General features: G+C 55.4%; 25 protein-coding genes and 3 long non-coding RNA genes across 46 annotated transcripts in view; 10 read left to right on the top strand and 18 right to left on the bottom strand.

Annotated features, from left to right (window-relative positions):
• Positions 1-6520: 6520 nt before the first annotated feature.
• Positions 6521-7683, bottom strand: LOC310921905. The gene is made up of 4 exons (XR_014592231.1): positions 7492-7683; positions 7373-7414; positions 7048-7275; positions 6521-6881 (listed from the first exon to the last, which is right to left on the bottom strand). It is a non-coding gene; the product is annotated as an uncharacterized lncRNA (long non-coding RNA).
• Positions 7684-18481: 10798 nt separating this feature from the next.
• LOC310921904 lies at positions 18482-32796 on the bottom strand. 2 transcript variants are annotated; one of them, XR_014592230.1, is made up of 4 exons: positions 32429-32788; positions 18775-19166; positions 18662-18703; positions 18497-18565 (listed from the first exon to the last, which is right to left on the bottom strand). It is a non-coding gene; the product is annotated as an uncharacterized lncRNA (long non-coding RNA). The 2 variants fall into 2 exon arrangements; XR_014592229.1 differs by having other exon boundaries at positions 18482-18565; positions 18662-19166; positions 32429-32796.
• LOC310921903 lies at positions 31180-31804 on the bottom strand. Its single transcript, XR_014592228.1, has 4 exons — positions 31764-31804; positions 31567-31673; positions 31388-31461; positions 31180-31310 (listed from the first exon to the last, which is right to left on the bottom strand). It is a non-coding gene; the product is annotated as an uncharacterized lncRNA (long non-coding RNA).
• Positions 32797-37261: 4465 nt separating the features above from the next.
• On the bottom strand, positions 37262-39607 carry LOC310921847 (ferritin heavy chain A-like). The gene is made up of 4 exons (XM_083882101.1): positions 39378-39607; positions 38676-38822; positions 38133-38258; positions 37262-37581 (listed from the first exon to the last, which is right to left on the bottom strand). The coding sequence occupies exons 1-4, from the start codon at positions 39477-39479 to the stop codon at positions 37414-37416; spliced, it is 543 nt and encodes a 180-aa protein (XP_083738227.1). The 5' UTR covers positions 39480-39607; the 3' UTR covers positions 37262-37413.
• A 1131-nt stretch (positions 39608-40738) lies between these two features.
• On the bottom strand, positions 40739-44331 carry BAX (BCL2 associated X, apoptosis regulator). The gene is made up of 6 exons (XM_083882102.1): positions 44313-44331; positions 44134-44182; positions 42666-42827; positions 42442-42577; positions 42258-42362; positions 40739-41715 (listed from the first exon to the last, which is right to left on the bottom strand). Exons 2-6 carry the CDS (start codon positions 44160-44162, stop codon positions 41614-41616), a joined length of 534 nt encoding a protein of 177 aa, XP_083738228.1. The 5' UTR covers positions 44163-44182; positions 44313-44331; the 3' UTR covers positions 40739-41613.
• Positions 44332-44760: 429 nt separating this feature from the next.
• Positions 44761-46681, top strand: CD37 (CD37 molecule). The gene is made up of 8 exons (XM_083882160.1): positions 44761-44948; positions 45127-45199; positions 45285-45409; positions 45635-45709; positions 45802-45906; positions 45981-46166; positions 46240-46323; positions 46577-46681. Exons 1-8 carry the CDS (start codon positions 44883-44885, stop codon positions 46652-46654), a joined length of 792 nt encoding a protein of 263 aa, XP_083738286.1. The 5' UTR covers positions 44761-44882; the 3' UTR covers positions 46655-46681.
• Positions 46682-47103: 422 nt separating this feature from the next.
• KASH5 (KASH domain containing 5) lies at positions 47104-49527 on the top strand (the record flags this gene model as incomplete). Its single annotated transcript, XM_083882165.1, has 14 exons — positions 47104-47152; positions 47227-47301; positions 47381-47561; positions 47644-47693; positions 47770-47836; positions 47917-48057; positions 48143-48260; positions 48341-48391; positions 48465-48542; positions 48631-48687; positions 48813-48872; positions 48985-49049; positions 49127-49184; positions 49261-49527. 14 exons carry the CDS (start codon positions 47104-47106, stop codon positions 49525-49527), a joined length of 1317 nt encoding a protein of 438 aa, XP_083738291.1.
• Positions 49528-49631: 104 nt separating this feature from the next.
• FLT3LG (fms related receptor tyrosine kinase 3 ligand) lies at positions 49632-51608 on the bottom strand (the record flags this gene model as incomplete). Its single annotated transcript, XM_083882104.1, has 7 exons — positions 49632-49775; positions 49871-50274; positions 50345-50477; positions 50795-50938; positions 51061-51114; positions 51375-51476; positions 51579-51608. The coding sequence occupies 7 exons, from the start codon at positions 51606-51608 to the stop codon at positions 49755-49757; spliced, it is 888 nt and encodes a 295-aa protein (XP_083738230.1). The 3' UTR covers positions 49632-49754.
• Positions 51609-53697: 2089 nt separating this feature from the next.
• On the bottom strand, positions 53698-59508 carry ALDH16A1 (aldehyde dehydrogenase 16 family member A1; the record flags this gene model as incomplete). Its single annotated transcript, XM_083882105.1, has 12 exons — positions 53698-53821; positions 54082-54143; positions 54857-54950; positions 55033-55169; positions 55348-55455; positions 56048-56469; positions 56728-56899; positions 57633-57820; positions 58336-58413; positions 58711-58892; positions 59175-59301; positions 59484-59508. 12 exons carry the CDS (start codon positions 59506-59508, stop codon positions 53698-53700), a joined length of 1719 nt encoding a protein of 572 aa, XP_083738231.1.
• A 1234-nt stretch (positions 59509-60742) lies between these two features.
• On the top strand, positions 60743-63162 carry PIH1D1 (PIH1 domain containing 1). Its single transcript, XM_083882047.1, has 9 exons — positions 60743-60960; positions 61056-61119; positions 61208-61387; positions 61456-61517; positions 61593-61677; positions 61750-61843; positions 61928-62018; positions 62494-62688; positions 63087-63162. Exons 1-9 carry the CDS (start codon positions 60877-60879, stop codon positions 63117-63119), a joined length of 888 nt encoding a protein of 295 aa, XP_083738173.1. The 5' UTR covers positions 60743-60876; the 3' UTR covers positions 63120-63162.
• A 763-nt stretch (positions 63163-63925) lies between these two features.
• On the top strand, positions 63926-79091 carry SLC17A7 (solute carrier family 17 member 7; the record flags this gene model as incomplete). Its single annotated transcript, XM_083882106.1, has 13 exons — positions 63926-63954; positions 64865-65096; positions 66146-66264; positions 66963-67077; positions 68429-68516; positions 70019-70105; positions 71750-71868; positions 73653-73817; positions 75869-76001; positions 77240-77350; positions 77434-77561; positions 78662-78812; positions 78994-79091. 13 exons carry the CDS (start codon positions 63926-63928, stop codon positions 79089-79091), a joined length of 1575 nt encoding a protein of 524 aa, XP_083738232.1.
• A 3676-nt stretch (positions 79092-82767) lies between these two features.
• On the bottom strand, positions 82768-88235 carry RPL13A (ribosomal protein L13a). The gene is made up of 8 exons (XM_083882097.1): positions 88187-88235; positions 87871-87943; positions 86956-87021; positions 86159-86260; positions 85984-86069; positions 84618-84677; positions 83501-83623; positions 82768-82873 (listed from the first exon to the last, which is right to left on the bottom strand). Exons 1-8 carry the CDS (start codon positions 88199-88201, stop codon positions 82787-82789), a joined length of 612 nt encoding a protein of 203 aa, XP_083738223.1. The 5' UTR covers positions 88202-88235; the 3' UTR covers positions 82768-82786.
• A 1198-nt stretch (positions 88236-89433) lies between these two features.
• DHDH (dihydrodiol dehydrogenase) lies at positions 89434-100247 on the bottom strand (the record flags this gene model as incomplete). Its single annotated transcript, XM_083882107.1, has 8 exons — positions 99938-100247; positions 98736-98847; positions 97257-97441; positions 94968-95223; positions 93414-93538; positions 90825-90975; positions 89852-89956; positions 89434-89447 (listed from the first exon to the last, which is right to left on the bottom strand). The coding sequence occupies exons 1-8, from the start codon at positions 100103-100105 to the stop codon at positions 89434-89436; spliced, it is 1116 nt and encodes a 371-aa protein (XP_083738233.1). The 5' UTR covers positions 100106-100247.
• Positions 100248-101595: 1348 nt separating this feature from the next.
• Positions 101596-117148, top strand: LOC310921796 (branched-chain-amino-acid aminotransferase, cytosolic-like). Its single transcript, XM_083882029.1, has 11 exons — positions 101596-101646; positions 103958-104008; positions 104785-104985; positions 106667-106777; positions 107755-107874; positions 109085-109248; positions 111766-111908; positions 113721-113806; positions 115000-115140; positions 116166-116240; positions 117002-117148. Exons 1-11 carry the CDS (start codon positions 101608-101610, stop codon positions 117038-117040), a joined length of 1170 nt encoding a protein of 389 aa, XP_083738155.1. The 5' UTR covers positions 101596-101607; the 3' UTR covers positions 117041-117148.
• A 2245-nt stretch (positions 117149-119393) lies between these two features.
• RASIP1 (Ras interacting protein 1) lies at positions 119394-134788 on the bottom strand (the record flags this gene model as incomplete). The annotated part of the gene is made up of 12 exons (XM_083882109.1): positions 133676-134788; positions 132187-132800; positions 129694-130064; positions 128100-128912; positions 127122-127159; positions 126601-126805; positions 126131-126182; positions 123230-123339; positions 122212-122452; positions 121350-121684; positions 120316-120535; positions 119394-119557 (listed from the first exon to the last, which is right to left on the bottom strand). Exons 1-12 carry the CDS (start codon positions 133807-133809, stop codon positions 119394-119396), a joined length of 3297 nt encoding a protein of 1098 aa, XP_083738235.1. The 5' UTR covers positions 133810-134788.
• A 5692-nt stretch (positions 134789-140480) lies between these two features.
• On the top strand, positions 140481-147682 carry IL11 (interleukin 11; the record flags this gene model as incomplete). The annotated part of the gene is given in 9 exon segments (XM_083882110.1): positions 140481-140487; positions 143653-143753; positions 143756-143836; positions 144167-144273; positions 145103-145209; positions 145212-145350; positions 145486-145585; positions 146040-146109; positions 146182-147682. Coding segments are annotated over 9 exon segments (945 nt in total). The 3' UTR covers positions 146415-147682.
• Positions 147683-148177: 495 nt separating this feature from the next.
• On the top strand, positions 148178-154038 carry RPL18 (ribosomal protein L18). Its single transcript, XM_083882063.1, has 7 exons — positions 148178-148277; positions 148456-148542; positions 149132-149239; positions 150183-150281; positions 151023-151146; positions 152522-152591; positions 153448-154038. The coding sequence occupies exons 1-7, from the start codon at positions 148275-148277 to the stop codon at positions 153521-153523; spliced, it is 567 nt and encodes a 188-aa protein (XP_083738189.1). The 5' UTR covers positions 148178-148274; the 3' UTR covers positions 153524-154038.
• Positions 154039-154175: 137 nt separating this feature from the next.
• Positions 154176-165093, bottom strand: RCVRN (recoverin). 2 transcript variants are annotated; one of them, XM_083882061.1, is made up of 4 exons: positions 164967-165093; positions 157805-158211; positions 156413-156524; positions 154176-155379 (listed from the first exon to the last, which is right to left on the bottom strand). In XM_083882061.1, exons 2-4 carry the CDS (start codon positions 158183-158185, stop codon positions 155294-155296), a joined length of 579 nt encoding a protein of 192 aa, XP_083738187.1. In that variant the 5' UTR covers positions 158186-158211; positions 164967-165093; the 3' UTR covers positions 154176-155293. The 2 variants fall into 2 exon arrangements, with proteins under 2 accessions (XP_083738187.1, XP_083738188.1); XM_083882062.1 differs by lacking the exon at positions 164967-165093 and adding an exon at positions 159367-159499.
• Positions 162127-169965, bottom strand: UBE2S (ubiquitin conjugating enzyme E2 S). 2 transcript variants are annotated; one of them, XM_083882052.1, is made up of 5 exons: positions 169783-169965; positions 169028-169051; positions 166959-167106; positions 164967-165157; positions 162127-163610 (listed from the first exon to the last, which is right to left on the bottom strand). In XM_083882052.1, the coding sequence occupies exons 1-5, from the start codon at positions 169783-169785 to the stop codon at positions 163299-163301; spliced, it is 678 nt and encodes a 225-aa protein (XP_083738178.1). In that variant the 5' UTR covers positions 169786-169965; the 3' UTR covers positions 162127-163298. The 2 variants fall into 2 exon arrangements, with proteins under 2 accessions (XP_083738178.1, XP_083738179.1); XM_083882053.1 differs by lacking the exon at positions 169028-169051.
• An 11222-nt stretch (positions 169966-181187) lies between these two features.
• Positions 181188-185490, bottom strand: ISOC2 (isochorismatase domain containing 2). Of its 12 annotated transcripts, none has more exons than XM_083882037.1 (8): positions 185404-185484; positions 185164-185205; positions 185038-185077; positions 184723-184881; positions 183838-184053; positions 183297-183367; positions 182688-182805; positions 181188-181804 (listed from the first exon to the last, which is right to left on the bottom strand). In XM_083882037.1, the coding sequence occupies exons 4-8, from the start codon at positions 184846-184848 to the stop codon at positions 181724-181726; spliced, it is 612 nt and encodes a 203-aa protein (XP_083738163.1). In that variant the 5' UTR covers positions 184849-184881; positions 185038-185077; positions 185164-185205; positions 185404-185484; the 3' UTR covers positions 181188-181723. The 12 variants fall into 12 exon arrangements, with proteins under 12 accessions (XP_083738163.1, XP_083738170.1, XP_083738168.1 ...); XM_083882044.1 differs by having other exon boundaries at positions 184723-184933; positions 185059-185077; positions 185404-185481; XM_083882042.1 differs by having other exon boundaries at positions 184723-184872; positions 184988-185077; positions 185404-185481.
• A 9861-nt stretch (positions 185491-195351) lies between these two features.
• On the bottom strand, positions 195352-200125 carry TNNI3 (troponin I3, cardiac type; the record flags this gene model as incomplete). The annotated part of the gene is made up of 8 exons (XM_083882111.1): positions 195352-195774; positions 196852-197022; positions 197905-197994; positions 198402-198536; positions 198828-198869; positions 199586-199657; positions 199809-199821; positions 200115-200125. The coding sequence occupies 8 exons, from the start codon at positions 200123-200125 to the stop codon at positions 195682-195684; spliced, it is 627 nt and encodes a 208-aa protein (XP_083738237.1). The 3' UTR covers positions 195352-195681.
• A 1140-nt stretch (positions 200126-201265) lies between these two features.
• DNAAF3 (dynein axonemal assembly factor 3) lies at positions 201266-206345 on the bottom strand (the record flags this gene model as incomplete). Its single annotated transcript, XM_083882112.1, has 11 exons — positions 201266-201410; positions 201848-201922; positions 202247-202355; positions 202808-202889; positions 203385-203486; positions 203572-203685; positions 203997-204263; positions 204650-204816; positions 204894-204987; positions 206055-206179; positions 206267-206345. 11 exons carry the CDS (start codon positions 206343-206345, stop codon positions 201266-201268), a joined length of 1359 nt encoding a protein of 452 aa, XP_083738238.1.
• A 1453-nt stretch (positions 206346-207798) lies between these two features.
• HSPBP1 (HSPA (Hsp70) binding protein 1) lies at positions 207799-213981 on the bottom strand. 4 transcript variants are annotated; one of them, XM_083882030.1, is made up of 6 exons: positions 212905-213027; positions 211626-212175; positions 210766-210921; positions 209796-209892; positions 208819-208930; positions 207799-208005 (listed from the first exon to the last, which is right to left on the bottom strand). In XM_083882030.1, the coding sequence occupies exons 1-6, from the start codon at positions 212911-212913 to the stop codon at positions 207928-207930; spliced, it is 1002 nt and encodes a 333-aa protein (XP_083738156.1). In that variant the 5' UTR covers positions 212914-213027; the 3' UTR covers positions 207799-207927. The 4 variants fall into 4 exon arrangements, with proteins under 4 accessions (XP_083738156.1, XP_083738158.1, XP_083738157.1 ...); XM_083882032.1 differs by lacking the exon at positions 212905-213027 and adding an exon at positions 212823-212870; XM_083882031.1 differs by lacking the exon at positions 212905-213027 and adding an exon at positions 212698-212738.
• A 648-nt stretch (positions 213982-214629) lies between these two features.
• On the top strand, positions 214630-218689 carry KMT5C (lysine methyltransferase 5C; the record flags this gene model as incomplete). Its single annotated transcript, XM_083882113.1, has 6 exons — positions 214630-214751; positions 214879-215044; positions 216002-216111; positions 216857-217020; positions 217158-217177; positions 218552-218689. 6 exons carry the CDS (start codon positions 214630-214632, stop codon positions 218687-218689), a joined length of 720 nt encoding a protein of 239 aa, XP_083738239.1.
• Positions 218690-222425: 3736 nt separating this feature from the next.
• Positions 222426-229618, top strand: TNNT1 (troponin T1, slow skeletal type). Of its 2 annotated transcripts, XM_083882054.1 has the most exons (11): positions 222426-222456; positions 222681-222713; positions 223483-223504; positions 224003-224063; positions 224454-224570; positions 225266-225343; positions 226187-226297; positions 227662-227771; positions 228510-228600; positions 229050-229090; positions 229527-229618. In XM_083882054.1, the coding sequence occupies exons 4-11, from the start codon at positions 224007-224009 to the stop codon at positions 229567-229569; spliced, it is 648 nt and encodes a 215-aa protein (XP_083738180.1). In that variant the 5' UTR covers positions 222426-222456; positions 222681-222713; positions 223483-223504; positions 224003-224006; the 3' UTR covers positions 229570-229618. The 2 variants fall into 2 exon arrangements, with proteins under 2 accessions (XP_083738180.1, XP_083738181.1); XM_083882055.1 differs by lacking the exon at positions 229050-229090 and having other exon boundaries at positions 229531-229618.
• Positions 229619-230489: 871 nt separating this feature from the next.
• PPP1R12C (protein phosphatase 1 regulatory subunit 12C) lies at positions 230490-243751 on the top strand (the record flags this gene model as incomplete). The annotated part of the gene is made up of 20 exons (XM_083882114.1): positions 230490-230756; positions 231830-231960; positions 232038-232156; positions 232877-233036; positions 233528-233672; positions 234432-234506; positions 235028-235116; positions 235889-236045; positions 236587-236633; positions 236737-236970; positions 237606-237662; positions 238003-238093; positions 238654-238761; positions 239154-239197; positions 239679-239742; positions 240231-240335; positions 241165-241215; positions 241778-241828; positions 241948-243483; positions 243667-243751. The coding sequence occupies 19 exons, from the start codon at positions 230490-230492 to the stop codon at positions 242032-242034; spliced, it is 2082 nt and encodes a 693-aa protein (XP_083738240.1). The 3' UTR covers positions 242035-243483; positions 243667-243751.
• Positions 243752-243979: 228 nt separating this feature from the next.
• LENG8 (leukocyte receptor cluster member 8) lies at positions 243980-257383 on the bottom strand (the record flags this gene model as incomplete). Its single annotated transcript, XM_083882115.1, has 15 exons — positions 243980-244143; positions 246449-246656; positions 247384-247513; positions 247596-247664; positions 248371-248472; positions 249310-249640; positions 250488-250619; positions 251374-251676; positions 253216-253413; positions 254609-254720; positions 255352-255514; positions 255724-255813; positions 256588-256704; positions 257088-257253; positions 257352-257383. The coding sequence occupies 15 exons, from the start codon at positions 257381-257383 to the stop codon at positions 243984-243986; spliced, it is 2313 nt and encodes a 770-aa protein (XP_083738241.1). The 3' UTR covers positions 243980-243983.
• Positions 257384-258518: 1135 nt separating this feature from the next.
• Positions 258519-271526, bottom strand: part of U2AF2 (U2 small nuclear RNA auxiliary factor 2) — an 18626-nt gene continuing 5618 nt past the window's right edge. The window contains exons 3-12 of the mRNA XM_083882025.1: positions 271401-271430; positions 270570-270673; positions 269211-269362; positions 267909-268025; positions 266742-266880; positions 264790-264869; positions 263630-263752; positions 262213-262299; positions 259684-259932; positions 258519-258885 (exon numbers count right to left, since the gene is read on the bottom strand). Of these exons, the coding sequence (XP_083738151.1) occupies positions 258751-258885; positions 259684-259932; positions 262213-262299; positions 263630-263752; positions 264790-264869; positions 266742-266880; positions 267909-268025; positions 269211-269362; positions 270570-270673; positions 271401-271430 (1216 nt within the window). The 3' untranslated portion in view covers positions 258519-258750. The remainder of the gene's footprint in view (positions 258886-259683; positions 259933-262212; positions 262300-263629; positions 263753-264789; positions 264870-266741; positions 266881-267908; positions 268026-269210; positions 269363-270569; positions 270674-271400; positions 271431-271526) is intronic.

Below are 271526 nucleotides of genomic sequence, written 5' to 3' on the forward strand. Positions count from 1 at the left end.
TTGTATATCCTAATTGCAGTAATTGCTTAAGAAATAATTGAAAGACATTAAAGGAATGAAGGGAAATTAAACAAGAGCTGCCAGCTCCAGGGGCCATCCAAGGGTTGCTCAAAACCCTCAAACCAATAATTTGCTTTAATTAACCAACTCAAATGGAGTAATTAACACCACAATGATACAGCATGATCCTTTATAATTGAGTTATAGAAAAATATTGAAGTATTTAAAACCTTTCTAAACCCAGAAACTCTTTTAAGAGATATACAGGGCACAGCCGCAGACAGAGTCTGGTGATTCAGGGGAAAAACCCCAAAGTTTTCAGTCTTTAACATCTTCCACAATGTCACCGTTGACAGCAAACGTGGCTTCAGCCTCAGCAAGACAGACTCAGAGATTTTGCAGATCCTGGTCTCGCCTCAGCTTTTCAGCAGGTTCAGTCTGCAAGGAGAGAGAAGAAAATGGGTCAGAATGGACAGCCTACCTCCAGAAAATCAGCATCATCCACAAAGCATTAAATAGAGCTGTAAGAACTTCCCAAAGGTCCATTTCTCTGTGGACTGAGGGCTCCAGGTTGAAGCACAGGCTGCACCTGCCAAGGGCAGACTTTGGGAACCCCAGAAGTAAAAGCTGCTCGATATTTCAATACAAAGTGACAGCAACAACATTAAGTCCATTTGCACAAAAGGCAGAAGAGATGTGACTCAAAGTTAAGTCAAGATCTGGAGAAGTGAATCACAACTAACTAAAAACAACCTATCAAATTATTGAGACACAAACAGGAACCTAATGCTGTGCTGGATAAACACAAAATGCTGATCACCATGAAAACTGAAGGAAAAGTTGCTGAAGATCTTCCATAACACAAGACAGCAATGACATGAAGCAGTGCAGTACGTGTTACAATGCACTGAAATGCTCTGGGTGAAATCATCTGTTCCGCAGAAACTGCTGAAGCACATTAAGGTTTCACAGAGATGATTAAACAAAAATGATATAAGGTTAAATCTCACTCTTTGCAGCACCTCTTGCAAGAGAGCTCGACTTTCAAGAGTTAATGGTTCCTCATAAATAAGAGCTTGCTTTTCCAGGGTTCCTAGAATAGAGCCCAGATGCCACTGTTGAGATCCTGAAGCCAAAAATCCAAATACAGCACTCCTTCAGAACCCTGAGGGACAGCCATGGATTCTGGGGCTACAGGAAACAGTGAAAAATGGCACCAAGATCAGTGCAGTGCTGGCTGGGAGAAGCAGCATTACTCTGTCCGAGAAAATGCCATTCTGCAGCTGGTTTAGTGCTTTAGAGAATTTTACTGCCATGGAAAAAAAAAAAAAAAAAAAAAAAAAAAAAAAAAAAAAAAAAAAAAAAAAAAAGGTAATATAGCTGTGGAATGAAAAAAATCCCCAAACCACTGTCCAGAGTACGAGGGTGAACATCCCCAACAACACAGCAAAATAAATGAGAACTTCAGAAAATAACAGAGACATTAAATCCAGTTCAGATGAACAACCACCCTCCATTAGAACAATGCTCTCACCAAAGAACTCTGGCGTGGAGCCTTAATTCAGGATACAGTTACTGAGGAATAACTGAAGACCACTTTTAAGTGCTGTACACCAAACTAAACCCAAGCCCGCTTCCTTTTTCTAGACAGATTCTCCGACAGCTGAGTGAGAGGCTCAAGCACACACTCAGTTGTCAGATTTGCCTTTGCCCTCCTCAGCAAGGACAGAGCAGACGTGGCCAGTGCAGGTCAGACCCACCCCAAGCCCTGCCTGAGCCCCTCTGGCCACCCTTCCCCCTGCTAAGGCTGACCCCAACAGGCTCCAGCCAGGCCCTTTATGAGTTTGCTTTGTGCACTCTCCTGATCTAATGGGAGGGAACCCTCCTGTGCCCTGGGCCTGGTGAGATTTTCCTGGACAAAATGCAATTTCTCATACAAAAGGCAGACACGGTTGTTTTGTTTGGGTTTTTTTCTAGGATTTGCCCTACACAGGTGATGTTCCTCACAACTCAGCACTACGATGCCAACAGCAGCAATACAGAAAACCCCTCTGGGACAGAGCAGCAGAAAAACCCACCTCCAGACTCACCAGAGAGATGACAGGAGCACCCTCCGTGCGATGCCTGCTGAGCCAAGTGGAGCTGGCAGGGTGACCCATGGACATTCTGTGTTCACCTTTCAACAGAGTCAATGCAGAAACAGAACAAATCTCTCTCGGTGTCGAGATCCCTTCAGGTGCACCTGGAGATGCTGCAGTGTCCTTCAGCAGCCAGAGCAGAACAGGGTTTCTACTGTGCTGTAAGTGAGAAATACAATTTAATCAGAAGAAAATAAAAGGAAGCATCTCTCCTTGTATTTTTATATTAAAAAAAAATCATGCACTAGAATTTTTTTAAGTGTTCATTCTTGCTTTTATGCAAGTGTAAGTTATGAGGACTCAACTTCCAGCCTGAAATTGCAACAGCCCCTCAGGCTGACTGAGCTCAGCCAGAACACCAGAATCACTGAATTGTGGAAGGGAAAGCTCAACCCATTCCAGCCCCAGCCAGGGCACGGACACCTTCCACCAGATCCAGGGGCAGCCACAGCTTCTCTGGGGAACCCGTGCCAGGGCCCCGCCGCCCTCACAGGGAACAATTCCTTCCTGATATTTAATCTAAACCGGCCTCCCTTCATCCTGATGAAGCCGTTCCCCTTGTCCATCACTGCGTGTCCTTGTGAGAAATCCCACTCCATTAGGGCATAAGCGGCTGGCACAGACCCCCCCAAATCAATGTTCCGGGGGCTCTCGGGGCCACACGAGCACTGCGGGCGTTTTACCGGCTTATCCTCGTCGCCTTCCCCGGGAACCCCCGGCTCGGCTCCAGCGCCGACAGCGAGTGCTCCAGCTCCGGGCACAGCGCCAGCGTGTCCCGCCCGCCCGCCGGGGGATCGGCAGCGGCCCCGACACCGCCTTGAATGGCCCGCCGAGGAAGCGGCAGTGACGGCGGACACCGGCCGGGGCCGCCCGGGAACTACCCCCGGCTCGGACGGGCGCGGCTCGTTCGGAGAAACCCGGCTGGGCTCGGCTGTTCGGAGAAACTCGGTCATTTCCGTCAGCCGTCGGCTACTCTCGGCTGTTCGGAGAAACTCGGTCATTTCCGTCAGCCGTCGGCTACTCTCGGCTGTTCGGAGAAACTCGGTCATTTCCGTCAGCCGTCGGCTCTTTTCGGCTGTTCGGCAACTCTCGGTCATTTTCGTCACACCTCGCCTTTTTTGGTGGCAGAGAGCATTACGTCACTTTCGCCCCTCCCCGCCGCCATCTTTAGAAGGTCAACAGCAGCGAACCGAGCCGCCATGTTGGTTGTGGCGCCCCTTAAGGCCCCCCCATAGGTGTCTAACACAGAAGCCTGACTAAAATGAATAACCCGAACCCGCCTGCGGCGTGGCCGAACCCACAGCCCGTGTCCCTACACCTGGAGACGCCACAGAAAATTGTTCTCGGGCGGCGCCGTGGTCGGGATTTTTGGGCAGGCAGTCTGATAAACACACATGGGGGGGTCCTCATTTTTTCCCGCCCTTTTCGCCGCCATCTTTAGAAGGTCAAGTGCCCCGAGTCGCGCCGCCATCTTGGTTGTGGCACCCTCCCCAAATGTCCCCCTCGGCTGCTCGCACAAGCGCCTGACAACATCGCCTGCCCAAACACTGCCGTGGCGCCGCTCAGCCCCCATCCCGTGTCCGTCACCTGCGTGTGCCGCGGAAAAACCGCTCCCGGGCCGCTCCCTGGTCCAGGTCGCGCGCAGGCAGCCGGCTGCCACGTGCCCTGGGTCCCCTCTTTTTTTTTCTCGCCTTTTTGGCCGTGATTTTTCGGTCCTCGGGCGGCAAAACTGCCCGTGAGCTCACAGCCCGCGGCTGCTGCTCACCTCGGGTACCGGCACGGGGGAGAATTGCAGTACCGCGGTATGTCCACAGGATGGCAGCACTGCCGCACAGCTCTCGGGGCGGGCGCGGGGGAGAGTTGCAGTACCGATCTTTATCCACAGGATGGCAGCATTGCCTTACAAATCGCCTGCCATCAACCAAACCGAATCCAAAAAAGCCTTCAGTTTAGGCTGCATTTTAAAATAACTTCTATTTCTTACTTTGATATATCTAATAACCATTACAAATTTATCTATTATATCATGTACATTATATTAAGTATATTTTACATATTATAATAAATGGAACAAGAAATAATATAGTGTATCAATAGTCTATCTATTCCTATTATCTTTCATATTGTATAGTTCTCATTTTGTTCCTTATATTTTTATTTTTTTGCATTTGTAATTTTTTTCAATTTGTATTCACTTCTTTCTATTTTTACCGATATTTTAAACTATAGGAATTCATTGACCTAACACATCAGAACCACAGTTAATTAGAATTGAATGAGCCTGGTTTTCTAAGAGATAAATATTTAATCGTTATTAAAATAATATGGGCATATTTTCTCTTTCTGTGTGCTTTTGGGGAGAGGGGGTTTGTTTTGGATTTCTTGGCTAATAAACAAGGAGGTTCAAAGAGCTACAAAATAAAATGTCTATATTATTTTATCTCTGCCTCTGAAATACACTTCGACATCAAGCTCCTGCTGGTAACACTGTGCATGGGGAGAATGAGACCTGAAAGGAAAAAAAAAGGCACCACGGTGTTCACGGCTTTCTCGGTTCAGGTTTATTAATTTAGCAGAAAATACAGAGGATTTTTAGTAACTGCACTCTCAATTATATCCAGACGTCCAGCAGACAGGGAGGTCATTTCTCAACTTCTTCCTTGCTGAGAGCCAACCTCCCACATACTCGGGGGAAAAAAGAGGGTGGATTTAATCCCCCTGCATCTGAAAGAAAATCAGGACAAAATTCAAAGTGCTGCAGGAGAACTTGACAGCGCCAGACACTTTGTGTCCATCTAGGGATACCCTCTACAGCCCAACTACACCCCACATGACAAATTTCAACTCCTCAGGACTTGTCCCATTCCCCCCACACCCAGACTGAGCAACAAGGCAGAGCAGCTCCAGGACAAACACACCAACCCCCGTGACACAGGACAGGACAAAAGGGGGGACACAACAGGGACAGAAACATCTCGGCAAGAAGAATGACCCTGAGGACCGAGAGAACTCGCAATGAGATGACCGAGGTAAGACCCATGGGGAGCTGACCAGGCTCAGAGAACCCTGCAGGAAGAAGATGCCAACGGGATCACTGACCCCAAGAAAAGCAGAGATGGATGCCTGAGAATCCTATGGTCAGAGGTCAGAATCCTGTACCTGTCTTTGCATTCTGACAAGACCTAATCCACCTGAATGGATCACAGCAGTGCACAGCTCTGGATACAGCTCAGAACAAGACCTGGAAAGGCATCAGCCTGGACGGTTGTGAAGAGAGATGGATTCTGAGGAGCCTCTGAGCTCCCGAGTCAAGGGTTTGATGCCTGGCCTGGTATCAGCACCAGGAACAGGGAGATGTTAAGAACGATGCCTGGGGTCTCCAAAAGACCCCTTGAAGGGTTAAGGCAAAAGACACACAAAACAAAACACACAAAGACACAGAGTGCACAACAGACAAGTGACACGACATGCCCTGGGACTGCTCTGCCCTGCACACCTCAGCACTGTGAGACCTTCCCTCTATGGGCCCTAAAGGGGTCACATCTTGGACATCCCTATCTCCAAACCTGATTTAAAACCCCCTCCTGGTGACCCCTGAACCCACATCCCACTTTCATCCCCTCTGTGGCTCCCAGCCCTCCACTTATCTCTGGGACATCTGGGGATGCCAATCCATGTCAAAAGCCAAAGAAGGTGCCTCTCCCTCGGGGAAATTCCTGCTGTCACTGGGCTGGTGTCTCTCAGTCAGCTACAATAAAGAAAAGCAAATGTGACCGTGTGATCTCAGCAGCACATTGACCAAAAACCAGCAATTCTGCTACTCACCACCTCCTGAGCACACCCAGGTCCTCGGGCCCTGTGCTCCAGCTCTGCTCAGACACCAACATTGGGGTGTGCCTGGGTTAAGAGCAGACAAGGTGATGTGGCACTGCTGAAACTTGAGCAGAGCCTCCCTCCTCCTCCCTGACACACCTCAACTCCTCGGCTGTTACCAAAGCCCACCTGGATGGCCCCTTCAAATGGAGAAGGTCAAGGCTTCACCACACAGTCCTGTAATCCTCCCTAAGGGCTCATGAATGAGGCAGACTGGGACAGCAGTCCAGTTGGTGAGAGGGGAGTTCAGTGCAGTGCAAGTGGATTGCCTAAAACACACAATAAAGGATGCTCAGGGTTGCACCAGCAAGTGAAACTCCAGCAGAAGCAACTGCTTCTGTCCACCCATCCCTGCTTCACTTCACCTCGTCCACTTCACCTTGACTGCAGAGATCCAGCCTTGACTCCTAAAAATAAAGAGCAGTGCTGTAACATGGCCACCATTTACACTCCCCTGCAAACACAAACAGTGACTGACCTTCTCAGGGGAGCCCCCTCACCTGGGATGGGGCACTCTGCCAGGGATTGAATCCATCTGCACCTGAAAGAAAGTCAGGACAAAAGTCAAAGTACTGCAGGAGAACTCGACAGCTCCAGACACTTTGTGTCACCCTCTCTCTTTTTACTCCTGAGGGGTCCATCCCACTGGGGCCCTCTCCTCTAAGGTAACTTTAAATTGCCTCCTGGGACTGAAAAGGTTTTTCCCCTTCTCCCAACCACCAGCCCCAACACTCAGCTTTTGGAATACGAGCAGACAAAATCCATCCTGGACAGAAATGAACGTGTTGGCTCCGTGGATTTGGAGACGTTCTCTGCTTCCACCTCGGTGCTGCCATATCCAAACTCCAGCTGTGCACCTCCTCACACTACCTGGGACCACAGAACACAAAATGTGACTATTCCCCTCCAGAAGAGTCACCCCCAGGGCTCCTCTGCACCGCTGTCCCGGCTCCCCCTCAGATCTTCCCCCCACTCCAGAGGCTGCCCAGAGTGAACCCAGCAAAAGGAAAAGGGACACACTGAGCACAGCACTCACCTCTGGGCCACCTGCCCAAGTGCCAACTCACCCCTTCCCTCTATTCCTTGGCACACCTGGGGCAGCAGCAGCACCTGCAAAGAAACAAAAAAGGAAAAAATCATGCTGAGTTCCTGTGAAACAGCAACCTCCCTGCTCTGACTGAAGCACAGCACAAGTGAACCTTAATGTCGCACCCATCCACCCTCCTCTGGCATCCTGGGCCAGCACATCTGCCAAAGGGACCACCTAAAATAAAACAAAAATAACAGGGAATGCTTAGAGTAGAACCAGCAAGTGAGACTTGAGCAACAGCAACTGCTTCTGTCCACCCATCACTGCTCACCTCGTCCACTTCACCTTGACTGCAGAGATCCAACTTTGCCTCCTAAAATTAAAGACAAAGAGCACTGCTGTAACATGGCCACCATTTACACTCCCCTGCAAACACAAACAGTGACTGACCTTCTCAGGGGAGCCCCCTCACCCAGGATGGGGCACTCTGCCATGGATTTAATCCATCTGCACCTGAAAGAAAATCAGGACAAAAGTCAAAGTGCTGCAAGATAACTTGACAGCTGCAGGCATTTGTGTCCATCTAGGGATACCCTCTACAGGCCAACTACACCCCACATGACAAATTTCAAGTCCCCAGGACTTGTCCCATTCCCCCTACACCCAGACTGAGCAACAAGGCAGAGCAGCTCCAGGACAAACACACCAACACCCGTGACACAGGACAGGACAAAAGGGGGGACACAACAGGGACAGAAACATCTCAGCAAGAAGAAAGACCCTGAGGACCGAGAGAACTCGCAATGAGATGACTGAGGTAAGACCCATGGGGAGCTGACCAGGCTCAGAGAACCCTGCAGGAAGAAGATGCCAACGGGATCACTGATCCCAAGAAAAGCAGGGATGGATGCCTGAGAATCCTATGGTCAGAATCCTGTACCTGTCTCTGCATTCTGACAAGACCTAATCCACCTGAATGGATCACAGCAGGGCACAGCTGTGGATACAGCTCAGAACAAGACCTGGAAAGGCACCAGCCTGGACGGTTGTGAAGAGAGATGGATTCTGAGGAGCCTCTGAGCTCCCGAGTCAAGAGTTTGATGCCTGGCCTGGTATCAGCACCAGGAACAGGGAGATGTTAAGAACGATGCCTGGGGTCTCCAAAAGACCCCTTGAAGGGTTAAGGCAAAAGACACACAAAACAAAACACACAAGACACAGAGGGCACAACAGACAAGTGACACCACGTGCCCTGGGACTGCTCTGCCCTGTTCACCTCAGCACTGTGAGACCTTCCCTTCACGTGCCCTAAAGGGGTCACAGCTTGGACATCCCTATCTCCAAACCTGACTCAAAGTCCCTCCCAGTGACCCCTGACCCCACACCCCACTTTCATTCCCTCTGTGGCTTTTAGCCCTTCACTTATCTCTGGGATGTCCAGGGATGAGAATCCACATCAGGTGCCAAGGAAGGCCACCTCTGCCTGGGAAATTCCTGCTGTCACCGGGCTGTTGTCTCTTAGTCAGGTGCCATAAAGAAAACCAAACATCCAGGGATGATCTCAGCAGGGCTGTTGGCTGGTCAGTGAGGACATCTCAGTGTGATACAAGTGACCACCTGAAACACACAAACAATAATGGAGGCTTAGAGTTGCACCAGAAACACCACGACCCTGACCACACAAATATATCAATTTTAGGAAATGCAAACAAAAGTCCAGCAAAAAGAAAACCAACTCTTATTACTCGTAGTCCATTTTCCAAATATAATAAAAATAACCCCATGTCCATTCCCCTCAAAAAACCTCCAAAATACACACCCAGAACCCCCCCAGTTTAAAGATCTGCCTCTAACCAAGTAAGAAGCATAAACCCCACGTCTTTTAAACTATAAATTCATTAAGCTAACACATCAAAACCACAGACTTTTAAATCCTTAGTCCACACTAATACACCATACACACCAATCCCATCACTATATACAAAATCAAAACCTATTTTCTATTTCTACTAACAAAACAAGAAAGTCACAACTTTTAACTGCAATAAAACCTAAAAACACCTAATTAGAAGTAAAATTATCCCATTATAACTAACTCAAAACCCCAAACACTCCAAAACAAGTACTTGAAGTGCCAAAAACCATCAAATAGTTAAAATAACTCCTTCAAAAATGCCTTCTGTACCTTTCAGACTGATTTGGAGAGCAAAGCAAGGAAAGAAAAAGCACGCAGCTTGTTTTAAGAGAACAGTGGTCACTCCTCTGCATTCCCTCTCTCCAGTGTATTCAGCTGAGACACAGACAGACTGCAGCACACAGATCTGATGGCTCGTTGTTAGTTTTAGGGCAGAGAAGTTCCCTGCACTGATTTTTTCCCCCCCTTTTCTTAGGGCTCATTAAACCTGCTGCAGACTGAAAAACCCAGAGAAGCACCGAGAGCTGCACCTGCAGCCACAGGGCCTGGACCTCAGCATTTTATCAATGCTGGAAGAGCTGACAAGAGACCAAAGGAGCTACAAACCACAGCAAGGACTTTCTGAATTTACCATCTCGCCACAAAATAACAGAAAGTTTTATTATTTTATGTTATTCACTCTTTATGCTTGTGAGCACTTTGTTAAATAAATAGTTTTTCCCATTTTTCTCCAAAGAAGTTCTTTCCCAAACCAATTTAAAAGAGAGACCATTTTAGTTTACTCTCTAAAAAAAACACATTCAAAAGTTTCCTCTCAGGTTTACCCGAAACCACAACAACAAACAATTCAATCCATAGAAATAAAAGTAGCACAAATATACTTAAATTAACAGCACCAAAAACAATTATTCCTAACTCAATGAACTCTTAATTCCTCAAAACCATCAAAACAAACAAACCACCTATAAATACACACAAAAACCAAAAGATCCATTAGACTACAAACAATATCTCCTAAATTATCCAAAACTATAAAATGTATACTGCAGTCAAGCAGGCTAAATAAACAAACCCCTATAACACAATAAAAAATCATTTAATTGTAAATATTAAGAAACCCTAAAAAATGAACTACATCACACCATCTCAAACCCACTAAAACAAACACTAGATGCTCCCTATGATAAAAGCCACCACTAAATAAATAAAAACCTCCCCTATACCTCACACCACAGCCAATTACACCACTGTAAACCTTAGAAAACAAACCCTGGAAAAACACAATATCCCCCAAAAACAATTCACCAACAAAACTCAGTTCAAAAATACTCTGACCAATGTGAACTATGAAACCAAACATGAATTAAATACACCACATATCCCTCGTCACACCACCTACAAACAGAATAAAGCTACACAATAAATCACTAAAAACCACCAAACAGAAAAAACCAGCTCTACCCAACCTGAATTCCTCCACACAACACACAAAACCCCAATAACACATTTCAGAAGTCCCTCAAAAAAGCTACTTAAATCAGCTCTACCTCAAATACAAACAAACCCATCCATAAAGTAATCTTTGCTCAAAAACCAAATTATATATAACAAATAATACCAAAAAAAGTCACACAAAACACTACACACCACCTAAGAACATAATATTGAATAAAAGCCACATAGAAGTGCCACTATTCATTGAAATTCCAGGTGAAAAGAAAATCCCTCCACTTCAAACACAGACAACAACAGAAAAAAGGAGTTTCTTCAATCAATTTGAACTCCTTTTGTCTCCATAACTCCTTTTTCGTCTGGGAGCACCGGGGAGGGTTTATTAAGATGAAGCTGAAAAGGAAAACAAAGTCCCCTCTATAAACCCACACTGGCTTACCTTCTGCTGCTGCTGGGTAGAAAGGTTTGATCCCCATCGCCTCCCAAGTAACGCTCCAAACCCACGTGCTCCCCATGAACCACAGCCAGGACCTCAGCGTGACCTCCTCACTCCCCACGGCTGGATACCAAAATGAGCTGGGGCTGCCCTCTTCACCTGGAACCGCCCCATCATTATCCATCACAGCCCCACCTGGGGCTGCTCTGTCCCCCCTCACTGTTCCCAGCTCCACCTGGGGCTGCTCTCTCCCCTCCCCATCCTGTGCCATCTCTCACCTGCAGCTGCTCCCAGTCCGAGGGTGGGGCAGAGGGGACTTGCTGTTCATTCCCGGGACGGTTCATGGTCTGCAGCTGACACGATGGGGCACCGAGCTTCCCTTGCTGTGGATAAGGACCCCTCTTCTCCTGCAGGTGCCCGAGGCTGGAACTGGGATTCCACCCCCGAAAGTCCGTATGCCTGAGGTTCATAATTCCTAAGGAAATTCCCCAGAAATTGTTACCCTTCATTTACAAACATTCCTTTGGAATCACTCCTGACTTGTCCTTCTGTGGAAACGTTTTAAACATTCATTGGAGAGTTCAGGAGCCGAGTTGGCTTGTTTATGACTTGGCTGGACAAGCCCAGACAAAACCCAAACACCGAGAACTCCGGCACTAACCGGCCCTGCCCCGTGAACTCCCCGGCTCCGCCCCCGGCTCCGCCCCCGGCTCCGCCCCCGGCTCCGCCCCCGGCTCCGCCCCCGGCTCCGCCCCCGGCTCCGCCCCCGGCTCCGCCCCCGGCTCCGCCCCCGGCTCCGCCCCCGGCTCCGCCCCCGGCTCCGCCCCCGGCTCCGCCCCCGGCTCCGCCCCCGGCTCCGCCCCCGGCTCCGCCCCCGGCTCCGCCCCCGGCTCCGCCCCCGGCTCCGCCCCCGGCTCCGCCCCCGGCTCCGCCCCCGGCTCCGCCCCCGGCTCCGCCCCCACGCTCCGCCCCCACGCTCCGCCCCCACGCTCCGCCCCCACGCTCCGCCCCCACGCTCCGCCCCCACGCTCCGCCCCCACGCTCCGCCCCCACGCTCCGCCCCCACGCTCCGCCCCCACGCTCCGCCCCCACGCTCCGCCCCCACGCTCCGCCCCCACGCTCCGCCCCCGGCTCCGCCCCCACGCTCCGCCCCCACGCTCCGCCCCCACGCTCCGCCCCCACGCTCCGCCCCCACGCTCCGCCCCCACGCTCCGCCCCCACGCTCCGCCCCCACGCTCCGCCCCCACGCTCCGCCCCCACGCTCCGCCCCACGCTCCGCCCCCACGCTCCGCCACACGCTCCGCCCCACGCTCCGCCCCCGGCTCCGCCCCACGCTCCGCCCCCACGCTCCGCCCCCACGCTCCGCCCCCACGCTCCGCCCGGCCCGGGATGGGGGCGGGACCAAACTTCCACATACTCGGGGAAAAAAAAAAGGAAGGAAAAAAAAAAGGAACAATGGAAACATGAAAAAAAATATTATAAAATAAAATAAAACAAAATAAAAATTTTAAAAAAACTCAAAAGTTATTAAAAAAGAAAAAAAATATAAATAAAATCTAAAATAAATTTAAAATATAATTTAAAAATTTAAAATACAAAATAAATAACATGAATGTAAAAACTGAAATAATATCCATAAATTTAAAAAAAAATAAAAGTCATTAAGATTTTAAATACTAAAAAAGAAAAATTTTTAAATTTTAAAAATAAATAATAGAATAAAAATATAAAAATTAAAGAAATAAACCAAAAGCATTTTAAAAAGACAAAACAAAAAAAAAAAAAAATTAAAACATTAACCACAATACAATATTTAACATAAAATACAAAAATCAAAAATTTAAAAAAAAATAAACAATAAGTAAAATAAAATACGAAATTAAATAAACACACCCCTCCCCTCATGCCACTGCCTAACACAGGCCCCAGGAGTTTTCTTGATTAGGCAGGGATAGGGAAAACAAACCCAGTGCCTCCAGGAAAAAAAGGTTTTCTAGAAAATTCTTGGAAACAAATTCTGTTTTAGCAGGAAGTTCACTTTGGATGAACATCCACATGTGCCAAGGCAGGAAAGAACCACCTCATTGTGTCCAAGGAACAGCAACTAGGCTGGGATTTAAGTTTTAATGGGACTTATGTAATTAAAAACACACTCAACCGAACTTGAAAACGAGATGAATCGAGGCAATTAAACACTTTACAAGTTTTCCTGGGAATTCCCAGAATTCTGTGGATATGGTGCTGACCAATTCCTGATTTACCAACCTTAATTGGGTAAATTTCCTTGGAAATGGCCCCTAAGAATTAGCAAAATTCCAATTAGGATAGAAAATAGGAAAAAAAAAATATAGCCTTACTAAAATCAGAGAGAGGAAAAACATCAAATAAAAGGAAGAAATAATATCCAACTCCCAGCTTGCCTGGAAAACAAGCTCAGGAATTTCTAACATGGAAAACTTTTGGAACAGCCAGGAAGTCTGTGGAAGTCCATGGAATGATGATTTCAAATCTGCTTCCTCTGCTCTGATTTTCCAGGGAAGAGGGAGTTAAACATGCCAATTTACTCCTATTCCAGAATGATCTCTAGTTTGTGGGAGTAACAACCCAAAGAAACTCCAATCTTACTTGTATTTGACAGCTGAAACTCCCAGCAGAGTTGGGAAGTTTCAGTGGAACCAAAGAACCACAATTCCTGGAATAACAAAATTCCACTCAGCAAAAGTACAGCAATTCTATTGACAAATCCATGGAGGAGGAGGAGGATGACACCAGGAACACAAACCAGCTGAAAGCAACGATTTACTGTAAAGTGCAGGAAATCAAACTGACAGTCTCTGGTTATGGTCAGGCATTTCTCCAGGAGTCAGAGGGAAAAGTGGGAACCTTGGACTGGGATAAGGCCTTCCTGTGCCTCCACTTCCCACTGGCTCTCTCCTTTTTTGCCAAATACCTGCAAGAGGAAAAACAACAGGAATAAAGTTTCAAACAGGAGGTCCTTGGTTCAGGCAGACTGAAGTGCAGCTCCCAGGGAGCGAGTCCAGGCTGGGCCCAGGGGAGCTCCGGGAATCTGGGATTGCCTGTGGGATTAAAGGGCTGGAAAAGCAGGACCCACCTGCCGGGTTTAGTGCTGGGACACAGCAAGGCCTCGGCTCAGGGGCAGCAGTTGGAGCTGGGACTGCAGGAGAACACCCCAAAGCCGGGTTAAACATCCAGCGTGACACGCAGCACGCGCCAGGAGAAACTCAGGAGGGAGAAGCCCCCGGATGCTCCGTGTTCCTTGCCCTCAGCATCTTTGCCAGGGCCTCCCTCAGAATACTGACCTCACCCTGCAGCTCCTACAAAATAGGAGAACTTATGGAAATCACCCAGCAATCCATGGATTTCCAGGTATTAAGAACCAAAGCAGCCGCCTCTCAGTGGTGTCCCCAAGGCCCAGCAGTGCCCAGCACCTCTGACTGGAATTTGAGGGGTCCCAGCACAGCCCCAGAGCAGCAGAAAAACCCACCTCCAGACTCACCAGAGAGATGACAGGAGGGCCCTCCCTGCGATGCCTGCTGAGCCAAGTGGAGCTGGCAGGGTGACCCGTGGACATTCTGCGTTCACCTTTCAACAGAGTCAATGCGGAAACAGAACAAATCTCTCTCGGAGTGGAGATCCCTTCAGGTGCACCTGGAGATGCTGCAGTGTCCTTCAGCAGCCAGAGCAGAACAGGGTTTCTACAGTGCTGCAAGTAAGAAATAACATTTATTCAGAAGAAAATAAAAGGAAGCACCTCTCTCCATGCTTTTTATATTAAAAAAATCATGCATCAGAATTTTTTTAACCGTTCATTCTTGCTTTACACTGTGTAAATTACGAGCACTCAACTTCCAGCCTGAATTTGCAACAGCTCCTCAGGCTGACTGAGCTCAGCCAGACCCCCAGAATCACTGAATTGTGGAAGGGAAAGCTCATCCCATTCCAGCCCCCACCCAGGGCACGGACACCTTCCACCAGATCCAGGGGCAGCCGCAGCTTCTCTGGGGAACCTGTGCCAGGGCCCCGCCGCCCTCACAGGGAACAATTCCTTCCTGATATTTAATCTAAACCGGCCTCCCTTCATCCTGATGAAGCCCTTCCCCTTGTCCATCACTGCGTGCCCTTGTGAGAAATCCCTCTCCATTAGGGCATAAGCGGCTGGCACAGACCCCCCCAAATCAATGTTCTGGGGGCTCCCGGGGCCACACGAGCACTGCGGGCGTTTTACCGGCTTATCCTCGTCGCCTTCCCCGGGAACCCCGGCTCGGCTCCAGCGCCGACAGCGAGTGCTCCAGCTCCGGGCACAGCGCCAGCGTGTCCCGCCCGCCCGCCGGGGGATCGGCAGCGGCCCCGACACCGCCTTGAATGGCCCGCCGAGGAAGCGGCAGTGACGGCGGACACCGGCCGGGGCCGCCCGGGAACTGCCCCCGGCTCGGGCGGGCGCGGCTCGTTCGGAGAAACTCGGCTGGGCTCGGCTGTTCGGAGAAACTCGGTCATTTCCGTCAGCCGTCGGCTACTCTCGGCTGTTCGGAGAAACTCGGTCATTTCCGTCAGCCGTCGGCTCTTTTCGGCTGTTCGGCAACTCTCGGTCATTTTCGTCACACCTCGCCTTTTTTGGTGGCAGAGAGCATTACGTCACTTTCGCCCCTCCCCGCCGCCATCTTTAGAAGGTCAACAGCAGCGAACCAAACCGCCATGTTGGTTGTGGCGCCCCTTAAGGCCCCCCATAGGTGTCTAACACAGAAGCCTGACTAAAATGAGTAACCCGAACCCGCTTGCGGCGCGGCTGAACCCACAGCCCGTGTCCCTACACCTGGAGACGCCACAGAAAATTGTTCTCGGGCGGCGCCGTGGTCGGGATTTTTGTGCAGGCAGTCTGACTAGACACACATGGGGGGGTCCTCATTTTTTCCCGCCCTTTTCGCCGCCATCTTTAGAAGGTCAAGCGCCCCGAGTCGCGCCGCCATCTTGGTTGTGGCACTCCCCCTAAATGTCCCCCTCGGCTGCTCGCACAAGCGCCTGACAACATCGCCTGCCCAAACACTGCCGTGGCGCCGCTCAGCCCCCATCCCGTGTCCACGCACCTGCGTATGCCGCGGAAAAACCGCTCCCGGGCCGCTCCCTGGTCCAGGTCGCGCGCAGGCAGCCGGCTGCCACGTGCCCTGGGTCCCCTCTTTTTTTTTCCCGTCTTTTTGGCCGTGATCTTTCGGCCCTCGGGCGGCAAAACTGCCCGTGAGCTCACAGCCCGCGGCTGCTGCTCACCTCGGGTACCGGCACGGGGGAAAATTGCAGTACCGCGGTATGTCCACAGGATGGCAGCACTGCCGCACAGCACTCGGGACGGGCGCGGGGGGGGAGCTGCAGTACCGATCTTTATCCACAGGATGGCAGCATTGCCTTACAGATCGGCTCGGGGGGGAGCTGCAGTACCGATCTTTATCCACAGGATGGCAGCATTGCCTTACAGATCGCCTGCCATCAACCAAACCGAATCCAATAAAGCCTTCAGTTTAGGCTGCATTTTAAAATAACTTCTATTTCTTACTTTGATATATCTAATAACCATTACAAATTTATCTATTATATCATGTACATTATATTAAGTATATTTTACATATTATAATAAATGGAACAAGAAATAATATAGTGTATCAATAGTCTATCTATTCCTATTATCTTTCATATTGTATAGTTCTCATTTTGTTCCTTATATTTTTATTTTTTTGCATTTGTAATTTTTTTCAATTTGTATTCACTTCTTTCCATTTTTACCGATATTTTAAACTATAGGAATTCATTGACCTAACACATCAGAACCACAGTTAATTAGAATTGAATGAGCCTGGTTTTCTAAGAGATAAATATTTAATCGTTATTAAAATAATATGGGCATATTTTCTCTTTCTGTGTGCTTTTGGGGAGAGGGGGTTTGTTTTGGATTTCTTGGCTAATAAACAAGGAGGTTCAAAGAGCTACAAAATAAAATGTCTATATTATTTTATCTCTGCCTCTGAAATACACTTCGACATCAAGCTCCTGCTGGTAACACTGTGCATGGGGAGAATGAGACCTGAAAGGAAAAAAAAAGGCACCACGGTGTTCACGGCTTTCTCGGTTCAGGTTTATTAATTTAGCAGAAAATACAGAGGATTTTTAGTAACTGCACTCTCAATTATATCCAGACGTCCAGCAGACAGGGAGGTCATTTCTCAACTTCTTCCTTGCTGAGAGCCAACCTCCCACATACTCGGGGGAAAAAAGAGGGTGGATTTAATCCCCCTGCATCTGAAAGAAAATCAGGACAAAATTCAAAGTGCTGCAGGAGAACTTGACAGCGCCAGACACTTTGTGTCCATCTAGGGATACCCTCTACAGCCCAACTACACCCCACATGACAAATTTCAACTCCTCAGGACTTGTCCCATTCCCCCCACACCCAGACTGAGCAACAAGGCAGAGCAGCTCCAGGACAAACACACCAACACCCGTGACACAGGACAGGACAAAAGGGGGGACACAACAGGGACAGAAACATCTCGGCAAGAAGAATGACCCTGAGGACCGAGAGAACTCGCAATGAGATGACCGAGGTAAGACCCATGGGGAGCTGACCAGGCTCAGAGAACCCTGCAGGAAGAAGATGCCAACGGGATCACTGACCCCAAGAAAAGCAGAGATGGATGCCTGAGAATCCTATGGTCAGAGGTCAGAATCCTGTACCTGTCTTTGCATTCTGACAAGACCTAATCCACCTGAATGGATCACAGCAGTGCACAGCTCTGGATACAGCTCAGAACAAGACCTGGAAAGGCATCAGCCTGGACGGTTGTGAAGAGAGATGGATTCTGAGGAGCCTCTGAGCTCCCGAGTCAAGGGTTTGATGCCTGGCCTGGTATCAGCACCAGGAACAGGGAGATGTTAAGAACGATGCCTGGGGTCTCCAAAAGACCCCTTGAAGGGTTAAGGCAAAAGACACACAAAACAAAACACACAAAGACACAGAGTGCACAACAGACAAGTGACACGACATGCCCTGGGACTGCTCTGCCCTGCACACCTCAGCACTGTGAGACCTTCCCTCTATGGGCCCTAAAGGGGTCACATCTTGGACATCCCCATCTCCAAACCTGATTTAAAACCCCCTCCTGGTGACCCCTGAACCCACATCCCACTTTCATCCCCTCTGTGGCTCCCAGCCCTCCACTTATCTCTGGGACATCTGGGGATGCCAATCCATGTCAAAAGCCAAAGAAGGTGCCTCTCCCTCGGGGAAATTCCTGCTGTCACTGGGCTGGTGTCTCTCAGTCAGCTACAATAAAGAAAAGCAAATGTGACCGTGTGATCTCAGCAGCACATTGACCAAAAACCAGCAATTCTGCTACTCACCACCTCCTGAGCACACCCAGGTCCTCGGGCCCTGTGCTCCAGCTCTGCTCAGACACCAACATTGGGGTGTGCCTGGGTTAAGAGCAGACAAGGTGATGTGGCACTGCTGAAACTTGAGCAGAGCCTCCCTCCTCCTCCCTGACACACCTCAACTCCTCGGCTGTTACCAAAGCCCACCTGGATGGCCCCTTCAAATGGAGAAGGTCAAGGCTTCACCACACAGTCCTGTAATCCTCCCTAAGGGCTCATGAATGAGGCAGACTGGGACAGCAGTCCAGTTGGTGAGAGGGGAGTTCAGTGCAGTGCAAGTGGATTGCCTAAAACACACAATAAAGGAGGCTTAGGGTTGCACCAGCAAGTGAAACTCCAGCAGAAGCAACTGCTTCTGTCCACCCATCCCTGCTTCACTTCACCTCGTCCACTTCACCTTGACTGCAGAGATCCAGCCTTGACTCCTAAAAATAAAGAGCAGTGCTGTAACATGGCCACCATTTACACTCCCCTGCAAACACAAACAGTGACTGACCTTCTCAGGGGAGCCCCCTCACCCGGGATGGGGCACTCTGCCAGGGATTGAATCCATCTGCACCTGAAAGAAAGTCAGGACAAAAGTCAAAGTACTGCAGGAGAACTCGACAGCTCCAGACACTTTGTGTCACCCTCTCTCTTTTTACTCCTGAGGGGTCCATCCCACTGGGGCCCTCTCCTCTAAGGTAACTTTAAATTGCCTCCTGGGACTGAAAAGGTTTTTCCCCTTCTCCCAACCACCAGCCCCAACACTCAGCTTTTGGAATACGAGCAGACAAAATCCATCCTGGACAGAAATGAACGTGTTGGCTCCGTGGATTTGGAGACGTTCTCTGCTTCCACCTCGGTGCTGCCATATCCAAACTCCAGCTGTGCACCTCCTCACACTACCTGGGACCACAGAACACAAAATGTGACTATTCCCCTCCAGAAGAGTCACCCCCAGGGCTCCTCTGCACCGCTGTCCCGGCTCCCCCTCAGATCTTCCCCCCACTCCAGAGGCTGCCCAGAGTGAACCCAGCAAAAGGAAAAGGGACACACTGAGCACAGCACTCACCTCTGGGCCACCTGCCCAAGTGCCAACTCACCCCTTCCCTCTATTCCTTGGCACACCTGGGGCAGCAGCAGCACCTGCAAAGAAACAAAAAAGGAAAAAATCATGCTGAGTTCCTGTGAAACAGCAACCTCCCTGCTCTGACTGAAGCACAGCACAAGTGAACCTTAATGTCGCACCCATCCACCCTCCTCTGGCATCCTGGGCCAGCACATCTGCCAAGGGGACCACCTAAAATAAAACAAAAATAACAGGGAATGCTTAGAGTAGAACCAGCAAGTGAGACTTGAGCAACAGCAACTGCTTCTGTCCACCCATCACTGCTCACCTCGTCCACTTCACCTTGACTGCAGAGATCCAACTTTGCCTCCTAAAATTAAAGACAAAGAGCAGTGCTGTAACATGGCCACCATTTACACTCCCCTGCAAACACAAACAGTGACTGACCTTCCCTGGGGAGCCCCCTCACCCGGGATGGGGCACTCTGCCATGGATTTAATCCATCTGCACCTGAAACAAAATCAGGACAAAAGTCAAAGTGCTGCAAGATAACTTGACAGCTGCAGGCATTTGTGTCCATCTAGGGATACCCTCTACAGGCCAACTACACTCCACATGACAAATTTCAAGTCCCCAGGACTTGTCCCATTCCCCCCACACCCAGACTAAGCAACAAGGCAGAGCAGCTCCAGGACAAACACACCAACACCCGTGACACAGGACAGGACAAAAGGGGGGACACAACAGGGACAGAAATATCTCAGCAAGAAGAATGACCCTGAGGACCGAGAGAACTCGCAATGAGATGACCGAGGTAAGACCCATGGGGAGCTGACCAGGCTCAGAGAACCCTGCAGGAAGAAGATGCCAACGGGATCACTGATCCCAAGAAACGCAGAGATGGATGCCTGAGAATCCTACGGTCAGAATCCTGTACCTGTCTTTGCATTCTGACAAGACCTAATCCACCAGAATGGATGGTGGCAGTGCACAGCTGTGGATACAGCTCAGAACAAGACCTGGAAAGGCACCAGCCTGGACACTTGTGAAGAGAGATGGATTCTGAGGAGCCTCTGAGCTCCCGAGTCAAGAGTTTGATGCCTGGCCTGGTATCAGCACCAGGAACAGGGAGATGTTAAGAACAATGCCTGGGGTCTCCAAAAGACCCCTTGAAGGGTTAAGGCAAAAGACACACAAAACAAAACACACAAGACACAGAGGGCACAACAGACAAGTGACACGACGTGCCCTGGGACTGCTCTGCCCTGCACACCTCAGCACTGTGACACCTTCCCTTCACGTGCCCTAAAGGGGTCACAGCTTGGACATCCCCATCTCCAAACCTGACTCAAAGTCCCTCCCAGTGACCCCTGACCCCACACCCCACTTTCATTCCCTCTGTGGCTTTTAGCCCTTCACTTATCTCTGGGATGTCCAGGGATGAGAATCCACATCAGGTGCCAAGGAAGGCCACCTCTGCCTGGGAAATTCCTGCTGTCACCGGGCTGTTGTCTCTTAGTCAGGTGCCATAAAGAAAACCAAACATCCACGGATGATCTCAGCAGGGCTGTTGGCTGGTCAGTGAGGACATCTCAGTGTGAGACAAGTGACCACCTGAAACACACAAACAATAATGGAGGCTTAGGGTTACACCAGAAACACCACGACCCTGACCACACAAATATATCAATTTTAGGAAATGCAAACAAAAGTCCAGCAAAAAGAAAACCAACTCTTATTACTCGTAGTCCATTTTCCAAATATAATAAAAATAACCCCATGTCCATTCCCCTCAAAAAACCTCCAAAATACACACCCAGAACCCCCCCAGTTTAAAGATCTGCCTCTAACCAAGTAAGAAGCATAAACCCCACGTCTTTTAAACTATAAATTCATTAAGCTAACACATCAAAACCACAGACTTTTAAATCCTTAGTCCACACTAATACACCATACACACCAATCCCATCACTATATACAAAATCAAAACCTATTTTCTATTTCTACTAACAAAACAAGAAAGTCACAACTTTTAACTGCAATAAAACCTAAAAACACCTAATTAGAAGTAAAATTATCCCATTATAACTAACTCAAAACCCCAAACACTCCAAAACAAGTACTTGAAGTGCCAAAAACCATCAAATAGTTAAAATAACTCCTTCAAAAATGCCTTCTGTACCTTTCAGACTGATTTGGAGAGCAAAGCAAGGAAAGAAAAAGCACCCAGCTTGTTTTAAGAGAACAGTGGTCACTCCTCTGCATTCCCTCTCCAGTGTATTCAGCTGAGGCACAGACAGACTGCAGCACACAGATCTGATGGCTCGTTGTTAGTTTTAGGGCAGAGAAGTTCCCTGCACTGATTTTTTCCCCCCCTTTTCTTAGGGCTCATTAAACCTGCTGCAGACTGAAAAACCCAGAGAAGCACCGAGAGCTGCACCTGCAGCCACAGGGCCTGGACCTCAGCATTTTATCAATGCTGGAAGAGCTGACAAGAGACCAAAGGAGCTACAAACCACAGCAAGGACTTTCTGAATTTACCATCTCGCCACAAAATAACAGAAAGTTTTATTATTTTATGTTATTCACTCTTTATGCTTGTGAGCACTTTGTTAAATAAATAGTTTTTCCCATTTTTCTCCAAAGAAGTTCTTTCTCAAACCAATTTAAAAGAGAGACCATTTTAGTTTACTCTCTAAAAAAAACACATTCAAAAGTTTCCTCTCAGGTTTACCCGAAACCACAACAACAAACAATTCAATCCATAGAAATAAAAGTAGCACAAATATACTTAAATTAACAGCACCAAAAACAATTATTCCTAACTCAATGAACTCTTAATTCCTCAAAACCATCAAAACAAACAAACCACCTATAAATACACACAAAAACCAAAAGATCCATTAGACTACAAACAATATCTCCTAAATTATCCAAAACTATAAAATGTATACTGCAGTCAAGCAGGCTAAATAAACAAACCCCTATAACACAATAAAAAATCATTTAATTGTAAATATTAAGAAACCCTAAAAAATGAACTACATCACACCATCTCAAACCCACTAAAACAAACACTAGATGCTCCCTATGATAAAAGCCACCACTAAATAAATAAAAACCTCCCCTATACCTCACACCACAGCCAATTACACCACTGTAAACCTTAGAAAACAAACCCTGGAAAAACACAATATCCCCCAAAAACAATTCACCAACAAAACTCAGTTCAAAAATACTCTGACCAATGTGAACTATGAAACCAAACATGAATTAAATACACCACATATCCCTCATCACACCACCTACAAACAGAATAAAGCTACACAATAAATCACTAAAAACCACCAAACAGAAAAAACCAGCTCTACCCAACCTGGATCCCTCCATACAACACACAAAACCCCAATAACACATTTCAGAAGTCTCTCAAAAAAGCTACTTAAATCAGTTCTACCTCAAATACAAACAAACCCATCCATAAAGTAATCTTTGCTCAAAAACCAAATTATATATAACAAATAATACCAAAAAAAGTCACACAAAACACTACACACCACCTAAGAACATATAATTGAATAAAAGCCACATAGAAGTGCCACCATTCATTGAAATTCCAGGTGAAAAGAAAATCCCTCCACTTCAAACACAGACAACAACAGAAAAAAGGAGTTTCTTCAATCAATTTGAACTCCTTTTGTCTCCATAACTCCTTTTTCGTCTGGGAGCACCGGGGAGGGTTTATTAAGATGAAGCTGAAAAGGAAAACAAAGTCCCCTCTATAAACCCACACTGGCTTACCTTCTGCTGCTGCTGGGTAGAAAGGTTTGATCCCCATCGCCTCCCAAGTAACGCTCCAAACCCACGTGCTCCCCATGAACCACAGCCAGGACCTCAGCGTGAGCTCCTCACCCCCCATGGCTGGATATCAGAATGAGCTGGGGCTGCCCTCTTCACCTGGAACCGCCCCATCATTATCCATCACAGCCCCACCTGGGGCTGCTCTGTCCCCCCTCACTGTTCCCAGCTCCACCTGGGGCTGCTCTCTCCCCTCCCCATCCTGTGCCATCTCTCACCTGCAGCTGCTGCCGCTCCGAGGGTGAAGCAGAGGGGACTTGCTGTTCATTCCCGGGACGGTTCATGGTCTGCAGCTGACACGATGGGGCACCGGGCTTCCCTTGCTGTGGATAAGGACCCCTCTTCTCCTGCAGGTGCCCGAGGCTGGAACTGGGATTCCACCCCCGAAAATCCATATGCCTGAGGTTCATAATTCCTAAGGAAATTCCCCAGAAATCGTTACCCTTCATTTACAAATATTCCTTTGGAATCACTCCTGACTCGTCCTTCTGTGGAAGCGTTTTAAACATTCATTGGAGAGTTCAGGAGCCGAGTTGGCTTGTTTATGACTTGCCTGACAAGCCCAGACAAAACCCAAACACCGAGAACTCCGGCACTAACCGGCCCTGCCCCGTGAACTCCCCGGCTCCGCCCCCGGCTCCGCCCCCGGCTCCGCCCCCGGCTCCGCCCCCGGCTCCGCCCCCGGCTCCGCCCCCGGCTCCGCCCCCGGCTCCGCCCCCGGCTCCGCCCCCGGCTCCGCCCCCGGCTCCGCCCCCGGCTCCGCCCCCGGCTCCGCCCCCGGCTCCGCCCCCGGCTCCGCCCCCGGCTCCGCCCCCGGCTCCGCCCCCGGCTCCGCCCCCGGCTCCGCCCCCGGCTCCGCCCCCGGCTCCGCCCCCGGCTCCGCCCCCGGCTCCGCCCCCGGCTCCGCCCCCGGCTCCGCCCCCGGCTCCGCCCCCCGCTCCGCCCCCCGCTCCGCCCCACGCTCCGCCCCACGCTCCGCCCCACGCTCCGCCCCACGCTCCGCCCCACGCTCCGCCCCCGGCTCCGCCCCCACGCTCCGCCCCCGGCCCCGCCCCCCGCTCCGCCCCCCGCTCCGCCCCCCGCTCCGCCCCCCGCTCCGCCCCCCGGCTCCGCCCCACGCTCCGCCCCCACGCTCCGCCCCCACGCTCCGCCCCACGCTCCGCCCGGCCCGGGATGGGGGCGGGACCAAACTTCCACATACTCGGGGGAAAAAAAAAGGAAGGAAAAAAAAAAGGAACAATGAAAACATGAAAAAAAATATTATAAAATAAAATAAAACAAAATAAAAATTTTTAAAAAACCTCAAAAGTTATTAAAAAATAAAAAAAATATAAATAAAATCTAAAATAAATTTAAAATATAATTTAAAAATTTAAAATACAAAATAAATAACATGAATGTAAAAACTGGAATAATATCCATAAATTTAAAAAAAAATAAAAGTCATTACGATTTTAAATAGCAATAAAGAAAAAATTTTAAATTTTAAAAATAAATAATAGAATAAAAATATAAAAATTAAAGAAATAAACCAAAAGCATTTTAAAAAGACAAAACAAAAAAAATTTAAAACATTAACCACAATACAATATTTAACATAAAATACAAAAATCAAAAATTTAAAAAAAAATAAACAATAAGTAAAATAAAATACGAAATTAAATAAACACACCCCTCCCCTCATGCCACTGCCTAACACAGGCCCCAGGAGTTTTCTTGATTAGGCAGGGATAGGGAAAACAAACCCAGTGCCTCCAGGAAAAAAAGGTTTTCTAGAAAATTCTTGGAAACACATTCTGTTTTAGCAGGAAGTTCACTTTGGATGAACATCCACATGTGCCAAGGCAGGAAAGAACCACCTCATTGTGTCCAAGGAACAGCAACTAGGCTGGGATTTAAGTTTTAATGGAACTTATGTAATTAAAAACACACTCAGTTGAACTTGAAAACGAGATGAATCGAGGCAATTAAACACTTTACAAGTTTTCCTGGGAATTCCCAGAATTCTGTGGATATGATGCTGACACATTCCTGATTTACCAACCTTAACTGGGGAAATTTCCTTGGAAATGTCCCCTAAGAATTAGCAAAATTCCAATTAGGATAGAAAATAGGAAAAAAAAAATATAGCCTTACTAAAATCAGAGAGAGGAAAAACATCAAATAAAAGGAAGGAATAATATCCAACTCCCAGCTTGCCTGGAAAACAAGCTCAGGAATTTCTAACATGGAAAACTTTTGGAACAGCCAGGAAGTCTGTGGAAGTCCATGGAATGATGATTTCAAATCTGCTTCCTCTGCTCTGATTTTCCAGGGAAGAGGGAGTTAAACCTGCCAATTTACTCCTATTCCAGAATGATCTCTAGTTTGTGGGAGTAACAACGCAAAGAAACTCCAATCTTACTTGTATTTGACAGCTGAAACTCCCAGCAGAGTTGGGAAGTTTCAGTGGAACCAAAGAACCACAATTCCTGGAATAACAAAATTCAAAATTCTATTTACAAATCCATGGAGGAGGAGGAGGAGGAGGAGGACACCAGGAACACAAACCAGCTGAAAGCAACGATGTACTGGAAAGGGCTGGAAATCAAATGGACAGTCTCTGGTTACGCTCAGGCATTTCTCCAGGAGTCAGAGAGAAAAGTGGGAACCTTGGACTGGGATAAGGCCTTCCTGTGCCTCCACTTCCCACTGGCTCTCTCCTTTTTTGCCAAATACCTGCAAGAGGAAAAACAGCAGGAATAAAGTTTCAAACAGGAGGTCCTTGGTTCAGGCAGACTGAAGTGCAGCTCCCAGGGAGCGAGTCCAGGCTGGGCCCAGGGGAGCTCCGGGAATCTGGGATTGCCCGTGGGATTAAAGGGCTGGAAAAGCAGGACCCACCTGCCGGGTTTAGTGCTGGGACACAGCAAGGCCTCGGCTCAGGGGCAGCAGTTGGAGCTGGGACCGCAGGAGAACACCCCAAAGCCAGGTTAAACATCCAGCATGACACGCAGCACGCTCCGGGAGAAACTCAGGTGGGAGAAGCCCCCGGATGCTCCGTGTTCCTTCCCTTTGGCAGCTTTGCCAGGGCCTCCCTGAGAATACTGACCTCACCCTGCAGCTCCTACAAAATAGGAGAACTTATGGAAATCACCCAGCAATCCATGGATTTCCAGGTATTAAGAACCAAAGCAGCTGCCTCTCAGTGGTGTCCCCAAGGCCCAGCAGTGCCCAGCACCTCTGACTGGAATTTGAGGGGTCCCAGCACAGCCCCAGAGCAGCAGAAAAACCCACCTCCAGACTCACCAGAGAGATGACAGGAGCGCCCTCCCTGCGATGCCTGCTGAGCCAAGTGGAGCTGGCAGGGTGACCCATGGACATTCTGTGTTCACCTTTCAACAGAGTCAATGCGGAAACAGAACAAATCTCTCTTGGTGTCGAGATCCCTTCAGGTGCACCTGGAGATGCTGCAGTATCCTTCAGCAGCCAGAGCAGAACAGGGTTTCTACTGTGCTGTAAGTGAGAAATACAATTGAATCAGAAAAAAATAAAAGGAAGCATCTCGCCCTCTGCTTTTTATATTAAAAAAATCATGCAGTAGAATTTTTTTAGGTGTTCATTCTTGCTTTATGCAGTATAAGTTACAAGAACTCAACTTTCAGCCTGAAATTGCAACAGCTCCTCAGGCTGACTGACCTCAGCCAGACCACCAGAATCACTGAATTGTGGAAGGGAAAGCTCATCCCATTCCAGCCCCCACCCAGGGCACGGACACCTTCCACCAGATCCAGGGGCAGCCACAGCTTCTCTGGGGAACCTGTGCCAGGGCCCCGCCGCCCTCCCAGGGAACAATTCCTTCCTGATATTTAATCCAAACCGGCCTCTGAGGCATAAACTGAAAAATCACAACTAACCCTTTATAGAAAATTAAAGAGCATATACAGTATATTAGAATATATTCCAAGTAGTGTTTTAAAATATATAAGACAGCATTTAGTAACACTGTGCTTATTATTTTTTGCATATATTTAAACATTACAAATATGAAACCTTCAGCATAATCAATGAACTAGAAGAACTAACCTAAACAACAGAATAACAGCATTAAGAGCACAAATAGAGAAAAGAACACAGACTCTAAAACAATATGTTCTCTTAAAATTGTGCCAAAAAAGCCAAAGCACACATGAGAAAGATAAAGGTGAAAAAATGAATTAAAAAAGACGCCCACTACGGCCTGGAGACCACCACCACTAAACACTGAGTGTGCCCAGAAAAGCATAAAGTAATTACCATACCAAACGAAAATAACCAAGATCAAAAAATAAATATGTATGAAGAAAGTCTGTAAGATATCATGCATATGCAAAACCTCAGAAAATAAGAAAGGGGGCAAATCCCCTGGGGGGTATGCGTGTCTTTGATAAAATTATTCCCCACGTCAATAAATACAAACCGCTCTAACAACTCGGATTAGTTGTGGAGTTCTTTCTGCGTCGTTTCAGCCTCCCTTCATCCTGATGAAGCCGTTCCCCTTGTCCATCTCACTGCGTGTCCTTGTGAGAAATCCCACTCCATTAGGGCATAAGCGGCTGGCACAGACCCCCCCCAAATCAATGTTCCGGGGGCTCTCGGGGCCACACGGGCCCTTTACCGGCTTCTCCTGCCGCCTTCCCCGGGAACCCCGGCTCGGCTCCAGCTCCGGGCACAGCGCCAGCGTGTCCCGCCCGCCCGCCGGGGGATCGGCAGCGGCCCCGACACCGCCTTCGAATGGCCCGCCGAGGAAGCGGCAGTGACGGCGGACACCGGCCGGGGCCGCCCCGGAACCGTCCTTGGCTCGTTCGGTTCGGCTGAGGGGGCGACGTTCGGGGAAACTCGGCTGGGCTCGGCTGTTCGGGGAAACCCGGCGATTTCCGTTAGTAGTCGGCTATTCTCGGCTGTTCGGAGAAACTCGGTCATTTCCGTCAGCTGTCGGAAATTCTCGGCTGTTCGGAGAAACTCGGTCATTTCCGTCAGTAGTCGGCTATTCTCGGCTGTTCGGAGAAACTCGGCGATTTCCGTCAGTAGTCGGCTATTCTCGGCTGTTCGGAGAAACTCGGTCATTTCCGTCAGCCGTCGGCTACTCTCGGCTGTTCGGCAACCCTCGGCGATTTCCGTCAGCCGTCGGCTATTCTCGGCTGTTCGGAAACTCTCGGTCATTTACGTCACCCCCCGGCTATTTTCGGATCCGAGGAGCGTTACGTCACTTTCGCCACTCCCCCGCCGCCATCTTAGTTGTGGCTAAAGCAAAGTCCGGTTGAGCCGCCATCTTGGTTGTGGCACACTTAAGGCCCCCGTCCGTGTCTAACACAAGCGCCTGACTAAAACGACTAACCTGAACCCGCCTGCGGCGCGGGCGAACCCACAGCCCGTGTCCCTACACCTGGAAACGCCATAAAAAATTGCCCCCGGGGGCCGGCGTGGTCGGCATTTTTGTGCAGGCAGTCAGAAAGACACACATGGGGGCCTCTCGCTTTCCCGCCCTTTTCGCCGCCATCTTTAGAAGGTCAAGCGCCGCGAGCCGCGCCGCCATATTGGTTGTGGTACCCCCCCCCAAATGTCCCCCGCGGCTGCTCGCACAGGCGCCTGACAACATCGACTGCCCAAACACTGCCGTGGCGCCGCTCAGCCCCCATCCCGTGTCCACGCACCTGCGTACGCCGCGAAAAAAAATCGCTCCCGGGCGGCTCCGTGGTCCAGGTCGCGCGCAGGCAGCCGGCTGCCACGTGTCCGGGGTCCTTTGCACATTTTTCCCGCCTTTTGGGCCGTGATCTTTCGGTGCTCGGGCGGCAACACTGCCCGTGAGCTCAGAGACCGGGGCTGCTGCGCACCTCGGGTACCGGCACGGCGCAGAATTGCAGTACCGCTGTATGTCCACAGGATGGCAGCACTGCCGCACAGCTCTCGGGACCGGCACGGGGGGAAACTGCAGTACCGATCTTTATCCACAGGATGGCAGCATTGCCTTACAATTCGGCTCGGGGGAGAGCTGCAGTACCGATATTTATCCACAGGATGGCAGCATTGCCTTACAGATCGGCTCGAGGGGTAGATGCAGTACCGATCTTATCCACACGATGGCAGCATTGCCTTACAGATCGGCTAAGGGGGGGGCTGCAGTACCGCCCTGTGTCCACACGGTGGCAGCGCTGCCGCAGGGAGCGGAGGTAAAAAAGAACGTGGACAAAATTCCCCTTCCAAACATCCCCGAAAATAAACGCCCCAAAAGACCCCCAACCACAACAACTACGAGAACCCTGCCATCAACCAAACCGAATCTAAAAAAGCCTTCATTTTAGGCTGTATTTCAAAATTACTTCTATTTCTTATTTTAATATTTCTAATAACCATTACAAATTTAGCTATTATATAATGTATATTATATTAAGTATATTTTACAAATTATAATAAATTGAACAATAATATAGTGTATCAGTAGTGTATCAATAGTGTATCTATTGCTATTATCTTTCATATTTTATAGCTCTTTTTTTGTTACTTAGAGTTTTATTTTTTTGTATTTGTTTTTTTTTTCAATTTGTATTTACTTCTTGATATTTTTACTGATATTTTAAACTATAGGAATTCATTAACCTAACACATCAGAACCACAGTTAATTAGAACTGAATGAACCTGGTTTTCTAAGAGATAAATATTTATTCTTTATTAAAATAATATAGGCATATTTTCTTTTTCTGTGTGCTTTTGGGGAGGGGAGGTTGTTTGTGAAGGGGTTTTGTTTTGGATTTCTTGGCTAATAAACAAGGAGGTTCAAAGAGCTACAAAATAAAATGTCTATATTATTTTATCTCTGCCTCTGAAATACATCTCAACATCAAGTTACTGCTGATAACACTGTGCATGGGTAGAATGAGACCTGAAAGGAAAAAAAGGCACCACAGTGTCCACAGCTTTCCTAATCAGTTTTTTAATTTATCAGAAAATAGAGAGGATTTTGGCTAACTGCGCTCTCAATTCTATCCACACATCCAGCAGACAGGGAGGTCATTTCTCAACTTCTTCCTTGCTGACAGACAACCTTCCACGTACTCGGGGGAAATACAGGGTGGATTTAATCCAGCTGCACCTAAAACAAAGTCAGGACAAAAGTCAAAGTGCTGCAGGAGAACTCGACAGCTCCAGACACTTTGTGCCAATCCAGGAATACCCTCCACAGTCCAACCACACCCCACATGACAAATTTCAACTCCCCAGGACTTGTCCCATTCCCCCTACACCCAGACTGAGCAACAAGGCAGAGCAGCTCCAGGCCAAACACACCAACACCCGTGACACAGGGCAGGACAAAAGGGGGGACACAACAGGGACAGAAATATCTCGGCAAGAAGAATGACCCTGAGGACCGAGAGAACTCGCAATGAGATGACCGAGGTAAGACCCATGGGGAGCTGACCAGGCTCAGAGAACCCTGCAGGAAGAAGATGCCAACGGGATCACTGATCCCAAGAAACGCAGGGATGGATGCCTGAGAATCCCAAGGTCAGAATCCTCCACTCAGCTGTGCACTTTTGGAAGACCTAATCTGCCAGAATGGATCACAGCAGTGCACAGCTGTGGATACAGCTCAGAACAAGACCGGGAAAGGCACCAGACTGGATGGTTGTGGAGAGAGATGGATTCTGATGTGTGTCTGAGCACCTGAGTCAAAGGTTTGATGCCTGGCCTGGTATCAGCACCAGGAATATGAAGATGTTAAGAACGATGCCTGGGGTTTCCAAAAGACCCCTCAAAGGGTTAAGGCAAGAGACACACAAAACAAAACACACAAAGACACAGAGTGCACAACAGACAAGTGACACGACGTGCCCTGGGACTGCTCTGCCCTGCACACCTCAGCACTGTGAGACCTTCCCTTCACGTGCCCTAAAGGGGTCACAGCTTGGACATCCCCATCTCCAAACCTGATTTAAAAACCCCTCCTGGTCACCCCTGACCCCACACCCCACTTTCATCCCCTCTGTGGCTCCCAGCCCTCCACTTATCTCTGGGACATCTGGGGATGCCAATCCATGTCAAAAGCCAAAGAAGGTGCCTCTCCCTCAGGGAAATTCCTGCTGTCACTGGGCTGGTGTCTCTCAGTCAGCTACAATAAAGAAAAGCAAATGTGACCGTGTGATCTCAGCAGCACATGGGCCAAAAACCAGCAATTCTGCTTCTCACCACCTCCTGAGCACACCCAGGTCCTCGGGCCCTGTGCTCCAGCTCTGCTCAGACACCAACACTGCAGGGTGTGCCTGGGTTAAGAGCAGACAAGGTGATGTGGCACTGCTGAAACTTGAGCAGAGCCTCCCTCCTCCTCCCTGACACACCTCAACTCCTCAGCTGTTACCAAAGCCCACCTGGATGGCCCCTTCAAATGGAGAAGGTCAAGGCTTCACCACACAGTCCTGTAATGCTCCCACTGTCTGGCTGGTGAGGGGAGCTCGGCATCGTGTGAGTGGAACACCTAAAACACACAGCACTGGATGCTCAGAGTTCCACCAGCAAGTGAGGCTGGAGCAATAGTAACTGCTTCTGTCCACCCATCACTGCTCACCTCGTCCACTTCACCTTGACTGCAGAGACCCAGCTTTGCCTCCTAAAAATACAGACAAAGAGCAGTGCTGTAACATGGCCACCATTTACACTCCCCTGCAAACACAAACAGTGACTGACCTTCTCAGGGGAGCCCCCTCACCCGGGATGGGGCACTCTGCCATGGATTTAATCCATCTGCACCTGAAACAAAGTCAGGACAAGAGTCAAAGTGCTGCAGGAGAACTCGACAGCTCCAGATATTTTGTGTTACCCTCTCTCTTTTTACTCCTGAGGGGTCCATCCCACTGGGCCCTCTCCTCTAAGGTAACTTTAAATTGCCTCCTGGGACTGAAAAGGTTTTTCTCCTTCACCCAACCACCAACCCCAACAACTCAACTTTTGAATATGAGTGGACAAAATCCATCCTGGACAGAAATGAACGTGTTGGCTCCGGGGATTTGGAAACGTTCTCTCAGTGCTGCCATATCCAAACTCCAGCTGTGCACCTCCTCACACTACCTGGGACCACAGAACAGAAAATGTGACTATTCCCCTCCAGAAGAGTCACCCCCGGGGCTCCTCTGCACCCCTGTCCTGGCTCCCCCTCAGATCTTCCCCCACTCCAGAGCCTGCCCAGAGTGAACCCAGCAAAAGGAAAAGGGACACACTGAGCACAGCACTCACCTGTGGGCCACCTGCCCAAGGGCCAACTCACCCCCTCCCTCTATTCCTTGGCACACCTGGGGCAGCAGCAGCACCTGCAAAGAAACAGAAAAGGAAAAATCATGGTGAGTAACTGTGAAACAGCAACCTCCCTGCTCTGACTGAAGCACAGCACAAGTGAACCTTAATGTTGCACCCATCTACCCTCCTCTGGCGTCCTGGGCCAGCACATCTGCCAAGGGGACCACCTAAAATAAATTAAAAAAAAAAATAACAGTGAATGCTTAGAGTTGCACCAGCAAGTGAGACTTGAGCAACAGCAACTGCTTCTGTCCACCCATCACTGCTCACCTCGTCCACTTCACCTTGACTGCAGAGACCCAGCTTGGCCTCCCAAAAATAAAGACAAAGAGCAGTGCTGTAACATGGCCACCATTTACACTCCCCTGCAAACACAAACAGTGACTGAGCTTCTCAGGGGAGCCCCCTCACCCGGGATGGGGCACTCTGCCAGGGATTTAATCCATCTGCACCTGAAACAAAGTCAGGACAAGAGTCAAAGTGCTGCAGGAGAACTCGACAGCTCCAGACACTTTGTGCCAATCCAGGAATACCCTCTACAGCCCAACTACACCCCACATGACACATTTCAACTCCCCAGGACTTGTCCCATTCCCCCCACACCCAGACTGAGCAACAAGGCAGAGCAGCTCCAGGCCAAACACACCAACACCCGTGACACAGGACAGGACAAAAGGGGGGACACAACAGGGACAGAAATATCTCAGCAAGAAGAATGACCCTGAGGACCGAGAGAACTCGCAATGAGATGACCGAGGTAAGACCCATGGGGAGCTGACCAGGCTCAGAGAACCCTGCAGGAAGAAGATGCCAACGGGATCACTGATCCCAAGAAACGCAGGGATGGATGCCTGAGAATCCCAAGGTCAGAATCCTCCACTCAGCTGTGCACTTTTAGAAGACCTAATCTGCCAGAATGGATCACAGCAGTGCACAGCTGTGGATACAGCTCAGAACAAGACCTGGAAAGGCACCAGCCTGGATGGTTGTGAAGAGAGATGGATTCTGATGTGTCTGAGCACCTGAGTCATAGTTCAACAATATCAGTGCCTGTCCAAGGAACAGGGAGATGTTAAGAACGATGCCTGGGGTCTCCAAAAGACCCCTTGAAGGGTTAAGGCAAAAGACACACAAAACAAAACACACAACAGACACAGAGTGCACAACAGACAAGTGACACAACGTGCCCTGGGACTGCTCTGCCCTGCACACCTCAGCACTGTGAGACCTTCCCTTCACGTGCCCTAAAGGGGTCACATCTTGGACATCCCCATCTCCAAACCTGACCCAAAAATCCCTCCCGGCGACTCCCAACCCACACCCCACTTTCATCCCCTCTGTGGCTTTGAGCCCTTCACTTATCTCTGGGATGTCCAGGGATGAGAATCCACATCAGGTGCCAAGGAAGGCTGTCTCTGCCTCAGGGAAATTCCTGCTGTCTCAGTCAGGTGCCATAAAGAAAACCAAACATCCACGGATGATCTCAGCAGGGCTGTTGGGTGAGAGGATCTCAGTGTGAGACAAGTGACCACCTGAAACACACAAACAATGAGGGATGCTCAGAGTTACACCAGAAACACCACTGCCCTGACCACACAAATATACCAATTGTAGGAAAGGCAAACAAAAGTGCAGCATAAAAAAGCCAACTCTTATTACTCCTAGTCCATTTTCCAAATATAATAAAAATAATCCCATGTCCATTCCCCTCCTAAAACAACCAAAATGTACACCCAGAACCCCCCAACTTAAAGACCTGGCTCTAACTAATTAAGCATAAACCCCATATCTTTTGAACTATATAAATTCATTAGCCTAACAACTGAAAACCACAGAATTTTAAATGCTTAGTCAATATTAGTACACCATATACACCAATCCCATCACTGCATACAAAATCAAAACCTATTTTCTGTTACTAACATAAAAGTCTCAACTTTTAACTGCAATAAAACCAATTTATAAAGAGAGATACCATTCAGGTTTACTTTCCAAAAAAATCCATTCAGAAGTTTCCTCCAAAGTTTACCCTAAACCACAACAACAAACAAATTAGTCTACAAAAATAAAAATAGCACAAATGTACTTAAATTAACTGCATCAAAAATTATTCCTAATTCAATAAACTCATAATACCTTGAAACCATCAAAACAAACAGACCACCTACAAATACACACAAAACCAAAAGATCCAATCAACTACAAAAAACATCTCCCAAATTTTCCAAAACTATAAAACATAAAACCCCAAACATGCTAAATAAACAAACCCCCATAATGCAATAAACAATAACCTGACTATAAATATTAAGAAACTCTAAAAAATTAACTACATCACACCACCTCAAATCCACTAAAACAAAAGCTACAAAGCCACCACTAAATAAATAAAAACCTCCCCTATACTCACACCACAGCCAATTACACCATTATAAACTTAAAAAAACACACCCTTGAAAAGCACAATATCCCACCAAAACTAATTCAAGGGTAAAACTGGGTTCAAAAATAATCTGACCAACAGGTAAACTACAAATCCTAACATCAAATAAATACACCATGTATCCCTCATTATGTGGCATCTACTAACAAAATAAAGCTACACAATAAAACATTAAAAACCACCTTAAAACCACTAAAAAGAAAAACCAGCCCTACCCAACCTGAATCTCTACATATAACACACAAAACCCCAATAACACATTAGCCAGCTCTAAAAAAAAAAAAAAAAAGCTACTTAATTCTTCCTCAAATACAAACCCCCCACAAAGTTATTTTCACTCAAAAACCAAATTACACATAACAGAAAACACCAAACAATCAAACAAAACACCAGGTACCACCAAAGAACATAATACTGAATAAAACCCACATAGAAATACCACAACTCATTAAAATTCCAGGTGAAAAGAAATTTCCCTCCAGGTTAAACACAGACAGCAACAGAAGAGGAATTTTTTTTTTTTTTTTTTTTTTTTTTTTTTTTTTTTTTTTTTTTTTTCTGAATTTCAACTCCTTTTTCTTCTGGGAGCACCAGGCAGGCATTAGTAAGATGAAGCTGAAAAGGAAAAAAAAGTTCCCCCTATAAGTCAATAGTGGCTTATCTTTTTTCTGCTGCCCCGGATGAAGGTTTGTCCCTCGGCACCTCCTGAAGTGATGCTGAAAATCCAAATGCTCCAAATCCAGGTGCTGAAAATCCAAATGCTCCAAATCCAGGCTGGTCCTGCAGCCACTCCATGAACCACAGGCAGAACCTCAGCACAAACTCCTCACTTCTCCACTGCTCAATGCCGAACTGAGCTGAGATTCCCCTCTTAAACCACCCCTGGCTGGAACCGCCCCCTCATTATCCATCACAGCTGCACCTGTGCCTGCTCTGTCCCCTCGTTATCCATTACACACCTGTGCTGCTCTGTCTCCTCATTATCCATCACAGCTGCACCTGTGCCTGGTCTGTTCTTTTCTGCTCTGATCTGTTGTCAATATCACAGAGTTCCTGAGGTTGCTGTCCCTGCCTGCTGGCAAAAAAATGTTTATTTCCCTTTGGGCAGTTTGCTGCCAGCCTGGGGTGAAGTGCCACTGCCCCGGCAGGATGAGGAGCTGCTGGCTGGGCTCCAGTTCTGCTCTGCAGTGGGAATAAGTAGCCACTGGGAGGACTGAAATGATTATTTCCCTTTGGGCAGTTTGCTGCCAGCCTGGGGTGCTCCTGGAAGTGCCACTGCCCCGGCAGGATGAGGAGCTGCTGGCTGGGCACCAGTTCTGCTCTGCAGTGGGAATAAGTAGCCGCTGGGAGGGCTGAGAGAGAAACCTGGAGATGGGCTGGGGGAGCCTGGACTGGGATCTTCTCCCTCGCTGGTGCCAGGGCAGGAGGGAGATTCACATTCCTGCCCGGCTCAGGATTGATTGGGATAATGAATAAAGCTCTGGAAGATCCTTCAGTGTGTGGGGTTTTGTTCCTTTCCCCAAACTGACATCAGAAACCTGGGCAGGTGGATTTTGTTTCCCATGGAACAGGCCCACCATTCGTGTCCAGTGGCCCGGAGTGGGCTTCACCCTCCTGAGATTAAACCTCCCAGGACTCTCCATCCAGCGCTCCAAGGGCTGCCAGAACCCCCATGGCTGCAGATTTGGTCTGGGAGACATCCTGCACTGCTCCCAGCTTTAGGAGGGGACAGCCCACTCCCACCCACAGGTGCCAGGAGGGGAACGCTGCCTGTTTTCCATTGGGAACAAAGCTCAGTCCCCCCGTGCCCTGATGTCCCTTCCGAGGCTGCACCCTGCTGTTCTCCCCTCCACTTCTGCCAAGACATCAGGGTGGAAAACTTTATTTTCTGCAGAAGGGGCCCGTCATTCACAACCAGGCACCTCCAGCAAAAAAATGGGTTCGCACTTCAGACTGAAAATGGGATTCCGAATGTTGGAGGATTTCCCGCAGACAAAAGCTGCCAGGAACTAGGGCTCACACTGGCACTGCCAGACCCAACCTTTAAACCATAGTCCCAAGATACTGAAGTGGAAAGTTCTCCTTCTGTGGTAAAAAAGCCCCTCCTGGTTGCCCCAGGCCTCAGTCCAGGGGCTGAACATGCCCAGCAACACCTAAAATTCCCCAAAACTGGCCCAGGTGTTGCCCATCTGTGCAGGGGCCACGACACCTCCCCTGTCCCGTGCCAGACCCCCCTGACCCCCCCAACTCGGGCCCCCCTGAGCCCACCCCAACACCCCAACTCCCGGTGTCTCCGCTCTGGGGGGCAGCAAACACAGAGGAGACAAACGTAGACTGAGACAGACCCTTTATTGGAATCGTGCTGGGGAGGCCCCAGCAGGCAGAGCCCCCTTGGGTGGGGCAGGGGAGTTACGAGGGTCTGGGGGCCCAGGAGGACGGTCCTGGGGGCTGCCCGTGGGGGCTCAGGCGGGCAGGGGGCGGCTCAGCTGTGCTCCTCCAGGCTCAGGCGGTCGAACAGGTACTCCCCGAGGCCGGCGGGAGACCCCCCGGAGCCCCCGGTGAGGCGGCGCAGGTTGGTGGCGTGGTCCCCCAGCGCCTTGATGGCCTTCACCTGCTCGTCCAGGTAGTGGGACTCCAGGAAGTCACAGAGCTGCGGGACAAACCAGGGGGGATCTGTCATCTGTTTCTGGCTTTCAAGTGTTTTTTTCCCTCTGGAATTCCAGGAAATCCCAAATTTCTTCAGCCCGAATCCACCTGGAACTTTTCCCATCCCTCAGTCCCAAAATTCTCTGCCTTTTATCCCAAAATTTGGGAAAAACATCCCAGAGAATCCCAAAATTTTGGGAATGGCAACTCTGGGGCATCCCAAAATTCGGGATCGACATTCCCCAAAAATCCCCAAAAAATGACCCCAAAAAATCCTAAAAAAATCCCAAAAAAAGCCTCAAAAATCCCCAAAAAATCCTAAAAAAAATAAAAATCCCCAGGAGCAGCTCCAGGGACCCTGGGAGAGGGTCTGGGGGGGTGAGGGACCCCCAGGAGCAGCTCCAGTGACCCTGGGCGAGGGTCTGGGGGGGCGAGGGACCCCCAGGAGCAGCTCCAGGGACCCCGGAGAGGGTCTGGGGGGCTGAGGGACCCCCGGGGTGGGGAAAGGGAGGAACTGGGCATGTGCTGCCCCCGAGGGGTCAAAGCTCCACTCACGTGGGGGTCTCCCTTCTCGGAGGCCAAGGCGTGCAGCTCCAGCAGCGCCTGGTTCACCGACTTCTCCAGCTGCAGCGCCGCCTCCACCGCCTCCAGCGCCGAGCCCCAGGTGTCCCGCTCCGGCTTCTGCGGGGGGCGCAGCGTCACCCCGAGGGGTCCCCGGGCTGGGGTCTCCCCGAGGGGTCCCCGGGCTGGGGTCTCCCCGAGGGGTCCCCAGGCTGAGGGTCTCCCCGAGGGGTCCCCGGGCACAGAGTGTCACCCCGAGGGGTCCCCAGGCACACACTGTCACCCCAAGAGGTCCCCGGGTGGGGGTCTCCTGAGGTGTCCCCGGGCTGGGGGTCTCCCCGAGGGGTCTCTGGGCCGGGGGTCTCCTCGAGGTGTCCCCAGGCCGGGGGTCTCCCCGAGGGGTCCCCGGGCACAGAGTGTCACCCCAAGGGGTCTCCAGGCATGGACTGTCACCCCGAGGTGTCCCCAGGCTGGGGGTCTCCCCAAGGGGTCCCTGCTCCGGGGGTCTCCCCGGGCACGGCGCAGCCCCCTCCTCACCTTGACGTCCTGCAGGAGGACGCGGCCCCCCCGGCGCGTCTGGAGGCGCAGCAGCCCCTCGGCGTGTTCCCGCTCCTCCCGCGACTGCTCCAGGAAAAAGCGCGACAGCCGTGGCAGCGCCACGTCGTCCCTGTCGAAATAAAACCCCTGCGGGGAGGGAGGGAGGGGATGGAGGGGATGGAGGAGAGCTCAGGACCCCCCGGAATTCCTGGGATTCCGCCCCGCCCCCCAGCTCCGGGCAGGGACAGAAATTTGAGTTTGGGGGCGCAGCAAAGGGGACCCCAAAACTCCTTCTAGGACCCCCCAAATCTCTTCACGGTCCCCCGGAGGAGGGTCCAGATGTGGGACCCCAACCCAACCCCGGGGGCGGTGGTCCCGAGCCTCCCCTACCATGGAGAGACCCCCCACCCCCCGAGCCCCCCCTACCATGGAGAGACCCCCCACCCAACCCCCCGAGCCCCCCTACCATGGAGAGACCCCCCACCCAACCCCCCGAGCCCCCCCACCATGGAGAGACCCCCCACCCAACCCCCGGGGGCGGTGGTCCCGAGCCCCCCCTACCACGGAGAGACCCCCAACCCCCCGAGCCCCCCACCATGGAGAGACCCCCCGCCCAACCCCCGGGGGCGGTGGTCCCGAGCCCCCCTACCATGGAGAGACCCCCGCCCAACCCCCGGGGGCGGTGGTCCCGAGCCCCCCTACCATGGAGAGGTAGACGTAGGAGGCGTAGAGCTCCATGTTGGCCATGCGGTTGACGGCGGCCTCGCAGTCGCGGTGGAAGTTCTGGCGGACCTGGGACTCCATGGCGGGGCGGACGGACGGACGGACGGATGGATGGACAGACGGATGGACGGACAGACGGGTGGATGGACAGACGGATGGATGGAGGAAGGGACGGGAGCAGCCGGTTCCGTTCAAGCACTGTTGAAGCGAGAACGCGGCTCTGGGGCCGTTCAACCCCCGCCCGGGGGGTTTTGTACCCGCGGTCCCTGGGCGGGGACAAGGGGGACACTCCCCCCCCTCCCCGCCCCTCCCCCCGCTTTGTCCCCTCCGGAAGCGCGCGCTGGCCTTGCCCTTTGTCCCCTGTTTGTCACACGGTGCCCGCAGTCAGCATGACTGGGCAGGATCCGGGGGGGGGGATGGAATGGGGGGTCCCACCCCACCTTTGTGCCCCCCCCTCAACATGGGTGGGGGTCTCCAGGTCGCTGCTGGGTCGGGGGGCACAGGGGGGCTGGCGGGGGGGTAGGGAGGAGCCCCTGGGTGTTTTTGGGGTTCTCTGCGGGGTCTGACCCCCCGTTAATGGGGGTCAGTGGGTTTGGGGTGGGGAAGGCGCTGACTCAGCACCGGCGACACCAAAGGGGAACTTGGCCCCGGGAAACGCTGACGGCGCTTTTCTGGGGCTGGGGGGGCTGGGGGGGACTGGGGGGGTCCCTTTCCACCCCTGGGACCCCCTCGGCGGGTCCCCGTCCACCCCCGATCCCCCCGCGGCTCCAGGGGGTCCTGGGGCTCAGACGGGACTGGGGACAAGGGGTGGCCCCGGACACGTGGGGACCCCCAAAGCCACCCCAAAGCCACCCCGGCACCAGGGACCCCAAAAAACTCTTTGGGACCCCCAAACCTTCCCTGGGACCCCCAAACCCCACCAGGGACCCCCCAAACCCCACCAGGGACCCCCCAAAACTCCTTCTGGGACCCCCCAAATCCCTTCACGGTCCCAGATGTGGGACCCCAACTCTCCCGGGGCCGCTCAGTGAACCCCGGGGGTCGGGACCCCCCCCAAACGTTCTCCAGCCCCACTGACCCCAAACACCCCCCTGTCCCTAGGGGGGGGGGGCAGAAAGGGACGACTCCTCCCCACTTCTCCCCTTCTCCCCCTCAACCAGGCCCCCCCAGTCCCCGAGATTTTGTTGAATAAAAAGGGGAGGGGGTCCTGATCCCCCTCAAAACGCCCCCCCCCACCCTAATTCCTGTCCCCCCGTTTCCCACGGGAGACCCCCAAAGGCTCCCCGAGACCCCCAAGGGCTCCCCGAGTTTTTTGGGGAGGGGGTCGCGCCCACCAAGCGGCGTTTGCCTTTTTTTATTTCCGTGGAAATTCCCGAGATACAAAAAAACCAAGGTACAAAAAAAGAGAAGAAAAAAATTCCACTGTGGAGAGAGAGGAAGCGGTGGGGGATGGGGAGGGGGGGAGGCAGGGCCCACCCTTTTTTTTTCTTTTTTTTTTTTTTTTTTTTTTTTTGGGAGGGGGCGTTCCCCGTGACGTCACCCCCGAGAGCACCGCGGGGGGTTGGGGGAGGGGTCACTGTGCCCCCCCTCGCCCCCCCCCCGCCTCGGGGACACGGGGACCCCCAAAACCGGGGGGTTGGGGGGGGGGGTGTAAACGGGGGGAGCGGCCCCCCCCACCCTGAGAGGCTCCGCCCCGGGAGGGGGGTATTGCACCTGGGGGGGCCCTTTTTGGGGGGCGGGGACCCCCAATAAATACTCACCCTACAGCCGTGGCTGTAACCCTCCCCCCCACACCCCCCCACCTCATTTTGGGGGGGTCCCAGAGACACCCCAGCCCCCCCCAGAGCGGGGGGGGAACCGCAGGATCCCCCCACTCAAAGCACCACAAGTCCTGGGGTGGAACCGAGGCCGGGGAGGGCCCGCGCTGGGACTGGGGGGCGCGGCGGGGGAACGGGGGTCTTTCTCCCCAGCCCCCAAATCCCAGCTGTGGCCTCCAGACACTTATGGGAACGGCTGAGGGGGGGGCTGGGGGAAGGAGGGGAGGGTCCCCCCAGCTTGATCCCCCCGCCCCAAAATCCAGGTGAGCAAGTCCTGTAGGTTAAAAACCCTCCCGGCCCTGGAAGGCACTGGGGGTCAGCACCATCCCTGCCCGCAGGGCCAGGCCGGGGAGGGGTCCCGGGGCTGGGGGGGGACAAAACGTGACCCCCCCGAGAGTCTACGACATCTTCCAGATGGTCAGCGAGGCCGTGAGGACGCCGGCGGCGAAGATGGTGATGGTCTGCCAGGTGGGGGTCCCGAAGTGGGACAGGAGCCCTTCCTGGGGACAGGGGACACAGCAGGGGGAGGTCAGTGCGTGTTGGGGGTCCCCAAACCTTCCCCCAGAACCACCAGACTCAGGGGAGTTGGGAATTGGGGGATGGAGGGGAGGGTTTGGGGTACAGAGGGGATGGTGGGAGGGGAAATTCTCAAACAGGGGCTTGGCCCCCCGAGGAATGGGGGTCTGGGGTAGAGGGGGGTGTCAGGGAGGGGTCAGGGGCTCAGCCCCCCAAAGAATGGGGGTTTGGGGTACAAAGGGGTGTCAAGGTGTCCCTCCTGAGGAATGGGGGTCTGGGGTATGGGGGGGGGGGTCAGGGAGGGGTCAGAGGCTCAGTCCCCCGAGGAATGGGGCTTTGAGGTACAGGAGGGGTCAGAGGGGTGTCAGGGGCTCAGCCCCCCGAGGAATGGGGGTCTGGGGTACAAAGGGGTGTCAGGGAGGGGTCAGGGGCTCGGCCCCCTGAGGAATGGCAGTCTGGGGTACAAAGGGGTGTCAAGGAGGGATCAGGGGCTCGCCCCCCAAGGAACGGGGGCTTTGGGCCTCACCCATCCGCCCTGGGCCTGGATCCAGGCCAGCACGTGCTCCTGCAGATACTCCATGGTCCAGCGCAGGATGGTCTGCACCAGCTCGGGGACCTTGGTGCAGAGAGCCTGCGGGGGGCAGGGGGGCTCAGAGGGGCTCCGGGGGGCCCGGGTTAGGGTCAGGGCCCTGGGGCACCCCCAGACCCACCTTCAGCACCAGTTTGCAGGCGAAGTAGAAGAGGGCGACCACGCGGCCCCAGTTGAAGGTGCCATCGGCGAACATCTCCTTGGCCACGCGGAAAAACAGCTTTTTGGGGGCGTCACAGCCCACCTGCTCGATCATCCTGGGGCAGGGGACGGCGGGCAGGGTCAGGGCGGGCTCGGGGGCGCGGCAGACCCTCCCCCGGCAGCCGCAGCCCCCCGCCCGCCCACCTCTGCAGCTCCATGTTGCTGTCCAGCTCGTCGCCGATGCGCCGCAGGCACTCGCTGAGGCGTTTGGTGTCGGGGCTGCTGGGCTGGGGCTCGCCCAGCTCGGCCACGCTCAGGGCCACGGCCTGGGGGTCCCCGCAGCGCTCCACGCGGTCCCGCACGAACCTGGGACCCCCGGCACGCTGGGACCCGCCCTGTGCCCCCCAGCCCTGTGTGACCCTGTCCCTGTGTCCCCCCGGCCCTGTGTGACCCCGTCCCTGTGTCCCCAGAGCCCTGTGTGACCCCGTCCCTGTGTCCCCAGAGCCCTGTGTGACCCCATCTCTGTGTCCCCAGAGCCCTGTGCCCCCCCCGGCCCTGTGTGACCCATCCCTGTGCCCCCCAGCCCTGTGTGACCCCATCTCTGTGTCCCCAGAGCCCTGTGTGACCCTGGCCCTGTGCCCCCCCAGCCCCGTGTGACCCTATCCCTGTGCCCCCCAACTCTGTGTGACCCCATTTCTGTGTCCCCCCGGCCCTGTGTGACCCCGTCCCTGTCCCCCCCAGCCCTGCCTGACCCCAGCCCTGCCTGACCCGTCCCTGTGCCCCCCCAGCCCTGTGTGACCCCGGCCCTGCCTGACCCGTCCCTGTGTCCCCCACAGCCCGGGGCCCCCCGTGAACCAGCTGGACCCCAAGTCCCAGGACCCTCTCGAGTCCCCCCAGTGTCCCACCAGCACCCTAAGTGCCCCCTGTGTCCCCCTGGGACCCTCCCAAGTCCCCCCAGTGTCCCACCAACACCCCAAGTGCCCCCTGTGTCCCCCTGGGACCCTCTCAAGTCCCCCCATATCCTCTAATTCCCCCTTCCCTCCCAGGTTCCCCCTTGCCCCCATGTCCCCCCAGTTCTGCCCCCTCTCAAGTGCCCCCTGTGTCCCCCTGGGACCCTCTCAAGCCCCCCCAGTGTCCCACTACCACCCCACAGACCCCAAGTGCCCCCTGGGACCCTCTCAAGCCCCCCCAGTGTCCCACCAGCACCCCATATGCCCCCTGTGTCCCCCTGGGACCCTCTCAAGTCCCCCCATATCCCCTAATTCCCCCTTCCCACCCAAGTTCCCCCTTGCACCCCATGTCCCCCCAGTTCTGCCCCCTCTCAAGCCCCCCAAGGCTTTGAGTCCCCCCTGGGACCCCCCAGAACCCCCACAAGTGCCCCCCATGTCCCTCCCAAGTGCCCCCCTTTATCCCCGAGTCCCAGGATCCCCTCGAGTCCCTCCAGTTCACCCCAAGTCCCCCCTACAGTGTGTCCCCCCTGCACCCCAAGTGCCCCCTGTGTTCCCCCGTCCCCACTCCCTGACCCTCATCTCGTGTCCCTCCGTTATCCCCTCGTGTCCCCAGGTCCCCTCGTGTCCCCAGGCCCCCCCCGCCCCCCGGGCACCGACAGGTCGCCCCCTGTCCCCCCCCGGCCCCGCCCGTTCACCCGGCGGGCCCCCCATCCCCTACTCACGCCCGCAGCAAGATCGCCCCGGTCTGCATGATCTGGTCCGAGGAGGTCCCTGCGGACGGAGAGCGGGGCGCTCACCGGGGGGCGGCGGACACCGACCCCGGGCCCGGCCCCGGCCGCCGCCCCCCCCGGCCTGTACAGGCCGCGCCCCTCCGCGGGTCCCGCCAGGCCCCCCCACTCACCGCCGCCCCCCGGGGGCGGGGCGGGCTCGCCAGGGCCGCCCCCAGGCCCGGCCCCGGGATCGCCGCCGCCGCCGCCGCCGCCCCCGCCCCGCTGGGCCGAAGCCGCCGCCGCCGCCATCGCGCCCCGACCACGTGGTCACCGGCGGCGTCACGTGACAGCGGCGAGGGCGGGGCGGGGGCGCCCGGGTCACGTGACTGGGGAGAGGAGAGGGCGGGGCGGCCGCGCCCGTGGCCACGCCCCCAAACCCAGCCCCCGCCCCTTGGCCTGTCACTCACCGCTCGGTCCCGCCCCCCTCCCGGGCTGGGCCCCGCCCCCGCTGACCCCCGCGACCCCCGGGGTCACCGCATGGTCCCGGGGTCGCACCGGGGGTCACCGCCCCCATCGTTCACGGGGGTCCCGGGGCGACGCCCCCGAGCGCTTCCGGCGCCTCCTGCGGGCCCGAGGCGGCGGCGGCGCGGGACGGGGCGGGAGGAGCGGCCGCAGGTGCCGGGGGGAACCGGGGGGAACCGGGGAGCGGCTCGGGGTCGGGGTGGGCTCTGAGCCCCCCTGTGTGCGACCCCCGTGCAGACATGAGCCCCAAAAGCTGCCTCCGCTGCACCAAGTGCTTCGTCTTCCTCCTCAACCTCCTCTTCTTCGTGAGTGGGGCTGGTGGGGGGCTTGGGGGGGCAGGGGGGAAGTGTGGGATGTACAGCTTGGGGGGACACGGGGGACAGGGGGACATGAGGGGGACCTGGGGGCGGCCAACAATCTCCCAAGTGTTTGTGGCACTGGGGGTCCCCCATTTCCTGACTGGACTCCCCCCGGCCCCTGCAGTTCCTGGGCATCCTCCTCCTGGCCTTCAGCTTTTGGCTCCTCTTCGACCGGCAGAGCTTCGCCGCCGTGCTGGGTAAGGCCCCCGCTAAACCTGAGGCACCCCAGGGCGTCTGGCACCCCGGGCTGGGCGTTCCCTCACCCCCCCCCGTGTCCCTCAGGGTCACCCCTGGTCAGCCTGAGGGTCTGCTCCTACGGCTTCTCCGGGGTCGGCATCGTCACCATGTTCCTGGGGTTCCTGGGCTGCCTGGGGGCCCTCAAGGAGGTCAAGGTCATGCTGGGCCTGGTGAGTTTTGGGGTTCAGGGGGGTCGTGGGGGGTCACGGAACTGGGAGGGGGTTGGGGTTCCTCTGCTGCGACTTCCTGGGGCAACCACAGGGCCACGTGGTGCCACCACATCCTGTGCCTGGGGAGCAGCGGGGGGGACGGGGGGGACCCCTCTGAGCCGCCTCCGGGGCCGGGGAGGGGCTGGGGGACAGGCCTGGCTGACTTTTCGTGTTTTATCCCAAAAGTATTTCGGGTTCCTGCTGCTGCTCTTCGCTGCCCAGATCACGGTGGCCATCCTCGTCTACACGCAGCGCGCGGCTGTGAGTGCAGGGGGGACGCGGGGCTGGGGGGGACCCTGGAGTTCGGGGGGACCCCAGGGTCATGGGCAATGCCGTGCTGACCCCCTCCCCAGCTGGCGACAAAGGTGGCCGTGTACGCAGAGGAGCTGATCCGGGGGTACCCGGCGCAGGGACCACCTGGGGACCACCACGAGGGTTGGGATGCCGTCCAGCAGCAGGTGAGACCCTCTCCCCCCCCAAAAGGACCCCAGGGCCACCCCACGGCCACCACACTCACCCCCTGCCCCCCCAGCTGGGCTGCTGTGGCTGGAAAGGACCCCAGGACTGGGAGCACCACGGTGACACCACCGGAGACGAGGACAGGGACAGGACCACGGCCTGCTCCTGCCTCAGGGCACCCAACAGCACCCACAGGACCCCCTGGATGTTCCCCCACGGCCGCTGCCCCACGGCTGCCCCCCAGGACATCTTCCCCAGGGTGAGATGGGGGGGAATTGGGGGGTCCTGGAGCTCCGTGGGGGGCTCCGGGTGACCCCCAGTTGTCACCCCAGGGCTGCAAGGAGCAGGTCCAGAGCTGGCTGGCTGGAAACCTGGTCACCATCGCGGGGGTTTGCACAGGCATCGGCCTGGGGGAGGTACGGGGGATGTCCTGGGGTGGGGGGCTGCGCTGGGGGGTCTGGGGGTGGTCGGAAGGGTCCTGTGGATGTCCTGTGGGCTGGGCAGCAGCTGGGGGGGGCAGGGAGGGTTCAGGGGATGGTCCGTGGCGAGGCAGGGGGTTGGCAGGGGATTCAGGGTGGCCAGAAGGGTCCGTGGGGGGTTCAGGGCGGCCGGGAGGGGGTCAGGGGTCCGAGGGGATGCGGGAGGGCTGATCCCGTTCTCTGCTCCCAGCTCTCCCTGATGATGCTCTCGATGTTCCTGGTCCGGAATCTGGACTCCCGCTACGAGAAGATGCTGCGGGGGCTCTGAGGGGGCCGGGGCGGTGTGGGGGGGAGGCGCGGAGGGGTTTTATCGTTCAATAAAAGCCGTCGGGAAGCGGCGGGACCGAGACGGTTCCGAGTGGGACTGATACGGGACCGGGCGGGCCCCGCCCCTTTCCTGTGGGCACGCCCCGTTCTGTGCGCGAGGCCCCGCCCCTTTTGCCCGTGGCCACGCCCCGTTCTGAGAGCGGGAACGGCTCGCGCGAGGCCCCGCCCCTTTCTCCGTGGCCACGCCCCCGTTCTGAGAGCGCGAACGGCTCGTGCGAGGCCCCGCCCCTTTCCCCGCCGTGAGGCGATTCCCGCCCCCCCCCCCCTCCCGGCTCCCCCTCAGCCCCTCGACGCTCCCGGGACCCCCCGAGACCCCCAAAAAAACCCCCAAACCCCCCCAAAACCCCCGGCCCCGGGGCAGCGGCGACAGCGGAGCACCCCCCGAAGGCGATGGCTGCAGAGAGTCCCTGCGCCCCGAGCGCCGCCATCCCCCTGCCAGGTGCGGGGACCATGAGGAGGGAGCGGGGCGGGGGGTGAGGCCGGGCCCCTCCATAACCCATGTCCCCCCCTCAGCCCCTGTCGAGAGCGGCTGCTCGGACGAGTTTGCCCTGGACTGCACCTTCGCTGCCTGCGACCCCGAGCGGACAGGTAGCCGAACCCCCTGGGGGCCGTGCTGGCCCCGGCCGAGCTCCCCCGGGGCGGTTCCTGAGGGCCCGGCGCTCCCCAGGGCTGGTGCGGCCGCAGCGGGTGGTGGAGTACGTGGCGGCGATGACCGGGCACAGCGGGCACCACGGGCGGCTGCGGGCGCTGCGGCGGGCGCTGGACCCCGCCAACGCGGGCACGGAGCTGGACTGGAGCCGGTTCCGCGCCGCCATGGGCGCCTGGATCGCGGCCTGCCGGCAGGACGGGTCAGCCCGGGGGGAGAGGGGGCAGCGCCCGGGCCCGGTGCGGCGGCCGGAGGGGCTGAGCCGCGGCTTTCTGTCCGTGCAGGGCCGAGGAGCAGGACGCGGTGACTGGGGACACCGGACCGGCGCCAGCGGGTGGGTGTTGGGGCAGGAAAAGGGGTGACACGAGGGGTGGCCCCAGCGGGGACACAGACAGTGTCCCGTCCCGCAGAGGACAGCGGACAGGCATCCCCAGCGGCCGCCCAGCCCCAGGGTGACAGCGCGGACATCGCCGCCTCGTAAGTGCCGCTGCGGGGACACCCCGGCGCCCCTGGCCGTGCTCCAGGAGCACCCCGGGACCGGCGGGACTCCCCGGCAGCGCCGAGGCCGCGGGGCTGCGCAGCCGTGCCCGGCAGCTGGCGGCCCAGAACACCAAACTGCAGCGGGACGCGGAGCTGGCCGAGGAGCAGAACGCCCGCCTGGCCGAGGAGATGGCGCAGCTCCAGGCACAGCTGCGAAGGTGCTCCCGAGGGGCTCCCGGGCACGGGGTCTGGGTGGGTGTCACACACGTCCTGGGGATGCTGAAAGGCCGTTTACCCCCGCAGCAGCCGGCAGGCGCTGGAGCAGGCCAGGGTGGCCGCGGAGGAGCTGGATGACGTGAAGGCCGTGGTGAAGCAGCTGGAGGAGGACAACGCCGAGCTGCGGCGGCAGGCACGGCACGTGGTGAGAGGCTAAGCCCAGGTGACACGCGGCGTCGGGCGCGGTGTCACACGGTGTCCCCTCACGGCCACGTCCTCCCCCAGGAGAAGGAGCAGCGCAACCTGTGCTCGAGGGCCGAGGGTCTGCAGGAGGAGGTGAGCCTGGCCCGGGCTCTGCCCCACCAAGGCAGGGCCACGGGGAACCCCAGGCCTGTCTCACCCCTGGCAGAACCAGCGGCTCCTCGTCGAGGGCCAGGGCCTGCGGGAGCAGATGCAGGCACAGGCGGCCCGGGTGGCCAGCCTGGAGGTGAGCTCGGTGCAGCAGCCACGGTGGGCAATGCTGGGGGCTGTGTCAGACAGTGACAAAGAATCCCTGTCCCCACCTCTCTGCCCAGGGCCAGCTCTGCCGCGGCACTGCCCTGCTCTCTGCCCGGGACGCAGCTCTTGCCCAGGTGAGCGCTGCCCAGTGACGCTGCCACCACCTCAGGTGTCACCAGGGCCACCCCAGCCCTGTCCCACGGCCCCTCACCTGCCAGCCCTGTCCCACGGCCCCTCACCTGCCAGCCCCGTCCCACAGGCAGGGCAGCGGGCACAGGAGCTGACAGCAGCACTGGAGGACTACGAGAGGGTGGTGCAGGTACGGCACGACCGGCCTCGGTGTGTGCCCAGAGAGTGGCCACAGAGCCCCTGGTGGCCACTCTCTTTGTGGGGGTCAAGGGCAGAGGGTGACCATCCCCTTCTCCCCCCAGGAACTGCGTTTGGAGACAACGCGGCTGCGGCAGCAGCTGGGCCAGATGCGGGACGCCTGGGCCATGTATGGGGGGACACGAGGGCAGGGGACATCCCCAGGACACTCCGGAGTCCCCACCTGACCCTCCTCTGCCTCCCCAGGCGCCCGTGGTGCCCGCGCAGCCAGCTGGACATCCAGGCCACGGCAGCGGCCGGCCAGGTGAGGCCAGGTGAGGGTGGGCTCGGGGGACACCCCCCAGGGTCCCCTCGGCCACTGACCCAGAGGCTCTGCCCAGGGCACAGGGGACAAGGAGGAGGAGGAGGAGGAGGAGGACACAGGGACGGCGCTGGCTGGAGGAGGAGGCCTGGCAGGGAGCAGTGAGGAGGTGGCCGGGGCCGTGGTGATCCCACAGGCGCCGTTGTCACCGTGGGCAAAGTTGTCACCGTGGGCGCCGCTGTCGCCGTGGGCTGTGGCACTGCTGGCACTGCTGGCCCTGCTCTACCTCCTGCCCTGCCCGTGGGCCCAGCCCCAGCTGCGCTACCGGAGCCCCCCGCCCCTGTGAGACCCCAGTAAACACCAGTTGGGCACTGCTGTGTCCGTACCAGTTCCCCCGAACGCTCCTCCCAGTCCGCCCAGTTCGTCCCAGAGCAGGGTCAGAGTCGGGGTGTCAACATCAGCTTTATGGGATCTGCAGGGGGCCAGGCTGGGCCCCCTCGTCTCTCCGTGGCTCCAGGAGATCCTGGTGTACCCCCAGGGGCTTCCAGCAGGGAACTGGGGGGTCCCCGTTTCTCACCAGTGGCTCAGGCCAGCCTGGACAGAGGGGGAGGGTGAGGACTTGAGGATCCAGGGGCCTCCCCCGGCCCCCCTCAGGACATTCCCGGTGATCCCAGGAGCCCCCCTGTTACCTGTGTCTGTCCCCAGGTACCGCTCGGCCACTCAGGTCCCGTCCTGCTCCGATGTCGGGGGTCCCTGGGGGGGCTGAGGGGAGTGACCTCCCAGTGTTCCCCGGTGCTCCCGGTGTCCTCAGTGCTCCCGGTGACCTGAGCACAGCTGGCACACGCAGCATCCCCCGTGCCCCCGCCATCCCCGGTGTCCCCAGTCACGCCGTCCCCTCCCGTGTCCCCTGTGCCTGTCAGTGTCCCCACCTGGGCACAGGGTCTCCTCCACAGCACCCAGGCCGCCGCCACCAGGCCCAGGGCCCCCCCGACTCCCCCCAGCAGCACCAGCCCGTGTCCAGCGGGGCTGGGGGCGCCCTGCCTGGTCCCCAAGGTCCCCTCGTGCCGCGCTGCTGGGCTGGTCAGCGCCGGGCCTGGGGAGAGACGGGGCTCAGCGGCCGCCCTGGGGGGTCACGGGGGTCCCTCGGGGGTCCCGGGGGGTACCTGGGTGGCAGCGCAGGCGGGCACAGCCGGGATAGTGGGGGGGTCTCCCCTGCAGCCCCCTCAGGTGCTGCGCCAGCGTCTCCAGCAGCTGTGACACGTTCACCATCTCCAGCCGGACACAGCCCTGGGGGTCCTGGGGGGATGTCACAGGAGCCCCCCCGGGGGACCCCAGACCCCTTCTGAACCACCCTGGGGAACCCCTGTACCCCCCAAGAGCCCCAGGGTAACCCTGGACACCTCAGGGCACCCCCAGACCCCTGTGGGGTCCCCAAAGCCCCCCAAGAGCCTCAGAGTAACCCTGGACACCTCAGGGGTCCCCAGAGCCCCTCAGGCCCCCAGACTCACCTTGGCCACCCCGGGACCACCCCGTAACTGCCCAGCCAGAGCCTCCCAACTCCCACGACCCCCCAAGCCCCCTGGGAGCCCCCCAGGGACCCCCTCCCCACCCACCTGGATGTGACACTCGTCCACGAACTGGAGCTGGGCCAGGAGGGTCTTGAGCAGGGGGGCCAAATCCTTCCCGGCCACCCCGATCATCCTCCGCAGAGCCAGAGCCCCGAAGTGCAGCCCCCAGAGATCAGAGCAGGCGCTGTCCTGGGGGCGCCGGGGGGATTCGGGATTTGGGGGGTCACAGGTCAGAGGTCAGAGGTGTCGGGGGGTGCGGGAAGAGGGGGGACCTGGGGGGCACAGGGGGGCTTTGGGGGGTTCTCACTCACCAGTTCCAGGTTGCTGGGCATCGCCACGGGGTAGTCGAGGAGCAGCCAGGGGGTCTGTGGGAGGGGTCAGGGGGTCCCCAAAAACAGCCCGGGGGGCGCTCAGGGGGTCCCCAACAACCCTTTGGGGGTGAAGGGGCGCAGTCAGGGGGATTTCGGGACCCAGGGCGGGGCCTGCCCCGGGGAATGAGGGAGTTGAGGGGCCGGGGGGGGCACAGGCGAGTCCTTTGGGTGTCGGGGGGATCCGGGAGAGGACCCCGGAGGTCGGGGGTCGTACCGGGGTGTGCGGGGGGGGCTCCTGGGGGCGGGGGTCTCACCAGCTTGTTCAGGTGGGCGCTGAAGGTGCTGCTGACGGGGTTGAAGCCGAAGGAGCAGCAGCTGCCGGGGGTGGGCGCGGCCAGGACGAGCAGGAACGGCACCTGGAGGGGGGGGGGCACGGGGGGCGTGGGCGTCCCGAGGGCTCTCAGGGGGGTCCCGGGGGGCGCGGTCAGACTGCGGGGCGGGGGGGGGTCCCCACTTACCAGAGCGGAGCCGGGCGGGGGCAGGTCCATGGCGGTGCCGAGCCGGGGAACCCGCCCCCGGGACCCCCCGAGACCCCCCGGGACCCCTCGGGCCGCGGCGGGGCCGCCGCCGAAAGCGAAAGTGGGACGGAGCCGGGAGAGGGCCCAGGAAACCCGGGGGGGCGGCGGGACGGGCCGAGCCGAGCCTCCCCTCCCTCCCCCCGTCCCTTCCCGCGGACCCCCGGCCGCCCCCGCCTCACCCCGGGGACCCCCTCCCCAATCCCAGGGGGGCCCGGCCCCGCAGCGCTCTGGGTGCGGCTGCCCCGGGCGAGGGAGGGGGGTCCGGACACGTGCGGGGGCGGGGCGCCCCCAAAATATCGCCCCCACTCCCCCCGAGACCCCCCCGGCCCCTCAAACACAGACTGGACAGCGGCTCGGGGCGGTTTATTGGGGCGGGGGGCGCGGGGCCGGGGGCACAGTGTGAGGTCTGAACCCCCGCAGGGTTGGGGGGTCCCGGGGGGGTCTCAGGGGCCGCCCCCCGGCAGCCACAGGCAGCGGGGGTGGGTGCAGCGCAGCTCCAGCTCCCGCTCGGCGCCGGAGGGGGGGTCCTGCCCCGGAGCCCCCACGACCCCCGCCGGGACCCCCCAGACGCGGGGGACGCTCACGGCGGAGGCCCAGTCGCAGTCCTGGGGAGGGGGACACAAGAGGGGACAGCTGGGGTGGGGTGACCCCCCCTCACCCCAAACCCCAGCGCAGCCACCGTCCCGCGGCTCAGAGACCCCCGGTGTCACCGCCCCGCCCCAATAAACCGCCCCCGCCCCGTGTCACCGCCCCCGGTGTCACCGCCCCCCGCCCTCGGTGTCACCGCCCCCAATGTCACCGCCCCCCGCCCTCGGTGTCACCGCCCCCGCCAGTGTCACCGCCCCCGCCAGTGTCACCGCCCCCGCCAGTGTCACCGCCCCCCGCCCCAATAAACCGCCCCCCGCCCTCGGTATCACCGCCCCCCAATGTCACCGCCCCCCGCCCCCAGTGTCACCGCCCCCAATGTCACCGCCCCCCGCCCCGGTGTCACCGCCCCCCCAATGTCACCGCCCCCCCAATGTCACCGCCCCTCCCGCTGTCACCGCCCCCCGCCCATGTCCCCACACTGTCCCCCCCGCCCCTCACTCACCGCGGCCCCCCCGCACAGCCACAGCCCGTCGGGTCGTTGTCGCGCCAGGTGACACCCGGACCTCCGGGAACTCGCGGGAAGCACCGCCAGGGCCCCCCCCGGGAGCCCCGCGGCCACCAGAGCCTGGGGGAGACACAAGGAGGGGTGTCACCGTGTCACCGCGGGGGGGGCTGCGGTGCTGGATGGGGACACCGGGAGGGTTTGGGGGGCACATGGGGGGTCCTGGGGGGCACATGGGAACTCCCGGGGGTGGCGAGGGGGGCACACGGGGGTCCCGGTGGGGAGGGGGTGACACCGGGGGGGGTGACCCGGTGGGGAGGGGGTGACACGGGGGGGGGGGAGGTGACCCGGTGGGGAGGGGGTGACACGGGGGGGGGGTGAGCCGGTGGGGGAGGGGGTGACCCGGGGGGTCCCGCACCTGCCGAAGCCGCAGCGCGGCACCGCCGCCGCCAGGGGGCGCCACCACCACCAGGCAGTTTCCGAGCGCGAGCGCCGGGAGGAGGAACTTCGGCGCCAGGGGGCGGGGCCAGCCCCAGGCCACGCCCAGCACCCCCAGCGGCCTCCGCGTCACCAGGACACGCCCCTCGGGCACCTCCTGCGGCGGGATTGGTCATACCCACTCAGAGGCCACGCCCACTCATTAAAACCCCGCGTTTTCTCTGCCCCATCCCCTTTAAACCACGCCCACCTGCACGGCCCCGCCCACTCGCTCCACGTGCGCCGCCCAGCGCAGCAGCGCCCCCTGCAGGCTCCGCTCCGTGTCGCCGTCGTCGCCGTCCTGGGGGTCCTCGGGGGTCCCGGGGCCCCCCCCCAGCGCCGCCGCCGCCGCCCGCAACACCCGAGCCCGCGACGCCCCCGGCAGCCGCCCCCACCTGCGGGAGCGGGGGGCGTTGGGGACAGACCCCTCCCCTCCGAGGGGTCCCATCAGGGGGGACACCCCCAGAAAGGGCCACCCCCCACCCCCGTCACTCACCTCGGGGCGGCCCCGCGGGCGGCGGCCACGGCCTGAGCCAGCTCGGGGTCATCCTCGGGGTCACCCACGGCCTGAGCCAGCTCGGGGTCATCCTCGGGGTCACCCGCGGCCACCAGGGGACTGCGACAGGGACAGGACACGGGGGGGTCAAAGGGCAGCGCTGTGGGGGGGACACGGGGGGCACCGGGACCCCTTGGAGAGAGAGAACCGGAGTCCTGGGGGGGACACGGGACCCTCAGGGGGGACAGGACTGGGCTGGGACCAGCCGGGGGTGTTAAACGGGGGTCCCGGTGGAGTTCCGGTCTTGGAGTTCTTCTCCTGGGACCCCCGAATTTGGGGTCTCCATCCCGGGGAGGGGTCCCTGCCCCATCAGGGGGTACCTGAGCGGCTCCTCCGCCTTGGGGGGCTGTTCCCAGGGGGGGCGCCCGAACTCCCGCAGCGCCTGGAGGGGGGGCGGGGGGGCAGAGCCCGTCTGCAACGGCACGGGACCCCCACCCGGGGACCCCAGACCCTGCCCCACCCCATCCTGAACCCCCCAGGACCCTCCCCACCCCGCCCTGGGGACCCCAGACCCTGCCCCACTCCACCCTGGGACCCCCAGACCCTGCCCCACCCCACCCTGGGGACCCCAGACCCTGCCCCACCCCACCCTGGGGACCCCAGACCCCACCCCACCCCACCCTGGGACCCCCAGACCCTGCCCCACCCACCCTGGGGACCCCAGACCCCGCCCCACCCGACCCAGGGACCCCAGACCCTGCCCCACACCACCCTGGGACCCCCAGACCCTGCCCCACTCCGCCCTGGGGACCCCCAGACCCTGCCCCACTCCGCCCTGGGGACCCCCAGACCCTGCCCCACCCCACCCGGGGACCCCAGACCCTACCCCACCCCACCCTGAACCCCTCAGGACCCTCCCCAGGAGACTCCACACCCCTCCAGATTCCCCAGGACCCCCCAAACCCCCCTGGACCCCTCCCAAACCCCCCAGGACCCCCCCAAACCCCCCCCCGACCCCCCCCCAACCCCCCCTGGACCCCCCCAAACCCCCCAGGCCCCCAAACCCCCCTGGACCCTCCCAAACCCTCCCAAACCCCCCTGGACCACTCCCAAACCCCCCAGGACCCCCCCCAGAGACCCCTCGGGCGCCCCCACCTCATCCGGCTCCGTGTCCGCGGCCCCCCCGGCGCAGCCCCCGCGGGGGTCCAGCAGGTCCAGGGCGTTGAGCCACACCAGCCCCTGGGGCAGCCTGGGGAGGGGTCGGCAGCGCTCGGTGCGGGGGTCAGGGGGGTCAGGAGGGGTCAGGGGGGTCAGGAGGGGTCAAAGGTCACCTGTCCGCAGTGTCCAAGGCCGCGGTGATGTCCTGGGCCCAGACGGCGGCGGCCGCGGTTCGGGGCAGGGCTGAGGCCACGGCCACGGCCTCGGGGGGGCCCCGCACGGGCAGCAGCACCACCAGCGGCCCCGGGGCCTGGCGGGGCGGGGGGCGCTCAGGGGAGCCCCCAGAGGTGCCCCGGGCACCCCCGGTGTCACCCCCCGGTGTTGTCACCCCCCGTTGTCATCCCCCGGTGTTGTCACCCCCCATTGTCACCCCCCGGTGTTGTCACCCCCGTTGTCACCCCCCGGTGTCACCCCCCGGTGTCACCCACCGGGTCCCGCAGGCAGCGCGAGGTCGGGGCCACCCCCGAGATCAGCGTGGGGGGGAAGAAACGGCGCCCCCTCCCCTCGGGCAGCGGCGGCAGCGCGGCCTGGAACACCTGGGGGGGAAAAACGGGGGTCCCAAAGAGCGGGGACCCCCCAAAGTGACCTCAGGGGCATCCCAAACCCCCCCCCAGGGGACCCCCCAAATTCCCCCCCAGGGGGACCCCCCCCAAACCCCTCCCCAGGGGACCCCCCCAAACCCCCCCCCAGGGGACCCCCCAAATTCCCCCCAGGGGACCCCCCCCAAACCCCTCCCCAGGGGACCCCCCCCAAAGCCCCCCACAGCTGGTCCAATACCCAGGGGACCCCCCAAAGCCTGAGCCCCCTCCTCACCTGAGCCCCCCCTCACCTGAGCCCCCTCCTCACCTGAGCCCCCCTCACCTGAGCCCCCCCTCACCTGAGCCCCCCTCCTTACCTGAGCCCCCCTCCTCACCTGAGCCCTCCCTCACCTGAGCCCCCCCTCACCTGAGCCCCCTCCTCACCTGAGCCCCCCCCTCACCTGAGCCCCCCCTCACCTGAGCCCCCCCTCACCTGACCCCCCTCCTCACCTGAGCCCCCCCTCACCTGAGCCCCCCCTCACCTGAGCCCCCCCCCTCACCTGAGCCCCCCTCTCACCTGAGCCCCCCTCTCACCTGAGCCCCCCCTCACCTGAGCCCCCTCCTCCTGCGCCTCCCGCAGCAGCTCCTCGGGGGGGAGGGTCCCGGGGGGCAGCGGCCCCAGGTCGGTTTTGGGGTCCGTGGGGTCCCCGGGGCGCAGCCCCTCGAGCCGGGCCCCGGACCCTCCGCTCCAGCTCCGCGGCCACCGAGTCCTGGGCCAGCACCACGCAGCCCCCCCAGGGCAGCTGGGGACAGGGGGGACATCAGGGCAGCCCGGGACCCTCCGGGGACCCCCTGGAAAACTCACAACCCTCCCCAAAAAAAAACCAAAAACCTCCCCAAACCCCCCACAAATCCCCCCAAAACCCTGCAAAAAAACCCCCAAAACCTCACCAAAAAAACCCCCACAAAACCCCGCAAAAAAAAACCCCTGAAACACCCCCAAAAAACATAAAACACCCCCCAAAAAAAAACCTGAAAAAACCCCAAAAAAACCTCAAACAGCCCCAAACCCCCCCAGGACCCCCAAAGCCCCCCCCAGGACCCCCCCAAAACCCCCCCCCAGGACCCCCCAAAACCCCCCCAGGACCTCCAAAGCCCCCCCGGGACCCCCAAAACCCCCCCGGGACCCCCCAAAGCCCCCCCCCTGGGACCCCCAAAGCCCCACCAGGACCCCCAAACCCCCCCCGGGACCCCCAAAGCCCCCTGGGACCCCCAAAGCCCCCCCGGGACCCCCAAAGCCCACCATGGCCGGGGGGGCAGCAGCAGCGGTGGCGATGGCGGCGGCCGCGCTGTGCAGGTCAGCCGAGTCCAGGACAACGACCACGACACGACCCCCGCCCTGGGGAGCCCCCAGGCGCGGCCCCCGGCACGGGGACCCCCAGACCAGGCCCCGCAGCTGCTCCTGGGGGGGACGGGGGGCAGAGAGAGTGTGGGGACCCCCCGAATGGGGAGGGGGCACCTGCCATGGCTGTGACACCCCCAGAGGACAGAGAGAGCGCGTGGGGACCCCCAAAATGGGGAGGGGGCACCTCTCGTGGCTGTGACCCCCCAGGGGACCCTCAAAACTGGGGAGGGGGACCTGCCATGGCTGTGACCCCCCAAAATGGGGAGGGGGCACCTGCCATGGCTGTGACCCCCCGGGGGACCCCCCCAAACTGGGGAGGGGTCAGCTCCCATGGGTGTGACCCCCCAGGGGGACCCCCCAAAATGGGGAGGGGGATCTCCCAATGGCTGTGACCCCCCAGGGGACACACAGAGTGTGTGGGGACCCCCCAAAATGGGGAGGGGGCACCTACCATGGCTGTGACCCCCCAGGGGACCCCCAAAATGGGGAAGGGGCCCCCCCATGGGTGTGACCCCCCAAAATGGGGAGGGGGCACCTGCCAGGGCTGTGATCCCCCAGGGGACCCCCCAAAACTGGGGAGGGGGCAGTTTCAGTGGCTGTGACACCCCAGGGGAGAGACAGGGCACCTGGGGACCCCCAAAATTGGGGAAGGGGCACTTCCCATGGCTGTGACCCCCCAGGGGACAGATAGAGCGCGTGGGGACCCCCAAAATGGGGAGGGGGCACCTCCCATGTCTGTGACCCCCCAAACTGGGGAGGGGCACCCCCCATGGCCGTGACCCCCCGTTACCTGCGCCGCTCCCAGGAAGGTGACACCGGTGACCTCGGGGTGGTCCCGCAGGGCCCGGCACAGCTCGGGGGGTCCCGCCAGGACGTTGAGGACCCCCGGGGGCAGCGCAGCCCCCTCCCCACTGAGCTCCCCCAGCAGCAGCAGCGGGGGGGCCGCGGCCGGGGGGGCCAGGACCAGGACGGTGTTCCCTGGGGGGACACCCCAAAAGGGTCCCCAGGTGTCCCCAGCTGTCCCCAGGTGTCCCCAAAGTGTCCCCAGGTGCCCCCAGGTGTCCCCAGGTGTCCCCCGAGTGTCCCCAGCTGTCCCCAGCTGTCCCCAGGTGTCCCCAGGTGTCCCCAAGTGTCCCCAGGGGTCCCCAGGTGTCCCCAAGTGTCCCAAAAGTGTCCTCAGCTGTCCCCAGGTATCCCCAGCTGTACCCAGGTGTCCCCAGGGGTCCCCAGATGTCCCCAGCTGTCCCCAGGTGTCCCCAGCTGTCTCCAGGTGTCCCCAGCCGTCCCCAGGTGTCCCCAAATGTCCCCAGGTGTCTCTAAGTGTCCCCAGGTGTCCCCAGCTGTCCCCAGGCGTCCCCAGGTGTTCCCTCAGGTGTCCCCAGCCATCCCCAGGTGTCTCCAGGCATCTCCAGCTGTCCCCAGCTGTCCCCAGCTGTCCCCAGGTGTCTCTAAGTGTCCCCAGGTGTCCCCAGCCATCCCCAGCTGTCACTCACCCATGGCCAGCAGCGGCCCCAGTTTCCAGAGCAGCGTCGGCAGCGAGCAGGGACCCCCCAGGACCAGGGCCACCACCCCTGGGGACACACGGGGGAGGGGGTCAGGGGACACGGGGAGGGGACAGGGGACACTCTGGGGGGGACAGGGGACACTGTGGGGACACTGTGGGGGACAGACAAGGGACACTGTGGGGACAGGGGACACACACGGGGGGGACAGGGGACACTCTGGGGACACTCTGGGGGTCAGGGGACAGGGGGAGGGGGTCAGGGGACACTGTGGGGGGGACAGGGGACACTCTGGGGACAGACAGGGGACACTGTGGGGGACAGGAGACACTGGGGACACTCTGGGGACAGACAGGGGACACTCACCCAGCGGGGTCCAGCCCTCCAGGCCGGGGGGCCCGAGCTGGACCCCCCCCGCGGGCGCCCGCAGCAGCCGCAGCCCCAGGCCCAGGTCGGCCCCGAGGGTCCGGCAGAGCGGCCGCCCCCCGGCCACGGCCAGCAGCGCCCCCAGGACGGCCCCGCGGTCACTCTCCAGGACAGTGGCCAGCCTGGGGACACAGGGGGTCAGGGGGGGCACGGGGGGGTCAGGGGGGCTCAGAGGGGTTTGGGTCATTTGGGGTCACCCAGGGTCACTCAGAGTCACTCAGGGTCACTCAGGGTCACCCGGGGTCACTCAGGGTCACTTGGGGTCACCCGGGGTCACTCAGGGTCACTTGGGGTCACTCAGGGTCACTCGGGGTCACGTTGCCACGGGAGAGGGAGGGGACCAGGACAGGTCAAAGGTCACCAGGGGAGGTCAGCAGGGGTCAGGGGGTCACGGGGTCACTCACCGGGTCAGGCACTGACCCCTCCGGGGCCCCCCCAGCCCCGCCCAGGCCTCGGACGCCGCTGCCGCCGCTGCCACGGCCACGGCCAGGTCCGAGCTGTCCCCTGAGGGCACCGCGGCCACCGCCCGGCCTGGGGACGTGACAGGGGGTGTGAGAGGGGTGGCCACTGACGGCCGTGGTGACCCCAGACCCTGACCCTGACCCCAATCCCAAACCCCAACCCCAAACCCTGACCCCTGACCCCAAATCTGACCCCAATCCCTGACCCCTGACCGCAGTCCTGGTGTGTCCCAGTGACCCCAAATCCATGACCTTGACCTTTAACACCTGTCCCCATCCCTGTCCCCTGTCCCTGTCCCCATCCCTGTCCCCTGTCCCTGTCCCCTGTCCCCATCCCTGTCCCCATCCCTGTCCCCATCCCTGTCCCCTGTCCCCATCCCTGTCCCTGTCCCCTGTCCCCTGTCCCTGTCCCTGTCCTGTCCCCTGTCCCCTGTCCCCTCACTGTCCCCTGTCCCCTGTCCCCATCCCTGTCCCCTGTCCCTGTCCCCTGTCCCCTCACTGTCCCCTGTCCCTGTCCCCTGTCCCCTGCCCCTGTCCCCTGTCCCTGTCCCTGTCCCCTGTGTCCCCCTGTCCCCTGTCCCCATCTCGTACCCGTGGCGGCCTCAGGACACTCCAGGCTTCTCCTCCCCGGCGGTTTCAGCCACGATCCGTCCACAAAGTGTCCGAGGCTTCGGCCGTGGGACTCCAGCCACGCCTGGGGGGGCGGGGGACACCCCTGGGACCCCCTGGGACACCCCTGGGACCCCCCTGGGACCCCCTGGGACCCCCCAGGCCCAGCAAAGCCCCCCCCGACCCCGCCCCAATGACCTTGGGGACACGGGGGGACTTTGACCCCGACACACCCCAAGGGACTCGGGGCTCCTCCTGTCACCCCTTCAGCCCCAGGGACCCCCCGGGACCCCCAGGATACCCCAGTGTCCCCTCAGGACCCCCCAGGACCCACCAATGACCTCCCACGACCCTCCAGAAGCCCCCAGGACCTCCCAGGACCCCACAGTGCCCCCCAGGACACCCCAGTGTCCCCACAGTGACCCCACAGTGCCCCCCAGTGCCCCCCAGGACACCCCCATCCCCACAGGACCCCCCAAACCCGCCCCAATTCCCCCAAAGATACCTCCCCCAGCCCCCTCATTTCCCTCCCAATTCTTCAGGAGACCCCCAAGACCCCCCGAGACCCTCAAGGACCCCCCAGAACGTCCCCCGCCAGGGCCCACCCAGATCCCCCTCCTCACCTCTCCCGGGTTGGTCCCGCCGGTGATCGGTCCCTCCTCCATCGTGGCGAAGATTTGGGGAACCGGGAGAGCCCCGAGGGCCGCCAGAGCCGCCATGGCCACCGAGACGGGGCGGGTTCGGCCAGAGCGGCCCCGGGAAACCACCGAGACGGGGCGGGGTTGGCCAGAGCGCCCCCTGGTAACCATGGAGACGGAGCGGAAGTGGCCAGAGCGGCCCCGGGCACCACCGAGATGAGGCGGAAGTGGCCAGAGCGGCCCCTGGGTTACCATGGAGACGGGGCGCCGGGAGCGGAAGTGAAGGCCTGTGAAGCGGTGAGGGCGGCCCGGGGGGGCCTGAGGGATCTCAGAGGAGTTTTGGGGGTCCCGAGGGGTTCGGGGCTCCCAAGGCGTTCCCAGGGAGGCTCCCTCAGGCCATGGCGGACCCGTCGCTGCTCTCGGCCGAGCTGGAGGCGGACGAGGAGGAGGAGGAGGCGGCGCTGCGGCGGCTGCTGCTGCAGGTGGGGCCGGGCCGGGGGGGTCCCCAAACCCCGACCCCAAACCCTAACCCCAAACCCCGACCCCAAACCCCAAACCCTAATCCCTGTTCCCTCAGGTGAACCCAGCCCCGGAGAATCCGACCCATGAGGACCCTTCTCGCCCCATCACCCCACAGCCAGGTGAGTTGGGGTCTCCCCTGTGTTTTGGGGCGGGCTCGGGGGGTCCCCTGTGCCCCCTGACCCCCCCTGACCCCCGTTTCCCCCCCAGGGCTGTGTGTGAAGACCCGCGCCGGGGGTGACAAAGTCTTTGTCAACGTTTGTCACTCGCCCGAGGTGCCCCCGCCGCCCCCCGTGTCCCCCCCGGGGCTGCAGCGCCTCCTCCAGGACCCCCAGGGCGGCTTCAGGATCCCCATGAGCCTCGGGGAGCCCCACGCCGAGCTGGACCGAGGTCAGACCCCTCCCCGGGACCCCCCTCGGAGCCCCCAAATCCCCCCTAAACCCCCCCAAACCCCGCAGGAGGGCGAGGCTGCACCGCCTACGACGTGGTGGTGAACTCGGGGTTCTTCAGGACGCTGCAGGTGAGGTGGGGAGGGGGGAATGGGGGTCTGGGGGGGGCTCTGGGGAGGGGTCTGACCCTCCCAAATCCCCTCCAGACCGACCCTTTGTACCTGGAGTTCTTCCTGACCGTGGCCATGGAGGGGCTGTCGGAGAAGTACGGGGTGGAGCTGGAGCTCACTGGTGAGTCTGGGGGCTCTGGGGGGGCTGAAATGGGGCTGGGGGCGCCCCGGTGACCCCCCCGTGCCCCCCCAGGCTGGCGGGTGCTGCGGAACAGGAAATTCCTGGGCTCCATCTCCGCCCAAAACATCCGGGCCCGGCCCCGGCCCCACATCCAGGAGCTGCCGGGGTGAGTGGAGGGACACCCCTGGGACCCCTCCCCAAAATCCCCGGGGCTCTCCCGGCCTGACCCGTGCCCCCCCCCCCCCCGCAGTCCCCCGGAGCCCCCCCAGTTCGTGGTGGTGGCTGAACCCTCGGCACAGCACCCAAAGGTGCTGCAGGCCCGGGTGCACCTGCCCCAGGTGGTGAGTGGGGGCGACTGGGGGGGCTGGAGGGGACTGGGGGGGACTGGGAGATGCTGGGAGGAACTGGGGGGAACTGGGAGGTGCTGGAGGGGACTGGGGGGTGCTGGGGGCAACTGGAGGGGACTGGGAGGTGTTGGGGGAACTGGAGGGGACTGGGAGCTGCTGGGGGAGAATTGGGGGCAATTGGGGAGAACTGGGAGGAACTGGGGGGAACTGGGAGGTGCTGGAGGGGACTGGGAGGGGCTGGGGTGCACTGGGGGACACTGGGAGGAACTGGGAGATGCTGGGGGCAACTGGGGGGCAACTGGGAGGAACTGGGGACCATTGAGGGGCACTGGGGGGCACTGGGGGCTGCGCTCGGAGGAGTTCCCACCATCCTGGGCGGGGTTGGGGGACAATGGGAGGCGCCCCCAAAACCTGAGGAGGGATTTGGGGGTGCCGTGGGCGTGTCCTAACCTTGATAAGCCCCGCCCAGGAGGGGGCGGGGTCTCTGTGGCTGGGGCTGAGCGAGGAGCGGCTGCTGCTGGCCCCTTTCCCGCCGCCAGGGGGCGCTGCCGGCGGCGATGGAGGGGCCGGTCCTCCCGCCCGCCAGGGGGCGCTGCTGGAGCTGGGGCTGCCCCGCCCCCCGGACCCCGCGAGGTGCCGCGCGCGCTTCCACCGCCGCTCCCGGGTAACCATGGCGACCGCGGGGACACGCCCCTTCCCTCCCCGGAAACACGCCCCTTTCTGCCCAAAGTCACGCCCTTTTCTGCCCAAAGATACGCCCCTTTTTGCCTGGGGGACACGCCCCTTTCTGCCCAGGGACACGCCCCTTTCCTGCCCTGGGGACACGCCCCTTTCCTGCCCTGGGGACACGCCCCTTTTCCAGCCCGGGGACACGCCCCTTTCTGCCCCAGGGGCACGCCTCTTTCTGCCCAAAGACAAGCCCTTTTCCCGACCTGGGGGCACGCCCCTTTCTGCCCTGGGGACACGCCCCTTTCCCGCCAAGGGGACACGCCCCTTCCCGGCCTGGGACACGCCCCTTTCCCCTGGGACACGCCCCCCCGGTGACAATGGCGCCCCCTGCAGGTTCTCACCGTGACGATGCCGCTGCGGGCCTGAGGGGACCCCTCCCCAAAACGGGACCCCCGAGAGCTGCCCCGGACCCCCCAGGACCCTCCAGGACCCCTCAGGACCCTCCTCAGGACCCCCCAGGACTCTCCCAGACCCTCCTGGACCCTCCTGGACCCCCCCAGGACCCCCCCTGGACCCCCCCTGGACCTTCCAGGACCCCCCCAGGACCCCTCAGGACCCTCCTGGACCCCCTAAATCCCCTCCAGGATTGTGGAGGAACCCTCCTGGACCCCCCAGACCCCCCAGGACCCTCCTGGACCCCCCCAGGACCCTCCCGGACCCTCCAAGACCTTCCCAGACCCCCCCAAGACCCTCCTGGACCCCCCCAAGACCTCCCAGGACCCCCCAGGACCCTCTTGGACTCCCCCAGGACCCTCCAGGACCCCTCAGGATCCCCCAAGACCCCCTAAATCCCCTCCGGGATTGTGGGGGAACCCCCCGGGACCCTCATCCCAGCCTGGACCCCCCCCATATCCCCCTCGAGACCCCCCCCAAGTTATTTTTTGTACAAAACCCCCCCAATAAAACCCAAACCCGACTCGTGTCTGTGATTGGCCCCCCCAGGCCCCCCCCGCCCCCCCGGGGAGGGGATTGAGGGGATTTAGGGCTGATCCGGGGGGGGGGTCGGGGGGGCTTTTCCAGAGGCCACAGGAGGAGCCTCAGAGGCCCCGGAGCCGCCGAGGGGCTCGGGGGGCTGCGGGGACCCCTGGGTGTCCCCCGGGTGTCCCCAGGGTGGGGAGGGGTCTCCCCAGGGTGGTCCCGCGGGGGATGGTGGGCTGAGGCCTGAGCCCACCATGGAGTTCAACAAGGAGGAATTCCGGCGGCAGGTGGGGGCGGGGCTGGGCCGCCTGCACAGGTGAGACCCCCCAATTTGGGGACACTGGGGGGGACATTGGGGGGGGGGGTCTGTGGGGTCTGTCAGGGCTGGGGGGGGGTCGGGATTGTGGCTTTGTCACCTTCCTGTGACAAAAGTGACAACTCGCAGTGGGGATTTGGGCTCGGCTCAATTTGGGGAGGGGATTTGGGGTCTCCTCTGTGTGTCCCCACCCCAAGGCCACCCCCGTGTCCGTGCCACGCGTGTCCCCAGCCCTGTCCCCCCCCCTGTCCCCTCCCGGCGACGCCACCGCGGGGGATTTAAAGCCTTTAATCCTCTGCCAAGGGGGGGGGGGGACACGGGGGGACACGGGGACACGGGGAGGGGACACAGGACACGGGGGTGGCACCGGGGGGACCACAGGGGGACATGGGGACACGGGGAGGGGACAAGGGACACGGGGGTGGCACCGGGGGGACCACAGGGGGACATGGGGACACGGGGAGGGGACGGGGGGGACATGGGGGGGGGACACAGGACGCGGGGGTGGCACCGGGGGGACCGGGGGGACACGGGGAGGGGACAAGGGACACCGGGGGGACTGGAGTGCCACCACCGCCCCTGGGGGGGACATGGGGACACAGGGAAGGGGACAAGGGACAGGGGGGTGGCACAGGGGGAGAGCAGGGTGACCAGAGCGCCACCAGTGCGTGGGGAGGGGACACGAGGGGACACAGGACACGGGGGGACACGGTGAGAGGGGACATGGAGGGACACGGTGAGGGGTGACAAGAGACACCCAAGCACACGGTGAGGGGGACACTGGGGGACACGGTGGAGGGGACACAGGGACACGGGGGGACACTGGGGGACACGGTGAGGGGTGACAGGTGACACAGGGGACCCTGTGGGCCCCCAGGCTCCTGGAGCGGCGGCAGGAGGACCCCGAGGCGCTGGAGCTGAGCGCGGGGGGGGTCCCCGAGGCCGGGCCGCGGCCCCCCGTGCTGGACTGCACCTTCTGCGGCCTCCCCCGGCGCTACGGCATCGCCGTCCTCTGCGGCATCGGCTTCTGCATCAGCTTCGGCATCCGCTGCAACCTGGGCGTGGCCGTGGTCAGCATGGTCAACCCTAGTCATGGACAGGTGAGACAGGTGTGGGGCTGGGACAGGTGTGGGGTCAGCCCCAGCCACGGACAGGTACGGGACAGGTGTGGGGTAAATACAGGTATGGGGGGACAGGTGAGGGGTCAGCAGGGACAGGTGTGGGGTCAGCATGGTCAACCCCAGCCACGGACAGGTACGGGACAGGACAGGTGTGGGGTCAACCCCAGCCACGGACAGGTGAGACAGGTGTGGGGTAAATACAGGTATGGGGGGACAGGTGAGGGGTCAGCAGGGACAGGTGTGGGGTCAGCATGGTCAACCCTAGTCATGGACAGGTACGGACAGGTGTGGGGTCAGCCCCAGCCACGGGCAGGTACGGACAGGTGTGGGGTCAGTGGGGACAGGTGTGGGGTCAGCATGGTCAACCCCAGCCACGGACAGGTGAGACAGGTGTGGGGTCAGCGGGGACAGGTGAGGGGTCAGGACAGGTGTGGGGTCAGCATGGTCAACCCTAGTCATGGACAGGTACGGACAGGTGTGGGGTATGGGGGGACAGGTACAGGGTCAGCATGGTCAACCCCAGCCACGGGCAGGTGAGACAGGTGTGGGGTCAGCGGGGACAGGTGAGGGGTCAGGACAGGTGTGGGGTCAGCATGGTCAACCCCAGCCATGGACAGGTGAGGGACAGGTGAGGGATCGGGGGGGACAGGTGTGGGGTCAGGGGAAACAGGAATGGGACTGGGACAGGTGTGGGGTCAAGAGGGACAGGTACAGGGTCAGTATGGTCAACCCCAACCATGGACAGGTACAGGACAGGTGTGGCATCAGCAGGGACAGGTATGGGGCCTGGGCAGGTGAGGGGTCACAGGTGAGGGGGGTCACAGGTGGGGGGTCACTCTGAGGGGTCACAGGTGAGGGGTCACTGGGGGGGTCACAGGTGAGGGGTCACTGGGGGGTCACTGGGGGGTCACAGGTGAGAGGGGTCACAGGTGGGGGGTCACTCTGGGGGGTCACAGGTGGGGGGTCACTCACCTGTCTGGGGCGTGTCCTGGGGGGCGTGTCCAGGGCCTGACCCCGCCCCGCTGACCCCTCCCCAGCACGCCCAGTTCAACTGGGACCCCGAGACGGTGGGGATGATCCACGGCTCCTTCTTTTGGGGTTACATCGTCACCCAGATCCCGGGGGGCTTCATCGCCCAGAAATTCGCCGCCAACAGGTCGGGGGGGCCCCAAATGGGTCTGGGGGGCCCCAAAATGGGTCTGGGGGGGTCCTAAGTGGGTCTGGGGGGGCCCTAAATGGGGTCGGGGGGGCTCTAAATGGGTCAGGGGGGGCCTAAATGGGTCAGGGGGGGCCCAAAATGGGTCAGGGGGGGCCCAAAATGGGTCGGGGGGTCCTAAATGGGGTCGGGGGGGCCCTAAATGGGTCTGGGGGGGCCCCTAAACGGGATCAGGGTGACCCCAAACAGGGTTAGATGACCCAAAATGAACTTGGGGTGACCCCAAATAGGGGGACATGACCCTGAATGGGACAGGAGTGACCCCAAACAGGGTCGGGGTGACCCCAAATGGGTTGGGACAGCCCCAAACAGTCCAGGACACCCCCATGGCCCCTCCCTGACCCCTCTGTCCCCTCCCCGGGCTCAGGATGACCCCAAACAGGCTCAGGATGACCCCAAACAGGCCTGGGGTGACCCCAAACAAGCCCAGGACACCCCCAGGGCCCACCCCTGATCCCACTGTCCCCTCCCCCCGGGCTCAGGATGACCCCAAACAGGGGGAGATGACCCCAAACAGGCCCAGGGCACCCCCTGACCCCCTGTCCCCCCCCCCCGGGCTCAGGGTGACCCCAAACAGGGGGAGATGACCCCAAACAGGCCCAGGGCACCCCCTGACCCCCTGTCCCCCCCCGGCTCAGGGTGTTCGGCCTGGCCATCGTCTCCACGTCGGTGCTGAACATGCTGATCCCCTCGGCCGCACGGACACACGTGGGCTGCGTCATCGCCGTGCGCGTCATGCAGGGCCTGGTCGAGGTGGGGCTGGGGGTTTGGGGGGGATTTGGGGGTCAGGGACAGGGGTTTGGGGGGGTTTTAGGGTGGTTTGGGGTCACCCTGCCCGTTGGGCTGTTTTAGGGATGATTTTCGGGTGATTTTGGGTGTATTTGGGTGGGTTTGGGGTAGTTTGGGGTTTGTTTGGGGTGTTTTGGGGTGAGTTTGGGGTGGTTTTGGAGTATTTTGGGGTTTAGGGGGTGTTTTAGGGGTGGTTTGAGGTGGGTTTGGGGGGGTTTGGGGCAGTTTGAGGTGTTTTGGGGTGAGTTTGGACGTGTTTGGGGTGGGTTTGGGTGGTTTTAGGGTGATTTTGGGTGGGTTTGGGGCAGTTTGGGGGGATTTGGGGGGTTTGGGGAGAGGGGCTGGGGGGATGAGGGGATTTGGGGGAGTTTTGGGGGGGTTTGGGGGGTTTGAGGTGGGTTAGGAGTATTTAGGGGTGGGTTTGGGTGGGTTTGGGTGGGTTTAGGGCAGTTTTTGGGGTGTTTTAGGGGCGGTTTGGGGTGGTTTGGGGGGATTTGGGGGTTTTTGGGGGGGTCTGGGGGGAATTTGGGGTGGGTTTTGGGGGGTCTGGGGGGTGTTGGGTTCACACGTGGGCTGCGTCATCGCCGTGCGCGTCATGCAGGGCCTGGTCGAGGTGGGGTCTGGGGGGATTTGGGGGGGATTTGAGGGGGTTTGAAGTGGTTTTGGGTGGGTTTGGGCTGTTTTGGAGCAGTTTTGGGGTGTTTTGGGGTGGTTTGGGGTGAGTTTAGGGGGTGTTTGGGGTGGTTTGAGGTGGGTTTGGGGTGGGTCAGGGGGATTTGGGGGGATTAGGGGGGGTTTTGGGGTGGGTTTGGGGGGTCTGGGGATATTTTGGGGGGGGTTTGGGTGTGTTTCGGGGGGTTTGGGGGGGTTTGAAGTGGGTTAGGAGTATTTTGGGGTGGGTTTGGGTGGGTTTGGGAGGGTTTAGGGCAGTTTTTGGGGTGTTTTGGGGGGGGTTTGGGTGGGTTTGGGTGAGTTTGGGGTGGTTTTGGGTTTGTTTAGGGTGTTTTGGGGTGAGTTTAGGGTGGGTTTGGGGTGTTTTAGGGTGATTTTGGGTGGGTTTGGGGGGTTTGGGGAGAGGGGCTGGGGGGATGAGGTGGTTTGGGGTGCTCTGGGGCGGTTTGGGGGGGTTTTTGGGGGGTTTTGGGGTGGTTTGAGATGGGTTTGAAGTGGTTTGGGTGAGTTTGGGCTGTTTAGGGGTAGTTTTGGGTTTGTTTGGGTGGGTTTTGGGTGGATTTGGGGGTGGTTTAGAGGTGGGCGTGGCCGTGTTGGGTGTGGCCGGTGTGGGCGTGTCCCGCGCTGACCCCGCCCCCCGCAGGGCGTGACCTACCCCGCCTGTCACGGCATCTGGAGCAAATGGGCGCCGCCCCTGGAGCGGAGCCGCCTGGCCACCACCGCCTTCTGCGGTACCGGGGGTCTGGGGGCTTCTGGGGGGGTCTGGGGGCGACCAGGGAGGTCTGGGGGGCTTCTGGGGGGGGTCTGGGGGGTTCTGAGGGGTGACTGGGGGGTCTGGGGGGGGTCATGGGGGGCTGTGGGCGACCAGGGGGGCTTCTGGGGGGCGTCTGGGGGGTCCTAGGGGGCTCACGGGGGTCTGGGGGGCTATTGGGGGGAGACCAGGGAGGCCTGGGGGGGTCTGGGGGGGTCCTGGGGGGCTCAGAGGGGCTACTGGGGGGCTTCTGGGGGGGTCTGGGGAGGGTCTGGGGGGGTCTGGGGGCGACCAGGGAGGTCTGGGGGCGTCTGGGGGGCTATTGGGGGTTCCTGGGGGAGACCAGGGGGGTCTGGGGGGGTCTGGGGGGTCCTGGGGGGGTCTGGGGGGCTCAGAGGGGCTACTGGGGGGCTACTGGGGGGTCTGGGGGCCTACCAGGGGGGTCCTAGGGGGGTCTGGGGGGCTATTGGGGGGTTCTGGGGGGCTTCTGGCGGGGTCTGGGGGGTCCTAGGGGGGTCTGGGGGCATCTGGGGGGCGACCAGGGAGGTCTGGGGGGCTTCTGGGGGGGTCTGGGGGCGTCTGGGGGGTCCTGGGGAGGGTCTGGGGGGTCCTAGGGGGCTTCTGGGGGGGTCTGGGGGCGTCTGGGGGGTCCTAGGGGGGTCTGGGGGGGTCCTGGGGGGTCTGGGGGCCTACCAGGGGGGTCCAGGGGGGGTCTGGGGGGGGTCTGGGGGCGTCTGGGGGGGGTCCTGGGGGGGTCTGGGGGCCTACCAGGGGGGTCCATGGGGGTCTGGGGGGCTATTGGGGGGTCCTAGGGGCGACCAGGGGGGTCTGGGGGGGTCTGGGGGGTGTCTGGGGGGCTCAGAGAGGCTATTGGGGGGCTTCTGGGGGAGTCTGGGGAGGTCTGAGGGGCTACAGGGAAGGTCTGGGGGCTACCAGGGGGGTCTGGGGGTTACTGGGGGGGGTCTGGGGGGGGTCTGGAGGGTCTAGGGGCTACCAGGGGCTACCACGGGGTCTGGGTGTTACTGGAGGATACTGGGGGGGATCCCAGGGGGTACCTGGGGGTGTCCCAGGGTGGGTCTGGGGATGTCCAGGGTGGTCCAGGTGTGTCTGGGGAGTCCTGGGGGGGATCCCAGGGTGGTCTGGGGGTACCTGGGGCTGTCCAGGGTGTCCCAGGGCTGTCCAGGGTGGGTCTGGGGGTGCCTAGGGTGTCCCAGGGGGGTCTGGGGGTACCTGGGGGTGTCCAGGGCTGTCCAGGGCGGGTCTGGGGGTGTCCAGGGTGGTCTGGGGAGTCCTGGGGGGGTCCCAGGGCGGGTCTGGGGGTGTCCAGGGCGGTCCGGGGGGTCCTGGGGTGTCCAGGGCGGGTCTGGGGGTGTCCAGGGTGGGTCTGGGGGTGTCCAGGGCGGTCCAGGGCGGGTCTGGGGGTGTCCAGGGCGGTCCGGGGGTGTCCAGGGCGGGTCTGGGGGTGTCACCGCCGTCCCCCAGGGTCGTACGCGGGGGCCGTGGTGGCCATGCCCCTGGCCGGGGTCCTGGTGCAGTACACGGGATGGAGCTCCGTGTTCTACGTCTACGGTGAGACCCCCGGGACCCCCCGGGACCCCCTGAGACCCCCTGAGACCCCCCTGAGACCCCCGGGACCCCCTGAGACCCCCCCGGGACCCCCCTGAGACCCCCCCGGGACCCCCTGGGACCCTATGAGCCCCCCCTGAGCTCACCTGAGTCTCCTGAGACCCCCGGACCCCCTGAGACCCCTGAAACCTCCTGGGACCCCCTGAGACCCCCCTGAGACCCCCCTGAGACCCCCGGGACCCCCTGAGACCCCCGGGACCCCCTGAGACCCCCCTGAGACCCCCCTGAGACCCCCCCGGGACCCCCCTGAGACCCCCCCGGGACCCTATGAGCCCCCCCTGAGCTCACCTGAGTCTCCTGAGACCCCCGGACCCCCTGAGACCCCTGAAACCTCCTGGGACCCCCTGAGACCACCCTGAGACCCCCGGGACCCCCTGAGACCCCCAGGACCCCCTGAGACTCCCCTGAGACCCCATGGGACCCCCTGGGACCCTCCTGAGCTCACCTGGGCCCCCTGAGACCCCCAGGACACCCCTGAGACCCTCTGGGACCCTATGAGCCCCCCCTGAATCCACCCAGGACCCCCTGAGCCCCCCCTGAGCTCACCCCCGGAGCCCCTGAGCCCCTCAGGGAACCCTGTGCCCCCCAGGACCCCGTGAGACCCCCCGGGACCCTATGAGCCCCCCCTGAGCCCTCCAGGGACCCCTGAGACCCCCCTGAGCTCACCTGGGCCCCCTGAGACCCCCAGGACCCCCCTGAGACCCCCCTGAGCCCCTCAGGGACCCCCTGAGACCCCCCCGGGACCCCATGGGACCTCCCTGAGCCCCCCCTGAGCACCCCCGGGACCCCCCTGAGATCCTCTGGGACCCCCGGGACTCCTGAGACCCCCGGGACCCTCCAGGACCCCCCTGAGCCCCTCAGGGACCCCCTGAGAACCCCCTGAATCCCCCCAGGATCCCCTGGGACCCCCCTGAGACCCCCAGGACCCCCTGAGACCTCCAGGACCCCCTGAGACCCCCCTGAATCCCCCCAGGATCCCCCTGAGACCCCCAGGACCCCCTGGTTCCCCCCTGGGACCCCCCAGGACCCCCCCGGGACCTCTGAGCCCCACCCTGAGCCTCCTGGGACCCCCTGAGCCCCCCTGTGCCCCCCCCAGGACCCCTGGGACCCCCCTGAGACCCCCGGCACCTCTGAGCCCCCCCTAACCCCACCCCAGGACCCCCTGAGACCCCCAGGACACCCTGAGACCCCCCTGAGCCCACCCTGAGCCCCTCTGGGACCCCCTGAGCCCCTCTGGGACCCCCCAGGACCCCCGGGACCCCCCTGAGATCCCTGAAACCTCCCCAGGACCCCAGACCCCCACCAGACCCTCCCCAGTGACCCCTCCCAGTGCCCCCAGTGACCCCAGTGCCCCCAGTGACCCCCCCAGTGCCCCCCAGTTCCCTCCCAGTTCCCCCAGTCTGACCAGCAGCGCCCCCCAGTGGCCCCCCAATGACCCCCCAGTCCCATCCCAGTGCTCCCAATAACCCCAGTAACCCCTCCCAGTGCCCCCAGTGACCCCCTAAGACCCCTTAACAGCCCCCAGGACCCCACCAGACCCTCCCCAGTGCCCCCAGTGCCCCCCCAGTGACCCCCGTGCCCCCCCAGGCAGTTTTGGGGTGTTCTGGTACCTGTTCTGGGTGCTGGTGTCCTACGAGAGCCCGGCCCAGCACCCGACCATCTCCCCCGAGGAGAGAAAATACATCGAGGAGAGCATCGGGGAGAGCGTGGGCAGCAACCCGCTGCTGGTCAGACTGGGGGGCTGGGAGGGACTGGGGGGGAACTGGGAGCACTGGGACAGGACTGGGGGGGTCACTGGGGGCCACTGGGGGGCGCTGCTGGTCAGACTGGGGGAACTGGGAGGGAACTGGAGGGGTCATTGGGGGCAGCAACCCGCTGCTGGTCAGACTGGGGGACTGGGAGGGACTGGGGGGTAACTGGGAGCACTGGGATGGGACTGGGGTCATTGGGAGGTCACTGGGGGGCGCTGCTGGTCAGACTGGGGGACTGGGAGGGCACTGGGAGGGGACTGGGGGAATTGGGAGCACTGGGAGGGGACTGGGGGGGTCACTGGGGGGTCATTGGGGGCAGCAACCCACTGCTGGTCAGACTGGGGGCACTGGGAGGGGACTGGGATGGGACTGTGGGGGGACTGGGAACACTGGGAGCACTGGGATGGCACTGGGACAGGACTGGGGGGTAACTGGGAGCACTGGGATGGGACTGGGAGGGTCATTGGGGGGCGCTGCTGGTCAGACTGGGGGACTGGGAGCACTGGGAGGGGACTGGGATAGGACTGGGGGGGTCATTGGGGGGTCATTGGGGGCAGCAACCCGCTGCTGGTCAGACTGGGAGCACTGGGAGCACTGGGAGGGAACTGGGAGGGAACTGGGAGCACTGGGGGTGTCATTGTGGGGGTACTGGGGTGCAGCAACCCGCTGCTGGTCAGACTGGGGTCACTGGGAGGGGACTGGGGGGGAACTGGGAACACTGGGAGGGCACTGAAAGGGTTACTGGGAGCACTGGGATGGGACTGGGGGGCACCGGGGGGGTTAACTGGGGGTCACAGCAGGGTCACTGTGGCCACCAAAAGGTCACTGTGGCCACCAAGGCCACGGACAAGGGAACTGGGGCTGGGGGTGGCCTGGGGGTCACTCCTGGTGGTCACTCTGTGGGAACTGGGGCCGTGGGCAGTCTGGGGTTGGCCTGGGGGTCCCCCTCAGTGGTCATTTGGTCAGTGGTCACTCTGTGGGAATTGGGCCTGGGGGTGGTCTGGGGGTCACTCCCAGTGGTCAGTCGGTCAGTGGTCACTCCGTGGGAACTGGGACAGGAGGCAGTCTGGGGGTGGCCTGGGGGTAGCCTAGGGGTCACTCACAGTGGTCACTCCTGGTGGTCACTCTGTGGGAACTGGGACCGGGGGTGGCCTGGGGTTGGCCTGGGTGTCCCCCCCAGTGGTCATTTGGTCAGTGGTCACTCTGTAAGGATTGGGACAGGAGGCAGTCTGGGGTGGTCTGGTGGTCACTCTCAGTGGTCATTTGGTCAGTGGTCACTCTGTGGGAACTGGGGCCGTGGGCAGTCTGTAGGTGGCCTGGGGGTGGTCTGATGGTCACTCACAGTGGTCATTTGGTCAGTGGTCACTCTGTGGGAATTGGGCCTGGGGGTGGTCTGGGGGTCACTCACGGTGGTCATTTGGTCAGTGGTCACTCCTGGTGGTCACTCTGTGGGAATCGGGCCTGGGGGTAGTCCGGGTGTCCCCTCCAGTGGTCACTCGGTCAGTGGTCACTGTGTAGGAATTGGGCCTGGGGCAGTCTGTAGGTGGCCTGGGGGTAGCCCAGGGGTCACTCCCGGTGGTCACTCGGTCAGTGGTCACTCTGTGTTAAGTGGACCGGGGGCAGTCTGGGGGTAGCCCAGGGGTCACTCCCGGTGGTCACTGTGTAGGAATTGGGCCTGGGGCAGTCTGGGGTCGGTCTGGGGGTGGTCTGGTGGTCACTCCCGGTGGTCACTCGGTCAGTGGTCACTGTGCCCGCAGCTGGCCACGCCCTGGCGGCAGTTCTTCACCTCCATGCCGGTCTACGCCATCATCGTGGCCAACTTCTGCCGCAGCTGGACCTTCTACCTGCTGCTCATCAGCCAGCCCGCCTACTTCGAGGAGGTCTTCGGCTTCGAGATCAGCAAGGTGGGCCCCAAAAAAATGCTCAGGAGGGTCTGGAAAATAGGGGGGAAAATTCTGTGGAATGACAAAAAAATTCTGGAAAAAAATCCCCTGCAAAATGCCCCAAAAATGGGAAAAAAACCCTGAAAAACATAAAAAAAATCTGGAAAAAAAAAAACAAAAAAAACCCAACGTTTAAACACCCAAAAATCCTGAAGAAACACCCTCTAAAATACCCAAAACATCCTGAAAAGAAATCCTACAAAATGCCAAAAAAACAAGGGAAAAAAACCCTGCAAAACACCCAAAAAGTCCTGAAAAAAATCCTAAAAAACACCCCGCAAAATACCCAAAAAGTCCTGAAAAAAACCCCTGCAAAACACCCAAAAAATCCTGAAAAAAATCCTAAAAAACACCCTGCAAAATACACAAAAAAATCTTGAAAAAAAACCCCTGCAAAACACCCCAAAAAACCACACAAAAGATCAGCAAGGTGGGGACAAAAAATGCTCAGGAGGGTCTAGAAAACAGGGGGAAAAATTCTGTGGAATGACAAAAAAATCTGGGAAAAAAAAGGTTAAAAATAACCGAAAAATTCTGAAAAAAAACCATGAAAAATACAAAAAAAAATCCTGAAAAAAATCCTGAAAAACGCTCAAGAAACCACACAAAAGATCAGCAAGGTGGGGACCAAAAACACTCAGGAGGGCCTGAAAAATAGGGGGAAAAATTCTGTAAAATATCAAAAAAATCTGGAAAAAAAAGGTAAAAAAATAACAAAAAAATCTGAAAAAATCCTGTAAAATACCAAAAAAAACCTCACAAAAAATCAGCAAGATGGGCACAAAAAACGCTCAGGAGGGTCTGGAAAATAGGGGGAAAAAATTCTGTGGAATGACAAAAAAATTCTGGAAAAAAAAAGGTTAAAAATAAGCGAAAAATTCTGAAAAAAAATTGAAAAAAAAATTTTAAAAATCCTGAAAAAAAAACCATTAAAAACACCTAAAAAAATCTTGAAGAAACAACCTGTAAAATATAAAAAAAACCTGGAAAAAAAAAAACCGTTTAAAACACCTAAAAAATCTTGAAGAAACACCCTGTAAAATACCAAAAAAAAACCACACAAAAAATCAGCAAGGTGGGCAAAAAACGCTCAGGAGGGCCTGGAAAATGGGGGGAAAAAATCAGTGGAATGACAAAAAAATCTGGAAAAAAATCCCCTGCAAAATGCCCCAAAAATGGGGAAAAAACCCTGTGGAACGCCAAAAAAATCCTGAAAAAGACCCCTGAAAAAAACCCAAAAACCGTGGTATAAAACCCTGCAAAATCAACCAAAGAACCTGGAAAAAAAACCTGTAAAATACCAAAAAAATCCTGGAAAAAAAAGGTTCAAAACACCCAAAAAATCTTGAAAAAATCCCCTGCAGAACGCCCCAAAAAACACGGGAAAAAAGCCCTGAAAAATATCCAAAAAATCCTGAAAAAAACCCTGCAAAACACCAAAAAATCCTAAAAAAACTCCTGCAAAGCACCAAAAAAAATCCCACAAAACACCCCAAAAAAACTACAAAAAATAATAATAATAAAAAAAAAAATCCCAAAAAAAATCCAAAAAAATCCCAAAAAAATCCCAAAAAAACCCCCAACCCCTCCCCTGCCCCTCCAGGTGGGTCTCCTGTCGGCGCTGCCCCACCTGGTGATGACCCAAAACACCCCAAAACCCCGACACAACACCCCCACAAGCACCCCAAAACCCACACAAAAACCACCCCAAAAAACCTGCAAAAAATCCCCAAAAATCACGTCAAAAAATCCCAAAAAAAAAAAAAATCCCAAAAAAATCCAAAAAAATCCAAAAAAAATCCCCCCCCAAAAAAATCCCCAATAAAAAAATCCAAAAAAGATAAGAAAAATTCCAAAAAATAAAAAAAAAATAAATAAAATCCAAAAAAAATCAAAAAAAATCCCAAAAAATCCCAAAAAAACCCAAAAAATAAAATAAAAAAAAATCCCAAAAAAATCCAGAAAAACCCAAAAAAACTCCCAAACCCCCCAACCCTCCCCTGCCCCCCCAGGTGGGTCTCCTGTCGGCGCTGCCCCACCTGGTGATGACCATCGTGGTGCCCATCGGGGGCCAGATCGCCGATTTCCTGCGCTCGCGGGGCCTGATGTCCACCACCAACGTCCGCAAGATGATGAACTGCGGCGGTCAGCGGGGACAGCGGGGACACTGGGGACAATGCGGGGGACAGCGGGGACACTGGGGACAGTGGGGACAGCGGGGACACTGGGGGGACAATGGGGGATAATGGGGTGGTCAGTGTGGGGACACTGAGGGGACAATGGGGGGACAGTGGGGACAATGGGGGGACAATGGGGGGGACAATGGGGTGACAATGGGGGAGACAGTGCAGCGGTCAGTGCCAGGACACTGGGGACAGTGGGTGGACAGTGGGGACAATGGGGTGGTCAGTGTGGGGACACTGGGGACAGTGGGGACAATGAGGGGATAATGGGGGGACAATGAGGGTGACAATGGGGTGACAATGGGGTGGTCAGTGTGGGGACACTGGGGACAATGTGGGGGACAATGGGGGGATAATGGGGGGGCAATGGGGTGACACTGCAGTGGTCAGTGCCAGGACAGTGGGGACACTGAGGGGACAATGGGGGGGACAGTGTGGAGGTCAGTGGGGGACAGTGAAGGGACACTGAGGGGACAATGGGGGAGACAGTGGGGTGGTCAGTGCCAGGACACTGGGGACAATGGGGGAGACAGTGGGGTGACACTGTGGCAGTCAGTGCCAGGACAGTGGGGACAACAGGGGTGACACTGTAGTGGTCAGTGCCAGGACAATGAGGGGACAACGAGGGGGACAATGGGGTGGTCAGTGCCAGGACAGTGGGGACACTGAGGAGACAATGGGGTGACAATGGTGTGGTCATTGGGGGACACCAGGAGACACTGAGAGGACAATGGGGGGGACAGTGTGGAAGTCAGTGGGGGACAGTGAAGGGACACTGAGGGGACAATGGGGTGACACTGCAGCGGTCAATGTCGGGACACTGGGGGGACAATGGGGGTGACACTGTGGTGGTCAGTGCGGGGACAATGGGGGGGACAGTGGGGACAGTGGAGGACAATGGGGGTGACACTGCAGAGGTCAGTGTGGGGACACTGGGGGGACAATGAGGGGGGGGACAGTGCCAGGACACCACGGGGACAATGGGGACACTGGGGTGACACTGCAACAGTCAGTCCAGGGACACCAGGGTGACAATGGGGACAACGGGGGAACAACAAGGGGGACACTGGGGGACACACGGGGACTGACACAGAGGGACACTGGGGGGACACATGAAGGGGACACCCCGGGGTGTGACACATGGAGGGGACACTTTGGGGGGTGACGCAGCGGTGACAGCAGGTGCCATCGCCCCCGCAGGGTTCGGCATGGAGGCCACGCTGCTGCTGGTGGTGGGCTACTCGCACTCCCGCGCCGTGGCCATCTCCTTCCTGGTGCTGGCCGTGGGCTTCAGCGGCTTCGCCATCTCTGGTGGGGACAGGGGACAGCGGGGTGGCCCTGGGGACACACAGACACACCTGTGACACACCTGTGACACACCTGTCCCCGGCCAGGGTTCAACGTGAACCACCTGGACATCGCCCCGCGCTACGCCAGCGTCCTGATGGGGCTGTCCAACGGCGTGGGGACACTGTCCGGCATGGTGTGTCCCCTCATCGTGGGCGCCCTCACCAGACACAAGGTCAGCGGGGACGGGGGGGGACAGTGGGGACAGTGGGGGACAGGGAGGGGCAGGAGGGGACAGGGAGGGGACAGGGAGACATGTCAGGACAATGGGACCAAAGGAGGGGACAGTGGGAACAAAGGGGACAATGTGACCAGGGGAGGGGACAGTGGGGCTAGGGGACAGTGGGGGACAGTGGGAGACAGGAGGGACAGGGAGGGGTAGCGGGATCAGAGGGGACAGTGGGACATGGGGGACAGAGGGATATGGTGGGGGGACAGGGGGGGACAGGGGGGGACAGGAGGAGACAGGAGGGGACAGTGGGGGACAGCAGGACATGATGGGGACAGTGGGACATGAGGGACAGTGGGACATGGCAGGGGACAGGGGCAGGGCTTGGGGACAGCAGGGGACAGGGAGGGGACAGCAGGATCAGAGAGGACAGTGGGACACAGGAGGGGACAATGGCACCAGAGGGGACAGTGGGACATGAGGGGACAGTGGGACATGGGAGGACAGTGGGACATGGGTAGGGGACAGTGGGGGGACAATGGGACCAAGGGAGGGGACAGTGGGACATGGTCGGGGGGACAGGGGCAGGGCTGAGGGACAGCGGGGGACAGGAGGGGACAGTGGGACATGTTGGGACAATGGGACCAAGGAGGGGGACAGTGGGACATGATGGGGACAGTGGGACATGTCGGGACAATGGGACCGAGAGAGGGGACAGTGGGACATGGGGATGGACACTGGGACCAGAGGGGACAGCAGGACATGATGGGGACAGTGTGGGACAGGAAGGGACAGTGGAACCTGGGATGGGACAGTGGGACATGGGGGGACACACAGCACTTCCTGCCCCCGTCACTCACTCTACGCTCGGCCCCGCCCACTCGCTTTAACCCCGCCTTACCCCATTGCCCCGCCCCTTATTCTCCCCCCCGTCTTGGCCACGCCCCCATTTCCCCGCACTCCCCTTTAACCACGCCCCCTCCACTCACCCCGCCCCACCTCCGCGCTGATTGGCCGGCGCCCCCGGCGCGCGTCGCGCTCCCATTGGCCGGCTCTGCGGCCCCCCCCCCGGCGGGCGGGGCGGCGCGCTCCCATTGGCTCTCCAGACGCGGGAGGAGTGGCAGTGGGTGTTCCTGATCGCCGCGCTCGTGCACTACGGGGGCGTGGCTTTCTACGGCGTCTTCGCCTCGGGGGAGCCGCAGCCGTGGGCGGAGCCTCCGCGGGAGGAGGCGGAGCCTCTGGCCCCGGCCGGGCTGGGCAGCGACGAGGAGGAAGAGGAGGAGGAAGATGGGGATGGAGGAGGAGGAGGAGGAGCCCCCCCGGGAGGACCCCCCGCCAGTTACGGCGCCACCGGCACCACCCCGGCCCCCGGGACCCCCCTGGGGTGACAAAAAACCTCCACCTGTTTCCCCCTACAAGGGATTTCCCCCCTCCCCAGACCCCCCAAACCCCCCAGGGACCCCCCGCCCTCCTGCCGAGACCCCCGAGACCCCCCCCCAAGGCCTGGCCCGCTCACCGCTGTACAGATATAAATAAATATAAAAAGGAGCGGCCGCTGGAGAGTGCGGGGGCTTTACTGGGGGCACTGGGAGGGTTCTGGGAGCACTGAGAGGGCTCTGGGGGACTGGGAGGGGCTGGGGGACACTGGGAAGGACTGGGAGGGATTGGGGGGGAGTGGGAGGGTTCTGGGGGCACTGGGAGGGACTGGGAGGGTTCTGGGGACACTGGGAGGGACTGGGAGGGTTCTGGGGACACTGGGAGGGACTGGGGGGCACTGGGAAGGACTGGGAGAGTTCTGGGGGCACTGGGACAGACTGGGGGGCACTGGGAGGGTGCTGGGGGCACTGGGAGGGACTGGGAGAGTTCTGAGGACACTGGGAGGGACTAGGAGGGTTCTGGGGCCACTGGGAGAGGCTCTGGGGGCACTGGGAGGGTTTTGGGGGCACTGGGAGGGACTGGGGGACACTGGGAAGGACTGGGAGGGTTCTGGGGACACTGGGAGAGGTGCTGGGGGCACTGGGAAGGACTGGGGGGCACTGGGAGGGACTGGGAGAAGCTCTGGGGGTACTGGGAGGGACTGGGGGGCACTGGGAGGGTTCTAGGGGCACTGGGAGGGACTGGGAGGGTTCTGGGGGGCACTGGGAGGGACTGGGAGGGTTCTGGGGGGCACTGGGAGGGACTGGGAGGGTTCTGGGGGGCACTGGGAGGGACTGGGAGGGTTCTGGGGGGCACTGGGAGGGACTGGGAGGGTTCTGGGGGGCACTGGGAGAGATTGGGGGGCACTGGGAGAGGCTCTGGGGCCACTGGGAGGGACCTGGAGGGTTCTGGGGGCACTGGGAGGGACTGGGAGGGACTGGGGGGCACTGGGAGGGACTGGGAGAGTTCTGGGGGCACTGGGACAGACTGGGGGGCACTGGGAGAGGCTCTGGGGGGCACTGGGAGGGACTGGGAGAGGCTCTGGGGGCACTGGGAGGGTTTTGGGGGCACTGGGAGGGACTGGGGGACACTGGGAAGGACTGGGAGGGTTCTGGAGGCACTGGGAGAGGTGCTGGGGGCACTGGGAGGGACTGGGAGGGTTCTGGGGGGCACTGGGAGGGACTGGGAGGGACTGGGAGGGTTCTGGGGGCACTGGGAGGGACTGGGAGGGACTGGGGGGCACTGGGAGGGACTGGGAGGGTTCTGGGGGCCACTGGGAAGGACTGGGAGAGGTGCTGGGGGAACTGGGAGGGACTGGGGGGCACAGGAGATGACCCTGGGGACACTGAGGTGGTTCTGAAGACACTGAGGGGACACTGGAGGTGACACTGGGGTGTCACCACCCCGCCCAGGCCACCGGCCGGCTCTTCTGAGGGGAAGTCGCCCCGGTGCAGTGATTTCAGCTTAATTGTGAGGGGAAAACCCCAATAATTTCACCTCTATTGTGAAGGAAAAACCCCAGTGACTTCAACTCTATTGTGAGGGAAAAACCCAGTGACTTCAGCTCAATTGTGAGGGAAAAACCCAGTAATTTCACCTCTATTGTGAGGGAAAAAAACCCAGTGACTTCAGCTCAATTGTGAGGGAAACCCCAGTTATTTCACCTTTATTGTGAAGGAAAACCCGTCACCTCTAACCGGACTTGTGGCCGAAGTGCTTCTCCCTGGTGGAGGCGACGCAGAAGAATCAATTAGGAGCCAAATTTGATCTTCCAGAACTTTCTTTGCTCCGTCCCCGCCGACGACTCGAAGAGCGCGAGGCCCTCCCTCAGAGGGGTTTTATACCGCCACAAAAGGGGCGGGGTTTATAACCAGCCAATGGGGTTAACGGTTGAGAGAAGGAACCAATCAGAGGGCACATCAGTAAACAGACTCGGGGATTGAAATTTGGACCAATCAGGGAAAGAGCTGAAAGCAACCAATCAGGGAAGGGATTCAAAAAAAACGGGCCAATCAGAGGGCAGAACTGGGGTACAGAGCAACATCCAATCATAAACGAGACAGGTGACGTACCCGGAAGTGTTTACAGTGAGGGGACACTGAGGTGACACTGACGGGACCCTGGTGACACTGAGTGACATTTCCCCACAGTGCCCAGAGTGACCACTGACCCCCAGAGTGACCACTGACCCCCTGGAGTGGCCACTGGCTGCCCAGAGTGACCAATGCCCCCCTGGAGTGACCACTGACCCCCTGGAGTGACCAGTGACTGCCCGGAGCGACCAATGCCCCCCTGGAGTGACCAGTGACCCCCTGGAGTGATCGATGCCCCCCCCGGAGTGACCAGTGACCTTCGAGTGACCACTGACCCCCCTGAGGGACACTGACCTCCCCAAAATGACCATTGACACCCTGAGTGACCACTGGAGCGGTCATTGACCCCCCTTTAGTGACCACTGACCCCCCCAAATGACCACTGACCCCCCTGAGTGACCAGTGACCCCCCTGAATGACCACTGACCCTCCTGAGTGACCAGTGACCCTCCTGAGTGACCAGTGACTGCCCCAAAATGACCACTGACCCCCCTGAGTGACCAGTGACCGCCAAGTGACCACTGGAATGACCAATGGCCTCCCCTGAGTGACCACTGACCCCCCAGGTGACCCCAGGGTGACCAGGTCAGCTCTGGCTCAATAAAAGCTCCAAAACCTCCCCAGAACCGGCCGGTCTGTCCCAGTCTGTCCCAGTCCATCCCAGTCTGTCCCAGTAATGGCTCAGACACTCCCAGTTTGTCCCAGTTCCCTCCCAGTCTGTCCCAGTTCCCTCCCAGTCTGTCCCAGTTCCCTCCCAGCTTGTCCCAGTCCATCCCAGTCAGACCCAGATGCTCCCAGTCCCTCTCAGTTTGGTCCAGTCCTTCCCAGTAACACCCACTCCATCCCAGTCTCTCCCAGTAAGGCTCAGACACTCCCAGTCTGTCCCAGTCCGTTCCAGTTTGCTCCAGTCCATCCCAGCCTGTCCCAGTCAGTCCCAGTAAGGCTCAGATGCTCCCAGTCCATCCCAGTCTGTCCCAGTCCATCCCAGTCATTCCCAGCCAGTCCCAGTCCATCCCAGTAACACCCAGTCCATCCCAGTCTCTCCCAGTCTGTTCCAGTTTGCTCCAGTCCATCCCAGTCCATCCCAGTAATGGCTCAGACACTCCCAGTCCATCCCAGTCCATCCCAGTTTGTCCCAGTCAGGCCCAGATGCACTCCCAGTTCACCCAGTATAACCAGTTTGGGTTTATTACAGGAGCAGCCCGTGCTGTCTGAGCACAGTGCCACCACACCAGTCTGTCCCAGTAACCCCCAGTCCATCCCAGTAAGGCTCAGACACTCCCAGTCCATCCCAGTAAGATCTGGATGCTCCCAGTCCATCCCAGCCTGTCCCAGTAATGGCTCAGACACTCCCAGTCCATCCCAGTCTGTCCCAGTCCGTCCCAGTCCATCCCAGTAACACCTGGATGCTCCCAGTCCATCCCAGTCACTCCCAGTACGGCTCAGACACTCCCAGTCTGTCCCAGTTTATCCCAGTCAGGCCCAGACACACTCCCAGTTCACCCAGTATAACCAGTTTGGGTTTATTACAGGAGCAGCCCGTGCTGTCTGAGCACAGTGACACCATCCCAGTCTGTCCCAGTCCATCCCAGTCAGACCCAGATGCTCCCAGTCCCTCCCAGTTTGGTCCAGTCCTTCCCAGTAACACCCAGTTCATCCCAGTCTGTCCCAGTCAGGCCCAGACACACTCCCAGTTCACCCAGTTTAACCAGTTTGGGTTTATTACAGGAGCAGCCCGTGCTGTCTCAGCACGGCCGTGAACGGCGCCGCCTTTTTCTCCGCGCTGCGCTCGGCCCGGCGCCGCAGGCTCTGAAATGTCGGGGCAAAAACGGGGGAAATCGGTTAAAACGGGGGGAAAATTGGTTAAAACGAGGGAAATTGAGTGAAAAACGGGGAAAAAACGGGGAAATCAGGGAAAAAAATGTGAAAAATGGGGAAAAAAGGAAAAAAAAAAGGAAAAAATTGGGGAAAATTTGGGGGAAAAATGGTGAAAAAACCAGGAAAAATCAGGAAAAAAAAAAGAAAATTGGGGAAAAAAAAAACCCCAGGGAAAATCAGGGAAAAAATAAAGGAAAATCGGGGGGAAAAAAAAGGAAAATCAGGAAAAAAAAAAGGAAAATTGGGGAAAAAAAACCCCAGGGAAAATCAGGGGAAAAAACCAAGGAAAATCAGGGGAAAAAATAAAGGAAAATCAGGGAAAAAAATAAAGGAAAATCAGGAAAAAAAAATAAAGGAAAATCAGGAAAAAAAAATAAAGGAAAATCAGGGGGAAAATAACGGGAAATCAGAGAAAAAAAACAGGGAGAAATTTGGAAAATTAGGGAAAAAAAAGGAAAAATCAGTGGAAAAAAATGGGAAAAAATCAGGGGGGAAAAAAAATGGGAAAATGGGTTTTTAGGGTCCCAAATTTTGGGGATTTTGGTGTTTTTTTCTCACCATCATCTTCCTCTTCTTGTTGTAACGAAGTTTTGCTTTTTCTTTTCTCTTCTCCTCCAGGGCCTCGGTCACGTCCCGGTATTTCCAGCCCACCTCGTGGGCCAGGCGGCCCAAAACGGCAAACTGGGGACCCCAAAAATCCCATAAATACCCCAAAATCCCATAAAAATACCTCAAATCCCATAGAAATCCCTAAATCCTATAAAAACCCCCAAAATCCTATAAAATCTCCTTTAAAATCCCATGAAATCCCACCAAAAACTCATTAAATCTCCCTAAAATCCTGTAAAATCCCCTCAAAATCCCATAAAGTCCCCCCAAAACTCCCTAAAATCCCATTAAATCCCCTAAAATCCGGTAAAGTCCCCCCAAAATCCCCTAAAATCCTATAAAATCCCCCAAAATCCCATTAAATCTCCTTAAAATCCTGTAAAATCCCCTCAAAATCCCAAAAATTCCCCCCAAAATCCCTAAAATCCCATTAAATCTCCTTAAAATCCCACCAAAATCCCATAAAAAAACCTCAAATCCCATAGAAAACCCAAAATCCTATAAAATCCTACAAAATCCTATAAAATCCTATAAAATCCCATAAATGCCCTGGGACTTCCAACCCACCTCGGGGCAAACTGGGGATCCCAAAAACCCCACTGAATCCAAAAAAATCCCATAAAAAAACCCCAAATCCCATAGAAAACCCAAAATCCTGTAAAATCCTATAAAATCCTATAAAATCTCCTTTAAAATCCCATGAAACCCCACCAAAATCCCATAAAATCTCCCTAAAATCCTGTAAAATCCCCCAAAAATCCCATTAAATCTCTCTAAAATCCTGTAAATTCCCCCCCCAAACCCCCTAAAATCCTATAAAGTCCCCACAAACCCCCCTAAAATCTTATAAAACCCCCTAAAATCCCATTAAATCTCCTTAAAATCCCCCCAAGATCCCATTAAATCTCCCTAAAATCCTGTAAATTCCCCCCAAACTCCCTAAAATCTCCCTAAAATCCAAAAAAAATCCCAAAATCCCATTAAATCTCCCCAAAATCCTGTAAATTCCCCCCAAGACCCCCTAAAATCTTATAAACCCCCCCCCAAAATCCCCCCCAGCTCTCACCTTTCGGGTGGGTTTGAGGCGGATGATTTTTAGGGCCGCGGGAACCACCATCCTCTTCCTCTGGAAAATCCCAAATTTTGGGGGGTTTTGGGGGTCCCCAGGTGGTTTTTGGGGTCCCTCAGGGGATTTTGGGTGGGTTTGGGGGATTTTTGGGTGGGTTTGGGGGATTTTTGGGGTCCCTGGGAGGTTTTTGGGTGGATTTAGGGGGTTTTTGGGGTCCCCTAGGTGGTTTTGGGGTTTTTTTGGGGGTCCCTCAGGGGTTTTTGGGTGGGTTTAAGGGATTTTTGGGGTCCCCTAGGTGGTTTGGGGGGTTTTTTTGGGGTCCCTCAGGGGATTTTGGGTGAGCTTGGGGTATTTTTGGGTGGGTTTGGGGGTTTTTTGGGGTCCCCTGGGACGTTTTTAGGTGGGTTTGGGGGATTTTTGGGTGGGTTTTGGGGGATTTTTGGGTGGTTTTAGGGGAATTTTGGGGTCCCAGGGGATTTTTGGGGTCTCCCACTGGGTTTTTGGGTGGGTTTGGGAGATTTTTGGGGTCCCCTGGGAGGTTTTTGGGGTCCCTCAGGGGATTTTGGGTGGGTTTGGGGTATTTTTGGGTGGGTTTGGGGGTTTTTGGGGTCCTCAGGGGTATTTTTGGGTGGGTTTAGGGGATTTTTGGGTGGGTTTAGGGGGTTTTTGGGTGGGTTTGGGGGGTTTTTGGGGTCCTCAGGGGTATTTTTGGGTGGGTTTGGGGGATTTTTGGGTGGGTTTATGGGATTTTGGGTGGGTTTAGGGGATTTTTGGGTGGGTTTAGGGGGTTTTTGGGGTCCCAGGTGTCTCAGTATTTGGGATTTTTTTTCTCAGCATCAATCAAACAATGTAGGTAAAAACTGAACATCATCGACACCTTGGGCTGGTTTTGGGGTGAAATTCTGGGATTTTGGGGTGAAATCCTGGGGTTTTGGGGCCCTTTCTTGGGGATAAATTTGGGGATTTTGGGGACTTTTTTTGGGGATAAATTTGGGGATTTTGGGGAATTTTTTTGGGGTGAAACTTTGGGATTTTGGGGCCATTTTTGGGGATAAATTTGGGGATTTTGTGGACTTTTTTTGGGGTGAAATTTGGGGATTTTAGGGCCATTTTTTGGGGTAAAATCCGGGGGTTTTGGGGCCATTTTTGGGGTCATTTTTTGGGGTAAAACCCGGGGATTTTGGGGCCGGTTTTGGGGCCATTTTTTGGGGTAAAACCCGAGGATTTTGGGGTGAAATACGGGGATTTTGGGGTCATTTTTTGGGGATTTTTGGGTCATTTTTTGGGGTAAAACCCAGGAATTTTTGAGCCATTTTTTGGGGGTAAAACCCGAGGATTTTGGGGCAGGTTTTGGGGGTCCCACCTTGTCGTAGGGCGGGGGGATCCCATCAAACACCTTCAGCCTCTCCAGGGCGGCCTGGCCCCGTTTGGTTTTGTGGGGCAACATCCCTGGGGGGTTTGAGGGGGGAAAAAAAACAATTTAGGGCAAATCCTGGAGGGTTTTGGGGTTTTTTCGGGGGGTTTTGGGGTCTCCTGACCTCGGACCGTGCGCCAGAAGATCCTGCTGGGGGCCCTGAAGTGGAAAGGGCCCCTGGAGGGGTTGGTGTTCATCCTCTTCCTCAGGAAGGCCAGGAACTTCACTGCGGGGAGGAGATTTGGGGAGAAATTGGTTAAAAATGGGGGTTTGGGGATTTAATTCCTTTAAAAATGGGGGTTTGGGGGTTTAATTCCTTTAAAAATTGGGGTTTGGGGGTTTAATTCTCTTAAAAATGGGAGTTTGGAGGTTTAATTCCTTTAAAAATGGGGGTTTGGAGGTTGAAATCCCTCAAAAATGGGAGTTTGGGGAGTGAAATCCTTTAAAAATGGGACTTTGGGGGTTTAATTCCTTTAAAAATGGGAGTTTTAGGGAAGTTTCCAGAGAGTTTCCAGAAGTTTCCAGAATTTTAGGGCAGTTTTAGGGCTGATTTGGGGCAGTTTTAGGATTGATTTGGGGCAGTTTTGGGGTTTGGGGATTTTGGGGAATTTTGGGGGATTTTCTGGGATTTTTTTGTTTTTTGGTTTTTTGGGACAATTTTAGGGCAGTTTTAGGGCTGATTTGGGGCAGTTTGGGGGTTTCGGGATTTTTGGGAATTTTGGGGGAATTTTTTTTGATCTTTTGGGATTTTTTTAGGGTTTTTTGGGACAATTTTAGGGCAATTTTAGGGTTGATTTGGGGCAGTAACCTTCCGGAAACTTCTGGGGATTTTTCTGCCACCCGGGATTGCCCCCAAACCCCGAGATTTTCCCCCAAAACCTGGGATTTATTCCCCAAATACCCGGATTTTCCCCCACTCACGTTTGTTCCGGTAGAAGTTCCCGGAGATGTTGATTCCCTCGCAGCGAACCACGACCACGCGGCGCCCTGAGGACAACGGGTTATTTACCTTTTTTTTTTCTGGTTTTCCTCTCTTTTTTTTCCCATTTTTTTCCCGGTTTTTCCCGATTTTTTTCCCTTATTTTTTTCTAATTTTTCCCCAGTTTTTTTCCCCGGTTATTCCCCTTTTTTCCCCCCAGTTATTCCCGATTTTTTCCCCAATTATTTCTAATTTTTTCCCCGGCTATTCCCTTTTTTTCCCCCGGTAATTCCCGGTTTTTTCCCCAGTTTTTTTCCCCGGTTATTTCTATTTTTCCCCTTTTTTTTTTCTCCCGGTTATTCCCGGTTTTTCCCTGTTTTTTTTCCCAGTTCTCCCCCGGTTATTTCTAATATTTTCCTTGTTTTTTTCCCCTGGTTATTTTTAATTTTTTCCCCGGATTATTCCCATTTTTCTCTTTTTTTTTTTTTTTTTTTTTTTTTTTTTTTTTTTTTTTTTTTTTTTTTGTTGTTGTTGTTGTTTTTTTGGTTTTTTGTTTTTTTTTCCTTCTGTTTCTTTCTCGTTTTTCCTCTCGCTTATTTCTTTTTTTTTTTTCTTTTTTCTTTTTTTCCCCTCTGTTTTTTTCCTGGTTTTTTTCCCCCTTGGTTATTCCCATTTCCCCCCTTTTTTTCCCTGTTTTTTTCTATTTTTTCCCCTCGTTTATTCCCGGATAATTCCAATTTTTTCCCCGTTTTTCCCCCCGCGCTCAGCTGGTAGTGCATGTTGGCGACTCTCATTGCCGCTAAACTCGACAGCCGAGAGTTCTCATCACGGCGCGGGGGGATTTTCCCGTTAATCCCGATTAAATTTCCCGATAAATAACTTTAAACAACCCCCAAACCGGCCCCGCACTCACTCACCCAGCAGCACCTGCTTGGCCACGATCGCCGCCAGCCGCCCCAGGAGGTGCCCGCGGCCGTCGATCACCAAAACCTGCGGTATCAACAGCCTTGAGGTGAGATCTCGCCTTTTTACCGGAGCTTTTATATTTTTTTTTTAACCGGGCGCCTTGAGGCCTTCACCGGGCTCCACGTGGCCGCGCCCCGCGCTCCTCCCGCCGCCCTCCCGCGGTTCCCCGCGGTTCCCTCGGTGCTCAGCCCTTTCCCCGAGCCCCTCCCGAGCCCTTTGGGGGGCTCCGGACCCCCCGATCCGGCCCCGGTTCCCCCCGGGCCGCACCCGCGGCTCCGCCATGGCCGCGTTCCCCTCACGAAGAGGCCCCGCCCACCGCGCCACGCGGGGTCGCCGCTTCCGCCGGGGGGCAAGGCAGGGGCGGAAGTGATGTCACATCGGGGGAAAAAGGGCGCGAAGCTGCGGCGGGGAAATGGAGGTATGGGCGGAAGTGACGTCAGGGAGTAAAAAGTGCGCGAAGCTGAGGAGGGAGAAGAGATGTGAGGGCGGAAGTGACGTCATGGTGGAAAAAAAGGGCGCGAAGCGGCGCTGGGAGGAACCATTGAGGGCGGAAGTGGAGGGGGAGTCCCTGGGCGGGAAAATCGCCTCAGTGTCACCTCAGCGTCCCCAAAAACACCTCCAGTGTCCCCAGTGTCACCTCAGTGTCCCCAGTGTCACCTCAGTGTCCCCAGAACCGCCTCCTGTGGTTCCCGCTGTCCCCTCTTGTCCCCCGCTGTCCACAGCTCTGCCCCTGCCCCCCCCCACGTCCCATTGTTCCTTCCCGGGTCCCACTGTCACCAGGGTCACCTCAGTGTCACCTCAGTGTCACCTCAGTGTCACCTCAGTGTCCCCAATGTCACCTCAGTGTCCCCAGTGTCACCTCAGTGTCCCCAATGTCACCTCAGTGTCCCCTCAGTGTTCCCAGGGTCATCTCAGTGTCCCCTCAGTGTCCTCAATGTCCCCCTCAGTGTCACCTCAGCGTCCCCTCAGTGTCCCCTCAGTGTCACTAATGTCACCTCCACTGTCCCCTCAGTGTCCCCCCAGTGTCACCTCGGTGTCCCCAATGTCCCTTCAGTGTCCCCAATGTCCCCTCCAGTGTCCCCTCAGTGTCCCCAAAACCGCCTCCAGTGTCACCTCAGTGTCCCATGGACTGGGACAGACTGGGACAGACTGGTGTGGTGTCACTGTGCTCAGACAGCACGGGCTGCTGCTGTAATAAACCCAAACTGGTTAAACTGGGTGAACTGGGAGTGTGTCTGGGCCTGACTGGGAGTGTCTGAGCCATTACTGGGACGGACTGGCATGGACTGGGACAAGCTGTGAGGGAACTGGGACAGACTGGGATGGACTGGGAGTGACTGGGATGGACTGGGAGTGTCTGAGCCATTACTGGGACAGACTGGGACAGACTGGGACAGCCCGGCCGGTTCTGGGGAGGTTTTGGAGCTTTTATTGAGCCAGAGCTGACCTGGTCACCCTGGGGTCACCTGGGGGGTCAGTGGTCACTCAGGGGAGGCCATTGGTCATTCCAGCGGTCACTTGGCGGTCACTGGTCACTCAGGAGGGTCAGTGGTCATTCAGGGGGGTCACTGGTCACTCAGGGGGGTCAGTGGTCACTCAGGGGGGTCATTGACCGCTCCAGTGGTCACTCAGGGTGTCAATGGTCATTTTGGGGAGGTCAGTGTCCCTCAGGGGGGTCAGTGGTCACTCCGGGCACTCAGTAGTCACTCCGAGTGGTCAGTGGTCACTCAGGGGATCAGTGGTCACTCTGGGCAGCCAGTGGTCACTCCGGGTGGTCAGTGGTCACTCGGGGGTGTCACTGGTCAGTGATCACTCCAGGGGGTCAGTGGTCACTCTGGACACTCAGTGGTCACTCAGGCGGTCAGTGGTCACTCAGTGGTCACTCAGTGGTCACTCTGGTCAGTGGTCACTCAGTGGTCACTCAGTGGTCACTCTGGTCAGTGGTCACTCGCACCCCGACCTGCTCCCGGGCCTGGTCCAGCAGGCGGGCGATGGCCTCGCTCTCGGCCAGCGGCATCTCGGGGCTCTCGGTCAGTCCTGGGGGCGCGGGGGGTCAGCGGCCACCCCGAACCCCAAAGACCCCAAAATCCCCAAAAATCCTGGGATTTTACCCTAAAAAACCCCAAAATCCCGGGATTTTACCCCAAAAATCCCCGGATTTCACCCCAAAAATCCCCAAAACACCCCAAAAATCCAGGATTTCACCCCAAAATCCCGGGATTTCACTCCAAAACCCCAAAATCCCTGGATTTCACCCTAAAAACCCCCAAAGACCCCAAAATCCTGGGATTTCACCCCAAAAATCCCCAAAACACCCCCAAAATCCAGGATTTCACCCCAAAATCCCCAAATCCCGGGATTTTACCCCAAAAAAACCCAAAACACCCCGGATTTCACCCCAAAATCCAGAATTTCACCCCAATATTTAAAATTTCACCAAAATCCCATTATTTCCCCCCCAATATTCAGGATTTTACCCCAATTTTTCACCCCAATATTCAAAATTTTCACCCCAAAATCCCCAGAATTTTATCCAAAATCCCATTTTTTCCCCCCAAAATGCCACAATTCCCCCCAAATATTTAAATTTTAACCAAAATCCCAATTTTTCCCCCCAAAACCCATTATTTTCCCCCCAAAACCCCAGAATTTCACCCCCAAAACCTCATTATTTCCCCCCCCAATATTTAAAATTTTAAATTAATTTAAAATTAAATTAATTTAAAATTTAAAATTTCACCAAAACCCCGTGATTTCCTCCCAATATTCAGAATTTTACCCCAATTTTTCACCCCAATATTCAAATTTTTCACCCCAAAACCCCAGAATTTCACCCCCAAACCCCACAATTCCCCCCCAATATTTAAATTTTAACCAAAATCCCATTTTTTCCCCCCAAACCGACCCTGCAGCAGACACTCCCGGACGTGCTGGGCCTCGAACCGGAGGCCGGTGCCGTGGGGGAAATTGAGGGGCTGGGCCGGGGGCGGCAGCGGGAAACGCTCGTGGTGACCCCCCCAGAGCAGCTCCGTGGGGCAGTTCATGTGGCTGGGGAACTGGGGGGGGAAAAGGGGGGTTAGAGACCCCAGACCCAAAACATGGACCCCAAAAATCCCAAAAATGGACCCCAAAAATCCCAAAAATGGACCCCAAAAACAGACCCCAGACCCCCCCGGTGCCCCCCCAGAGCAGCTCCGTGGGGCAGTTCATGTGGCTGGGGAACTGGGGGGGGAAAAGGGGGGTTAGAGACCCCAGACCCCAAAAACTGACCCCAAAAATCCCAAAAATGGACCCCAAAACTGGATCCCAAACACCGAAAAAACAGACCCCAAAATCCCAAAAATAAACCCCAAAAATGGACCCCAAAACCCAAAAACCGAGCCCAAAAAATCCAGACCCCAGACCCCAAAAATGGACCCCCAAAAATCCCAAAAAATGGACTCCAAAACTGGATCCCAAAACTGGATCCCAAACACCAAAAAAACAGACCCCAAAACCCCCAAAATAAACCCCAAAAACACAAAAAAATGGACCCCAAAAACAGACCCCAAAAACGGATCCCAAACCCCAAAAAACAAACCCAAAATCCCCAAAACAGACCCCCAAAAACAGACCCCGAACCCTAAACAGACCCCCTAAAAACAGAACTCAAAAACAGACCCCAAAATCCCAAAAAAAGACCCCAAAAACGGATCCTGAACAACAAAAAAACCACAAATAGCAGGTCCCAAAAGGGACCCCAAAACACCAAAAAATGGACCCAAAAAATCCCAAAAAATGGACCCCAAAACTGGATCCCGAACACCAAAAAAACAGACCCCAAAACCCCAAAAACAGACCCCAAAAACGGACCCTGAACCCCCCCAAAAAACCACCCAAAACCAGACCCCAAAATCTCCAAATTAGACCCCAAAAATCCCGAAAATGGACCCCAAAAGCAGACCCCAGACCCCCCCGGTGCCCCCCCAGAGCAGCTCCGTGGGGCAGTTCATGTGGCTGGGGAACTGGGGGGGAGAAAAGGGGGGTTAGAGACCCCAAAAATGGACCCAAAATCCCCAAAACAAACCCCAAAAATGGAGCCCAAACACCGAAAAAACAGACCCCAAAACCCCAAAGCCAGACCCCAAAATCCCAAAAATGGACCCCAAAAACAGACCCCAAAAACCAAAAAACAAACCACAAATAACAGGCCCCAAAAGAGACCCCAGACCCCAAAAATTGACCCCAAAAACAGACCCCAGACCCCCCCGGTGCCCCCCCAGAGCAGCTCCGTGGGGCAGTTCATGTGGCTGGGGAACTGGGGGGGAGAAAAGGGGGGTTAGAGACCCCAGAAGGGACCCCAGACCCCAAAAATGGACCCCAAAAACAGATCCCAAAACCCAAAAACTGAGCCCAAAAAATCCAGACCCCAGACCCCAAAAACAGACCCCAAAAATGGATCCCAAAACCCCAAAAACAAACCCCAAAATCCCCAAAAAATGGACCCCAAAATCCCAAAAACAAACCCCAAAATCCCCAAAAAATGGACCCCAAAACTGGATCCCAAACACCGGAAAAACAGACCCCAAAATCCCAAAAAACAAACCCCAAAAACAGACCCTGAACCCCCCCAAAAAAACACCCAAAACCAGACCCCAAAATCCCAAAAACAGACACCCCAAAAACGGATCTTGAACCCCAAAAACGGACCCCAAAAATGTATCCCAAACACCAAAAAAATAGACCCCAAAATCCCAAAACAAACCCCAAAAACGGATCCCAAAACCCCAAAACAGAACCCAAAAACAGACTCCAAACCCCAAAAATGGACCCCAAAAACAGACCAAGACCCCAAACCCCAAACCCAGACCCCAAACCCCAAAAATGGACCCCCAAAACCCCAAACCCAGACCCGGTCACACCCGGGTTTTGGGGTTTGGGGTCCCGATTTTTGGGTTTTTAGGGTCCCCCTCCCAGGTTTTGGGGTCCCAGCCCCCGGATTTTGGGGTTATCCCGGTTTTTAGGGTCCCTCCCCGGGTTTTGGGGTTTGGGGTCCCGGGTTTTGGGGTCACCCCCGGTTTGGGGTCACCCTGGTTTTGGGGTCCCAGATTTTGGGGTTTGGGGTCCCGGGTTTTGGGGTCACCCTCGGTTTGGGATCACCCCTCGAGTTTTGGGGTCCCGGTTTTAGGGTCCCTCCCGTTTTTTTAGGGTCCCCCTCCCAGGTTTTGGGGTCCCAGCCCCCGGATTTTGGGGTTTGGGGTCCCGGATTTTGGGGTCACCCCCGGTTTGGGGTCACCCTGGTTTTGGGGTCCCAGATTTTGGGGTTTGGGGTCCCAGGTTTTGGGGCTATCCCGGATTTTGGGGTCCTGGTTTTTAGGGTTATCCCGGGTTCAGGTTTTGGGGTCACCTGTGCCCATCCCCGGGGTCCCCCCAGCGCCGCCCCCCCCCCGGGTTTTGGGGTTTTGGGGTCCCAGCCCCCGGGTTTTGGGGTCTGGGGTCTCAGTTTTGGGGTCACCTGTGCCCAGCCGCGGGGTCCCCCCAGCGCCGCCCCCCCCGGCAGCTCGGCCGCCATGGACACGGTGAGAACGGCCAGAGCCCCCCCGGGGAACTCCAGAGTCACCGACACCGACTCGTCCACGCCTGGAAAACGGGGAAAAAATGGGGGAAATATGGGGAAAAACACCGGGAAAATAATGGGGAAAATGGGGAAAACACCGGGAAATAAAGGGGGAAAATAATGGGGAAAATTGGGGGATAATGGGGAAAAAATGGGGAAAAATAGGGGGGAAAATAGGGAGAAAATGGGGAAATAAAGGGGAAAAAATAGGGGGAAAAATAGGGAGAAAATGGGGAAATAAAGGGGAAAAATAGGGGGGAAAAATAGGGAGAAAATGGGGAAATAAAGGGGAAAAATAGGGGGAAAAATAGGGAGAAAATGGGGAAATAAAGGGGGAAAAATAGGGGGAAAAATAGGGAGAAAATGGGGAAATAAAGGGGGAAAAATAGGGGGGAAAATTGGGGGAAAATGGGGGAAATAAAGGGGAAAAAATAGGGGGGAAAAATAGGGAGAAAATGGGGAAATAAAGGGGAAAAAATAGGGGGGAAAAATAGGGAGAAAATGGGGAAATAAAGGGGAAAAAATAGGGGGAAAAATAGGGAGAAAATGGGGAAATAAAGGGGGAAAAATAGGGGGGAAAATTGGGGGAAAATAATGGGGGAAATAATGGGGAAAAAACGGGGGGGGGGGGAAATGGGGGGAAATAAAGGGGAAAAATGGGGAAAAACAGCAGGAAAAATGGGGAAAAGGGAAAAAACGGGGGGATAATGGAGAAAAGAGTGACCCCAACAGTGACCCAGTTCCCCTCAACCCCCTCCCAGTATAACCCAGTATAACCCAATCCCTCCCAGTTCTCCCCAGTGCCCCCCAACCCCTCCCAATATAACCCAGTAAAACCCAGTAAAACCCAGTCCCCCCAATCCCCTCCCAGTCCCCCCAGTCCCCCCAATCCCCTCCCAGTCCCCCCCAGTATCCCCCAAACCCCTCCCAGTATAACCCAGTCCCTCCCAGTATCCCCCAATCCTCTCTCAATCCCCTCCCAGTATAACCCAGTGACCCCCAGTCCCCCCCAAACCCCTCCCAGCCCCCTCCCAGTCCCTCCAGTACAACCCAGTCCCCTCCCAGTCCCTCCTCATCCCTCCCAGTATAACCCAGTGACCTCCAAGCCCCCCCAGTCCCTCCCAGTATAACCCGCTATAACCCAGTGCCCTCCCAGTATAACCCAGTATCCCCCAGTCTCCCCCCCAGTCCCCTCCCAGTATCCCCCAATCCTCTCCCAGTCCCTCCCAGTATAACCCAGTGCCCCCCAATCCCCTCCCAATCCCCTCCCAGTCCCCCCAATCTCCTCCCAGTATAACCCAGTATAACCCAGTCCCCCCCAAACCCCTCCCAGTATCCCCCAATCCTCTCTCAATCCCCTCCCAGTATAACCCAGTGACCCCCAGTGCCCCCCAAACCCCTCCCAGCCCCTCCCAGTCCCCCCAGTATCCCCCCAGTATCCCCAGTCCGTACCGGTGGGGTGCAGCACTCCGTGCGCCCTGACCTGGGGGAGGGTCCCGGGGGTCCCCAGCAGGGCCAGCGCCATCTGCACCCCGTACCCCCCCAGGTCCAGCAGCGCCCCCCCGCCCAGGGCCGGCTCCCGGAGCCGCGGGACCCCCCCCAGGGCAAAGCCCAGCTCGGCCCGGAGCACCCTGGGGACCCCCAGGGACCCCCCGGAGAGGAGCGAGCGCAGGCGCCGCCAGGCCGGGAAAAAACGGGTCCAGAACCCCTGGGGGGAGAGACAAACTGGGTTAGACTGGGTTAGACTGGGTTATACTGGGAGCACTGGGTTATACTGGGAATGGGGGAATGGGGATACTGGGTTATACTGGGAATGGGGGAATGGGGCACTGGGACCCCCAGGGACCCCCCGGAGAGCAGCGAGCGCAGGCGCCGCCAGGCCGGGAAAAAACGGGTCCAGAACCCCTGGGGAGACAAACTGGGTTATACTGGGGATACTGGGTTATACTGGGTTATACTGGGAATGGGGATACTGGGAATGGGGCACTGGGACCCCCAGGGACCCCCCGGAGAGCAGTGAGCGCAGCCGCCGCCAGGCCGGGAAAAAACGGGTCCAGAACCCCTGGAGAGAGAGAATGGGTTATACTGGGTTATACTGGGTTATACTGGGTTATACTGGGTTATACTGGGAATGGGGGAATGGGGGGACTGGGTTATACTGGGGATGGGGGAATGGGGCACTGGGACCCCCAGGGACCCCCCGGAGAGGAGCGAGCGCAGGCGCCGCCAGGCCGGGAAAAAACGGGTCCAGAACCCCTGGGGAGACAAACTGGGTTATACTGGGTTATACTGGGTTATACTGGGTTATACTGGGAATGGGGGAATGGGGGGACTGGGTTATACTGGGGATGGGGGAATGGGGCACTGGGACCCCCAGGGACCCCCCGGAGAGGAGCGAGCGCAGGCGCCGCCAGGCCGGGAAAAAACGGGTCCAGAACCCCTGGGGAGACAAACTGGGTTATACTGGGAGGGACTGGGAGCACTGGGATCCCTGTCAATGTGTCACTGGTCTCACTGGGAACAGGTCACTGGTCTCACTGGGTTATACTGGGTTATACTGGGAGCACTGGGTTATACTGGGATCCTAGGGAATGGGGTCACTGGTCTCACTGGTGTTACTGGGAGGGGGTTACTGGTCTCACTGGGTTATACTGGGTTATACTGGGTTACACTGGGTTACACTGGGCTATACTGGGTTATACTGGGTTACACTGGGCTATACTGGGTTATACTGGGTTACACTGGGTTATACTGGGTTACACTGGGTTACACTGGGTTATACTGGGTTACACTGGGTTACACTGGGTTATAGTGGGTTATACTGGGTTATACTGGGTTACACTGGGTTACACTGGGTTACACTGGGTTACACTGGGTTATACTGGGTTATACTGGGTTACACTGGGTTATACTGGGTTACACTGGGTTACACTGGGTTATACTGGGTTACACTGGGTTATACTGGGTTATACTGGGTTACACTGGGTTACACTGGGTTATACTGGGTTACACTGGGTTACACTGGGTTACACTGGGTTATACTGGGCTATACTGGGTTACACTGGGTTACACTGGGTTACACTGGGTTATACTGGGTTACACTGGGTTACACTGGGTTATACTGGGTTATACTGGGTTATACTGGGTTACACTGGGTTACACTGGGTTACACTGGGCTATACTGGGTTACACTGGGTTACACTGGGTTATAGTGGGTTATAGTGGGTTATAGTGGGTTATACTGGGTTACACTGGGTTACACTGGGTTACACTGGGTTACACTGGGTTATAGTGGGTTATACTGGGTTACACTGGGTTACACTGGGTTATACTGGGTTACACTGGGTTACACTGGGTTATAGTGGGTTACACTGGGTTATACTGGGTTACACTGGGTTACACTGGGTTACACTGGGTTACACTGGGTTATACTGGGTTACACTGGGTTACACTGGGTTATACTGGGTTACACTGGGTTACACTGGGTTACACTGGGCTATACTGGGTTACACTGGGTTACACTGGGCTATACTGGGTTACACTGGGTTACACTGGGTTATACTGGGTTACACTGGGTTACACTGGGTTACACTGGGTTATACTGGGTTATACTGGGTTACACTGGGTTATACTGGGTTACACTGGGTTACACTGGGTTACACTGGGTTACACTGGGTTACACTGGGTTATACTGGGTTACACTGGGTTATACTGGGTTACACTGGGTTATACTGGTCTCACCTCCATCAGGAAGACCCCCCTCTCCCGGGCCTCCCGGGCCAGCTGGGCCACCTCCGCGGCCCCCAGGGCCATGGGTTTCTCCATCAGGACGGGGCGGCCGCGCCGCAGGAACAGCAGCCCCAGGGCCAGGTGCGAGGAGTTCACGGCGCCCACGTACACCACGTCTGCGGGGACACCCCAAAAAACTCATCAGGGGACCCCCAAAAAAATCCCCATCCCAAAAAAACCCACCCAAAAAAATCCCGGTCCAAAAATCCCATGAAAAACCAAAAAAATCCCATAAAAATCCCATAAAAATCCCATTAAAATCCCATTTTAAAAACCAATTTACCACGCCAATTTACCCCAAAAAACTCATCAGGGCACCCTAAAAAAATCCCGATCCCAAAAAACACACCCCGAAAAAATCCCATTTAAAAAATCCCATAAAAACCCCAAAAATCCCATTAAAAACCCCAAAAAATCCCATTAAAAAATCCCATTAAAAAACCTAAAAAATCCCATTAAAAAATCCCATTAAAAAATCCCATTAAAAATCCCATTAAAAATCCCATTAAAAAACCCCATTAAAAAAAAAAACCAAAAAATCCCATTTAAAAATCCCAAAAAAACCCCAAAAAATCCCATTAAAAATCCTATTAAAACCCCCCCCCCAAAAAATCCCATTAAAAAACCCCAAAAATCCCATTAAAAAAATCCCATTAAAAAAATCCCATAAAAACCCCATTTTATCACGCCCACGTACACCACGTCTGCGGGGACACCCCAAAATCACCGTCAGGGGACCCCAAAAAAATCCCCACCCCAAAAAACCCCACCCAAAAAAATCCCCACCCCAAAAAACCCCAAGACTCCCATAAAAAACCCAAAAATCCCATTAAAAATCCCATAAAAATCCCATAAAAACCCCAATTTACCACGCCAATTTACCCCAAAATACACCTCAGGGCACCCCAAAATTCTCTCAGGACCCCTCAAATCCCCTCAGGACCCCCAAAAGTCCCTCAGGACCCCCAAAATCCCCCCAAATCCCCTCAGAACACCCTAAAATCCCCCCAAAATCTCCCCAAAAATCCCCAATAATGCCCCAAAAATCCCCCAGGACCCCCCAGACCCCCCCAGGACCCCCCAGACCCATTTTCGGGGTCTCACCCAGCTCGGGGTCCTGGGCCGGCTCCTCGGAGCTCCCGTAGGCCCGGGGGACCCCAAAAACCCCCCAGGACCCCCCAAAAATCCCCAAAATCTCCCCAAAATCCCCCAGGACCCCCCAAAATCCCCCCAAAATTCTCTCAGGTCACCCCAAAACCCCCTTTAGGCCCCCTCAGACCCCCTCAGGACCCCCCAAAATTCCCTCAGGACCCCTAAAATCCCCCAAAAATCCCCGAAAATCCCCCAAAATTCCCCTAATTTCCCCCAAAATTCCCCCAGGACCCCCCAAACCCCCTTTAGGACCCCCCAGCCCCATTTTCGGGGTCTCACCCAGCTCGGGGTCCTCCGCCAGCTCCTCGTAGCTCCCGTAGGCCCGGGGGACCCCGAAGCGCCGCGCGAATTCCTGAGCGCGCCCCAAATCCCGGGCGGCCACGGCCCCGATCTGGGGGGACAGGGGGGTCAGGGAGACCCCAAAATACCCCCGAGACACCCTGAAAGCCCCCCCGAGATACCCCAAAAAACCCTCCCTGGGAAACCCCAAAAAAAACCGCCTGGTTTTAGGGCATTTAAGGGGAAAAAAAAAATTAAAAAATTAAAAATAAAAATAAAATAAAAATAAATAAATAAAAAATTAATAAATAAATAAATAAATAAATAAATAAATTTAAAAATTGAAATAAATTAAAATAATTTTAAAAATACAATACAATATAATATAATATAATACAGTATAATATAATATAATAAAATATAATATAATATAATATAATATAATATAATATAATATAATATAATATAATACAATATAATATATAATATAATACAATGTAATATAATGTAATATAATATAATATAATATATAATATATAATACAATATAATACATCATATAATATAATATAATATAATACATAATATAATATAATATAATATAATATAATATAATATAATATAATATAATATAATATAATATAATATAATATAAAACCGCGACATTGGGACACGCCCAGGGATTTTTTTTTTGGGGTCCTGGGGGTTTTGGGGGGTCCCGGGAGGTCTTTTGGGGGTCCTTCAGGGATTTTTTTTTTAGGCTCCTCCTGGGGATTTTTTTGGGTCCCCCAGGGAATTTTTTTTGGGTTCCCTCATGGATTTTTTTAATTATTATTATTATTATTTTAATTATTATTTTCCCCCAGGACTTTTGGTTCCCCACAGGGATTTTTTTTTTTTTTTTGGGTCCCCCAGGGATATTTTTGGGTTCCCCCCGGGATTTTTTTGGGATCTCACAGGGAATTTTTTAGGTTCCCCCATGGAGATATAGATATAGATAGATATATAGATATATAGATTTTTTTTTTTTTTTTTTTTTTTTTTTTTTTTTTTTTTTTTTTTTTTTGGGTTTTCCCCCAGGACTTTTGGCTCCCCCCAGGGATTTTTTTTTTTTTTTTTTAATTTTTTTTTTTCCCCAGGATTTTTTTAGCCCCCCCCATTATTTCGCCCCCCGCCCCGTCCCCTTTGTCCCCGCGGTGTCACCGTGTGCTCGCTGTCCGGGAGGGTCCCCAGGGCCACCGCGAAGTCGTGGCTGATCTTCCCGGCCGAGCAGATCCCCCAGCGCGTGGGGCCGGCCCGGGCCTGGCACGGCTCCCTGGCCTGGTTCTGGTCCTGGTTCGGGTCCTGGTTCGGGTTCTGAGCCGCCTCCATGGCCCTGTGCCTGTCCCGGGTCTGTCCCGGTTGTCTGATCCTTGTCCCGGTCCTGGTCCTGGTTCTGTCCCTGTTCTTGTCCCGGTTCTTGTCTCTGTCCCGGTTCTTGTCTCTGTCCCTGTTCTTGTCCCTGTCCCTGTCCTGGCCCGGTTCTGATCCCTGTCCCGGTTCTGTCCCAGTTCTTGTCCTGCTCCCTGTTTCTCTCCCTGTCCCTGTTCCTGTCCCTGTTCCTGTCCCGGTCCCGGTTCTTGTCCCTGTCCCGGTTTTTGTCCCGGTCCTGGTCCCTGTCCCTGTCCCTGTCCCGGTTCTGATCCCGCTCCTTGTCCCAGTCCCTGATCCTTGTCCCGACCCTTGTCCCCAACCCTTGTCCCTGTCCTGATCCTAATCCCGGCCCGTGTCCCTGTCCCGGTTGTCCCTGTCCCGGTCCTGGTTGTCCCTGTCCCGGTTCAGTTGTCCCTGTTCCTGTCCTGGTCCCTGTCCCGGTCTCAATCCTTGTCCCGGTTGTCCCTGGGACAGGGGACACCTGTTCCTGCTCCCTGTCCCTGTCCCGGTTATTCCTGTCCCCTTCTAGTCCCTGTCCCGGTTCCTGTCCCTGTCCCTGTCCCTGTCCCAGTCCCGGTTATTCCGGTCCCGGTTATTCCGGTCCCGCTTTGTCCCGGTTCCGTGCCCGAACCTGCCCGCCCCTCCCCCACGCGTGGGAAGAGTCTCCGGGCCCTCCCCCACCCACGGCCGGGGGGAGGGGCAGCCCAAAAATGGGGGGGAGGGGGAATTTGGGGTACCCGGAATTTGAGGATTTTTTGGGGAATTTTGAGGGATTTTTGGGGGGGATTTGGGGGGGGGGATTTTTTGTGGATTTTGGGGATTTTTTTGGGGGGATTTTTTGGGGATTTTTTTGAGGATTTTTTTTAGGATTTTTGTGGGGATTTTTGGAGGGATTTTTTGGGGATTTTTTTTGAGGATTTTTTGGGATTTTTTGGGATTTTTGGAGGGATTTTTTGGGGATTTTTTTTGAGGATTTTTGGGGGGGATTTTTTGGGATTTTTTGGGGGGGGGATTTTTGGGGAATTTTGGGATTTTTTTGGAATTTTTTGAGGATTTTGGGGGGGACTTTTTTGGATTTTTTGGGGGGGATTTTGGGGATTTTTAAAATTATTTTTTGGGGCCGCTCCGTTCACGTGCCGTCCCCGCACGTGCCGAGGCCCCGCCCACCCCGCGCTCCCATTGGTCAGAGCCCGCAGGGAGGGGGGGCGTGGCCTGTATTCAAATAAGCGGGGTCAGGAACCAATGGGTTTTTATTAACGGCTCGGGGGGCGTGGCCCGCGCAGGGAGGGGGGGCGTGGCGCGCGCCGCGCTCGCTGATTGGCCACAGGGGGCGGCGCGCGGGGATTGGCCGCGCGCGGGGGCGGAGTGCGACGGCGCGTTTTCATTGGGCAGGCGGAGGAGGGCGGGGCGGGAACGCGCGCTGCCATTGGCGGAGAGAGGGAGGGGCGGGGCTTGGAGCGATGGCGGCGGCGGCGCTGCGGACCCGGGGCGGCGGAGCGGTGAGAGGGGGGGGGACCAGTGACACCAGTAACACCAGTGATCTCTCCCAGTGACCCCAGTAACCCTGACAGGGACACCAGTGACCCCAGTGACCCCGATAGGGCTCCCAGTAACCCCAGTGACCCCCCCAGTAACCCCAGTGACCCCTGACAGGGACCCCAGTGACCCCAGTAACCCTGATAGGGATCCCAGTAACCCCAGTGACCCCCCCAGTAACCCCAGTGACCCCCCCAGTAACCCCAGTGACCCTGACAGGGACCCCAGTGACCCCTCCCAGTGACACCAGTAACACCAGTGACCCCTCCCAGTAATCCCAGTGACCCCAGTGCCCCTGCCAGGGACACCGGTGACCCCAGTAACCCCTCCCAGTGACCCCTGACAGGGATCCCAGTGACCCCAGTAACACCAGTGACCCCTGACAGGGCTCCCAGTGACCCCAGTGACCCCCCCAGTAACCCCAGTGACCCCCCCAGTAACCCCAGTGACCCCTGACAGGGACCCCAGTGACCCCTCCCAGTGACACCAGTAACACCAGTGACCCCTCCCAGTAATCCCAGTGACCCCAGTGCCCCTGCCAGGGATCCCAGTAACACCAGTAACACCAGTGACCCCTGCCAGGGACACCAGTAACACCAGTGACCCCTCCCAGTAATACCAGTAATGCCAGTGACCCCTCCCAGGGTTCCCAGTGACACCAGTAACACCAGTAATCCCAGTGACCCATCCTAGTGCCCCTGCCAGGACTCCCAGTAACCCCAGTAACCCCTGACAGGGTTCCCAGTAACACCAGTCATCCCGGTGACCCGTCCCAGTAACACCAGTGACACCAGTGACCCGTCCCAGTGCCACCAGTAATCCCAGTAACTCCTCCCAGTGACTCCAGTGACTCCTCCCAGTGCTCCCAGTCCCCTCCCAGTAACACCAGTAACCCCAGTGACTCCTCCCAGTAACTCCTGACTCCCAGTGCCACCAGTCATCCCGGTGACCCCTCCCAGTAACACCAGTAACACCAGTGACCCGTCCCAGTGCCCCTGCCAGGACTCCCAGTAACCCCAGTAACCCCTGACAGGGTTCCCAGTAACACCAGTAACACCAGTGACCCCTGACAGTGACCCCAGTGACTCCTCCCAGTTACTCCCAGTCCCCGCCAGTCCCTCCCAGTCTGTCCCAGTCACTCCCAGTCCCCACGGGCCCCTCCCAGTGACCCTTGGACTTCCCCAGTTCCGCTCAGGCCCCACTGGGGCTCGTCCCAGTCACTCCCAGTGCCCGTCCAGTCTCTCCCAGTAGCTCCCAGTTCCCTCCCAATCCCTCCCAGTGCCCCCCAGTTGCTCCCAGTGCCTGTCCAGTCTGTCCCAGTAGCTCCCAGTCACTCCCAGTCTCTCCCAGTGTCCCCCAATTTCCTCCCAGTTCTCTCCCAGTCTCTCCCAGTCTGTCTCAGTCACTCCCAGAACCCCCCCAGTAGCTCCCAGTGCTCCCCAATCCCCTCCCAGACCCCCCCAGTCACTCCCAGTCTCTCCTAGTAGCTCCCAGTCCCCTCCCAGTTTCTCCCAGTGCCCCCCAATCCCCCCAGTCCCCCCCAGTGCCCTCCCAGTTTCTCCCAGTCCCTCCCAGTGCCCCCAATTCTCTCCCAGTCCCCCCCAATCCCTTCCCAGTCCCTCCCAGTGCCCCCTCAATGCCCCCCAGTCACTCCCAGTAGCTCCCAGTGCCCTCCCAGTGCCCCCCAGTTCTCTCCCAGTCTCTCCCAGTGCCCCCCAGTAGCTCCCAGTGCTCTCCAGTCCCTCCCAATCCCCTCCCAGTGCCCCCAGTTCTCTTCCAGTCTCTCCCAGTCCCTCCCAGTCCCCCCCAGTAGCTCCCAGTGCTCCCCAGTCCCCTCCCAGTCCCTTCCATTTGCTCCCAGTGCCCTCCCAGTACCCCCCCAGTCTGTCCCAGTTGCTCCCAGTCGCCCCCAGTCCCCCTCCAGTGCCCTCCCAGTCCCTCCCAGTGCCCTCCAATGCCCTCCCAGTCCCCCCTAATCCCCTCCCAGTGCCCCCCAGTAGCTCCCAGTGCCCCCTAATCCCCTCCCAGTGCCCCCCAGTAGCTCCCAGTGCCCCCCAGTAGCCCCCAGTTCTCTCCCAGTCTCTCCCAGTCCGGCTCTTCTGGTCAATGGCGGCTCGGGGGGGTCAAAGTCCGCCCTGGGGGCGGGGCCGGGGCGGGGCCTGGAGCAAACCCCGCCCCCAGAGCCACGCCCAGCCCGACTGGGGGGGACTGGGAAAAAAAAATGGGGCCAAACTGGTCCAGACTGGTCCAAACTGGGATATTTCCCCCCCCCAGGTTTTGGCGACGTTGCTGCGGCTCCGACGGGGCTACAACAGCACCTTCAGGGTGAGGGACCAAAACAGCCCAAAATCAGCCCAAAATCAGCCCAAAATTCCCCCAAAATTCCCCCAAAATTTCACCAAAATTCTGCCAAAATTCCCCAAAAAATTCCCGCAAAATTCCAAAAAAAATCCACCAAAATTCCAAAAAAATCCCAAAAAATTCTCCAAAATTTCCCCAATAATTCCCAAAATTTCCCTAATAATTCCCCAATATTTTTCCAAAAATTCTCCAAAAATTCCCCAATAATTCTCAAAAAATTTTCCAAAATTTTCCCCAATAATTCCTAAAAATTGCAAAAAAATTCCCCAAAAATTCCCCCAAAAATTCCCCAAAAATTCTCCAAAAATTCCCAAAAAATTCTCCAAAAATTCCCCAATAATTCTCCAAAAATTCCCCAATAATTCTCAAAAAATTTTCCAAAATTCTCCCCAATAATTCCTAAAAATTACAAAAAAAAAATCCCCAAAAATTCCCCCCAAAAATTCCCCAAAAATTCTCAAAAAATTCCCCAAAATTCCCCCCAAATTCCCCAATAATTCCCAAAAAATTCTCAAAAAATTCCCCAATAGTTCTCAAAAAATTCCAAAAAAATTCCCAAAAATTCTCCAAAAATTCCTCAAAAATTCTCAAAAAATTCCCCCAAAAATTCCCCAAAAATCCCCAATAATTCTCCAAAATTCTTCCAATATTCCCCAAAAATTCCCCAAAAATCCCCCAAAAATCCCCCAAAAATCCCCAAAATCCCCCCAAATCCCCCCAATGTCTCTCTTTCCCCCCAGGCCTCGGAGCTGGAGCTGGAGCACGTCGGGACCCCCGGGACGCCCCCGGCCCCCCGGGATCTGGTGTTTGGGAAGGTTTTCACCGACCACATGCTGAGGGTGGAGTGGAGCCGGGCCGGGGGCTGGGGGCGCCCCCAGATCTGCCCCTTCCAGGAGCTGCGGCTGCACCCGGCCAGCTGCGCCCTGCACTACGCCGTGGAGGTCGGGGGGGCTGAAAATAACCCCAAAAATAGCCCAAAATAACCCCAAAAATAGCCCAAAATCATCCCAGGATTGTCCTGAAAATATCCCGAAAATATCACGAAAATATCCCGAAAATAACCCAAAATATATCCCAAAAGCACCCCAAAATCATCCCAGAATTGTCCCAAAATCCTTGTGAAAATATCCCCAAAAATCATCCCAAAAATATCCCAAAATTGTCCTGAAAATATCCAGAAAATATCACAAAAATAACCCAAAAAAATCCCCAAAAAATATCCCAAAATCACCCCAAAATCATCCCAGGATTGTCCCAAAATCATCGTGAAAATATCCCCAAAGTAACACGAAAAATACTCCAAAATCATCTCAAAGACACCGTGGAAATTACTCCAAAGATCACCCAAAAATACCCCAAAATCACCCTGAAATTACCCCAGAAATCACCAAAAAATACCCCCAAAATTACCCCAAAAATACCCCCAAATCATCCTGAAATTACCCCAGAAATCGCCCCAAAAAATAGCCCCAAGCACCCCAAAAAATATCCCCAAACCACTCCAAAATCATCCCAAAACCAACCCAGAAATTACCCCCAAAAATACCCCAAAAATTACCCAAAAAATCCCCCCCAAAATATCTCAAAAATTGCCCGAAAAATACACCAAAATCACCCAAAATCGCCCTGAAAATATCCCAAAAATAACCCAAAAATACCACAGAAATTATCCCAAAAATCACCCAAAAATACCCGGAAATTTACCCAAAAAAATCCCAAAAATCACCCCGAAATCGTCCTGAAAATATCCCGAAAATATCCCCAAAATTACCGCAAAAATCACCCAAAAATATCCGAAAAAAATAACCCAAAACCACCTCAAAAACCAGCCTGAAATCATCCCAAAAATCACCCCAAAAATATCCCAAAAATCACTCAAAAATCACCCTGAAAATATCCCAAAAATAACCCCAAAAATGACTCCAAACCACCCTAAAAAATGGCCTGAAATCATCCCAAAAATCACCCCAAAAATACATCAAAAATTACCCCAAAAATCGCCTCAAAATCACCCTGAAATTACCCCAGAAATCACCCGAAAAATCACCCAAAATACCCCAAAAATCACCCCAAAATATCCTGAAAAAATCCCAAAAATCATCCAAAAAAATCCCAAAAATCACCAAAAAAAAATCCCAAAAATCACCCCCAAATCGTCCTGAAAATATCCCAAAAATCGCCCAAAAAATATCCCAAAAATACCCAAAAATATCCCAAAAATCAATCACCCCAAAATATCCTGAAAATATCCCAAAAATCACCCAAAAATATCACAGAAATTACCCCAAAAATCATCCAAAAAATATCCCAAAAATCACCCCAAAAAAATCCCAAAAATACCCAAAAAATCACCCAAAAATCACCCTGAAAATACCCCAGAAATCACCCGAAAAATCACCCAAAATACCCCAAAAATCACCCCAAAATATCCTGAAAAAACCCCGAAAATATCCCAAAAAAAATCCCAAAAATCACCCAAAAATATTCCAAAAACCAGCCTGAAATCGTCCCAAAAATCACCCCAAAAATACATCAAAAATCACTAAAAAAATACCCCAAAAATCACCCCGAAATTACCCCAAAATCTTCCCCAAATCCCCCCAACCCTTTTCCCCCCTGCAGCTCTTCGAGGGTCTCAAGGCTTTTCGTGGGGACGACGACAAAATTCGCCTTTTCCGGCCCGAGCTGAACATGGAGAGGATGCTGCGCTCGGCCCGCAGGGTCTGTCTGCCCGTGAGTGAATTAGCCCTAAATCGTCCTAAAATATCCCCAAAAGATCCCAAAATATCCCAGAAATATCTCAAAAATCACCCCCAAAAATCCCCAAAATATTCCCTAAATAACCCCGGAATATCCCCAAAATTATCCCAAATTTATCCCCAAAATATCCCCAAAATATCCCCAAAATATTCTCTAAATAACCCCAGAATATCCCCCAAAATGTCCCCCAAATATCCCCAAATTTATCCCAATTTTATCCCAAAAATATCCCCCAAAAATCCCAAAATTATCCCAGAAATATCCCCAAAATAATCCCAAATTTATCCCAAAAATATCCCCAAAAATATCCCCAGAAAAATCCCCAAAGTGACCCCCAAAATCATCCCAAAATAACCCCCAAAATAACCCCTAAATAACCCAAAAATAACCCAAAACCAACCCAAAAATAACCTCAAAAATATCCCCAAAGTGACCCCCAAAACCACCCCGAAATATCTCCAAAATCAGCCCAAAAATAACCCCAAAAATAGCCCCAAAATTATCCCCAAATTTACCCCAAATACCCCAAAATTTTCCCTGAATTTTCACAAAATTTCCCCCAAATTTTCCTCAAATTTCCCCCCAATTTCCCCCCAAATTTTCCCCAATTTTCTCCCAATTTTTCCCTAAAATTTCCCCCAATTTTTCCCCCAAATCCCCCCCAAATTTCCCCCAAAATTCCCCCAGATTTCCCCCAATTTCCCCCAATTTCCCCCAATTTTTCCCTAAAATTTCCCCAAAATTTCCCCCAAATACCCCCCCAAAAAACCCAAAAAAAATCCCTGAAAAATGCCCTGAATTCCCCCCAAAATGTCCCAAAAATCCCCCAAATTTCCCCCAAAACCCCCCAAATTTTCCCCAAAATCCCCACAAAATTCCCCCAAACCCCCTAAATTACCCCAAATTTCCCCAAATGACCCAAAAACCCCAAATTTCCCCCCAAATGTCAGGAATTTGAGGCGGGGGAGCTCCTGGAGTGTATCCGGGCCCTGGTGCGGCTGGAGGGGCGGTGGGTGCCCCGGGACCCCCAGAGCAGCCTCTACATCCGCCCCACCCTCATCGGCACCGAGGTCGGGGGGCTTCGGGGGGATTTGGGGGGTTTTGGGGGGAATTTGGGGATTTTTTGGGACATTTGGGGAGAATTAGGGGGATTTTTGGGACATTTGGGGGGGGTTAAATGGGATTTTTGGGGGATTTTTTGGGATTTGGGGGGGAATTTGGGGGGGTTTTAGGGGATTTGGGGAATTTTTTGGGGGGATTTTTAGGGTTTTTTGGGGTTTGGGGGAGATTTGGGGAGGGTTAAAGGGGATTTTTGGGGGATTTTTTGGGATTTGGGGGGAATTTGGGGGGATTTGGGGGGGTTTTAGGGGATTTGGGGAATTTTTGGGGGGGATTTTTAGGGGATTTGGGGAATTTTTTGGGGGGATTTTTAGGGTCTTTTGGGGTTTGGGGGAGATTTGGGGAGGGTTAAAGGGGATTTGGGGAATTTTGGGGGGATTTGGGGGATTCTTGGGGGATTTGGGGAAATTTTGGGACATTTGGGGGGGGTTAAATGGGATTTTGGGGGGATTTTGGGGGGATTTTTGAGGATTTGGGGTTTTTTGGGGGTTTGGGGGGTTTTTTGGGGGTTTGGGAGGGTTTTGGGGGGATTTTGGGGATTTTTGGGAGGTTTGGGGGGATTTTGGGAACATTTGGGGAGGGTTAAATGGGATTTTGGGGATTTTTTGGGGGGGATTTTGGGGGTTTGGGGGCATTTTTGGGGGATTTGGGGGGGGCTTGGAGGGATTTGGGGAATTTTGGGGGGATTTGGGGGGATTTTGGGGGATTTTTGGGGACGTTGGGGGGAAATTGGGGAGATTTGGGGGGATTTGGGGAATTTTGGAGGATTTTTGGGGGGATTTGGGGGGTTTTAGGGACATTTGGGGGATTTTTGGGGACATTTCGGGGGCATTTTGGGTAATTTTGGGGAAATTTTTGGTTAATTTTGGGTAATTTTTGGGTCAATTTTTGGGTATTTTGGGGCAAATTTTGGTTAAATTTGGGCGGATTTTTATGGGAATTTCGAGTGACCACTGACCCCTGACCCCTTGACCTTTGACCTGGGCATGGCCCACCCTTGGCCGGACGCTGCAGTGTCCAGTGGGGATAATTTGGGTCAATTTTGGGTCAATTTTGGGTCAATTTTGGGGCAGATTTTGGTGTATTTTGGTTAAATTTGGGCAGATTTTTATGGGGATTTCGAGTGACCCCTGACCCCTGACCCCTGACCTTTGCCCCCAGCCCGCCCTGGGCGTGGCGCCCCCCGGGCGGGCGCTGCTCTTCGTCCTGCTGTGTCCGGTGGGGCCGTATTTCCCCGGAGGACTCTTCGCCCCCGTCCGGCTGCTGGCCGAGCCCGGCCACGAGAGGGCCTGGCCTGGGGGCGCCGGACACTGCAAACTGGGCGCGTGAGTGACCGCTGAGTGACCACTGACCATTGACTGCTCAGTGACCATTGACCACACAGTGACCATATAGTGACCACTGACCATTGACCAATGAGTGACCATTGACTGACCACTGACTGACCATTGACTGCTGGCCGAGCCCGGCCACGAGAGGGCCTGGCCTGGGGGCGCCGGACACTGCAAACTGGGCGCGTGAGTGACCGCTGACCACTGACTACTGACCACACAGTGACCATATAGTGACCACTGACTGCTGAGAGTGACCACTGACTGACCACTGACTGCTGGGAGTGACCACTGACTGACCACTGACTGCTGGCCGAGCCCGGCCACGAGAGGGCCTGGCCTGGAGGGGCCGGACACTGCAAACTGGGCGCGTGAGTGACCACTGACCACTGACCACTGACCACACAGTGACCACTGACTGGGCCTGGCCTGGGGGCGCCGGACACTGCAAACTGGGCGCGTGAGTGACCACTGACCACTGACCACCGACCCCTGAGTGACCATTGACCAATGGGACTGACCACTGACTGCTGAGAGTGACCATTGACTGACCACTGACTGCTGGCCGAGCCCGGCCATGAGAGGGCCTGGCCTGGGGGCGCCGGACACTGCAAACTGGGCGCGTGAGTGACCCCTGAGTGACCACTGACCACTGACCATTGACCACTGACTGACCATTGACTGACCATTGACTGACCACTGACTGCTGGGAGTGACCATTGACTGACCACTGACTGCTGGCCGAGCCCGGCCACGAGAGGGCCTGGCCTGGAGGGGCTGGACACTGCAAACTGGGCGCGTGAGTGACCACTGACTGACCACTGACCCCTGAGTGACCATTGACCAATGGGACTGACCACTGACTGCTGAGAGTGACCACTGACTGACCACTGACTGCTGGCCGAGCCCGGCCACGAGAGGGCCTGGCCTGGAGGGGCCGGACACTGCAAACTGGGCGCGTGAGTGACCCCTGAGTGACCACTGACCACCGACCCCTGAGTGACCACTGACTGCTGAGAGTGACCACTGACTGACCACTGACTGCTGGCCGAGCCCGGCCACGAGAGGGCCTGGCCTGGGGGCGCCGGACACTGCAAACTGGGCGCGTGAGTGACCGCTGAGTGACCACTGACTGACCACTGACCACTGACCACACAGTGACCATTGACCACTGACTGACCACACAGTGACCACTGACTGGGCCTGGCCTGGGGGGGCCAGACACTGTTTTGTTTTAGTTTGGTTTGGTTTTTTTGGGGTTTTTTGGGGTTTTTTTAATTATTATTTTATATATATGTATATTATTATTTTATATTATATATATATATAAAAAATAATTTTAAATAAATATATTTATTTTATATACATATTTATTATTTTATATATATTTATTTTATATATATATATATGTATACATATAATTTTTTAAAAAAAAATTAATGTTTTTTGGGGGGTTATTTTGGTGCGATATTTAATTTTTTTGGGTCAATTTCTATATTTTTTATGCAGTAATTACGGTCCCTGCCTGGAGCTCCAAGAGGCCGCCCTGTCCCGGGGCTGTCAGCACTGGGGGGTTCATTTTGGGATAATTTGGGATTATTTTAGGATTATTTTATATTAATTTCTATATTTTTTGTGCAGTAACTATGGCCCGTGCCTGGAGCTGCAGGAGGCACTAATGGGGCCGGATTTGGGGAGTTTTGGGGGTTGGAGATTGGATTTTTGGGGTGGTTTTTTGGTTTGGATTTTTGGGGTTTTTTTCTGGGTAATTTTTTTGATTTTTTTTTTTTCCTTTCTTTTTGGTGTTTTTTGGGTCTTTTTATTTTTTTTAATATATATATAAAAATTATTTATATATATATATAATATATATGTAAACTTAAAAAAATATGTATTTTTATATATATTATATATATATATATATATATATGTTTTTGGGGTTTTTAATATATATATAATTATTATATATATATATTATATATAATTTTAAATATATATATTTATTTTATACATATATTATTTTTATATATATATGTTTTTGGGGGGTTTTATATAGATATAATTATTTATATATATATAATTTAAAATATATATATATTTATTTTATATATATATTTTTTATATATATATATATATACACATACATACATACATACATATAAATTTAATTTTTAAAAAAATTATTTGGTGCGATATTTAATTTTTTGGGGTCAATTTCTATATTTTTTATTCAGTAATTACGGTCCCTGCCTGGAGCTCCAAGAGGCCGCCCTGTCCCGGGGCTGCCAGCACTGGGGGGTTCATTTTGGGATTATTTTGGGTTAATTTTGGGTTAATTTTGGATTAATTTTGGGATTATTTTATATTAATTTTATTCAGTAATTACGGTCCCTGCCTGGAGCTGCAGGAGGCCGCCCTGTCCCGGGGCTGCCAGCACTGGGGGGTTCATTTTGGGATAATTTGGGATTATTTTAGGATTATTTTATATTAATTTCTATATTTTTAATGCAGTAATTACGGCCCGTGCCTGGAGCTGCAGGAGGCCGCCCTGTCCCGGGGCTGTCAGCAGGTCCTGTGGCTCCACGGCCCCGAGCGGCTCCTGACCGAGATGGGCACCATGAACCTCTTCGTGCTCTGGGACCGCCCCGGGACAGGTAGCGCACCTGGGGGGGGTGTGGGGGGTCCTGGGGGGGGGATTGGGGGGTCCTGGGGAGGTCCTGGGGGGTCTCAGTGGGGATTTGGGGGGACTGGAAGGGATTTGGGGGGAGTTTGGGGGTCTTGGGGCGGGGTTGGGGGGTCCTGGGGGGGGTCTGAGGGGGATTTGGGGGGGATTTGGGGGGTCCTGGGGGGTCTCAGTGGGGATTTGGGGGGTCCTGAGGGGGATTTGAGGGGAGTTTGAGGGGAGTTTGGGGGGACTAGAAGGGATTTGGGGGGAGTTTGAGGGTCTTAGGGGGGATTTGGGAGGGGTTTGGGTGGTCCTGGGGGGGTCTCAGTGGGGATTTGGGGGGATTTGGGGGGGATTTAGGGGGTCCTGAGGGGGATTTAGGGGAGTTTGGGGGGTCCTGGGGGGATTTGGGGGGTCCTGGGGGGTCTCAGTGGGGATTTGGGGGCTTTGGGGGGGATTTGGGGGGAGTTCGGGGGTCTTGGGGGGGGGGGTTGGGGGGTCCTGGGGGGAATTTAGGGGAGTTTAGGGGGTCCTAGAGGGTCCTGAGGGGGTTTGGGGGGTCCTGGGGGGCCCTAGGAGGGGTTTGGGGGGTCCTGGGGGGCCCTAGGAGGGAGTTTGGGGGTCCCGGTGGGTCCTGAGGGGGATTTGAGGGGGTTTGGGGGAATTTGGGGGTCCTGAGAGGGTCCTGGAAGGGATTTGGGGGGTCCTGAGGGGGATTGGGGGGTCCTGGGAGGAATTTAGGGGAGTTTAGGGGGTCTTGGAGGGTCCTGAGGGGGATTTGGGGGGGATTTGGGGGTCCTGGGGGGTCTCAGTGGGGATTTGGGGGGTCCTGGGGGGGATTTGGGGGGAGTTTGAGGGGAGTTTGAGGGGAACTGGAAGGGATTTGGGGGGAGTTTGGGGGTCTTAGGGGGGATTTAGGGGGTTTGGGATAGGTTTGGGGGGGGGTTGAGGGGTCCTGGGGGGTCCCAGTGGGGATTTGGGGGGTGCTGGGGAGGTTTGGGGGGGATTTGAGAGGGGTTTGGGGAGGTCTGGAGGGGATTTGGGGGGGATTTGGGGGGAATTTGAGGGGGCCTGAGGGGGATTTGGGGGGTCCTGGGGGGTGTCAGTGGGGATTTGGGGGGGATTTAGGGGAGTTTAGGGGGTCCTGGGGGGTCCTGGGGAGATTTGGGGGGGATTTGGGAGGGGTTTGGGGAGGTCTGGGGGGGATGTGGGGGGGGATTGGGGGGTCCTGAGGGGGGTTTGGGGGTTCTGAGGGGGATTTGGGGGAGTTTGGGGGGACTGGAAGGGATTTGGGGGGGTTTTTTGGGGTCTTAGGGGGTTTGGGGGGTTTTTTGGGTTTGTGTTTTTTTAGGGGTTTCTTGGGGGGTTTTTTGGGTTTGTGTTTTTTTAGGCGTTTCTTGGGGGGTTTTTTGGGTTGTGTTTTTTTAGGGGTTTCTTGGGGGGTTTTTTGGGTTTGTGTTTTTTTAAGGGTTTCTTGGGGGTTTTTTTGAGTTTGTGTTTTTTTTGTCCTGGGGGGTCTCAGTGGAGATTTGGGGGGGATTTGGGGGGTCTCAGTGGGGATTTGGGGGATGCTGGGGGGGATTTGGGGGGCATTTAGGGGTCCTGAGGGGGATTTGGGGGGTCCCGGTTTTGGGGTGACCCCCCTGTGCCCCCAGGCCCGGAGCTGGTGACGCCCCCCCTGGGCTGTTTGGGGGGTCCCGGGGATGGATTTGGGGGGTCCCGGTGGATTTGGGGTGGTTTTGGGGGTCCTGGGGGGGATTTTGGTGGTCCCGGTTTTGGGGTGACCCCCCTGTCCCCCCAGGCCCGGAGCTGGTGACGCCCCCCCTGGACGGGCTGATCCTGCCCGGGGTCACCCGGAGGAGCCTCTTGGAGCTGGCCCGGAAATGGGTGAGGGGCTTTGGGGGGTCTGGGGGGATTTGGGGGGATTTGGGGGGTCTGGGGGGATTTGGGGGGATTTGGGGGGTCTGGGGGCAAATTTGGGGGGTCTGGGGGGATTTTGGGGCATTTTTGGGGCATTTTTGGGACATTTTTTGTCTCGTTTTTGTCCCATTTTGGGGCATTTTCTCCCTCTCCCCCTCCCCAAATTCCGTGGGGGGGTTCAGGGTGGGGCCGAGCCCCCCCTGGGACCCCCCCAGGACCCCCCAGGACCCCCTAGACCCCCCAGACCCCCCCCCGGCCCCCCTGTGACCCCTCTGAGCCCCCCAGGACCCCCCTGGGACCCCCCTGAGCCCCCCAGGACCCCCTGGGAACCCACTGAGACCCCCCTGAGACCCCCTGGGACCCCCCAGGACCCCCTTGAGCTCCCAGGACCCCCCTGGGACCCTCCAAGACCCCCCTGAGCCCCCCCTGGACCCTCCTGAGCCCCCCTGGGACCCCCCTGACCCCCCTGGACCCCCCAGACCCCCCCAGACCCCCCCAGGACTCTCCTGAGCCTCCCAGGACCCCCTGAGCCCCCCCTGGGACCCCCAGGACCCCCCCAGACCCCCCAGGACCCCCCCAGGAGCCCCCAGACCCCCCTGAGCCCTCTGGGACCCCCAGGACCCTCTTGAGCCCCCCTGGACCCTCCCAGGACCCCCCAGGACCCCCCAGGACCCCCAAAATTCTCCATAACCCCCCAAATTCCCCCCAAAACCCCACAACCCCCGGGACCCCCGGATACCCAGGACCCCCCAGGACCCCCCTGAGCCCCCCTGGACCCCCCTGAGCCCCCTGGGACCCTCCCAGACCCCCTTGAGCCCCCCCTGGGACCCCCCAGGACCCCCCTGACCCTCAGGACCCCCCAGACCCCCCTGAGCCCCTCCAGGAGCCCCCAGGACCCCCAAAATTCCCCATAACCGCCAAAATTCCCCCATAACTCCCCGAAGCCCCCCCCAGGACCCCCCAAAAATCCCTCCCAGACCCCAAAACCCTCAAAATTCCCAAAAAAACCCCCTAAATTCCCCCAAAATTCCCCCCAAAACCCCCCAACCCCCGGGACCCCCGGGACCCCCCGGATACCCAGGCCTCCCCAGACCCCTCAGAGCCCCCCCCAGACCCCCCTGACCCCCCCCGGCCCCCCCTGACCCCCCTGGGACCCCCAGGGTGAGTTCCCGGTGCGGGAGGAGCCGCTGGCGCTGGGGCCGGTGCTGGAGGCGCTGCGGGAGGGGCGAGTCCGGGAGATGTTCGGGGCCGGCACCGCCTGCCTGGTCTGTCCCGTGGGGGAGATCCTCTACCAGGGGCAGGTATGGGGGTCCCGGGGGGTCCTGGGGGGTCCTGGGGGGTCCTGGGGGGTCCCGGGGGGTCCTGGGGGGTCCTGGGTATCAGGGGGGGCCCGGGAGTTCTGGGGGTTGGGGGGTTATGGGGGATTTTTAGGGGAATTTTGGGGGAATTTTGAGGGTTTTGGGTCTGGGGAGGGTCTTGGGGGGTCTTGGGGGGGATTTGGGGGGTCCTGGGGGGTCCTGGGGGGTCCTGGGGGTGCTCAGAGGAGGATTTGGGGGGTCCTCTGGGTCCTGGGGGGGATTTGGGGGCTCCTGGGAGGTCCTGGGGGGTCCCGGGGGGTCCTGGGGGGTCCTGGGAGATCCTGGGGGGTCCTGGGGGGTCCTGGGGGGTCCCGGGGGGTCCTGGGGGGTCCTGGGTATCAGGGGGGTCCCGGGGGTCCCGGGGTTTGGGGAGTTATGGGAGAAATTTTGGGGGTTATGGGGAATTTTGGGGCTCCTGGGGGGGATTTGGGGGGGATTTAGGGGGATTTGGGGGGTCCTGGGGGGGATTTCCGGGGTCCTGGGGGGTCCTGGGGTGATTTTGGGGGGTCTTGAGGGTCGGGGGTCCCGGGGGTTGTGGGGTTTGGGGGGAATTTAAGCGGTTATGGGGAATTTTGGGGGTCCTGGGAAGGGTTCTGGGGGAGGTTTAGGGGTCTGGGGGGATCTGGGGGGTCCTAGAGGCGATTTAGGGTCTGGGGGAGTCCTCAGGGTTTGGGGGTTTATGGGGTTTGGGGAGTTTATGGGGAATTTTGGGGGAATTTTGGGGGTTTGGGGGCAATTTTGGGGGGTTTGGGGTCGGTTTTGGGGTCTGGGAGGGATTTGGGGAGGGGGTTTTGGGGTCTGGGGGGATCTGGGGGGTCTGAGGGGTTTGGGGGTCCGGGGGGTCCTGGGGATTTGGGGTTTGGGGGGAATTTCGGGGGGGTTTGGGGGATTTTTGGGGCCCAGAGGGATTTTTTAGGGGTTTTTTTGGGGATTTTGGGGCCCCCTGACCCCAAAATTTCCCCCCAAAGCTGCTCAAGGTCCCCACGATGGAAAACGGCCCCAAAGTGGCCTCGAGGCTCCTGCGGGAGCTCAGCGACATCCAGGTGGGCCCGGGGGGATTTGGGGGGAATTTGGGGGGAAATTTGGGCAAAAAATGGGGGGAAAATGGGGGAAAAAATTGGGGAATTTTGGGAAAAAATTGGGGGAAATTTGGGGAAAAAATGGGGGAAAATTGAGGAAAAAATTGGGGAATTTTGGGAAAAATTTGGGGGAAATTTGGGAAAAAATTGGGGGAAATTTGGGAAAAAAATTGGGGAAATTTTGGTGGAAAATTTGAAGGATTTTGGGAGAAATTCGGGAAAATTTGGGGGGAAATTTGGGGGAAAACTGGGGGGAATTTTGGGGCAAATTGGGGAAAATTTGGGCAAAAATTGGGGGAAATTTGGGAGAAAATTGGGGAAAATTTGGGGGAATTTTTGGGGAAAATTTGAAGGATTTTGGGAGAAATTGGAGGGAAATTTGGGGGGAAATTTTGGCAAAATTTGGGGGGAAAAATTGGGGGAAAATTGGGGGAAAATGGGGGAAATTTTGGGGAAAATTTGGGAAAATTTGGGAGGAAATTTTTCGGGGAATTTTTGGGAAAAAATGGGGAAATTTGGAGGAAAATTGGAGAGAAATTTGGGGGGGGGGGAATGGGAAAAAATTGTGGAAAAAATTGTGGAAAAATTGGGAAAAATTTTGGGGGAAAAATTGGGAAAAATTTGTGGAAAATTTGGGGGAAAAATTTGGGGTAAATTGTGGGAATTTTGGGGAGGTGGGGGGTGACCCCTCTGGTGACCCCTCCCCAATTTCTGTCCCCCCCCAGTACGGACGAGTCCCCAGCCCGTGGGCCCAGCCCGTGTGACCCCCCGGAGCCCCCCTGGACCCCCAAAAACACCCCAAAAATGGGGCCCGGGACCCCCAAAAACACCCCAAAAATGGGGCACAAGACCCCCCAAAAAATACCCAAAAATTGGGATGGGGGGGCCCCAAAAATACCCCAAAAATGGGACCTGGGACCCCAAAAAAAATCACCCAAAAATGGGGCCTGGGACCCTCAAAAACACCCCAAAAATGGGGCCTGGGACCCCCAAAAATGGGACCTGGGACCCCCAAAAAATCACCCAAAAATTGGGGTGGGGGGCCCCCAAAAATCACCCCAAAAATGGGACCCGGGACCCCCCAAAAAATACCCAAAAAAACCACTAAAAAAATACCAAAAAAAAAGGGGGAGGGTCCCCAAAATCCCCCCTCCCCTCCCCCAACACTCCAAACCCTTTTTTTTTTTTTTTTTGGGGGGGGGGTCCCCAAAATTTCCCCTCCCCCACCCGGTGCAATATTCTGGCCCCTCCCCCACCCCCCAAATTTTGGGGAATTTTTTTTTTTTGGGGGGGGGGGGGTGTCCCGCCCCTCCCCCACCCCACAGTGCCTTGGGGCCCCTCCCCCCTCCCCCCTCCCCCCAAAAATGGGGCCCCCTCCCCCCACCAAAGGTCAGCGCGAGGAGGGGGGGGAGGGGTCGGTAATTAAATAAATGGTGATTAATGATGGATTGATTAATTGATTGGTTGATTGATTAAATTATTAAATAAATTAATAAATAAATAATAATAAATTGATTAAATAATTGGAGGGAGGGGGGATGGGGAGGGGGAGGGGAGGTCCCAAAAATAACCCAAAATGTCCCAAAATATTCCAAAAATATTCCAAAAATATTCCCAAAATATTCCCAAAAATATCCCAAAAATATCCCCAAAATAACCCAAATATCCCAAAAATTAAAAATGTCCCCAAAATGTCCCCAAAAATGTCCCCAAATATCCCAAAAATGTCCCCAAATAATCCAAAATGTCCCAAAAATGTCCCAAAATATCCCAAATATTCCAAAATGTCCCCAAAAATCCCAAATATCCCCCAAATGTCCCAAATTTGGGAATTTTGGCGGGACTTGGGAGGATTTTTGGGGGGTGGGTGAAGAAGCCACGCCCATAAACGAGACCACGCCCATGGGGGAGGGGGGCGTGGTTTCCCACTAAACCCCGCCCCCTCCGTGGCCCCGCCCCCCGTTCTGCCTCCGGCGGGGGGACCCCCGAGAGCGACCCCGATTTGGGGGGGATTTGGGGGGGATTTGGGGGGGATTTGGGGGGTCCTGGGGGGATTTGGGGGGTCCTGGGGGGTCCTGGGAGGGTTTTTGGGGGGTCAGAGGGAATTTGGGGGGGGGGTCTTGTCACTAAAATCGGAACCTGCCGCCCCAAAATCCACCCGGGACCCCCAAAATTCTCCCCAAAATCCTCCCCAGGACCCCCCAAAATACTCCCCAGACACCTCCAGGACCCCCAAAATCCCACCTGAGCCCCCCAAAGTGCCCCCAAAATCCCCCCAGGACCCCCAAAATCCCCCAAAATTCCCCCAAATCCCCCCAGGACCCCCCAAATCTCCCCAAAATCCCCCCAGGACCCCCAAAATCCCCCAAAATTCCCCCAAATCCCCCCAGGACCCCCCAAATCTCCCCAAAATCCCCCCAGGACCCCCAAAATTCCCCCAAATCCCCCCAGGACCCCCCAAATCCCCCCAAAATTCCCCCAAATCCCCCCAGGACCCCCCAAATCCCCCCAAAATTTCACCAAGGTCACACTCCGTTGTCACAATCTCATCTTTATGTGGGAGGGGACACACACAGAGACCCCTCCCCAATTTTTGGGGACCCCTCCTGACCTCAGGGGGGATTTTGGGGGGCGGGGAATTGGGGAGGGGTCTCGGAGAATTTGGGGGGGTCCCAGGGGTCGATTTTGGGGGATTTTTGGGGGGTCCCAAAGTGGATTTTTGGGATTTTTGGGGTTGGGGGGGTCCCGAGGGGATTTTGGGGGGATTTTTGGGGGTCTCAGGGTGGATATTTGGGGGTTTTTTGGGGTTGATTTTTGGGGGGTTTGGGGGGATTTTTGGGGGGTTTGGGGTGGATATTTTGGGGATAATTCGGGGGGATTTTGGGGTGGATTTCGGGAATATTTTGGGGGATTTTTTGGGGCATTTTGGGTGGATATTTTGGGGTATTTTGGGGTGGATTTTGGGGATTTTTTGGGGCATTTTGGGTGGATATTTTGGGTGGATTTTTGGGGTATTTTGCGGTATTTTGAGGTGGATTTTTGGGTTTTTTTGGGGTATTTTGGGGTGGATTTTGGGGTATTTTTGGGGGTCTCTGGGGTGGGCACCCCGGGGGTCTCTCAGGGGTCCTCCAGGCCGCCCCCCTCGAGCTCCCAGAGGCGGCGGCGCATTTTGAGGAGGGGGCGCAGGAGCCCCGGGCCCAGGACCAGCCCCGGGCGGAGCCGGAACCCGCGGGACGGGAGGAGCAGGGGGGGGTGCTCCGAGAAACTCTCGAAGATGTCACCTGGAGGGGACAGAGGGGACATTGGGGACATTGGGGACACTGGGGACATTGGGGACATGGGGGACATCATTGGGGTTAATGGGGTTAGTGGGGTTATTGGGGACATTGGAGTTAATGGGGTTATTGGGGTCATTGGGGTCATTGGGGTCATTGGGGACATTGGGGACATTGGGGACATTGGGGACATTCAGGGACATTGGGGGGATTGGGGACGTTTGGGGTTATTGGGGACATTTGGGGACACTGGGGGGGTTCAGAGGGACACGGGGGGTGACACAGGTGACACACAGGTGACACACAGGTGACAAGACAGTGACAGGGAGGTGACAGCAGGTGGCACAGGTGACACAGGTAACACACAGGTGACACACAGATGACACACACAGGTGACACACAGGTGACACACAGGTGACACAGGTAACATGCAGATGACACCTAGAGGTGACCCAGGTGACACACAGGTGACACACAGGTGACACACAGGTGACACACAGGTAATGCTCAGGTAACACACAGGTGACACAGGTGACACAGATGACACACACAGGTGACACACAGGTGACACACAGGTGACACAGGTAACATGCAGATGACACCTAGAGGTGACCCAGGTGACACACAGGTGACACACAGGTAACAGGTGACCCAGGTAACACACAGGAGGTGACACAGGTGACACAGAGGTAACACAGGTGATGCAGGAGGTGGCACACAGGTGACACACAGGTAACAGGTGACACAGGTAACACACAGATGACATCCAGGTGATATGGGAGATGACACAGATGACACACACAGGTGACCCCCAGGTGTCCCCAGGTGTCCCTGACCTGAGGCGGCCTCGGCGCTGTCCTCGGGGGCGGGGCTCCAGGCGGGGGGCGGGGCCCGGCCCCTCCCCAGGCGGTAATGGCGGAGCACGTGATGGAGCTGCGCAGGTGAGAGCGCGGGAAACTCCGCCCGGAGCCGCGACCAGGTGGCCTGGGGACAATGGGGACAGGTGTGACACAGGTGACACACAGAGCGCGGGAAACTCCGCCCGGAGACGGGACCAGGTGGCCTGGGGACAATGGGGACAGGTGTGACACAGGTGACACAGGTGACACTCAGGTGACACACAGAGCGCGGGAAACTCCGCCCGGAGACGGGACCAGGTGGCCTGGGGGGACAGGTGACACACAGGTGACACAGGGGACACACAGGTGACACTCAGGTGACACACAGAGCGCAGGAAACTCCGCCCGGAGACGGGACCAGGTGGCCTGGGGGGACAGGTGACACAGGGGACACTCAGGGGACACAGACAGCACTGCCCAGGTGTGCCCAGGTGTGTCTGCAGGTGTGCTCAGGTGTTCCCAGGTGTGCCCAGGTGGCCTTGGGGACACAGGTGACACTCAGGTGACAGCAAAGGGCTGGAACTGGCACCAACAGCACCGCCCTGGTTTGCTCAGGTGTGCCCAGGTGTGTCCCCAGGTGTTACAGGTGTGTCCAGGTGTGTGTCCAGATGTGTCCCCACATGTCTCTATCTATCCCCACATGTCCCCAGGTGTCCCTCCAGGTGTGTCCCCATGTCCCCAGGTGTGCCCAGGTGTATCACAGGTGTGTCACAGGTGTGCCCAGGTGTGTTACCTGTTCCAGGCAGCCCCTGGGCGTGCAGAGCAGGTTGGCCGTGGCCAACAGTTTCCTGAAGAAGTCCCCGGGTGTGTCCCCCAGCCCCCCCAGGTGTCACAGGTGTGTGTGTAGCTGTCCCCAGGTGTATCACAGGTGTATCACAGGTGTATCTCAGGTGTGTTACCTGTTCCAGGCACCCCCTGGGCGTGCAGAGCAGGTTGGCCGTCGCCGACAGTTTCCTGAAGAAGTCCCCGGGTGTGTCCCCCAGCCCCCCCAGGTGTCCCAGGTGTGTGTAGGTGTGCTCAGGTGTATCACAGGTATCCCCAGGTGTCCCCAGGTGTGTTACCTGTTCCAGACACCCTCTAGGTGTGCACAGCAGGTTGGCCGTGGCCGACAGTTTCCTGAAGAAGTCCCCGGCGATGTCCCCCAGCCCCAGCGCCCCCAGCCCGTCCAGCACCAGGTCCAGGTTGGTTCTGACCCGGACCCCGACCCACCACTGGAAAAACGGGCCCGCGCTGCCTGGGGGGAATAAAATAAATATTTTTTAGATTTTTTACAGATTTTTTTTTGATTATTTTAGGTTTTTTTTGGAATTTTTTCTGAAATTTTTTTTCAGAATTTTTTGGGGTTTTTTTCAGATTTTTTTCAGGGTTTTTTTCGCAATTTTTTGGATTTTTTTTCCGGATTTTTTTCCAATTTTTTTTTTTCAGATATTTTTCGGATTTTTTTTTTTTCAGATTTTTTTTTTGATTTTTATTCAGATTTTTTCAGATTTTTTTTTTAGTTTTTTTGTTGTTGTTGTTGTTGTTTTTGGGGTTTTTTTTGTTTGTTTGTTTTTGGTTTTTTTTTTTTTTTCATTTTTAAATTATTTTTAAAGGGTTTTTCACCCCAAAATCCAATTTACACACCCAAAAATTCCCCAAAAAATCCTCAAAAATCCAGTTTACACCCCTAAAAATCCCAAAACTCCCCCAAAAATCCCATTTACACCCCAAAAAAATCCCAAAAAAATTCCCCAAACCCCCCCAAATCCCCCCCAAATTTACCCTTCTCCATGAGCGTGTTGAAGAGGGACGCGTTGGAGAAGAAGAAGAGGTACCCGAAGGTCTGCGACACCAGGTCGGGGTGCAGGTGACACTCCCGGGTCAGCCCCAAAACCGCCCCAAAAACCGCCAGGGGGGGGCGGAGCCCCTCGGGGACCCCGCCCAGGTCCGGCCCCGCCCGCGGCTCCCCCGGGCCCAGGAACGGGTTCGTGTCCAGCAGCGCCGGCAGGGCCGAGTAAAGGGTCTGGGGGAGAAATTGGGGGGAATTTGGGTTATTTGGGGGGATTTGGGGGGTCACAGAAGGGTCTGGGGGAGAAATTGGGGGGAATTTGGGTTATTTGGGGGGATTTGGGGGGATTTGGGGGGTCACAGAAGGGTCTGGGGGAGAAATTTGGGTTATTTTGGGGGGATTTGGGGGGTCTGGGGGGCAAAATTTGGGTTATTTGGGGATTTGGGGGGATTGGGGGTCATTTGGGGGGGATTTGGGGGGTCACAGAAGGGTTTTGGGGGGATTTTTGGGTTATTTTGGGGGGATTTGGGGGGATTTGGGGGGTTTGGGGGGATTTGGGGGATTTGGGATCATTTTGGGGGGGGTTTTGGGGACCACAGAGGGATTTGGGAAGTCTGAAAGGGGTTTGGGGGGGATTTGGGGGGAATTTGGGGTTATTTGGGAGGTATTTGGGGTTATTTTGGGGGTTAACGTGGGGGATTTTGGGGGGATTTGGGGGGATTTGGGGGGTCCCAGACGGGTTTGGGGGGAATTTGGGGAGGATTTGAGGGGTCCTTAGGGGGATTTGGGGACGTTTGGGAGGAATTGGGGGATTTAAAAGGAGATATGGGGTTTTTTTGAGGGTCCCCCAGGTGTGTCTGGGGTTCCCCAGGGGGATTTTTGTGTTCCCCAGGTAAATTTTGGGGTTCCCCAGGGGGATTTTTGTGTTCCCCAGGTAAATTTTGGGGTTCCCCAGGGGGATTTTAGGGTGCCCAGGCAGGTTTTGGGTGCCCAGGTGCGCTCTGGGCTCACCTTGGTCAGGTAATAGACGCTCTGCTGGAAGGTGGACATGATCACCTCGTCCAGCACCGCCAGGGCCTCGTCACAGCTCTCCAGGTCCTGCTCCAGCTCCGGGCAGGGCCCTGAACCCCAAAATACACCCCAAAATATGGATTAGTGCCCCAAAATATGGGGATTGACACCCCCAGGGCCTCGTCACAGCTCTCCAGGTCCTGCTCCAGCTCGGGGCACGGCCCTAAACACCCCAAAATACAGATCAGGACCCCAAAAATGGGGATTGACACCCCCAGGGCCTCGTCACAGCTCTCCAGGTCCTGCTCCAGCTCCGGACATGGGCCTAAAACACCCCAAAATACACCCCAAAATATGGATTAGTGCCCCAAAATATGGGGATTGACACCCCCAGGGCCTCGTCACAGCTCTCCAGGTCCTGCTCCAGCTCGGGGCACGGCCCTAAACACCCCAAAATACAGATCAGGACCCCAAAAATGGGGATTGACACCCCCAGGGCCTCGTCACAGCTCTCCAGGTCCTGCTCCAGCTCCGGACATGGGCCTAAAACACCCCAAAATACACCCCAAAATATGGATTAGTGCCCCAAAATATGGGGATTGACACCCCCAGGGCCTCGTCACAGCTCTCCAGGTCCTGCTCCAGCTCCGGGCACGGCCCTAAACACCCCAAAATACAGATCAGGACCCCAAAATACAGGATTGACACCCCCAGGGCCCCGTCACAGCTCTCCAGGTCCTGCTCCAGCTCCGGACATGGGCCTAAAACACCCCAAAATACAGATCAGGACCCCAAAATATGGATTAGTGCCCCAAAATATGGGATTGACACCCCAAAAATGGGGATTGGCACCCCCAGGGCCCCGTCACAGCTCTCCAGGTCCTGCTCCAGCTCCGGACACGGCCCTGAACCCCAAAATACACCCCAAAATACAGAATTGACGCCCCAAAATAGGGGATTGACACCCCTAAATATGGGATTGGCACCCCCAGGGCCTCGTCACAGCTCTCCAGGTCCCTCTCCAGCTCGGGGCACGGCCCTAAACACCCCAAAATACACCCCAAAATACAGAATTGACACCCCAAAAATGGGGATTGACACCCCCAGGGCCCCGTCACAGCTCTCCAGGTCCCTCTCCAGCTCTGGGCAGGGCCCTGAACCCCAAAACACACCCCAAAATACAGATCAGGACCCCAAAAAATGGGATTGGAACCCCTAAATATGGGATTGACACCCCAAAAATGGGGATTGACACCCCCAGGGCCTCGTCACAGCTCTCCAGGTCCTGCTCCAGCTCCGGACATGGGCCTAAAACACCCCAAAATACACCCCAAAATATGGATTAGTGCCCCAAAATAGGGGATTGACACCCCAAAAGTGGGGATTGGCACCCCCAGGGCCCCGTCACAGCTCTCCAGGTCCCTCTCCAGCTCCGGGCAGGGCCCTGAACCCCAAAATACAGAATTGACGCCCCAAAATATGAGATTGACACCCCAAATATGGGATTGGCACCCCCAGGGCCTCGTCACAGCTCTCCAGGTCCCTCTCCAGCTCCGGACACGGCCCTAAACACCCCAAAATATGGATTAGTGCCCCAAAATATGGGATTGACACCCCAAAAATGGGGATTGGCACCCCCAGGGGCCCGTCACAGCTCTCCAGGTCCTTCTCCAGCTCCGGACACGGCCCTAAACACCCCAAAATACAGATCAGGACCCCAAAATATGGGATTGACACCCCCAGGGCCCCGTCACAGCTCTCCAGGTCCCTCTCCAGCTCTGGGCAGGGCCCTGAACCCCAAAACACACCCCAAAATACAGATCAGGACCCCAAAAACGGGGATTGGAACCCCAAAATATGGGATTGACACCCCAAAAATACAGGATAAACCCCAAAATACGGATCAGCACCCCAAAAACAGGGATTGGAAGACCTAAATACAGATCAGCACCCCAAAAATATGGATCAGCACCCTAAAAACAGGGATTGGAACCCCAAAACCTGGAATAAACCCCACAGGAGTCAACCCAAAACCAGGGCACGGCCCTAAACCTGCGGGGGTCACCCCAAAATCCAGATCAACACCCCAAAATAAAGGACAAACCCCTAAAATCTGGGCACGGCCCTAAACCCAGCAAGACTCACCCCAAAATCCGGGTCAGCACCCCAGAAATCCAGGATAAACCCCACGGGATTCACCCCAAAACCCGAGATCCATCAGGAATCCCCCCAAAAAATCCCAGTTTGGTCCCAAAACCAGCCCCAGTACATCCCAGGATGTCCCAGTATGTCCCAGTGTCCCCCAGTATCTCCCAGTATCTCCCAGTACACCCCAGTACACCCCAGTACACCCCAGCATGTCCCAACATGTCCCAACATGTCCCAACATGTCCCAGCATGTCCCAGCATGTCCCAGTACATCCCAGTATCTCCCAGTATCTCCTATTGTTCCCCAGTATCCCCCAGTATCTCATCTCCCAGTAACTCCCAGTAACTCCCATTGACTCCCAGTGTCCCCCAGTGCCCCCCAGTGTCTCCCAGTGTCCCCCAGTAACTCCCAGTGCCCCCCAGTGCCCCCCAGTGTCTCCCAGTGTCCCCCAGTGCCCCCCAGTGCCCCCCAGTGCCCCCCAGTGCCCCCCAGTCCCACCCTCGATGTCCAGCTCCCTCTCCAGCCCCTGCAGGTGTCCCAGTGTCTCCCAGTACATCCCAGTATCCCCCACTATCCCCCAGTATCTCATCTCCCAGTCTCTCCCAGTGTCTCCCAGTAACTCCCAGTCTCTCCCAGTATCCCTCAGTGCCCCCCAGTGTCCCCTAGTGCCCCCCAGTAACTCCCAGTGCCCCCCAGTGTCCCCCAGTGCCCCCCAGTAACTCCCAGTGCCCCCCAGTGCCCCCCAGTCCCACCCTCGATGTCCAGCTCCCTCTCCAGCCCCTGCAGGTGTCCCTGGGCCAGGTTCAGCAGCTCCCAGTAACTCCCAGTGTCTCCCAGTACATCCCATTACCTCCCAGTATCTCATCCCCCAGTAACTCCCAGTGTCCCCCAGTGCCCCCCAGTGTCCCCCAGTGTCCCCCAGTGCCCCCCAGTAACTCCCAGTGCCCCCCAGTGCCCCCCAGTGTCCCCCAGTGTCCCCCAGTGCCCCCCAGTAACTCCCAGTGCCCCCCAGTGCCCCCCAGTGCCCCCCAGTGTCCCCCAGTGCCCCCCAGTAACTCCCAGTGCCCCCCAGTAACTCCCAGTGCCCCCCAGTGCCCCCCAGTGTCCCCCAGTGCCCCCCAGTAACTCCCAGTGCCCCCCAGTGTCCCCCAGTGTCCCCCAGTGCCCCCCAGTGTCCCCCAGTGCCCCCCAGTGCCCCCCAGTGTCCCCCAGTGTCCCCCAGTGCCCCCCAGTGTCCCCCAGTGTCCCCCAGTGCCCCCCAGTGCCCCCCAGTCCCACCCTCGATGTCCAGCTCCCTCTCCAGCCCCTGCAGGTGTCCCTGGGCCAGGTTCAGCAGCTCCACGGCGTTGGCCAACCAGAGCAGCAGCGGCCGCAGCTCCGCCGTCACCCCGGGGAGATCCAGGGCTGGGGGCTCCTCCTCTGGGGGGCTGAGGGGGGTCTCAGAGTCAGGAGGGGTCCCCCAGAGTGAGGAGGGGTCCCAGGGGGGTTTTGGGGTGGATTTGGGGTGTCTCAGAAGGGGTTTGGGGGGGATTTGGGAGTCTCAGGAGGGGCTGTGGTCACTCTGGGCAGATCCAGGGCAGGGGGCTCCTCATCTGGGGGGCTACAGGGGGACCCCAAAGTGAGGAGGGGTCCCAGGGGGAAGTTTGGGGTCCCAGGGGGAGTTTTGGGGTGGATTTGGGGGGTTTTGGGGGTCCCAGGGGGTGTTTTGGGGTGGATTTTGGGGTCTTTTTGGGGGTCTCTCACCTCTCTGGCTGCCGGTCCCCGATTTCTTTGATCTTTTCCTGTGGGGAGAGACCCGGGACCCTTCAGTGCCCCAGTATGGCCCAGTACAGCCCAGTTCAGTCCCAGTATGGCCCCAGTATGGCCCAGTATGGCCCCAGTATGGCCCAGTACAGCCCAGTATGGCCCAGTACAGCCCAGTGTGGCCCAGTACGGCCCAGTACGGCCCAGTTCAGTCCCAGTATGGCCCCAGTATGATCCCAGTATGGCCCCAGTATGGCCCAGTACAGCCCAGTATGGCCCAGTACAGCCCAGTGTGGCCCAGTACGGCCCAGTACAGCCCAGTTCAGTCCCAGTATGGCCCAGTATGGCCCCAGTATGATCCCAGTATGGCCCCAGTATGGCCCAGTACAGCCCAGTATGGCCCAGTACAGCCCAGTGTGGCCCAGTACGGCCCAGTACGGCCCAGTTCAGTCCCAGTATGGCCCCAGTATGGCCCAGTATGGCCCCAGTATGGCCCAGTATGGCCCAGTACAGCCCAGTGTGGCCCAGTACGGCCCAGTATGGCCCCAGTATGGCCCAGTGTGGCCCAGTACAGCCCAGTTCAGTCCCAGTATGGCCCCAGTATGATCCCAGTATGGCCCAGTGTGGCCCAGTACAGTCCCAGTTCAGTCCCAGTATGGCCTCGGTATCCCCAATGTCCCCAGCTGTCCCCAAAGCACCCCCAAAGCCCCCAGACTCACCCAGACCGTCTCCCTGAGCAGGGCCGCCACCCTCCCCAGCAGCTTGGGCAGGTGTCCCCCCATGCCCCCTGTGTCCCCAATGCCCCCAATGTCCCCAAAGCCCCCCCAGCTGTCCCCCAAGCCCCCAGACTCACCCAGACTGTCTCCCTGAGCAGGGCCGCCACCCTCCCCAGCAGCTCGGGGAGGTGTCCCCCCATACCCCCAATGTCCCCAATGCCCCCAGGATGTCCCCAGCTGTCCCCAGAGCCCCCAGACTCACCCAGACGGTCTCCCTGAGCAGGGCTGCCACCCTCCCCAGCAGCTCGGGCAGGTGTCCGGCCGGGAACTCTCGGGCCGCGTGGTCCAGGCACAGCCCCAGGAGGAAAGCGGGGGCCAGCGCCCCCAAATCCTCCTCGGGGGGTCCCCCGGGGGTGTCCCCCGTGTCCCCCGTGTCCCCAGGGCTGTCCCCAGGGTCCCCGGGGTCCCCGGGCAGGCCGAGGATGGCCCTGAGCAGCGTCTCCTCGTCCTGGGCCCGGTACCTGAGCTCGGCCTTGGGGGTCTCCAGAGCCCCCCTGAGCACCTCCCGCACCTCCCGGGGGCTCCTCCCGCACCCCGCGCACCCCAGGACCCCCAAGAGCCCCCCCAGAGGCCTCGGGGGGGGCAGCCAGGGCGGCCTGGCCCCCTCCCCAACTCGGGGGTCCTTGTAGAGCAGCAGGACGTGCTCCCCCAGCCCCAAAAGGTCCCCGGGGCTCAGGGGGGCCCGGCGGGGCACGGGGGTCCCGTTCAGGGTGACGGGGGCGCCCCGGAAGGGCCGCACGGTGCTGGGGGGGGGGTCCCCAGAGGGGTCGCCCCCCGGGCCGGGCCCGGCCTGGACCAGGCAGTGCCGGGGGAGGATGTCGGGGGCGCTCAGGAACGTGTCCACCACCCACAGGGGGTCGGCTTTCGGGGGTCCCGGGGGTCTCTGGGGGGGTTTCGGGGGCTGGGGGCCCTCGGGGGGCGTGTCCGGGGTCGGGGGGGGGGTCTCGGGCCGGGCTCGCTCGGGGGCGCGGCCGAAGATGTGCTGGGGGCGGGTCATGATGTACAGCACGAAATCCTGGAAATGACGGGGGGAAAAGGGTTAAAACGGGGTGAAAAATAGAGATTTGGGGTGAAAAAAGGGGGATTTGGGGGGAAAAAGGGGTTTTAGGGAGGGTTTGGGGTGAAAAAAGGGGGGGAAAGGGGGTTGGAGGGGGAAATTGGGGTGAAAAGGGGGAATTTGGGGTGAAAAACGGGGGTTTAGGGTGAAAAAAAGGGGAATTTGGGGTGGAAAAGGGGGAATTAGGGGTGAAAAAGGGGGTTACAGGGGGAGTTTGGGGTGAAAAGGGGGAGTTTGGGGTGAAAAAAGGGGAAATTGGGGTGAAAAACGGGGATTTGGGGTGGAAAAAGGGGGTTTGGGGTGAAAAAAAAGGGGAATTAGGGGTGAAAAATGGGGTTAGAGGGGGGAATTGGGGTGAAAAAAGGGAGAATTGGGGTGAAAAGTGAGGGAAAGGGGAGTTTGGGGTGAAAAAAGGGGGATTTAGGGCAATTGGGGTGAAAAAGGGGGAATTAAGGGGAAAAGGGGGAGTTTGGGGAGGATTTGGGGTGAAAAGGGGGTTCAGGGGGGATTTGGGGTAAATTTTGGGGGGTTTTTTTTGGTCAGTTTTGGGGTAATTTTTGGGGTAAATTTTGGGAGATTTTCCGGTCACTTTTGGGGTAATTTTGGGGTAATTTGGGGTATTTTAACCCCTTCCTCACCTCCCTGTGGTACCCCCGCACCAACACGAAATAGGGGCGGTCCCGGGGGGGTTTGGGGGATAATTTTGGGGTAATTTTGGGGGGTTTAACCCCTTCCTCACCTCCCTGTCGAACCCCCTGACCAACACGAAATAGGGGCGGTCGCTGGGGGGGCGGATCAGACACTGCGACAACAACTCCAGCCCCGCGCCCCCCTCCCCGGGGGGGGTCCCGCCGTCCGGGGGGGTCCCCGAGGAGGCGCCGGGGGGTCCCGGGGCGGGGGTCGCGCCGTCGCCGGGGTCTCCGGGCCCCGCCAGGCTGAGCGCTTTGCGCTGCCGCCGCCGCGTGCTCAGGTTCATGTCGCTGATGCTGCGGCGCATGGAGGGCCCGGGGGGGTCCCGGGGGGCGTCCCCGCGGGGGGTGGGGGCCGCGGGACCCCCCGAGGCCGCCCGGGAGCGGTTCCGGTGGAGGCGGCGGGACGGGGGGGCCAGGCCTGGGGAGGGGAAAAAATAATGGGGAGGGGGTTTGGGGGGCGTTGGGGACACCAGGAGGGGGAATTGGGGAGGGGGATGTCCCCAACCCCCCCTCAGGGGACATTCTGGGGGTCCTGGGGGTGACAATAATGGGGTGACCCCCCCAAGGGACATTCCCGGGGATCTGGGGGTGACAAAAAATAATGGGGAGGGGGTTTGGGGGCGTTGGGGACACCAGGAGGGGGAATTGGGAGGGGGAGGTCCCCAATCCCCCCCCCCAGGGGACATTCTGGGGGGTCCTGGGGGTGACAATAAAAGGGGAGGGGGTTTGGGGGGCGTTGGGGACACCAGGAGGGGGGAATTGGGGAGGGGGATGTCCCCAACTCCCTGACACTGTCCCCAGCTGACCAACAGTCTCCAATACTGTCCCCAACTCACCTGTGCCATTGTCCCCACCTGTCCATAATTCACTCACCTGTCCCGTGTTGTCCCCACTGTCCCCAGTGTCACTCACCTGTCCCCAGTTCACTCACCTGTCCCATTGTCCCCATTGTCCCCCATTGTCCCCCAGTGTCCCCACCTGTCCATAATTCACTCACCTGTCCCGTGTTGTCCCCACTGTCCCCAATGTCACTCACCTGTCCCCAGTTCACTCACCTGTCCCATTGTCCCCATTATCCCCCATTGTCCCCCAGTGTCCCCACCTGTCCATAATTCACTCACCTGTCCCGCTGTCCTCGTCATCCCCTCCATTGTCCCCAGAGCTCCTGACATTGTCCCCACTGCCTGTCACTGTCCCCAACTCACCTGTCCCATTGTCCCCAATGTCACTCACCTGTCCCCTATTGCCCCACTGTCCCCAACTCACCTGTCCCCGGTGTCACTCACCTGTCCCGTATTGTCCCCACCTGTCCCCAATGTCACTCGCCTGTCCCATTGTCCTCATTATTCCCCATTGTCCCCCACTCACCTGTCCCATTGTCACTCACCTGTCCCATATTGTCCCCATTGTCCCCAATGTCACTCACCTGTCCCATTGTCCCCATTGTCCCCAAACCATCTCCAGCTCACCTGTCCCAATGTCACTCACCTGTCCCGCTGTCCCCACTGTCCCCATTGTCCCCACCTGTCCATAACTCACTCACCTGTCCCGCTGTCCTCGTCGTCCCCTCCACTGTCCCCAGTGTCACTCACCTGTCCCCACTGTCCCCACCTGTCCATAACTCACTCACCTGTCCCGCTGTCCTCGTCGTCCCCTCCGTTGTCCCCAATGTCACTCACCTGTCCCCATTGTCCCCACCTGTCCCAATGTCACTCACCTGTCCCGTTGTCCTCGTCGTCCCCTCCGTTGTCCCCAGAGCTCCTGACATTGTCCCCACTGCCTGTCACTGTCCCCAACTCACCTGTCCCATTGTCCCCAATGTCACTCACCTGTCCCATTGTCCCCACTGTCCCCAATGTCACTCACCTGTCCCCAGTGTCCCCACCTGTCCCAATGTCACTCACCTGCCCCGCTGTCCTCGCCGTCCCCTCCGTTGTCCCCCATTGTCCCCACTGTCCCCATTGTCCCCACCTGTCCCAGTGTCACTCACCTGTCCCCAGTGTCCCCACCTGTCCATAACTCACTCACCTGTCCCGCTGTCCTCGCCGTCCCCTCCGTTGTCCCCATTGTCCCCACAGTCCCCAATGTCACTCACCTGTCCCAGTGTCACTCACCTGTCCCGCTGTCCTCGCCGTCCCCTCCGTTGTCCCCAGTGTCACTCACCTGTCCCCAGTGTCACTCACCTGTCCCCAGTGTCACTCACCTGTCCCCATTGTCCCCACCTGTCCCAATGTCACTCACCTGTCCCGCTGTCCTCGCCGTCCCCTCCGTTGTCCCCAGTGTCACTCACCTGTCCCCAATGTCACTCACCTGTCCCCAGTGTCACTCACCTGTCCCCAGTGTCCCCACCTGTCCCAATGTCACTCACCTGTCCCGCTGTCCTTGCTGTCCCCTCCGTTGTCCCCATTGTCCCCACTGTCCCCATTGTCACTCACCTGTCCCGCTGTCCTCGCCGTCCCCTCCGTTGTCCCCATTGTCCCCACTGTCCCCAGTGTCACTCACCTGTCCCCATTGTCCCCACCTGTCCCAATGTCACTCACCTGTCCCGCTGTCCTCGCCGTCCCCTCCGTTGTCCCCTCCTCGGTGCACCTCGTCCCTCCTGCGGATCTCGAACCTCCGCGACCAGCCGGCCTTGGGTTTCCAGAGCTCCTGCAGCACCAGGGGCCTCTCCCAGTCGCCCACCTCCCTCAGGTGCTCGCCCTGCCAGGCGCCCCCCCCTGTGCCGGGTTTGCCCACCACGTCACAAAGAGCGAACTGCCCGAAATCCTCGGGGTTCAGCCCGTAGCGCTCCAGGGCCTCGCGCACCAGCTGCCGGGCGCTGCAGCGCGGCGTGGCCAGGACGCTTTTATAATTCGCCCCACGAGAAATGGCCCCGCCGAAGATCTTCAGGATGCACGGAGGGGGCTTCTCGTGCTCTGGGGTCCCCTGCAGACCCCCCGAGGGGTGACGGAGGTCGCAGAGTTTCTTCTCGCTGCCCCAGCGGTTGGTGGAGGGGACGCCGGAGGGGACGGTGGTGACAGAGGTGGTGGCGCGGTGGAAAAGGTGCGACAGGCGCTTGTGCCGGGCGGGTTTGGCCTTGGGAGGGGTCGCCGAGGGCAGCGGGCGGGGGTCGCAGGGGTCGCTGGCGCGGCTGGGGGTGTCCGAGGAGGTGGAGCTGGGGGGGAAATGGGGGGAAAATGGGGGTTTGGGGGAGAAAAATGGGATTTTTAGGGGGGGAAACGGGGAAAAAATGGGGGAAAAAAATGGGATTTTAGGGGGGAAAATGGGATTTTTAGGGGGGAAAATGGGGTTTTAGGGGGGGAAATGGGGTTTTGGGGGGAAAAATGGGATTTTTAGGGGGGAAAATGGGGTTTTTAGGGGGAAAATGGGGGTTTAGGGGGGAAATGGGGAGAAAATGGGGGTTTGGGGGGGGAAATGGGGTTTTAGGGGGGAAAAATGGGATTTTAGGGGGGAAATGGGGAAAAAATGGGGGGTTGGGGGGAAATAGGGGTTTGGGGGTAAAAATGGGGTTTTGGGAGGGAAAATTTGGATTTTTAGGGGGGGAAATGGGGGTAAAATGGGATTTTAGGGGGTAAAAATGGGGTTTGGGGGGGAAAAATGGGATTTTTAGGGGGGGAAATGGGGAAAAAATGGGGGAAAATGGGATTTTAGGGGGGAAAATGGGATTTTTAGGGTGAGAAAGGGGATTTTAGAGGGGTAAAAATGGGATTTTAGGGGGGGAATGGGAAAAAATTGGATTCTGGGGGGAAAATGGGATTTTAGGGGGGATTTGGGGCAGTTTTGGGGGGATTTTTGGAGTGTTTTTGGGGTATTTTGTCTTGGGGGAATTTAGGGGTATTTTTGAGGGATTTTGGGAGGATTTTTTGAGTATTTTGGGTGGATTTTGGGGGGCATTTTGGGGTATTTTTGGGGCATTTTTGGGGGTATTTTGGGGGCATTTTTGAGGGCATTTTTGAGGGTATTTTGGGGTGATTTTGGGGCAGTTTTGGGGGGGAATTTAGGGTATTTTGGGCAGCTCTGGGGTCTCACCGGACAGACCCGGCGCTGGGCCAGCGGCGGCTCATCTTGGCCAGGCGTTTTTTGGGGGAGTTGATCCAGAGCCCGACGGGGAAATGGAGCTTCCCGAAGCGGGGGGAGCCCTCCTTGCGCTCCTCGGGGAGCATCTGGGGCAAAAAAAAAAGGGATTTTGGGTTAAAAAGGGGGATTTTGGGGAAAAATCCCGAGGTTTAGGGTCTCTACAGCGCCCCCTGGGCCAAAAATCCCAAATTTTTACCCTCCCAGAACCAAAAAATCCCAAATTTTTACCCCCCAGAACCAAAAAATCCCAAATTTCACCTTCCAGAACTAAAAAATCCCGAATTTTTACTCCTCTAGTACCAAGAAATCCCAAATTTTTACCCTCCAGCAACAAAAAAAATCCCGATTTTTCACCCTCCAGAACCCCCTTTTCCCACCCATTTTATCCAGGGCTCCTTGAACTCCCCCCAGAACCCTCCAACCCTCTTTTTTTTTCACTAAAACCTCGTTTTATTCCACCTTTTTCTCTCTTTTCCCACCCATTTCCCCTTTCCCCACTGTTTTTCCCTCAATCTCCTTTTTCCCACCCTTTTTAACCCCAAATCTCCCTTTTCCCCACCAAAACTCCCCTTTTTCCACCCTTTCCCTTTTTTTACCGTTTTTCCTTTTTTTTCCACCCATTTCCCCTTTTTCCCACCTTTTTAACCCAAAAACTCCCATTTCCCCCCCCTTTTCCCCTTTTTTTCCCCTTTTTTTTACCCTTTTTTTCCACCTTTTCACCTTTTTCCACCCTTTTCTCTCTTTTCCCACCCATTTCCCCTTTTCCACCCCAAAATCCCATTTTTCCCACCTTTTACCCCCCCAGGACCCCCCAAAACTCTCATTTTTTCCCATTTTTTTACCCTTTTTCTCTCTTTTCCCACCCTTTTCCCCTTTCCCACCCTTTTCCACCCCCAAAATCCCCTTTTTCCCACCTTTTACCCCCCCAGGACCCCCCCAAAAATCCCCATTTTTTACCATTTTTTCTCTTTTTTTTCCCTTTTTCTCTCCTTTCCCACCCATTTCCCCTCTCCCCACCCATTTCCCGCCCCCCAGATCCCCGTTTTTCCCCCATTTTCCCCCCCAGGACCCCCCGGGACCCCCCAATCCCGTCCCGTACCCCGGCGCTGGGCCCGAACTCCCGGAGAATTCCCGAATTCCTGCAGAATTCCCGGAGAATTCCCGGAGAATTCCCGGCCCGGGGGAGGGCAGGAAGGGCCGAGCCGGGTCAGGAAATCGGGGGGGGGGGGGCCGGGAAATGGGGGGAGGGGAGGGGGAGGGGAGGGAGGGACAGGGAGGGGGGAGGGGAAGGGGAGAACCTGCCCCACCCCAAATTGGGGGGGTTTGGGGGGGGGAGAGGGGAGAGGAGACCCCCTAAAGGGTGACCCCAAACCCCCAAAGGGACCCCAGACCCCTCAGGGTGACCCCAGACCTGCCCAAAGGGACCCCAGACCCCTCAATGTCCCCTCAGGGTGACCCCAGACCCCTCAGGGTGACCCCAAATCCCCCCGTGTCCCCTCAGGGTGACCCCAGACCCCTCAGGGGGTGCTCAGGACCCCCAAAGGGTGACCCCAGACCCCCCAAAGGGACCCCAGACTCCTCCATGTCCCCCCAAGGGACCCCAGACCCCTCAATGTCCCCTCAGGGTGACCCCAGACCCCTCACGATGACCCCAAATCCCCCCGCCCCCTCCCGGTGCCGGCGGCCCCCTCATGGTGACCCCAGACCCCTCAATGTCCCCTCAGGGTGACCCCAGACCCTTTAGGGTCACCCCAGACCCCTCCATGTCCCCTCAGAGTGACCCCAGACCCTTTATGGTGACCCCAGACCCCTCACGATGACCCCAAGTCCCCCCGGCCCCTCCCGGTGCCCGCGGCCCCCTCATGGTGACCCCAGACCCCTCCATGTCCCCTCAGGGTGACCCCAGACCCCTCATGGTGACCCCAGACCCCTCCATGTCCCCTCAGGGTGACCCCAGACCCCTCACAGACCCTTTGGGGTGACCCCAGACCCCTCAGGGTGACCCCAAATCCCCCCGTCCCCTCAAAGTGACCCCAGACCCCTCAGGCCGCCTCCCTCGGTCCCCCTCCCTCAGAGCCAGGCCCCGCCCCCTCTGCCCCACTCAGCATTCTCATTGGCCGAGCTTTTCCCGCCTCGCTCGACACGAGCCAATCAGAGCAAGGCGAGGAAAAGGCGGGGCGGGGCCGGCAGGTTTTGGGCGGGAAGAGAATCAGCCAATCAGAGCGCGCGCGTGTTTGGTCACGCCCCGTGGGCGGAGCGGAACAAACCCCGCCCCACACAGCGGGTCACGCCTCCTCCTCCTCCAGGCCGCGCCCCTCCTGTGGCCACGCCCCTTCCCTCAGCGGCTCCGCGCGGTCCTAAAGCCCCCCCTCCAAAAAAACCCCAAAAAAACCCCAAAATCGGCCCCAAAACCGCCCCAAACCGGCGCTGAACTCCCCCAGAAACCCAAAAACACCCCTGGAGCAGCAAAACAGCCCCCAAAATCCACCCAAATCCTTCAATGCCCCCTAAAATCGGCCCCAAAACCGCCCCAAAACGGCGCTGAACTCCCCCAGAAACCCAGAACCAACCCTGGAGCAGCAAAACAGCCCCCAAAATTCACCCAAATCCCTCAATGCCCCATAAAACCCTAAAATTTGCCCCCAAAACTGCCCCAAAACCCCAAAACCGGCCCCCAAACTGCCCCAGAATCCCCCAAGTCCCCTCCGGATCCCGAACCGGGCCCGAACCCCATCGAGAGCCCCCCAAATTCCCTGTGGGACCCCCGAAACCGGCGACAGGGACAGGGACAGGGGACAGGGATGGGACAGGGACAGAGGACAAGGGACAGGGACAGGGACAGGGACAGGGACAGGGACAGGGGACAATGAGAGTGACACAGTGACAGGGGACAGGGAGAGGGGACAGGGATGGGGACAGGGATGGGGACAGGGGACAGGGGATGGGGAGAGGGGACAGGGATGGGGAGAGGGGACAGGGATGGGGATGGGGACAGGGGACAGGGACAGGGACAGGGGACAGGGGACAGGGGACAGGGACAGGGGACAGGGACAGGGACAGGGGACAGGGGACAGGGACAGGGATGGGGACAGGGACAGGGATGGGGACAGGGACAGGGACAGGGACGGGGACAGGGACAGGGACAGGGACAGGGACAGGGACAGGGGACAGGGGACAGGGACAGGGATGGGGACAGGGGACAGGGACAGGGATGGGGACAGGGACAGGGACAGGGACGGGGACAGGGGACAGGGACAGGGATGGGACAGGGACAGGGATGGGGACAGGGATGGGGACAGGGACAGGGACAGGGGACAGGGACAGGGATGGGGACAGGGACAGGGATGGGGACAGGGACAGGGACAGGGACGGGGACAGGGGACAGGGACAGGGATGGGACAGGGACAGGGATGGGGAAGGGATGGGGACAGGGACAGGGATGGGGACAGGGACAGGGATGGGGACAGGGATGGGGACAGGGGACAGGGACAGGGACAGGGACAGGGATGGGGACAGGGGACAGTGAGAGTGACAGAGTGACACAGTGACAGGGACAGGGGACAGTGACACACTGACACAGCGACAGCGCCAACGCCGCCCCCCCCCCGTGTCCCCCCGGCCGGTCCCGCTGCCGGTGCCCCCCCCTGTCCCCCCTGTCCCCCCCTGTGCCCCCCTGTCCCCCCCCTGTCCCCACATCCTGCCCCCGTCACCGCCTGACGCACGGCCCGCCCCCCCCGGGGCCACCCGGGGCGACCGCGGTGACCACCGGGTGTCCCCCCCCCGGGCACTGAGTGACCCCCCCGCTGTCCCCGAGTGTCCCCCCCGGCCCCGGGGGCGCCTCCCGGGGGGGTTTGGGGGCTCCGGGGGGGTCCCGGGGGGCTCCAGGGGGGTCCCGGGGGGGGTTTTGGGGCGCCCGGGGGGTCCCGGCGCTGACGCAGCGCGGGGGGGGCGGGGGGGGGGCGGGGGGGGCGCTGCGGCCGCGCGGGGTTCCGCTGACGTCATCGGGCCCCCCCCCGGAGACCCCGGAGCCGCCCCGGGCCCGCCCCGAGTGAATTCCCAAATCCAGCCCAAATCCACCAGGAACCCGCCCCGAAATCATCCCAAACCTGCCCCAAATCCAGCCCAAAATCCATCCCAAACCCGCCCCGAATCTGCCCCAAATCCAGCCCGAATTCATCCCCAAATCCGGCCCAAAATCCATTCCAAAATCCACCAGGAACCCGCCCCAAACTCACCCCAAATTCACCCCAAATTCACCCCCAAATCCACCCCAAAATCCGGCCCAAATCTGCCCAAATTAACCCCAAACCTGCCCCAAATCTACCCCAAATTAACCCCAAATCCATCCCAAAATCCACCCCAAATTAACCCCAAACCCGTCCCAAATCCACCCCAAATCCGTCCAAAATTAACCCCAAAATCCACCCCAAATCCACCCAAATTTCACCCCAAAACCCGCCCCAGCTGCCCCCCAACGGTCCCAATTTTGGGGTGTCCCCATCTGGCCCCGCCCCCTCCCCAGCCCCCGCCCCCATTGGCTTAGCCCATTTACCGAGGCCCCGCCTCCTTTGGCCGAGGCCCCGCCCCTCCCTTGGCCCCGCCCCCTCCCGGGGGGTCCCGGGATGACGCGCGGGGGGGGAGGGGCGGTGAGACATCCCGGGGGGGGGAGGGGCTGAATCAGCGCGGGGGGAGGGGCCGGGGGGTCCCCGGGGTGTCCCCGAGGTCCTGACCCGGTTCTGGCCCACCTGGGCCAGGTGTGACCCCGGGACCCGCCCCTGACCCGGTCCTGACCCGGTTCAGACACACCTGAGCCAGGTGTGACCCCCGGACCCGCCCCCGAGGTCCTGACCCGGTTCTGGCCCACCTGGCCCAGGTGTGACCCCAGGACCCGCCCCTGGCCCGGTTCTGACCCGGTTCGGACACACCTGGGCCAGGTGTGACCCCCGGACCCCGCCCCCCGAGGTCCTGGCCCGGTTCTGACCCGGTTCTGGCCCACCTGGGCCAGGTGTGACCCCCGGACCCCGCCCCCGAGGTCCTGACCCGGTTCTGACCCGGTTCGGACACACCTGGGCCAGGTGTGACCCCCGGACCCCCCCCCGAGGTCCTGGCCCGGTTCGGGGGTCCCGCTGGCGGTGCCGGGGCGGGTTCGGGTCCCGGGGCCGGTTCCGGAGCCGGTTCTGGTCCCGGTACCGGCGCGGGGCCCACCCCCGCTCGGAGCCGGTGCCGGTCCAGGTGCGGTCCAGATGTGACCCGAGTCCGGGTTCGGGGCCAGGCCCGGTCCAGGTGCGCCCCCTGGTGCCGCTCCCGGTGCCGGTTCCGATCCCCGGGGGGTCCCGGTCGGTCCCGGAGTTTGGGTCGGTCCCGGGGGGTCCCGGGGTGCCCCAGGGGGTCCCGGGGGGGTCCCCGCCCGCGGTGGGGGGTTCGGTGAATGAATGGACAAACCCACTCCCGGTGCCGGTTCCGGTGGGATCCCTGTGGCTGTGCCGGTACCGAGGGGGATGTCCCGGTCCCAGGGGGTCCTGGGGGGGTCCCGGGGGGGTCCCGGGGTGCCCCAGGGGTGCCCCAGGGGGGTCCCGGCCCCGCCGTGGGGGGTTCGGTGAATGAATGGAAAGCGGGTGACTCAGGATGTGTCATCGGCGGCGGCCGCGGCCCCGGCGGCTCCCGCGGGGTATAAAAACGGCCCCGGCGGCTCCGGCCGCGCTCCCGCCACAGCGGGACACCGGGGACACCGGGACAGACCGGGGACGCCGGGGACAACCGGGACACCGGGACAGACCAGGGACACCGGGGGACACCGGGACAGACCAGGGGACACCTTCGGGACAGACCAGGGGACACCGGGACAGACCAGGGACACCTCCGGGACCTCGGGGACACCGGGACACCTCGGGGACACGGGACAGCCCAGGACAGACCCGGGACACTCTGGGGACACCGGGACACACCTGGGACACTCCGGGACACCCCAGGGACAGCCCAGGGACACTCCGGGACAGCCCAGGGACAACCAGGGGACGCGGGGACAGAGCGGGGACACTCCGGGGACACCGCGGGGGACACGCCGGGCACCGGGAGGGGACACGGAGGGGACAAAGTGAGACGGGGAGGGACCGGGGGGACAGTCCCGGGGCTTGGGGACAGTCCCGGGCATTGTCGCGTCTAGTGGCGATTGTCCCGTCGAGTCGCTTTTGTCGCGGAGCTTGGGGACAGTCCTGGGGATTGGGGACAGTCCCGGGGGTTGGGGACAGTCCCGGAGCTTGGGACAATCCTGGTCCTTGGGGACAGTCCCGGGGATTGTCGTGGTCCGTGGGGATTGTCCCGTCGAGTCGCTTTTGTCGCGGAGCTTGGGGACAGTCCCGGTGTGTGGGGACAGTCCCGTCGGGTGGCGATTGTCGCTGTCCGTGGTGACAGTCCCAGTCCGGGCGGGCGGCAGCGCGGGTGGCCCCAGGACAGTGTCCCCTGTCTGTCCCCTGTCTGTCCCCTGTGGGACTCCCCGCCGGGGGACACGGCGACATCCCGGGTGACATCGCCACGCGCGTGTGACCCTGAGAGTGACTCCTAAAGTGACCTCGAGTGACCCCGGGAGTGACCGCAGAAGTGACAGGGGGTGTGACCCCGTGGGAACGGGGTGACCCCGCGCGTGTCCCCAGGCCGGGGTGTCCCCAGGTGTGTCCCCAGGTGTGTCCCCAGGTGTGTCCCCAGGTGTGTCCCCCCCAGGTGACCCCCAGGTGACCCCGGAGCCCCCGCGGCCGCAGCGATGGCACGTGAGTGACCCCGGGACTGGGGGGAGGGGAATGACCCCGGAGTGACCAAATGACCCCCGGGGGGACAGAATGACCACCAGGAGACCCCCTGGGATGGGGGGAACGACCCCTGGGGGGGGTAAATGACCCCCGGCAGAGACAGAAACGACCCCCGGGAATAACCCAAAGACCCCCGAGGGGGGACAGAACGACCCCCATAGGGGGAATGACCATCAGGAGACCCCGGGGTGGGGGGAAAAGACCCCCGGGATGGGGAAACCACCCCTGGGGGGCACAGAACGACCCCCGGGCTGGGGATAGAAGGCCCCCCCCGGTGTATTTTGGGCCCCCCGGTGTGTTTTGCCCCCCCGGTGTATTTTGCCCCCCCCCCGGTGTATTTTGCCCCCCCCCCGGTGTATTTTGCCCCCCCCCGGTGTATTTTGCCCCCCCCCCGGTGTATTTTGCCCCCCCCCCGGTGTATTTTGCCCCCCCCTGGTGTATTTTGCCCCCCCCCCGGTGTATTTTGGGCCCCCCGGTGTGTTTTGCCCCCCCCGGTGTATTTTGCCCCCCCCCCCGGTGTGTTTTGCCCCCCCCGGTGTATTTTGCCCCCCCCGGGCCGGAGCAGCAGCTGCGGCCGCGCCCCAAAACCACAAACGGCCCCGGCGCGGCCGCCCCGCCCCCCCCCGCCCCCGCCCCCCCGCGGCGGCCGCGCCCCCGAGACACCCCGAGAACTCTCGGGGGGCGGGGGCGGCCCGGGGAGAACCCCCAACCCCCCCCGGGGCGCCCCAGGGAGGGAGGTTCATTTTTTCATTTAATAATTTTTTTTTTTTTTTTTTTTTTTTTTGTAGGGTTTTTTTGGGATTTTTTGGGGGGGATTTTTTTGGGGGGATTTTTTTGGGATTTTTTGGGATTTTGGGGTTTTTTTTAATCTATTTTTTAAATTTTTTTTAATGGTTTTTTTTTAGTTTTTTGGAGGGTTTTTTCTGCTTTTTGTTTTTTTGGTTTTTTTTTTGGTTTTCTTCTTAAGAGGTTTTTTTGGGGGGTTTTTTTTGAGTTTTTTTTTTTTTCTCTGGTTTTTTGGGGTATTTTTGGGGGTTCTTTTAAGGGTTTTTTGTTTGTTTTTTTTTTTGTGTTTGTTTTTTTTTTGTTATTTTTCCTTTTGGTTTGGTTTTTTTTTTTTTTTTTTTGGTATTTTTTTGGGGTTTTTTTGGCTTTTTTTGGGGTTTTTTTTGGGGGGGGGTTGGTTTTTTTTTTCTGGGTTTTGGGGTATTTTTGGGGTTTTTTTCAGGTTTTTTTGGGGTATTTTTTGGAGGTCCTGGAGAAGAGCTCAGGGACTCTGCCCGTTCTCTCCTCCCCCTCCAAAAAAAAAACCACCAACCCAAAAAACACGCGTGGGGCGGCCCAGGTGAGAATTCGCCCCGGGGGTGGTTTGAGAAATACCTTTAATTTTTTTTTTTTTTTTTTTTTTTTTTTTTTTTTTTTTTTTTTTTTGTGGTGGGGGTTGTTTTGGAGGTTTTGGGGAAATTTTTTTTTTTTTTTTGTATTCTTGGGGTATTTTTTTCTGTTTTTTTTGGGGTTTTTTTTTGTGGTTTTGGGGGGGTTTTGGAGGGTTTTTTGTGGAATTTTTTGGGGGTTTTTTGGAGATTTTTTTGTGGCTTCTTGGAGGATTTTTTTGGTGGATTTTTGTAGTTTTTTTGGGGGGTTTTGGGGGGAGAATTTTGTGGGGTTTTTTTTGGGGGGGTGTTTTTTTAAATTTTTTTTTAGTGTTTTTATTTTTTTTTTTCATTTTTAATTTTTTTTTCCTTTTTTTTGATTTTTTTTGTGATTTTTTGGTGGTTTTTGTGTTTATTTTTGGTGTTTTTTGGATTTTTTTGCCTTTTTTTTTTTTTTTTTTGGGGGGGGGGTGCGAGAAAACCTCAGGGACCCCCCCCTTTTTTCCCCCCCCTCCCCAAATAAACCCACCCGCGTGTGGCCGGGCCGGGGGGTCCCGCAGGTGCCGCCCCTGACTCAGCCCCGGCCCCGCTGAAATCAAAGTTTCCAACCGGAGAACCGGGACCGCACAGGACGCGCCGCGCCCGCGCCCCCCGCCCCCCGCCCCCCGCCCCGGGGGGGGAATAGACAAAAAACGGCCCAAAAACTGCCCCAAAACTGCTCCAAAACTGCCCAAAAACTGCCCCAAAACTGCCCAAAAACTGCCCCAAAACTGCCCAAAAACTGACACCGGGGGGCAAAACAATCGCCAAAAAACGACCCAAAAACCGCCCCAAAAACTGACACCGGGGGGTTCAAAAACCGCCCCAAAAAATTACCCCGGGGGGCCCAAAAATCGATCCCGGGGGGGGGGCAAAAATCGCCAAAAATCCGCCCCAAAAACCGACCCGGGGGGTCCAAAATTCCTGTCCCGGGATTCCCCGGGAACCCCAAACCCCGGGACCCCCAAATCTCCCCCCAACCCCCCAAATTTCCCCCCAAACTCCCCAAATCTTCCCCCCAAACCCCCGAAATCACCCCCTGACCCCCGAAATCTCCCCTAAACCCCCCCAAATCTCCCCCCAAACCCTCCCAAATCTCTCCCTAGACCCCCCAAGCCCCCTCCTCACTGCTGTCCCGCCCCGCAGGGACCCCCAAATCTCCCCCCAGACCCCCCAAATCCCCCAAACCCCCCCTGACTGTGTCCCCCCCGCAGGGGCCCCCCCAGACCCCCCAAATCTCCCCCAGACCTCCCAAATCCCCCCCCCAGACCCCCCAAATCTCCCCCCAGACCCCCCAAATCCCCCCCAGACCCCCCAAATCTCCCCCAGACCCCCCAAATCCCCCCCCAGACCCCCCAAATCTCCCCCAGACCCCCCAAATCCCCCCCCAGACCTCCCAAATCCCCCCCAGACCCCCCAAATCTCCCCCAGACCCCCCAAATCCCCCCCAGACCCCCAAATCTCCCCAAGACCCCCCAAATCTCCCCTAAACTCCCCAAATCCCCCCCAGACCCCCCGTGCCCCCCCCTGACCGTGTCCCCCCCGCAGGGGCCCCCCCAGACCCCCCAATCTCCTCCCAGACCCCCCAAATCTCCCCTAAACCCCCCAAATCCTCCCCCAGACCCCCCGTGCCCCCCCTGACTGTCCCCCCCCCCCAGACCCCCCAAATCCCCCCCAGACCCCCCGTGCCCCCCCTGACTGTCCCCCCCCCCAGGGGCGCCGCTGGGGGCGCTGGTGGCGCTGCTGGGGCTGTGCCCGGGGCTGTGGCCGGGCCCGGGGCCGGTGCTCGCCCCCCGCCCGCGCCCCCGCCCGCCGCCGAGCCCCGGGGGGAGCTGGAGAGCGTCATCGGCCTGGCCCGGGCCCTGCTGGGGGACACCAAGGCCTTCCTCGAGCTGCTGGTGCGTGTCGCGATTCCCCCCGGGCCCCGAAATGTCGCGATAGGAGCCGCGATTCCCCCCCAGACCCGCTCATGGCGCGATAGGAACCGCGATTCCCCCCCGGGCCCCGTCATGTCGCGATAGGAGCCGCGATTCCCCCTGAGCCCTGTTCATGTCGCGATGGGAGCCGCGATTCCCCCCCCAGACCCGCTCATGTCGCGATAAAGTCCCGATTCCCGCCCCGCCCCCTGGGCCCGCTGACCCCTCCCTTTTCCCCCGTTCATGTCGCGACAGAAGTCGCGATTCCCGCCCCACTGACCCCGCCCCTTTTCCCCTTTCATGTCGCGACAGAAGTCGCGATTCCCGGCCGAGGGGGAGCACAAACTGGACTCGCTGCCCGTGCTGGCCATGAGCGCCCTGGAGCTGCCCAACATCCAGGTGGGCTCACCTGGGGAGGGGTCAGGGGTCACCTGGGGGTCACCTGTGGGGGGCTGAGGTCACCTGGGGGGGGTCAGGGGTCATCTGGGGGGCCTGGGGTCACCTGGGGGGGCCTGGGGTCACCTGAGGGTCACCTGTGGGGGGTTTGGGGTCACCTGGGGGGTCAGGGGTCACCTGGGGGGATCTGGGGTCACCTGAGGGGTCTGGGGTCACCTGTGGGGGGCTGAGGTCACCTGGGGGGGGTCAGGGGTCACCTGGGGGGGTCTGGGGTCACCTGGGGGTCAGGGGTCACCTGGGCGATCTGGGGTCCCTTTTGTGTCCCCCCCATGTGGGTCTGGGGTCTCCTCGTGTGGGTCCCTGTGTGGGTTTGGGGTCTCCCCATGTGGGTCTGGGGTCACCTGGGGAGGTCTGGGGTCCCTTGTGGGTCACCTGTGACCCCCCGGGGGTCATTTGAATGCCCCCAGCCCATCCTGAGCCCCCCCCTCAGTGTCCCCTGACCCCTCAGTGACCCCTGACCCCTCAGTGACCCCTGACCCCTCAATGTCCCTCTGTCCTGGTGTCCCCTCACTCCCCTGTCCCCCCCCTGTCCCCCTGACTCCCTGACCCCTCAAGTCCCCCAATGTCCCCTGACCCCTCTGTGACCTCCCGACCTCTTGGTGCCCCCCTGTCCCAATGTCCCCTGACCCCTCAATGACCCCTGACCTCCCTGTGACCCCCTGACCTCCCAATGTCTCTCTGTCCCAGTGTCCCCCTGACCCCTCAATGTCCCCTGACCCCTCAGGGTCCCTCAATGTCCCCGATGTCCCCTGGGTGTCCCCTGTCCCCCCTGTCCCCCCAGTGACCCCTCAGTGACCCCTGTGTCCCCCAGGCCTCGTCGCTGCTGCCCCGGCTGGTGTCGGACCTGCTGCGGTACCAGCGGCTCCTGGAGTGGCTGCGCCGGGCCGGGGGGGCCCTGCGGGGCTGGACCCCGAGCTGGGGGGGCTGAGAACGCGCCTGGAGCGGCTCAGGGGGCGCCTGGAGCACCTGGTGAGCCTGGGACAGGTGTGGGTGGGGCTGGAACACCTGGTGAGTGACGAGACAGGTGTGGGTGGGGACAGGTGTGACTGGGTGTGTCCAGGTGTGGGTATGGCCGGAGCTGGGGGGGCTCAGGACCCGCCTGGAGCGGCTCAGGGGGAGACTGGAACACCTGGTGAGCCTGGGACAGGTGTGGGTGTGGCTGTGGGTGTGTCCAGGTGTGACTGGGTGTGGCTCTGGGTGTACCTGTGGGTGTGGCCGGAGCTGGGGGGGCTCAGGACCCGCCTGGAGCGGCTCAGGGGGCGCCTGGAACACCTGGTGAGCCCAGGGACAGGTGTGGGTGTGGCTGTGGGTGTGGCCAGGTGTGACTGGGTGTGGCCAGGTGTGGTTGGGCATGGTTGGGTGTGGCTGGCTGTGAGTGTGGTTTGGTGTGACTGGGTGTGGCTGTGGGTGTGGCCAGGTCTGTTGTGGGCATGGCCAGGTGTGCTGTGGGTGTGGCTGTGCTCTATGGGTGTGGCTCGGGGGCGTGGTCTGTGGGATGGGCGGAGTTCTCGTGGTGTCCCCAGCCCAGGTGTGACCCTGTGTCCCCTCTGTCCCCTCCCAGGTGTCCCGTCTGTCCCTGCCCCGCCCCCTGGCAGTGTCCCCAGGCGTGCAGGTGTCCCCAGGTGTGGGCGGCTCCTCCCCCTGGGCTGCTGTCCCCTATCCCAGGTGTCCCCTTGTGTATCCAGGTGTGTCCCCAGGTGTATCCAGGTGTATCCAGGTGTGTCCCCAGGTGTCCCCAGGTGTGTCCAGGTATATCCAGGTGTATCCAGGTGTATCCAGGTGTCCCCAGGTGTATCCAGGTGTATCCAGGTGTGTCCCCAGGTGTATCCAGGTGTATCCAGGTGTATCCAGGTGTATCCAGGTGTCCCCAGGTGTGTCCCCAGGTGTCCCCAGGTGTCCCAGTGACCCCTCTATCTCCCCGCAGGTGTCCCGCCTGTCGCTGCCCCGCCCCCCGGCGGTGTCCCCAGGTGTCCCGGTGTCCCCAGGTGTGGGGGGCTCCTCCCCCTGGGCGGCGGTGCGCGCGGCTCACGCGGTGGCGCGGGGGCTGCACCTGTACCTGGACTGGGCCGTGCGGGGGCTGCTCCTGCTGCGGAACCGCCTCTGACCTCGCCCCCCTCTGTGTAATTTATTCATCCAGAGTTATTGAGGAGAGTTTTATGGATATTTTTTATTGGTTAATAATATTTTTATTATTGGCGGGTGTTTTTTTTGGTCATTGTTCGTATTAATTTTTGGTGTTATTTTTATTGGTTTTGTTATTTTTAATTATTATTGTTATTGTTGTTATTGTTAATTATTATTGTTATTGTTAATTATTATTAATTATTGTTACTTTATTATTGTTATTATTGTTGCTATTGTTATTATTATTAATTATTATTATTTTGTTATTATTGTTATTTTGTTATTATTTTATTATTTTCTATTATTTTTATAATAATAGAAATTGATACTATTTTCTATTATTTTATTATTTTAATTATTTCCTATTGTTTTTATTATTTTTATTATTTTCTATTATTTTTATTGTTGATATTTTCTATTATTTTTATTGTTAATATTTTCTATTATTTTTATTGTTAATATTTTCTATTATTTTCTATTATTCTTATTGTATTTAATTATTTTCTATTATTGTTATTTTCTATTATTTTATTATTTTCTATTATTTTGTTATTATTTTCTATTATTTTATTGCTATTATTTTCTATTATTTTATTATTGTTATTATTATTGTTATTATTATTGTTATTATTTTTTACTGTTATTATTTTCTATTATTTTAATTATATTTTATTATTTTCTATTATTTTTATTATTATTATTATTATTCAAAAACCCGTCCCCATAAAACCCAAAAATTCCTATTTATTGTCTGGGGATGGTTTTGTAAAAACCAGAGAGGGGGGAACGGAAAAAATGGGGAAATAAAAGAGATTTTTGGAAAAAAAAATAAAGAAAAAAAAAAAAAGTTTGTGCTTTTGAGACATTTGTGGACATTTTGGAAAATTTGGGGACATTTGGAATATTTTGGTATTTTTTGGGGCTATTTTAGAATAATTTGGGGTATTTTGGGATATTTGGGAATATTTTGGATATTTTGGGGATATTTGGGACATTTTGGGACATTTTGGATATTTGGGGTTTTGGGATATTTGGGGATATTTTGGACATTCAAATATTTTTGATTTTTGGGACATTTTGGGACATTTGGGACCCTGGGGACACTGAGGGAGTTCTGGGTGTTCGGGTGTCCCCGTGTCTCTGTCCCCAAGATGTCCCTGTGTCCCCCCTTGTCCCCATGTCCCGGTGTGTCCCTGTCCTCAAGACGTCCCCATGTCCCCTCTTTGTCCCCGTTTTGCCCCCCTGTCCCCCCTGTCCCCCCTGTCCCCCCCTGTCCCCCGTGTCCCCCTCACCCGGCCCGCTGTCCCCTCACTCCGCCGCCGTCACCGCCATTTTGCCCCCTGACGCTGAACCGTTTCCCGCCTCTCTCTCCCAGCCAATCACAAGCCGCCGCCTCTCCGCGCGCAGCCAATGAGAAGCCGCGCTGTCTCCGCCATTTTTATTCCGGGCGGCGCCGCCGTTGGGAGCAATAGGGGGTGAAGCCAGGGCGGCGCCATGTTTGTGGGCGTAACCATGGCAACGCCGAGGCCGCCATGATGGCTGAGGGCAAGGCCGCCTTTTACAGGGAGAAGCCTCGCCTTGGCCGTAATGAACGAACGCCACACCCTCCCCGTTAATTACCCATCTTGCCATCCCGTTAATTACCCGCCTTGCCCTCCTACCTGCCTTACCAACGCTCATTAAAAGCCCTGATGGACCTACAGCGGTTCGGTCCTCCAGAACCATAGAGAGCAGTGGGACACAGCGGCCCCGCTCCACTTCCGGCGCGCACCGGAAACGCCTCCCGTCCCCCACAATCCCCCGCGCGGCCGCGCTCTCCCTTCTCTCTGTCACCGCCATCATGGTGAGTCCGCCCGGCCCCGCCGCATCCGCCGCCATCCGCGGCCGGGGGGAACCGGGGAGGCCCCGGGGGAGCCTCGGGGGGCTCGGGAGGGTTCGCTGGGGGCACCCGCGGGGCTCTCGGGGCTCCCGGAGCTGCCGATGGCGCCCCCCGCTCTGACCCAGCCCCGGTGTCGCCTCAGGGCATCGACATCCGCCATGACAAGGACCGCAAAGTGCGGCGGAAGGAGCCCAAGAGTCAGGACATTTACCTGCGCCTGCTCGTCAAGGTGAGGCCGCGCCGGTGGTACCGGGATTTACCGGGATCCCGCCGGGGTTTGGGGTGTGAGATCCCCGGTCCCGGCCCCGGTTCTGGCCCCGCTGTGCCGGGATCGCCTCATGTCCAACTCCGGCCCTGCCGCTTTTCCCTCTTCCCTTCCCTTCCCTCCCTTCCCTTCCCTCCCTTTGCCCAAGTTTTTCCCGATTTCCCCAGGTTTTCCCGATTTTTCCCGGTTCTCCCGATTTTTTCCAGATTTTTTCCAGATTTTCCCCTGTTTTCCCGACTTCCCACTGATTTTTCCCGATTTCCCCGATTCTCCCGGTTTTTCCCTGATTTTTCCCGAGTTTTCCCGATTTTTCCCCGGTTCCCCCGATTTTTCCGTGATTTTCCCCGTTTTTTCCTATTTTCTCCCCGATTTTCACCCCATTTTCCCCATTTCTACCCCCATAAATCTCTTTTTTTTCCCCCTTTTTTTCCCCCAATTTTTTCTTTGTTTGTCCCCCAATTTTTCCCCCCATTCCCCTCTTCTCCCCCACCCCCAGAATTGATATTTTTTGCCCGTTTTTTCCCATTTTCACCTATTTTCTGCCCATTTCCAGCTGTACCGGTTCCTGGCCCGCCGCACCAACGCGCCGTTCAACCGAGTGGTGCTGAAACGTCTCTTCATGAGCCGCTCCAACCGCCCCCCGCTGGCGCTGTCCCGCCTGGTGAGCCCGAAAATAACCCGAAATAACACCGAAAATACCCTGAGTAATGACGGAGTTCCCTGGGGAAATTCAGGATTTTTTTCAGATTTTTTTTGGAATTTTTTTCAGAATTTTTTTTGAATTTTTTTCAGAACTTTTCAGGATTTTTTTCAGAATTTTTCAGGAATTTTTTTTAGGATTTTTAGGGATTTTTTTTCCCCCATTTTTTCAGGATTTTTTAGGATTTTTTTTCAAGATTTTTGGGGGTTATTTAGGATTTTTAGGGATTTTTTGGCAAATTTTGGGGATTTTTTTTTTCATAGTTTTGTGGGGGGTTTTTTTCAGGATTTTTTTGGAATTTTTTTCAGAATTTTTAGGGATATTTTTGGATTTTTTTTTTCAGGATTTTTTTTTGCATTTTATTTCAGGGCTCTTTTAGGATTTATTTTCTGGATTTTTAATTTTTTTTTCCCAGGATTTTTAGAGATGTTTTTCGGATTTTGTTCAGATTTTTTGGAATTTTTTTTCAAGATTTTTTGGGATCTTCTTTCAGGATTTTTTTTTTTTTTTCCCAGAATCTTTGGGGATTTCTATCAGAATTTTTTCACGATTTTTCTGGGAAAATCAAAATTAAACAGACAGAACAGGGAATTTTAATTTTGATTTTCCCACTGATTTTTTTGGGGGGGTTTTCTTTGAAATTTTGGAGTGATTTTCCCAAAATTTTTTTTTAGGATTTTTTAATATTCCCCTGGACTTTTTGGCCTTTTTTCCTGCAGGATTTTGGGGGAAAAAAATGGTATTTTTGAGTTGATTTTGGGGGGTTTTTTTGGCGATTTTTAGGGCGATTTTGTCATTTTTTGGGCGATTTTTTTTCTGTTTTTTTCTGGGTTTTTTTTTCATGGTTTCCCATTGATTTTTGGGTTGTTTTCCAGTGCAATAATTTAATTTTTGTCCACTCCAGATCCGGATGATGAAGAAACCCGGGCGGGCTGACAGAACAGCCGTGGTGGTCGGGACAGTCACCGACGACGTGCGGATACAGGACGTGCCCAAGCTCAAGGTCTGGGGGGAAAATTGGGAAATTTTGGGGGAAATTTGGGAGTTTGGAAAAAAAATTGGGGATTTTGGAAAAAAAAATTGGGGCTTTTGGGAAGAAATTTGGAATTTTTGGGTGAAATTTTGGGGAAAATTTGGAATTTTTAGGAAGAAATTCGGGGATTTTATGGGAATTTTTTGGGTATTTTTTAAAATAGAAATTGAAAGGGAAATTCAGGAATTCGAGGGGGATTTTTATGCGAGTTTGGGGAGAAATTTGGGGATTTTGGGTGGAAAGTCTCAGGTGTTTTGGGATTATTTTTGGGGTGATTTTTGGGGGTGTTTTTGGGGCAATTCTCAGATATTTTTGGAGTGTTTTTTGGCTGGTTTTGGGCTGATTTTCAGGTGGTTTTTTGGGGCAATTTCCAGGTACTTTTGGGTGGTTTTGGGCTGATTTTCAGGTGTTATTTTGGGGGATTTTCAGGTGTTTTTTCGGGTGTTTTGGGCACAATTCTCAGGTGATTTTTGGGTATTTTAGGGGTGATTTTTGGGTGATTTTAGGGGTGATTTTTGGGTATTTTTGGGGTAATTTTTGGGTATTTTAGGGGTGATTTTGGGGTGATTTTTGGGTATTTTAGGGGTAATTTTTGGGCGATTTTGAGGTGGATTTTGTAGCAATTCTCGGGTGGTTTTGGGGGTGTTTTTAGGGTGTTTTTAGGGCTATTCTGGTGTGATTTACCCTGTTTTCTGTCCCATTTTCCCCCAGGTGTGTGCCCTGAGGGTGACCCGCGGGGCCCGGAGCCGCATCCTTCGGGCCGGGGGCTCCATCCTCACCTTCGACCAGCTGGCCATGGCCACGCCCAAGGGCAAGGGCACCGTGCTGCTCTCAGGTGGGGCTGGAAATCCTCATAAAATATCCTGAATGTCAAAAAAAACCCCGTGGAATTATCATAAACTATCCCAAAGTAACCCCAAAAAAATCCCGGTGAAATTCCGTTAAATTATTATTGCAAAAAAATCCCCATTAAATGATCATAAACGGCCCCAAAATAACCCCAAAATCAGCCCCAAGGGCACCGTGCTGCTCTCAGGTGGGGCTGGAATCCTCATAAAATATCCTGAATTATCCCAAAAACCCCATTGAATTATCATAAACTATCCCAAAGTAACCCCAAAAAATCCCGGTGAAATTCCCTTAAATTATTATTGCAAAAAAATCCCCATTAAATTATCCAAAATCAGCCCCAAGGGCCCCGTGCTGCTCTCAGGTGGGGCTGGAAATCCTCATAAAATATCCCAAAAACCCAAAAATCCCCGTGGAATTATCACAAAAAATCCCTGTTAAATTCTGTTAAATTATCGCAAAAAAATCCCCATTAAATGATCATAAACGGCCCCAAAATCAGCCCCAAGGGAGGGGCACCGTGCTGCTCTCAGGTGGGGCTGAAAAACCCTCACAAAATATCCTGAATGTCAAAAAAACCCCCGTGAAATTACCCCAAAGTATCCCAAAAAATTCCTCATCTAATTATCGCAAAAAATCCCCGTTAAATTATCAAAAATAATCCCAAAATAACCCCAGAATCAGCCCCAAGGGCACCGTGCTGCTCTCAGGTGGGGCTCAAAACCCTTATAAAATATCCTGAATTACCCAAAAACCCCGTGAAATTATCATAAAATATCACAAAATAACCCTGAAAAAATCCCAGTGAAATTCTCTTAAATTATCGCAAAATAACTCAAAAAATCCCTGTGAAATTACCCAAAATAACTCAAAAAGTCCCTGTGAAATTACCCAAAATACCCCCCAAAAAATTCCCATGGAATTGCATTAAATAACCCCAAAAAAACCCCACTGAAATTCCATTAAATTGTCACAAAATAAACCCCAAAAAAATCCCTGTGATTTTCTATTAAATTACCCCAAAAATCCCCATTAAATTACCCTGAAAAAGTCCCCCAAATGACCCCCAAAAAATCCCATTTATACCCCAAAAAATCCCTGTGAAATTCCATTAAATTATCCCCAAAAAATCCCTGTGAAGTTATTTTAAAAAACCCAAAAAATCCCTGTGAAATTCCACTAAATCATAAAAACAAAAAATCCCCGTGAAATTCTATTAAATTACCACAAAAATTACCCCAAAACCCCCTTTTTCCCCCCAATTTTTCCCAAAATCTCCTTTTTTTCCTCCCCCAAATCCCCGTTTTTCTCCCCAAACTGCTGAATTTTCCCAAAATCCCATTTTTTCTCCCCATTTCCAGGTCCCCGCAAGGCGCGGGAGGTTTATCGGCACTTTGGGAAAGCCCCGGGGACCCCCCACAGCCACACCAAGTGAGGATTGGGGCAAAAATCGGGAATTTGGGGCAAAATTTGGGGTTTGGGGAAAAAAAATGGGATTTTGGGGGAGAAAAAAATTGAATTTTAGGGGAAAAAATTGAATTTTGGGGGATTTTTGTGGGAGAAAAATGGGGATTTTGGGGGGAAAAAATGGAATTTTGGGGAAAAAAAAAATTGAATTTTGGGGGGTAAAAACCAGAATTTGGGGGGATTTTTAGGGGAGAAAAATGGGGATTTTTGGGGGGGAAAAGATTTTTGGGGGAATTTAGGGGAGGAAAAATGGGGATTTTTGGTAAAATTCAGTGTTTTGGGAAAAAAAATGGGGATTTCAGGAAAATTGGGAAAAAACTGGGGAGGAAAATGGGGATTTTGGGGAAATAAAAGGGGGATTTTGGGGGGGAAAAATGTGAATTTTGGGTGGGGAAAAATGTGAATTTTTTGGGGAAAAAAAGTGGCTTTTGGGGGAAAAAATGTGAATTTGGGGTGGGAAAAATGGGAATTTTGGGTGGGAAAAATGCGATATTTTTTTTTTGGGGAAAAAATCTGGATTTTGGGGGAAAAAAGTGAATTTTTGAGGGAAAAGATTTGGATTTGGGGGGGAAAAATGGGGATTTTGGGGGGAAAAAATGCGAATTTTGGGCGGGAAAAAATATGAATTTTGAGGGGGGAAAATGTGAAATTTTTTTGGGAAAAAATGTGAATTTTGGGGGGGAAAAATGTGAATTTTGGGGGGAAAAACGGGGATTTTTGGGGTTATTTTAAAAGGGATTTTTGTGGGATTTTTTGGGGTGATATTTCAGGTATTTCTGTGTGTGTATTTTATATTTTTTGCCCATTTTTCTCCCCCCAGGCCGTACGTTCGCTCCAAGGGCCCCAAGTTCGAGCGCGCCCGGGGCCGCAGGGCCAGCCGGGGGTACAAGAACTGAGACCCCAGACCCAAATAAACAGGGAATTAAAATTAAAAATGGCCCAAAAAAACTGTCTGTGAGTTTGTGTGGGAAATGAGGGAAAAAAGGGGAAAAAAACCGAAAAAAAAAAAAGGTGAAATTGGCTTGAAAAATGTGGGAAAAAAAATCTAAAATTGCCCCAAAAAAACTCCAAAACTGCCTCAAAAAAAGGGGAAAAAACGCCCCCAAAAAAGGGTGAAATTGAGTCGAAAAAAGGTGAAAAATGGGGGGAATAAAATCTAAAATTGGCTCAAAATAAATTTGGGAAAAAAAAAAAAGTGCCCCGAAAAAACCCCAAAATTGAACCAAAAAACCCCAAAATTGACCCAAAAAAACCTCAAAATTGAACCAAAAAAACCTCAAAATTGAACCAAAAAAATCCCCAAAACTGACCCAAAAAAAAAAACCGGGGAAAAAAACCAAAAAAAAAACCAAAACAGCCACAAAAAATCCGGGGGAAAAAAAAAATTAAATAAATTTGGGAAAAAAAAAAACCACAAAAAAATTTTTGGGAAAAAAAAAAATTTTGGAGAAAAGAAAAAAAAAAAAACCACAAAAAAAAAATCTGGGGAAAAAAAAAATTATAAAATTTTGGAATATAAAAATAAAAACTCACAAAAAAAATTTGGGGAAAAGAAAAAAAAATAAAAAATCCGGGAAAAAAAAAAAAAAAAATTGGAATTAAAAAAAAAAAAAAATTTGGGGAAAAGGAAAAAAAAAAAAAAATCCAAAACTGCCCCAAAACAACCCGGGAAAAAAACACCCCAAAAACCCCTGAAAGTGCCAAAAAAAAAGGAAAAAAAACCACCCCAAAATCAACCCAAATCTGTGTGAAATAAAATAATAAAAAGGGGGAAAAATCCCGCCCAAAACCACCTGAAATTCCATTAAAAAAACCCCAAAATCGCCCCAAAAAAAAATGCAAAAAACAACCCCAAAACTGCCCCAAAAATTCACATTTTCCCCACCCAAAACCCTCATTTTCCCTCCCCAAAATCCTTTTTTTTTCTCCTAAAAATCCTTTTTTTTTTCATAATTTAATTTTTTTTTGCCAAAATCCCTTTTTTTCCCCCAAAAAAAAATCCACTCGAGTCTCGGGGGGGGAAATTCTCTTTATTGCCCCTCCCCCCTCCCGCCCCTCCCCCCGCCCCCTTTGGGGTGAAAATCTCATTTTTTGGGCAAAAATCTTCATTTTTGGGGAAAAATCTTCATTTTTTGGGATGAAATCTTCATTTTTTGGGTGAATTTCTCAATTTTTTGGGGTGAAATTCTCCTTTTTTGGGGTTAATTTTTCATTTTTTGGGGCAAAATCCTCATTTTTTTGGGTGAAACTCCGTTTTGAGGGAGAATTTCTCATTTTTTGGGCTGAAAATTCCATTTTTTGGGGGCCGAAAATTTCATTTTTTGGGTCAAAACTAATTTTTTACGTGATTTTCTCCTTTTTTGGGGCAAAACTCTCATTTTTGGGTGTGAAAATTCCATTTTTTGGGCTAAAAATTCCATTTTTGGGTGTGAAAACTCTCATTTGGGTCAAAACTCTCATTTTTTGGGCAAATTTCTCCTTTTTTAAGCTGAAAATTCCATTTTTTGGGCTGAAAATTCCATTTTTTGGGGGCAAAAACCTCATTTTTTGGGGCGGATTTCTCATTTTTGAGCCGGAAATCCCATTTTCGGGGGTGACGAATCCATTTTCGGGGCTGAAAATTCCATTTTCGGGGCGGAAACCCCCGTTTTTTGGGGGGAAAAGGCTCATTTTTTGGGCTCGTACTGGATGAGGCGCATGATGGCGTCGTTCTTCATCACCCCCTCGATGAACTCGCCCTCCGCGATCTTGTCTGGGGGGGAAAAATAATTCAAAATTCACTTTTTTGGGGCAAAAAAAAAACAAATTTGGGGGATTTGGGGAGGGGATCCAAATCTTGGGGGTGGGAGGGGAATTTTGGGAATTTTTTTGGGGATTTTTGGGTGATTTTGAAGCAATTTTGGGGCAGTTTTGGGTGATTTTTGGGGGAATTTTGGGCTGTTCTGGATGTTTTATGTGATTTTGGGGGAGTTTGGGGAGATTTGGGGCAATTTTTGGGGTGTTTTGGGCAATTTTGGGTGATTTTGGGTGATTTTCACTGATTTTGGGGTGATTTTGGGACAAATTCAGGTGAATTTTGGGTGAATTTGAGGCAGAATTTGGGTGGATTTTGGGGGATTTTTGGTGATGGATTTTGGGGCATATTTTGGGTGGATTTGGGATAAACTTGGGTGGATTTTGGGGGGATTTTGGGATGAATTTGGGGTAATTTTGGGATTAATTCAGGGCGGATTTTGGGCTGGATTTTTGGGTAGATTTTTGGGATAAATTCAGGTGGATTTGGGGGTGGATTTGGGATGGATTTTGGGCAAATTTGGGGCAGATTTTGGGTGGATTTTGGGATAAATTTGGGTGGATTTTGGGGATGGATTTGGGGCAGATTTTGGGGTAAATTCAGGTGGAATTTGGGGTGATTTGGGGATGATTTTGGGGATATTTTGGGGCAAATTTGGGGCAGATTTTGGGGCAATTTTGGGTGATTTTGGGGGTGGATTTTGGGATCATTTTGGGATAAATTCAGGTGGATTTTGAGATGATTTTTGGGCAGATTTTGGGGTGATTTTGAGATGAATTCAGGTGGATTTTGGGGTGATTTTTGGGAAGATTTTGGGGATATTTGGGGCAGCTTTTGGGGCAGATTTTGGGGATATTTTGGGGATATTTTGGGGTGATTTTGGATGGATTTTGGGGCAGATTTTGGGGCAGATTTTGGGGTGAATTTGGGGATATTTTGGGATGGATTTTGAGGTGATTTTGGGGTGATTTTGGCCGTTCTGGGCCCCCACCGTTGTCGCCCTTGTTGAAATAGGCCCAGAGTTTGTCCGTCCGTTTCTGGGGGCTGTTCTCGTCCTCGGGCAGCAGCTTCTGCTCCTCGGGGGGGATCATCTTGAAAATCGCCTGCGGACCCCAAAAAACACAAAAAATGAACCGGGGACCCCAAAAATCACATCAGGGACCCCAAAAATCACATCAGGGACCCCAAAAACCGCCCCGGGACCCCAAAATCGGATCTGGGGACCCTGAAAATGGGTCTGAGGACCCCAAAAACCGCCCGGGGACCCCAAAAAATCCCCAAATCCGGCCCCCCTTGGGTGTGGGGGAGGGGAATTATCCCCTCCCCGCCCCTCCCCCCCCCGGAGGTTTTTCCGTCCCCAATCCGGGCTCAGGGTGGGGGAGGGGCGTTAATTAACCCCAATTAACCCCCGGCTCGGGGTGGGGGAGGGGCAAAGCCAATTAACGGCCCCGGGGGAATTTGGGGGGTGGGGGAGTGGGGTCAAAGCCCCTCCCCCACCCCCCAAAGAGAATTCCTGGATTTTATTTTTTAAATTTTTCCTTTTTTTTTTTTTTTTTTTTTTTTTTTTTTTTTTTTTTTTTTTTTTTTTTTTTTAATGGGATTTTTATTTTTTATGGGATCCCAAATCTCCTTTATTGGGGTTGAGCCGATCCCAGGATCCCAAAATTCCCAAATTTCCTGTTCCTAAATCCTGAATTTTCCACTCCCAAACCTCAAAAATCCCCAAAAATCCCCAAATTTCTCATTTCTATCCCCAAATTTTCTGCATTTCCTCACCGTGATGATCTCCAGCACCTCCTTCTTGTTGACCTCCATATTCTGTCATTACCAAACCCCAAATTTCCATTCCCAAGCCCCAAATTTCTCATTTCCATCCCCAAATTTCCCATTTTTTCCCCAAAATCTCCCATTTTTCCTCACCCTGATGATCTCCAGCACCTCCTTCTTGTTGACCTCCATATTTTCTCATTACCAAATCCCAAATTTCCACCCCAAACCCCCCAATATTCATCCCAAAAATGCTGAATTTCTCGAATTTCCTCACCGTGATGATCTCCAGCACCTCGTTCTTGCTGACCTCCCCGTTCCTGCAATCCCAAAACCCCAAATTTCCATTTCTAAACCCCAAATTCACCCCAAAATTCCATTTTTCCTCACCGTGATGATCTCCAGCACCTCGTTCTTGCTGACCTCTCTATTTCCTCATTTCCAAACCCCAAATTCACCCCAAATTTCCCATTTTTCTGCTCAAAACCCCAATTTTTCCTCACCGTGATGATCTCCAGCACCTCATTCTTGCTGACCTCCGTATTTCCTCATTTCCAAACCCCAGATTTCTATCCCCAAACCCCAAATTTTCTGTAATTTTCCCATTTTTCCTCACCGTGATGATCTCCAGCACCTCGTTCTTGCTGACCTCCCCGTTCCTGTCCACATCGAACAAGGAGAAGGCCCACTCCAGCTTGAGGTGGGTTTTCCCGGAGGAGGTGAGGTGCAGGGCGATGATGTACTCCCGGAAATCCAACGTTCCATCATCGTTGGTATCAAAACTCCTGAAGACGTGGCGGGCGTAGCCCTGGGGGTCGGAGTTGGGGAAGAAGGTGCCGTAGATCTTCTCGAACTCGGCGCGGCTGATGCGGCCGTCGGGGCACTGGCGCTGGAAACTCTCGTACCAGCGGCAAAGCTCCTCCTCCGAGTAGCGGGTGTTGGTCTTCAGGTCCTCCAGGACCTCCTTGGACAGAGCCCCGCTCTTGGCGTTGCCCATGGCCCGTGGCAGGAGGGGGCTGGGTCCTGAAATGGAGGAGAAAAATAAGGGGTTTGGTGTCAAAATCTGGAGGAAAATGAAGGTTTTGGGTCATGAAATGGAGGAGGAAAAATAAGATTTTGGGTCCTGAAATGTGGAGGAACAAGATGATTTTTGGTGTTGAAATGTGGAGGAAGATGAAGGTTCTGGGCCCTGAAATGGAGGAGGAAAAGAAGGTTTTTGGTGTCAAAATCTGGAGGAAAATGAAGGTTCTGGGTCCTAAAATGTGGAGGAAAATGAAGTTTTTGGATCCCAGAATGGGGAGGAAGAGGAAGGTCTTGGGTCCTCAAATGTGGAGGAAGAGGAAGGTTTTGAGTCCTGGAATGTGGAGGAAGAGGAAGAGGAGGAAGAGCCTGGAAGGGGCAGAGAGACAAAAGGGGTTGAGTTGGGGGAGAGGAGGAGGAGGAGGAGGAGGAGGAGGAGGAGGAGGAGGAGGAGGAAGGTCCTGGAACCCAAAAATGAGGCTGAAGAAGGTCCTGAACTCCCAAACTCGAGGCTGAAGACAATCCCAAACCCAAAAAAAACATCAAAACAGACCCCAGACACCAAAACGAGGCCAAAGACCCCCCAAAAAAATGAGGATGAGGAAGGTCCAGGGACCCTGAGGCTGAAGAAAATTCCAGAACTGAGAATGAGGAAGATCCTGGATAAAAAAAATGAGGATGAGGAAGGTGCTGGACCCCAAACGTGAGGAAGAGGATGAGGAAGATCCCAGAGCCAGAAACAAGGAAGAGGAAGGAGGATCCTGAACCCCAAAATGGGGATGAGGAAGACTCTGAACCCCCAAAACTGAGGCTGAAGAAAATTCCAGAGCTGGAACCGAGGATGAGGAAGGTCCTGGACCCCCCAAAACCGAGGCTGAAGAAGGTCTCGAATCCCCAAACCGAGGATGAGGAAGGTCCTGGAGGAGGATGAGGAAGATGAGGAAGGTCCCGGAGCCAAACCTGAGGATGAGGAAGGTCCTGAACCCCAAAAGTGGAGAAGAGGAAGGTCCTGGAGGATGAAGATGAGGGTGAGGAGGGTGAGGAGGGTCCTGAACCCCCAAAATGAAGAAGAGGAAGGTCCTGGACGAGGATGAGGAGGATGAAGATGAGGGTGAGGAGGGTGAGGAGGGTCCCCCCCGCCCCCCGGGGGTCCCTTACTGGAGCTCGGGGCTCTGATGGGGATGAGGAGGATGAGGATGATGATGAAGATGAGGATGAGGATGAAGATGAGGATGAGGAGGGCGAAGGTGGCGAAGGCTCCTCTCTCTCTCTCTCTCTCTCTCTCTCCCTCCCCCCGGGGCCGCCCTTTATCAAGGGGGGATTTGGGGGGATTTTGGGGGGGGGAGGGGCTGAAGGTGATCCCGGCTTAGCGCGGGCACGTGGGGGGGGGGGAGGGGCAGCGGCCCCGGGGGGGGAGGGGAGAGGGGAGGCCCCGAAATAACCCAAAAAACGCCTTAAAATGGCCCAAAAATAATCTCAAAATACCCCAAAATAACCTAAAATAACCCACAAAATTATTTTAAATCTCCCCATTAAATAACCCCCAAAATAAAAACCAAATTAATAAAAAAAACCCCACAAAATCCCCCCCAAAATAACCCCGAAATAACATAAAAATACCCAAAAATAACCCCCCAAAAATACAAAAAAAAAAAAATCCCCTTAAAATAGGCCCCAGAATATCTCAAAATTACCAAGAAATAACCTAAAAATACCCCCAAAATAACCACAAAATAACCACAAAAAAACCTCCAAAAAACCCTCAAAATAACCCCCCAAAGTAACCTGAAAAATACCCCAAAATTACAACAAAATACCCCCAAAAAAACCCAAAAAATACCCCCCAAAATACCTCAAAATACCTCAAAATAACCCAAAAAATACTGCAAAATAACTCCCCAAAATAGCCACAAAATGACCCATAAACAAACTCAAAAAATCCCCCAAAAAATCAAAATATTCAGAAATAACTCCCAAAATCACAACAGAAAAAAACCCCAAAATAGCAAAAAAAAAAAGACCCCAAAATTACCAAAAAAACCCCCAAAACAACCCCGAAATAACTCCAAAATCACAACTCCCAAAAAACCCAAAATAGCAAAAAAATTACCCCAAAAATACAAAAAAAAACCCCAAAAAATCACAACTTGAACCCCTCCCCAAATAGCAAAAGAAAATTACTCCAAAATAACCCAAAAAATACCAAAATCCCCCCAAAACTCTCAAAATAACCCCAAAATAATCCCAAAATCACAACCCAAAAAAACCCCAAAAATAACAAAAAATATCCCCAAAAAAACCCCAAAAAACCCCCCAAATCCCCCCCAAATTTCCCCTCCCCCCCCGCACGTGCGCCCCTCCCCCCCCGGGGGCGGCAGATGGCGCGGGGGGAGGGGCGGGCCCGGCAAAGCCTCATTAACGTCACCCACAATTAATCAATCAACGGATCAATTAATCACCCGCGTTGTGTAAGGGGGGGAGGGGCGGGGGCGGGGTGGGGGAGGGGCGCGGACACGTGAGGCCCGAACGGGACCGGGCGGGGAGGAGGGGGCGGGGCCAGGGGAGAACAGGTGAGGACAGGTGAGAACTCAGGTGTGCCCAGGTGAGCTCTGGGTATGCCCAGGTGTGCCCAGGTGAACTCAGCAGGACTCCAGGTGTGATCTGGAGGTCCCCAGGTGTCCCCAGGTGTCCCCAGGTGAGCTCTGGGTGTCCCCAGGTGTGCCCAGGTGAGCTCTGGGTATGCCCAGGTGTGCCCAGGTGTGCCCAGGTGAGCTCAGCAGGACTCCAGGTGAGATCTGGGTGTCCCCAGGTGTGCCCAGGTGAGCTCAGGTGTGCCCAGGTGAGATCTGGAGGTCCCCAGGTGTGCCCAGGTGTGCCCAGGTGAGCTCAGCAGGACTCCAGGTGAGATCTGGAGGTCCCCAGGTGAGCCCAGGACATTCCCAGGTGTGATCTGGGTGTGCCCAGGTACGTCCAGGTGAGAACTCAGGTGTCCCCAAGTGAGCCCAGGACGTTCCCAGGTGTCCCCAGGTGAGACCTGAATGTCCCCAGGTGTGCCCAGGTGAGAACTCAGGTGAGCCCAGGACACCCCCATGTGAGGTCTGGGCCTGCCCAGGTGTGTCCAGGTGAGCTCTGGATGTCTCCAGGTGAGATCTGCAGATCCCCAGGTGAGCTCAGGTGTGAACAGGTGAGCCCAGGATCTCCCCAGGTGAGGTCTGGGCCTGTCCAGGTGTGTCCAGGTGAGCTCTGCACGTCCCCAGGTGTGTCCCAGGCATCCCCAGGTGTGTCTTACCTGTCCCCAGGTGTGTCCCACCTGTCCTCAGGTGAGCTCTGGATGTCCCCAGGTGTCCCTCACCTGTCCCAGGTGTCCTCAGGTGTGTCCCTGTGTCTGTCTCATCTGTCCCAAGTGTGCAAAAGTGATCCCCAGGTGTGTCTCACCTATCCCAGGTGTGTCCCCAGGACATCCCCACCTGTGCCCAAGTGTCCCCAGGTGAGCTCAGGTGAACTTTGGACACCTCCAGGTGTCCCAAGGTGTGTCTCACCTGTCCCCAGGTGTCCTCAGGTGTGTCTCACCTGTCCCAGGTGTGTCCCAGGTGTCCCTCACCCGTCTCAGATGTCCCCAGGTGTATTTTACCTGTCCCAGGTGTCCCCAAGTGTCCTTAGGTGTGTCTCACCTGTCCAGGTGTCCCCAATTGTCCCCAGGTGTCCCTCACCTGTCCCAGGTGTCCCCAGGTGTGTTTTACCTGTCCCAGGTGTGTCACACCTGTCCCAGGTGTCCCCAGGTGTGTCTCACCTGTCCCCAGGTGTGTCTCACCTGTCCCAGGTGTGTCTCCAGGTGTGTTTTACCTGTCCAGGTGTCCCCAGGTGTGTCCCCTCCCCCCCAGGTGACACAAACTCGTTACAAAACCGACCCTTTAATTGGGGGATTTTTTTGGGGCGTTTTTGGCCTTTTTTGGTTTTTTTTTCTCTCCCCCCATAACTTAAAATAACTTAGGGTGGGGGAGGGGCGGCCCCGCCCCCCGGAACCCCCAAAATCCCCTCCCCCACCCCCCCAAATGGGTCTGGGGGCGGGTTGGGACCCCCAAAAATGAGTCTGGGACCCCAAAATTGGGTCTGGGGGCCCCAAAAATGAGTCTGGGGGGGTCTGAAGGGATTTGGGGGACCCCAAAATGGGTCTGGGGGTGATCTGGGACCCCGACCCCCCAATTGGGTCTGGGGGTGGTTTGGGACCCCCCCAAAATGGGTCTGGGGGCCTCTGATGGCCCCAAATTGAGTCTGGGGGTGATCTGGGACCCCCTAAATGAGTCTGGGAGCCTCAAAATGAGTCTGGGGGAGACGGGGGGGGGTTGGGGGACCCCAAAATGGGTCTGGGGGTGGTTTGGGACCCCCTAAATCGATCTGAGACCCCCCAAATCAGTCTGGGAGTCCCAAAAATGAGTCTGGGGGTGATCTGGGATCCCCCTCAAGAGCCCTGGGAGGTCCCAGACCCCTCCCCAAATTGAGTCTGGGGTCTCTGCCTCCCCAAAATGAGTCTGGGGGCTTCTGATGGCCCCAAAATGAGTCTGGGGGTTCTTTGGGACCCTCAAATTGAGTCTGGGACCCCCTAAATCACTCTGGGACCCCCAAACTGAGCCTGGGGTTGGTTTGAGACCCCCAAAATGAGTCTGGGACCCCCCAGACCCCTCCCCACCCCCTCCCCAAATTGAGTCTGGGGTCTTTGTCCCCCCAAAATGAGTCTGGGGGCTTATGATGGCCCAAAAATGAGTCTAGGGGTGGTTTGGGACCCCCTAAATCAATCTGAGACCCCCTAAAGAGCCCTGGGAGATCCCAGACCCCCTCCCCAAATTGAGTCTGGGGTCTCTGCCCCCCCCAAATTGAGTCTCGGGTCTCTGTCCCCCCCAAATTGAGTCTGGGGGCTTCTGATGGCCCCAAAATGAGTCTGGGGGCTTCTGATGGCCCCAAAATGAGTCTGGGGGTTGGTTGAGACCCCCAAAATGAGTCTGGGGGTGATCTGGGACCCCCCCAAGAGCCCCGGGAGGTCCCAGACCCCTCCCCACCCCCTCCCCAAATTGAGTCTGGGGTCTCCGCCCCCCTCAGAGCCTCCTCAGGGCCCGTTTCTTGTCCCCCTTTTTCTTGGGGGGCGCCTTCCTGTCCCCGGCGTGTTTTTTGGGGACGGGGCCCTCGGGGTGGGGCTGGGGCTGGGGAGGGGTCCCCGAGGAGCCCCCCGAGGGCCCCGGGGGGGTGTCAGGTTTTGGGGAGGGGTCCCGGGGGGCTCCCCGGGCGTGGATCTCGGTCAGGAGCCGGGCCCGGGCCGCGAAACGATCAAAGTCCTCCAGGAGCAGCCGCGCCGCCTCCTCGTTCAGCGCCGACTCGGGGTTCGGGTGGATCAGCAGGCATTTGATGGTCTGGGGGCGACAGAAATGGGGCTTAGAGACCCCCGAAATCCACCCCAAAATGGGGAGGGGGTGGGTCAACCCTGCCCCAAAATCCAGCCCCAAAATTCAGCCCCAAACCCCTCCCCGTTCAGCGCCGACTCGGGGTTCGGGTGGATCAGCAGGCATTTGATGGTCTGGGAGCGACAAAAATACGGGTCAGGGACCCCCAGAAATGGCCCCAAATTCTGGTTATTCTGTCCCAAAAATCGGCATCGAAATCTGGCAATTCTACCCCAAAAAATGGCCCCAAATTCTGGTTCTTCTGTCCTGAAAATGACACCAAAATCTGGTGATTCTACCCCAAAAAATGGCACTGAATTCTGGTTGTTCTACCCCAAAAACCAACCCCAAATCCTGCTCATTTTATCCCAAAAAAATGGCCCCAAATTTTGGTGGTTCTGCCCCAAAAATTGGCACCGAATTCTGCTGGTTCTGCCCCAAAATCCAGCCCCAAATCCAACCCCAGTCCCTCCCAGTGTAACCCAGTATAAACCAGTGCTCCCAGTACACCCCAGTCTCACCAGCAGGACGTGCCTCAGCCCCAGCTCAGCCCCATCCCAGTATAACCCAGTATAAACCAGTATAGCCCAGTCTCACCAGCAGGACGTGTCTCAGCCCCAGTTCAGCCCCATCCCAGTACAAACCAGTATAACCAGTACAAACCAGCAGGACGTGTCTCAGCCCCAGCTCAGCCCATCCCAGTATAAACCAGTATACCCCAGTATAACCAGTACAAACCAGCAGGACGTGTCTCAGCCCCAGCTCGGCCCATCCCAGTACAAACCAGTATAACCCAGTCTCACCAGCAGCACGTGTCTCAGCCCCAGCTCAGCCCCATCCCAGTATAACCCAGTACAAACCAGTATAACCAGTACAAACCAGCAGGACGTGTCTCAGCCCCAGCTCGGCCCTCCAGTCCCCATCCCAGTACAAACCAGTATAACCCAGTACAAACCAGCAGCACGTGTCTCAGCCCCCAGTATAACCCAGTATAACTCAGTATAACCAGTACAAACCAGTATAACCAGTACAAACCAGCAGGACGTGTCTCAGCCCCAGCTCGGCCCTCCAGTCCCCATCCCAGTACAAACCAGTATAACCCAGTACAAACCAGCAGGACGTGTCTCAGCCCCAGTTCAGCCCCATCCCAGTATAACCCAGTATAACCCAGTATAACCCAGTATAAACCAGCAGCATGTGTCTCAGCCCCCAGTATAACCCAGTATACCCCAGTATAACCCAGTACAAACCAGCAGGACGTGTCTCAGCCCCAGCTCGGCCCCATCCCAGTACAAACCAGTATACCCCAGTATAACCAGTACAAACCAGCAGGACGTGTCGCAGCCCCAGCTCGGCCCTCCAGTCCCTCTTGAGGACGTTGACGCAGATCTCCCCGCTGGGCCCCACGTTGGGGTGGAAGATTTTGGTCAGGAAAAATCCCTTTGGGGGAGAGGCCGGGAAATCCTTGCCCAGGACCAGCTTCATCCTGAACACGCCCCCGGCGTACGGGGTGCCCTCTGGGGAGGAGAAAATGCACGGATTTAACACAAAATACAGCCCAAATTCACCCCAAAAACAGCCCAAATTTACCCCAAAAACAGCCCAAATTTACCCCAAAAAATCACCAAAAATCACCCCAAAATTACCCCAAAAATCACCAAAAATCCCCCCAAAAACATCCCAAATTAACCCAAAAATCACCCCAAAACCACCCCAAATTTACCCTAAAAATTCCCCAAAATCACCCAGAAAACACTCCAAATTGACCCCAAAATCACCACAAAAATCACCCCAAAAACATCCCAAATTAACCCAAAAATCACCCCCAAAACCACCCTAAATTTACCCTAAAAATCACCAAAAATGTACCAAAAAACACCCTGAAATTAACCCAAAAATTATCATAAAAATCACCAAAAACGTACCAAATTTACCCCAAAAATCACCCTCAAAACATCCCAAATTAACCCAAAAAACCATCCTGAATTAACCCCAAAAATTACCCCCAATACACCCCCAAAACAGCTCGAAAAAACCCCAAAATCACCCCAAGAATCACCCCAAAAACATCCCAAATTACCCCCCCAAAACAACCCAAAAATCATCAAAATTGTTCCAAAAAACAGCCCCAAAATCACCCCAAAAATCACCAAAAACATCCCAAATTAACCCCCAAAAATACCCCAAAATTACCAAAAATGTCCCAAAAAAACCACCACAAAAATACCCCCAAAGTTACCCTAAAACCACTTGAAATTAACTCAAAAATCACCCCAAAAAACATCCCAAATTTACCCTAAAAATCACCAAAAATGTACCACAAAAACTCCCCAAAAATCACCCAGAGAACACTCCAAATTGACCCCAAAATCACCACAAAAATCACCACAAAAACATCCCAAATTAACTCCAAAATCACCCCAAAAATCACCCCCAAAACACCCCGAAATCTCCAGAATTTTTTGTAAAATCACAGGATTTTTAGGGAGAAAATATAGGATTTTTTTGGTGAATCCCCAGTTTTTTTGGGGATAAAACCCCCAGATTTTTTTTGGAAAATCACAGAATTTTTAGGGAGAAAATACAGGATTTTTTTGGTGGATCCCCAGGATTTTTAGGAATAAAATCTCCAAATTTTTTGGGGTGAATCCCTGTGATTTTCAGTGAGAAACCCCAAGATTTTTTTGGGTGAATCCCCAGGTTTTTTAGGAATAAAACCCCCAGAATTTTTTTGGAAAATCTCAGGATGTTTTTTTGAAAATCCCAGGATTTTTTGGGTGAATCCCCGGGACTTTTAAAGGAGAAAATCCCCAGGATTTTTTGGAAAATCTCAGGATTTTTAGGGAGAAAATCCCCAAAATTCTTTTGGAAAATCACAGGGTTTTTAGGGAGAAAACACAGGATTTTTAGGGAGAAAATACAGGATTTTTAGGGGAGAAAATACAGAATTTTTGGGGAGAAAATACAGGATTTTTAGGGAGAAAATACAGAATTTTTGGGGACAAAACACAGAATTTTTAGGGCGAAAACACAGAATTTTTAGGGAGAAAACACAGAATTTTTGGGGTGAATCCCCAGGATTTTTAGGGATAAAATCCCCAGGATTTTTTTGGGAAAATCTCAGGATTTTTAGGGAGAAAATACAGAATTTTTGGGGAGAAAATACAGAATTTTTGGGGTGAATCCCCAGTTTTTTTAGGGGATAAAACCCCCCAAGATTTTTGTGTAAAACCCCATGATTTTTTTTGTGAATCCCCACGATTTTTGGGTTGGATCCAGTTGATTTTTGGGTTCAAACCCCCCGGTTTGAGGGCTGACCTGGCCCCTCGAGCGCCACCTGCAGGTCGGTCACGTCCTCGTCGTTGGGGAAGACTTTGATGCCGTCGGGGGGGTCGGAGCTGAGCAGGGAAACCTCCCGGCAGAGCAGCCGCAGCGTCTGCGGGGGCAGGTTCTCCGCGTTCGGCGTCTGAAAGGGGCACAAAATCACCCAAAAATCCATCAGAAGTTACCCAGAAATCATCCAGAAATCCTTGAGAAAATTCGGCAGAAATTGCAAAAAAAATCGCCCAAAAATCATCCAGAAATTGGGCAAAAATCATCCAGAAATTGGGCAAAAATCATCCAGAAATTGGGCAAAAATCATCCAAAAATTGGGCAAAAATCATCCAGAAATTGGGCAAAAATCATCCAGAAATTGGGCAAAAATCATCCAGAAATTGGGCAAAAATCATCCAGAAATTGGGCAGAAATTGCCTGAAAAGAACCCAAAAACTGGTCAGAAATCACCCAAAAATCCCTGAGAAAATTGGGCAGAAATTGCCCAAAAAATCGCCCAAAAACGGGGATGAAATTGCCCAAAAATCACCCAAAAATTGGTCAGAAATAATCCAAAAAACACCCAAAAATGGGTCAGAAATTGTCCAGAAATCACCAAAAAATGGGTCAGAAATTGCACAAAAATCACCCAGAAATTGGTCAAAAATCACCCAAAACTGGGCAAAAATCATCCAGAAATTGGGCAGAAATTGCCTGAAAAGAACCCAAAAACTGGTCAGAAATCACCCAAAAATCCCTGAGAAAATTGGGCAGAAATTGCAAAAAAAATCGCCCAAAAACGGGGATGAAATGGCCCAAAAATCAGGCAAAAATCGCCCCAAGATTGGTCAAAAAAATTGCCCAAAAAGTGGTGAAAAATCACCCAAAAATGGGGCAGAAATCACCCAAAAGTGGGGATGAAATCACTCAAAAATCAGACAGAGATCACCCAAAAACCAGGGACGAAACTGCCCAAAATTGGTCAAAAATCACCCAAAAATCAGGCAAAAATACCAAAAAATTTGACAGAAATCACCCAAAAATTGGTCAGAAATTGGTCAAAAATCACCCAAAATTGGGCAGAAATTGCCCAAAAATCCTGGGGGTCTGGAAACAACCAGAAATCCATCAGAAATCATCCAGAAAACACCTAAAAATCCTGGTGAAAATCGAGCAAAAATCACCAAAAAAATCGCCCAAAAACGGGGATGAAATGGCCCAAAAATCACCCAAAAATTGGTCAGAAATCACCCAAAAACCACCCAAAAATGAGGATGAAATTGCTCAAAATCAGTCAAAAATTACCCAAAAATTCATTAAAAAAGTGGTCAAAAATCACCCAAAAATTGGTCAGAAATCACTCAAAAATGGAGACGAAATTGTCCAAAAATAGGTCAGAAATCATCCAGAAATTGGGCAGAAATCACCCAAAAAATCATCCAAAACCGGGAACAAAATTGCCCAGAAATCACTCAGAAATTGCATAAAAATGGGAATAAAGTTGGGCAGAAATTGGGCAGAAATTGCCCAAAAATCCTTGAGAAAATCAGGCAGAAATCACCCAAAAGTTGGTCAGAAACTGCACAAAAATTGGGCAGAAATTACCCAAAAATTCAGATGAAATTGCCCAAAAAATCACCTGAAGATTGGTCAGAAACCACCCAAAATTCCTGAAGAAAATCAGGAAGAAATCACCCAAAGATGAGAATGAACTCACCCAAAAATCACTTAAAATTCGGTCAGAAATTGCACAAAAACTGGGCAGAAATTAGTCAGAAACGACCCAAAAGTGGGGATGAAATTGCTCAAAAATCAGTCAAAAATCATCCAAAAATTGGGCTAAAATCACCCAAATATGGGTCAGGAATTGGCCAAAAAATATCCAAAAATGGGTCAGAAATCACCCAAAAATGGGGATTAAAACCCCTCAAAAATGTTTTAATCCCCTAAAATCCTTAAAAACAGAATAAAGGATCCCCAAAATCTGGAAAAAAAAAAGGGTTTGGGGACCCCAAAATGTTCAAATCCCCCCCAAAAACCCCCAAATTTGTGTTTCCCCCCCCAGGACTCACCTGCCACGCGCCGCCCCGGGGCTCCTGGGGAGAAAAATTGGGGAAATTCCAGTGAGTTTGGGAGGAAATTGGGGAAATTCGGAGGAATTTAGGAAAATTTGAGGGGTTTCGGAAAAATTTGGGGTGAAATCTCACTAAAATCACCTCAGGAAACACAAAAATCCCCTCAGAGTTCCCCAAATTCCCTCAGAAATCCAAAGTCCCCCCCAAATCCCCTCAGGACCCCCCAGAGTTCCCTAAATCATCTCAGAAACCCAAAAATCCTCTCAGAACTCCCTAAATCCCCTCAGGACCCCCAAATTCCCCTCAGAACTCCTCAAATCCCCTCAGAGTTCCCCAAATCACCCCGGAACCGCAAAAATCCCTTCAGAGCTCCCCAAAATCCCCTCGAGACCCCCAAAATCACCTCAGAGTTCCCTAAATCACCTCAGAATCCCAAAAAATCCCTTCAGAGTTCCCCAAATCACCTCACGACTCCTCAAATCACCTCAGGACCCCCAAATCACCTCAGGACTCCTTAAATCCCCCCAATTCCCCTCAGGACTCCTCAAATCCCCTCAGAATTCCCCAAATCCCCCCGAATTCCCCTCAGGACGCCCCGGGCCCGGCCCAGGCCCGGCTCAGGCTCGGAACCCCCGGCCCGGCCTCGCCTCACCCCGGGACCCCCCAAACCCTCCTCAAATCCCCCCTAAATCCCCCCAGGGACCCCCCAAACCCTCCTAAACCCCCTCCCCGCCCCCCGGGGCCTCCCTCACCATGGCGCCGCGCTGGGCCCCGGCCAGGCCGGGCTGGGCCCCGAGGAGGGAGCGGATTTTCCCGGCTCGGGCTGCGGGGGTCCCCGCGGTGTGGGGGTGGCCCCTGGGGCGGGGGGAGGCCGGGGATCGCCCCGTGTCCCCCTCCCCCGGCAGCGCGTTCCCGCTCCCGGCGCCGCCGCCCGCCCGCCGCGCTGAGGGGCCCCCCCGCCCGCGCCGCCGCTTTTATCACCTCCGGGCCCCGCCCACACCCTCCTCAACCAATCACCGCCGTATTCTGGAAACACAGCCAATAGGCAGCGAGGGGGAAGGCGGGATCTTCGCGCTGATTGGCGAGTTCGGCAGAGGAAATGCCGGGGGCGGGCCCTCAGCGCGTTGTTTGCGCCGTAACGGTCAGCGGAAAAGGGGCGGGGCCGCCGGTTTGAACGGCGGGGATTGGCGGGCGCGGCGGCCAATGGGAAACGCGGAGTGAGAGAGGGAGGGCGGAGCTTCCTGGAGGCGGGGCTGGCTGTGATTGGCAGGTGAAGCGACCAATCAGAGCGCGCGGAGCCCAAAATTCCTTCCGGGACCCCCAAAATTCCGCCAAAAAAACTGCGGTGAGGCCCCGCCCCAATGACCCCAAAATCCCCCCGAAATCTTCTCCTCTCCCCCCCCCATGGGGAGACCCCAAAATCCCCCGAATTCCCCCCAAAACGGAGCCGGGGGGGGGGCAGGAAACGTCACTTTATTCCCCTCCCCCCACGCCCCTCCCCCACCCAGAGGAGGGTCCCGAGGGGGGGAGGGGCGGAGGGGGCGGGGCTCTAAGGCACGTGGGGTCACGGGGAGGTCACGGGGGGGTCACGGGGGGTCGCGCCCCTCCCCCCGCTATGGCTTCGGCGTGGGCGTGACGTCATCGGGGAGGAGGGGGCGGGGCGTGTGTGACGTCATCGGCGGGCCCAGCCCCCGGTCTGTGACGTCATTGGGGCAAAAAAAGAGGGGGCGGTGCCTTGGCAGTGATCGGTGACGTCATCGTCATGCGGCTCCGCCCCTTGGGTGTGACGTCACTGCAAAGGGGGGGCGGGAGGGGGAAGAAATCCACAGTGCTGACGTCATCGAGGGTCGCGTGACGTCATCGGGCGGGGCTGTGACATCATCGGCTGCTCGAGGGGGGAGGGAGGAGGGGAGAAGTGACATCATCGCCAGCGGAAGTGACGTCATCGCCATCGGAGGAAGAGGAAGGTGGAGGATGTGACATCATAGTCGTGTGTGTGATGTCATCGGGGCTGTGACGTCACCAGCTGCCATGTTCGGGGTTTGTGACATCATCGGCTGCTCGAGGGGGCGTGGCAGTGACGTCATCTGGGGTTCTCTGGATGACGTCATCGCCTCAGAGCTCGGGGGTGTGACATCAGCACAAGGCCACGGGAGGGGGCGTGACGTCATGGCCGGGGCTGTGACGTCATCGCCAGCGATTCCCCATTTTCTCCCCCATTTTTCTGGGTTTTTTTCCCCCAAGTTTTAGGTTTTTTCCCCCCCATTTTTTGCCTACTTTTTCCCCAATTTTGGGGTGGTTTTTCCCCCCAATTTTCCACCATTTTCCCCACAATTTTTGGGGTTTTTTTTTTCCCCGATTTTTTTCCCTTTTTTTTTTTTTTTTCCCATTTTCTTGCCATTTTTTCCCCATTTCCTTGCCTTTTTGCCCCCAATTTTCGGGGTTTTTCCCCCCCATTTTTTGGAATTCTCCCCCATTTTTTGCCTATTTTTTCCCCAATTTTCGGGGATTTTTTCCCCAATTTTCAGGTTTTTTTCCCCAATTTTCGGGGTTTTTTTCCCCCAATTTTTCCCCTCTTTCCCCCCCCATTTTCCCCCCATTCCCCCCGAATTTCGGGGCTGTTTTTCCCCCCAATCCCCCCCGTTTCCCCCCGCCCCTCACACGGTGACCTCGGTCCTGCTGCCGGTGCGGAGCCGGTGGGGAGGGGGCGCGGGGGGCGGCCCGGGGGGGGGTCCCGGCAGCAGCTGCAGCTCGGCCGTGTTTTGTCTCTGCCCCCCGAACAGCGCCCGGCGCGCCTGGGCCCCCCCGGCCTGGGCGGGGGGCGAGAAGGGGCCGGGACCCCCCCCCAGAGCCCCCAAGAGCCCCGCCCCGCCCCCCCCAGGCTGCTCTGGGAAGGGGCGTGCGAAAGGGGGGGGCGGGTCCGGGGCCTGTTCCGGGGGAGGGTCCCGCCCCCGGCCCCGCCCCCCGCCCCGGCCCCGCCCCCCGGGCCCAAAAACTCCTGGGACAGAACGCGGCGGCCCCGCGAGGGGGGGAGGGGCAGCGTGCCCCGGGGGGGGGGAGGGGCGACCCCCCAGGGGGGGCCCAGGGACCCCCGAAATCCTCCAGGTCACGGTCGGCTGTGGGGGCGGAGAGGAAAGGGTTAATGGGGGGAGGGAAAGGGTTAATGGGGACAGAAAGGGTTAATGGGGGAGGAACGGGTTAATGGGGAGGGGAAAGGGTTAATGAGGGGAGGGAAAGGGTTAATGGGGGGAGGAAAGGGTTAATGGGGACAGGAAAGGGTTAATGGGGACAGGAAAGGGTTAATGGGGAGGGGAAAGGGTTAATGGGAGAATTTGGGGGATTTTTTGGGGGAATTTTTTTGGGATTTTTGGGGGCGATTTTGGGGGTTTTGAGGGATTTTGGGGTGGTTTTGGGGTTTTTTTGGGGGGAGAATTTTGGGATTTTTCGGGGCAGTTTGGGCGGAATTTGGAGATTTTGGGGCATTTTGGGTTTTTTTAGGGGATTTGGGGGTTTTTTTTAGAGGATTTTGGGGTGGGTTTAGGGGAGTTTGGGGGTGTTTTGGGGCGGTTTTTAGGGGGTTTTTGGGGTCGGGAAATTCAGTTTTTGGGTTATTTTGGGTCTGGGGTCTCACCCAGCCTCCTGAGCGAGGCCTGGGGTTTTTTTGGGGTTATTTTGGGGCCATTTTTGGGTATTTTGGGGTCGGATTTTTGGGGTTTTTGGGGGTTTTGGGGTCGGGAAATTCAGTTTTTGGGTTATTTTGGGTCTGGGGTCTCACCCAGGCGCCTGAGCGAGGCCCGAGGGGGTTTTTTGGGGTTATTTTGGTGTATTTTGGGGCTATTTTGGGATATTTAAGGGCGGTTTTTACGTTATTTTGGGTCGGGATTTCTGATTTTCGGGTTATTTTGGGTTATTTTGGGTCTGGGGTCTCACCCAGGCGCCTGAGCGAGGCCCAGCGCGCGCCGTCGGCCCGGGGGGGGCTCTCGTAGGGGGGCGGGGGGTGCGACAGGTTGTGGAAGGAGCGGGAGCAGCTCAGGGGGGCGGGGGGCGGCACCCGCCAGTCTGGGGGGGGAAATAGGGGGGTCAGGGGGGGGAGAGACCCCCAAAAATACCCCCAAAAATACCTCCCAAAATACCCCTGAGAGACCCTGAAATTTTAAAAAAAATCCCCCCAAAATTTCCCCCAAAAATACCCCAAAAATACCCCAAAACCACCCCCGGGACCCCCCAAAAATCCCCCCCAAGAGACCCTGAAAATTCCACAAAAAATCCTTTCAAAATTCCCGAAATTTCCCCCAAAATTCCCCCCCAAAAAACCCCAAAATCCCCCCGAGAGACCTCAAAATCCCCCCCAAAAATTCACAAAAAATCTCTTCCAAAATGCCCCCAAAAATCCCGACAAAACTCCCCAAAAATTCCCAAAAAAATTCCCAAAAAATCCTCCCAAATCAACCCGAAAATTCCCCAAAAAATTCCCAAAAAATTTTCCCAAAAAATCCTCCCAAAACTCCCCGAAAATTCCCAAAAATCCCTTCTAAAATTTCCAAAAAAATTCCCAAAAATCCCTTCCAAAATTTCCAAAAAAATTCCCCAAAAAAATCCCGCCAAAATTCCTCCAAAAAAACCCCCAAAAAACCCCAAAATCCCCCAAAATTTTCCCCCCAAAACCCCCAAAAATCCCCAAATTTCCCCCCAAACCCCCCGGTTTCCCCCTCACCCAGGGTGGTCCCGCGGTGCTCGGGGGTCCCAAAGCCCAGGTACCCGCCCTCTGTCAGTGGGGGCGGGGCTCATTAGCATCTCATTTGCATAGACACGCCCATTGACCGAGACCCCGCCCCAAAATCCCCCTGGAAACCCAAAATTCCCCCCAAAATCCCTCTGGGAGCCCCCAAAATCCATCCTGGACCCCCCAAATCCCCCCAAAATCCTTCTGGGACCCCCCAAATCCTCCTCAAATCCCCCTGGGACCCCCCAAATCTCCCCCAAACCCACCCAAAACGCCCCCAAATCCCCTCCAGGACCCCTTGAATCCCCTTGGGACCCCCCAAACCTCCCCTAAACCCACCCAGACCCCCCTCAAATCCTCCTCAAATCTCCCTGGAACCCTCCAGACCTCCCCTAAACCCACCCGGGGCTGCCCCAAATCCCCCCAGGACCCCCCAAACCTCCCTCAAATCCCCTTGGGACCCCCCAGATCTCCTCCGGGACCCCCCAAATCCCCCCCAAATCCCCTCCAGACCCTCTGGGACCCTCCCAACCCCCCCCCAGGACCCCCCAAACACCCCCCCACTCCCCCCCAGGACTTGCCGTAGATGTTTTTGGGGGCCCGGGGGGCTCCGCTCTCGGTGGGGGGAGGGGGCAGGACCCCGCAGCTGCTGCGGCGCTCGGGCCGCGCCCCTCCCCCCCCCGCCTGGTGCCGCAGCACGTCCACGAGCGCCCTGGGGACAGTGGGGGACAGTTTTGGGACAGTTTGGGACACTTGGGGACAGTTTGGGGATATTTGGGGATGTTTGGGGACAGTTGGGGACACTTGGGGACAGTTTTGGGACAGTTTGGCGACACTTGGGGACAGTTTGGGACAGTTTGGGGATGTTTGGGGACAGTTTGGGGACATTTGGGACAATTGGGGACAGTTTGGGACAGTTTGGGGACAGTTGTAGATATTTGGGATATTTGGGGACAGTTTGGGGACAGTGTGGGACATTGTGGATATTGGGGACATTGTGGACATTTTGAATATTTGGGGACATTTGGGGACTTTTGGGGCCCACAGCCCCCCCTGTGCCACCCCCAGCCGTGTCCCCATCCCTGTCCTGGTCCCATTGTCCCCATGTCCCATTGTCCCCATGTCCCTGTCCCCGTGTCCCTGTCCCCGTGTCACCGTCCCCCTCCCCACATCCCCACCTGTCCCCACCTCCCCTCACACCCCCGATGTCCCCTCAATGTCCCCAAATGTCCACAATGTCCCCAATATCTCCTCAATGTCCACAATGTCCCACCTGTCCCAAATGTCACCCAGTGTCTCCCTTACCCCAAATGTCCCCATTACCCCTGTTCACCCCAATGTCCCCAATGTCCCCTGTCCCCCCATTGCCCCCAGTGTCCCCAATGTCCTCATTACCCACAATAGCCCCATTGACCCCAATGTCCCAAATATCCCCAATGTCCCCATTGACCCCAATGTCCCCATTCATTCTGATGTCCCCATTCACCTCAATGTCCCCATTGACCTCAATGTCCCCATTCACCCCAATGTCCCCAATGTCCCCATTGACCCCATTGACCCCATTGACCCCAATGTCCCCAATGTCCCCATTGACTCCGATGTGTCCATTCACCCCAATATCCCCAATGTCCCCAATGTCCCCTTTCCCCCCATTGACCCCAGTGTCCCCAATGTCCCCATTACTCCCAATGTCCCCAATGTCCCCATTGACCCCAATGACTCCAATGTCCCCATTAACCCCAATGTCCCCATTGTCCCCAATGTCCCCATTCATTCTGATGTCCCCATTCACCTCAATGTCCCCATTGACTCCAATGTGTCCATTCACCCCAATATCCCCAATGTCCCCAATGTCCCCAATGTCCACCAATGTCCCCAATGTCCACCAATGTCCCCTTTCCCCCCATTGACCCCAATGTCCCCATTCACCCCATTACCCCCAATGTGTCCATTGACTCCAATGTCCCCATTGACCCCAATGTCCACCAATGTCCCCAATGTACCCTTTCCCCCCATTGACCCCAGTGTCCCCAATGTCCCCATTACTCCCAATGTCCCCAATGTCCCCAATGTCCCCGCTGCCCCCATTGACCCCAATGTCCCCATTGACCCCAATGTCCCCATTACTCCCAATGTCCCCAGTGATGTCCCACCTGCTGCCGTCCCCGCCGCGCCCCCCGCGGCCCCCCCTGGCCCTGCCCCACACCGCCCTGGCCCCCAGCGCCGCGGCCAGGGCCACGCTGACCACCCCGCACACCACGTAGGGGACGCCCCCCGCCCCTCCCGCGCCCCCCGCCCCCCCCGCAGCCGCGGCCAGCGGGGCCTGGGGGTCGGGGCCGTCGCCGGGGCCGCCCCCGTTGGGGCGGGGGGCGCGGGGCGGGCCGGGGGCGGCGGTGCGGGCCCAGGGCGGGGTGCGCAGGTTGGTGGTGCAGCGGCGCTGCTCCAGGCGGCGGGCGCGGTGCTCGCAGCAGAAGCGGTAACTGCACGTGCCGCAGCAGAACCGGAACGCGCCCGTCGAGCAGTTGAACGCCGCGTCATAGTGACCCATGACGTCATAGTAGCCCTGGCACAGCTCCGGGGGAGGGGGCGAGGCCACGCCCACCGAGGGGGAGTCCCGGGGGAGCCCCGCCCCCTCTGCGGCCGAGGACACGCCCCCTCTGGATGAGGCCACGCCCCCTCCTCCAGCACCGCCTCCTCCTGCCGCTGCCGAGGCCACGCCCCCTGACAGGGCCACGCCCCTTTGGGCCAAGGCCACGCCCCCTGACAGGGCCACGCCCCTTTGGGCCAAGGCCACGCCCCCACGGCGCAGGGGGGAGGGGCCCGGAGGGGAGGGGGAGGGGAGGGGGAGGAGCGTCAGGAGCAGGAGGGGGGGGAGGGGCGGGGGCATCCTGGGGACCCCCCGGGGGGGGGAATTAAATTAATTAGGGAGAGGGGAGACTCTTAATTAGGGGTTAATTAGGGGGAGGGGACCCTTAATTAGGGGGAATTAGGGGGAGGGGAGAGCCTTAATTAGGAGAGGGGAGACCTCTAATTAGAGGGGTAATTAGGGGGAGGAGAGACCCCTAATTAGGGGATAATTAGAGGTCGGGGTTCCCAATTAGGGGAGGGTAATTAGGGGATTAATTAGGGCATAATTAGGGGATAATTAGGGGAGGGGGAGTCCCCAATTAGGGGAGGGGGACCCCTAATTAGGGGTAATTAAGGGGAGGGGGGTCCCCATTTAGGGGTGGGTAATTAGGGGGGTTAATTAGGGGATAATTAGGGGAGAGGTCCCCAATTGGGTTAATGAGAAGAAGGTAATTAGGGGTTAATTGGGGAGGGGTTAATTAGGGGAGGGTTAATTAGGGGAGGGTTAATTAGGAGAAGGGTTAATTAGGGGTTAATTGGGGGCGGGGCCTCCGTCGCTCCTGTGGGGGGAAAGGGGGAGGGTTTGATGGGGGAGGGGCGATGGGGGCGGGGTCTCGCCCCGTTTCCCATCGTGCCCCGCGCGCCCCTCCCCCCCCCCCGGGCCGCATCGGCGTTTCCATGGAAACCGCGCCCCTCCCCCACCCCCGGCCCGCCCCTCCCCCACCCCCAACAGCCCCCCAAAAAACCCCAAAATACAAAAAAAATTCACCCAAAATACAAAAAAAAATCGAAAATTACCCAAAATCAGCGAAATTCACCCCAAAAATCACCCGAATCCGGCAAAAAACACCGAAAACCGGCCGAAAATCGCCCCAAACCCTCCAAAAATCTCCCCAAAAACACCCAAAATCCACCAGAAATCACCCGAAAATCAACAAAAACCAAAAATCACCCAAAGCCACCGAAAATTACCCCAGAACCACCAAAAATCACCCAAAACCCGCCAAAAATCACCCCAAAATTACCAAAAATAACCCGAAAATGACCAAAAACTGCCAAAAATGACCCAAAAACGACCAAAAATGACCCAAATTTTGCTCCGACCCCTCCCCCACCACAAAATATCCCCAAATTTCCCCCAAAAGGCCCCAAATTGTCCCAAAATGGGCCCAGGAGCCCCAAACCCCGAAGGCCCCCCCGGGGTCACCAGGGGGGTCACCCCCATGTCACCAACACCCTGCTGGGGTCACACTCATGTCACACACACAGTGTCACTGTCACACTCCTGCCATCGGTGTCACACTCAGTGTCACCCTCGTGTCACACTCCTGTCATCAGTGTCACACACTCGGTGTCACTGTCACACTCCTGCCATCGGTGTCACACTCAGTGTCACCCCCATGTCACACTCCTGTCACACACTCGGTGTCATTGTCACACTCCTGCCATCGGTGTCACACGCTCAGTGTCACCCTCGTGTCACACTCCTGCCATCAGTGTCACACACTCGGTGTCATTGTCACACTCCTGCCATCGGTGTCACACGCTCAGTGTCACCCCCATGTCACACTCAGTGTCACTGTCACATTCCTGCCATCGGTGTCACCATCAGTGTCACCCCTGTGTCACTGTCACACTCAGTGTCACACTCCTACCGTTGGTGTCACACTCAGTGTCACGGCCATTGTCACACTCTCAGTGTCATTGTCACACTCCTGCCATCGGTGTCACCATCGGTGTCACCACCACCCTGCCAGTGTCACACTCAGTGTCACTGTCACACTCCTGCCATCGGTGTCACACTCAGTGTCACACTCCTGCCATTGGTGTCACACTCAGTGTCACACTCCTGCCATCGGTGTCACCATCGGTGTCACCACCACCCTGCCAGTGTCACACTCAGTGTCACTGTCACACTCCTGCCATTGGTGTCACACTCAGTGTCACACTCCTGCCATCGGTGTCACACGCTCAGTGTCACCCCCGTGTCACTGTCACACTCCCAGGCCTGGTGTCACACTCCCAGTGTCACACTCATTGTCACCCCCCGGTGTCACCATTGGTGTCACGCTCCTGCCATCAGTGTCACACACTCACTGTCACTGTCACACTCCTGCCATTGGTGTCACCATCAGTGTCACACTCCTGGTGTCACAGCCATTGTCACATCCCCCGTGTCACACACTCGGTGTCACTGTCACACTCCTGTGTCACACCTGTGGTCACGCTGCCACCGCCACACTCCCAGTGTCACACTCAGTGTCACCCCCCTGCCATCGGTGTCACACGCTCAGTGTCACCCCCGTGTCACTGCCACACTCCCGGTGTCACACTGAGTGACACACTCCTGTTGTCATTGTCACACTCAGTGTCACACACTCAGTGCCACTGCCACATTCCTGGTGTCACACTCTCCTGGTCACACTCCCGGTGTCACACTCGCTGTCACCCCCCTGCCATTGCTGCCACACTCCTGGTGTCACACTCCGTGTCACGCTTGCGGTGTCACTGTCATTGTCACACTCCCAGTGTCACACTCAGTGTCACACTCCCAGGCCTGGTGTCACACTCCCAGTGTCACTCTCATTGTCACACACTCAGTGCCACACTCCCGGTGTCACACTCGCTGTCACCCCCCCTGCCACCACTGCCACATGCCCAGTGTCACACTCATTGTCACACACTCACCATTACTGTCACACGCCTGGTGTCACACTCACTGTCACTGCCACATTCCTGGTGTCACGCTCCCTGTCACACTCACTGTCACACTCCCAATGTCGCCGTCACCCACCTGTCGGTGTCACCCCCCTGCCACCACTGCCACACTCCCGGTGTCACACTCATTGTCACACTCCTGGTGCCACACTCGCCATTGCTGTCACACTCCTGGTGCCACAGCCATTGTCACACTCACAGTGTCACACCCCCAGTGCCACTGTCACACTCGGTGTCACACCCCTGTCACCCCTGTTACACTCCTGGTGTCACACTTGCTGCCACACGACCAGTGTCACTCTCAGTGTCACACACCCGCCATCGCTGCCACACTCGTGGTGCCACAGCCATTGTCACACCCCCAGTGTCACACTCAGTGTCACAGCCATTGTCACACTCCCTGTCCCTGCCACACTCTCCCTGTCACACTCCCAGTGTCACATGCATTGTCACACACTAATTGTCACACACTCAGTGTCACAGCCATTGTCACACTCGGTGTCACACTCCCCATGTCACACTCCCGGTGTCACAGCCATTGTCACACTCTCAGTGTCACACTCAGTGTCACCCCCCTGCCATCGCTGCCACACTCATTGTCACACTCCCTGTCACACTCCTGGTGTCACACTCGCCATTGTCACACTCATTGTCACACTCATTGTCACACTCCCGGTGTCACACTCATTGTCACACTCATTGTCACACTCATTGTCACACTCCCGGTGTCACACTCCCGGTGTCACACTCATTGTCACACTCACCATTGTCACACTCCCTGTCACACTCAATGTCCCTGTCACACTCCCGGTGTCACACTCATTGTCACACTCATTGTCACACTCCCTGTCACACTCCCTGTCCCCCCCTCTGTCCCCATCCCCATCCCCCGCTCCCGGCCCCGTTCCCATGGCAACCGCCCCCCCCCCAACGCCGCCGCCGTCACTCACCGGGGGGGCCGGGGGCGAGCCGGGGGGGCTGGGGGGTCTCTGGGGGTCTGGGGGCGATTCTGGGGGTCCTGGGGGGCTCCGGGAGGGAAATCTGGGGGAATTTCGGGGGGTTTGGGGGTCCCCGGGAGGATTTTGGGGGTCCTGGGGGGATTTTGGGGGAAATTTGGGGGGCTTTGGGGGGTCCCGGGGGTTTCCAGGGGGGAATTTGGGGGGTGTTGGAGGGTCCCGGGGGGTCCGGGAGGGAAATTTGGGGAGATTTCGGGGGGTTTGGGGTGGATTTTGGGGGTCCCGGGGGGATTTGGGGGGATTTGGGGGTCCCGGGGGGGTATTTTGGGGGGATCCGGGGGGTCCCGGCGGGGTCTCGGGGGTCGCGGTTCGCGCGGAGCCCCCGCAGGACCGAGCGGAGCGGGGGGGGGGGAGCGGGGGGCCGGGGGCGGGCGCTGATTGGCTGAGAGCGGCCAATGGGGGCGTGGGGGGCGTGGCCAGCGCCCACTCCCCCGGCGGGTTCATTAAGAAAAGGGGAGAAGGGGCGGGGCCCAGGTGTCAATCAAAAAGGAGGGCGTGGCACAGGGGAGGTGGCTGTCAATCATTCGGAGGGGGCGTGGCAGTGGAAAGGCGGCTGTCAATCATTCAGAGAGGGGCGTGGCCTCAAAGAAATGGCTGTCAATCATTGGGAGGGGGCGTGGCAGTGTTGAGAGAGCTGTCAATCACAGGGAAGGGGCGTGGCAAACAAGACCCAGCTGTCAATCACGCCGAGTGGGCGTGGTTAATGCAGATCCAAGGGGCGGGGTCAAACTGTCAATCATTGACTGTGGGGACACGCCCCCCCAAATTTGGGGATTTCCCCCAAAATCCTCCCCCAAAAAAATCAAAAAAACCCCAAAAAACCCCCCAAAAATCCATAAAAAATCTCAAAAACTCAATAGAGGGAAACACAGCATTTATTGACACCATTTTTGGGGAAAATTCGGGAGAATGTGGGGAAATTTGGGTCCATTTTGGGGGGATTTTTGTAAAAATTTGGGGCTGGTTTTGGGTGGAAATTTGGGGCAATTTTGGGGCAGAATCTGTGGAATTTTGAGGAGATTTCGGAGGGATTTTAAAGAGATTTTGGGGAAATTTTGGGGGAATTTTGGCGGAAATTGGAGGAGATTTTGGGGTGGATTTTTGGGAATTTTCGGGTTAATTTTGGTTTATTTTTTCAGCCAATTTTGGGGTATTTTTTGGCTGATTTTGGGTATTTTTTCTGTTGCTTTCAGGGATTTTTTTGGGCCAATTTTGGGGTGATTTTTGGGGTATTTTTGGGCCAATTTTGGGGTATTTTTGGGGTATTTTTGGGGTGATTTTTGGGGTATTTTTGGGCCAATTTTGGGGTATTTTTGGGGTATTTTTGGGGTGATTTTTGGGGTGATTTTTGGGGGTATTTTTGGGCTGATTTTGGGGTATTTTGGGGCCTCAGGGCCCCCCCAGGACCCCCAGGGGCCCCCCCAGGATCAGCCCCGTGTCCGGGGGCGGCTCCTTGATCAGCGGCAGGATCTGCGGGGGTAATTAACGCTAATTAGGGCTAATTAACCCTCGTTAATGCACCCTGAGAGTCTAATTACCCCTAACGAGCTCATTAACCCTCACCAGCCCTTAATTAACCCTAATTAGCCCCCTCTAATTAACCCAAATGAGCTCATTAACCCCATTAAACCTCACCAGCCCTTAATTAACCCTAATTAGCTCCTCTCTAATTACCCCTAAGGAACCACACCCCCAAGCCCTTCATTAACCCCTAATTAACGCATTAACTGGGCCTTAATTAATGGTAATTAGCTGGGCTCTAATCGGTCTTAATTAACCAACTGATTGGACCCTAATTAACCCTTAATTAATGTGTTAATTAATCTCTAATTACCCTGAATTAACCCTTACTTACCATGCTAATTAACCTCTAATTAACTCATTAACTGGGCCCTAATTAACTGTAATTAGCTGGCTTCTAATTGGCCCTAATGAACCAATTGTTGAGATCCCTAATTAACACGTTAATTAACCTTTAATTACCCTAATAACCACATGACTAACAAGCTAATTAACCTCTAATTACCCCCTAAATAACTCATTAACCAGGAGCCAATCAACGTGTTTGTGGGCGTGGTTTAACAGACAGGTGGGCGTGGCCTGACAGGGTGTGGCCAGGTGGGTGTGTCCCCCTCACCTGTTTGAACTTGGGGTGGGGCAGGTTGGGCGTGGTTGGGGCGTGGCTGGGGCAGGGTGGGCGTGGTCAGGGCGTGTCCCAGGTGGGCGTGTCCCTCCTCACCTGTTTGAACTTGGGGTGGGGCTGGGTGGGCGTGGCCAGGTGGGCGTGTCCCCCTCACCTGTTTGAACTTGGGGTGGGGCAGGGTGGGCGTGGTCAGGGCGTGTCCCCACTCACCTGTTTGAACTTGGGGTGGGCGGCGTCCCGGAGCAGCAGCAGCAGGAGACTCTCGCAGGTGCCCAGGTACGCCCCGGCCTGGCGCATCCGGGCCAGGGCCAGCGCCCGCTCCACCTGGCTGGGACCCCCAAAACACCCCAAAATATACCTGGGACCCCCCCAAAAATACACCTGGGACACCCCAGCGCCCGCTCCACCTGGCTGGGACCCCCCAAAACACCCCAAAATACACACCTGAGACACCTGGGACACCCCCAAACACACCTGGGCCAGGGCCAGCACCCGCTCCACCTGGCTGGGCCCAAAATACACACCTGGGACCCCCAAAATACACACCTGGGACCCCCCAAAACACCCCAAAATACACCTGTGACCCCCAAAATACACCTGGGACCCCCCAAAACACCCCAAAATACACCTGGGACCCCCAAAATACACCCCAAAGTACACCTGAGACACATAAATACACACCTGGGACCCCCCAAAAACACCCCCAAATACACCTGGGACCCTCAAATACACCCCAAATACACCTGGGACCCCCCAAAATACACCTGGGACCAAAATTCCCCCCGAATTTCCCCCAAATCACCCGAATTTGCCCCAGACCTGCGGGAGGAGACGGCGTCGGTCACCAGGTGAACGTCCAGGCCCCGCTCCAGCAGCTCCAGGGTCGTTTGCTTTGGGGGGTCCCCAAAATTTGGGGTCAATTTGGGGGGTCCTGACCTCGAAACTGCCCCAAATTTGGGGTTTTCTACCCAAAATTCCCTCTAAGAAGCCCTAAAGTCCCTAAATTTGGGGTCTAGCCCCTCTAGGACCCCTCAAACCCCCCAAATTTGGGGTTCAGCCCCTCCAGGTCCCCCAAATGCCCCCCAAACCCCCCAAATTTAGGATCCAGCACCCCCAAACCCCCCAAATTTTGGGGTTAAGCCCCTCCAGGACCCTCCAAACCCCCCCAAACTGCCCGAATTTGGGGATTTAGGCCCCCCAAACCCCCCAAATTTGGGGTTCTCTCCCCAAAACTCCCCTCCAGGACCCCCCAAACCCCCCAAATTTGGGGTTCTCTCCCCAAAACTCCCCTCCAGGACCCCCCAGACCCCCCAAATTTGTGATTTAGCCCCCCCAAGCCCCCCAGTTTCAGGCCCCTCACCAGCACGCAGGCCTGGGCCTCGATCCCGCAGAGCAGCACCGAGCGGGTTTTGGGGTCCCCCAGGAGGGGCGTGGCCCGGCTCAGGGGGGGGGCCATGCTGAACGAGGTTTTGGGGACCCGGGGCAGGTCCTGAGCCCCCAACTCCGGCACCGTCGGGCCCAAAACCTCCGGGCGCTGCTCGGTGACAAACGCCGGGACCCCCAGGACGCGGCAGCCCTGGAATTCAGGTTTTTAGGTAAATTTTTGGGTGATTTTTGGGGATTTTTTTGTGATTTTAGAGGGGTTTTTGGGGTGATTTTTGTGTGATTTTTTTGGCTGATTTTTCGTGATTTTTTGGGGGGTTTTTTTGGGGATTTTTCGGGGATTTTTTTTGATTTTTTTTTTTTATTTTTTTGGTGATTTTACGTGATTTTAAGGTGATTTTTAGGGTGATTTTTTGGGGTTTCTTGGGTGATTTTTGGGTGTCTTTGGGGTATTTTTGGGGTATTTTTTGGATGTTTTTTGGGGTATTTTTGGAGTGGTTTTGGGGAGTATTTTTGGGTTATTTTTGTGAGTTTTTGGGTTATTTTTGGGTTATGTTTGGGGGTATTTTTGAGTTATTTTTGGGGGTATTTTGGGGCTATTTTGGGTGGTGTTTCTGTGAGATTTTTGGGGTGGTTTTGGGGTTATTTTTAGGGGTATTTTTGGGTTATTTTGGGGGATATTTTTGGGTTATTTTTGGGGGTGGATTTGTGAGATTTTTTTGGGGTTTTGGGGGGTATTTTTGGGTTATATTTGTGAGATTTTTGGGGATATTTTTTGGTATTTTTGGGAATATTTTTGGAGTGTTTTGGGGGTATTTTGGGGTTATTTTGGGGTGTTTTCGGGGTGTTTTGGGGTCCCCACCTGCAGCATTTTGGCGGCCACGGCCACGATCTGCGGGAAGGCGGCGATGGAGCCCCGGAAACGCTCCTGGAGGTCACACAGGAGCAGCACCGAGGAGGCCGGACACGGCCAGCCCCGCCCGCCCATGGCACCTGGGGCACCTGGGCACACCTGGGACACCTGGGGGCACCTGGGGACACACCTGGGCTCAGCTGGGCACAGCTGGGGACACCTGGGGACACACGTGGACACAGCTGGGGACACGCCAATGACACCTGTGCCACACCTGTCTCACCCGGGTCACACCTGGGCACACCTGGGCACACCTGGGGACACCTGGGCACAGCTGGAACACACCTGGAGAGAGCCGGGACACCTGGGAAAGCACGTGGACACAGCTGGGGTCACTCCGGGGGTCACCTGCCCGGCACGTGACACACCTGGGCACAGCTGGAGACACACCTGGGCACAGCTGGGGACACACCTGGGCACAGCCGGAGAGACCTGGGGACACACGTGGGCACAGCTGGGGTCACTCGGAGGACACCTCGGGGGTCACCTGCCTGGCACGTGACACACTTGGGGACACACCTGGGGGGACACACCTGGGGGGGGAGGTCATGGAAGGTCATGGAAGGTCACGGAAGGCCACGGAAGGGTCGCGGCGAGGTCACGCGACACACGGACCCCCCAAACCCTCACCTGGCGGTCACGTGACTGGTGGGCGTGGCCCCGGAGCTCACCTGGCGGTCACGTGACCCCCCCGAGCCCCCCGCGCGCTCCCCCCCCCGCCGCACCCACCTCCGGCCGTTCCGCGCGCGCCCCACGTCACGCCCCGCCTCCCGCCCCCCACGTGACCGCCGCCTCAGCCAATCAGCGCCGCCCGTTCCCTGCAACGCCCCGCCCACGTCACTCAGGAGAGGTGGGCGGCGTCTCGTTCCCGCCCCTCCCCGCTCTCGGCCAATCGGGAGGCGCCGCTGAGAGGCGCGGCCAATCAGAGGGCGAGGTGGGCGGGGCTTGGCGTGAGGGTGAGCCGGAATCGGTCCAGGAATCGGTGAATTTTTGCCAAAATTTGCCTCAAAATCGGCGAAATTGGCTCAAAATCTGCCTCAAATCCACCGAAATGCGCCCGGATTAATCCCAGATCTCCGAAATTCGCCTCAAATCCCAGAAATCCGCCTCAAAGCCGCTCAAAATCGACCGAAATCCGCCCAAAATAGACACGAAATCTGCCCAAAATCCTCCCCAAAATTCACCCCAAATCCGCCTCAAATTCTCCTCAAATTTCACCCAAAATCCGCGAAATTAATCCAAATCCGCCCCAAATCCGCCTCAAATCTGCCCGAAATCCTCGAAATTCGGCCCAAATCCGCCTGAAATCCGCCCAAAATCCTCCCCAAATTCACCCAAAATCCGCCTCAAATCCACCCCAAATCCCCTCAAAACACCCTAAACCCGCCCAAAGACCCCCAAATGCCCTCAAAGCCCCCAAACCCCCCTCGGGACCCCCTCGAGACCCCCCAAAACCGCCGTTACCGGCCCCAAATCCCCCCCAAGACCCCAAAATCACCCCAAAAATCCCCAAAAAAATCCCCGAAATTGGGGTTTCTCTGACCCTCAACGATCCCAAAACCACCCAAGACCCCCCCCCAGGACCCTCTAAACTCCCTCGAGACCCCCAAAACCCCCCAAACCCCCCCGGTTCCCCCTCGCGCCCCCCAAAACCGCCGTTACCGGCCCCAAATCCCCCCAAAACCACCGAAATTGGGATTTTTCTGACCGTTACTGACCCCAAACCCCCCTAGGACCCCCCAAACTGCCCCCAAAAACTCCTCAAACCCCCTCCAAACCCCCCGAAACCCCTCGAGACCCCCTCGGGACCCCCCAAACCGCCGTTAACGGCCCCAAATCCCCCCAAAGACCCCCAAAGACCCCCCAAAATCACCCCAAAAATCACCTAAATTGGGGTTTCTCCCACCCTTAACGACCCCAAACCCCTCCCAGGACCCCCCAAACTCCCCCCAAATCCCTCTCGAGCCCCCCCAAACCGCCCCCCGATCCCCCTCGCGCCCCCCGCCCGTTCCCCACCCCAAACCCCCCAAAGACCCCCAAAGACCCCCAAAATCACCCCAAAAATCACCGAAATTGGTTTTTTTTCTGACCATTACTGACCCCAAAGCCCCCCAAACCCCTCCCAGACACCCCCAAACCCCACTAAGACCCCCCAAACTCCCCCCAAATCCCTCTCGAGCCCCCCCAAACCCCCTCGAGACCCCCTCGCGCCCCCTGCCCACCGTTACCCGCCGCCCCCCGCCCGTTCCCCACCCCAAACCCCCCCAAGACCCCCAAAGACCCCCAAAATCACCCCAAAAATCACCGAAATTGGGTTTTTTTCTGACCATTACTGACCCCAAAGCCCCCCAAACCCCTCCCAGACACCCCCAAACCCCACTAAGACCCCCCAAACTCCCTCCAAATCCCTCTCGAGCCCCCCCAAACCCCCTCGAGACCCCCTCGCGCCCCCTGCCCACCGTTACCCGCCCGTTCCCCACCCCAAACCCCCCAAACCCCCCGAAGCCCCCAGCCCATTCTCCGCCATGGGGCGGGCGCTGCTCCTCTGGGCGCTGCTGGTCCTGGGGGTCCCCGCGGGGGGTCCCGGGGGGGTCCGGGGGTGTGTCCTGTGCGACCCCGCGGCGGGGGCGGCGCTGGGGGAGCTGCTGGGGCCGTTCCTGGGCCGGGCCCTGCCCGGGGAGGACGAGATGAGGAACCGCCTGGGGACCCTCGTGCTGCGGGGGGTCCTGGGGCTGGCCCGGCTGCCGCGGGACCCCCGGAGCTTCATGGGGGTCATTGGTCAGTGAGACCCCTCCCCTAATTCCCTAAATAACCCTAAACCCCAAAATTCCCACCCCAAACCCCCCAAAACCGCCCCAAATCCACTAAACCCCCTCAAAACCTTCCTAAAATCATCCCCAGGGACCCCAAATCCCCTCCCTGGGACCCCCGGAGCTTCATGGGGGTTATCGGTCAGTGGAGACCCCTCCCCTAATTTCCTAAATCCCAAAAAAAACCCAAAAAAACCCACCCCAAACCCCCCAAATCCCCTCCCTGGGACCCCAAAACCCCCTAAAACCTCCCCCAAATCCACCCCCGGGACCCCCAGAGCTTCATGGGGGTTATCGGTCAGTGGAGACCCCTCCCCTAATTCCCTAAATCCCAAAAAACCCCAAAAAAACCCACCCCTAAACCGCCCCAAATCCCCTCCCTGGGACCCCAAAACCTCCCCAAATTCCTGCCCCGGGACCCCCAGAGCTTCATGGGGGTCATTGGTCAGTGAGACCCCTCCTCTAATTCCCTAAAACCCCAAAAAAACCCAAAATCCCATCCCAAAATACCCCAAATCCCTCCCCCTAAAATACCCCAGATCATCCCTAGGGACCCCCAGAGCTTCATGGGGGTCATCGGTCAGTGAGACCCCTCCCCAAAATACTAAATCCCCAAAAAAACCCAAAAAACCCAACCCAAACCCCTCCAAAATACCCCAAATCCCCTCCTGAACCCCCCAAAACCTCCCCAAACCCCCCCGGGACCCCCAAATTCATCCCAAAACTCGGGGCTTGGGAGGGATTTGGGGGGTCTGGGGGATTTTTGGGGTAATTTTTGGGGGTTTGGGGGGAATTTGGGTGGATTTTTGGGGGAGTTTTGGGAGATTTTTTGGGGGATTTTTGGTGGGTTTTGGGGTATTTGGGAGAAATATTTTGGGGGCATTTTGGGGTAATTTTGGGTGGGATTTGGGGGGATTTTTGAGGGGTTTTGGAGGGTTTTTGGGGGAATTTTAGGGGAATTTTATGGGGATTTTTAGGGGGGATTTCGGGTGGGATTTTGGGGTAATTTGGGGGGATTTTTGGGAGGATTTTGGGGGGTTTGGGGGGAGATTTTGGGACATTTTTGGAGGGATTTTTGGGGGATTTTTGGGCGTGATTTTTGCGGGATTTCGGGGTAATTTTGGGGTAATTTTTGGAGAATTTTGGGGGATTTTCTGGAGGATTTTGGGGAGTTTTGGGTGGGATTTTTTTGCCGTGATTTTTGTGGGATTTCGGGGTAATTTGGGGTAATTTTTTGGGTATTTTTTGGGTTTTTTTGGCCCCCCCGACCCCCTTTTCCCAGACCAGGCCACTCTGGACGAGGCCTCGATTCAATTCCGCCGCACCCTGAGCCGGGTCCTGGCCCAGGACATCAGAGGTGACCCCAAAACCCCCTAAAACCCCCCAAAATCCCCCCCAAAACCCCCCAAAAACCTCCCCAAAAACCTCCCCGGGGGGACTGGGGGTAATTTGGGGTAATTTTGGGGGTAATTGGGGCAGTTATTGGGGATTAATCTGGATTTTATTGGGGTTTTATTGTGGATTTTATTGAGATTTAATTGAGTTTTTATTGGGGTTTAGTTGAGTTTTTATTGGGGTTTAATTGGGTTTTTATTGGGGTTTAATTGAGTTTTTATTGGGGTTTAATTGAGATTTTGGTTGGGGTTTAATCTGGATTTTATTTGGGTTTAATGATGATTTTATTGAGATTTTATTGAGTTTTTATTGGGATTTAATTGAGTTTTTATTGCGGTTTAATTGTGTTTTTATTGGGGTTTTATTGTGGATTTTGTCGGGGTTTAATTGAGGTTTTATTGGGGTTTAATTTGAGACATTTTTGGGAATTTATTGGGGATTAATTGGGGTTTAATTTGGGTATTTTTTAGTGATTTATTTGCGTTATTTTGGGGGATTTATTGGGGTTTAATCGCAGTTTAATTGGAGTTTAATTGAGCTTTTATTGTGCTTTAATTGGGGTAATTTTTAGTGATTTATTTGGGTCATTTTGGAGGATTTATTTTGATTTATTGGGGTTTAATTGGGTCATTTTTAGGGATTTATTTGTGTTTAATTACATTTTTATTGTGCTTTAATTCGGGTCATTTTCAGTGATTCCCCAAATACCCAAAAATACCCCAAAATATCCCAAATTTTCCCAAATTTCTCATTTTTTCCCCCCAATTCCCCCCAGGGCAGCAGATTTACCAGGAGCTGCTCTGGGCCCTGCGGGAGATCAAAGAGGATTTCGAGCGGCTCATGAGGCGCTTCCAGAGCCAGGGTGGGCCCCAAAAATACCCAAAAACACCCCAAAATTATCCCAAAATCAGCCCAAAATTATCCCAAAATCCACCCAAAAATCATCCAAAATTACCCCAAAAATGACCTGAAAATCAGCCCAAAATCAGCCCCATTTCCCTCCCATTTTTTCCCCATTTTAACCCCATTTTTTTCTCTTTTTATTCCTATTTTAATCCCATTTTAACCCCATTTTAAATCTCATTTTCCCCCCAGTTTTAATCCCATTTCCCCCCATTTCTCTCATTTTCCCCCATTTTTCCCCCATTTTAATCCCATTTTTAACCCCTTTTTAACCCAAATTTCCCCTTTTTTAACTCAAATTTTCCCATTTTAATCCCATTTTTTTCCCATTTTCAACCCCATTTTTCCTCATTTCCCCCCCTATTTTTAACCCCATTCCCACCTCATTTTAATCCCATTTTTAACCCATTTTTTCCCTTTTTTTGACCCATTTTCCCCCCTTTTTTAGCTCAAATTTCCCCATTTTTAACCCAAATTTTTCCATTTTTCCACAGTTTACTGCCCCAATAAATGCGGTAAGCGACTCCGGGTCGGGGTTTTTTTGAGTGGGGAATTTTTGGGGGATATTTTGGGGTTTTCAGACCCCCCAAAATGCCCCAAAATTTCCCAAATTTCCCCCAAAATCCAGGTCGGATGGAGGTTTTGTGGATCGAGTGCATTTTCTGTAACCTGACCCATTTCTCCTGCAACCGCGGCACCGACTGCGGCGGTGAGGATTTGGGATTTTTGGGGGAATTTTTGGGGTTTTTTTGAGATTTTTTGGGTTTTTTTGGGATTTGGGGAATTTTGGGGATTTTTTTGGGATTTTTTGGAATTTTTTGGGATTTTTGGGAATTTTTTTGGGATTTTTTTGGGGATTTATTTGGGATTTTTTGGGGGATTTTTGGGATTTTTTTGGGATTTATTTGGGGTTTTTTTGGGGGGGGATTTTGGGGGGATTTGGGGAATTTTTGGGGGGATTTTTGGGAATTTTTGGGGGTTTTTTTGGGGGGATTTTGGGGGTTTTGTTGGGAAATTTGGGTTTTTTGGGGGATTTATTTGGGATTTTTGGGGGGATTCAGGGAATTTTTGGGAAGTTTTTGGAATTTTTGGGGATTTTTGGGATTTTTTGGATTTTTTGGGGGGAATTTTTTGGGGGATTTTTGGGGTTTTTTTGGAATTTTGGGATTTTTTTAGGGATTTATTTGGGGGGATTTTTTGGGGGATTTTTGGGGGTCTGGGGGGAATTTCAGGGGTATTTTGGGGGGTCTCGGGGGAAATTTTGAGGGAATTTTGGTGAGATTTTTTGGGGGAATTTGGGGGGATTTTTGGGGGGGATTTTGGGGGAATTTCGAGGAGATTTTGGGGGGAATTTCAGGGCTATTTTTGGTGGGTCTGGGGGCGGTTCTGGGTATTTTGGGGAGGGGTCTGGGGGGTCTCGGGGGGAATTTTTGGGGGAATTTTGGGGAGATTTTGGGGGGGATTTTTCTGGGATTTTTTCAGAATTTTCTCTGGTATTTTTTCAGGAATTCCGGGGGTGTTTGGTGGGTCTGGGGGCGGTTTGGGGTAATTTGGGTCGGGGGTCTCACCCGTTTCCCCCAGAGCGGCAGCTGTGGGTGGAGGAGGGGCAGGACCTGGTGCTGGACTGTGCCCTGCCCTGGCACGGGGCGTCCCACGGCGCCAAAACCTACAGCTTTTACCGGGTGAGGAGACCCCAGACCCAATTCCAGACTGGGACCCCCCCCCAGAGCGACCCCCGCCCCAAAAAACCCCGAAAAAATCCAAAATAACCCAAAAAAACCCCCCCAAAATCCCCCAAATTTCACCCCAGAGCTGCAGCTTCTACCGGGTGAGGAGACCCCAGACCCAATTCATCACCGGGGCATCCCTGGGAACGACCCCCGCCCCAAAAAACCCCGAAAAAATCCAAAACAACCCAAAAAAACCCCCCCAAAATCCCCCAAATTTCACCCCAGAGCTGCAGCTTCTACCGGGTGAGGAGACCCCAGACCCAATTCATCACAGGGGCATCCCTGGGAAAGACCCCCGCCCCAAAAACCCCCAAAAATCCAAAATAACCCCAAAAAACCCGAAAAAATTCCAAAATTATCCCCCCGGACCGACCCAGAGCTGCAGCTTTTACCGGGTGAGGAGACCCCAGACCCAATTCATCACCGGGGCATCCCTGGGAACGACCCCCGCCCCAAAAAACCCCGAAAAAATCCCAAAAAAATCCAAAATAATCCGAAAAAAAAAAAATAAAACCCGCCCCAAAATTCGAAATGACCCCCAAAATCCCCCCCAAAAATCCCTAAAAAATGAAAAATAACCCGAAAAAAAATCCCAAAAAATTCAAAATAATCCCGGAAAAAAAAAAAAAAAAAAACAAAAATTCAAAATAATCCCGAAAAAAATCCCCAAAAAATCAAAATAACCCAATTTTTTTTTCTTTTTTTTTCCCCAGGCGCTGTCCCCGGCGGTTCCGGCGGCGCTGCCCGGGGGGTCCCGGGGGTCCCGGGGGTCGCGCCCCCCGCCCGCCGAGCGGCTCCTCCGCAGCGGCCCCGGGGCGGTTCTGGTGCGGAAAGAGGCGGCGCGGGGGGCGGGGGGGCGATACCGCTGCCAGATGAGGGGGGCGGGGGGGCGGCTGAGCTCCGAGCTGCGCTTCAATGTCACCGGTGGGTACCCCTGGACACCCCAAAAATATCCTAAAAATGTCCTAAAAATGTCCCCGAAACATCCTCTGAATAGCCCCAAAATACCCCCAAAATATCCCCCAAAAAATCCCCCAAAGATACCCAAATTATACCCGAAAATTCCCAAATTTCCCAAATCTCCCCCAAATCCCCCCAAGTACCCCCAAAACCCTCCCCAAATCCCCCCCGGGACCCCCCAATTCCCCCCCAAATCCCCCAAATCTTCCATAAATTCCCCCAAATCCCCCCAAATCCCCCCCACGACCCCCCAAAATCCCCCCAAACCCCCCCAAATCCCCAATTTTCCCCCCATATCCCCCCCAAAACCTCCCCAAACTCCCCCAAAACCTCCCCAAATCCCTCCAAGACCCCCCAACCCCCCCCAAATCCCCCCCAGGACCCCCCCAAACCCCCCCAAACCCCCCCAAACCCCCCCCTCTCTCCCGCAGTGATTCCCGTCCCGAGGGTCCCGGCCCCGTCGCCCCCGCCCCGCCCCGGGCCCGGCCCCGGGGGGCTCCCCCCGGCCGCTGTCGCCGCTATCGCCATCACCGCTATCGCGACAGGGCTGGCGGCCGCCGCCATCGCCTGGTAACGGCACGGGGGAGATTGGGGGGGTTTCGGGGGTCCTGGGGGGATTTGGGGCGTCCTGGGGGGATTTTGGGGAAATTTTGGGGGATTTGGGGGCTTCTGGGGGGGATTGGGGGGATTTGGGGGGATTTTTGGGGATTTTGGGGGGTTTTTGGGGTCCCGAGGGGGATTTTGGAGGATCCTGGGGAGATTTTGGGGAGGTTTTGGGGGGGTTTTTGGGGATTTTGGGGGTTTTGGGGGAATTTTTGTTGATTTTGAAGAAATTTGGGGGATCTGGGGGGGATTTTAGGGGTCTCGGGGGGATTTTGGGGGGGCTTGGGGGGGATTTGGGGGTCCCGGGGCGGATTTTGGGGAAAATTTCGGGGGTCTGAGGGGATTTTGGGTGGATTTGGGGGGGAATTTTGAAGAAATTTGGAGGATTTGGGGGGGATTTTGGGGGTCCCGGGACGATTGGGGGCGTGAACAAACAAACCACGCCCATTAACGAGATCCCGCCCATTATGGGTGTGGTTTCCGCTAAGTCCCGCCCCCTCCGTGGCCCCGCCCCCCCAGGTTCTGCCTCCGGCGCGGAGACCCCCGAGCGCGGCCCGAGCCCCCCCGGCAATAAACGGAGCGACCCCCGAGAGTTTGGGGGGATTTCGGGGGGTCCTGGGGGGGTCCTGGGAGGGGTCAGAGGGAATTTGGGGGGAGTCTTGTCACTAAAATCGGAACTTGCCGCCCCAAATTCCCCCCCGGGACCCCTGAAATCCTCCCCTGAACCCCCAAAATCCCCCTCAAAGTCCCCCAGGACCCCCCAAACCAAAAACTTCCCCGCCAGGACCCCCAAATTCCCCCCCAGGAGCCCCCAAATCCTCCCCAGGACCCCCAAAATCCCCCCCAGGACCCCCAAATTCCCCCCCAGGACACCCAAATCCCCCCAAAGTCCCCCCTGAAATCCCCTCCAAGACCCCCAAAATCCCCCCCAGGACCCAGAATCCCCCCAGGACCCCCAAATCCCCCCTGAAATCCTCCCCAGGACCCCCCAAATTCCCCCCCAAAACCCCAAATCCCCCCAAATCCCCCCAAAATTCCCCAAATCCCCCCAAGTTCACACTCAGTTGTCACAATCTCATCTTTATTTTGGGGGGGGGGGGACGACACACAGAGACCCCTCCCCACTTTTGGGGACCCCCCTGCGCCTTTGAGAGGGATTTTTCAGGGGGGGTGGGGAATTGGGGGAGGGGTCTCAGAGAATTTTGGGGATTTTGGGGGTCTCAGGGTGGATTTTTTGGGGATTTTGGGGTTATTTTGGGGGTCCCAGGGTGGACTTTTGGGGATTTTGGGGTTCAGGGGGGTCCCGAGGGTATTTTTGGGTTATTTTTGGGGGGTCTCAGCGGCGATTTTGGGGACACAGAGAGGAGAAAAAAAAAAAAAAAAAAAAAAAAAAACAACAAGAGAAAAATCCCCCCCCAAATCCCTCCGGAATCTCCTCCCAAAATCAAAATGGCGGGAAAACGTGAGGGGAGAAAATGGCGGGAAAACGTGAGGGGAGAAAAAAGGCGGGAAAACGCGAGGGGACAAAAAAAGGGCGGGAAACGTGAGGGGAGAAAAGGGCGGGAAACGTGAGGGGAGACAAAATGGCTCCCCCCAAATCCCTCCGGAATCTCCCCCACAAAATCAAATTAATTAACAAACACCACTCATTAACTCCACTAATTGATGCTGAAGGGGAAGTTTATTTGGGGAGGGGGTTTATTTTGGGTGGGGGGATTTGTGCTGGTGCCGGTGGTGAGGAGGATGAAGAAGGTGAAGGTGATGATGATGAAGAAGGTGATGAAGGTGATGATGAAGGGTCGACTCCATGGAGGCTCCTCCTGCAAGAAATTTGGGGAATTTAGGAAAAAATCGGATTTTTTTTTTTGGGTGAAATCAGCATTTTAAAAAGAGAAATTTCTCTGAATTTTCTGGAGGTTTTTTAGGGGAAATCCTGAGATTTTTTTGAGGTTTAAATTGAGTTTATTTGGGGGAAATCCCAGGTTTTTGTGGGGTTTAAATGGAGATTTTTTTTGGGGAGAAATCCCAGGTTTTTGTGGGGTTTAAATGGAGATTTTTCTGGGGAGAAATCCCAGATTTTTTGGAGGTTTAAATGGGGTTTTTGGGGGGGGGAAATCCCATTTTTTTGTGGGGTTTAAATGGATTTTTTTTGGAGAAAAATCCCAGGTTTTTGTGGGGTTTAAATGGAGATTTTTTTGGGGAGAAATCCCAGATTTTTTTGAGGTTTAAATGGAGATTTTTTTAGGGAAAAATCCCAGATTTTTTGGGGTGTTTAACCAGAGGTTTTTGGGGATATTTTTGAGAGAAATCCTGGGATTTTTGGAGAGGTTTAAATGGAGATTTTTTAGGGGAAAATCCCATTTTTTTGGGGTGTTTAACTGGGTTTTTTGAGGGATATTTTTGAGACAAATCCCAGGATTTTTGGGATGTTTAACTGGGGGTTTTTGGGGATATTTCTGGGACAAATCCCGGGATTATTTGGGATATTTTGGGGGGGGGTCTCACCCTCAGGCCGCCGCCCCCTCGAATTTTTTCTTCCTCCCCTCCATCCCACTCAGGGCGTCGACGTTCTTGCGCCAGTCCCCGACCTCGTAACTCTCCTGGGATGAGGAGAAAATAAAGGTGGGAAATGTCAGGGGGGAAAGGACTGGGAAAAAAAAAATTACCCCAAAAATCACCCAAAAACACCACAAAAATGCCACAAAAATCACCACAAAAATTACCCAAAAAGTCACTACAAAAATTACCCCAAAACACCACAAAAAGTACCCCAAATACCCAAAAACAGCACAAAAATAACCCCAAAAAATCCACAAAAATCACCCCAAAACCACCACAAAAAAATCCCAAAATTCACAAAAATTACCTTAAAAACAACACAAAAATTACCCCAAAAATTATCCTAAAAACAACACAAAAATTACTCCAAGAAACATCCCAATAATTACCCAAAAATCACCTCAAAAATTACCCAAAAATAGCCCAAAAATTACCCCAAAATACCCTAATAATTACCCAAAACCAGTACAAAAATTCTCACAAAAATGCCCCAAAAATTACCCTAAAAACCCACAAAAATCACCTCAAAAATTACCCCAAAAATGCCACAAAAATTACCAAAAAATTACCTTAAAAATACCAAAAAAAACCCCTCCAGGTGTGCATTTCTCGCCTTCTTGGCGTCGTCCTTGCGCACCTGGCGGAGCTGAGCCCTCAGGTCGGTGCCCATGGCATTGAACCCACCCCAAAAACACCCCAAAATCCCCCCAGGTGTGCATTTCTCACCTTCTCGGCGTCGTCCTTGCGCACCTGGCGCAGCTGCGCTCTCAGGTCGGTGCCAGTGCGGCCCTTGGTGCCCAGCCCCAAAACCACCCCAAATCACCCCAAAATCCCCCAAAAATCCCCCCAGGTGTGCATTTCTCACCTTCTCGGCGTCGTCCTTGCGCACCTGGCGGAGCTGCGCTCTCAGGTCGGTGCCCATGGCATTGAACCCATCCCAAAAACACCCCAAAACCTCCCCAGGTGTGCATTTCTCACCTTCTCGGCGTCGTCCTTGCGCACCTGGCGGAGCTGAGCCCTCAGGTCGGTGCCCGTGCGGCCCTTGGTGCCCAGCCCCAAAACCACCCCAAATCACCCCAAAATCCCCCAAAAACCTCCCCAGGTGTGTCCCCTCTCACCTTCTCGGCGTCGTCCTTGCGCACCTGGCGCAGCTGCGCTCTCAGGTCGGTGCCCGTGCGGCCCTTGGTGCCCAGCAGAGCCGCCATCATGGCGTCGGCCGACAGCCGCACCCGCCGCAGGTTGGGCCGCACGAAACGGCCCGCGGTGACACGGCGACGGAGCTCCTCCAGCTGGGGGACATCAGGGGGACATCAGGGGGACACTGGGGACATTGGGGACATGGGGGACATTGGGGACAGCCAGGGGGATTGGGGGACACATGGGGGACATTGGCCCCGCGGTGACACGGCGACGGAGCTCCTCCAGCTGGGGGACAGTGGGGACATCGGGGACATTGGGGACATTGGGGACATGGGGGACATTGGGGACAGCCAGGGGCATTGGGGGATTGGGGACATTGGCCCCGCGGTGACACGGCGACGGAGCTCCTCCAGCTGGGGGACACACGGGGGACATTGGGGACATTGGGGACATTGGGGACATTGGGGACAGCCAGGGGGATTGGGGACATTGGGGACATGGGGGACACTGGGGACATTGGGGACGGCCAGGGGATTTGGGGACGTCAGGGGGACTGGGGACATGGGGGACATTGGGGACACTGGGTGAGATTTGGGGACATGGGGACATTGGGGGGATTTGGGGACATGGGGAACACTGGGGGACACAGGGGGGATTGGGGACACTGGGGGACATCAAGGGGATTTGGGGACATAAAGGGGATTGGGGACACTGGATGAGATCTGGGGGCATGGGGGAGATGTGGGGACATAGGGGGGATTGGGGACATCAAGGGGAGTGGGGACATCAGGGATATCAGAAGGACTGGGGACATGGGGGACATCAGGGTGATTTGGGGACATCAAGGGCATTGGGGACATTGGGGACAGATCCCCCCACCCACACCCTGGTGACACGGCAAGGCCACCTCGGGGACACTGTCCCCATTGTGGGGCGGGGCTGTCCCCAGGCAGGAGGTGTCCCTGTCCCCTGTCCCCTGTCCCCAGTGACAGCAGGAGGTGGCCATGGGTGTCCCTGTCCCCTGTCCCCACCTCGGTGACGTTGTTGCTGACACGTGTCCCCATGTCATAGCGCTCCTCGTCCACCCGGCCCACGCGGGCGTGCAGCTCCCGGCACAGCTCCTGGGGACATTTGGGGACATTTGGGGACACGGGGGACAGGAGGGGACATCAAGGACAAGGGGGGACAATGTCCCCTCACTGTCCCCTCAATGTCACCAAAATCCCTCAGAAAAAAAAACCCCCAAAATCACCACTGACCCCCACAAATGTCCCCTCAGTGTCCCCAATGTCCCCAAATGTCCCCCCAATGTCTTCAGTGTCCTCAATGTCCCCAATGTCCCCAATGTCTCCACTGTCCCCAAATTTCCCCAATGTCCCCAAATGTCCCTCAATGTCACCAAAATCCCTCCAAAAACCCCCTAAAATTGCCCCTAAAACCCACAAAAAAAAACCCCCTAAAAATCACCCCTGACCCCCCCCAATGTCCCCAATGTCCCCAAATGTCCCCAATGTCCCCCCAGTGTCACCTGGAGCTCGGGGACCCCCATCCCGTCCAGCCCCCCCAGGGGGGGGCACAGCTCCCCCAGGACACGAATTTTTTCAGCCGCTTTTTCCTGTTCCTCCTTCTCCAGGTCCTTCTTGGCCCTTTGCAGCAGCAAAGTCTGGAAAATAAAAATTTTTGGGGACCCCCCAGACCCCAAAAAAATATTTGGGGATTTCCACGGGAGTCTCAGAAAAATCCTCATCCAAAAAGAAAAAAAAATTGGGGGAAAAATCCTCCAAAAATTGGGATAAATCAAATTAATTTTGGTGAAAATTTGAGATTTTTGGGTTTTTTTAAGGGGGGAAAATGTGAGGAGCCCCCAGAAAATTTGGGGACACCCCCCCAAAAAAATTTGGGGATCAAAATTTGGGGTTTCCACCCAAAATTTGGGGGTTTCCCTCGTCCTCACCTTGAGCTGGAGCTTCCGGGAGGCCGAAATTTTGGATTTTCTCTGCGGGGGGAGAAATTTGGGGTCAGAATTTGGGGGAAATTGAGGAATTTTGGGTTTTTAGGGAGGAATTTTGGGGAGTTTTGGGGGGATTTTGGGGCGGATTTTTGGGGGGTTTTGGGGTGATTTTTTGGGGGGTTTGGGGGATGGGTTTTTGGTTTTTTTGGGGTGTTTTTCCGGATTTTTTGGGGGGTTTCCAGGGTGGGTTTTTGGGGTTTTTTTTTTAGGTGTTTTGGGGGGTTTTCCAGTGGTTTTTTTTTTTTGGTTTTTTGGATTGTCAGGGTGGTTTTTTTGGGGTGGGATTTTGGGGTTTTGGGGAATTTTTAGGAGGTTTTTTTTGGGGTTTTTGGGTTTTTTGGGGGGGTTGGGAGTGGGGTTTTGGGGGTCATTTTTTGGAGTTTTTTTGGGTGTTTTTTTGGTTTTTTTTGGGTCCTCAGGCCATTTTTTGGGTGTTTTGGGGGTTTTTGGGGTGGATTTTTTTTATTGTAGGGGTTTTCAGGGTGGTTTTTTGGTTTTTTTGGGTTCTCAGGCCATTTTTGGGGTGTTTTGGGGTGTTTTTTGGGTTTTTGGGGTAGTTTTTTAGGGTTTTTCTGGGTCCCCAGGCCGTTTTTTGGGTGTTTTGGGTGTTTTTTTGTGTGTTTTGGGGTGTTTTAGGATGTTTTGGGGGTGGTTTTTTGGGTTTTTGGGGTCCTGAGGCCGTTTTTGGGTGTTTTGCCCACCTTGGCGTGCGGCTCCACGGCGTAGCTCCGGTAGTTGGCGGAGGATTTTCGGCGGAGGGGGCGGGGCGGGGGCTGGGGGGGCGCCTCCCCCTCCCCCTCCTGCCCCTCCCCCCCCTGCTCCTCCTCCGGGGGTCTCTGGGGAGGGAGGGGTTAAACTGGGCAGGGGGAGGGACCCCAAAATGGGGGGAAAATGGGGGGAGGGGAATTGGGGGAAGGGTCTCACCGGGGTGTCCTCCCTGTGGGGGGGGAGAGAGAAAAGGGTTAGAGACCCCCAAAATTGGGGAGGGGGTCCCAAATTGGGGTGGGGGAGTCCCTCAAATGGGGTGGGGGTCCTCAAAATGGGGTGAGGGTCCCCAAAAATGGGGTTAGAGACCCCCAAAATTAGGGTTGGGGACCCCCAAATTAGGGTGAGGGACCCTCAAATTGGGGTGGGGGACCCCCAAATTAGGGTTGGGACCCCCATTTAGGGTTGGGACCCCCAAATTGGGGAGGGGGACCCCCAAACCCCCCCCCCCAGCCCCCCACTCACTCCTCGGCCATTCCGAAGCTTCTGGAAGGTCCTGGAGGGGTCGGGGGGGGGTCAGGGGGGGTCAGGGACCCCTCCCCAAATTCCAACCCCCCCAAATTCCGCCCCCCCCCCCCTTTCCCCCCTTATCTGGGGCCGGGGCTGATAAGGGAGGGGGAGGGGGGATAAAAATAGCCCCTTATCAGCCCCTCCCCCCCCCGGCGGGGACAGGACTCTGCCCCTCCCCCCCCCCCCACCCAAAATAACCCCGCAAGGGCATCGAGGACATGGAGACCCCTCCCCAAAATAACCCAAAATTACCCCAAAATCTCCCAAAAAAACCCACCCAAAATCACCCAAAAAATACCCCAAAAATTACCCAAAAATCCCTCAAACAACCCCCCAAAAAATCCCAAACCCCAAAAACCCCCCGGGGACCCCCAAAACCCTCCCGGGACCCCCAAAATCCCACCAGGACCCCCCAAAAAAACCCCAGGAGCCCCCAAGATCCCCCCAGGACCCCCCAAAAACCCCCCGGGACCCCCCAAGAAACCCCTCAGGACCCCCCAAACCACCTGGGACCCCCAAAATTCCCCCGAGACCCCCCAGAACTCCCCCAGGACCCCCCAACCCCCCCCAAAATCCTCCCTGAACCCCCAACCCCCCCCCCGGACCCTAAAAATTCCCCCAGGACCCCCCAAAATTCCCCCCGGGACCCCCCAAAAAACCCCTCAGGATTCTGGAGCCCCCAAAATCCCCCTGGGACCCCCCAAAATCCCCCCAGGACCCCCCAAATCCGGGACCCCCCCGGTACCTGCGGGATCGGGGCCGTGGGAAAGCGGCGGCGCTTTATGAATGAGGAGGGGGCGTGGCCTCGTCAGGGGGCGTGGCCTCGGGCGGAATGGTTGTGAATGAGAGTGGGCGTGGCTTAAAGGGAGTGGGCGGGGGTTAAGGGGGTGGGCGGGTCCCTGAAGGGATTTTGGGGGTCCCGGGGCGGGAATTTTGGGGGGATTTTGAGGCGGGGGTCTCAAAAATTGTCAGGATAACTTGGGGAGGGGTCTCGGGGACTGGGAGAAGGATTTTGAGGGGGATTTTTGGGGTAATTTGGGGAGGGGTCTCGGGCACAGGGAAAGGGATTTTGGGGGGGATTTTTGGGGGTAATTGGGGCGGGGGTCTCAGTCCCCGAGCACCCTCCGGAAGCGGGCGTGGGCGGGGGGCTCCCCGGGCCCCCCCCAGGGCTCGAAGCCCCCGGCCCGCGCCAGCTCCGCCCCCCGCGCCCGGAACGCCTCCAGCTGGGCGGGGCCGAGGGTGGGGATGAACCTGCGGAATGTGGGGAGGGGGCGTCAGCCGGGGCTGGGGGCTTCCGCAGGGGGGTTAATTGGGGCGGGGGCGGCACCAGGGGTCGTTAATTGGGTCTGGGGTCTCGGGATGTCAATTCGGGGAGGGGTCGTTAATTGGGTCTGGGGTCCCGCGAAGGTTAATTTGGGTCTGGGGTCCCGGGGGTCCCGGGGGGGGTGTTAATTTGGGGAGAGGTCGTTATTTGGGTCTGGGGTCCTGGGTGAGGTGAGTTAATTTGGGTCTGGGGTCTCCCAGGGGGGGTGTGTTAATTTGGGTCTGGGGTCTCGGGGGGTGTTAATTTGGGTCTGGGGTCTCCCGGGGGGGGGTGATGTTAATTTGGGTCTGGGGTCCCGGGGAAGGTTAATTTGGGTCTGAGGTCCCCCGGGGTGTTAATTTGGGTCTGGGGTCTCGGTACCCACGTGGGCAGCTCCAGCAGCAGGGTGGCCCCGGGGGCGGCCAGAGCCCCCAGCTCGGGGGTCAGCGCGGGCAGCGCCCTGCGAGACCCCAGACCCAATTGGGGGGGGCCCAATCACCCTCACGGTGACCGAGACCCCTCCCCAAATTGTCCTGTCAGTCCTTGAGACCCCCGCCCCAAATCCCCCCCTAAATCACCCTCCCGGTACCCGAGACCCCTCCCCAAATTATTCTGTCAATGCCTGAGACCCCCCCAGACCCTCCCAAGACCCCTCCAGATCCCCCAACCCCCCCCAGGACCCCCCAGGACCCCCCCAGGACCCACAACCCCCCCCCAGGACCCCCCAAAACATCCCCCAGGACCCCCCAGGACCCCCCCAAACCCCCCCAGGACCCCCGCCCACCTCCAGCCCAGCACCAGCAGGTGGCAGAGCCCCCCGAGGCGGGCGGGGGTCGCGGGGGGACCCCCCAAGGGCAGGAACCGGATCCGGACCGGGAGAGGAGCCAGAGACCCTGGGGGGGCACGGGGGGTTATTGGGGGGTCCTGGGGGGTCAAAGGGGAGATTTGGGGGGTCCTGGGGGGGTCAGGGAGGGTCTGGGGGGAGATTTAGGGGGTCCTGGGGGGCCTGGGGGGGGTCCAGGGGAGGTCAGGGAGGGTCTGGGGGGAAAATCTGGGGGGTCCTGGGGGTCGGGGGGGGGTCTGGGGGCAAATTTGGGGGGTCAAGGGGAGATTTGGGGTGTCTGGGGAGGTCAGGGAGGGTCTGGGGGGAGATTTGGGAGGTCTTGGGGGTCAAGAAGGGTCTGGGGGAAATTTAGGCGGTCAGGGGGGGAGCTGGGGGGTCAGGGGGGAGATCTGGGGGGTCCTGAGGGGTCCTGAGGGGGGGTCAAGGAAGGATTTTGGGGTGTCCTGGGGGCTCGGGGACATTTGGGGACACTGAGGGGACACACGGGGGGGTCACACTCACCCAGCGGGTTGGACTCGTCCCCGGGGGGGTCCCCGGGGGGGTCCCGCTGCTCGGGGAGGGGGTCCCGGTCCCCGGGGGGGTCCTGGGGGGTGTCCCCATGTCCGGGGGTGTCCCCGGGGGGGTCCCCGGGGGGGTCCCCAGGGGGGTCCCCGGTGAGCAGCTCGTGCAGTAACGCGGTGACAACGGCCTGGGACAGCTCGGTGGCCGTCTGGGGGTGGGGAGGGGTCCCGTCTGAGAGGAGACCCCCCCTCAGATAAACCTCCCCGGGACCCCTCCCCAAATAAACCCCTCCCAAAATAAATACGGGAACTCTTCCCCAAATAAATTCTGGGACCCCTCCCCAAAATAAACCCCTAATTAACCCCGGAACTCCCCTCAAATAAACCCCGGGACCCCTCCCCAAATACCCCCCCTTTTTTTCGAGACCCCTCCCCAAAATAAACCCCTCCCCAAATAAACTCTGAGACCCCTCCCAGGGACCCCTCCCCAAATACCCCCCCTTTTTTCAGGCCCCCTCCCCAAATTAAACCCCGGGACCCCTCCCAGGGCCCCCTCCCCAAATAACCCCCTCACTCACCCTGGGGGGGCTGCGGAGCCCCGCGGGCTCGAGGCCGAAGCTGAGGAAGGGTCCGGTCACCGTGTCCCCCCAATAGGCGGGGGGGGCGAGCGCCCGCCCGTCCTGGGGACAGGGGGGGGACACGGTGGGGACACGGTGACCCCCGGTGACCCCCCTGTGTCCTCCCCGCCCCCCTGTCCCCACTCACGGCGCGGGGCCGGGGGTCGCTCAGCAGGGTTGGGTTGGGGGTCGCGCCCCCTCCCCCGAAGGCGTCGCCGCTCTCGCGCCAGAGCCCGAACTCGGCCGGGGACAGCGCGGTGGCCTTTGGGGACACCGGGAACGGACCGGGGTCACCGAGACCTCTGGGGTGGCCCCGTGTGTCCCCCGGTGTCCCCATCCCCTCCCGGTGTCCCCGTGTGTCCCCTCCCGGTGTCCCCCTGGGATGTCCCTGTGTCCCCCTGGGATGTCCCCAAGGCTTTCCTGGTGTCCCCGTGTCCCCCTCGATGTCCCCGTGTCCCTCTGAGATGTCCCCAAGGCTCTCCCGGTGTCCCCCCGGTGCCCCCCCTTTGTCCCCCCACTGTCCCCCCGTTATCCCCCGGTTCTGTCCCCGCTGTCCCCCCGGTTTTCGGTTACCCCCCGGGGGTGCAGCGCCATCCGCAGTTCCCAGTCGGCCACGGCCGCTCTGGCCTCGTACCGAACCCCGAGGCGCCTCCGCAGCCGCCGGTCCCAGCCCGGGGGTCCCGGTACCGGCCCTGGGCCCGGTTCTGCCCCCGGGCCCGTTTCTGCCCCCGGTACCGGCTCCGGGCCCGGTTCTGCCCCCGGTCCCGGTTCTGCCCCCGGGCCCGGCACCGCCCGTTCCCAGCGCCGCAGAACCGCCTCCAGCGCGTCCCGGTCCCGGCACTGCGGGGGGACAGCCCGGTACCGACAGAACCGGGACCCCCCGGGACCGACAGAACCGGGACCCCCCGGGACCGGCCAGTCCAGACTGTCCCAGTGTCCCCAGACCCCGGTACCGGCCGGTCCAAGTGCCCCCGGTACTCCAGAACCCCTCCCAGCTCCGGTACCGTCCAGTCCCAGTGTGCAGACCCCCGGTACCGTCCATCCCCTCTCCCCCCAGTGTCCCCAGACCCCGGTACCGGCCGGTCCTGGTCCCCTGGACCCCCGGTACCGGTCCATCCCCGCTCCCCCAGACCCCCAGACCCCGGTCCGGTCCCTCCCCTCTCCCCCCAGTGTCCCCAGAACCCCGGTCCGGCCCATCTCCCGCTCCCCCAGAGCCCGGTTGTGACCTTCATGAGGCCGATGTCGGCGGGCCCGGCGGGGTCCCGGTGCCGGTCCCGGTTCTGTTCGGAGCAGAGCCAGCGGCGCAGGCGGCCCGCGGCCCCCCGGAGCTGCGCGGCGGTTCCGGCCCGGAGCGAGCCCGAGCCCAGCAGCTCCAGCAGCGCGGCGGCGCGGGCTGGGAATGGGAGTTTTACACCAAAATCACCCGAAGTTTCGGGGATTTTTCCTCCCCAGGTTTCGGGGTGCCGGTACCTGCGGGCCGGGGCCGCTCCGGGGCCTCCAGCGCCAGCAGCAGGAACAGGAGCTGCCGGGCCACGGGCTCGGGGCTCTGCTCGGCCACCAACAGCTGCGGGACAGCGGGGCGGACACCCGGGAAAACCGGGATAGAACCGGGATAGAACCGGGAGAAAGCCCCGGTACCCATCCCGTGCCCTGCGGTACCGAGCCCGGTACCGTGAGCTCGCCTCATCCTCCGTGCCCGGGGTCCCCTCGGGTGTCCCCCCAGGTTGTCCCGGTGTCCCCCCCGGTGTCCCGTCCCAGTGTCCCCTCCTCTCCCGGTGTCCTGGTGTCTCATTCCGCTGTCCTGGTGTCCTCTCCCGGTGTCCCTCCTGTCCCGGTGTCCCCATCCCCCGTGTCCCGTCCCTGTGTCCCCGTTGTCCCCTCCTGTCCCGGTGTCCCCTCCCGGTGTCCCGGTGTCCTCTCCCGGTTGTCCCGGTGTCCCATCCCGGTGTCCTCTCCCAGGGTCCCCTCCCTGTGTCCCCCTCGGTGTCCCGATGTTCCCCCCGGTGTCCCCATCCCAGTGTCCCTGCAGTCCCGGTGTCCCCTCCCTGTGTCCCCCTCGGTGTCTCCTCCCGGTGTCCCATCCTCTCCCAGTGTCCCGTCCCGGTGTCCCAGTGACCTCCCTCGGTGTCCCGGTGTCCCCCCCGGTGTCCCCATCCCGGTGTCCCGGTGTCCCCTCCCGTCCCGGTGTCCCCCCCGGTGTCCCCATCCCGGTGTCCCCCCCGGTGTCCCCATCCCGGTGTCCCCCCCGGTGTCCCCATCCCGGTGTCCCGTTGTCCCCCCCCGGTGTCCCGGTGTCCCCCCCGGTGTCCCGGTGTCCCCCTGGTTGTCCCGATGTCCCCCCCGTGTCCCCATCCCGGTGTCCCGATGTCCCCATTCTTGGTGTCCCCCCTGGTTGTCCCTGTGTCCCCCCCGGTGTCCCCATCCCGGTGTCCCCCCCGGTGTCCCCATCCCGGTGTCCCGTTGTCCCCCCCCGGTGTCCCGGTGTCCCCCCCGGTGTCCCGGTGTCCCCCTGGTTGTCCCGATGTCCCCCCCGTGTCCCCATCCCGGTGTCCCGATGTCCCCATTCTTGGTGTCCCCCCTGGTTGTCCCTGTGTCCCCCCCGATGTCCCCCCCCGGTGTCCCGGCGCTCACGGTGATGTCCCGGGGCGGCCCCCGCCGGGCCCTGGCCGCCGTCATCAGCAAATGCCGCCCCTCGGCCGCCCCCACCAGCAGCACCGAGGCCGCGGCGCCGGCTCCGGGCTGGGGCTGGGCCGGGACTGCGCGGGGAACGGGAGGGGACAGCGGTCACCGGGAGCGCCGGGGAGGGCGGGGGGACACCGGGGAAATGGGGTTTGAGGGCTCACGGTGAAGGCGGAGATCGATGGCCGGGGACAGCCCCCACCAGCACACGGTGCCCACGGCTTCTTCCAGCGCCGCCGCCATGCCCAGCCCTCACCGAGCCCTCAGGGAACCGGAGCCCTCAGAGAGCCTTCAGGGAGCTCTCACGGAACCGGAGCCCTCACGGCGCCCTCACGGAACTGGAGCCCCTCACGGAGCCTTCACGGCGCCTTCACGGCTCACAGAGCCCTCAGGGAACCGGAGCCTTCAATGGAGCCCTCACGGAGTTGGAGCCGCTCTTGGAGCCCTCACGGAGCCCTCACGGAACCGGAGCCTTCACGGTGCCTTCACGAAGCCGGAGCCCCTCACGGAGCCCTCCCGGGGAACTGGAGCCCCTCACGGAGCCCTCACGGAACTGGAGCCCCTCACGGAGCCCTCACGGAGCCGGAGCTGTCACGAAGGCCCTCACGGAGCCCTCAAGGAGCCCTCACGGAGCCCTCACAGAGCTTTCAACGGAACCGGAGCCCTCACGGAGCCCTCCCGGGGAACCGGAGCCCTCACGGAGCCCTCCCGGGGAACCGGAGCCCCTCACGGAGCCCAAACGGAGCCGCAGCCCCTCACGGAACCGGAGCCCCTCACGGCGCCCTCAAGGAGCCCTCACAGAGCCCTCACAGAGCTGGAGCCCCTCACGGAGCCCTCACAGAGCTTTCAACGGAACCGGAGCCCTCACGGAGCCCTCCCGGGGAACCGGAGCCCTCACGGAGCCCCTCACGGAGCCCTCCCGGGGAACCGGAGCCCCTCACGGAGCCCTCACGGAGCCGGAGTTGTCACGGAGCCCCTCACGGAGCTGGAGCCCCTCACGGCGCCCTCAAGGAGCCCTCACGGAGCCCTCACAGAGCTTTCAACGGAACCGGAGCCCTCACGGAGCCCTCACGAAGCCCAAACGGAGCCGCAGCCCCTCATGGAACCGGAGCCCACACGGAGCCCCTCACGGGGCCCCTCACGGAACCGGAGCCCTCACGGCGCCCTCCCGGGGAACCGGAGCCCTCCCAGTGCCTTCACGGAGCCGGAGCCCCTCACGAAGCCCTCACGGAGTTGGAGCCGCTCACGGTGCCCTCAGGGAGCCCTCCCGGGGAACCGGAGCCCTCACGGAGCCTTCACGGAGTTGGAGCCGCTCTTGGAGCCTTCACGGAGCCCTCACGGAGCCGGAGCCCTCACAGCTCCCTCACAGAGCCCCGGTAACCGCCGCCGAGCTCCGCTGACCAATCAGGAGCGAGAACGCCGCCAGTGACACGCGCACCCACCAATAGGAAGCGAGAAGGGCGGCGGGAAAAGGAGGAGGACCAATGAGGAGCGAGGAAGCCCCGCCCACAAGGACGCGGTTGCCACGGTAAACCCGACAAAGCCACGCCCACGGTCTATTACCATAACCCCGCCCTCTCATTAGCATAACCACGCCCCCCACAGTCTGATTTTGACGATTTTTGTGGTTTTTTTCCCCCAATTTTTTCTTTATTTTCGTCACTATTCCAATTTTATCCCCAAATCTCAGCCAGGCTCGGGCGTGGAGCGTTTATTCCCCCCCACTCTGGGGGACTCACAGGATTTTGGGGAGTTTTTTTGGGGGTTTTGGTGACGCCGGGAGGGATTTGTGGGGCAATTTTTGGGAATTTTGGGCGATTTCGGGTCATCGGTCCATGGTGGATTCCTCGGGGGGGGTCTCGAAGCAAAGCTGCAGGAGACGCTCGCAGAATTCCAGCTCTTCCTGTGGGGAGGGTTCAGCCTCAAAAATCTGGGAATTTACCCCAAAAACTCAAGGGGTTTTTAGCCCCAAATCCCCCAGATTTTTACCCCTAAAATCCCACAAATTAAAGCCCAAAATTCTTGGGGATTTACCCCCCAAAATAATAGAGATTTCCCCCTCAAAATCCCATATATTTCCTCCCCCCCAAATTCGTTGGTATTTGCCCTAAAATTTCAGGAATTTTTCCCCCCCAAAATCTGGAGGATTTTCCCCAAAATTCAGGAATTTCCCCCCCAAAGTTTCAGGATTTTTCCCCCCTCAAATCCCACAGATTTCCCCCAAAATTCCAGGGAATTCTCCCCCTCAAAAATCCATTAATTTTCCCCCCCAAAATTCCAGAATTTCCCCCCCCCAAAATCCAGTGAATTTTCCCCAAAATTTCATGAATTTTCCCCCCTAAAACTTCAGGAATTTCTCCCCCCAAAATTCAGAAATTTCCCCCCAAACTCCCACATATTCACCCCAAAATTTCATTAATTTTCCCCCAAAAAATTTCATTAATTTTCCCCCCAAAACCCCACAAATTTTCCTCAAAATTTCATTAATTTTCCGCCCTAAAATTTAACGAATTTTCCCCCTAAAATCCAGAATTTTTCCCCCCAAAATTCAGAATTTTTTCCCCCAAAATTCACAATTTTTCCCCCCAAAATTCACAAATTTCCCCCCAAACTCCTACAGATTTTCCCCAAAATCTCAGCACTTTTTCCCCCAAACCCCCTCAAATTCCCCCTGTTATTTTTTGCCCCAAATTCCCATTTTTTCCCCCAATCCCACCTGGAACTGGTCGTGTCCCCGGAGCAGGTCCCGGCGCTCGCGGAGCAGCTCCTCCAGCCCCAGCCCCGGGGCCCGACACTCCCGCAGCCCCTCGGGGGAATCCGTGGCCAAACTGGGGGAAAAAACGGGGAAATTGGGGAATTTGGGGGGTGGGGAGGGGAGAGGGCTAAAAAACTGCCTGAAAATTGAGCGAAAATTGAGCGAAAATCGCCCAAAAATCGTTCAAAATTTGCCTGAAAATTGATCGAAAATCGATAAAAAATCCCCCAAAAATCAATTTTAAAAATGCCCAAAAATTAACCAAAAATCACTCAAAAATTACCCAAAAAAATTGCCAAAAAAAAAATCACCTGAAAATCAGTGAAAATTGATTAAAAAATGCCCAAAAATCACCCGAAAATCGCCCAAAAATCACTCGAAAATTGCTCAAAAGTTGCTGGAAAATCACCCAAAAATTGTCCCAAAATCAGTCAAAAATGTGTCTAAAATTTACCCAAAAAAATCGCCAAAAAATCATCTGAAAATCACCAAAAATCGATGAAGAAACTGTTCAAAAATTACCCAAAACCCCACTGAAAAATCACCCAAAATCCACCCAGAATTGCTCAAAACCAGCCCAAAAACCAGCCAAAAACTCCCCAAAAATCACCCAAATAATGTCCAAAAATAGCCCAAAAAACCACCCCAACACCGCCCCAAAAATTACCCAAAAATCACTGAAAAAACCATCCAAAAATTACCAAAAAATCACCCAAAAATTACCCAAAAATCACTGAAAAAACTGTCCAAAAATTGCCCAAAAACCCACTGAAAATCCACCCCAAAATTGCCCAAAAATCACCAAAAACCCGCCCAGAATTACTCAAAACCAACCCAAAAATCACCCAAAAAATGCCTAAAAATTCTGAATTTTAATTTTTCTCCCCGAATTTGGATTTTTTAAATTATTTTTTGGGTATTCCAGGGTAATTGCTGACCTGCAGAGGATGCCCAGGCCGTGCTCGTGGGCCGGGCCGTGCTGGGAGCGCAGCAGAGTCACCGCCCGGGGCACCAAACCCTGACTCACCAACGGCCCTGGGGGGAGATTCGGGGTCAATTCTGAGGATTTTGGGGCATTTCAGAAATTTTGGGGGTTTAAGGAGGGTCAGGAAGGGATTTGGGGATTTTTTCTGATTTTTTTCTGATTTTTTGAGGGATTTTTTTGAGATTTTTTTTGAGGATTTTTTCTGATTTTTTTCTGATTTTTTTTAAGATTTTTTTTTTTTCTGATTTTGAGGATTTTTTTCTGATTTTTTTGGATTTTTTTTCTGATTTCTTGGGATTTTTGGGGGGAGTTTTTGGGGAGATTTTTTCTGGTTTTTTGAGATTTCTTTCTGACTTTTTCAGGGATGTTTGGGGGGGATTTTGGAGATTTTGGGGGATTTATTTTCTGATTTTTTTGGGGGGATTTTTTCTGATTTTTTTCAGGAATTTTTTCTGATTTTTTGGGGGGATTTTTAAATTTTTTTTTTTTTTTGGGAAAATTTTTGGGGCGATTTTTGAGATTCTTTGGGGAATTTTTGGGGGGAATTTTGTCAGGAATTTGGGGATATTTTTGCAGGGTGTTTGGGGTTATTTTTGGGGTGAATTCAGGGGATTTTGGGACCCCAAAGGCCTCTGGGAAAGGGACGAGGGGGGTCAAAAAAATGGATTTTTGGGGAGAATTTTGGGGATTTTTGGGGGAATTTTTGTGGGAATTTTGGCAGCAATTTTGGGATATTTTTGCAGGGTGTTTTGGGGTTATTTTTGGGGTGAATTCAGGGTGTTTTGGGGTTATTTTTGGGGTGTTCTGGGGCTGTTTTGGGGGTGAATTCAGGGAGTTTTGGGGCTGTTTTTGGGGTTATTTTTGGGGTGAATTCGGGGTGTTTTGGGGCTGTTTTTGGGGTGATTTCAGGGAGTTCTGGTCACCTCTGAGCCGCGGGTGCTCCCGGAGCAGACAGTGCAGCAGGAAAGCAGCTCGAGCCCTCAGGGGGGGGTGGGGGCTCTGCAGGGACCCCCCCAGAGCCTCGAGACCCCCCAGAGCCTCCAGCTGCTGCAGCCCCTCGGGCTGGGCCCGCACCAGGCCTGCAAGGGAAAAAAAATGGGGTTAAAACAGCAAAAATTGGGAAAAATAATCCAAAAAATGTCAATATCGGCACTAAAACCACCAAAATTGGCCCAAAGTAACCCAAAATCCCCCAAAATTCTCCAGATTCGCCAAAATCCCCCAAATCCCCTGAAATCCACCCCAAACCTCCCTGAAATCCCCAAAACTCCCCCTAAAATCCCAAAAATTCCCCCAAAACCTCCTCTAAAACCCTAAAACTCCCTGAAAATCCCCCCCAAAAAATCCCCAAAAGAGCTCAAAAATTTCACCAAAAGTCACAAAAAAAATCTCCAAAAAAGCCAAAAAAAATCCCAAAAAAATCCCTGAAATTTCACCAAAAAATCCCCAAAAATTCACGAAAAATCTCCCCCAAAACTATATTAAAAAAAAAAAAAACCAAAAAATTCCCAAAAAAAATCACAAAAAAAATTACAAAAAAAATCCCCAAAAAAGCTGAAAAAATCCCCAAAAAATTCACAAAAAATCACAAAAAAATCCTCAAAAATTTCCACAAAAAAAATCACAAAAAAAATCCTAAAAATTTCCAAAAAATTCCCCAAAAAATTCACAAAAAATCCCCAAAAAATCCCCCAAAAAGCTCAAAAAAATTCATAAATATTCACACACACACACACACAAAAAAAAATTCCCAAAAAATTCACATAAAATCCCCAATACTCACATGAGATGGCAAATAGAGCGGCAGGAGGCACCTGTGGGTCAGGGTCCCCCCTGAGGGCCCCCAGCAGGGCGGGCAGAGCCCCCAGGGCCAGGAACCTCCTCAAAACCACCCCAAACCCCCTAAAAAAACCAAAAAAATCCCCCCCAAAAAACCTGAAAAATTCCCCAAGATCCCCTGAAATCCCAAAAATATCCCCAAATATTTCCCCCCAAAAAATACGAAAAAAATTCACAAAAAAATCAAGGAAAATTAACGGAAAATTCCCAAAAAATTCACTAAAAATTGTTTTAAAAATTCCCAAAAAATCCCCAAAATTTGCAATACTCACATGAGATGGCAAATAGAGCGGCAGGAGGCACCTGTGGGTCAGGGTCCCCCCTGAGGGCCCCCAGCAGGGCGGGCAGAGCCCCCAGGGCCAGGGCCCTGCTCTGGGCCCGGGGCAGGTTCTGGGCACAGGCCCCCAGCACCCGCGAGGCCCCGGCCCTGAGGGGGGCCCAGGGGTGCCCCAGCAGCTCCACCAGCACCTCCAGGCCCCCCAGGGAACAGAAATCTGGGGGGAAAATACAGAAATTGGGGTTAGAGGGGTGAGAAATGGTACAAATCCTGCGAGAAATGGCTCAAAGCCCACAGAAAATGGTCTAAATCCGACAATAAATGGCTCAAAATGCATCATCAAATCAGCCCAGCAGTGCCCCAAACCCCTGAGTGACCCCAAATCACCCAAATTCCACCCCAAATTCACCCCAAATCCACCCCAGACCACCCCAAACCACTGAGTGACCCCTCAGTGGCCTCCCTAAACCCTTCAGTGATCCCAAATCACCCAAATTCCACCCCAAATTCACCCCAAAACCCCTCAGTGACCCAAATTTCATCTCAAATCACCCCAAGTCCACCCTAAAACCTCCCAAATCCACCCCAAACCCTGGAAATCCACCCCAAAACCCCCCAAATCTACCCCAGACCACCACCCCAAGCCCCTCAAATCACCTCAAAACCCTTCAGTGGCCCCAAATACCTCAAAATCCATTCCAAATTCCCCAAAAATCCCCCAAAACTCCCGACCCCATACCTGTGGCATTGTCCAGGCTCTCGCAGAGCTCGGCCAGCTCCTCCAGACCACCCCAAATCCACCCAAAATCCCCTCAATGACCCCAAATCACCCCCCAAAATCCCCTAAAATGCCCTCTCCTGTACCTGTGGCATTGTCCAGGCTCTCGCAGAGCTCGGCCAGCTCCTCCAGGGCCCCCCAAACCCCCCTAAAACCCCTTTTCTGTACCTGTGGCATTGTCCAGGCTCTCGCAGAGCTCGGCCAGCTCCTCCAGGGCCCCCTCGTGCTCCCCGGTGTCCCCCGGGCCCCTCTCGGCCGCCTCCTCCCCGGGGCAGGGCCGGGCCAGGACCCTCAGGCAGCGCTGGAGCTCGGCCCGGGTGTCCCCAGTGCTGCCCAGGGCCTCGGTGACGGCGGCTCTCAGCCATTCCTGCCTCTAAAACACAAAAATATATAAAATTATAGCCGAAATCGGCACAAAAATCGGTCAGAATTGACCCGGAATTGACCTAGAACCGGCCCCAGAGCTGCTGCTGCCTCTAAAAATAAATTAAATTCTAAATTAGACCCGAAATCGGCATACAAAGCAGTCAGAATTAACATCAAAATGAGTCAGAATTAGCCTTAAAATTGGTCAGAACTAAATCATAGAGTTAGCCAAAATTATATCCAAAATAGACAGAAGTTAGGCCCAAAAATTAGCCCAAATTGCCACCAAAGTTGGCCAAAAATAGCGCCAAAATTACCGCCAAAATTGTCGGGAATTCCCCCCAAATCAGCGGAAACTCCCCCAAAATCAGCTAAAAAAAAATATCGACCCCTGAGACTCCAAATCGACCCCCTCAAAACAGCCAAATTCTCCCCCAAAAATCGGCCGCCCGGGACCCCAAATCGGCTCAAATTCCTCCCAAAATCAGCCGAAATTACCCCAAAAATATTCCCAAAATCAGCCCTTGAGAGCCCCAACCCCCCAGTTCACTCCCAAACCTCCCGAATCACCCCGAGACCCCCAAAAATCCTCCAAAATCCCCAAAAAATCCCAAAAATGCCTAAAAAATCCCCCGGTACCTCCTCAGCCATCGGTTCTCGGTGCTCGGGCTGCGCCTCCCCGGCCACCACCGCCATCTCCAGCAGCCCCTGCAGCGTGTGCGGAGGTTCCCGCCGGCCCCCGCCGGCCCCGCCGCCCTCGGCCGCGGCCATGGCGCTGTGGGAGCCCCGGGAATTCCGGGAATTCCTCCCCCGCCGGCCCCGAGCGGGGCCCGACCCGCCGCCCCGGGAGCTCCGCTCAGCGCCGCCTGGGCGCCGCCATCTTGGAATGGGCGCGGCTACAGGAGGAAGAGGCGTGGCTTAGCGGCGGAAAGGGGCGTGGTTTAGTCTGTATTGTTTATGGCCGGCCACACGCTGAGCTCATTGTGAGCCGGGCCGGGTGAGTGACAGCGCGTTTAGCCAGTTAAAATAAAACATGGGAGAGGGAAAGCCAATAGAAGGTGAGGAAAGAGGTTGGGTTTAGCCAATAGAAAGAGAAGGGAGGGACTCGCTGGGTTTTAGCGAATGAAAAGAGAGAACGGCGTGACCGGCCTCCCTCTGGACCAATAGCAAACCCTCCACGCCGCGGACCAATAGGGAGGCGCAGCGCTTTCCACCAATGGCATCGCCGAGCGCCTCACGGAGGAGGCGGGACTCCCCGCGGGCAGCCAATCGGAGCGGCGGCGCGGGGGGCGGGCGGCCAATGGGGATGGCGGAGCGGGCGGCGGGAGCCGGCGGGCGGCGGCGGCGGGGCCGGGCCGGGCCCGGTACCGGCGGCGGCTCCGGCCGGTCCCGCGCCCGCGGCGCTGCGGTAACGGCGGGGACGGGGCTCTGGGGGCTCGCCCGCTTCTCTCCGAGCCACCCCCTCACCCCGGTAACTCTCCCCCGGTGCTGCAGGCGCGGCGGCGGCGGAGGCGGCGGCGGCCGCCCATGAGGCCCCGGTCGGCGGGGACGGCGGTGACGGCTCGGGAGCTCTGCGAGAACGACGACCTGGCCACCAGCCTCGTGCTGGACTCGGTGCTCGGCTTCCGCACGCACAAAATGGGGGTCAGGTAAAGGTGGGGGGAGACCGGGCGGGACAACCGGGGGGTTCCTGAGGGGAATAACGGCACCGGCGGGTGTTAAACCGGGATCCCGGTGAGGTGTCACAGTCCCGGGGGTCTCTATTCCCCCTCACAGCCCCCTGCCCGCCCTGAGGCGCCGCCGAGCCCAGCTCAAAGCGGCCATCGAGACCTTCCGGCAGCGCCGGGACCTGGAGGCGGCCTGGAGGACCCTCAGCAGCGCTTGGGCTCCGTCTTTTTTCCGCCAGAGGCGCCCGGTGCAGCGGGCGGCGCTCAAAAACCACGTACGGGGGGATTCGGGGGGGCCATGGGGGGCGTCTGAGGGGTCTGTGTGGGGTCTGTGGGGTCAGGGAGGGTTTGAGGGGTCTGTGGGGCTCAGGGAGGGGATTGAGGGGTCTCTGTGGGGCACAGGGAAGGTTTTGGGGGATCTCTGTGGGTTGGAGGAGTTACTGAGGGTGAGGAGGGGTCTCTGTGGGGTCTGAGGGGCTCAGGGAAGATTTTGGGGTATCTCTATGGCTCAGAGGAGTCCCTGAGGGTCAGGAAGGGTCTCTGTGGGGTCCGTGGGGCCTGGGGGGGTTTATGGGGTCTCTGTGGGGCCTAGGGGAGGTCTATGGGGTCTCTGTGGGGTCTCTCTGGGGTGTGAGGGGTCTCTGTGGGGCCTGTGGGGTTTTATGGGGGCTCTGTGGGGTCTCTATGGGGCCTGGGGGTCTCTGTGGGGTCTCTGTGGGGTGTGAGGGATCTCTGTGGTGCCTGGCGGGGTTTGAGGGGTCTCTGCAGGGCCTGGAGGGTCTGAGGGGTCTCTGTGGGGCCTGGGGGGGTTTATGGGGTCTCTGTGGGGTCTCTGTGGGGCCTGGGGGAGGTTGAGGGGTCTCTGTGGGGCTCAGGGAGGGTTTTGAGGGGTTTCTGTGGGGTCAGGGAGGGGTTTGAGGGGTCTCCATGGGGCAGAGGAGTCCCTGAGGATGAGGAGGGGTCTCTGTGGGGCACAGGGAGGGTTTGAGGGGTCTCTGTGGGGCCTGGGGAGTTTATGGGGTCTCTGTGGGGCCTGGGGGAGGTCTCTGGGGTCTCTGTCCGGTCTCTGTGGGGTGTGAGGGGTCTCTGTGGGGTGTGAGGGGTCTCTGCGGGGTGTGGGAGGGATTTATGGGGGTCTCTGTGGGGTCTGTGGGGTGTGAGGGGTCTCTGTGGGGTCCGTGTGGGGTCTGCGGGGCCTGGGGGGGTCCCGAGCCCCCCGTTTACCCCCCCAGGTGTTCGGGTACCTGCGGACGCTCCTCCCCGAGAGCGGCTTCAGCATCCAGCGCTGCACCCGCTACAGCCGCGACACCAACGGGGCCAGGGTGGTCTCCACCCGCACCTGGTGGGGCTCCACGCCCTCCTGAGGGGCCAAAAACCTGGGGGGATCCTGAACTCCTCAGGGTTTGGGGGGTTTTATCTCCTGGGGGCCCCAAAAACTTCAGGGGGATCCTGAACTCCCCAGGGTTTGGGGGGTTTTATCTCCTGGGGGCCCAAAAACTTCAGGGGGATCCTGAACTCCCCAGGGTTTGGGGGGTTTTATCTCCTGGGGGCCCAAAAACTTCAGGGGGATCCTGAACTCCCCAGGGTTTGGGGGGTTTTATCTCCTGGGGGCCCAAAAACCTCGGGGGGCTACTGAACTCCTCAGGGTTTGGGGGGTTTTTATCTCCTGAGGACCCCAAACCTCCCAGGATTGGGGCGATTTCCCCCCTGAGGACCCCAAACCCCTCTCTGGGTTCACAAACCCCTCAGAATTTGGGATTTTTCCCTCCTGAGGACCCCAAACCCCTCTCTGGGCTCACAAGCCCCTCTGGATTGGGGCAATTTCTCCCCTGAGGACCCCAAACCCCTCAGAATTTGGGACTTTTCCCCCTTGAGGATCCCAAACCCCTCTCTAGGCTCACAAACCCCTCAGAATTTGGGATTTTTCCCCCTGAGGACCCCGAACCCCTCAGAATTGGGATTTTTCCCCCTTGAGGATCCCAAACCCCTCTCTGGGCTCACAAACCCCTCAGAATTTGGGATTTTTCCCCCCGAGGACCCCGAACCCCTCAGAATTTGGCTGATTTTCCCCATTTTTGTCTCCCCAGGCACAAGCACGAGACGCTGGAGCTGCTGGGGGGCTGCGGGGTGGAGCTGAGGGGCTCAGACCGGGCCCTGCTCAGGGCTGGGGACAACGACTTCAGCCTCATGTACTCCACACGCCGCAGGAGGACTCAGCTCTGGCTGGGCCCCGCCGCCTTCATCAACCACGGTGGGACCCGAAAACAGCCCCAAAAATCGGCTTTACCCACCAAAAATCCCGTCCTGGCACCCACATGGGTGTCCTCAGGACCCACCTGGGTGGTTTGGGGGGTCTGATGGGTGTTTGTGGTTTTTTTCTCTCCTCAGATTGTCACCCCAACTGCAGGGTGAGTGTGAGGAGGGTTTTTTTGTGGTGTTTTTGGGGTAGAAATGGTGGGGTTTTGGGGTGTGGTTTGGGCTGGGAAATGGGAGGGAAAAATGGGAGGGAAGTGTGAGGGGAAAAGAGGGGGAAATGTGAGGAGAGAAAGAGGGAAATGTGAGGGGAAAAGGGTGGGAAATATGAGAGAAAAAGGGTGGAAATGTGAGGGGAAAAGGGAGGGAAATGTGAGGGGAAAGGGGGTAAAATGGTGGGAAAAGTGCAGAAAATGTGAGAGAGGAAAAGGGTAGGAAACGTGAAGGGAAAAGGGTGGGAAGTGTGAGGGGAAAAGGGTGAGAAATGTGAGGGGAAAAGGGTGGGAAGTGTGAGGGGAAAAAGGAAGGAAATGTGAGGGGAAAAAGGGGTAAAATGGTGGGGAAAGTGATAATAAATGTGATGTAAAAATGGTGGGAAAAGCAAAGGAGAAGTAGAGGGAACCTGAGAGAAGAAGGACTAAGGAATGGTGAGGAAAACAACAATAAATATGAAAGAAAAACGGTGGAAAAAGCAAAGGAGGAGTAGAAGGAACCTGAGGGGAAAAAAGGCTAAGAAATGGTGGGAAAAATGGCAATAAACGTGTGGGGGAAAATGGTGGAAAAAACAATGGAGAAACAAAGGGAATGTGAGGGAAAGATGGCAAGAAAACGTGAGGGGAAAAAACACTGGGAGACATGAAAGAAAAATGGGACATTTGAGGAATAAAAGGTGGGAAACAGGAAAGGAAAATAAAGTGTGAGGGAAAATGTGAGTGGGAAACATGAAGGGAAAAAATGGTGGGAAACATGAGGGGGAAAAAAGGCGGGAAACGTGAGGGGGGGAAAAAAGGCGGGAAACGTGAAGGGGGAAAAGGGCGGGAAACGTGAGGGGAGAAAAGGGCGGGAAACGTGAGGGGAGAAAAAAGGCGGGAAACGTGAGGGGAGAAAAGGGCGGGAAACGTGAGGGGAGAAAAAGGGCGGGAAAACGTGAGGGGAGAAAAGGGCGGGAAACGTGAGGGGAGAAAAAGGGCGGGAAAACGTGAGGGGAGAAAAGGGCGGGAAACGTGAGGGGAGAAAAGGGCGGGAAACATGAGGGGAGAAAATGCCAAAAACGTGAGAGGAAAAAGAGTGGGGGAGCCATGAGGAGGAAAAGGGCGAAACATGAAGGGGAAAATGGCAGGAAAAAGGTGGGAAATGTGAGGGGAGAAATTTGAGGGGAGAAAAGGGTGGGAAACATGAGGGAGGAAGGGTCTTTCTCCTGTTAGGGGGTCCCAGTTTGGGGCTCAGGGGGGTCCCAGTTTGGGGCTCAGGGGGGTCCCAGTTTGGGGTCTCAGAAGTTTCACACTTTCTGTCCCGTTTTTGGACCCCAGTTTGTGTCAACCCCGGGCGGGGCGCGGGTCCAGGCCCTGCGGGACATCCCGCCCCGGGCTGAGATCACCTGTTTCTACGGCGACGGGTTCTTTGGGGAAGGAAACCGGGGCTGTGAGTGCCGCACCTGCGAGAGGTGAGCGAAAAATACACACAGGAGGCACAAAAACATCACAGGGAGACCAAAAATATACACAGGGAGCCCGAAAATATACACAGGGAGCCCAAAAAACATCACAGGGAGTCCAAAGATCCACACAGGGGGGGCTGAAAATATCACAGGGAGCCCAAAAATCAACAGGGGGAGCACAAAAATGCACAAAGGGAACCTAAAAACATCTCAGGGAGCCCAAAAATCCACAGAGGGACCCCAAAAATCCACAGAGGGAGCCCAAAAATCCACAAAGAGACCCCAAAAATCCACAGAGGGACCCCAAAAATCCACAGAGGGAGCCCAATTGGAATGGGGGGGTCCCCAATTTCAGGGCAGGGGGTCCCAAATTTCAGGGGTGACACCCCAATTTCAGGGTGGGGGGTCCCAGTATTGAGATGAGGGGGTTCCCTAATTTTGAGGGTCCTCAATTTCGGGGGGGGTCCCCAGTTTCAGGGGGTGAGTCCCTAAATTTGGGATGACACCCCAATTTCGGGATGGGGGGGTCCCCAATTTTAGGGTAGGGGGGTCCCCAATTTTGGGGGTGACACCCCAATGTCGGGGTTGATTTCCCAATTTCGGGATGGGGGGGTCCCCAATTTCAGGGATAACCCCCCAATTTTGGGTCAGGGGGTCCCTAATCTTGGGGAGGGGTCCCTAATTTTGGGGATGACGCCCCAATTTCAGGACAGGGGGTCCCTAATTTCGAGGTGGGGGTCCCCAATTTGGGTCAGGGGTCTCTCTAACCTCCCCCCTCCCTCCCCCAGGCGCGGCGAAGGCGTTTTCCGTCCCCGCGGCCGGAGCGGGACCACCCCCCCTGCCCCTTCCCCGCCATTGTCCCCCCCATTGTCCCCCCTCCCCAAATACCAGCTCCGCCCCACCCACCTGCGCCTCCAGCGGGGCCGGGGGGGCTCCGGGACCCCCCGAAAACGCCGCCGGGCCCCCCGAAAACGCCCCAAAAAACCCCCGCGGGGGTCCCGGCCCGGCCTGCCCCACGTCCGTGTGTCCCTCCACGACTGTCTGTCCTGCGGCCGCCGCTGCCTCCTGCGCCGGGGGGTCCCCGCGGTGCTGCTGGGACCCCCCCCCAGCCCCAAACCGCCCCCCAAAACCTGCCCCGACCCCAAACTGTCCCTGTACGCCCACGTCAGGCTGGGGGGGGGTCCCCAGAGCTGGGCAGGGGGAGGGGAAGGGGAGGGGAGCCCCCCCAGGCTGAGGCTGGTGGTGACACAGGGGGGGCTGGCGCTGGAGCCCGGGGAGGGATGAGACCCCTCCCCAAAATGAAGGGGATGGGGGTGAGGTTTGGGGGGTTGATACGGATTTTGGGGGTTAAACACCCCAGTTTTGGGGTCTGGACCTGAATTTTGGGGAGTTTACACCTGAATTTTGGGAGTTAAACACCCCAGTTTTGGGGTCTGGGCCCGAATTTTGGGGGGTTAGACCCAAATTTTGGGGGTTTGAAATCCTGGTTTTGGGGTCTGGACCTGAATTTTGGGGGGTTAGACCCAAATTTTGGGGTCTGGACCCCTGTTTTTGAGGTCTGGACTTGAATTTTGGGGAGTTAGACCTGAATTTTGGGGTTTAGAACTTGTTTTTTTGGGGCCAGACCCAAATTTTGGGGGGCTCAGACCCCCCTCCCTCTCCCCTTGACCCGAATTTTGATGGTGCTTCAAAACCTCCCAAAAATCCCAATTTTGGGGCTTCTCAAACCTCCCAAAAATCCCAATTTTGAGGCTCCTCAAACCTTCAAAAAAATCCCAATTTTGGTGCTTCTCAAACCTCCCAAAAATTTAATTTTAAACCCTTTTTTTTTTTTTTTTTTTTTTGAGGAGGGGGAGAAGGGGCTGAGCCCCTCCCTCACTTTTTTTTTTTTTTTTTTTTGGGGGGGTGGGTGGGAAATTTGGGGAAAAATTTTGAAAAAAAACCAAAAAAATTTGGGGGGGGGAATTTTGGCTCGTTTTGTACCAAAAAAATAATAATAATAAAAAAAATTGGAAAAAATATATTAAATTTTAATTTTAAATTTGAAATAAATTTTAAATTCGGGGCCGGGTGGGGGAGGGGTGAAGGTGACCCCTCCCCCCCATTGTTTTTTTTTTTTGGGGGGGGTCCCAAAAAACCCGCGACAGGTGCGGGATGGGGGGTGGGGGAGGGGCGGGCGGTGACGTCAGCGCCGGGAATAAACCCCCCGCCCCTCCCCCACCTTTTGTTTTTTCACCCAAAAATGGATTTGGGGGGGTCCGGGCGCCCCTCCCCCACCCCCCGCCCCTCCCCCCAGGGCGGTGTCGGATGTCGCGACATGCGAGGGGACAATGGGCTGCTGACGTCATCGCGGGGGGAGGGGCGGGGGGATAAAGGGACCCCCCTGGGGGGGGGGGAGGGGCGCGGGAGGGACCCCCCGGAGAGGAGACACAGGTGGGGGAGGGGAGGGGGAAAAATTTGGGGGGAATTTGGGGGGGTTTGGAATTTTTGGGGTTTTTTTTTGCAATTTTGGGGGGTTTTGGGGGTGAAATTTGGGGGGGTTTGGGGGGGATTTGGAATTTTTGGGGTTTTTTTTGCAATTTTGCGGGGGTTTGGGGAGAGATTTTGGGATTTTTGGGGGGATTTTGGGGGGGGGTTGGGATTTTTGGGTTGATTTTGGGTTTTGGGGTCGTTTTGGAATTTTGAGGGGATTTTTGGGTTGGTTTGGGGTTTTGGGGGGATTTTTGGCAATTTTTGGGGGAATTTTGGAGGCCTTTGTGGGATTTTGGGGAGAAATTTTGGGTGGTTTGGGGATTTTGGGGGGATTCGGGAGGATTTTTGGGGTGGTGGGGGTTTTTGGAATTTTGGGGCTAATTTTGGGTGTTTCTTTGGCAATTTCGGGGGGTTTTGGGGAGAGATTTTGGGGTTTTGGGGAGTTTGGGGGGTTTCTTTGGGAGGTTTTGGATTTTTTTGGGGATTTTTTGGGGGGTTTGGGGTTTTTGGGGGGTTTTTTTTGGGGGGTTCAGACCCCTCCCCCTCCCCAGGACCCCCCAAATCGCCGCCATGTCGGAGCCCGAGGAGGAGATCGAGTGAGTGACCCCCAAAAATACCCCAAAACACCCCAAAACACCCCAAAACAGCCCCAAAATACCCCTGGGACCCCCAAAACAGCCCCAAAACAGCCCCAAAATAGCCAAAAATGGCCTCAAAACACCCCTGGGACCCCCAAAACTTCCCCAAATCCACCCCAGAACCCCAAAATAGCCCCAAAATCCACCTCAGGACCCCCAAAACCTCCCCAAATTCATCCTGAGACCCCTAAAATTCTTCTGGGACCCCCCAAAACCTCCCCAAATTCATCTTGAGGCCACCAAAATCCTCTTGGGACCCCCAAAATCCCCACAGGACCCTCCAAAATATCCCCAAAATCATCCTGGGACCCCCAAAATCCCCCTGGAACCCCCAAAATTCACCTGGGACCCCCCAAATATCCCCAAATTTCTCTCCCCCCTCCTCACCCTTTTCTTCCTCCCCCCCCAGGGAGCAGCAGGAGGGTGAGTGACCCCGAGTGACCCCAATTAATCAATTAATTAACGTTAATTAACCCCAATTCTCCTCATTAACCCCTCACTGACTGAGCCCCCCCCAATTAACCCCCCCCGTTAATTAATTTACATAAAAACCCCCAAAGACCCTCCAAAAAAAGGGTCTGGGGGGGGTTAATGAGGGTAATTAATTAATTAATGGCTCGTTAATTATCAGAGGAGGCGCCCGAGGAGGAAGAGGAGGAGGAGGAAGGTGAGGAAGGAAAAAAACCCCAAAAAAATCCCAAAATTTTGGGGTTTTTTTCCCTGAAAATCCCAAAATTGGGGGAAAAACCCTCAAATTTTGGGGATTTCTCCCCAAAAAACCTGAAAATTTGGGGGAAAATTCCAGAATTTGGAGGAGTTTTCCCAAAAAAACCTCAAAATTTGGGGGAATTGCCAAAAAAAAACCCCCAAATTTGTTTTTTTTTCCCACAGCCTCGGAGCCCCCGAAACCTCCTGAGGAGCCGGGTATGAGCCCGCCCCAAAATAACCCAAAATATCCCAAAAATATCCCAAAATTCCCCAAAATCAGCCCAAAATCCCCCCAATTTCTCCCCAAAATCTCCTAAAATATTCCAAAAACCCCCCAAAATCAACCCCAAAATCTCCCAAAACCCCAAAATCACCAAAAAATCCCCCAAAGTCTCCCCAAAATCCCAAAATTTCCCCCAAAACCCCCAAAATTCCCCCCCAAAAATCCCAAATTCCCCCCCAAAAACCCCAAATCTCCTCCCAAACCCCCAAAATTCCCCCCAAAAATCCCAAATTCCCCCCAGACCCCAAATTCACCCCAAAAACCCCAAAATTCCCCCCCAAAAATCCCAAATTCCCCCCAAAACTCCCAAATTTTCCCCCAGACCCCAAAATTCCCCCCCAAAAATCCCAAATTCCCCCCCAGACCCCAAATTCACCCCAAAAACCCCAAAATTCTCCCCTGAATTCAAATTATTCACCCCAAAACACCCAAAATAATCTCGAAAAAAACCCCCCAAATAATCACCCTAAAACCCCCCAAATATTCAGCCCAAAATTCAAAATATTCACCCCAAAACCCTCAAAATTCACCCCAAAAACCCCAAAATTCTGCCCCAAAACTCCCAAATTTTCCATCAGACCCCAAAATTCCTCCCAAAAAACCGCAAATTTCCCCCAAAAAAACCCCCAAATTCCCCCAAAAATCCCAAATTTCCCCCAAAAAAACCCAAATTTCCCCCCTGACCCCATTTTTCCCCCCCAGGAGAGGAACGACCCCGACCCCGGTGAGAGAATTTGAGGATTTTGAAAATTTTGGGCTTTTTTGGGGGAAATTTTTAGTTTTTGGGGGGATTTTGGTGCAATTTGAGGGTTTTTTTGGGGGGATTTTGGGGAGAATTTTGGGGGTTTTTGGTGGTTTTGGGTTTTTTTTTGGGGGGGGATTTATGGGGATATTTTGGGGATTTTTTTTTTTTTTTTTGAGGATTTTGGGGGGATTTTTTTGGTTTTTTTTGGGGGAATTTGGGTTTTTTTTGGGGGGGGGGTTGGGGGTGAATATTTGGGGGTTTTGGGGTGAATTTTTGGGGGTTTTTTTATTATTATTTTGGAGTTTTTTGGGGTGAATAATTTGAATTTTGGGGTAAATTTTGGGGATTTTTTGGGGCGAATTTTTTGGATTTTTGAGTGAATTTTTTGGGTGAATATTTGGGGATTTTCGTGCGAATATTTTGGGTTTTTTGGGGGTGAATAAATTGAATTTTGGGTGTATTTTGGGGCCCCCACAGGCACATGGTTTCCCAACTGGCGCCGCCCAAAATCCCCGAGGGGGAGAGGGTCGACTTTGATGTGAGTTTTGGGGGAAATTTGGGATTTTTTGGGAAAATTTGGGGTTTTTTGGGGAAAATTTGGAGTTTTAGGAGGATAATTTGGGGGGTTTTGGGGCAATTTTGGGTCTGGGGTTTATTTTTGGGTTTATTTTGGTTATTTTTTGGTTTTATTTTGGTTATTTTTGGGCTTCTTTTTGGGTTTTTTTTAATTTATTCAGTTTTTGGAGGATTTTCTTGGGTTTTTTTTTTAAATTATTCAATTTTTGGAGGATTTTTTTAAGTTTTTGGTGGCGTTTTTTGGGTCTATTTTGGTCATTTTTGGTCATTTTTCACCGGGATTTTTTCTGTGATGACCCATTTAATTTTTTTTTCAATTAAATTAACAATATTTTAATTAATTTTGGGGCAGGACATCCACCGAAAGAGGATGGAGAAGGACCTGCTGGAGCTGCAGACCCTCATTGACGCCCATTTCGAGCAGCGGCGCCGCGAGGAGGAGGAACTGCAGGGGCTCATGGAGAGAATCGTGGGTCATTTGGGGCAATTTGGGGCAATTTTTGGGCAATTTGGGGGCTTGGGAAGATTTGGGAATTTTTTGGAATTTTTTAGAATTTTTTTGGAGTTTTTTTGGGCAATTTTTGGGGGTTTTTTTGGGCAATTTTTGGGGTTTTTTTTGGGCAATTTTTGAGGGTTTTTTTGGCAATTTTTGGGGGTTTTTTTATAATTTTCGGGTTTTTTTGAGGTGATTTTAGGGCAAATTTTGTGCTTTTTTGAGGGAGATTTTTGGAATTTTTTTTTTTTTTTGTGATTTCAGGTGATTTTGGGGCGATTTTGGAATTTTTTGGAAATTTTTTTTTAATTTTCAGGGGGTTTTTTGTGGCAATTTTTGGGGTTTTTTTCTGGGGTAATTTTCAGGTTTTTTTGAGGTGATTTTGAGGCAATTTTTCATTTTCGGGGGATAATTTTAGGGGGGTTTTTTTGGGTGATTTTTAGTTTTTTTGGGGGGCAATTTCAGGTGATGAATTTTTGGGATTTTTTGGGTGGTTTTGGGGGTGGTTTTGGTGGATTTGGGGCTGTTTGGGGGTGGTTTTGGGGATTTTTTTGGTGGATTTGGGGTGGTTTTTGGGATTTTGGGGCTGTTTTGGGGTGGTTTTGGGGGGATTTTTGGGGGTTTTGGGGTGTTTTTTGTGGATTTTTGGTCCCTCACTCCCCCTGTCCCAGGAGCGCCGTCGGGCCGAGCGCAACGAGCAGCTGAGGAACAGAACAGAGAAAGAGAGAGAGAGACAGGCCAGGCTGGCGGTGAGAGAGCCCCAAAACACCCCAAAAACAGCCCAAAATCCACCCCAAAAATACCCCAAAAACTGCCCAAAACCTGCCCAAAATAAACCCCAAAAACACCCCAAAATCATCGCAAAATCACCCCAAAATAAACTCTAAAATCATCCCAAAATCATCCCCAAAATCAACCCCAAAATCATCCCAAAACTGCCCAAAATCAACCCCAAAATCACCCCAAAAACTGCCCAAAATCCTCCTCAAAAATACCCCAAAATTCACCCCAAAATCGTCCCCAAAATCACCCCCAAAACATCTCAAAATCCTCCTCAAAAATACCCCAAAATTCACCCCAAAATCGTCCCCAAAAACACCCCCAAAACATCTCAAAATCCTCCCCAAATCCACCCAAAATCACCCCAAAATCCTCCCCAAAACCACCCCCAAAAACTGCCAAAAATAAACCCCAAAACATCCCCAAAATAAATCCCAAAATCACCCCAAAATAAACCCCCAAATCCACCCCCAAATCATCCCAAAATTCACCCCAAAATCACCCCAAAATCATCCTCAAAACCACCCCCAAATCATCCCAAAATTCACCCCAAAATCATCCTGAAAACATCCCCAAAAACGTCCCCAAAACCAGCCCCAAAACACCCCAAAATTTACCCAAATTTCACCCCAAAATCCACCCCAAATCCCCCCAAATCCACCCCAAAATTCCCCCAAATCCACCCCAAAATTCCCCCAAATCCCCCCAAATTCCCCCAAATCTCCCCCAAACCCTCCAAATTTCCCCCAAATCTCCCCAATTTCTCCCAAATCCCCCCAAATTTCTCCCCAAATCCCCCCAAACCCCCGCAGGAGGAGAAGCTGCGGAAGGAGGAGGAGGAGGCCAAGAAAAGGGCCGAGGACGACGCCAAGAAGAAGAAGGTCCTGTCGGCCATGCCCCACTTCGGGGGGTACCTGGCCAAGGTGGGGCCACAGAGACACCCCATAGAAACCCCAGAGACCCCATAGAAACCCCATAGAAACCCCACAGACCCCATGGGGACCCCATAAACCCCATAGATCCCATAGAAAAGAAGGTCCTGTCGGCCATGCCCCACTTCGGGGGGTACCTGGCCAAGGTGGGGCCACAGAGACCCCAGAGAAACCCCAGAGACCCCATAGAAACCCCATAGACCCCATAGAAACCCCATAGAAACCCCAGAGATCCCATAGAACCCATAGAAATCCCATAGAACCCATAGAAACCCCATAGAAACCCATAGAAACCCCATAGAAACCCCATAGAACCCATAAACCCCATAGAAAAGAAGGTCCTGTCGGCCATGCCCCACTTCGGGGGGTACCTGGCCAAGGTGGGGCCCCACAGACCCCATAGAAACCCCAGAGACCCCATAGAAACCCCATAGAAATCCCATAGAACCCATAGGAACCCCAGAGATCCTGTAGAGACCCCACAGATCCCATAGAACCCATAGGAACTCCATATATCCCGTAGAAACCCCATAGAAACCCCACAGAACCCATAAAAACCCCATAGAAGCCATGGGGACCCCAAAGACCCCAGAGAAACCCCAGAGATCCCATAGAAACCCCATAGAACCCATTAAACCCCATAGAAACCCCAGAGATCCCATTAAACCCCATAGAAACCCCAAAGGTCCCATAGAAACCCCATAGAACCCATAGGAACCCCATAGAACCCATGAGGACCCCATAGAAATCCCATAGAACTCATAAAAAACCCCACAGACCCCATAGAAACCCCATAAAAACCCCATAGAACCCATAAGAACCCCATATACCCCATAGAAACCCCATAGAAACCCCATAGAAACCCCATAGAACCCATAGAGACACCATAAATCCCATAGAAACCCCATAGAAACCCCATAGAAACCCCATAGAAATCCCATAGAACTCATAAAAACCCCACAGACCCCATAGAAACCCCAGAGGCCCCATAGGGACCCCAGAGATCCCATAGGGACCCACAGATCCCAAATCCGCCCCCAAATTCACCCCAAACTGCCCCAAATCCACCCGAATTCCCCCCAAATCCCCCCTGAAACCCCCAAATCTCCCAGAATTCCCCCCAAAATCCCTCCAAATTCACCCCAAATCCCCCCTGGGACCCCCCAAATCCTCTCTAGGACCCCCAAAACCCCCAAATTCTTCCCAAAATCCCCCAAATTTACCCCAAATCCTCCCCAAATTCACCTCAAATCCCCCAAATTCACCTCAAATCCCCTCTTGGACCCCCAACCCCCCCCCTGAGACCCCTAAATTCCCCAAATTCCCCCCAAAATCCCCCCAAATCCCCCCCCCAGGCGGAGCAGCGGCGGGGCCGGCGCCAGACGGGCCGAGAGACCAAACTGCGGGTCCTGGCCGAGCGCAAGAGGCCCCTGGACATCGAGGGGCTCCGCGAGGACGGGCTCAGGTGGGGCCAAAAATGTCCTAAAATGTCCCAAATTCAGCCCAAAATCCAGCCCAAAATCCTCACAAAAATCCGTCCCAAAATATCCCAAAAATAGCCCAAAATGTCCCAAATTCATCACAAAATCCGTCCCAAAATTCTCAAAAAAATCTGTCCCAAAATATCCCAAAATCCATCCTAAAACCAGCCCAAAAACCACCCCAAAATCCTCACAAAAATCTGTCCCAAAATATCCCAAAATATCCTAAATCCACCCCAAAATTCACCCCAAAATTAATCCCAGAAACATCCCAAAAATCCACCCAAAAATCCCTCCCAAAATATCCCAAAATCCATCCTAAAACCAGCCCAAACCCACCCCAAAATCCTCACAAAAATCTGCCCAAAATATCCCAAATTCATTCCAAAATCCAGCCCCAAAACAGCCCCAAAATTCCACCCAAAATACCTCAGAAAAAAACCCAAAATCCTCACAAAAATCCCTCCCAAAATATCCCAAGATTTGCCCTAAAACGACCCAAAAATCCATCCCAAATCCCCCAAAATCCCAAAATCCCAAAATCTCCCCAAAAATTTCCTGAAATCCCCCAAAATCCCCCAAAATGTCCTCAAATCCCCCCCAAAAAAGCCCCAAAATCCCCAAATTTCCCCCCAAAATCCCCAAATTTCCCCCCAAAATCCCCCAAAAAGTCCCAAAATCCCTGAATTTTCGCCCAAAATCCCGAATTTCCCCCCAAAAAGGGCCAAGGCCAAGGAGCTCCACGACTGGATCCAACAACTCGAGTCGGAGAAATTCGACCTGATGGAGAAACTGCGGCGCCAGCGCTACGAGGTGGGACCCAAAACACCCCAAAACACCCCAAAAATACCCCAAAATACCCCAAAATAACCCAAAATCCTGAATTTGGGAACTCAAAAAATCCCAAAATCCTGAATTTAGGAACCTCAAAATCCCCCAAACCCCCAAAATCCCAAATTTGGGAACCCAAAAAACCCCAAAACAGGAATTTAGGAACCCAAACCCCCCCAAAATCCCAAATTTGGGGTCTCAGGAACCCCAAAAATCCCGAATTTGGGACCCCCAAAAACTGCAGACCCCAAATTTTAGGGCTCCCCATCCCAAATTTTGTTTGTTTTTTAAATTTTGGGACCTTCCTGTCCAAATTTTTGAGGTTTTGGGGTTTTTTGGGGGGTTTTTTGGGTGTTTTGGGGCTTTTCATCCCAAATTTTGGGATTTTTTTGGGGGGGGTCCCGAATTCTGACCCCTCCCCTCCCCCCCAGATCAACGTTCTCTACAACCGGATCAGCCACGCCCAGAAATTGTAAATTTTGGGGGATTTGGGGCTTTTTGGGGGGATTTGAGGGAAATTTGGGGGTTTTGGGGGAGATTTGGGCATTTTGGGGAGGGTTTGGGGTTTTTTGAGGTGGTGTTTGGTATTTTAGGGGAATTTTGGGTATTTTTGGCAGATATTTTGTGGGGAATTTTGAGGTTTCGGGGGAAATTTTGGGATTTTTTGGGTGAAATTTTGGGTTTTTTGGGTGAAATTCGGGTGTTTTTTGGGGAAAACTTTGGGGGTTTTGGGGGTGAATTTTTGGGTATTTTGGGTGAGAATTTTGGGGTTTTTTGGGGGAAAAATTTGGGGGTTTTGGGGGGAATTTTTGAGTATTTTGGGTGAGAATTTTGGGGGTTTTTTTGGTGAATTTTGGGTGTTTTGGGTCTTGGGGGCTCTGACACCCCCCCCCGCCCCTCCCCCACAGCAAGAAGGTGGCCAAGGGCCGCGTGGGCGGGCGCTGGAAGTGACCCCGCCCCCTCTGACGTCACGGCAAATAAACCATTACGTCATCGCAAAACCCATTACGTCACCGCGGCTTTTAATCTCCCATCACCCCCCGCGCGCCGGCACAACAGAGACCACGCCCCCTCAGTCATGACCACGCCCCCTCACTCATGGCCACGCCCACTCACTCATGGCCACGCCCCATTCATCCTTGGACACGCCCCTCAGTCTTGGTCTCGCCTTTGACCACGCCCCCTCATTTGTAGCCACGCCCCCTCGTTACTGGCCACGCCCCCCGCTGATTTGGGATTTTTCGGGTTTTCGCGGCGGATTTTAGGTGATTTTTTGAGGATTTTGGGGCTTTTTAGGGTGTTTTGAGGAGACTTTGATGTTTTTTCGGGATCCCGAGGCAATTCCGGGGGAGATTTTGGGGTTTTTCAAGGGAATTTTGGTGGTTTTGAGAGGATTTGGGGTGTTTTGAGGAGGTTTGGGCGGGTTTTGAGGGGGAGTTTGCAATTTTTGGGGGGGATTTGGGTTTTTTAGAGGATTTTATGGGTTTTTTTGAGGATTTTAGGGTTTTTTGGAGGATTTTAGGGGTTTGGGGGGATTTCGGCGTTTTTTAAGGGGAATTTGGGGTTTTTTTTGTGGATCATGAGGTGCTCGAGGGGGATTTTGGGTGTTTTTTGAAGGGATTTTGGGTTTTTTGGGAGGATTCTGGGGTTTTTCGGGAAGATTTTGGGGTTTTTTGGGACGATTTCGTCGTTTTTCGCGGCCGCTCCCTCAGGCGCCCAAACCCCGTGACGTCACCCCCTCACGAACCCCATGACGTCACCTCCGCCCTGCCCCGGCTCCCATCGTCCCCCGCGCGCCGTTGCCATGCCGACCCCGCCCCCGCGGTTCCGGCCCCGCCCGCCCCGCTCCAGGCGGCGGCGGCGGCCCCGCGATGGCGGCGGCGGCGGCGGCGGCGGCGGCCCGGGAGCGGCGGCGGGAGCAGCTGCGGCGCTGGGAGGAGGCGGCGGCGGCCGCTCCGTGTCCCCGGGACGCGCCGCCGAGGCCGCCGCGGGTCCGCTTCGAGCGGCAGGCCGAGTTCCGCGCCGTGTGCGCAGGCGCCGAGCTGGCCGAGGCCCGCGCCATGGTGGCGGCGCCTGAGGGCGGCGGGCGCGCGCTGCTGGGCGGGGCCAACGCCGACGGCATCAGCGCGCTGCACCAGGTGGGCGGGGCTAAGGGAAAAGGGCGGGAATCTGTGCTGCAATGGTGGGCGGGGCCTCGGGAAAAGGGGCGGGAATCAATGGGCTGCACCGGGTGGGCGGGGTTTGGGGAAAAGGGGGCGGGGCTTGGGAAATAGGTGGGAATCATTGTGCTGCAGCAGGTGGGCGGGGCTTGGGGAAATAGGCGGGACACAATGGGCTGCGCCAGGTGGGCGGAGTTTGTAGGAAGAGGCGGGGCTTTGAGAAAGAGGCGTGGTCGTATCTGGCAAAATCAGCGTGCTCCACCAACTGGGTGGGGCTTGGGGAGAGTGGGAGGAGTCTGGAGAAGGGGGCGTGGTTTAGGAAAAGGGTGGGGTTAGTACTGACTGTGCTGTGCCAGATGGGTGGGGCTTGGGGAGAATGGGAGGGGCCTGGAGAAGGGGGCGTGGTTACATTAATATAATGTGGGTGGGGATATTTTAAAAGAGGGGGGGTTTGGGTAGTAGGCGTGGCTTAAAGCAAAGGGGTGTGGTACCTTTAAGGGGCGGGGTCTGAAGGGGGCGTGGTTTTGCCAGGGATTGTGAGAAGAGGTTAAATGTGAGTGGGCGGGGTCAGTGTGGAAAGGGTGTGGCCTGAGATGTCTGTGGGCGTGGCTTCTGCATGATTGACAGCACTAATGGAAGTGGGCGTGGCCAGCAGATGCAGGGATGGGGTGTGAGAAGAGTGGGAGGAGCTTGAGATTGAGTGGGCGGAGCTTGGAGGGATCTTAATGTGGTCCCTGGGGAGGTCTGGGGGTCCCTGGGGTGTCCCCAAGGGGGTCCTTGATGTCCCCAGGAGTGTCCCCAGCCCTATCCTGGTGTCCCAGGTGTCCCCAATTCTGTCCCAGGTGTCCCCAATTCTGTCCCAGGTGTCCCCAGGGCTGTCCCAGGTGTCCCCAATGTCCCCAACCCTGTCCCCAGGCCTGCATTGATGAGAACATAGAAGTTGTGCAGTTCCTGGTGGAGTCTGGGGGTGTCCCCAGGGGTGTCCCCAATGTCCATGCGGGTGTCCCAGGTGTCCCCAGAGGTGTCTCTGATGTCCCCAACCCTGTCCCCAGGCGTGTATTGACGAGAACATGGAGGTGGTGCAGTTCCTGGTGGAGAGCGGCGCCGACGTCAACCAGGCCGACAACGAGGGCTGGACCCCCCTGCACGTGGCTGCCGCCTGTGGCTGCCGCCAGATCGCACAGTGAGGGCCCCAAACACCCCAAAACACCCCAAACTCACCTGTGCTCACCTGTAACTCACCTGTGCCCACCTGTGCAGGTACCTGCTGGAGCACGGGGCGGACGCTGCCGCCGTCACCAGTGACCTGGAGCTGCCCCTGGAGGTGGCCGAGGACGAGGCCCTGGAGGAGCTGCTGAGGGCGGAGCTCAACAGGAGAGGTGGGCGGGGCTTGTCTGGGGTGGGCGGGGCTTGTCTGGGGTGGGCGGGGCTTAGCTGGGGTGGGCGGGGCCTCTAAAAGGTGAGAGGGGCTTCTGAGGGGTGTGTGCGGACTCTGTCCAGGTGTGCTCAGGTGTGCTCAGGTGTGTCCAGGTGTGCTCAGGTGTGTCCAGGTGTGGTCAGGGCATGTCCAGGTGTGTCCAGGTGTGGTCAGGGCATGTCCAGGTGTGCTCAGGGTGTGTCCAGGTGTGGTCAGAGCATGCCCAGGTGTGTCCAGGTGTGGTCAGGGCATGTCCAGGTGTGCTCAGAACATGTCCAGGCATGTCCAGGGTTAGTCAGGGCATGTCCAGGTGTGCTCAGGTGTACTCAGGGTGTGTCCCAGGTGTATCTCAGGTGTCCCCAGGTGTGCCCAGGTGTCCCCAGGTGTGCTCATGTGTATCTCAGGTGTGTTTAGGATGTCCCCAGGTGTACTTCAGGTGTCCCCAGGTGTATCCCAGGTGTACCCAGGTGTGTCACCTGTCCCCAGGTGTGGATATCTCGGCAGCCAAGAGGGCAGAGGAGGACAGGACGCTCAGGGACACGCGGCCCTGGCTGTGCCCAGGTGTCCCCAGGTGTCCCCAGGTGTATCTCAGGTGTCCCCAGGTGTCCCCAAGTGTATCTCAGGTGTCCCCAGGTGTCCCCAGGTGTCCCCAGGTGTGCTCAGGTGTGTCACCTGTCCCCAGGTGTGGATATCTCGGCGGCTAAGAGGGCAGAGGAGGACAGGATGCTCAGGGACACGCGGCTCTGGTTGGACTCGGGGCAGCTCCGGGACTGTCCCCACCCGGCCACCGGCGCCAGCGCTCTGCACGTGGCGGCCGCCAAGGGCTACATCGAGGTCATGAGGTCAGATTTGGGGAGAATTTGGGCATTTTGGGGTCTTTGGGAAATTTTGGGGATTTTTTGGGATTTTTTTAGATTTTTTTTAGATTTTTTTTGGGATTTTTTAGGATTTTTTTGCAATTTGTTAAGATTTTTGGGGGATTTTTTTGGGATTTTTTTAGGCGATTCAGAGATTTTTGTGGCGGTAGTTTGGGGGAATTTGGGAGATTTTTTTGGGGATTTTTTTTGAGGATTATGGGGGGATATTGGGATTTTTTGGGGTTTTTTGGGGATTTGGGGGGGGATTTTTCTGACTGAATAAAAGTGGGATTTTAACTAAATAAAAAATGGGATTTTAACCCAACAAAAATGAGATTTTAACGGGATAAAAAATGGGATTTTGACTGAACAAAAAATCGGATTTTAACGGAATAAAAACTTCTTTTTGCATTTTAACCAAACCAATTGGATTTTGACCTAATAAATTAATTTTTTTGGATATTTTTCCCCCCCAGGCTGCTCCTGGCCGCAGGTTACGACCCCGACGTGCGGGACAAGGACGGCTGGACCCCCCTGCACGCGGCCGCCCACTGGGGGGTGGAGGAGGCCTGCCGGCTCCTGGCCGAGCATCTCTGTGACATGAGCCCTCAGAATAACGTGGTAAATAATTATTTTTGGGGTTTTTTTATTATTATTATTTTTGGGGAATTTTTTGGGATTTTTTTGGGATCTTTTTGGGATTTTTGGATATTTTTTTGGTAATTTTTTAGAATTTTTTTTGGATTTTTTTTTTTTGGGGGGGGGATTTTTGGGGTATTTTCTTGGACTTTTTGGGGTTTTTTTGTATTTTTTGGTTTTTTTTCGGGGGATATTTTGGGATTTTTATTTTGATTTTTCAGGGCATTCGAGGATTTTTTTTTGGTGGGAATTTGGGAGATTTTTTGGGGATTTTTTGGGGATTTTGGGGGCTCTTTTGGGATTTTTTGGTTTTTTTTTTTTTTGAGGATTTTTTGAGGATTTTTGGGGATTTTTGGGATTTTTTTTTAGGATTTTTGGGGATTTTTTTGGTTATTTTTGGGGGGATTCTTTGGGGATTTTTTTGAGGATTTTAGACAGAGTTTTTGGGATTTTTTGGGATTTTTTGTTGGCATTTTTGGGGATTTTTTTGGGGATTTTTGGGGGAATATTTTTTATTTTTGGGGGATTTTTGGGGAGGATTTTTTTTGGGATTTTGGGAGGTTTTGGGGCAATTTGAGGGGATTTCTGGGGAATTTTGGGTGGGTTTTTAGGCAGTTTTGGGTGTTCTGGGTATTTTTGGGGTGATTTTGGGGGTATTTTGGGGTATTTTTGGGGTATTTTGGGGTGTTTTTGGGTGTTTTTGGGCTGTTTTGGGCGGGGGTCCCACGGTGTCCCCCCCAGGGGCAGCGTCCCTGTGATTTGGCCGACGAGGAGACCCTTCCCCTGCTGGAGGAGCTGCAGCGGCGCCAGCACCACGTGAGACCCCCAAAACCTCCCCAAAATATCCCAAAATCACCCCAAAAATCACCCCAAAATCCCCCAAAAATGTCCCCAAAAGTATCCCCAAAATCAGCCCAAAAATATCCCCAAAATCACCCCAAAAAATCCCCAAAAATATCCCAAAATACCTCCCCAAAATCACCCCAAAAATATCCCAAAATCAGCCCAAAAACATCCCAAAGACGTCCCCAAAAATATCCCCAAAACCTCCCCAAAATCCCCCCAAAATCCCCCAAAAATCTCCCCAAATTCACCCCAAAAAAACCACAAAATCCACCCCAAAAAATCACCCCAAAATCACCCAAATCTCCCCCAAAACCCAAAATCTCCCCAAAATCCCCAATCCCCCCCAGGACCCCCCAAATCCCCCCCAAATTTCCCCAAACCCCCCAAACCCTCCCCCAAAACCCCAAATCCCCCCCAGGACCCCCCAAGTCCCCAAATTTTGGTGTTTTTTTTGTGGGGAGGGGGTGTCCTGACGGCCCCTCCCCCCTCAGCTCCGCAGGCAGAAGGACCCCGGGGCCCCTCCCCCACCCCCCGAGCCCGACGGAGCCCCCCAGACCCCGGGGGGGGGCAGGACCAGGAGGTGAGACCCCAAAACACCCAAAACCCCTAAAAATAACCCAAAAATAACCCAAAATTACCCCCAAAATACCCAAAAATAACCCAAAAATACCCAAAAAACACCCCCCAAAACTCAGGGGGGCAGGACCAGGAGGTGAGACCCCAAAATCCCAAAAATAACCCCAAAATTACCCCAAAACACCCAAAATAAACAAAAAAACACCAAAAATTACACCAAAAAACCCAAAATACCCCCAAAATCCCCATTTTCCCCTTTAAAATCCCCATTTTTTTGCCCAAAATCCCCATTTTTCCACCCAAAATCACAGAACTTTTTTCTGAGGTTTCCATTTTTACCCAAAATCCCCATTTTCCCCAAAAAAATCCTCATTTTTCCTCCTAAAATCCCCATTTTTTCACCCAAAACCCCAGAATTTTTTCCCTTTTTGCCCAAATTCTATATTTTCCCCCAGGATCTCCATGTCCTGCCACATCCTCCCCCTTTTTTCTCTCTAAACTCCCCATTTTTTGTTCTAAAATCCCCATTTTTTTGCCTAAAATTACCATTTTTTCACCCAAAATAATTAAATTTTTTCCCTTTTTGTCCAAATTCTGTATTTTTTCCCCAGGATCTCGGTGTCCCGGCGCAACTCCCCCCAAAAATCCCCATTTTTCCTCCTAAAATCCCCATTTTTTGCTCTAAAATCCCCATTTTTTTTCCTAAAATCCCCATTTTTTCACCCAAAGTAATTAAATTTTTTCTATTTTGCCCAAATTGTGTATTTTTTCCCCAGGATCTCGGTGTCCCGGCGCAGCTCCCGGGAGAAGCTGCAGCTGCTCCAGGCCCGGGAGAGGGTGGGGGAGGGGCTGCCCCCCCCCCTGAGCCCCCCGGGGGGGGAGGGGCCCCCGAGAGCGACCAGAGCGACGAGGGGGAGGGGGAGACCCCCCAGGGTGAGAGAAAATTGGGGGGGAAAAATGGGGATTTTGGGGAAAAAATGGAGGTTTTGGGAAAAAATTGGGATTTTTTTGGGAAAAAAATTGGATTTTTTTGGAAAAAATAAGGGATTTTTTTTTGGAAAAATGGATTTTTGGGAAAATTTTGGGGGTTTTGGGGGGGAAAAAAGGAGATTTTGGGTGGAAAAGAGATTTTTTTGGGGGGAATGGGGATTTTTGGGGATTATTTTGGGGGGATTTTTTGGGGGATTTTTAGGGGAATTTTGGGGAATTTTTGGGGGGATTTTTGGGAGATTTTTGGGGGGATTTTTAGGGATTTTTTAGGGGGATTTTTGGGGAAAATTTTGGGGAAATTTTTGGATTTTGGAGGGGAATTTTGGGGATTTTTGGGAGATTTTTTGGGGATTTTTTTGGGAATTTTTAGGGAAATTTTGGGGAGTTTGGGGGGAATTTTTGGGTTGTGGGCGTGTCCCCAGAGGGGGCGGGGCTTATGATTTGTGATTTATGATTTGTGATTTATCTCTGACCCCTCCCCCAGCCCCCCCCGAGGCTCCGCCCCCCAACGGCCCCTCCCCCGCACTGCCGGTAAGGCCCCTCCCCCTCCCCTCCATATTTGGGCAAAGGGGCGTGGCCCGAGCTCGGCCCCGCCCCCACGGCCCCCCCAGCCCCCCCCCGGGGCTCTCTGCAGGTCCGGCTCTCTGGGGGCGTGGCCAGCGCAGGCCCCGCCCCCCGCCCGGGACACGCCCCCCGTGCGCCGCTGCTCCTCCTCCCCGCGGCTGCAGGCCCCGCCCACGGTCAGGACACGCCCCTTTGGGCAAAGCCACGCCCCTTTTTGTGTGTTAGACACGCCCACTAAAGCCACGCCCCCTCTGCAGGTGTCGGAGACCCCCGGCCGCCCCTCCCCCACACAGAGACCCCCCAGGTGAGACCGGGGGTGGGGGAGCTGCTTAAAGGGGCGGGGCTTAAAGGGGTGGGGCTTAAAATGGGAGGGGCCTAAATGGGTGGGAATTAAAAAGGGGTGGGGCTTAAATGGGTGGGACAAAAATGGGAGGGGCTTAAAGGGGTGGGGGTTAAATGGGGAGTTAAAGTGGGAGGGGCTTAAAAGGGGTTTAAAGGGAGGGGTCTAAATGGGCAGGGCTTAAGTGGGTTTTGGAAAGGGGAGGGGCTTAAATGGGTGGAGCTTAAATGGGGAGTTAAAGTGGGAGGGGCTTAAAGAGGGTTAAATGGGGGGTCTAAAGAGGAGGGGCTTAAAAGGGGAGGGGCTAAAAGTGGGAGGGGTTAAAGTGGGAGGGGCTTAAATAGGAGAGGCTTGAAGGGGTGGGGCTTAAGTGAGAGGGGCTCTAAAAGGGGAGGGGCTTAAAGTGAGGTGGGTTAAAGGGGGAGGGGCTAAATGGGGAGGGACATAAAGGGGAGGGGTTTAAATGGGTGGGGCTGAAAAGGGGAGGGGCTTAATGCTGAGGGCATTAAATGGGGAGGGGATAAAGGGGAGGGGCTTAAATGGGGTGGGGGTGGGGCTCTAAAAGGGGCGGGGCTGATGCTGTTGCCCCTCCCCCACAGCCCCGCCCCTGCCCCGCCCAGCCCCCCCCGGGACCCGCCCGAGCCGAGGCCGCGCAGGTGAGGCCCCTCCCCCATCCCAAAAAACCCCAAAATTCCCCCCAAAAAATCCCAAAATTCCCCTGGGACCACCCAAAACCTCCCCAAACCTCTGTGGGATCCCCCAAAAATCCCCTTTTCTCCCCCTAAAAATCCCCTTTTTCCCCCCTAAATCCCTTTTTCTCCTCAAAATCCCCATTTTTTTCCCCAAAATCCCCTTTTTCTCCCCAAAATTCTTTTTTTTTCCCCACAAAATCTTTATTTTTCTCCCCAAAATCCCCTTTTTTCTCCCCAAAATCCCCTTTTTTTTCCCCAAATCCCATTTTTTTTTCCCAAAAATCCCCATTTTTTCTCCCCCCAGGCCGTTCCAGCCCCCGGCCCGTGACGAGGAGTCGGAGTCGCAGCGAAAAGCACGGAGTCGCCTCATGAGACAGGCCCGGAGAGCCACGCAGGTGAGGCCTAAAAACACCCCAAATCACCCCAAATAACACCCCAAAATTAACCCAAAATTGCCCCAAAATTACCCCAAAAATCGCTCTAAAGTCACCCCAGAAATCACCTCAAAAAACCACAAAATCACCCCAAAAAATACCCCCAAAAAATCCCAAAATCAACCCAAAGTCACCCCAAAATCACCCCCAAAGTTGCCCCAAAATCAATCCGAAAAATACCCCAAAATCACCCAAAAAACCACCCTGAAAATACCCCAAAATTATCCCAAAATCGCTTTAAAATCACCCAAAAAAACCCCAAATCACCCCCAAAAAACCCAAAATCCTCCCAAAACACCCAAATCACCCCCAAAAACCCACAAAACCCTCCCAAAAATATCCGAAAACCCCCAAAATCCTCCCCAAAAATTCAAAAATCCCCCCAAATTAATTCCCAGATGCCCAAAACTTCCCAAAAAAACCCAAAATGCCCCAAAAATCCCCAAAATCCCCCAAAAAACCCCAAAATCCCCCCCAAAACCCCCTTTTTGTGCCCCCTGGGTGACCCCGGCCCCGCCCAGGGCGTGACCCTGACCGAGCTGAGGGCGGCCGAGCACGGGATTGGCCGAGCCAACGAGGGGCGTGGCCAGGAGCAGCCAATCAGGGACGAGGGGAGGCGGGACCCGCCCGTGAGTGTTTTTGGGGGGAATTTTGGGAAAAAATTTGGGGAAATTTTGGGGAATTTGGGGAAAATTCTGGGATTTTAGGGGGAATTTGGGGAAAATTTGGGGAATTTTGGGGAGGTTTGGGGATTTTGGGGGGATTTTTGGACTTTTGGAGGGGATTTTATGGGGAATTTTCAGTATTTTGGGAATTTTGGGGTCTTGGGGTGTCCTGGAGGGGAATTTGGGGAATTGTTTTGAATTTTGGGGGAATTTTGGGGGGATTTTGGGAGGATTTTGGGATTTTATGATTTTGGGGGGATTTGGGGATTTCACGGAGGAAATTTCGGGGAGATTTTGGGGGTGGGGACCCCCAAATTTCTCCCCTCCCCCAACCTTTGTGCCCCTCCCCCACCCAGGGCTCCGAGAGCGACGGGCCTGAGGACGCCCCTCCCCCACCCAGGTAGAAGGGGGGATTTTGGGGGAATTTTCGGGGATCTGGAGTCATTTTGGAGGGTCTGGGGGGGATTTGGAGGGAATTTTTGGGGAATTTTGGTAATCGGGGGGGGTTTGGGGGGATTTTGGGGATTTTTGGGGGGTCTGGGGGGATTTTGGGAGAATCTGCGGGAATTTTGGTTGGTCTTGGAGAATTTGGGGGGGATTTGGGAGGATTTTGGGTGAATTTGGGGGGATTTTAGGGAATTTCGGGGGATTTGGGAGGGTCTGGGAGAACTCTGGTGGTTTTGGGGTGATTTTGGGGGGGTCCCGGGCGTTTTTTGGGGGGCTCTGGAGGAATTTAGGGTGACCTTAGGTGATTTTGGGGGCTCTGGGCTGTTCTGGGGGGTTCCAGGGGAATTTTTGGGTATTCCAGGGTGATTTTTGGGGTGTCCAGGATGATTTTGGGGATTCTCAACCCTCCCAAACCCCCCTCCCCTCCCCCACAGCCAAACCCCCGCCCCCCCCAACGGGCTCCGCCCACCCCCGGCCCCGCCCTTCGATTATCAACAGGTGAGATTTGGGATTTTGGGGGGAATTTGGGGTATTTTGGGGCCATTCTGGAACATTCCACCCCCCCCCAGCTGTTCCAGGAGCTCTGGGTGGGTTTTTGGGGGGATTTGGGGGGTATTTTGGGGCCATTCTGGAACATTCCACCCCTCCCCAGCTGTTCCAGGAGCTCTGGGTGGGTTTTTGGGGGGATTTGGGGGGTATTTTGGGGCCGTTCTGGAAGGTTCTGTTCCTCCCCAGCTGTTCCAGGGTGGTTTTTGGGGGGGATTTTGGGGTGAATTTGGGGTATTTTGGGGCAGTTCTGGAAGGTTCCATCCCCTCCCCAGCTGTTCCAGGAGCTCTGGGTGGGTTTTTGGGGGGATTTTGGGGTGAATTTTGGGGCAGTTCTGGAACATTCCACCCCGCTCCAGCTGTTCCAGGAGCTCTGGGTGTGTTTTGGGGTGAATTTTGGGATATTTTGGGGCCGTTCTGGAACGTTCCATCCCCCCCAGCTGTTCCAGGAGCTGTGGGAGGAGAACGAGCGGATCCGGGAGCAGCTGCAGGAGGCGGAGCTGGCGCTGACCCAGAGCCGCCTGGAGCTCGAGAGGGTCACACAGGTCAGGGGTCACTCGGGGGTCACTCGGGGTCACTCAGGGGTCACTCAGGTCAGTGGTCTTGTCAGTGGTCACTTGGGGGTCACTCAGGTCAGTGAGCAGTGGGCATTCAGGGGTCACTGGGGTCACCCAGGGGTCACTGAGGGCAGTGGGCAGTGGGCACTCAGGGGTCACTGAGGGGTCACCCAGTGGTCACTCAGTGGTCACTCAGGGTCACTCAGGGGTCACTCAGGTCATTCAGGGGTCACTCGGGTCACTCAGGTCAGTGCTCAGGGGTCAGTGGTCACTCTGTGGTCACTCAGTGGTCACTCAGGTGTCAGTGGTCACTGAGGTGTCAGTGGTCAGTGGTCACTCAGTGGTCACTCAGTGGTCACTCAGGGGTCACTCAGTGGTCACTCAGCTGTCAGTGGTCACTCGGGTCACTCAGCGGTCACTCAGTGGTCACTCAGTGGTCACTGAGGTGTCAGTGGTCAGTGGTCACTCAGCGGTCACTCAGCGGTCACCCAGGGGTCACTCAGCTGTCAGTGGTCACTCAGTGGTCAGTGGTCACTCAGCGGTCACTCAGTGGTCACTCAGTGGTCACTCAGTGGTCAGTGGTCACTCAGCGGTCACTCAGTGGTCACTCAGGTGTCAGTGGTCACTGAGGTGTCAGTGGTCACTCAGCGGTCACTCAGTGGTCACTCAGGGGTCACTCAGTGGTCACTCAGGTGTCGGTGGTCACTGAGGTGTCAGTGGTCAGTGGTCACTCAGTGGTCACTCAGCTGTCAGTGGTCACTCAGGTGTCAGTGGTCACTCAGTGGTCACTCAGTGGTCACTCTCTCTCCCCTCCCAGCGCCAGGAGCGCAGCGCGGAGCGTCCGGCCCGCCTGGAGCTCGAGAGATTCGTGAGTGACCCCAAAAAATCCTCCCCAAACCCTTGAACTGCCCTCCCCGGCCCCCTCAGGGCTCCTCCTGCCGTTTCCCCTCACGGTTCCTCACTTTGCCTCTGTTTCCTCGTCTTTTCTCCCCTCACGTTTCCCGCCCTTTTCTCCCCTCACGTTTTCCCGCCCTTTTCTCCCCTCACGTTTCCCGCCCTTTTCTCCCCTCACGTTTCCCGCCCTTTTCTCCCCTCACGTTTTCCCGCCCTTTTCTCCCCTCACGTTTCCCGCCCTTTTCTCCCCTCACGTTTTCCCGCCCTTTTCTCCCCTCACGTTTCCCGCCTTTTTTTTCCCCTCACGTTTCCCGCCATTTTCTCCCCTCACGTTTCCCGCCATTTTCTCCTCTCATTTCTCTCGATTTTCCCCCCATTTCCTGCTCTTTTCCCCCTCATGTTTCGCTTTTCTCCCCTCACATTTATCCCAATTTTCCCCTCACATATCCCGCTATTTTCCGCTCACGTTTCCCACCATTTTCCCCTCACATTTCCCCCATTTTTCCCCCTCACTCTCCCCCATGGTCCCCCCCCAGGAGCGCCGGGCGCTGGAGCTGAAGGCGGCTGAGCTGGAGGAGGAGCTCAAGGTAAAAACCTCAGGGATCCCCCCACAAATTCCCTCCCCTATCCCCAAATCCCTGAGGGAAAAAAAAGCTTTTTTTGGGGCGATTTTTGGGGTTGATTTGAGGCGATTTTGGGCCGACAGGCTCTCTCGGACCTGCGGGCCGACAACCAGAGGCTGAAGGACGAGAACGCGGCGCTGATCAGGGTCATCAGCAAACTCTCCAAGTGACCCCCAAGGGACCCCCAAGGGACCCCCCCAAGGGACCTGGGACCCTCCAGGACCCTCCAGGGACCCCCCAGGACCCCCGACCCTCCCAAATCCGCCCCCAAATCCGCCATTACTCCTCATATGGGGGCGGAGCCAGGGGCGTGGCCATAAAGGAGTGGGTGGAGCCCGTGCCAAGGGGGCGTGGCCAAAGCTGGCGGGAAAAGGGGGCGGAGCCGATGTCGTTGCACTGAGGTGGAAGCTGCCAAAAGGGGGCGTGGCCAAAATAATGGGGCGTGGTCTGTTGAGTGCCAGGCCCTGCCCCCCCCCTCCCCGCATGCCAATCATGTGCAGTTCATCCAATCAGATCATGGGGGCGGGGCCTCCTCAAGCCCCGCCTCATTCTGCCAACCCCGCCCTTCTCTCCACGTGAATATTTTTGTGAAAAAAAATTAAAATAATATTAATAATAATAATAAAAAGGGAAAAATGTGGGGGAGGGTATCACCAGATGTGATTATTCTTTTTTTTTTTTTAATATAAATATATTTGTAGAGATCTGTGGGTACAAATTCCCCTCCCCCACCCCAAACCCCGCCCCCTCCCCCAACCCCACCCACCCATCATTTCAACCCCATTTAAATTTTTTTTTTTTTTTTTTTTTTTTTTTTTGTATTTTTCTTTATTCTGTCCAAAAAAAACCTTATTAAAAAAGAGAGAGAAAAGGTTGGGGAGGGGGGAGGAAGGAAGTTAAAATAAAAAAGGGGAGGGGGAGAGGGGGGGAGGGGCGACTTTTACCTGCAAAGAGACGTTGTTGGGGGTGGGGGGAGGGGTAAAAAAAAAAAGGGGCGGGGGGAGAGGGGGGGGGACGGGGTGTAAATAAATTAAATACGAACCAAAAAAATTTGGGGGAAGATTCGGAGATTTGAGCAGCGCAAAGACCCAGGACGGGAGGAGGAGGAGCAGGAGGAGGAGGAGGAGGAGGAAGAGCAGCGATGGCGGCCGAGGCTCCCCGAGCTGTGGGGCGCAGGGGGAGCCCCCCAGAGTCCGGCAAATGTGGGGCAGCATTGGGGGCTCCCCCGTGCTCTGTGGGTTTGTATTTTTGGGGAGGGGGTTTTGTGTTTCTCTCCTCTGGCTGTGGGGCAGGGGAGCAGCAGAGCTCGGAGGTCTCTCCGTGGGTCTCTCCGTCCTCCGTGGGGCGGGCGGGGGGTCTCCCAATCCTCTCTCTCCCTCTTTGTGTCTCTTTTCTCTCTCCGTGGGGTGGGGGGACGACAACCTCGGCAGCAGGAGAAGAGAGAAACTGAGGCACGGTTAAAAAACGGGGGGGGAAGAGCCTTTCCTCGGCACGGGCTCTGCCCCACAGATCCCACCCCAAATCCCCTCCTGGGGGCTGCTGGGGGGGTGAGAGGGGTTCATGGGGCAGATCCAGCCCCACAGATCAGTCCTCCACCCCGAATTGTGGTTATGGGGCAGGTCCAGGCCCCACAGGGGGTGGTTATGGGGCAGATCCAGGCCCCACAGATCAATCCATCCCAAATTGTGGTTATGGGGCAGGTCCAGGCCCCACAGAACAGTCCCCCACCCCAAGAGGTGGGTATGAGGCAGATCCAGCCCCACAAGTTGTTCCCCCCACCCCAAATTATGGTTATGGGGCAGCTCCAGGCCCCATAGGTCAGTCACCCACCCCCAGAGGTGCTTATGGGGCAGCAGCAGCAGCTGTGGGGCAGACCCAGGCCCCACATGTCACCCTCTCCTCACCCCCAGAGGTGGTTGTGGGGCAGCTCCAGCCCCACAAGTTGTTCTGCCACCCCAAAGGTGTTTACATGGCAGCTCCAGCCCCACAGGAGGTGGTTATGGGGCAGCTCCAGCCCCCCAAGTTGCTCCCCACCCCAAACCCCGCTGTCAGCGGCTGCCGTGGGGCCGGGAGCAGGTTATGGGGCGGCCGTGGGGCCGGTGTGGGGCCAGGTGTGGGGTCAGATGTGGGGCAGCGCGGCCAGGCTCTGCCGGCAGTCGATGGCGCCGCGGTCGGGCCCGGTGAAGGTGAGGGGCAGCCCCCCCAGGAAGCGGCGGCGCTCGGGGGGCTCCAGCCCCATAAGTGGGCCCAGCTGGGCCGTCGGCAGCGCCGGGCGGTAGCTGGGGAGAGAAGGAGGTCAGGCCGGGGGGCCGGGGGAGCCCGGGGGGCACCGGGGGGCACCCGCGGCCCCTCAGGACAGGGGGGTCACCCCACAGCAGGGGGGAGTCACCCCATAGCGGGGACCGGCCCCATATCAGGGCCCAGCCCCATAGAAGGCTGTGACCCCATTTTGAGGGCCCAGCCCTATAGCTGGGTGTGACCCCATAGCAGGGGTCTGTCCCCATTAATGGGGCCCAGCCCCATAGAAGGCTGTGACCCCATAGCAGGGCCCAGCCCCATAGTGTGGTGTGACCCCATTACAGGGCCCAGCCCCATAGAGGGCTCAAGGGCACCCAGGGGACACCTGCGGCCCCCCAGCAAAGGGGGGTCAGCCCCATAGCAGGGACCAGCCCCATAGTGGGGTGTGACCCCATAAATGGGGCCCAGCCCCATGGAAAGGGGTTCAACCCCACAAAGAGGGACAGTGGGGGGCTCAGCCCCATAGAGGGGAATGTGACCCCATAAAAGAGGGCTCAGCCCCATAAAGGAGTGTGACCCCATAAAGGAGATCTCAGCCCCATAGCAGGGGGGACTGAGCCCCAAAGAAGGGGAGTGACCCCACAGGGCTGGGCACAGCCCCATGGCAGAGGAGCAGTGGGGCACAGCCCCACAAGGGTGTGTGGAGTTACAGCCCCACTGAGGGGGGACACAGTGGTCCTACAAGTGGGGGTCCAGCCCCATAAATGGGGGTTCAGTCCTACAAGTGGGGGCCCAGCCCCACAAGTGGGGGCTCAGCAGGACCCACCCCCCGATGTGGGGCAGAAATGGGGCCAAGTCAGGGTCCCCCAGCCCATTTATGGCGAACATGGGGGGGGGGTTCCCCATCCTATAAATGGGCACAGGGAGGGTCCCCTGCCCATATATGGACAAGGTGAGGTTCCCCCTCACCCCAACCCACCCCATATATGGGGATCCCGGGGCTCCCCATCCCATGTAAGGACAATGTGAGGTTCCCTATCTCCTATAAGGACAACATGGGGTTTCCTCTGTCCCATATAAGGACAAATGTGAGGTTCCCTATCCCATGTAAGAACAATATGGGATTTCCTCCATCCCATATATAACAATGTAAGATTTCCCTATCCCATATATGGCCACATTGGGGGTTCCCTATCCCATATATGAACAATATGGGGGTTCCCTATCCTATATATGAACAATATGGGGGTTCCCTATCCCATATATGAACAATATGGGGGTTCCCTATCCTATATATGGACAATATGGGGGTTCCCTGTCCCATATATGAACAATATGGGGGTTCCCTATCCCATATATGAACAATATGGGGGTTCCCTATCCTATATATGAACAATATGGGGGTTCCCTATCCCATATATGAACAATATGGGGGTTCCCTATCCTATATATGGACAATATGGGGGTTCCCTGTCCCATAGATGGGCACACTGGGGGTTCCCTATCCCATATATGAACAATATGGGGGTTCCCTATCCTATATATGGACAATATGGGGGTTCCCTGTCCCATAGATGGGCACACTGGGGGTTCCCTATCCCATATATGAACAATATGGGGATTCCCCATCCCATATATGGACAAAGTGGGGTTTCTCCCATTCCATATATGGCCACACATATATGGCCCTAAATATCCTATAGAGGAACAATATAGGGGTTCCCCCATCCCATATATGGCCACACTGGGGTTCCCTATTCTATATATGGACAAGGTGGGGTTTCTCCCATCCCATATATGGCCACACTAGGGGTTCCCTATCCTATACAGGGACAATATGGGGGTTCCCTATTCTATATATGGACAAGGTGGGGTTCCCCCATACCATATATGGCCACACATATATGGCCCTATATATCCTGTAGAGGGACAATATGGGGATTCTCCCATCCCATATATGAACAATATGGGGGTTCCCTATCCTGTGTAGAGATTCCATATAGGATATATATTCTGTGTCCTATATAGTGACAATATGGGGGTTCTCTATCCCACAGAGGGACAATATGGGGTTTTCCCCATCCCACATATGGCCACACTGGGGGTTCCCCCGTGCCATATATGGCCACACATATACACCCCTATATATCCTACATAGGGACAACATGGAGTTTCCCCCATCCCCTAGATTAAACCCACCCCATTCCCCCCACCCCACTTCACACCACCACTCCCCCTGACCCCTCCTCACTCCCCCACACCCCCCACATCCCCTCACTCACCTGTATCCCCCCCAAAAAACCCCCCACCCAAAATAAACCCCCCAAAATGCCCGGCCCCACCTACGCCTTGAGGAAGGCCCTGAGGGCGCGGCGCCGCTCGCGCTCGGCGAAGAGGTCGATGAGGCGCGGGCCCATGGCCGGGGCCGAGCTGTGCAGGCGGAAAAAGCGGCTGTAGAGCCCCAGAGCCCAGGCCGCCCGCAGGGACAGGGCGTGCGACACCGAGGGGTCACTGCGGAGAGAGGGGGGCAGCAGGGACAGCTCCGTGGTCAGTTCTGGGGATAAACAGAGAGATTGGGGTCAGTGGGGTCAGGGGGACAGAGATTGGGGTCAGTGGGGGCAGCAGGGACAGCTCCGTGGTCCGTTCTGGGGGATAAACAGAGAGATTGGGGTCAGTGGGGGCAGCAGGGACAGCTCCGTGGTCAGCTCTGGGGGATAAACAGAGATTGGGGTCAGTTCTGGGGTTACACACAGAGATTGGGCTCAGTGGGACAGCGTGTGGTCAGTTCTGGGGACACACAGAGACATTGGGGTCACATGAAGAAATTGGGTTCAGTAGGACAGCAGGGACAACTCACATTTCCTGCCTTTTTCCCCTCATGTTTTCTGCCATTTTCTCCCCTCATATTTCCCATTTTTTTGCCCTCACATTTCCCTCACGTTTCTCCCCTCATGTTTCTCTCCATTTTCTCCCCTCACGTTTCCCGCCCTTTTTCTCCCCTCACGTTTTCCCGCCATTTTCTCCCCTCACGTTTCCCGCCTTTTTTCTCCCCTCACGTTTTCCCGCCCTTTTCTCCCCTCACGTTTTCCCGCCATTTTCTCCCCTCACGTTTTCCCGCCTTTTTGTGTCAGCTCTGGGGACAGTAAGAGACACATTGGGGTCACACAGAGAGATCTGGGTCAAGGTGGGGTATTTTTGGGGTGTTTTTGGGGTGTCCTGGGCTGTTTTTGGGCTGTTTTTGGGCTGTTTTTGTGGTGTTTTGGGTGTCCCCGGCCCCGTACCCCCGGAGTTGTTGGTGAAGATGCAGTAGAGGATGCGATAGGCCGTGAACTCGCCCACGCAGCCCGGCAGGTTCTCCCCGTACAGCGCCTTCAGCTGCGTCTGGCACTGGTTAAACTCCTCGTGGTCGCCCTGAGGGGGACAGGGGGGACCCTCAGGGACCCCTCCCCGAATTTGGGGGTCCCCAGAGCCCCCCAGAGCCCCCCAGGCCGACCTTCTCCAGGGCGATGCGGGCGTGGGTCTCGTAAACCTCCACCGTGAACTCCGTGCGGACGCCCTGGACCTGCGGGGAATAAATGGGGGAGAAATGAATTCGGGGAGGGGTCTTAAAATATGGGGAGGGGTCTTAAAATATGGGGAAGGGTCTTAAAATGTGGAGAGGGGTCTCAAAATGTGGAGAGACCTCCCAAAATCCACCTGAGACCCACCCAGATCCACCTGAGACTCCCCCAAAATCCACCTGGGACCCCCCAAAATCCACATGAAACCCCCTAAAATCCACCTGAGACCCCCTAAAATCCACATGAAATCAGCTTGAAACTCCCCCAAATCCACCTGGGACCCCCCAAAACCCACCCGAAACCCCCTAAAATCCACCTGAGACCCCCTAAATTCCACATGAAATCCCCCAAAATCCACCTGGGACCCCCCAAAATCCAACTGGAATTCCCTAAAATCCACCTGAAACTCCCCAAAATCCACCTGAGACCCTCCCAAGACCCTTCAAAATCCACCTGGGATCCCCTAAAATCCACCTGAAACCCCCCCAAGACCCCCCAAAATCCACCTGGGACCCCCCAAAATCTACCTGGGACACCCCAATATCACCTGAGACCACCTGAAACCTCCTAAAATCCACCTGAAATCAACCTGAAACTCCCCCAAATTCACCCAAGACCCCCCAAAATCCACCCAAAACCCCCTAAAATCCACCTGAGACCCCCCAAAATCCCCCAGGACCCCCCAAACCCCCCCGGAGCCCCCCTGACCGTCAGGTCCTGCCGCAGGGATTTGAGCTGCTCACAGGCCCAGGCGTAGTCCCGGTGCTGCTGCCAGTGGGAACGGACCAGGGCCAGAGCCTGGCGCAGAACCTGGGGGGAAAAATTAATATTTTGGGGGTTTTTTAGGGATTTTTGGGATTTTTGGGGTTTTTAGGGTGGGTTTTGGGGGGTTTTTATGGTGGTTTTTGAGGTGCTGCTGCCAGTGGGAGCAGACCAGGGCCAGAGCCTGCTGCAGCACCTGGGGCACAAAATGAACATTTTGGGGATTTTTTAGGGGGTTTTAAGGGATTTTTCAGGATTTTTTGGGAGTTTTGGGGGTGGGTTTTTAGGGATTTTGGGTGTTTTTAGGGTGGGTTTTTGAGGTGCTGCTGCCAGTGGGAGCGGACCAGGGTCAGAGCCTGACGTAACACCTGGGGCACAAAATGAACATTTTGGGGCTTTTTGGGATGTTTTAGGGAGTTTTTGGCAGTTTTGGGGGGATTTTTTAGAGGTTTTTGGGGTGGATTTGGGGTATTTTAGGGCAGATTTTGGGGTGAATTTGGGCGTTTTAGGGTCACTCACAGACACAGGTCTGACAGTGGCCGGGTCAGGGGCACAGGTGAGTCTCAGGTGGGTTTAGGGCATTTTATGGTGGATTTAGGGTATTTTAGGGTAGATTTTGGATATTTTAGGGTGGATTTTGGGGTAAATTTTGGCTATTTTAGGGTCACTCACGGGCACAGGTCTGACAGTAGCTGGGTCAGGAGCACAGGTGAGCCTCAGGTGAGTTTTGGGGGTGGATTTGGGGTATTTTGGGGTGAATTTAGGGGTTTTAGGGTCACTCACAGGCACAGGCCTCACGGTGGCCGGGTCAGGGGCACAGGTGAGCCTCAGGTGGGTTTGGGGGTGGATTTTGGGATAAATTCAGGATATTTTCAGGTCACTCACGGGCACAGGTCTGACAGTGGCCGGGTCAGGGGCACAGGTGAGCCTCAGGTACTTCTTGGTCACCTCCTGACAGGTGCCCAGGATCTTCACCTGTTCCCAGTCCAGCCCCTCGGCCTGGGCGTGTCCCGGGGCGTGTCCCAGGGCGGGGCCGTGCCCGGGGGGGCTCCCCGGGGCCGGGGGGGGGTTGGGCCGGGCTTTTTTGGGGTGTCCCCCCGTCCCTGCCCCGCCCTGGAATCGCTGGGCCCGGCGCTGGCGCCGCAGCTCCCGCTCGGGGTCCTCGGGCTCGCACGGGGGACGGCGCCGGGCGCGCCGGGGGGGACAAGGTTCTGGTCTGAAACGGGGGAAAAAACACAGATTTTGGTTAAAAATGGAAAAAATGGGATTTTTGAAATTTTTTTGGGATTTTTTAGAGTTTTTTTGGGATTTTTTGGGGTTGTTTTGGGTTAAAAATGGGATTTTTTTGGGCTATAAATCAGAATTTTTTGAGTTAAAAATGGAAATTTTTTTTGTAAAAAATGGGATTCTTTTGGGGTTAAAAATGGGATTTTTTTGGGTTATAAATTGGAATTTTTTGAGTTAAAAATGGAAATTTTTTTTGTAAAAAATGGGATTCTTTTGGGGTTAAAAATGGGATTTTTTTGGGTTATAAATCGGAAATTTTTGGGTTAAAATGGATTTTTTTTTGGTTAAAAATTGGGGTTTGGGGGAGAAACTGAAGATTGTGGGTTAAAAATGGAGGTTTGGGTTAAAAACGAGGATTTCTGTTAAAAACGGATGTTTGGGGGAAATTACCCAGCCCCAGTTCCCTCCCAGTTTATCCCAGTTCCTCCCAATTTATCCCAGTCCCTCCCAGTTCCCTCCCAATCCCCCCCCCAGTGCCCCCCAGTTCCCTCCCAGTGCTCCCAGTCCCCCCAAAACTGCCCCAAATTCCCTCCCAGTCCATCCCAGTTTATCCCAGTCCTTCCTAATCCCCTCCCAGTCCCTCCAAATCCCCTCCCAGTGTCTCCCAGTTTATCCCAGTGCCCCCCAATCCCCTCCCTGTATCATCCCAGTTTATCCCAGTCCCCCCTAATCCCCTCCCAGTCCCCTCCCAGTGTCTCCCAGTTTATCCCAGTCCCTCCCAATCCCCTCCCAGTCCCTCCCAGTCCCCTCCCAGTCTCCCCCAGTCCCCCCAGTACCTCTTTCCCCGCTGTGCCCGTGCCCGGCCCCTCTCCAGGGCCCCCCCCCGGCCCCGGGGTTTGGGGGGTCCCCCCCGGCGCCCCCCGGGCCGGGCCTCGAGCCCCGAGCCCGACGAGTCCGACTCCGAGTCACTGCGGGGATGGGGACAGGGGCTCAACTGGGGGGACTGGGACAAACTGGGAGGGGATTTGGGGAAGTTTTGGGGGAGTCTGGGGCACTGGGAGGGGACTGGGAGGGGATTGGAGGGGACTGGGATAAACTGGGATGGACTGGGAGGGGGTTTGGGGCCATTTTGGGGGAGTTTGGGGCACTGGGAGGGGACTGGGAGGGACTGGGAGGGACTGGGAGGGGAGTAGAGAGGACTGGGACCAGTTTAGGGGGGACTGGGATGGACTGGGATGGACTGGGATGGACTGGGAGGGGATTTGGGGAAGTTTTGGGGAGATTTTGGGCACTGGGAGGAGACTGGGACAGACTGGGAGACACTGGGAGGGAACTGGGAGGGACTGGGATAAACTGGGAGGGGCTGGGAGGGGATCTGGGGCACTGGGAGGGAACTGGGACCAGTTTGGGGGACACTGGGAGAGGATTTGGGGCAGTTTTGGGGGGACTGGGAGCACTGGGAGGGAACTGGGGAGCACTGGGGGGTACTGGGGGGCACTGGGATGGACTGGGAGGGGATTTGGGGCAGTTTTGGGGGGACTGAGGGAGATTTTGGGGTGGATTTGGGGATTTTCTTTGGAGACTTTTTCAGGGTGGATTTAAGGATTTTTTGGGGGATTTCTTTGGGATGGGTTTGGGATATTTTGGGGATATTTTTGGGGTGGATTTGGGATATTTTTGGGGTGGATTTGGGATATTTTCAGGATGATTTCGGGGTCTCACCTGCGCCGGCAGTGCCTCCCAGGTGACCTTGAAGACGACCTGGACCTGGAGCGGGAGCCGCTGGAGGAGGAGCTGTTCTCCTTCATGAACACGTTCCTGTTCCCAAATTTGTTGGGGAACCCCCCCGGGCCCCCCCCCCGGGCCCGAGACCCCCCCGGGGCCCCTCTCTGGGGCGGGGGAGGGGCGGGGGGTCCCGGGGGGCGCTGGGGGGGGCCCTGGGGGGGTCCCGGGCTGGGGCTGGGCCGGGGCTGGGGCAGCTCCCAGCGCTTCTTCTTGGGGCTGGAGGCGCCTTCGCGGCTCAGCCTGGGGGAAAAAAACAAAATTTGGGGGGTCAGAGAGGGGATTTGGGGGGTTGGACAGAAAATTTGGGGGGTCAGAGGGGGGATTTGGGGGGTTGGAAGGAAAATTTGGGGGGTTTACAGGGAAAATTTTGGGGTTAGAGGGGAGATTTGGGGGATCAGACAAAATTTGGGGGGTTGGAAGTGAAATTTGGGGGGGTCAGGGATGAGATTTGGGGGGTTAGAGGGGAAATTTGGGAGGTTGGAGGGGGATTTTGGGGGCTTGGAAGGAAAATTTGGGGGGTTGGAGACAAAATTTGGGGGGTTGGAGGGGGATTTTGGGGGGTCGGAGGAGGAATTTGGGGGGTCAGAGGGGGGATTTGGGGGGTTGGACACAAAATTTAGGGGGTTAAAGGTGAAATTTGGGGGGTTGGACAGAAAATTTGGGGGGTCAGAGGGGGGATTTGGGGGGTTGAAAAGGAAAATTTGGGGGGTTGGAGGCAAAATTTGGGGGGTCAGAGGGGGGAATTTGGGGGGTTGGACAGAAAATTTGGGGGTTGGAGGGGGATTTTGGGGGTCAGAGGGGGAATTTGGGGGGTTGGAAATGAAATTTGGGGGGTTAGAGGGGAATTTTGGGGGGTTGGAGATGAAATTTGGGGGTTAGAGGTGAAATTTTCTCGGGGATTTTTGGGGCAATTTTGGTCAGACTTTGTCAGAGATTTTGGGTGGATTTTTTTGGGATTTTTCGGGGCAATCCTGAGCAGAATTTTCTGGGGGATTTTGGGGGGAATTTTTGGGTCAATTCCAGTGGATTTTTTTTGCAATTTTGCTCAGATTCTTTGGGGACTTTTCAGACCAATCCTGGATGGATTTTTTTTAGAGATTTCACTGTTTTTTTGGGATTTTTGGGGTGATCCTGCTGGGATTTTTTGGGAATTTTTGGGGCAATTTTACTTTGATTTTCTCGGGACTTTTCGGGCCAATCCTGGGTGGATTTTTTCAGGGATTTCACTGTTTTTTGAGGATTTTTTGGGATTCTCTGACCCACCCGGGCAGGGGCTCCCTGCTCCAGTCGATGGTGAAGGGCTTTTTGGGGCAATTTTGCAAGATTCTCTCAGGGTATTCTGGGGTGATTCTGGCCGGATTTTCTTGGGGATTTTCAGGGCAATTCTGGGCATATTTTTTCAGGGATTTTGGGTGGGTTTTTGGTGGATTTTTAGGGCCATTTTGGTCAGATTTTCTCAGGGATTTTGGGTGGATTTTTTGGGGAATTTTGGGGCAATTCTGAGCAGATTTTTCTGGGGATTTTGGGCAGATTTTTGGGGCAATTCTGGCCCAATTTTTTTGCGATTTTGCTCAAATTTTCTCTGGGATTTTTGGGCCAATCCTGGGTGGATTTTTTCAGGGATTTCGGTGTTTTTTGGGGATTTTTGGGGTGATCCTGCTTGGATATTTTCAGGAATTTTTGGGGCAATTTTACTCGGATTTTCTCAGGAATTTCAAGGGCGATTTTGCTCGTTTTTTCAATGGAATTTGGGTGTTTTTGGTGTATTTTGGGGCTCACCCGGGCAGGGGCTCCCTGCTCCAGTCGATGGTGAAGGCAGAGCCGTCCTGCAGCCGGGCCTGCAGCAGCTCCTTCAGCAGTTTCTCCGTCCTGTCCTTGTCCTCCTCGGACTCGCAGGCCGTGAAGCAGCGCTGGACATACGCCTTCATCTCGGGGGGCCAGTCCTCGGGCTTGCCCCTGGGGGGGCCTCGGGGCTCCCTGGGGGGAAAAAATGGGGTTTGAGAGGTCCCTGGGGGGATTTGGGGGGCCCCTGGGGGGGAAAAATGACATTTAGGGGGTCCTTGAAAGGGTTTAAGGGGTCTTGAGGAGGTTTAGGGGGCCCCTGGAGATGAAAAAAGACATTTAGGGGGTCCCTGGGGAGATTTGGGGGGTCCCTGGGGGGCCCTTGGGGCTCCCTGGGGGGAAAAAATGGGGTTTGGGGGTCCCTGGGGGGATTTGGGGGGGTCTCGGGGCTCCCTGGGGGGGAAAAATGACATTTAGGGGGTCCCTGGAGGGAGAAATGGAGCTTTGGGGGGTCCCTGGGGGAGGGCAAAATGGGGTTTGGGGGGTCCTTGAGGGGATTTGGGGGACCCTGGGGGAATTTGGGGAGTCTCTGGGGGGAAAAAATGGGGTTTGGGGCATCCCTGGAGGGGTTTGGGGGGTCCCTGGGAGGTCTATGGGGGTCCCTGGGTGGGGAAAATGGGGTTTGAGGGGTCCCTGAGGGGATTTGGGGGGTCCCTGGGGGGGTTTGGGGGGCCCCTGGGGGGAGAGAATTACATTTAGGGGCTCCCTGGGGGGGGAAAAACGGGGTTTTGGAGGGTCCCTGGGGGAAAAAATGGGAGTTTGGGGGTCCCTGGGGGGGAAAAATGGGGTTTAGGGGGTCCTGGGGCTCCCTAAAGGGAGAAAAATGATATTTAGGGGGTCCTTGAGGGGGTTTGAGGCGTTCCTGGGGGGATTTGGGGAGTCTCTGGGTGGGGAAAAATGGGGTTTAGGGGGGTCCCTGGAGGGATTTGGGGGGCCTGGAAGGGGGTTCAAGGGTCCCTGGGGGGAAAAAATGGGGTTTAGGGGGGCCTGGAGAGGGTTTTGAGGGGTCCTTGGGAGGATTTTGGGGTCCTCGGGGGGTGCTAGGGGCTCCTTGAAAGGGTTTAGGGGGCCCTGAGGGGGTTTAGGGGTCCTTGAGGAGTTTTTTTGGGGTCCCCTCTCATTTTTGGGGGTCCCAGGGGTATTTTTGGGCTCTCAGGGGTGTTTTTTGGGTTCCCAGGGGGTATTTTTGAGGTCCCAGGGGTGTTTTGGGGACTCACCCGTGGGCCCCGGGGGTGTTTTCGGGCTCCCAGGGGTATTTTTGTGTCCCCAGGGGGTATTTTCGGGCTCCCAGGGGGTATTTTTGGGGTCCCAGAGGGTTTTGGGGACTCACCCGTGGGCCCCGTGCAGCTTCTCGGGCCCGGGGGGGCCCCCAAAGGCCGGGGGGGGCAGCACAAAGGGGCGTTTGGGCAGCTGGAAACGGAGACCCCCCGAGCCCGGAGCCTCTGCGGGGACAGAGAGGGGAAAACTGGGATTTTGGGGGGATTTGGGGGGATTTTGGGGGGATTTTGGGGGGATTTGGGGGGACATTGAGGGAATTTTGGGGGATTTGGGGGAGATTTCAGGAAGGTTTGAGGGGATTTGGAGGGATTTCAAAGGTGGTTTGGGGGGATTTGGGAGAATTTTGGGGGAATTTGGGGGGTTTAAGAGGATTTTGGGGGGGTTTGAGCAGGAATTGGGGGAAATTTAGGGGGATTTTGGGCCAAATCTGGGCAGGAATTTGGGAGAATTTGGGAAAATTTTGGGCAGGAATTTGAGGAGGATTTTGGGGGGAATTTGGGGACAATTTTGGGGGTCTCTGGACAGGATTTTGGGAGGCATTTGGGGACAGTTTCGGGGGAATTTTGGGCAGGATTTTGGGGAGAATTTGGGACAATTTTGGGGGGAATTTGGGGACGGTTTTGGGGGTCTCTGGGCAGGATTTTGGGGGAAATTTGGGACAATTTTGGGGGGAATTTGGGGACAGTTTTGGGGGTCTCTGGGCAGGATTTTGGGGGGATTTTGGGGACGGTTTTGGGGATGGTTTTGGGGGTCTCTGGGCAGGAATTTGGGGAGGGTTTCGGGGGTCTCTCTTACGTTTCATGCGGCTCCAGAGCTGCCCCCCCCCCTTCTTGCCCTTCGGGGGGGGCCCCTCCCCGTAGTGGGGGGAGGGGAAGGGGGTGGAGCCCCCCGGGGGGGTCGCCCCTCCCCCCCCCGCGCCCCCAGTCCCCCCCGAACCCCCCAAATTGTGGGGAGGGGGCTGTGGGGGGGCGGCCGGGGGGGGCTGGGGGGTCCCAAAAGGCGAAGCCTCGTCCAGGCCGGGCACTGGGGGCTGCTGTGGGGAGGGGGGAAAAAATAATGGAGAATCAGAGAAAAATCCCAAAATTGGGGACCCCCCACCCCAATTTAACCCTTCAGTACCTGGGCCAGGTTGTTCTGCTGCTGGGGGGGGGCGGGGGGGGGCTGCTGCTGCTGCTGGGGGGGGGAGGGGGCGTAGGAAGCCCCTCCCCCCGCGGGGTACGGGGCGCTGGGGGCGCCATAGCCGGGGTACACCCCCTGCTGCAGGGGAAATCATCGTTAGAGACCCCTAATTAATTAATGAGAGAGCCCAGAGACCCCCCCGAATTAATGGTCCAGTCCCATAGCCGGGGTACACCCCCTGCTGCAGGGGATAATTAGCATTAAACATCTCTAATTAATTAATTGTGCTGCCTTCATTAGTGGGGTACGCCCCCTGTGGGATGGGAGACCCCCCCCAAATTAATGGTACAGCCCACAGACCCCCCCTGATTAATCAATGGGACAGTCCAGAAACCCCCAAATTAATTAATGGGACGACCCTCATTAATAGGGTAACACCCCCCTGAGAGACCCCAAAATTAATTAGTGAGACGACCCAAAGAGCCCCTAATTAATTAATGGTATAGCCCAGAGACCCCTCTAATTAATTAATGGTCCAGTCCCATAGCCGGGGTGCGCCCCCTGCTGGACGAGAACACTAATTAGTGAACCCCTAATTAATTAATGGGACAGCCCAAAGACACCCCCAGCCCCATTTTGGGGACCCCCCCCCCAGCCCCGTGTGAAGCCCCCAGCCCCGTGTGAAGCCCCCAGCCCCATTTCTCAGCCCCCAGCCCCATGTGAAGCCCCCAGCCCCATTTTGGGGAATCCCCAGCCCTATTTTGGACCCCCCCAGACCCATTTCAGGGTCCCCCAGACCCATTTTCTCAGCCCCCAGCCCCATTTCGACGCCCCCCCAGCCCCATTTCTGTTCCTCCCAGCCCCCAGGAAGCCCCCCGTGAAGCCCCCAGCCCCATTTGAAGCCCCCCTTACCATAGGATAGTAGTACCCATAGGGGTAGTAGCCCCCCCCGTAGGGCTGGTACCACGGGTAGTACTGGGGGGGCTGCGGCTGCTGCAGGGACGGGTCACCCGGGGAGGGGGCTGAGAACTGCGGGGAAACGGAGTGAGAGACCCCAAAATACACTGAGAGACCCCCAGAGACACCCCCAAAATAGAGAGACCCCACAAAATACCCAGAGAGACCCCAAACCCGCTCAGGACCCCCCAAAATCCCCCCAGATCCCCTCGAGACCCCCCAAAATCCTCCCAAATTCCCCCAGAACCTCCCAGAATCCCCCCCAAATCCCCCCAAATCCCCTTTAGAAACCGCCAAAATCCCCCCAAATCCCCCCAAGACTTTCCAAAATCCCCTCAGGACCCCTCAAAATCCCCCCAAATCCCCCCCAAAATTCTCCCATACCCCTTCAGGACCCCCCAAAATCCCCTCAGGATCCCCCCAAACCGCCGTTCCCGGCCCCCCCCCCCCCGCACCTGCGCTCCGCCGGTCGCTCCCGCCGCCGCTTTGGCTCCTCCTGCCGCGGCTTTGCTGATGCTGGCCAGCGCCTGCCGGGCCTTCTCCCACTCGGGGTTCTCGGGGGGCGCGGGCGGCTCCTCCCGCGCGGGGCCGGCGCCGGGACCGAGCGCGAACGGGGCGGCCCTGTGGGGGGGGAGTAACGGGGACGGGATTAACGAGCCCGGCTCGGTGCTCTCCCCGCTCCCCCCCGCTCTCCCCGCCCGGCCCGGAGCCGCTCTCACCACTCGCGCTGGTCGCCCAGGTTGGCGGCCATGGCGGGGCCGCCCCGGATCTCGGCGGGAGCCACCGGAGCCGCCGGGGCCAAGATGGCGCCGCCTCCTCTCCCCTCACGAAGCCGCTTCCGGTTGGCGCCGCCCGCGCGGCCAATGGGAGCGCGAGGGGCGGGGCGCGCGAGGGGCGGAACGGCGGCCGCGAGAGGACCAAAGTAACGGACGCGCGCGAGGGGGCGGACGGCGGCCGCGAGAGGACGAAATTAGTGAAATGCGCGAGGGGACGGCGGACGGCGGCCGAGAAGGGACGAAATTAGTGAAGTGCGCGAGGGGACGGCGGACGGCGGCCGCGAAGGGACAAACTTAGAAGATGAGCGAGCGCGGGTCGATTTTTGAAGGTCTCAAGGGGGATTTTGGGGCGATTTTTGGGGTCCCCCCTTTATTCAACCCCCCAAACCCCTGTGGGGGTCTCCAGCCCCCCAAAATTCCCCCCAGAGCAGCAGCTGCAGCGCCCAGGACAAAGCAGAGCCCAAAATTGAGGGGCTGGACCCCAAAATTAGGGGATTTTATACCCAAAATTTGGAGGTTTTACTCCCCAAAATCAGGGGATTTTATACCCAAAATTTGGGGCATTTTATCCCCAAAATTGGGATTTTTTTACCCCCAAAATTTGGAGGTTTTATCTCAAAATTGGGGGAATTTATCCCCAAAATTGGGACTTTTCAACCCCCAAAACTGGGAGATTTTATACCCAAAATTTTGAATTTTTACTCCCTAAATCTGTGATTATTTTTTTCACTAAAATTCTGATTTTTCCCCAAAATTGTGATTTTTTTTTTTTCCCCCAAACCTGTGAATTTTTTAATCCCAAAATTGGGATTTTTTACCCCAAACCCCAAATCCCCTCCCCCATCCCAAACACACAAAAAAAAAAAACACCAAAAAAACCCCAAAAAACTGGAAAAAACTCGATTTAATGGGGGGGTGTGGGGAGGGGTCTCCATGGGGGGTTCCCATCCCCCATCACCGTTTTTTTGGGGGGAAAAAATTCCCCCTTTTTTTTATTTAATTTTTTTTTTTCTTTTTTTTTTTTTTCTCCATACGAAACGTCACTGAGGGTGGGGGAGGGGAGGGGGGGACAGCTGGGGGAGGGGCTTTTTTTTTTAATATTTTTTTAATTTTTTTATTTTTTATTTTTTTAAAGGGTTGGGGGGAGGGGTCGCTACAACCAGAAACCAGCACAGGGCGGGGGGGGGAAAAAACCAGGAAAATTCAGGAAAAAACGGGAAAAAATCAGGAAAAAACAGGAAAAAAAGAGGGGGGTCGATGTGGGGACCCCCCCGAGGTTTTGGGGGGATTTTTGGGGGGATTTTTGGGGGGTTTTTGGGGGGATTTTGGGGCATTTCTGGCGCTACCAGAAGTCGCGGCGATGGTACGAGTCGGGGTCGCAGAATTTGGTCACCACGACCCTGTTGGCGAATTTGCGCCCGGTCAGGCCCTGCATGGCCTTCTGGCAGTCGAACACCGAGGTGAACTCCACGAAAATCTGGGGAAAAACCAAAAATTTTGGTTAAATTCAGCGATTTTTAGTAATTTTTTGTAATTTTGGGCCATTTCGGGACATTTTTGGGGTCATTTCAAGGGAGTTTTGGGGGATTTGGGGCACAGGTGAGGGTCAGACCCCTCTGGCAGTCAAACACCGAGGGGAACTCCACGAAAATCTGGGGAAAAAAATGAGATTTTGGGGAAAGGATTTGGGGTTCCACACCTGGGACACACCTGGGCACACCTGGGCACACAGGTGAGCCCATAACTCCCAAATTTCATCTTCCAGCACCTCAGAACCTTCTGAGACCCCAAAATCTTGTTGGACTTGACCCACTCCCAGCACACCTGGGCACACCTGGGCACACCTGGGCACACAGGTAACCCCGTATCTCTGCAGTCTCACCTTCCAGCACCTCAGAACCTTCAGAGACCCCAAAATCTCAACAGTGTGGATCCATCCCACACCTTCAGTGTCACACCTGGGCACACCTGGGCACACAGGTAACCCCATATCTCAGTTCTCTCACCTTCCAGCACCTCAGAACCTTCACAGACCCCAAAATCCTGATACATTTGACCCACCCTGTCCCATTTCCAGCACACCTGGGGCACACCTGGGCACACCTGGGCACACAGGTGAGTCTGTATTTTTATTCTCTCACCTTCCCACAGCCCGGGACCTCCACTCCGTCCACGGGCCGGGGGATCTCGATGGATTTGACCCATTTCTATACCCTCAGTGTCACACCTGGGCACACCTGGGCACACAGGTGAGCCTGTATCTCCCATATCTCACCTTCCCACAGCCCGGGACCTCGACGCCGTCCACGGGCCGGGGGATCTCGATGGATTTGACGGTCCCGTACTTCCCGCACTCGTCCCGCACGTCCTCCACGATCTCCTCGTACTCCTCGTCGTCCAGCAGCTCCTCGGGCAGGACCATGTTGAGCAGACACAGAACCTCCGTGGGGTGACCCCCCATCTGCACCTGCGAGCTCATCAGCCCCGGCACCTGCAGCGTCACCGGCGTCTGGTTGATGGTGCTCTGCAAGGGGGGAAATTGGGGATTAATTGGGGAAATTAATGAGAAAATTGGGAAAAAATTAATGGGAAAATGTGGGAGAAAATGGGGAAAATTGGGGTAAAAATAGTGGAGAAATTGGGGAAAAAATGAGGGAAAAATGGGGGGAAAATAATAAAAAAAATGGGGGAAAATAATAAAAAAATTGGGGGCAAATTGGGGGGAAATTAGTGAAGAAATAAGGGAAAATTGGGAGAAAATTAATAGGAAAATTGGGGGGGAAAATGGGGAAAATTGGGGGAAAATTTGTAAAAAAATTGGGGGAATATTGGGGAAAAAATAATGGAAAAATGGGGAAAAAATTAATGGGAAAATGAGAGAAAAATTAATGGGAAAATGGGAGAAAAATTAATGGGAAAATGGGGGGAAAATAATAAAAAAATTGGGGAAAAATAATAAAAAAATTGGGGGAAAATTGGGGGGAAATGGGGGGAAAGTTAATAGAAAAATTGGAAAGGAATTGGGGAAAAAATGGGGAAAAAATGGGGAAAAAATAGTAAAAAGATTGGGGAGATATTGGGGAAAAAATGGGGGGAAATTAATGGGAAAATGGGGAAAAATTGGGGGAAATTATTGAGAAAATTGGGGAAAATATAATGGGAAAATATAATGGGAAAATGTGGGAGAAAATGAGGAAAATTAATGGAAATATGGGGGGAAATTTATGGAAATATGGGAGAAAATTAATGGGAAAATGTGGGGAAATTATTGAGAAAATTGGGGGAAAATTAATGGAGAAATGGAAGAAAAAATTAATGGGAAAATGGGGGAAAAATTAATGGGAAAATGGGGGGAAAACTGGGGGGAAATGGGGGAAAATAATAAAAAAATTGGGGGAAAATGGGGGGGAAATTAGTGAAGAAATAAGGGAAAATTGGGGGAAAAATTGATGGAAAATTGGGGGAGAAAATGAAGGAAAATTAGGGGGAAAAATGGGGGGAAATTAGTAAAAAAAATGGGGGGATATTGGGGAAAAAATAATGGAAAAATGGGGGGAAATTATTGGGAAATTTGGGGGGAAATTGGGGGGAAAATAATAAAAAAATTGGGGAAAAATAATTTAAAAATTGGGAGAAAATCGGGGGAAATGGGGGGGAAATTAATGGAAAAATTGGGGAAAAATAATGGGAAAATGTGGGAGAAAATGGGGAAAATTGGGGGGAAAAATGGGGGAAATTTGTAAAAAAATTGGGGGAACATTGGGGGAAAAAATAACAGAAAAATGGGGAAAAAATTAATGGGAAAATGAGAGAAAAATTAATGGGAAAATGGAGGGAAAATATTTAAAAAATTGGGGGAAAATGATAAAAAAATTGGGAGAAAATTGGGGGAAATGGGGGGGAAATTAATGGAAAAATGGGGGAAAATTGGGGGAAAATTGGGGGAAATTAATGGGGAAATGTGGGAAGAATAGGGGGAAATTAATGGGAAATTTAGGAGGAAATTGGGGAAAAATTAATGGGAAAATGTGGGAGAAACTGGGGGAAATTAATGGGAAAATTGGGGGAAAATGGGGAAAAAATTATTGGGAAAATTGGGGGGAAATTAATGGAAAAATTGGGGAAAAAATAATGGGAAAATGGGGGAAAATTAGTAAAAGAATTGGGGGGAAATAGGGAAAAAAATAGGAGAAATTAATGGAAAAATTGGGGAAAAATTAATGGGAAAATTGGGGAGAAATTGGGGAAAATTGATTGGAAAATGGGGGAAAATTGGGGGAAATTAATGGAAAAATTGGGGGGAAAATGATGGAAAATTGGGGGAAAAATTGGGGGAAATTAATGAAAAAATTTTGGGATTAATGGGAAAATTTGGGGAAAATTAATGAGAAAATTGGGGGCAAATTGGGGAAAAATTGATGGGAAAATGGAGGAAAATTGGGGGGAAATTTAATGGAAAAATGAGTGAAAATTAATGGGAAAATTGGGAGAATTAATGGGAAAATTAATGGGAAAATGGGGGAAAATTAGGAGTAAAATTGATGGAGAAACGGGGTAATAAATGGGATTTTTGGGGATTTTGGGGATTTGAGAATTTTGGGGTATTTTTGAGATATTTTTGAGATATTTTTGGGGTCCCCACTCACCAGGGTGGCGTTCTTGGGGTTTTTTTGGGGGAAATTTTGGGTTTTTTGGGTTTTTTTTTGGGGGGGATTTTTGGGGAGGATTTTTTTGGGGGATTTTTGAGGATTTTGGGATTTGAGAATTTTGGGATTTTTGGGGTTTTTTTGGGGTCCCCACTCACCAGGGTGGCGTTCTTGGCCCCCACACTCGCCCTCTGCACCAGCAGCTTCTTGTCCCCCAACTGCATCCCATTGAGTCCTGCAATGGCCTGCGGGAAAAATTGGCATTTTTGGGGCAAAATTCTGACATTTGGGGGCTTTTTTAGGGGGTTTTTAGAGGATTTTAGTGCCATTTTTTAGGTGATTTTTGGTGCCATTTTTCAGGAAATTTTGGTGCCATTTTGGGGGATTTTGGTGCCATTTTTGGTGCCATTTTGCGCTGTTTTTTTCTGGAATTTTGGCACCGTTTTTAGACAATTTTTGTGCTGTTCTTCGGGGGATTTTAGCATCATTTTTAAGTGATTTTGGTGCCTGGTTTCAGGTGATTTTTGGTACCATTTTTAGACAATTTTGGCCCCATTTTTTTTGCAATTTTGCCCCATTTTTGGGCAATTTCGGCCCCATTTTTTGGGCAAGTTTTGCCCCATTTTTTGGATGATTTTTGCCCCATTTTTCTGGCAATTTTTGCCCCATTTTTTGGGCAATTTTGCCCCATTTTTGGGCGATTTTTGCCCCATTTTTTGCACGATTTTGCCCCATTTTTGGGTGATTTTTGCCCCATTTTTTTGCGATTTTTGGCACCATTTTTGGGGTGACTTTGGCACCATTTCCAGCCAATTTTGGCACAGTTTCCAGGGCATTTTTGGGGCCATTTTTTCGTGATTTTGGCACCATTTTTGAGGCCATTTTCATGTGATTTTGGTGCCATTTTTAAGCCGATTTTTGCACCATTTTTACGTGATTTTGGCACCATTTTCAGGGCAATTTTAGCACCATTTTCAAGCAATTTTAGCACCATTTTTAGGTGATTTTGGCACCATTTTTTTTGCAATTTTGGCCCATTTTTTTTTCGATTTTTGCCCTTTTTTTTTTGGCGATTTTTGCCCCATTTTTTGGGCGATTTTGCCCCATGTTTTGGATGATTTTTGCCCCATTTTTTGGGCGATTTTTGCCCCAATTTTTGTGATTTTTGCCCCATTTTTTTGGCTATTTTGGCCCCATTTTTTGGCAATTTTGGCCCCATTTTTTTGCATGATTTTGCCCCATTTTTTGGGTGATTTTAGCACCATTTTTTGGCATTTTTTGCCCCATTTCCAGGGTGTTTTTGGGGCCATTCTCATGTGATTTTGCTGCCATTTTTACGTGATTTTGGTGCTATTTTTACATGATTTTGGTGCAGTTTTTGCATCATTTTCAGCTGATTTTAGCACCATTTTCAGGACAATTTTTGCACCATTTTCAGGCGATTTTTGCCCCATTTTCAGCCAATTCTGGCCCCATTTTTTGGATGATTTTTGCCCCAATTTTGGTGATTTTTGCCCCGTTTTTTTGGCGATTTTTGCCCATTTTTTGCCCCATTTTTGTGCGTGTTTCAGGTACCTGGTCGGTGACGTTGATGTCGACGTACTCGCAGAAGGCGTAGCCCTTGCTCAGCCCCGTGGCGCTGTCCTTGACCAGGTTAAAGGCCTTCAGGGGCCCGAAGGACGTCAGCAGCTCCTTCACCTGCCCAGGAGAGGAAGTTCCAGTCAAAATTCGGGGGTTTACAGACAGAAATCCAAAATTTCCAGTCAAAATTCGGGGATTTCCAGCCAAAAATACAAAATTTCTACCCAAAATTCAGAATTTCCGCCCAAAATTCGGGGATTTCCAGCGAGAAATTCAAAATTTCTACCCAAAATTTGGAATTTCCAGCCCGGATTTGGGAATTTCCAGCCAAAATTTGGAATTTCCAGCCAAAAATTAAAAATTTCCACCCAGAAATTCAGAATTCTCACCCAAAATTCGGAAATCCGATCCAAAATTCAAGACCCCCACCCAAAATCCAGGAATTTCCAGTCAAAAATTCAAAATTCCCGCCCAAAATTCAGAATTTCCACCCAAAATTCGGGAATTTCCAGCCAAAAATTCAAAGTTTCCACCCAAAATTTGCAATTCCCACCCAAAATTCAGGTATTTCCAGCCAGAATTCAGAATTTCCCACCCAGAAATTCAGGAATTCCCAGCCAGAATTCGGGAATTCCCAGCCAAAAATACGAAATTCCCACCCAGAAATTTGGAATTCCGCACAGGAATTCAGAATTCCCACCTAAAATTTGGGGAAATCCCACCCAGAAATTGAAAATCCCCATCCAAAATTTAGGAAATCCTGCCCAGAATTTGGGAATTCCCACCCAAAATTCAGGAATTTCCAGCCAGGGGATTCTTTGGGGAATTTTGGGGATTTTTTTGGGGAATTTCTGGGGATTTTTTGGGGGAATTTTTGCGGATTTTTTTGGGGAATTTTTTGGGATTTTTTGGGGAGATTTTTGGGGGATTTTGGGGATTTTTTTGGAGAATTTTTGGGGAGTTTAGGGGGATTTTTGGGGGATTTTTTTGGGATTTTTTGGGGATTTTTTTGGGGGATTTTTCGGGGGAATTTTTGGGTATTTTTGGGGGAATTTTTGGGATTTTTTGGGGGAATTTTTTGTGGATTTTTTGGAGATTTTTTGGGGGATTTTTGGGGATGTTTTGGGGTAAATTTTGGGTATTTTGGGGCTCACCTGGTCGTCGTTCAGGTAGTTGGGGAGGCCCCCAATGAAGAGTTTGTGGGCGGAGTCCGGGACCACCGTGGACACCACACCTGGGGAAGGTGGGGGAGAAACCAAAAATCAACAAAAAAACCCAAAAAAACCCCAAAATTACCCAAAAAAACCCCGCCAAATCACCCCAAAACCCCCAAAAAAACCCCAGTACGACCCAAAAAAACCCAAAAATACCCCAAAAAACCCAAAAATACCCCCAAAAAACCCAATTACCAAAAAAAAAACCAACAAAAAACCCCCAAATTACAAAAAAAAAAACCCACAGAAAATACCCCAAAAATACCCAAATTAAAAAAAAAAAAAAAAAAAAAAAAACCAAAACAAAATTTGGAAGAATTTTGGGGAATTTCAGGGGTGAGTTTTGGGGTGAATTTCGGTCAAATTTTGGGGTGAATTTTTGTGGGAATTTTGAGGAATTTCAGGGTGAATTTTGGGGCGAATTTTTGAAATTTTGGGGTGAATTTTGCACAGAATTTTTTTAAATTTTGGGACGAATTTTTGGGTGAATTTGCAGATTTTCGGGGGGATTTTTGGGGGTGAATTTGGGGTTTTTTGGGGTGGATTTTGGGGATATTCAGGGGGATTTTGGGGTGAATTTTGGTCATTTTCGGGATGAATTTTGGGGCAAATTCTGGGAATTTTTAGGGTGAATTTTGGGATACTCAGGGTGGATTCAGGGGCGAATTTGGGGGCGAATTTTGGTGATTTTGTGCAGAATTTTGCGTGGATTTTTTTTTAAACTTTGGGGAAATTTCAGGGTAAATTTCGGGGCGAATTTTTCAAATTTTGTGCAGAATTTTGTGTAAAACATTTAAAAATTCGGGGTAATTTCAGGAAGATATTTGGGGTGAATTTGGGGGATTTTTTAAGTGGATTTTGGGAGGAATTTCGGTGAATTTTGGGACGAATTTTCGGGCGAATTTGGCGATTTTCGGAGGGATTTTGGGGGTGACTCCAGGGGATTTTTGGGGTGAATTTGTGGCAAATTTTGTGATTTTTGAGCCCCTGACCTGGCATTTTGGAGATGAATTTTAGGGCAAATTCTGGGAATTTTTAGGGTGGATTTTGGGACGAATTTTGGCGACTTCGGGGCGAATTTTGCGCAGATTTTTGCACAGAATTTTTTGAATTTCGGGGCGATTTTTGGGGTGATTTTTGGGGTGAATTCGGGGAATTTCAGGGTGGATTTTGGAGATAATTTGGGTGAAACTTGGGACAAATTTTTGGAGGAATTTGGGGAATTTTCGGGCTGGATTTTGGGGTGAATTTGGGGTGAATTTCAAGGTGGATTTTGCGGTGAATTCCGGGCGAATTTTGCGCGGATTTTTTTAAATTTTTGGGGAATTTCGGGGTGATTTTTGGGGTGAATTTGGGTTTTTTTGGGGTGGATTTTGAGGATATTCAGGGGGATTTTGGGGTGAATTTGGGAATGAATTTTGGGGCAAATTTTTGAAATTTTGGGATGAATTTCTGGGTGAACTTTGGGGAATTTCAGGGTGAATTTTGGGGAATTTCAGGGTGGATTTTGGGGACGAATTTTGACGATTTTGGGGCGAATTTTGCGTGGATTTTTGCGTGGAATTTTTTAAATTTCGAGGGAATTTCAGGGTGAATTTTGGGGTAGATTTTGGGCTGAATTTGGGGGTGAATTTCGAGTGAATTTCGTGAATAATTTTGCGTAGAAATTTTAAAGTTTTGGGCGATTTTTGGGGTGAATTTTGGTCATTTTTGGGGTGAATTTTGGGGCAAATTCTGGGAATTTTTGGGGTGGATTTTGGGGTACATCTTAATATATTTCAGGGTGAATTTGACTGAATTTTGGGGCGAATTTTGCGCGGATTTTTTTTTAAATTTTGGGCAAATTTTGAGCAGATTTTTGTGGCAAATTCTGTGATTTTCAGGCCCCTGACCTGGCACATAAACCGAGGGGTTCTCGGACATCCCGGGCAGGGGTTGGTAGTCGTGGGGCCGCCGGATTTTCAGCGACTGGCCCTGGAAGATGATCCCGTCGAAGGCCATGGCCTGCGTCGTCTCGTCCACCGACCGGAACTGGGGGAAAAAAAACCACAAAATTGGGGCAAATTCGGGCGAAAAAATCCCCAAATCTGCGAAGGGAAAAGGCTCAGGGGGAGGGGGAGGAATGGGAGGGGAGGAGGATAAAATTTGGCCTAAAATTCACTGGAATTTGTTGCAAAAATCTCCTGAGTTTTCCTAAAAAATTCACAAATTTGCCCCAAAATTTACCTCAAAATTTCCAGAATTTTCTCCCCCAAAATCCCAAAATTTTCCCAAAAATTCCTGGAATTTCCCCCCAAAATTTCCCCCAAATTTCCCCCAAAAATTCCCCCAAAATTTCCAGAATTTGCCCCAAAATCCCCCAAGATTTCCCCTCAAGAAATCTCAGAATTTCCCCCAAAATTCCCAGAAAAACTCCTGGAATTTTCCCCCAAAAAATTTCCCCCAAAATCCCAAAAATTTCCCCAAAAATTCCTGGAATTTTCCCCCAAATTTCCCCCAAAATTTCCACCAAAAATCCCAGAATTTCCCCCAAATTTTGCCCCAAAATCCCCCAAAATTTCCCCCAAATTCCCAGAAAAACTCCTGGAATTTTCCCCCCCAAATCCCAAAAATTTCCCCAAAAATTCCTGGAATTTCCCCCCAAAAATCCCAAAATTCACCCCAAAATCCCCCCAAAAATCTCAGAATTTCACCCCAAATCCCCAAATTTTCCTGAAAATCCCCAAGATTTCCCCCAAAATTCCCGAATTTTCCCCCCAAAAATCCCCCCAAAAATCCCCAAATCTCCCCCCAAAATCCCAGAATTTCCAAAAAAATCCCCAAATTTCCCCCAAAAATTCCAGAATTTCCCCAAAAATCCCCCCAAAAATCCCCAAATTTCCCCCAAAAATTTCAGAATTTCCTCCAAAAATTCCAGATTTTCCCGAAAAATCCCCAAATTTTCCCCAAAAATCCCCAAATTTTCCCCAAAAATCCCCAAATTTCCCCCAAAAATCCCCAAATTTCCCCCAAAAATCCCCAAATTTTCTCGAAAATGTCCCAAATTTCCCTTTCCCGACCTCGAGGAAGGCGAAGTTCTTGTCCTGGTTGATCTGCACGGCCAGGACGGGGTTCCCCGGGGCCTGGGTCAGCCCCCCCAGCCTCATCTGGGCGTTGAAAAAATCCATCATCGCCTCCTGAACGGGGAAAAAATAATATTTTGGGTGAGAAAATGGGATTTTTGGGTGAGAAAAGGGGAAATTTGGGTGAGAAAATGGGAAATTTGGGTGAGAAAATGGGATTTTTGGGAGAGAAAAGGGGAAATTTGGGGATTTGGGACGGGAAAATGGGGATTTGGGGAGAGAAAATGGGAAATTCCGAGGGGTTTGCATCAAATCACCCCCCAAAAACCCCCAAATCACCCCCCAAAAACTCCACACAACCCCAAAATAACCCCCAAACCCCAAATAACTCCCAACCAACGCCCCAAAACTTCCCCAGACCCCTCACAAATTACACCCAGGACCCCCCAGGACCCCAAATCACCCCCCAAAAACGCCCCCAGGACCCCAAAGGACCCCCCAAACCCCTTCAGGACCCCCCAAACCCCCCCAGGACCCCCCAAACCCCAAATGACCCCTCAAACCCCAAATAAACCCCTGAAAACTCCAAATCTCCCCCCAAAAACCCCAAAATAACTCCCGAAAAACCCGAATAATCCCCCCAAATCTCCCCCCAGGACCCCGAATCTCCCCCCAAACCCCCCCAGGACCCCAAACTCCCCCCCAGGACCCCCCAAAACCCCAAATGACCCCTCAAACCCCAAATAACCCCCCAAATAACCCCCCAAAAACTCCACATAACCCCAAAACAACTCCCGAAAAATCCAAATAATCCCCCCAAATCTCCTCCCAGGACCCCAAAGGACCCCTCAAGCCCCCCCAGGACCCCCCAAACCCCCCCAGGACCCCCCCAACCCCCCCAGGAGCCCCCAAACTGCCCCCAGGAGCCCCCAAACCCCCAAATAACCCCCCAAACTCCAAATAACCCCCCAAAAACCCCAAATCTCCTCCCAAAACCCCCGAACAATCCCCAAAACCCCCGAATCTACCCCAAAAAACTCCACGTAATCCCCAAATAACGCTCCAAACCCCCCCCCAAAACCCCAAATCATCCCCCAAAAACCCCAAATAACGCCCTGAGAACCCCAAATAACCCCCCAAAAGCCCCAAATCTCCCTCCAAAACCCCCCAAATCACCCCCCCAGATCCCTCCAAACCCCCTTCAGGACCCCCCAAACCCCCCCAGGACCCCCCAAACCCCCTCAGAACCCCCCAAAGCCCCCCAGGACCCCCCAAATCCCCCCAATCCCCCCGTCAGACCTCGGTGATGCCGAAGGGGATGTTCCCCACGTAGAGGCGCCGGGCCTGACGCGTCATCTGAGATCCCACCACGGGCACCGGGGTCGGCGTCACCGCCAGCCCGTCCGGGGTCATGGTGGGCAGCAGCGCCGTGGCCGGGATCTGACCCGCAGCTGGAGAGGGGAAAATTGGATTTATGAGGGTTTGGGAGGGTCCTCAGAAAATTTGGGGGGGATTGGAGAAGGTTTGGGGTCTCTAGGATGGGGTTGGGGTCTCCAGGATGGGGTTTTGGGGGTCCTGGGGGGGATTGGAGGAGGTTTGGGGTCTCCAGGATGGGGTTTGGGGGGTCCTGGGGGGGATTGGAGAAGGTTTGGGGTCTCTAGGATGGGGGTTGGGGGGTCCTCAGGGGGTTTGGGGGGGTCCTGAGGGAATTTGGGGTCTCTAGAATGGGATTTGGGGGTCCTGGGGGGTCCTGAGGGGGTTTGGGGGTCTCTGGGATGGGATCTGGGGGGTCCTGGGGGGGACTTGGGGGGTCCTGGGAGGATTGGAGAAGGTTTGGGATCTCTAGGAGGGGGTTTGGTGGGGTTTGGGGGTCTCTGGGATGGGATCTGGGGGGGTTTGGGGGTCTCTGGGGGCTCAGGGCCAGCCCGTCCGGGGTCATGGTGGGCAGCAGCGCCGTGGCCGGGATCTGACCCGCAGCTGGAGAGGGGAAAATTGGATTTATGAGGGTTTGGGATGGTCCTCAGAAAATTTGGGGGGGATTGGAGAAGGTTTGGGGTCTCCAGGATGGGGTTTGGGGGGTCCTGGGGGGGACTTGGGGGGTCCTGGGAGGATTGGAGAAGGTTTGGGGTCTCTAGGCCAGGGTTTGGGGTCTCCAGGATGGGGTTTATGGGGTCCTGGGGGGTCCTGAGGGGGTTTGGGGTCTCTAGGATGGGGTTTGGGGGGTCCTGAGGGGGTTTAGGGGGGATTGGAAAAGGTCTGGGGTCTCCAGGATGGGATTTGGGGGGTCCTGAGGGGGTTTGGGGTCTCCTGGATGGGGTTTGGGGGGGTTTGGGGGGTCTTAGGGTGAATTGGAGAGGATTTGGGGAGGGTTAAAGGGGGCACGGAGGAGTTTGGGGGGAAATTGGAGAGGGTTTGGGGGGTCTCTGTGGGTCTGGGGGTCCTGGGTGGGTTTGGGGGTCCCGGGTTAATTAGGGGAGGGGTCTCAGGGGATTTGGGGAGGGGTCTCACCCTGCATGGCCTTGTACTGCGTGGGGGTGATGTGCTTGAAGCCCGGGGGGATTTGGGGGTCTCTGTGGGGTCTCTATGGGGTCTGGGGGGGTTTGGGGGGTCTCAGTGAATTAGGGGAGGGGTCCCAGTGAATTAGGGGAGGGGTCTCACCCTGCATGGCCTTGTACTGCATGGGGGTGATGTGCTCGAAGCCGGGGGGTGGCACATCCCAATATTTTCGGATTTTTTTCTTCTTCTCGTGCCGGGGGGAGCGGCTGGGGGGGGGCACCAAACAAAGGGGGGGGTTGGAATTTGGGGAGGGGGCTGCGACTCCCTGAGCCCCCAAAAACAGCCCCCAAAATATAAAAAAAAAAAACAAAAAAAAAATCCTCCCAAAATCCCTAAAAAAAACCTCCCAAAAAATACTAAAAAACACCCAAAAATCCTCCCCAAAAAAACCCAAAAACGCTCCAAAAAAACCCCAAAAATCCTCCCCAAAAAAATCCAAAAAAACCCCAAAAATCCTCCCAAAAATCCTAAAAACACCCAAAAATCGTCCCCAAAAAAATCCAAAAACGCTCCAAAAAAACCCCAAAAATCCTCCCCAAAAAAATCCAAAAAAACCCCAAAAATCCTCCCAAAAATCCAAAAAAACCCCAAAAATCTTCCCAAAAAAACCCAAAAACGCTCCAAAAAAACCCCAAAAATCCTCCCCAAAAAAAATCCAAAAAAACCCCAAAAAATCCTCCCAAAAATCCTAAAAAACACCCAAAAATCGTCCCCAAAAAAACCCAAAAACGCTCCAAAAAAACTCAAAAAATCCTCCCCAAAAAAATCCAAAAAAATCCCAAAAGTCCTCCCAAAAATCCTAAAAAACACCCAAAAATCGTCCCCAAAAAAATCCAAAAACACCCTCCCAAAAAAACCCCAAAAATCCTCAAATGCCCCCCCCAAACCACCCCCAAAATTCCCAAAAAAACCCCCAAAACCCCCCAGACTCACCTCAGGGGTCCCGAAAGGCTCAGGGGGGACCTGGGGAAGGGGAGAAAATTTTTAGAATTGGGGCTGGGGGGAGTCCCGGGCCCATTTTTGGGGTCCCACTCCCATTTTTTTGGGACCCCACTCTCA

This window comes from Zosterops lateralis (assembly GCF_965231275.1).
Source record: "Zosterops lateralis genome assembly, chromosome: 37".
NCBI classification, from domain to species: domain Eukaryota; kingdom Metazoa; phylum Chordata; class Aves; order Passeriformes; family Zosteropidae; genus Zosterops; species Zosterops lateralis.

Coding starts and splice junctions, on each gene's coding strand:
- LOC310921847 (XM_083882101.1), bottom strand. CDS start 39,479: ATGGAGTCCCAGGTCCGCCAGAACTTCCACCGCGACTGCGAGGCCGCC. Junction 38,823..39,377: donor CCTACGTCTACCTCTCCATG/GTAGGGGGGCTC, acceptor CCCTCCCCGCAG/GGGTTTTATTTCGACAGGGA. Junction 37,582..38,132: donor CCGAGAAGGGAGACCCCCAC/GTGAGTGGAGCT, acceptor TTTGTCCCGCAG/CTCTGTGACTTCCTGGAGTC.
- BAX (XM_083882102.1), bottom strand. CDS start 44,162: ATGCAGACCGGGGCGATCTTGCTGCGGGC. Junction 42,828..44,133: donor GGGGCGATCTTGCTGCGGGC/GTGAGTAGGGGA, acceptor CGGGGGTCCCAG/GTTCGTGCGGGACCGCGTGG. Junction 41,716..42,257: donor TCCAGGCCCAGGGCGGATGG/GTGAGGCCCAAA, acceptor CCCTGTCCCCAG/GAAGGGCTCCTGTCCCACTT.
- CD37 (XM_083882160.1), top strand. CDS start 44,883: ATGAGCCCCAAAAGCTGCCTCCGCTGCACCAAGTGCTTCGTCTTCCTC. Junction 45,410..45,634: donor TCAAGGTCATGCTGGGCCTG/GTGAGTTTTGGG, acceptor TTATCCCAAAAG/TATTTCGGGTTCCTGCTGCT. Junction 45,907..45,980: donor GGGATGCCGTCCAGCAGCAG/GTGAGACCCTCT, acceptor CTGCCCCCCCAG/CTGGGCTGCTGTGGCTGGAA.
- PIH1D1 (XM_083882047.1), top strand. CDS start 60,877: ATGGCGGACCCGTCGCTGCTCTCGGCCGAGCTGGAGGCGGACGAGGAG. Junction 61,120..61,207: donor CCCCATCACCCCACAGCCAG/GTGAGTTGGGGT, acceptor TTTCCCCCCCAG/GGCTGTGTGTGAAGACCCGC. Junction 61,388..61,455: donor CCACGCCGAGCTGGACCGAG/GTCAGACCCCTC, acceptor CAAACCCCGCAG/GAGGGCGAGGCTGCACCGCC.
- RPL13A (XM_083882097.1), bottom strand. Junction 86,261..86,955: donor GAACTTCTACCGGAACAAAC/GTGAGTGGGGGA, acceptor TCCTCCCCGCAG/TGAAGTTCCTGGCCTTCCTG. Junction 83,624..84,617: donor GCCTCAAACCCACCCGAAAG/GTGAGAGCTGGG, acceptor TGGGGTCCCCAG/TTTGCCGTTTTGGGCCGCCT.
- LOC310921796 (XM_083882029.1), top strand. CDS start 101,608: ATGGCGGCGGCGGCGCTGCGGACCCGGGGCGGCGGAGCG. Junction 107,875..109,084: donor CCACCCTCATCGGCACCGAG/GTCGGGGGGCTT, acceptor CTTTGCCCCCAG/CCCGCCCTGGGCGTGGCGCC. Junction 109,249..111,765: donor GGACACTGCAAACTGGGCGC/GTGAGTGACCGC, acceptor TTTTTAATGCAG/TAATTACGGCCCGTGCCTGG.
- RPL18 (XM_083882063.1), top strand. Junction 151,147..152,521: donor GGGCACCGTGCTGCTCTCAG/GTGGGGCTGGAA, acceptor CCCCATTTCCAG/GTCCCCGCAAGGCGCGGGAG. Junction 152,592..153,447: donor ACCCCCCACAGCCACACCAA/GTGAGGATTGGG, acceptor TTCTCCCCCCAG/GCCGTACGTTCGCTCCAAGG.
- RCVRN (XM_083882061.1), bottom strand. CDS start 158,185: ATGGGCAACGCCAAGAGCGGGGCTCTGTCCAAGGAGGTCCTGGAGGAC. Junction 156,525..157,804: donor AGGTGCTGGAGATCATCACG/GTGAGGAAAAAT, acceptor TGGGGTCCGCAG/GCGATTTTCAAGATGATCCC. Junction 155,380..156,412: donor TTTCAACAAGGGCGACAACG/GTGGGGGCCCAG, acceptor TTTCCCCCCCAG/ACAAGATCGCGGAGGGCGAG.
- UBE2S (XM_083882052.1), bottom strand. Junction 167,107..169,027: donor CCCGGGGCGGCGCGTGGCAG/GTGAGTCCTGGG, acceptor TGCCCCTTTCAG/ACGCCGAACGCGGAGAACCT. Junction 165,158..166,958: donor GGTGGCGCTCGAGGGGCCAG/GTCAGCCCTCAA, acceptor TCTCCTCCCCAG/AGGGCACCCCGTACGCCGGG.
- ISOC2 (XM_083882034.1), bottom strand. Junction 182,806..183,296: donor GACGCCGTCTCCTCCCGCAG/GTCTGGGGCAAA, acceptor TGGGGGTCCCAG/CCAGGTGGAGCGGGCGCTGG. Junction 181,805..182,687: donor CCCACCCCAAGTTCAAACAG/GTGAGTGGGGAC, acceptor TTACCCCCGCAG/ATCCTGCCGCTGATCAAGGA.
- HSPBP1 (XM_083882030.1), bottom strand. Junction 209,893..210,765: donor GGAGCACCCGCGGCTCAGAG/GTGACCAGAACT, acceptor ATCTCCCCCCAG/GGCCGTTGGTGAGTCAGGGT. Junction 208,931..209,795: donor GGCCTGGGCATCCTCTGCAG/GTCAGCAATTAC, acceptor TTTTTCCCCCAG/TTTGGCCACGGATTCCCCCG.
- TNNT1 (XM_083882054.1), top strand. CDS start 224,007: ATGGTTTCCCAACTGGCGCCGCCCAAAATCCCCGAGGGGGAGAGGGTC. Junction 226,298..227,661: donor TCGGGGGGTACCTGGCCAAG/GTGGGGCCACAG, acceptor TCCCCCCCCCAG/GCGGAGCAGCGGCGGGGCCG. Junction 229,091..229,526: donor ATCAGCCACGCCCAGAAATT/GTAAATTTTGGG, acceptor CCTCCCCCACAG/CAAGAAGGTGGCCAAGGGCC.